The sequence below is a fragment of the Conger conger genome, chromosome 4 (genome assembly GCF_963514075.1).
Source record: "Conger conger chromosome 4, fConCon1.1, whole genome shotgun sequence".
NCBI classification, from domain to species: domain Eukaryota; kingdom Metazoa; phylum Chordata; class Actinopteri; order Anguilliformes; family Congridae; genus Conger; species Conger conger.
The window spans coordinates 52,173,746-52,412,799 of record NC_083763.1 but is presented as its reverse complement, the minus strand read 5'-3'; the positions used below and the strand labels follow the sequence as shown (position 1 = coordinate 52,412,799).

Below are 239,054 nucleotides of genomic sequence, written 5' to 3'. Positions count from 1 at the left end.
ATGTTTGACACAGAGTAAAGCACAATTCCAAAGCAAAGCAAACCATGTTTTACCACATTTATTGATGGTGGATGCATTGCTCCAGGGGAGGATTGTCTCCTGCTTAGTCTGATCAACGGTACGTCGCCCTGGATAAGAGCATTTGCCAAATGCCAATAATGTAATGTAATGTAATGTATTGTAGTTCATAGCGGATCGATTATTGCACATCTTGAACAGTAGATGGTACTGTTTTGCCATAGGTACAGTGTACCACAAAAATATTAAAATAACATTTATTATGAGATATTATATTCAGATTGTTGGCTAAATAAACCAATAGAGATTGAAAACTGCAGTGTTTGCAGGCTTTTGTCACTGTAGTTTTTCTTTTCAGCAGAAACTAAGGTGTGTGTACTCTTTAGTTAAGATAGTTTAGTTTAGTATCTCAGAAATTTGATATTTCTACTGTTGTAAATGTGCCAAAAACAATGTAATCTGAAGGTCTTATAAAGGTTTACATGGTCATTAAAAAGTTGTATTTGCTATGATGGTGAGTAAATCAGCACAGCCTTGGTATAATCTCCATCCATCCATCCATCCATTATCTGAACCCGCTTATCCTGATCAGGGTCGCAGGGGGGCTGGAGCATACATTGGGCGAAAGGCAGGAATACACCCTGGACAGGTCGCCAGTCCATCGCAGGGCACACGCACCATTCACTTACACACTCACACACTCATGCCTACGGGCAATCTCCAATCGGCCTAACCTGCATGTTTTTGGACTGTGGGAGGAAACCGGAGTACCCGGAGGAAACCCACGCAGACACGGGGAGAACATGCAAACTCCGCACAGAGAGGCCCCCGGCCGACTGGGATTCGAACCCAGGACCTCCTTGCTGTGAGGCGGCAGTGCTACCCACTCCACCATCCGTGCCGCCTCTTGGTATAACCTGCATTAGATATTTCGGTATTTGACTGGAAATTGTGTTCTACCATTAATTGCACCCATACTTGTTTCAATAACTGCAAGCTAGCCACGTATAATCAATGATAATAACAGAAATAATTAATGGTTAATACTTCTACATTAGCTCAGGAGGTCGGCACGTTGCCGGTTCGATCCTCGCCCTGGGTGTGTCGAAGTATCCCTCAGCAAGACCCCTAACCCTTAGCTCCCAACAAGGTGGTTGGTACCTTGCATGGTAGCCAGTCGCTGTTGGTGTGTGAGTGTGTGTATGAATGTTTGAATGAGTGGCATCAACTGTAAAGTGCTTTGGATAAAAGCGCTATATAAATGCAGACCATTAGCCATGTATTCACAAATGACTATTAAATGGTTTTCATGGATATCCCCTTCATAAACATTTTCTGTTTTTAAATGGGTTAAGGAGAGGAATGTAGGAAATGGTAGCTGTTGTCATGGAGATGACAAGAGCTACTACATATGTTATGGAGTCCCGCAGAAGAATTAACCTTTTGTCCTTTATAATTAGACAGAATCAGTCACTACTGGTCCAGAAATCCTGACTAAAACAATCCTGTGTATGCTCAAGGAGAACAAAATAAACAGTCCAGAAGGGAGTGTAGCATCTTGCATGGATTTGTAATCCAGGAAAAATGAAATACACTTCGTTCCAGAATGATTCTAATTTACACCAGAAGAGGGCAGTAGAGCTTCAATGCAAAGGTTCTTCAAGAAATGGATGCTGAGAGGACCAGTTTGAAACATGAAAGACAGTACAGCTGGGTTCCAGAAATTAAAACAGAATGGACCTGATAAATAAACCAGTATTAAATAGCAGCCATACCAGAAATTCTTTTCCTCAAGCTGAAGACAGGAAGGACAATCAATCAAGTCTTGGAGAGATGTCCTGGCTGACTTCATTCTTTGAATAACCCACACTTGTAAACAGCAGAATATAACATAAAACAATGAAATAAAATATATACATTCATTATTTCTGGTGTATAAGTACCAGTTCAGTTCAGTTTCATTACAGGGAACAAAAACGTAGCATGATTGTAGCAACTCATGAAACACAAAAGCCTCTAAATCTGCTATTGAATTTAGACCCTATGATCCGAAGAACACACCTTGTGTAGCTCATCCATCTTCATCATAGACTACTTTGTTCTACCCAGCAGTTGTACATTGGCTCTAATTGGTCATCTGTCTCTGACAGCCACTTACTGTCCAATCACATATTTTCTTTTCATTTCTGTTTGATCTTCCCTGCACTATACTCATTCCAACTGCAGCACCACATACCTATAATCACTATCTTTCCAACCTAATCCACCTTTCACTCACCAGCCTGACTGCCTCTGGTAAGGTCAAAAACACCCGTCAACTTTAGAGAAAAGCTACTTTGCTGTAGTCTGGAACTCACACAGACACATTTCTCTCCAATCACCAAATGTCACATCACTCATCTCCACTGTGATCGTATTGAGTTTAGGGTCTAAAAGATATAGTTAATTGCCTGGGGATTTTTACAATTATTTCAGCTTCTGTATACATTTTGTCTGATCCAGTCAGTGGATGGCTTTTTAAATGAGAAATGACACAACAATTTCTATAAATATTGTTATTATATCTACACTCAGTGACAACTGTATTGGAACTTTATTGGAAGTGTACACCAGCTCATCAATGCAATATCTGATCAGCCAAAAATGTGGCAGCAACTCAATGCATAAAAGCATGCAGACATGGTCAAGAGGTTCAGTTACTATTCAGACCAAACATCAGAATGGGAAATAAATGTGATATAAGTGTGGAATGATTGTTGGAGCCAGACGGGATGGTTTGAGTATCTAAGAAACTTCTGATCACCTGGGTTTTTCATGCACAACAGTCAGATGCACAACAGTCAGAGAATGGTGCAAAAAACTAAATAAAAAAACCCAGTGAGCGACAATGCTGTGGAAAGAAATGCCTTGTTAATGAGAGCGGTCAGAGAAGAACGGCCAGATTGGTTCAAACTGACAGGAAGGCAACGGTAGCTCAAATAACAATGCATTACAACAGTGGCATGAAGAAGAGCATCTCTGAATACACGACACATCAAACCTTGAAGTGGATGGTCTGCAGTAGCAGAAGACCAATAAATCTAAAGAATAAGTGTAATACATATCAAATATCAAGTGGTCACTGAGAATATAATTGTTATTAGTAATAACAATAATCATTATCATAATGATAAATAAGTAGGCCCATTTTATTTTTACACACAATTTTAATTGTGCAATTTTACACATTACTAATTATAAAATACGCATACAAATAAGAGAGTTTTATTGGAAACCTTTCAGATCCATTCCAGATTTTAAATGGAAAAACCTCCTTTTCTGGCAACCCTTTGAACGTCTCTTAAAAACCTCCTGACGTCTGAATGGCAACCCTTGTAACCACCCACGCCACACATACAACCGTAGACATAACAATATCCACCGACCAATGGCGTTCGCGTCTGTAAAAAGAATACTCATTGATGATCCAATAGTAACTTACTGGGAAGATATATCCCGCCTCTGTTGTAAACACAACCAACCAACAGTGAATTCTAATGAATAATTAAAACAGGATTGCTGTGGGGAGTGACGCAGAGGTTACTGATGCTCGAGTTCTTTTCTGAGAAATTAGCACATAACGGGTTCAGTCGTAAAATACTTTATTCGTTTTTTAAAAACCTATTTAAGGAAACTCTAAATCTCAATTTCAGTTACATTTCGGTCGGCTAGTGCACCCCACAGGCCTCTGCATGTTGATATTGATGTCGTGTTGTTGGTAGCTAGAAAAAAGATGCCGCAGCCGAAATCCCGTAAGATCGCCGTCCTGGGATACAGATCCGTGGGTAAGTAGCCAACTAACGTTAGCTGCTACAATTTCAGCAGCACTGTAATCTGGGGTGAAAACCATTGCAGGCTAGCTAGCTTTCAATCACTGTTAAATTAGCTAGAACCTTACGTTTCGCTAGGGAATAACGTTAATTCATCTGTCCATGTAGTGACCGTTATGTGAAGTAGGACCCTGGATAGCTCACTAATAGTCCCTGTTAAAACTAACCTTTAACTTTGCTACATATTAGCTAGCGCTAGCTAGTTTGCTAGATAGCATGCGAAATTAACTAGCGATTTTTCAAAAAATCTAGCTAGCCTAGCGATAACAAGCTAACGCTGATTAACGTTAGCTGTCAAGCGATCTGTCAGTTGTAGCGAAGGTGCTTCGTTAACGTTAGCTAGCTACCAAGGTACTTGCTCATACTCGGTGTATTCTAAATGTCATCTTGTGGCCGCAGTTGTTGCTTATGCAGTATATTTGAGCGACTGCAAGTTGCATACAGTACAACTAACGTTAGCAAATACTTACCTAGCATTTACTAAACAGATTCGCGAGCTGCACCTGATGGATTATCACGTGCATGTTACGATAGCTAGAGGTGGGTAGTGGGCAACCAGCGCGAGCTACACTGTTGTTGAATGCCAAATAGCGAGCTAGCTGCTGAATAATGTTAGGCTAGCCAGCAAGCTACCGTCTGTCCGTTAGTTGGGAACTCATCCTAGACATACCCAAGTCATAAAGTGAGCTTAATTGGCCAAAAGCTAACATGTTAGAATAAAATTATACATTCGGTAACTTACACTCCTTTGGATAGATAGACGTTAACAGTATTACAGGCTGCTAACGTTAGCACCATCTTTAGGCAGCGCATGTTGCATTTAACTAGCTTGCGTTTTTTTCTAGCTAAGTTAGCTGTATTGGTTTGGGTCTGACCCTCTTTTAAAAACTGAAACGATGCATGAATTCTGTGTTGGCTAGTTTGTCCACACTCGTGGCCAGTTTGCCTTGGTACAGCAGGTGTCACCGCAGAACTGGATGGGTGTTCACTGTCAGCTACATCTAGCAAACGGTCGCTCAATGTAGTGTATCCTAAAACAAATGGGTGCTGCCATCTTCGTCTAATTGCGAGTAACTAATGCTAACTTTTATATTAATTTTGTAAAAATGCATGTCATATGCGTGCGATACACATAGCAGCCTACAGACTTCAGTGCAAACACTGCTGCTGGACTGGTACAGTAGCCATAAGTTTCATTGATGCTTCTTAAAACACAACCTAGCCGCCTAGTTACTCTCATGCTCTTGCAGAATTCTTTTCTGTCAGTATGCACAGGAAGTGCAGTTTAGATTCTGATTTGGTACGAATGTTTTAACTAGGTTTATTTTCTTCAAAAGAACCCATATCTGTAGTGGCAAGTTGAGGGGAAATGGGAAACATCTCATTGCATCATTTAACTGGAATTAGCTGCAGCCCCCAGGTGATTTGAAGTCGGACTCATTTTAACGTGGTTGCTACGGCCACGCCCGCATTGTGTTCGTCCCTGGATTGTAGTACCCACAATTTGATATCCAGACCGTGTGACGTGTTCTATGAAATGGCGAGGGAGTTTTGACTGTCAATGGTTATGGAGAACAGAAGGACACTGCAATGTTAATTAGCCTTTTGTATTTAATCCTATTACTTAAAATGTTAACATATTATCAGGAGAAATATAATTGTGCTTATTAAAACTATTATTTCTGTGCAGCGTCTTACATTTCCATGTGTATGTTCTGTTTGTGGATCCCTGGATAGTTTCACTCCCACATCTGGGGGTTTATTTTGGGAACACTCGATGTGGACACGTCATTCTTCCTCTCAGGGGAAGTTTATAGCTACTAGAATTCTATGCCATCTGCAATAAAAAAACATCAAGGAATCTGAAATGAGGTTAGCTTGAAATCATTTGTGATGGTGTAGCCTAGAGATAATCAAATCGAACCCTCAAATTCAAATCCTGGTTTCCTTTTCTACTGGTTACAGTAATTAACTGAACAGTTAGTGTTACTTATTGGCCATACTGTCTTTACACCTGACTCCTAGGTAAAGGCAGCAATTCTTGGCCCTCGGGTACCGTAGATGATCCCTGTTGTAGCCAACATGTAGAAAGGGAAATCTAAACGATGGTTTGCCAAATGTAATGTTCTGTCAGTTAGGTATTTTAATTCATAAGCCTGTGGAGGTTCTATGTACATCTGAACCTAAGCTGGAGATCAACTTTCACTTTCAAATTTATGTAATCGGAAAAAAGCTACCCATGTTATTTCTGAAATGTTCAATCCAAAACTGTAGGCAATTTATCAAGTAGGGGAAAGGGTGTATTGGCTACGTCCTAACAACATATTGGACCATTGAAGCTTTTTTAATGAAAGTAGTATTATGGAAAAACAGCTTTGTCTTGACACACTTGATCTTGTGACTGCTTTACTAAATGTGTTCTCTGACTGTTAGCACATATTTGTTTATGTATTCATCTATTGTACCAGTACTTTTTTATTACGTGTGAAGTGTTATGTCAGGTCACTCTGTGGTTATGATAGTACCTCCAAGGTGTTGAAACTTGAGTAGGAGCAGTTATTCACTTATAATATGGGACATATCACAGCTTCAGGGGGGATGAATGGCCTCTAGCTGTTGGCAGAAGCTAACCCCCCTCCCCTTTCAGCAAATCGCGGCAGTCAGCTCAGAACTGTGACAGTGGCAATTGGCACAGCCAGTCTCCTGGAGGCAGTCCTAGACCTCTTAGCTAAAAAACCTGCAAAAGCTGAAAATTGAATTACGGGGATAATCTCCAAATTAATGGCGGCCTGCGCTTCTTAATGCCCCCTCTGTCTGCTTCTGCTGTTCTGCAGATTCACATTAGGCTCATTGACGGACATATGCAATTGTGAGCTGTGCGGATTGCTCATGGTACCGCCACTGGGGTGAGAGCACATACACTCAGTGAGCACTTTATTAGGTATTTATTAGACTTATTTTTCATACTTATTAAGTCTTCTGCTGCTGTAGCCTATCCACTGAAGAGGTTTGACTTGTTATCTGTTCAGAGATGCTCTTCTGCATATCGCTGTTGTAATGCGTGGTTATTTATGTTAGTCACCTTCCTGTCAGCTTCGACCAGTCTGGCCCTTCTCCTCTGACCTCAGAACTGCTGCTCGCTCAATGTTTTTTGTTTTTTGCACCATTCTCTGCAAACTCTAGAGACTGTTGTGTGTGAAAATCCGAGGAGACCAGCAGTTTCTGAGATACTCAAACCACCCTGTCTGGCACCAACAATCATTCCATGGTCAAAGTCTCTTAGATCACATTTCTTCCCCAATCTGACATTTCGTCTGAAAAATAGCTGAACTTCTACATGCTTTTATGCATTTAGTTGCTGCCACATAATTGGCTGATTAAATATTTACATTAACAAGCTGGTGTACAAGTCTACCTAATAAAGTTATCATTGATTGTACGTATAACACACTAGAGCAGATCCGGAAGAAGCCTGACTGGACAGCAAGTGAAAAATAACCAAAATATGACAGTAAAGACTTGGGATGCTTGCATTAGCTTTGCGAAACATAAACTGCTGTTAGCTGTTTCATTATTCAGAACACAGATTCACTGCTTTGCTAAACTGAAATTAATATTCCTGCCGAGTTAAATATGGCAAATGCTGCAGGATTTGGGAGGACAGCAAATTCTATCTTGTATAGCATAGCAATGATATAGCTAATTAATTCAAAATGCATCAGCTCTTTTATAAGGTATTGTGAGTTCTACATTTCTCTATTAGGCACAGACAGTAGTTGGATTCCACTCTCTGTTACCCTTATTTGCACAAAAAACTGATTCAAAGTTTGACTTGGAATACCTCTAACTTTAATATTGCTTCTGCTGTCAAGAGGTGTTTGATTAATGAAATTAGACCAGGTAACATGGCCCAGTCACATGGAATCACGGTCACGAGCATGAAACGAGACGGCTTGAAGAAGGCATGTCGCTCTCCTTCTGGCCGCCGAGGGACGGGGTGTGGGCGATGTTTCTAACACTAACTCTAATTGGATCAGACTGGGTACAATTGGCTACCAAATTGGGAGAAAAAAAACATCTTTAAGTCCTGGCTTTTCACAGTGTCACAGTTTTTCCGTCGAACAATTGTGAATTGCAAAGCAAAAAAAGAAAGAAAAAAAAGTAGTATAGACACTTTTGTGAACTGCCATTGTCTCCCCCTGCATAGAGCCTTGAGTGATACTCATTTAATAGCACATTTTCATGTTGGTTCAGTTCATAGAATAGCTTTAAATCTATTTTTAGTCTGCCACCATCTCTTGCCATAATTATATTCGGGTTGCTTTATTCATTACTTTGATAATCTACAATGCTATGTGAAGCATGCAAGATTTTATTGTTTTATATCAGACATTCATTTTCAGTGTTCCTTCTGCATTATCTTTTTAAGTAGCGTATAACAAGATCAACTAAACATTGAGGACATCGGAATGTATGATGTGATCTGTCCCTTCAGACCTTAGAGGAAAGAAAGATGTGGTTTATAATTGGAGTCTGCTGCTTGGCATTTTCTGCAGGAACAACATTTGCGCTCTGAATATCTAAACAGATTGGGTAGCTGTTTACCCTATTGAATGCAAGCTATATGCCGAAGTTATAAAGAGTTAATTCATTTCAATTCCCTAAACATGAGGTTTCTTATAGGCATGGTAGTTTTCTGACTTGTAAACTATTTTCTGAAAAATGATATCCTTCATGGATAATGGACCATTTGCTTTGTTTCCCATCTAGCATACTGTAAACAAGTTGTAACAGTTTGGTCAGCTCAAGTCAATTCATTGTCTACATATAGCCTACAGGTATGTGAATTGAAATAGGCACATTTTGTGTGAAATGAACCCGAGTTTGTTATACTATTTTGAAAAGCACAGTACTGGGAAACATTGTCAAGGCATACAGTTAAATACAAGTACTGAGACAATTGTGCCATGTTAGTTGTTTTTACTCTGTACTACTCAAATTTGTGTTTTCAAATCAAATTAAATTCACAATTCACAATGTCTGCATTTATTTCTTGTTTAAAAAAATAGTAATACATTGAACTAGTATTGGGACAATACATTTAGCAGGTTTACCATATTACTCCATATAACTATTTATGAATGGAAAGTGTCAGGGAGTGGGTTATATCCTTTGGAAGCAATTGTAGAGTGCTTTACAAGCTAAAAGATACAAGCCGAGATGAGGGCCAGAGAACTGAGAATGACAACAAAGGAAGCTAATGTGAGGATAAAAGAAAAGAAAAAAAATCAAGCTTGGTTGTTCATGAATTAGAATTAGATCACCGTTTGTGCATTCCAAAGTCAGGAGTACGGAATGTCCTAAAGAGGAAACTAACTTCTGGAGGACTGCCAAATTGCCATCAATCAGAACGTTTATGAAAGACATCAGACTTCCAGATGTGGAACTGCTCAGCTGAGAGCGACAGTGCAAAAACCATGTACTTTGGACAGAGGACTCAAAGATAAACCTTGACCAGAGTGGTGGGATGTTGAAAGTGTGGTGAAAGAGAGGGACTGATCTGGTCCCTCCGTGTACTTCATCTGTCAAGCATTCCATCTGTCAAGCATTCTTTGCCCTCATTCCACTGTGTAGTATTCCCCTTGTACTCCCTAGTTCCCTCCATGTGTTTCCTTCCCATCCCTGTCCTCTCTCCTCTCCCCAGGTCCCAGTCAGGTAGGAGGTTCGCCTCCCGCCAACATGGGCAGAATATCTCTAACCTCATCTTCCCTCCCAGATCCCCTGGTATTGATCTCTGTGTGGCTGGTGGCCTCTGGAACTGCCAGTCCGCCGTCCAGAAAGCAGACTTCATATCTGCCTATGCCTCCCACCTCAACCTTGACTTTCTTGCTTTATCTGAAACGTGGCTCTCACCTGAGAACACGGCCACCCCGGCTGCCCTTTCCTCTGCCTTCTCTTTTTCCCACACACCCAGAACCTCTGGCAGAGGAGGTGGCACAGGTCTCCTAATCTCATCCTCATGGAGATCTAGTGTCTTCTCCTCATCCCTCTCCTTCTCCTCTTTTGAATTTCATGCGGTTTCTGTTACTCTGCCGTGCAAACTGTTTGTTATTGTTGTTTATCGCCCCCCGGGTCCTCTGGGAAACTTTTTGGATGAGATGGACATCCTCCTCAGCTCCTCACCTGTCAATGACACCCCCCTGATCCTCCTGGGTGACTTCAACCTCAACTCAGAGTCCACCCAGTCTACCTTTCTCTCCCTCCTCTCTTCTTTTGACCTTACCCTCACTCTTTCCCCTCCCACCCACAAAGCAGGCAACCTTCTTGCCTCATCTTCACAAGGAGCTGCACAACAACCAACCTCTCTGTAACACCACTCCATATATCTGACCACTCCTTCATCTCTTTCTCTCTTCCACTCTCCTCTAACACCCATCCATCTCTCCCACCATCCACTGTCACCTGTCGACGGAACCTACGCCACCTGTCTTCCTCCACCCTCTCATCGACAATCCTCTCCTCCCTACCATCTGCGGAGTCTTTCTCTCGACTGTCTACCGATGATGCGGCTACAACTCTCATGTCCTCCCTCTCATCTTCCTTTGACTCTCTGTGTCCCCTCACCACCAAACTAGCTCGGGCCTCCCCCCCCAGTCCTTGGCTTTCTGATGCTCTACGAGCTGTCCGAACCGAACTGCGGGCGGTGGAGAGAAAATGGAAAAGGTCCTGTCTCCCCAGTGATATAGCCTCCTTCCATGCCCTCTTATCATCTTTCCATTCCTCTGTCTCTCTAGCTAAATCTTCCTTCTTTCACTCGAAAATTAACGCGGCCGCCTCTAATCCCCGCAAACTGTTTTCAACTTTCTCCTCTCTTCTGGCCCCCCCTCCCCCCCCACCCCCCTCATCACTCACACCTGATGACTTTGTCTCCTTCTTTGAAAAGAAGGTCGATGCTATTCGCAATTCCTTCTCCCAACCCTCCACCCCTGCTGACCCTCCTACCCTCCCCAACTCCCTAACCTCCTTTTCTCCCCTCTCTGACGCTGACACACTGAAACTCCTTACTTCCCACCGCCCGACCACCTGTCCTCTTGACCCCATCCCCTCTCCCCTCCTACATTCTATATCTGAGGACATTCTCCCTTTTCTCTCCTCTCTAATCAACACCTCCCTCTCTTCCGGCACCATGCCCTCTTCCCTGAAGAGGGCCAGAGTCACTCCCCTCCTCAAAAAACCTACTCTTGATCCCTCTGCCCTGAACAACTACCGGCCTGTCTCTCTTCTTCCCTTTCTCGCTAAAACCCTGGAACGGGCGGTCTGCTCCCAACTGTCCACTTATCTTCTCCACAACAATCTCCATGACCCCAACCAGTCTGGCTTCAAGAGTGGCCACTCCACTGAAACCGCCCTGCTCGCGGTCACTGAGGCACTCCACTCTGCTAAAGCAAAATCCCTCTCCTCTGTCCTCATCTTCCTCGACCTGTCAGCCGCCTTCGATACAGTCAACCATGAGATTCTGCTCTCATCGCTGTCTGGGATGGGTGTCACAGGTTCTGCACTCGCTTGGTTTTCCTCCTACCTCTCTGGTCGCTCCTACCAGGTGACTTGGAGGGGCGCACTCTCCGACCCTCAACCCCTACGAACTGGAGTCCCGCAGGGCTCGGTTCTTGGGCCTCTCCTCTTCTCGCTATACACCATGTCCCTTGGTTCTGTTATCTCTTCCCACGGCTTCTCTTATCACTCCTACGCTGATGACACCCAACTCTTAATTTCCTTCCCCCCCGACACCCAAATCACCACACAGATCTCTGCCTGCTTGGCTGATATCTCTGCGTGGATGACTTCCCATCACCTGAAGCTCAACCTTGCCAAAACTGAGCTTCTCTACATCCCTGCTAAATCCTCTCCGTCAATTGACCTCTCACTGACTGTGGAGGTCTTTGTAGTTTCCTCCTCCCGTACGGCAAAGAATCTTGGGGTGACTCTTGATAACTGCCTCTCCCTGGCTCCACAAGTATCCTCCACTGCCAGAACCTGCAGGTTCTTTCTGTATAATATACGCCGCATCCGTCATCTCCTGACGGAGAAAGCCACCCAGCTCCTAGTCCAGGCGCTCGTCATTTCCCGCCTGGATTACTGCAACTCCCTCCTAGCCGGTCTCCCAGCGTGCGCCATCAAGCCCCTCCAGCTGGTCCAGAATGCTGCAGCCCGCTTGATCACCAGTCAGCCCAGGTCGGCTCATGTCACCCCGCTTCTCATTGGCCTCCACTGGCTTCCTATTGCCGCACGCATCCGATTCAAGGCCCTAGTGTTGGCATTTCAGGCTGCTAAGGGGACTGCCCCACATTACATACAATCCCTGATCACTCCCTACTCCCCAGCTAGACCACTTCGGTCTGCCAGCTCTGGTCGCCTTACGGTTCCCTCTCTACGGGCACCTGGCGGTCGAGCTGCACGTTCACGCCTGTTTTCCGTTCTGGTTCCTCAGTGGTGGAATGACTTGCCTACCACTGTCAGGACAGCAGAATCCCTCCCCCTATTTCGACGCAGACTCAAAACACACCTCTTCAAACTCTACCTTAGTCCTCCCTCCTGATCTACCCCGCCCCCCCCCTTCTGATACCCCTATCCCTGTCTAACCCCCCCCACAAAAAAAAAAGAAAAAAAAAAAAAGAAATTGCACTTATGATGACGACTATATGTTTAGAACAGCAGTCCAGGTGTATTTTCCTAGTTCTGGATGTGATGCTTTGACTTGTGGTAGAACCTATGCACTTGTAAGTCGCTTTGGATTAAAAGCGTCTGCCAAATGACTAAAATGTAAAATGTAAGCATGGTGGAGGCAGTGTGGCTTGGGCCTGGATGGCTGCATCTGGAAGCGGTTCAGTGATCTTTATTGATGATGAAACCAGTGGTGGCAGTAACAGAATGACAGCTGAAGTGTACACTTAATCTCCACCAATGTTCAGAGAAATGCCACCAAACGCATTGGACGGATGTTTATTATGCAGCAAGACAACAACCCAAAACATATAGCAGACTTAACCAAAGATCTTATAAGAATTGCTTTAACTGGTCCATTCTGTCACCAGATTTGATGTCTGACGCCCCAGCTAACACACAGCAACTGAAAATGGCAGCAGTAAATGTTTGGCAGAGCATCTCTCACATGAACCTGGCGATGTCCATACGTGCAGTCTTCAAATGTACAAAGTATGCAATGGATTATTGACCTTACAAGTCATTACATTTGTCAAATTGAATTAGGGGGACTTGGCTCATTTAATTGTATTGTAGTTCAATGTCTGTTTTAACAAAAAATATCTCATGAAATAAATGCAGACAATTTTTCCTCATAGTTGAAAATACAAATGTCATTACCACTACAGGAAAAACAACCAATTTGACACAACATTCCTAATACTTTTACATTCGCTGTAGGTAAAATGCTGTGGCTGGTTTTTGTATGCAGTAGCCCATCCTGTTTTTATACTGTATGTGATATTCAAGTGGCAGTTTGAAAAAGTCATTGTGGAAGTTCAATGATTTGTAAAATTTTCCTCGGGGTGATTCTTCCCTACAAAGATGTCTCTCAATTTCCCTTCTTTGCTGTTATGGATGTTTTACTGTTTCTAAACTGTCTTCTTTGTGTTTTTTATGGCTGTGCTTCTGGTGACAGTGTTTGAGTGCATTTTCCCTGGTTCATAGAGGAGCTGCCTTGTGTGAGTTTTATGACTGTGCGTATCACCATATACCGATTCCTATCTTTTCAGCTTGTGTTCCTGAAGGATGGGTTGTTTATGACAAAAGTTATGACCGAATATGAAGTAGTAGTTGAGTAGAGGTGGTGAAAGATATTTTCAAAGTAGCTTTCGAAACTTAATCTTAAAGTTATTAATTATCAAATCCATCGGCCAGTTAGCAGGTAAGGTCCATAGTCAGGCCTGGAGTAACTGTCATTTTTGCTGTTAACTGTGAAGTGGATTTGGTAATATACAGCCCATTTATATTAGTGTCACCATGTGAAGAGCATCCAAACAAAGTTGAAGACTGCAAAACCAGTGTGAATTATGAAGCTTACGTAAAGCTTCCCTTCTCGTTTATGATGTGGAGCTATTCTAATAATAATAGGCCAATTCTCGTGTTTATTTTTATATCATGAATATAATCCTGTTCCATTATGGTATGTTATGTAATGTTTATGATTAGGTAAGTGTAAGTGTCCTAAACTCGTTATAAGGATTATAATTCTCGTGAAACGATAAACAGACCTGTGGCTGGTGATATTAACAGAGTACTGTGGTGCATGTGGACTCACCTGTCTCTGCCGTACCTCAGGTTAGCCCAAACAATGCCGCAGTCGTACAGCGACCATCCCTCACTGTCAGCCACTGTTCGTTCACCTTTTTTCCAAGGGGGGAAAACAATTGCTGTGGTTTTACAAACAAAACAACCAAAATAAAAATACGAGATACCAGAAGCCTCGGTTTTGGATTCCCCAGCAACCTCGCAGGGAAAAACCAACGCATGTCCAATTCACACTGATCTCATTCAATATCACCAGCTCACAGTATCCCCCTTAGAGGTGTTATCCTAAGAAACAAAACTAAATAACAAATGAAGAACCTAGGAAGGAAGTTTCCAGTTCCAGCAGATTTCAAAAGATGCTGTTGTAACAATAAAGGTCCATATAGGTACCATATTAATAATAGGTACCTCTCTGCTGTCTCCGTAAGTGTATGGATTTTACTTATACAGCTTTATTGCTGCACTGCACTTTATGGTTCTTTAAGCATTCTGCAGATTATTAAAGAACCCTATTTATAAAATACGCTACCTCCTGTCTTTCCTCTGGGCTTTCACTCGGGAGAAAATGGGTTCACATCGACAAACATTCGATGCCAATGCAGGGGCCTGGTTGTTATAGCAACAGTCTGCAGGGCCGCACAGGGTGGACGGCAAACCTGAGCACAGAACTAAAGCTAGTTTACTACCGATCGGCTATACCATAACTGCAGAACAGAGTGTCTATAACATGCTTGGATTAGGTGTTAGCTGCTGAGCTTTGAGGATTTCACTATGAAACCTCATTTTGGGTCTTGTTCCTGTTTCTGCTTCTTGCAGTATGTTTGACGTGAGCCTTTTGAAATCTGCTGCTTTCATGAACAGACGAGAATCACATCCTGTTGGATTTGTGTTTCCTTTTTGTTTTATAAATGTGTTTCGCGTGTGCTTATTTAGGCATAGTGACCAGTTTGAATAAATTGTATAACATGTTGTGCAGTCACTCTGGTAGAAGTAGAATTTTATTTTGCCTATATTTAAAAAATTCAAATATAAGGGTGTATTTTTTTCTATTCTACAGGTTTGTTTGGTAGGTCTGTTTGGAGAAAATTGGTGTCTCCTGATAATTACAGAAAATGTAACTCAAAGATTCAAGTTTCTATCATCCCTGATTAAAAGCACCTGCAAACTAGGCTTGCTAAATGTTGTGGCTCTATAAAGTGCCACAATTCCACTGAATATGGCTGTGCTTTTATCAATAGTGAAAAAATGTGTAAAAATGCTTTTGTGGAGGAATCAAATTTAATTAAAAACTGGATTATTTATTTTGGCGATTTACCAGTTTATTTTCATTATGGACAGCTGTCTCTGGAAACTTAAATAAGCTCATTAAGGGAAGGAGGGATATTGGACTTAGAACACTAGTAATGATCTTTTTGCCAAGGCTAATGCTTAATTCAAGTAATGCATTAATGGCCCTGATTAGCTTGGAAGGCCAGTCATTAACTTTGTTGTCAGTTTATTGGAATGTTTCCTACTAATTGCAGTTGTGAATATTATATGTGCATGCCAGGAAATTTGTGTATTAGCCTAGATTCATGTATGAAGTATGGTTTTAAGATATCAGTTTCTTCATGATCCAGGTTTTAAAGCCAAAGCCAGAAGAAATATTTATAAAGGCCCATCTTCATTAAAAAGTGACTTTGCTTTATGTTCATTATGCATAGTATAGTTGCATATAAAGCTGGACAATTAATCAAACATCAATTGTTATCGACGATAAATGTCCCCAACCAACCTAATTTAGCTAATGTCGTTATGTTCGGTAAAAGCGTTTTTTAATTATTTTGATGAAACTGTTGCACAATTTGCGGCGTTGTGAACCATCCAAACTACAACACCCAGCAGGCCACTTTGTAATGCCCAGCGACATTTTTCTACCTCGTCCAGCCTTCATTCAAAATTCAGAACTGAAGTTGTGAGTTTGTGTTCTTATAAACTTAACTTACAAGTACACCAACAAGTCTACTTAGAGTGCAAGAACATAAAATCTGTTAATTTGAGACGCACTTGTATTATATTGTCATTACCCTTCTGTCTGTTATAAGACATGCATCCGATTAGCGTGTTCAAAAGTGTTGTTTTTGAACTACAAAATTATGGTTATTTATCGTTATTGAGGTAAATGTATGAAATTAGCATGATATTGATTTGAGGCCATATCACCCAGCTCTAGTTGCACACACATAGTATAGTATAGCTGTAATGTACAAGTGCTTAATCTTTAAAGATGTGGCCTTCCATCTTTAAGAGAGATGTGACAGACAGTTATGCCCTGTGAACCTTTGAAAAGGTCCCTTTGGGGAGGTGAAAGACAGAACAGTTGTAAAGGACTTAAAGGGATGAAGGTGCCTGTGAGTGTTGTCAGGAGCCTCGGGGGATAGGGTCTCGGTTCAAACACCAATGGGACTCATGTCTTAGGGCAGCCCTTGACATTTACCTTATGAGGATTTACTGCGCTGTTCAATCCGGTTGTACTATCGCTCTCTCAACCAGACGTGTTTGAAGGTCCTCAGGGGCGCAGGTTGATTACTTAATTCCTGAATTGCTGAATCAGTTGACAATAATATTCCTGATAATTCACGACTGCAATCCACTGATATCTGTGTCCGTTTCCCCCTCTTTTGCAGGAAAGTCCTCCTTAACAATACAGTTTGTGGAAGGCCAGTTTGTCGACTCATATGATCCAACCATTGAAAACAGTAAGTGCAAATGACTCTCTGCCCCCCCCCCCCCCCCAAAGAAGAAAGAATGAATGTATAAATTATTACAAGTGAAGTTATGCTGTATGGATATTCTTTCTTCATAGTATCACTCAACATCAGTTACTGTTTTTGTGTGCTATTATTATTGCCTGCATTGTCTCGTTTTCATTATTTTCATCATTTTATTTTCAGATGATTGCTGCATCTGCATTTTCCCCTGTAGTCTGCAGGCTTGCACAATGAGTGTTAGGGATACATGTAGCATAGTCTGAAAATCTCAGATTATGCGTTATGCTGCATTATGCTGCAGCTCCTTTCAATCCTATCTGCATTTCAGCAGAGAGGAATGTTTTTTTTTTTGTAGAAATATTTTTGTTAAAGTTTGACAGTCACTGCATGGAGTGGGATGAGTGGTCATACCCGGGAATCTTTCTGTTTGCCTGCGTGCAATAGGGCTGCTCGATATGAGGAAAATATGCGCTATGCGATATCGTTATTGAATATAGTGATGACGATATGACTTGCAATAAATAAACAAATATTGAAGTGTGCACAGTTATAATGTATTTCTGCTTTAGGTGCACTGCTAACATAGTACACAGATAATTAATAGCCTATGCCTACAGAATGAACAGCCGATAAATTTGACAGAACATCAATTTAAATAAATGTTATTCCTTGCAGGTCAAGCTTTCTTTTTATCATGCATGTTCATATCGCAGTGCCGATATATTGTGCAGCCTTAGCTTCACAATTGTAACAAACACATTTTCTCACCCAATAATACAAGTATGGATGAGAAAATGTTAATATATGCAATCTGGTGTCTAGCCTGCAAATTTGAGTTCTGTGCATTCAACTCTGAGCTAGTTATTCCAAAAAAGGTTTTTGTCACCCACTTAAGTAAATTAATGAATCGGTAGCTGTATGTTTGTTTGCTCTTTGATGATCGTGCACATTAAACCAAAATTTTGATAATTTATCCCCTGGCTCCAAGTCTGCATGTTTGGCTTTCATTGCTTACTCTCATGAATAAAAAGCAATGCTAACGTGTTACAATTGTGCCTTATGGGGATATTCACTATAAGTGTTAGCATATGCTGGCTAGTGAAACATATTACTGTGTAATCAGATGTACTAGCTTGCGGTTGGTTTTAAAACAAATGAACAACATGGACATTTCAATCATGATTTTGTTTTGTTTCTATTTATACACAATTCAAATACATTTTAACCATGGCTTTATTTGTAATGGGTGCAGTTTTTGTCTCTTGTTACTTGTATTGATAATCAAGCAAAGTCAGCGTTTCCGCCACTGCATAGTGATAAAACAGTTTTTTTATAAATGTAATGTACTGTTTAATGCTTAATCCTCAGATGAAATTGCGTTGCCTAGCTCTAACAACTAATCTGCCGCTGTTAGTTCTCTAGTTCTAAAAGCCGCTACCTTCCAGGAATAACAGAACTTGGACTATTCAGTGACTGATTTTGGTCAACTAGCGCCATCTACAGAATATGGAGTGAAACTGTCCAACCAGTTACTGCGGAAATCTGCGGAATTCTGCAGTTTAGCACTCATTTTAAATTACTCTGGCTGTGCGAGTCTACTCACAGCTAAGAGAAAATCCTACTCTGAACTACAGTATACTGTTGTCGCTCACCATTTTGAGTTTATGAATGGGAGCTGTTGAAGCAAAATCATCCGGTTAGAGGCCTTGCGGCAGGGGGGCGTTATTTCCCCATAAATAGCTTATTTTGGCTCGAAGTGGAGAGCAAAGACGAACTCGCGAAGCCCGAGTACCTCTGCTGTCTTTATTAAATGCCTGTAATTGGATAATCGCCTGGGAGGCTCGCTCACAAATTTGTAGCTCAGTCACTGCTTTACATTTCATGTGATGTAACTTAGAGCTCTACAGGGTCTGTGTGTTAGGGAGTTACAGTGCATTCTCTGATACAAACAAAGAAATCTTGTGGTTTCAGTTGAAAGGCAATTAAATTAAGATACTATTTTTTCAGCGAAAGGGAATACAATGGAGGCATCTGGAGTATGTGTCTTGTGTGGAATTTAACAAACTGTTTTATTTATTTGCTTTCCAAGCACTGCGCTCAATTTGCATCTTGGCGATAATACAAAAGAGAAAAATGCAGTGCAGAAAAAGGTTTTAGTACGTAACATAAATGATCTGTAAGTGTGCACACACTTTTTTTTTTGTTGCAGAAATGAACTGTGTTTTGTGAACAGCAGGGTAGCGTGTGCCAAAGCTAAAATAATTACAAATGTTTGATCCGCTATGCTGACGTTTCTTGGCTCATATGAATAGGTGTAAACACACCAGAGAAAGTAATTAAAACATGCTTATATTCACAGCGTTGGCTCCTTTGTTAATTAGTCCCTTTTATTATTGTGAAGTCAACAAAGCCATTCATAACCTTCTCATGGCTTCATAATCACATGCATTTTTCACAGTGTGACATCTGTAATAGGATATTTTTAATGGGGAAAAAAACTCACTTAATGACTCACTTATCTGGCCTCAGTAATTTGAGAAAAATGAACCACACCGGGAAACGGAGATAAAACGCCAGAAACCATCAGACCATAGCCGGCCAGATACTACCCTGATATCTCCCTAATAATCTTGCCCGTTCTCGGCTTCATTGGTGAAACACATCTTTGCCATGGATTTTTTCTTGCATCCCTCTATAAATGGAAACCACCATTTCTTAAAGTGTCTCTGCCCCCTTGACAATTTTAAAAGATGTGAGCTGGGGTTGAGGGTGAGAGTGCAGAAGCGAAGGGGGCAGGAGGGCTGGCATATCCTGGGGCGGCCTGTAGCGTAGTGGTTAAGGTACCTGACTGGGACACGCAAGGTCGGTGGTTCTAATCCCGGTGTAGCCACAATAAGAACCGTGCAGCCAGTGGGCCCTTGAGCAAGGCCCTTAACCCTGCATTGCTCCAGGGGAGGATTGTCTCCTGCTTAGTCTAATCAACTGTACGTCGCTCTGGATAAGAGCGTCTGCCAAATGCCGATAATGTAATGTAATGTAATATAGCTGAGGTGGGAGTGATAGATCCCGAGTTTGACATCCTGCCGAATGGCAGAAGCTAAGCAGGTATCTTGTTTTGGGCTTGGTTAGTACTTGGATGGGAGACGTCCTGTGAAAACGAAGTTGCTGCTGGGAGTGGGCCAGTAGGGGGCGATCTTCCCTCTGGTCAAACCCCAATGCCGCAGTGCCATGCACACTGTGCTGTAGAAGACGTCGTCTTTCGGATGAGGAGTTAAAAAATGTATATTTCTCTCCCTCCACCTTAGCTGATGTGTGGCTAGCATTGGTGGGTGCTGCACATTGTAGTGCACATTGCTGGTGGTTGAGACGAGCTATTCCCTCATGACCGTAAAGCACTTATGAATGCAATTGTCTGTTTATCATCTACATTTTATTGAACTGAAGTGGGAAGTTTTTATACTGAAGGCAATGGTGTTTACACTCAAAATCCTGCACAACAGGAGAATTTATTTATTGGTCCTTACTATTCTGTGTATTAATTAAATCTCGCCTGGTGGACTCTAAATGCAAGAAAGAGCAATTGCAGGGGGTCATTGAATTGAGACTCTTTCAGTGCTGTTTAGAGTAGAACCTGATACCCTTCTGCTCATCTGAAACTGAATATGCTTCCTTTTAGAGCTATTTTCACACCAAAGCTGTTGGTTTTTTGTAAGTCACACTTCAGTAACACGACGATTCGAATATATGACTTGGATACATTTGCATATGTCACTTTCTAACCTTGCTCATATGCTGGAAATTTTATATTAAATGCAATTTATCAACATAAACAACATAAAGAACAATTATATGTAGTGCAGTCTATCAATATTTTGACAGTGGCAAAATGTATGCTGTTTTTTAAATGAATGAATATGAGGTGTATGACTTTGTATTAATTTGAGGGTTTTTAGATCAATAGCGGGTGATCTGTTTAGGAATTACAGGCCTTTTTATACATTGTCCCCCCATTGCAGGGTGCTGTAACATTGGGACAAATGGCTTCACAGGTGTTTCTGATTAGTCAGGTGTGTTCAATCGCTTCCTTAGTGCAGGTAGAAGAGAGCTTTCAGTATCTAGTATTGATTCTAGGCTAGACTTGTGCCAGTGAAAGTCAAGGAAGCCATTATGAGGTTGAGAAATATGGAAAAAACAGTCAGACTCATTAATTCATTTAAAATCCAATGTACAGAGAAGACACAACAGAAAGTGTGTTACTGTCAAAATACTTACGGACTGCACTGCTGTACTTGCAATTTACAACTCAGGTCAACTGAGTTCACATGCATGCATTTCCCCTTTGGCAGTTACTCATCAGTTCACACAGTCATACAGTGCTGCAGATTGGAATATAGGGTAGTTGTACCATTTGCTGCCCAAAACGATTTATTCTGGCACCTTTGAAAACTGTTCTCAGCGGGGCGTAGATTTTACGTAATGAAACTGCTCATCGAGGGAGCGCTGAAGAACTCAGCCAGTCGGACGCAGCGGCCCCTTTTCCATTCCTGAGGTGGGGACCCTCAGGAATGTGTGGAGGAGCCACTGGCCAAACCAGCGAATCGAGGCGCTCCAGAACGAAAGGCGTGGTCGGGTGGAGGCCGGAACATTCCTCAAGCGGCGGGCGCCCGAGGCGCCACGAGGGGCATTGGTGGGCAGCGGTGCAGAACGGGCACCGGGCATCGGCAGCCCTGGCAGCCGAACAAAGGCCTGCTGTCACTGGGCGAACATCCATGCCCTGGGGCTAACGCAAGCCAAGGTTTCAACCCCCTCCTACTCTTCCAAAGGGACAAGTAGGCACGGTGGTGTAGGGGTTAGCACTGTGGCCTTGCAAGAAGGAGGTCCTGGGTTCGGTTCCTAGCCAGCCTGATCCTCTCAGCTTGGAGTGCACGCATGGATTTACGCTGGTTTTACTGCGTTTACTCCCACTCTCAAGACATGTCAGGTTAGGCACACTCCTGCCATTGCCTTTGACTGTTCATAGAACTGGAGTTGGTCCCCACTGTGGCTAAGTAACTGGGATGGGTCAAATGTAGAGCATAAATTACTCCATGGGGTTCAATAAAGTATATCTCATCTAAAAGATGGTGGTTGAGTTAGGAGCTATATGACAAGGATATGTCAAACAAACCTACATAAATACGGAGGTCATGACCTCAGTGTCCTCACTGGTAGTTACAGGCCTGCGTACTGCAGGCATCTGTGCCAGGGAAAAGCTCTTTCAGCTGTTCTCAGTGGACTGAAAGTGATATCGGTGAAGCTCGGCAGTATCTGATTCATATCGAGAAACATTAGTAAAGGCCTTTCTGAATCGCCTCACGCCTCACACAGTGAAAAAGTCTCCAATGACAAATGTCAGACTGTTAAGCTCAAACGCACATTTTCTGGACGAAACTCTTCTGCAGCGTTGTGCGAATGTAGTCCTGCTGTGCTCAGGAAGGAATATAGACATCAATGCGGAGGGGGTGTAGCCTGCAGCAGAGTATATGCTATTAGGTGCATCTGTACATGCTGTATACAACTGCACTGCTGAGGGGGAGGTCCCAAGCATAGGCCACTCCACTCTTATATAATTATTAAGGACCTGTTTGTTGTTTATTTACACACAAGGTAAAACTTTAATTGGATAGACATGCATGAAGTGGTACAAGCGAACCTAACTTATAAATTATTTACAGAAGTGTATAATATGCTGTAAACTATACCGTAATGCACGGAATTACCAATTTTACACGAAAGCTGTGAGCATCAGTGAAATCACATGAAAATAGAACGAAAACATAAAAAATCAGTCGACAGCATTTGAAATTGAGGTGAAGAATGTCTGATGCAACCATTGCAGAGCGTTCAAGATGAATAGCTGTGACCAGCTAGGCTCTTAATATTGCCCTATTAAAGGCTTCTGAAATCAGATGAAAGGCACACTTTGAAGCTGAATACATTATTTCGGTGTTTGCAAGAGCTAATCTGATTACTTTAATGTTATGAGAGCTTTACATTAGCTACATATTTTATGTTTGTCTGTATTGATCAGATACCCTCTGTACTACAGAAGCCTCACCACTTAGAGAAGGTTCCTGAGTTCAGGGGAAACCCTGAAGCACAGAATAATTGGCAGTAGATGAAATGAAGCAGCTCAGCATGATGATTGAATCTGACTGGGGTGAGAGCACGGTGTGTGTGTGTGTGTGTATGCGTGTGTGGGTGTGTTTGTGTGCATGTGTATTTGCACAAGTGTGTCTATGTCTGTGTGACTGTGTGTGGGTGTGTTTGTGTGCATGTGCAAGTGTGACTGTGTGTGAATGTGTCTGTGTGCACGCGTGTGTGTGTGTGTCTGTGCATATGCATGTGTGTGGGTGTGTTTGTGTGCATATGCAAGTGTGACTGTGTGTGTGAATGTGTCTGTGTGCACGCGTGTGTGTGTGTCTGTGCATATGCATGTGTGTGGGTGTGTTTGTGTGCATGTGCAAGTGTGACTGTGTGTGAATGTGTCTGTGTGCACACGTGTGTGTGTGTGTGTGTGTGTGTGCATATGCATATGCATACGTGTGTGTATTTGTGTGTGTGTGCGTGCATGCATGTGTGTGAGTGCGAGTATGTATATGTGCGTGCGTATGTGTGTGATTATGTTCGTGTGTATGTGCGTGTGTATGTGCGTCTGTGTGTGTGTGTGTGTGTGTATGTGCGAGTGTGTGCGTGTGTATGTTCGAGTGTGTATGTGCGAGTGTGTGTGTGAATATAAGTGTGTGTATGTGCGAGTGTCTGTGTGATTATATGTGTGTGTGTGTATGTGCGAGTGTGCGTGTGATTCCATGTGTGTGTGTGTGTGCGCGTGTGATTCTATGTGTGTTTGTATGTGCGAGTGTGTGTGATTTTTTGTGTGTGTGTGTATGTGCGAGTGTGTGTGTGTGTGATTATATGTGTGTATGTGCGAGTGTGTGTGATTCTATGTGTGTGTGTGTATGTGCAAGTGTGCGTGTGTGTGTATGTGCGTCTGTGTGTGTGTGTGTGTGTATGTGCGAGTGTGTGCGTGTGTATGTTCGAGTGTGTATGTGCGAGTGTGTGTGTGATTATAAGTGTGTGTATGTGCGAGTGTCTGTGTGATTATATGTGTGTGTGTGTATGTGCGAGTGTGCGTGTGATTCCATGTGTGTGTGTGTGTGCGCGTGTGATTCTATGTGTGTTTGTATGTGCGAGTGTGTGTGATTTTTTGTGTGTGTGTGTATGTGCGAGTGTGTGTGTGTGTGATTATATGTGTGTATGTGCGAGTGTGTGTGATTCTATGTGTGTGTGTGTATGTGCAAGTGTGCGTGTGTGTGTATGTGTGTGAGTGTGTGTGTGTGTGTGTGTGAGTGAGTGTATGTGTGTGTGTATGTGCGAGTGTGCGTGTGATTCTATGTGTGTGTGTATGTGCGAGTGTGTGTGTGATTCTATGTGTGTGTGTGTATGTGCGAGTGTGTGTGTGATCATGTGTGTGTGTGTGTGTATATGTGCGAGTGTGTGTGTGCGTTCGCGCGCGTGTGTGTGCGTGCTCCTGCGTGCCTCGCAGTGAGTCGTGACTGCCCTGCTTCGATCTTCTCTCCGCGCTGTGCTTGCTGCACGACTCTGTTGGCAGGGAAACTCAGCTCAGTGTGTGTGTGTGTGGGCATTCAGCCAGGTGTCTCTCTGAAGCCTCCGCCCCGTCTTCATTCACAGCAGAGTGCTGCTCTGTGTTAGCGGCGGGAGAGGCCCGGACCCTCCCGTGACCTTCGCTGTGTCCGAGAGGAGGAGAAGACCGACACACCCACATCTTCAGAACGGGCCTGTCACACAACCGTGCTCTCTGTAGTGCCGTGCGAATTGAAATAAATAAATAAATAAAAAGATGAAAATGCAGCCTGAAACTGGAGTGCTGCAGGAGTCAGCAATTCTGGTGGGTGAGAGCAAAAATAAACACCATGGAAAGGCAATAGAAAATGGCTGTTCTCACAGTGCCCTTGATTGAACTCTCTACGGATGCGATGCAGGCTCCCTCTTTTGTGAATTACATTGGATACCACATTTAAAGTGGTGTTACTTTTTTTTTGTTACTTACACCCTTTTCGTTTCTTTCACCTAGTTCAGGTGGATGCTTGAGAGGACCAATGCTGTTCACCATACAGCTCACCATAAAAACCCTGGTGTAAAATCCAGCAAATATTAGCTTGAAATTACCAGCTACCAGCTGTTTCAAAACATAGCTTGAGCTGGTCAAACCATGTTGGGTATGGAGCTGGTCTGAAGTTTTCTACCAGCTACCAGCGGTTTCAAAACGTAGTTTGAGCTGCTTTTTTCAGCAGGGGAGCTCTCAGACATGGTGGCTTCAGAGGAGGAAACCAATATCCCAGTGGTATAACCCCCTGGGATTCGGCAGTCGTTCATTTCAGTAACTCTGTGGCAGATTATTGATGTTCTGGGTGGTGGTCGGGCAGACTGGCCCGGGAGCCGTGAAATGATATGTTGAACCAGAAGTTTCCTGTCATTGCCCAGTCACAGCAGCAAGATTTAAGCAAATGATATGGTCTTAATCCCCGTGTCATTTAAGGTAAACCCATCTACAGTTATGGAGCCTGACCAGTTTTTTTGCGTTTGCCTTGGGACTTTTTTTGTGTTTTTTTCCTTTTTTCAGGTTGTTAATTTCAAAGGTGTTGGAAAACTGGCAATTAGAAAAATGTAACTATTAGCAATAGCTTTGAAAAATAAATGTATAGGTTAGCATGTGAGGATGCAGTTTTGCATGGGAGGAATTGGCAGTAATTCAGATAAGGGAAAGTTCTCGCAGTAGCCTATTGGAAAGAAGGTCTAGTCTTTTCAGTTCAGGATGAGGGACTCACCTCCTTCACACAGCGGACCATGTGTGTCTGAAACAGAATAACTTGCATTATGTTAACCTCATCCTCTGCCATCCTTAACAACTCCTATTTACACTATTGTAAGTGAGCACTGGTTGCAGTAGTAGGCAGTATTCAATGATAAGACCAGTTGGAAACTGAACCCCCTACCACCCCAGGTGTGCCACCTCCAGCACCTTTTCCAGCTGCCTGCACACACCAGTATTGCATTGATCTATTCTAGGCTGTTGTGTGTAGTCACTGATCAACCAGAGCCTACACCATGAGCTGGCCAGAGGAGAATGGGCTCAATTTTGGTTCTGGTTCCTCCAAGGGATTCTTCCTTTTTGCCTACAGTAGCAACCTCAGGAGTTTCCTCGCTGTCAGCCTATGCTTGCTTTAGTTGGGATTTTAAGCTGCAAAGCTTATTGTGACAAATGTTTGGTTTAATACGCTGTATAAATACGCTGGAAAAAGAGCAGGCGCTTTGTCACATTTGTGACATTAACTCCCGCCTCAGGAAGTGCCTCGTCATTAAAAATGATTGATGTTGCTAGGAGCTTACAGTCATTTTGCATCGACACTAAACACATTTAAAATGCAAAGCATGAAAGGTTTTTGAAGATATCAGTGGCAAGTAATAAATACCTACATAACAGATCACATTTGACTTCATAATGTGCCCTGTGTGTACTTAAAATTGTGAAGGTTTTGCAAAATGGCTTGTGGCAGTGTGACACGGTAATTACAGAACTATTATTATGTTAACTACACTGTTATTCAAAATGGAGAGGCTGGTTTTTCCTCTCTAGGAATCTGAGGCAAGCCACTGCTCTCGCTGGTACTCGCAAGGTACTTGCTATAACCATTTAAATATCAATGTACCAATGTAGCTGTCAGTGGGTAGGCCTAATGTGCAAATCTGAGCTACGGGCAAGGACAGCTGCCAAGAACAGTAATTCAAATCTGTGTTTACAATGGCTTCTTAAGAGGCTTCAGTTGGAGTACACACAAAGAGAGTCATTTATTTGATTTAATTCTCAAAGGCAGCAGTCTTCAATTGAAATTTGACTGCATGTCAAATGCATAGTGTGAAGCTGGTTTTCAAAGTGCAAAAGTTTTCTCTTCTTTTATTGATGAGAAAGGGAATACCCACTGAGAGGCAAATGTTAATGTAACAATGAATATGAGTCCTGTCACTATTAGCAAAATGAGGAAATGAGGGCAATTATGGATGTTTTTGTCTATCCTGGTTTTCTGTCAAACATTAATGGCTGTCTAACTTGTGGGGGACACATGCTGTATGAGTACCATTTGTGAATTACTGGAATCACTATTTAGGCCTAATGTGTAATCAACTGCTGAATCCAGCTACTGCATGTTCCTCTACAGTATTAATTATTTGCACATTATAGGTTACATAATTACATAGTATGTCATAGTTGTATGAATATAAAAAATCAAGAATGAACTAAATTATTTATTATTATCCAAGATAATAATTTCCCCGCTTCCTACTTACGAGTATCTGAAAGGAAGCCATTACTGAAAATGTAATGTAGCCAAAATGAAAGGTAAATTGGCAATAATCAGACCAACAAATCAGCTTTGGTAAGAGACTACCATACTCCTACCTCCCCCCTTAAAATACAAGTACAAGGACCATTGACAAAGTACTCTTTGCAGTCATTCTCACAGGGTTTGAAGTGCATGCCCAGCTAGTGCACTACGTTGATTTATTGGCACAAATGGGCTTTCCCAAGGTCTGAAATGATAGCTTTTTTGATTAAAAAAATATATTCTAAAGCCGAGCTAAGCAGCATGACATTATTATAGCCCCCATCTTATAAAGCTCTTTCTAGTGAGACCAAGTGATTTTTAAAAATGCTCTGCTTAGTTAGTTACTAACACAGCCCCTTAATAGAAATTACATACTCATTATTTTGACATAGGTCATGACATTGTGTAAATCAATGCCTAATTGTTAAGTTCAGAGAGATATCCTCATTCCCAGGCAAAGCTACCATGTGACCAAGCCAGTTGTGACACTCGGAACTCTGCCATTAGCTGCAAAATGTAACTTCCAAACTTTGAAAATGAAGCCATTTTAGCCAGGAATTAAAAAGTTGAACAGAGGATTTTAATTGAACATGTTGGATTGCTCATCCTGTTAAGTGCACTCCAGGGAGTGAATTTAATCCATTAAGAAAGGAATTTTCATTGAATGGGCAACGCAGTCATTACCCACTAAATGGGGTGATCTAGCCACACAGGAAAGGATTAGCTTCAAGCGCAATGTTCAAACGTATTGTCCTTTTCGCGTTTACCATTAGTTTAAAACATCAAATGAATCCCGCGAGTAACTTTAGCAGGTTTAATTGAACAATGATAATTTATTTTTACTGCACATTCGAAGGCTGGCTGCGCAGAGCTTAAATGTGGAATTCATGACACCTGCATCCATAACTGCAGTAAAATAGTCGACAGGTGCCATCGTGTAGTATTATTACTTTTTAAATAATTTGATACAACAGACATGCTTCCTTGATGTGATGCATTATTTAAAAGCAGAGAAATTCACACCAGCAAAACAGACCGAGATGGTGTGAGAGAAATTATGCCATGTCTTATCTTTTTGTTTTGATTTTGTTCATTTTTATGGTACAGAATTACGGTATCAAAAAATTATCATAAAAATGGTATTTCACATGAGTTGAGAATTAGTACTTTATTAAGGAAACAAAAGTACTTTTAAACCTGCATATATCCAGTCATCTTCTCAACATAATCAACTATAGATACTAAGGATATGCGTTTGTGTGTGTGTGTGTGTGTGTGTGTGTGTGTGCGTGCGTGCGCATGAATATATTCTGTTCTTGCTGTTAACCGTTAAAAACATTTCAAAACACTGTTGGGAATTTTAGTTGAGTCTGCATTACACAGTTGGAAACAATGCCAGGGCTTGAGAGTAAAACAGCAGTGAGGTTGAAATGTGAGACTAGATAACGCCGGGGGAGGGAAGTGTGTGTGTGTGTGTGTGTGTGTACCCTGAACACTGAACCCCATTCTGCACGCTCGAGTGTGCTTGGCTCAGAAGCCACCTCCATCCTGGGTCCATTTTGAGCCGGGTTGGTGTCAAGTGACGCTGGAGTTTGAGCAATTCACCTCGGCCGGTTGCGGAATGGTCCCCTTTGCCCACTCGTCTACGTCCCGATACACTCAGATTCCTCCCATGATTATGACGCTTCTGGCTGAAAAGCGCGGACATGCTATTCAAGTACCTCCACCTCCGCAGCACCCTGTGGTCCCTCCTAGCTATAAATAGAAGCCGCATCTCGCTGGAGTGCGGCGTCGCTAACCGTAGCCGACACTGCTGAGGAAGTTCCCCCTCCCCCTCCGCGTGTCCTTCACAGCTCTCTGAAAAATGGAAGTAAGCCTGTGCCTACACCCACTTAACGGTTGCCATATCGGTTCTTGGTTCATTAATTAAACATTATCTGCTCCTGCACTGTAAAAAAATAAATAAAAAGATGCAGCTTTGAATGCTTAGCTACAAGGTTACCTGAGGTGAAATTTTCTCAAATTGGTACGGGAATCAAGGACTGCACATTGAAACTTGTGAGACTTGGCAACTTGGCAACCTTTGAATGTCAATAGCAAGTCAATTCAAAGGTTGCCAAAATTGAAATGTTATCAAATGTTGTTTGTTGCCGTATTATAATCTGGAAATTGGAAAGCTGTGGTGTATTTCTCTATGTCGTAAATGAAAATTTTAACACTAAAGCAGGCCTCATTATGGATCCAGACCGCAGTGTTTTATAATAATGCTATTATAACTATATACAGTATTTGGTTAGCAGGCAGTCATATATTGCAAGTTGGTGATTAATATCACAGTGCATGCAAATTCATACTACCTATAATCTTCTCATCTTGTGAAGGTGCAAATGCAAATGAGGCAAAGATGCAAATGCAAATGATTGTTGGACATTTGATTTAAAGAAATATGCACTCAGTGACCACTTTATTATTGTATTTATTTTTGCTTCTATAGCCCAGACACTTCAAGGTTTGAGGCATTGTGTGTTCAGAGATGCGCTTCTGCATGCCACTGTTGTAATGTGTGGTTATTTGTGAGGCCGGCAATATGCTTAATAGACTGCATGTCACAGGCACCGACAGTCATTCTTCGATCAAAATCACAGATTCTTCCCTATTCTGATGTTTGGTCTGAATATTAACTGAACCTCTTGACCATGTCTGCATGCTTTTATACATTGGGTAGCTGCCACCTGATTGGCAGATTAGACATGTCCAGGTTATATTCCTGCCTCTTGTCCAATGCATGCTGGGATAGGCTCCAGCACCCTGTGACCCTAATCTGGAAGAAGCAGTTTAGGGCATCTCATAAATTTGAAAGCATCTAGGCCTTTCTACAGTGGACCATTGGGGATGAGTGATGATCTCTGAGTAGCTCATTCTCATACTGCCTTAAGGCCATGCAAGAAGAGGAGGCTGCAGTGACTCCATGCAACGAGCAGCCTTGCTCACCTGGAGGAAACAAAGCAAGTCACAGGATCAACCAACACAAACACAATGCAAGGCCAGAACTAACTGTTGTAGGAGTAGTGACTTGGAGTGACTTACCTTGAGATATTTCTATTAATCAACAGTAAATTTAAACTGACATGGGGGGTATTATCCATTTTCCCATGTTAAATATGAACACAACAATAGGTTTGTTCCTCTGTGGTGTCATCTTCACTCACACACCAATCAGGATAAACACGGCACAGGATCAACTAACTCTATGGGGATGCTGAATCTCACCTCCTCTTTTAGAATGAAACTGTTGGTAACTGTAATTGGGTTGCAGCCAGTTCCTCGGCTGTGGCAGCTGTATGTGCGGGGCCAAACATACAGCAGCTGAACTTCATAGCAGCTCAGCTGGCCTGAGGAAAAGTTAATGAGACACCTTCTGAACCTGGTAAATCCTGTGTGCCCAATTAATCTAACGGGAGATGGAGGCAAACAGGACCTCTGATCTCCCCTGCTCCCCAATTCTTTAGGATGCCTCTTCCCAAATTCTTCCACTTTCCTAATACTTTTTACATTTTCTGTAGAATTCATGTCCTGCATTACACCAAGCGCCGTCCATGCTCACATGATCCGCTGGTACACCAGATCCAGTGAACTGTAGAAATGCCTCAACACCTACTGCTAAGATAGCCAGACATTTGAACAGCAAGTTTTTGCGAAATGCTACAATATGGTGAACCTCTAGCATTGCACAAGAGTCAGCTGTTTTTTCATTTCATGACAGCTGCCTGGTGTTTTAATATGCTGTGTTCAAACAAAGAAATACTCTAAGGCAGGGGTCTGTTTACTTTTTGTGAGTTAGCCAATCAGTGGCTTAAAATAAACACTTATAGTAATTGCAGGAACATGTCAAAAACCAGAAGACCCTGCAGTTTCAGTTCCCTGCTTGTAAAGCACCTGTGGTTATATCAGCAATGCGCCCTACAGCTTCCCAAAGGCACAACACACACTTTGTTGGACTCATAATTGCGTAGGAAGTTTCAGTAACTCACTGTGCAGTACTTCCTCCCCGGGTCGATCGGATGTCTCAACTGTACCTTCATCTAGCACAGCGGCTGCAGAAGACAAGGTTGTGGACTTCAGTGTGGAAATAAACTTCACGCATTGCCTTTCCCTACAAAATGAACTGATGATGACGCAGTGATGCAACAGGCCTGCCATCATGAGCATGGCTTCCAAATTGAAAAAATAAATAAATACCAAAGCAAATGAATGTTCAAATTAGTTGAGTACAAAGAAAATTAAAATAGTCGTTAAAATAGCTCCAAGCGCTGTGCCCCCAATCAACACCCCAGACTCATGGCAATTTTCTTGTGTCTCAATTTACTTTTTATGTCTCAAAATGTGTATGGAGTTTCCAGGGTGTGCTAATGAATGAATTACAAATACTGGCATACAGTGGGCTCCAGAATTATTTGCACCCTTAATAAAAATGAAGAAAAAAGGCTGCATATAATAAACAACACTGACAATAATCTTTATATTATGTTCGAACATATGGGCAAACTATATACTTTTAATTCAGTCCATTTCCTCTCATGTTTCAATATTTTTTATTAAGTAATTCGTTTTTGCTGAAAACCTTTGGTGTCAAAATACGACTTTTATGTAGGTAGATTGTCCTGGCCAATAACTCAAAACACATAAAAATCAACACAGAAAAGGCTAAGTGAAAACCACATCCATGTTCTGCAATGGCCATCTCAGTCCCCAGACTTAAATCTCCTGTGGTCTGGACAGAAGAGGGGGGTCCAGAAGTGAAAACCCAAGGATATTAATGATTCTGAAATGGAGGAATGGTGAAAAATCCATTGATGTGTTCTCTAAATTATTGGAAAAAACTCATGGCTGTCATCTTTGCCAGGTGTGTTTATACAAAATATTAAACCAGGGGTGCCGCTAATTATTAAGCTTGTTTTTGGGGGTAACATATTTCTTATTTGAAAAATGTAAGACTTTGGTTAATTCCATAATTACCCACTAAATAATTCTTATATCAGTAACTGCATTATTTTTTTCCCACTGTAGATGTTGGCCAACTATGGAAAAACTCTCAAAAGTAGTGGTTTATGAAAGCCTTTTCAAGATTTAAGACTGCCTTGTATGCTGATATTGAGGAATAAAATCCATTTGTCATATTGTAATAACAGGTGTCATCGACAAAAAGTAGCCCAGCGGATAATTTGCACCTGTCATGAATACTGCTGGCTAATGAATACTGTCATATGCAGTACTAATTAGGATTCATGATTGAACGCTGAACTAAAGAAAACTGCAGAAATCCTAAGAAAAATTGTGTCGCTCATCTTCACAAATCATAAAAGGCTCGCCATCTCATTGACTTACAATCTCTCTGTGCAGAATCCATTTAAATTTTGCTGGAGCAACATGCACAAGCTACATTTTTACATGTCACTCGTTTATACACCCGGGTATGTATTGAAGCAATTCAAGTTACATACCTTGCTCAAGGTTATAATGGCAGCATCTCAGCTAGAAATCTACTTTTGAGTTGCAAGCCTAGTTTCCTAACTATTATACTGCACTGCTGTCCAGAGTATAGGTAAAGTACTCCTGTGTGCCTTTGGTTTGACCCAAAGCATAAAAAAGCACAATGGATAACTGGAGGAAAGTTTTTTTTCCTCGGTCATTACTAAAGCTGAAGATTTTAGCAGATATCAGATGCAGCAATGACCATGCAATTTCTTGCTTCATTTTAGCTTGAGGGTAGAACCATTTATTTCGTATTGACTTTTGCACAGGTATGCTGTTCCTCTCGATAAGGGTATATCGTTCATTCATGCGGACCAAAGCCTTGATTTTCATACATTGTAACTAATGAAGAAGTGATTCCTTCATTGCCCAGTGATTCTTTGCTTTGCTTTTTCCTGCTCAGAATTTATTATGCCGGGGCTACATTCATCCCCAGAATTAATTTCCAATAATTTATCAAAGGAATTTAAAAACTCTACATTTAATGAAAAGCTACTCCCCTTTTCATTAACCTAACATTCAGCCAGTAGTCTATATTTCAATTCATATTTTTTGTTTGAATTCTCCAATCTTTTCTTTTTATTTTTTGCCAGCCACACATCTCACATAGTCCCGATACTTTGCATGCCAGTTGTCTGTGCTTTCAGCTGTCAGTCTCTTTAAAGCGTGCCCTCGACTGCTCCTACTGTCTTTCTTGTGCCATGTTTTAAGTGACAGAGTGATGCATCGTTCTTCAGCTTCTGACAGCTCCTCTCCCACTGTGATCTTCCAGGATGTTTAGAATGCAGAAATAATGTAGAGAAAGCACTAGGGTAAATTCGGGACAGAGAATTTTCATTATTGTGTATAGTGCAAAAGTGCATTACTCTGTGGTTTGGTGACTGAATTAGAGTGTGATTTCAGTAGGCCTATTTGTTTTGAATTATATTGAGAATGTAGTATATACACAGTGCGCATGAAGTCATGCATCATGCAACAGACTATAGCTAGCTATTTAGAAAACTAGTGTGGTTGCATTGGAAGCTAGCGGTAAAAATAGAGGAACTGCCAAGATACAAGCACAAGCTAATTTATTGAAGTAATTTTCTGTGGTTAACCCTGTTCAGACCAATATGTACAGTATAACCACTTCACATTTTATGTTGTATCTTTTATATCATAAGGAGAATGCTGTTGTGAAAGGTTCTATAATTTGGGCTGCTGCTTATGGCATCAAAATACATGACATTTATTTTATTCCTTTATTATATTATTGTATTCCTATTTCAGTCTTCAACTATTCCTGAGATAATTTGGGATTTTTGACTCAAGTGGCATACATTGACTATGCTACAATAGTCTTCTGTCCATTGAGTTTGTATGAAGTGCTATAAAATAATATAATTGCATTGCCTTGCTAAACTTGGAGATGGCCTGTTTCGGTCATGACCCAGTTAAAATGCTATCATTGTATGCTAACTATTTAAATTAAATGAGTTCCACTGCAGGGAGTCTGATGATGGTTTGAGTCAATACCCTTTTTATGATTGGTTTATGATTTATCACAATATAAAAGGCCATTCTAGAGGTCACAAGAGGTGACCTTGCTGTGAAGGTAACTAAAAGATGAGAGAGGATTAGTCTAGTACAGTGCAACTGAATGGTGTCAGGTAAAGGTGAAAATCGCATATCAGTGCAGTTGTTGTGTGTACTGTATTAAAACTACAATTTGTCTTGCAGGACAACCAAGTCTGGGGTCAGTCATAAGAGAAATGCTTGCCTGTCTAATAAATAGGCCTGCCTAAAATTGCTCACTGAGTGTACTTAATATTGCTTCTCTATATGCACAGCACACTAGCATTTCAAGGTGTCGAATGTCAGCCTTGATAAATTGAATAAATCATGTTCGGCCAATAGCATACTATGAGAAAATCTAGCTGAATAATTTTAATAACCTCTAACCTTTTCCTTGAAAAAATCTTGTATTGAAGTGGGCTGTTGTGCCACATCATGAAAAAGTATTAATTTCTGAATTTGTTTTATTGCAAATCCCTACCTATGAGCATGGAGATCTTCCAAGTTGGTTTCATTGAACTTTTGATTGATCTGATTTAAAGCCGAAAGCTTTTCACATTTATTTTACTTGCAAATATTTGCTTTGTCCCCAGATTTTTGGCTTGAATAATGATTCATTGGTGGCTCTTATTGAGTAATTTATTTTGCCTACTGGTCTGTGTCACTTAATTTATATTCAGTGTAGGTTGTCTATAGAATTCACAAGAATTGAGACCAATTGCTGAACGAATCCTCACCTGATCCCAGTGCCACAACTTGGTTTTAATGCATGATGTAAAAGAAGGCAGTATCGCTTATATGATTCAAACAGAATTAATGGCAGTAATCATTACTCCATTTTCCAGCAAGGGAATCAGCAGTGCTGTATGTTGTGATGGTTTGAAATGCTGACAGGTCAAATGGATGTTGTTTTGTCTGGGATGCATATTTGTTTTGGCTGGTTCCTCACCCTCTTCGCTCTCCTCCACAGCGTTTACAAAAATGATCACAGTAAATGGACAGGAGTACCATCTGCAGTTAGTAGACACAGCCGGGCAGGTAAGTTACCATTGAATTCTATTATATTTCCTCCTACTTCAACATCACCATTCCATTGATATTGCATGTCTGACGCGATATCACATTTCCTCTTTTTAATCCCACACGTCTTTTACAGACAGAAGTAGTCAAAGGATAAAATTCACAGTGCGCTTTCCAAGTCCATTTTATATTGATATTGCATATCGTACAAGATATGACATTTAGTCTTTTTAATCCCACACATCTTTTCCTGACAAGTGAACAGAGAATAAAACATTTTTTACATTATGTGCACACATCTGTCATTCACATGTTATTTTATCCCTTCAAAAGATCTGTTCTCTTTCTCTTTTCCAGGATGAATACTCAATTTTCCCTCAGACATACTCCATAGACATCAATGGATACATTCTGGTGTATTCAGTCACATCAAATAAAAGGTGGGTGGATAACGTTCAATAGCATGGTGAAATAAGAATGAATCAATATTAAATGTATGAGTTGGCTTGTATCATTTGGCTTGTATCATTTAGTTTATGGAACGCGTTGAAACCAATTAATGTAGGTTCGACAGCATGCTGAACAACACTGAATTATTTTGGTTTAGAAGGAGGAATGAACAATTGTTCTTTTATGGATATTTAAACTCAGTGGGCCTCATTCATCAATATTTTTGTAATTCTGTGTGCTAATTGATATGTGATCAGAACCGAACAAGCAAATTCCATCAGCTTTTTTCATATCCACATGTGTATCTAGATAAATACCAATCAATCGTAAACAATTAGCGCATGCACAAAACTATTAGCATAAATTGATACCCCTTATACCACGGAATTCAATTTCAGCCAGTTTAAAGAACTGGCCAAGAAAAGATGCAAAAAACTGTGTAGCCTACACATGATCAGATTTATCATTATATGACTCGTATAGAACAACTTTGTTGTTTATTCTGTTCAAAAATGGACGAGGAAAAGCTGATTGTCCTGGTGGAGAAACATAAAGCGATGTGCCAAACTAACATCTAAAGATAGTTTGTGGCTAATTAGCCTACTTTTGTTTATGTAGGCTACATAAACTAGGTATGTGCCACATAGGACTGGAATAAAGATGAGTCAGTATAAAATGTGCCTTACACAAGACCATCCATAAATGCTTCACAAGCCAGGTTTTTCCAATTTCACTTGGAGTTTTCCTGAAAGTGTACTCTTTTTAGACTGAATTGCAGTGTCCTGAACATTGGAAATGAGACTGGAACAGAGATGCAAAGTATCAGATATTACAAATTGGCAGCTATATTTTGTATTTATTTTCCTAAATAACATTACTGTATGTCTGTCGTCAACAGTCTTTGGTATAAAGTGCTGTCAACCATGAATAATCAATTTCTGCATTTTCATCAACCACCCACATTGTGCCAATCAGCATACTCAGTCTTCAATCCAGCCTGATCTATTATTCAGCTAATACCAGCAACCCAGTCCCACTGCATCATGTTGTTGATTGGCAGACATCATAAGCTGGCAAGGTCTAGACTGGTGTTGCGTCTGAGGGCCATATGTACTTTAAGGCAGCGACTTGTAATTTTTGTAATTTTATATCTCTAATAATCTATTGATATACTGGTGGAAACACATGCGCTATCCATTTCTGACCTCTAGTTATAGGAAGAGTGTCAGAATGTGCTCAAGTTAGAACAACAATTTATTATTATACTGAATATAAATTGGTGTAGTCATTCAGCCGCAACATTCACTCTTGATATGAGACTGCTTCTCATTCTTCTCTTAGCTTTAAATGCCTCAAGGATGTTTCGGGATGTTTTCTGCCAGTGTAGCCAATGGTTAAATTACAGATTTTGCTAAAAGTTTGTTTACGGCAGTGTTTTTGAAGCAGCCTCAATGCGAATGCTAGATACACATGAATGTATTTTAATTTTATTTTAAGGAACAGTTTGTAAATAGATGGGTGGTATTAATTTATTAGCAAAAAGTTAAAAAAAACAGGTTATCTAGGGGGCCTGTCCTTCTTCCTCCAGCAGTTACCATTTCTTTCACCATAAACCCGCTGTAAATGAAAACAACACAGATAGCGGCCATTTGTTGTAGCTGCTGCTTCAAATTACCGTTCTGTTGGTAAGGGAACATGCTGTGCATCTGAGTGTTGCCCAATATCAGCTGGATACAATGTCAAATCTGCACTGTGCGTCTATGTGTGTGTTTATGCACGTGCATGTGTGTGTGTGTGCCCGTGTGTGTATGATGGGGTGTGGGGGTATTTTGACAAGAACACATAAAGGCTCAGAGGAACAGAGGAATAGATTTGATCACACAGTTTAACGTCTTCAACAATATTGTCAGTGTTCTGTTCTTCCGCACACATGTCGCAGTCTTGTCAGGTCATAGCTGCAATGACCTGGACACATGGAACATTGTCCCCTTGAGATTGGGACACTAGAGGCTAGAGCTGACAAAACCTCCCCTGACATCATTATCAGATTTTCTGTCTTCAATCAATATTTCTACATAATAGTATTCAGGCTCTGGCTGAGGAGACAGCGCACTAACTCAAATCCCAAGCTAAGCTGACCTATCAGAAAAGAGCTTAGCAAACAATGTAAAATATAGCTGTAAGCATCAATTCTAGCCAGTAATATGCAGATCTGTAAACATCAATTCTAGCCTGGTATCAGCAGAGGTCTCCCAAGACAGTGAATTTGGCTGATTTAGACATAGCTGCATAGTTGTAACATTTTACATTTACAAATTTAAACTGTTTATTCATTTGTTCCCTCTGGGTATTTTTATTGAGTTTTTTGTCCACTCCATAAAAAAGAATTTGAACAGTTTTGTGGAGATGAGGAATAAATGTAGGTTCCTGTCTGTGACAGCCAGCGAGGACACATTTTGCTGCTTTAGAAAAATAAATTACCGCTCTTTTTTCACAGTTGCGTTTGTGCTCTCTGCTGCATCCTCCCATGTCAGTTCATTTCAGGAGAGAGCTGCCAAGTGCGCGCTCTCCTTCTGAACACGCGAGGCGTGCTGGTGCTTCGTTTCCCTCCACAGTCCCTTCCGGGCTGTTAGCCGCCAGTTGGCATCGGCACGTTCCGTATCTCATATCAGACCATGGGGCCTGTCTACACATGGGAGCAACTTCTTACAGTCACGTAAAAAATGGAAGTTAGAGCAGCAGTAGTTTCTGTGATACGATTTGATATATGTGCGCGAAACCAGTCTTTGGGGGGCGGGGCTGCGTCCGACAGTGTGAAAGGACGTTGATTGGAGGGGAACAAGAAATTGACAGACAGACTCGATGAGATAAAATCACAATTCCAATAGTTGTTCAGGATATTAAAAAGTATTAGAATTGTATTCTTTTTTTGGAATACATCGTTTTAGACATGTTCATGTTGTTTTGACCGTCTTGCATGATGTCTGCACAACAGCATTGGCAACAGCCGTATTTTAGACACATAATTGTATAGAACATATTGTATCTACTTTCGCTAGCTGCCTAATAGGAATCTCACAATTATTCAGAAAATATTCTGCATTCAGATAAATGTTTATGCTTCAAGACAGAAGGTACGTAAACCGTTCAGGATGTCTTTTGAGGTCCATTGTCTTCATCCAATTAACCACACGCTGCATTCATTTGATAGAAAGATGATATAATTTCAAGGCATTGGGTTTACTAGCGGCACTTACAGTAATAGATAGGACAGAAGTATTACGCCTCATTGCATCTTAGTTCTCTGTTTTTATCATTTTATTGTTCTCTTGGAATCTTAAGTGGATGCTGTAGCTTAACAAGCAAGCCTTTAAACATCATTGTTCTTTCCCTCCTATTTCTCCTATAACACTCCATGCATACTCCATTGCCCTTGTAGGGCAATGTTTCCAGCAAGTTAAGTGAACGCAAATGTAATTGTATCAGAGTGAGGAAATTCTGTTGGTCAGCTAGTTGTATGCTGTATGAGCAGCAGTACTGTATGAGATTCTGTCTGAAGTGCATGCAAGGTCATCGAGTTTGCAACATTTCTGTTTTCTACCAATACACGGAAATCACTAGCTTTCAGTAATGGATGTGAAAATGTATAATTCAGTCATTTGGCAGATGCTTTTTAGCCACATACGACAGCAAAATTTGATATGGTAAGCAATCACCACTAGACCTAGAATTAGGAAAAGATGCAGTCATACCCTCTGTTACAATTGGTTGACATCTTTTGATAATAGCTTTTGATAAGTTAATATGGTTGCACATAGTCAGTGTCAGCAAAGATGTTTTGTATCATTTGTGCTTACTGCTTTAAGAAAAAACTGCCTTGCCTTAAGTGTGATTTGTGCCAGACACAAGTTTATTTAAGTATATCTCATGGTAACACATCGCTGCTGGCACTTTGCTTACAGATCCATTACTTTTTTAGACAGTAAACAGCTGTTTGCTGTGGTTTGGAACAGGATGTGATGGCGGTTTGAGAGCATGGAGCCAGGAATAGAGATAGGAGAAAGGGACGAAAGGCATGAATGATGTGGCAGGGAGAGACGCCCACAAAATGCCCTGCAGAGCCATTAATGCAGCGTCCACATTGAAGGTTGATGGTAAAAAAGAAATGTTATACTGTGCGTTAATGCAGAGCAGGTGATGACTGCAACTACAGTCAGGTCCATAAATATTGGGACATCGACACAATTCTCATCTTTTTGGCTCTATACACCACCACAATGGATTTGAAATAAAACGACCAAGATGTGCTTTAACTGCAGACTCTAATGACTGAATTTTCAGTCATTCAGCTTTAATTTGAGGGTATTTACATCCAAATCAGGTGAACGGTGTTAGAATTACAACAGTTTGTATATGTGCCTCCCACTTTTTAAGGGACCAAAAGTAATGGGACAATTGGCTGTCTTCAGCCATCACCATCATGGGATTTTAAACTAAAATAATAAATGCAAAGGAAATGTATTTATTGCCAACTCGCATGCAGCTTTTCAGCTGGCAGGCTTTTCCACTGGTTTGCGTCTGGGCTCTCCCTTCTCCTGCGGTTTTCCAGTCTCAGCTACCTACTGTGGAAAGAAACACACTTTTACCTCCTGGACTGATTCCTAACGCCATCCAGGTGTGTGTCTACTTAACCAGTAGGGGTGGTCCTCGGATTGCCCTGCTTCCTTCCTGCACACCGAGCCCAACCGCCATAGTACTATACAGGATACAGGCATGAATGAGGAACGGCAGGACTGGTTGTCTCAGTAATTAAGGATTACCTGTGCTGACAATGAGACTGGAGAGACAACAAAAGTGCATGTTGATTTCACATTGCTTCTAAAAAAAAAAATCCTGTTTGTCCCTCTGCTTCAAGTTTGGGAAAAGCTGGGAATATTGAGCTATTGCCGGAAGGTTCCATCGGTGTTTTCCGTCACTGCGTCATTGAAATCTATTGCATATCCGATTAGCCGACGACTGCATGCAGCTACTACTGTACGTGAACGCAGCCTAAGAGCTGTCCGTGGTGCTGGTCTGCTTGCTTTCTTATGTGGCAGGAGGAGTACCTGCCAGTTCTAGACTGTAGTGCCTCACCAACTATCCACCCACTTCCCATGGGTCCCTTCACTAAGGTATTGGACTGTGCAGTACCACACCACACTGCACCAGTTCCACTCTTAATTAGCCATCTCTTTCATTTAATAACTGTAAAATCACACCGTTTTTGATGACATAATTTGTCTTTTTAATTTGCCCATTATACTCTGATTTGTACTTAGAATATTGAAAAATCACTTTGAATATTACATATTTGTCGTACTTCATAATACGTTGCCAAAGCTGTGCAGCTGTCAGGGACTATTAGGTGTTGGCTATAATCAGTCATATTTGTTGGATTATAATGTTTGCATAATATGTTCATTTGTTTGCATGTTACTATGCTGAATCCTGCAGTGTATGTGGCAAATATTAAACAACCTCATATTTATGTGAATGTATTTTCATAATATATGTTGTAATGGATACTTAGTATTTTGCTTAGTTTGTTTGATAGCTCATTAATTATTAGTAGCCCTGGATAATGGTGTATGTTCAATCACATTTATGGTGATCATAGTAGTGTGTGGAATTATAATAGCCTTTTAAAACAATCTATCCATAGCACTTCACTTTTTTCATGTATGTTGACTTGTAAGATCTGATATTCAAATCTTATTTCAAAGAAATTAACACACATAATGGACTTTGTTTATTTGTGTTGAAAATCATAAATGTTGCAAATGCTGTACTTAATATCAGTATTTTTAATATTCTGACACGGTTATCATATTTTGTTTTTAAATAGGCCATTATCAGTCTTGTCCAAGTGAAACACATTACATTTAGATGTTCATTAACTACTCCTGTATAAACGTTACAGAGGATTATCCCTCTAAACATGGTTTCCCATAGGACAGGATGATGCCTAAAAAGATTAAGGTTGGAAAGGAGGATATTTTTCCTTTGATGTAATTTAGTCTAATTAGCTGGGTATCAGTATGCTTTAACACGATAATACCCCAATGATCTGATGATATTTTACCCTTGAGCTGAGTGCTTTGCATATATTTAGCATATTTTACTAGAATATTTCAGTTTACCGGAACAGTCTGCTGAACTTAATGGTAGCAATGAATGTTACACATTTGTTAATATTCGTATGGCTTTATTTTCATTTAGTATGCTACCTTCTCGCAGGGTTTATTGTAGTTATATGTGCATCCATGGAGGGTTTATTGTCATTTTGTTTTGTTTTTAAATATGTATATCTTCATTGGTTCTCATTTGTTTATCGTGATGCAGTGAGTGGTGTGACTTCTGACCTTCTCAGACATAGCTATGCATGCAACGAAGAATAAAAACCCAGGTGCTGTATGGCAAACAATTACATAAAAAGAGGTGCAATTTTTTTTATTAAATGTTAGACTGAGGTTAATCAATAATTAGGGCTCCTAATTAGGCTGTTGAACACATTTATCGACACAATGCAGGTTTGGCTCATTATCCTTTGCTTTTTTTTATTTTATTTTTTATCATATTCAGGTCTGTTGTGGTTTGTTTTAGGGGCCAGGTGTCCACACTTTCACCAATTAGGAGCATATCGATTGACCTCAGTCTTTAGTTTGATCAGATAAAAATATGTTTTTCATATAATTGCCTGCAATGTAACACAATAAGTACAATATGAACATGTTTGACATGGTGATGAGAGCCATGGTGGTTTAAGAGGGTAAATAATCCCTGTTTTCCAACTGAACAGCCCTCCCCAGTGTTGCTTTTTCAGATAAAAAAGTCCGAATTTTTGTGGATACTGCATGCTTTTTCGGTTGTCGAATATGGGACACTGACCCCCTTTTTCCGTCAGGTGCAGTCCTGCGGTATTGTTAAGCCTTCTCGTCAGGTGGGCGGGAGCCTGCCAGCGAACAGGGAAAACTCTTTGTGCGTGCTCCACTTTCCGCGATGAAAATTCATTCAGTTCACAAAAGGACATTTCTTTGCGGTCGGACCTTTTGATGAAATGACCCAGGAAATGTGTTTCGCCCACCGGTTCACACTCAAGGGCTGCTACCATGTAGAATGTGAGTTTGAATACTGGTTGGAAGTAATTGCACCACCGGGACCTAGTAAGCCCACCTTCTTCCTGAACGTTCGGTTTGGAATTGTGTGGCGATGCATGTATCAGGCAAGGCTAACAATGCCGTGCGATTGTTTTCTGCTTGTATGCGAGGGAAGACACTTAAAGGAAATGTAAACAAATTGTTATAATGCACCCAACTTTCTTACATGTTCAGTGTTGAAGATCATCATTGTAATGTGTGTTTTTGGAATGCAACCTAATCATTTAAATGCATATCTGCTTGTAAAGCCTGATCTGAAGGCATTCAAGATCTTCTGTTTTTATTGCTGAATTTGAGCTTTCACCCATATAGGAGGCCAGCAGAATGTATGTAGTGAAAGAAGGGTTATCATGTGCTTCATGTTGATTGCCACTAGGGATGACCGCAGAATGGCCAACTTTGACTCACGCTCTAAGCCCAAAAAGTTAACGGAGGATGAGTGCTGGTAACTATCGATCGCTAATTTTCCACACCACTCCACATTCAGTTTCATGCAGAATTGGACAGTGCTGCCCCAGAAAGGCTGGCATGAGGCTATCTAGGCAGCATTCAACTTTTGCTCCCACAAGAGACCTGGGTCAAATACGTAATGGTTGTGGATTAAAATACATTCCTGTGCTCGATTGATATTTCCAGGAGATGTGGTTTGCACTTTTTGAGAGTATTTCATAGGTTCCAGTGCACCAGACAAGCTCAGCAAACTGTAGAATCCAAAATAATTACGTACAGTATTTTACCCAGGTTTGGCCCACAGCATCTTCCCTAAGAGACTGATGTGGATACGATCTGAAATGCAGGCTAAGGGATTCGTTTAGTGCCTTAGCTAGGGCAGAAATATATCCAATGTACCCAACATACCCACAGTACGCTGCAGATCTTTATTGGATTTCCTCTCATTAACTTGAATTGATTGAACTTCAGTCAGTTGTAATTAGCTGTGGACTTTGTGATTGCTGTTACTGTATACTGTTTTCACCTTTGTCGGCTTTCATTCATTCTCTTCACTATGCACTTGTGTGTGTCAATGCTTATTGGAGGATTGTTTCGTAAAATAATTGGTAGGCCTAGTTCTGGAAAAGAACAGCTGCCAAACTACATTGAATTAAAAGCTAAATGGGTCACATTTTGATAAAGGAACTATTAACATAGTTAAAGCTGTGTAAATGTAAATGTTCGCTGAGCCAGTAGAATTGTTTGCATTGACATCAGATTATAGGTTTGTTTCTGTCGACTGATTCCAGTATATGTGTATAAGTGGTGCATGGAGACCATATGCAATAACCAGTAATGTGCAAGCAGCTACATTTTGACTGAAGCTGAACTGATTAAGAGCCTTGGAATTCTTTTTTTCAACAGGGGCCCCACTGTAGTTAGAATTTTTAACCTCAGTTCACATATGTACATCATCAAATACCTATGTGATCACAGCTACCTCATTGACAGAGAGTTCTTCAGTGTTCTTTTGAAATTCTTGAATCAATAACAATCCTTTCTTCTATTTCCTTGTCTTACAGTTTTGAAGTAGTAAAAGTTATCCATGAAAAGTTGTTGGATATGGTGGGAAAAGTTCAGTAAGTGTATCTCCCCCTTACACAAATCTAGGATAGACTCGCACCGTCTGCTCACAAAGTGATTGGCTGTTTTTTTTTTTTTTTCTTTCTTTCTTTCTTCGGCAGAGTGCCCATTATGTTGGTCGGAAACAAGAAAGACCTACACATGGAACGGTGAGTGGCTTCGTCTGTAAACATAGCGGCCGTCTGATGGCAGTGCTGTACGCTCAGGGATGCGCATCACTGTGGCTAATGGAGTCTGACAGGGCCTGCTCTTTCCAACATCAACCCTGGACTGCGGAGGGGCTGAACGCGCCAATTAGAGGGCTGTGGGTTTTGACTGTGTCTTTTGCATGTAAAAGAGTTTGGGGGAAATGTGTTTGTGATGGCAGGTCTCTGTGACAGTAGGGCCGATTTTGCCTGCAAGGGTGAGCACTTTTTTTACTGTGTGGTAATGTGTTCGTGGTGATGAATGTATTTCTTTTAAGTAAAAATAAAAAAGTAAAAGTAAATTATTTTACTTTCTTAAAAGTAAAATAACTTTCTTAAATTCTGACATTTATACATTATCATTTTTTTGTATTTTTTTTTTTTTTGCCTGTTTCTTGGAGTATCTACAGTATTTATACATTGATCACCATTGCATACCTGCTAATTGCATACCTGCAGCTGGCAACATAACTCACCTCGTTTTGAAATAGTGGGCCTTATGTGAGGGCGAACCCCTTATGTTTTGGCAAGATGATATCTCACAGCCTCCGTCATGTAGCCATTCGTAAGCTAATGGGTCCCCTTAAAGTCTATGGAATACCATTAGTTTCCAGGCACTTGCTGTATTTCAGTCTCCTGTACACTGGGGAATGAGCGTCAGTTCCTGTCGTGTGTTCTGACTGGCGTCCCGGGGAACAGCTGTGCGCTGCGGGATGCGTGTGTCTGACGCTGAATATTCATCAGTTCCCTGAGGCCGGCTGGAATCGGAAACTCTGCGTCACACGCTCGGAAATGGGGTCAGCGAGCACCCTCGCTCGCCATTCCATCGGCCCAGAAGCAGGAAATAGGCCATTACTGCCTTATAACAGGAAGCTTATTCTCATTCATGGCAGGAAGTGACATTACCCACCAATGCACAACTGATACCAGTGTTCCGTTGCCCACTCTACAGCTCTTGTGGCAGAAATGCAGATTCCGTGTTTATTAGTATTATTATTAAGGATACAGTTATCGACATTAATGATAAAGATTTTGAAATGCCGCACATTGCTTTATTTCTCAGCATACCACACCTTAAAACAGTAGTATGCAGAAGAGCATCTCTGAACACACAATGCGTCAAACCTCTAAGTGGATAGGCTACAGCAGCAGAAGACCAACAATTCAAATTCCTAATAAAGTGCTAACTGATTGTAAATGCTTGTATAAGTTCACTTTAACCTCACAGTTATTGTTGTGTATATGTGATGGTCTACAGAGCCAAAAGAACCAAAACTGTACTAAATGTCCAAATACATACGGACTGCACTGTATGTCACAGCATTAAATAATTTAGTTCAGTGTGGTATTGATTCCCAGAAGTAATGGGTCTACCTTTGTTTCACAACACAAGTTCCTTATAAGAAAGCCTTTGGCACTGTGTCAGTGAAAATAACATCTTCATCTAAGGAGGGGCAGGTATGGCCAGCTGTGGCCCTGCACCATATTGATTTCTGTGCAGCAGTAATTCACAGTGCTGGATGGCCTATCGGATACTGCCGCAGTCAGCAGTTTCAGCGCAGTGTGTTTAAGCTGCCCATTTGCACTGGCCTTTCACATGCTGTTAACACTGTGCTCTTCTCGTGTTGCATTACCCTCGAGACGACTACTCCAGAGCATTATTCCTCATTTCACGTCATTTTACGAGAACCCAGTCCTCTTGGTTGGCTCAATTGCACCAGTCAAAATCGATCGAGCGCAGAAAAGTATTTGAGTTCAAACAATTACGTATTCGACCCTGGTCTGACACACAGACCAGGGTCTCCTGCGGTCAGTTGGCATGAGACGAGGTCACACCCTTACCCAATGCCTGAAGAGACACATGCACACCAGCAAAATAGCACAAAGTGTAGAGTCAAATGGAGTAGTCTTGAAACTGTGAAACAATGAGACTCACACATGTGTTGTAATGCTCCAAAATCTAAATTCAAATCTGTCAGTAGAGTTTAGGTTTTGGCCATATCAAGCCTTAATCAGCACAAAACAGATGATGGGGAACCAAAATTATACAAAACATTAACTCTACTGAGAGAAAAATGTGATTTTGGAGCATGACAACAGATGTGCAAGTTTTATTGTTTCACACACCCTTACCCAATCCCATAGATGTAAAAAAGTATAACTATATGTACAAATAATTTACCTGCCTGACAAGTCGATATACAAATACGACTTAACTGGCTGTGGAGCATTCAACCAAATTTTCATATTTTCATATTTTACTGCAGCTGAACCAAGGTGTGTCACACAAAAACATCTCCGGCGTGAACTTAAATAGAGTGTGCAAATTGCTTGCTGATGGAACGAGGGCTGAGCTGAGTTAATAGCTAATAGTTAATAGACATTAACATGTGAGGTTTCTCTGCGATGTGTTTTGTAGGGTAATCAGTTGCGAAGAGGGGAAAGCCTTGGCAGATTCCTGGAACGCAGCATTTATGGAGTCCTCCGCTAAAGAGAACCAGGTAACAATTGGCCCGCTGAGACTCCTCCAGGACCTCTCCTCATCACGTCTGTCCTCCATTTCCCACCTCATTTCTTCTCCATTTTCTCATGCCGGGTTCGAGACCTCGTAATCCGTGCTTGTAAACCCCGCCTCGTCTCTTTACTGACCTCCTTTAACGACTCTGCCTCACTTCCCGTGCCTCCTGTTGCTCACATCTCCTCGAACGGTGCCAGTTCACCAGGCTCCTGTGTTTTTCTCATAATCTGTTTGATTGTTCCTCTAATAACCCATCATTTTGCCTTCACACTGAGTGCCGGTGTAGGCCCAAATTACCCTTTACATTGCGACTGGGAAGATAAAAAAGATGAGGGAGCACAGTATTTATCATTCCCGACGGCTCTTTTCCTCTCTTCCTCAAATAAAAGTGGGCTGCTTTCGACTCTGTGCATGGCCGATGCGCTCTCACCCTCCGGGCGGCGGGTTTACATCAGTGAGCCTGACGTTAGCGTTCTCGTGGTTTTGACCTTGAGGGGGTCACATGGGGAGCACAGTCACCCAGGTGTAGCCTGACGCGGTGGCATCCGTGTCCCTGCGTGCTTTGGTCCTCGGAGATTAGACCCCGGCTTCAGAGAGGCATTACAATTTCAGCGGGTTAGATTACAAGCTAAGCCTATCGGCCAGTCCACAGGCTTTAAAGCTAAGCCTCGGCCCCACCAGGGACTCTGGGACAAGCTTGTGAAGCTTCCAGAACCACCCCCTGCTTCAGTTAACGTTTCTCTCCTTTCATTTTTCAAATGGGCCCCAAAACATCGAAAATGCCTGAGGAAAACATTAATAGTTTTTAGGAGTGTGCTTGGAAGTGCAGCCTTTTCCACAAGTGTTGCCATAAGTGGCCATTACTTCATTGCCCTTAAATACCTTGAAGAGGGACCTCAGAGACACTCAGAAACTGCAGCCCCCCATCAGTTAAAGAGTGAACTGTAATTGGGTCCCTGAGGGATAATTATTTCAAAGAGCAACTCCACTTCGCCCATCGGAGAAGAATATTGGTCTTGTCCTCTTTTTGGGAGGAACTAAGAACAAATAGTTCCTTCGAGGTATCACTGAAGGCCTTTCTGTACAAATGTCAACATCTGTGTTCTATCTGTGTCATATCTAAGTTTTCGAGAATGAATTCAGCTCAGAATAATTCAGGCCTGCGCAGATTTCAATCTCGGCCAAGGTCAATTTCATGATCATAGACATCACCTGCCCCACCTACACCTTACAAGCATTTGCAGTTCTCTGAAACTGTTAAGTTGTAACCCTTCTTTATACCTGAACAGACACAGAGAAGTAGAAAAAACACACACAGGACTCCTGCCATATATTATTCTGCTGGGCAAGGTAGCTTAGGTGACACTCTTCCAAACAGAGTATTAGACCATTATTGTTTTGACAATGAGAAAGGAGCCCCCCTGTTCACATCATTTTCCAAATTCGTCTATGTCAGTGGTCACCAACCCTGGTCGTGGAGGTCTTCCATCCTGTAGGTTTTCATTTCAACCCTAATTTGGCACACGTTACTCTATTAATTAGCAGGTCTATGCAGATCTCTACCTCTTGAATGCGGTGTGCTTTGTTAAGGTTGGAGTGAAAACCTACATGATGGCAGATCTCTAGGAACAAGGTTGGTTACCACTGCTCTACACTAAGTACTGAGACCAGTGCTCAAAGTTATACAATAAGCACACTGTACAATAAACAGTGCTCAGAGTTATACAATAAGCACACTGCTGCAATGGGCAAGTTTCTTTGTTTGCATAGTGGGTAGACTTGCTTGATGGAGCAGCTGGCGCCTTGCCCGTGGAAGAGAAAGAAGCACTGTGGGTTATTTGAGGACACAGCAGACTTCTAACAGAAGCGGGAGAATACCTGGCCACTGAAGGTCACAGACTGGCCTTCCGCTTTTATGTAAAAGTGCTGTAACAAAGAGAATTTGTGTTACACCTGATAGCTTTGTCCTTTAGATGTGCTATATTCTTTGTTCCACAAAGTGAAAATCCCACAAGGGACAAACTGGTATGCGGGACAGTGATTTCAACGTCTATGAAGATGAAGATTGATTGCTAAAATGGCGGGAGCTGTCAGAATGCTGACCTGAAGTATTGCGTGGCACTAATTTTGGAGGCAGCACAACAAATTGAACTCGGAAAAAGAGTGACATAAGATGGATGCTTTGAACACCTTGTTTGTGGACGGTAATTGTGGCCATTGGGGTTTAATGAGCTCTGATTGGCTAGGCACCACCCATCAGTCACTGTACTGTGACTCATTAATTCCCTCTTGGAATAATTTACACGTCAACGGTTTTCGAGCACACTGTAACGTTTTGCTTTATAGTCTAAATTAACTTTACTTTAGCAAATTGATAGTGCCAATAGTGGTACCCCTGCTTTTTGATGACTGGGCAAAGCACATTCTCAGTGAGCCCATCCTGGTTAAATTAAGTTTATGTTGGAAAGCAAGCAAACCTGCTGTTTCTTTAAACTTGAGGTCATTGGTTTTTAAATACATTTAGCCAGCTAACAGTGTTCCCCCTCAATATTGAGTATTGCGGCTTTACTGCTGAAAAATGTCTTCTGTTTTTCCATTATAGTGTCTATATGTTATATGCCCGTTGGCCTGCAGGAGGCAGATCTTATCCATTAGATCCATTTAGCGCATGCAAACCTGCATTTTAATTTCTCATTTGACCTCACAGAAATCCAGTATAATTTAAATCAGTAGCTTTTTCATACATTGTCCTGTGATTATCAAACTGTGATAAAGTATGAAAGTAAAGTCATTTGTGATTATTAGAGAATTTTGACTCTCTTAACTTCAAAATGAATATTTATACAGTAACTCAGCGATGATTATCTTGATCATTTTGCTTCGGTAGTATGTCACTGTACAAGTCCTGATTTGCCATGATTACAAGGGAAGCGATGAGCTGAAAAACAACCTTTTTTTGCTGAATAATAGTAAGTATATGTATGTTATGCATTTATGATAATTCATTGATTTATGTGTTTAACACTAGCCTGTCACTGCAACTCTGCTTCATTTCTCGGTGCATCAAGACGGCAGATTTCCGTTCATTAATATTTGAGGTATCACAGTGGGTTCCATGTCTGCTGTGCAGGTAAAAATGTGACATAATGCAGGTGCTTGTGTTCTTCTGCCAGCCACCTTGTGTAACCAGCCACGTTAATATACGCACAGCGATTCATAACGTTGTGTGCTAGCACTCCTTTGCTGTTGAGAAAATCTGCTTCAGCTAGACAGATACTGTGTCTTTTTAGCAGTCCTGTTAGCAGAATGAGGGGGCTCAAATGGAAATTAGCAGAGGATACATTTCCACACAGATATTAGGAAGTGTTTTTTCACACAGATAGTGGTCACTATGGAATAGCTTGCCAGGACATGTACTGGAGGCAGATACTTTGGGGGTTTTCAAGATCAGGCTCGATAGGGTGCTAGATACTATCTAGCTTTTAGGTAAACTAAGCATTAGTTACAGGTTAGTAGTAGGAAAAGGTGAGCATTGCTGGGCTGAATGGCCTGTCCTTATGCTATGTTACAGTATGTTATTTTATCAGGAAATGCACTGACATAATGACAGAGGAAGTGAGGAATGTGACACCTGAAAAGGATGTTGTGCACACTGACGTAGATAATTCACTTATTATCGGAGATGGAGCTGTAGTGTGCCATTTTCAGTGTCATGGGAAAACGTTCTGCGTGGGAACTGAAGAGCTGATACTCGGTTCCCCGCTGAGGTTTACAGAAACATAGCGCTACTCATTAGGCATGTTAATGGATGTCTCACAACCAGACACAGTCACAGTGCTTAAAGGTGCAGCAGCTGACATGTTCTGGAAGCAAATGTGCGCACAACACGTTCATTTGTGATTGAGTGAACTTTATAGAGTTTTCTGTTTGGGAGCTGTGTGGCTGTGCTGTCTGAGGCTGTTGTAGCAGTACTGTCTTCAATGGGTTCTGTTCGTATCAGACCTGGGTCAAATACGTTATTGTTTTGGATTAAAATACTATTCTGTGCTCTATCGATCTTGCCCGGTGAATTTGAGCCTGCAAGGAGGAACAGGTGAGCGGGCTTGACAGTTTTGGTAGAATTGAATTTGTTCCAATGCACCAGGCAAGCTTAGTCAAACGCAGAAAAGTATTTGAATCCAAAACAAATACGAATTTTAACTGGTCTGGTCTGTATTGTGCTGTATCTACTGTGTCGGCGTGACTCCACCCTCTCCTGGTCTGTTTCAGACTGCAGTGGAGGTGTTCAAGAGGATAATCCTGGAGGCAGAGAAGATCGACGGAGGTGCTCCACAGGGGAGGCCGTCCTGCTCCCTGATGTAGACCTCCTCTCCACCCCCCTATTCCACCCCCCCCCCCCCACACCCTCCTCCCCCAATCCACCCCTTCTTCCTCCAACTGATCACAGCACTGGACACTGGGATATCCCTCTACTTGAAGAGGCTAACTGCCTGTTTTCCTCCAGATATACTTGGCTTTTTCTTTTTTTATTTCTTTTGGGCTTCTTTTTTGTTGCTTTTTTCTTTTTAAGTAGGACAGAGATATTTACAGACGGACGAATAGGCTTCCCTCATCTCTGGACGGACCTGCTTCCACTCGCTGACCCACCATTTGCCTAAACCAGATAGAGCTTCACTTTTCCTCTCATTTTCAGCATTTATTTTCCTTTTCTACTGTTTCCCACTCCCTTTATCGATTTGTATATTGTATTTCTTAAAGATAATTATGGCCAATAAACTTGCCAACTTTCTTTTTTTTTGTGTAGTGAATGTTGTTGAAATCATTTTTGATTGTAATCATTAAAGCGGCAAAGTTTCACTATTATTTAAGTCAATAGCTATGGTTGCGTCTCATTTTTCTTGTGAAAATCTAGCATTTGTTATTTTTAATATAAAAATTTTCTGAATAGTGTGGCTGCAGGTTTGTTGATATATTTCTGTTGTTCTTTAACTTTTACACAGACTAACCCAAATCTATATACTGAAATCAAGGTGAAATGGTATGGTTTGATTCATCTGTGGCACTAGGGTTGCCCAGGTGCTTAAAGGTGTACTCCTCTTCATGGTAAGGGAAAGGGAGGGACAGGGAGAGAGAGGGAGGGAAGAAGAAAATGGAGGAGAGGGGGTCAATGTTCTTTGCTTTGTTTTGTCTTAGAGTATTAATTTTACCCAGAACCCTTGAGGGAGGGTTTTGTGTTTTGTGTGTTGTTTCCCTGTCTCTGTTGCCATGTGGCAAATTATGCCGAAAACCAGGAACCACCGCATCTCCCTCCCAGGGGAGTCACCCAGCACATAACAACATTATTTTTAATATGTGAGAGATTCGACTGAGGGCACTATCAGACCTGGGGCAGTGTATTGAAGGTCACATTTTTAACATCTAACTACTTTTCCATCAAGCAAGCTCCCATTAGTAACTTAAAATCACTCATCAATATTGATCTATTCAGAAACTATCCATCCATCCATCCATTATCTTAACCCGCTTATCCTGATCAGGGTCGCAGGGATGCTGGAGCCTATCCCAGCATTCATTGGGCGAAAGGCAGGAATACACCCTGGACAGGTCGCCAATCCATCGCAGGGCACACACACCATTCACTCACACACTCATACCTATGGGCAATTTTAGACTCTCCAATCAGCCTAACCTGCTTGTCTTTGGACTGTGGGAGGAAATCGGAGTACCCGGAGGAAACCCACGCAAACACGGGGAGAACATGCGAACTCCACACAGAGAGGCCCCGGCTGACGGGGATTCGAACCCAGGACCTCCTTGCTGTGAGGCGGCAGTGCTAACCACTGCACCATCCGTGCGGCCTATTCAGAAACTAAATACATTGAAATATTTCCAGTATAAATGTTTATTGATCAGAAAGGAGGACATAGATTAAATGGCAGTACATGTTAGTAATTATATTCAAATATAAAAAAGGTCCAGCGCTGGCGTACTCATTATACGATGGGATAATTGCCAATTTGAGAAAATAGTGGTGGAAACGATGAGTAGATCCGTACCCTTTGCACGGAGGATGACGGCATTGATTTTTAAAAGCTATTTTGAAAGTAAAGTACTTACATCTGACTGCATATTAATGCTAATGCAAATCACCCTGATGGAAAAACTGATGCTAAAACCTCTTCACTGTAGCGGTGTGCAGTCACTGGGCAATGTCACACATTCACTGCTGCAGGCTTTCAAATATAAGGTGATAATTAATGATGAAAGTAAAAAAAGACTGCTAGTGGGAATGAAAAGCTCCTGGAACTGGAGACATTTTGGTCCAACCTTTATCCTTCTGAGAAATGTTTTATATAAGGTGATTATCACTGAATCTATTTTCAGTGCTTTTTTAAATCATCGCTTTGTTGTTCCTTGGCATTTCTTGCATTTAACTTTTATCTGACGAATGTAATCCTTGAAAAACACCTCAAGCAAGGTTTTGAAACAGTTGGTAGTTTGTTGACCAGTTCAGACCAGTTCCCAGCTTGACATGGTTTGACCAACTCAAGCTATGGTTGACCAGCTACCAGCTCAGACATGCTACCAGCACTAGCTGGTTAACCAGCTCATCCTCAACTTCATGACCAACTTACTGTGACCAGTGTTTCTGTTTATGCCTTTGACTTGTTGGTCTCTTTGAATTAAAAGCATCTGCTAAATGACTGAAATTAAATGAATGAATGAACTTGGCCATGCTGGTTGACCAGCTCATACCTAGCTAGACAAGCTTATGTCCAGCTTGACCGGCTTAAAAATTGAGCAAACTGGATTTTGAAGTGGGTGGCTGTCTTTGCCTGATTAGCAGCGGTGAGCTTCAGTGGTGCTGTGGGGTGATTATTGGAGGTGTCCTGTGTGTTAGATTGATGGCTGTAGTCAGCTGGTTCTGTTGGATCAGCAGGGCTGGGAGGTGTTATCAGACTGCTGCATGTGAGGTCTTTTTTTTCCCAGCTGGAACACAAAGGAATGGCCTGGACCTATTTGCCACAGGATACGTACAGTCAAGGATAATGTACATTGCTACAGGAATCAAACCGATCTGGGTCGATCTGGGTTTTACATTCAAATGCTGTACTTTTCTGTGCTAGATAAATCTTGCCTGGTGCAGTTGAGCCAACCAAGAGGACCAGAAGGCTGGGTTTGCATGTTCATAGGTTCCAATGCACCAGACAAGCTCAGTAAAGCATGTAACTTCAACAATTACATATTTGACGCAGGTCTGGAATCAGTAGGCATGGATGGAGTGTGCATTTAACGTTTCTCTGCATAGACATATAAGTGGCTGGGGATAGAACTCAAATGTGGAGAATGATGTGACTAATAAATAATGTATTCCATGAATTTATATGCACTTTATGGACTGTATTGAATGGAATTGTTGCAAAGGAACATTCATTACATGTAGCAAATACTTGATCAAAATATGCATGACAATGAGAAAATCATCCAGGTTTACTGCTTGTTCATAAACCCAAACCCAAAAAAACGTTTTCTTAAATTTTGTAGAATAAAGTGTCATTGAATATGACTAAGTACAGTAGTTGGACATTTTTAGTTACTAGGATTAGTTGCTGCATCGTCCTATTAGAGATGGTGTTTCACAGGTATTTAAAAATGTCCTACTGCTCCTCAGTTCACTGTTGCTGGGCTTGGGGCATTCAGGTTTTCAAGCACGGAAAGCAAAACATAAAAAACAGCATTCGTCATCATCGATTGCCTACTCTCGCTGGCATGAATCTCTCCTCTAATGGTCCTTGCGTCTCTCAGAGTTGCTGACTGGGAAGGTTGCGATTGTAACAGAATTATTTTTTATCGCTCGATACATGGCCCTGCTCTTATCCTAATATCTCCCTATCAGGTCATATCAGCTTTCAGCTGCCAAGCACTCTGATTAGATCCCACAGAGATCACTTTACAGGATCATGTAATGGATCCAGGATAGGAAATCCATATTGAGTGACAATACTTTGGGGGATCCATGAGGAACGCTCAGTAACACCTTCTCCTTCACTTGCAGTGCTTTAGCTTGGAGGATAAGCGGTACAGCTGGACTATCCTGCTATCTACTCAATCCATTTTAATAACATTCTCTGACATACTAGAAACATGCTGAATGGTGGAACTGTGGCTTTATCCTACGTTCCTTCATTTCCAAGCGTCATTTCACAAGCCGGTTGCATGTTCCTCGTAAGTGGTGTATATATCTATTTGTTTTGTTACTGTTTTTTTTTTTGCTGTTGCTGTTTTTGTAGCTGGCAATGGAAGCGACTCTATCCTATGATATGTGCATTGCATTCTTTGGAGAAGATTGTGTTATTCAAGTTCAAGCACAGTAAATCATTGTGATCTGTTGACCAGTAAGGTATGTCTTGTCTGAGAGTATGTTGACAAGGGAACAAAGGAACACATACTGTGAATCACAATTAATTCATTGGCTTTTTTGACACACAGACAGTATGTCTTATGTTTGCACACAGCATGTAGTGCATTTTTACTGATGGAGTCAAAGTAAGGGAACGGTTCCTGTTCCGATTATTCAATGTGGATTTGGCCCAAATGCACCAGCCCTGAATACTTCTTCACACAGTCTCAGAACACCTGAAAATGAGCTCAGATGGACCTGCTACCTTTCAGATGGAATGTTCTGTTAGAAACTTCTGAAAACATAAGCAAGTTGTAGAAATGTCCATATAATATTGATAGAGGTCAAGTGGACAGAAGTGGACCAAAAATAGGTTCCACAATTATTGGCACCCCTGATTTAATACTTTGAGCAGATATACCTTGCAAAATGTTTATTAGAAGCAGCCTTTTTCTCAATTAATTTTTTTATTAAAGGTGACAATAATTCTAGCGCCCACTGTAGGTGGGAAATGTGAAAGCTCTTAGGCAAAGAACCATTTTGCCCATTGAAGAACTCATCTATGGAATCACATGGTTCCATTTGGAATGCACCTACACTGCCACTAGGATACAGGATTGGGTTTTGTTAGTTCTCAGACCTCTCTCTCTCCTGCTTCTTTGCACTGGTTAGTGCAGCAGGACACATGTCCTGGTTGACAGGAGAGCACCGCACAAGAAAAGAAAGGCATGTACAAAATGGACCCGCAAAGCTCCATCCTAGCAAATTCCTTTGTCCCATCCCTCTGGCCTTGAAAGCCAAACTCCAGAATCAGCAGTGCCAAATGTAAGGGAAACTGTCCATGATGCAAAACCTCTAAACCCTCCATTGTTGGGCCTTTGTTGTGTTAGCCTCATGATACTCCTGAACCCTCCCCCAGCCATATATATTGGGCTGTCCAACTTTTTCCACTGTGACACTTTTTCCACTCCTGGCACGGATTGGACGGCATCCAGGGGCAAAATGTCGCAGTACTCGGGAAAGGTAAGTACCCGGGCCACCCCACTGCACTGTCCCTGCTACCGACAAGTGCGTCCAGCCCAAAAGATATGCGTATCGACGCGCGAGAGACTGCAGTATGCTGGGGTCACTGCTGTTGCTATGGATCGTTGACATGGACACAGGGGCCGAACCCTTACAGTAGCTTAGGATGTCCATCCGAGTATCCTTTCAGGGATTCCGGACCATTCTCCATTGAGATACCAGGTTAATGGAAATGACACTTCAATGGAATGGGAAGTTTTGAATGGATTTAAAATCAGATGTTATTTCTGCCCATGTAGGGCTTTTTAAAAATTTTTTTAGATTTTCACCAATCAAGAATCTTGTCGTTTTTAGCTCAAGAATTCGAAGAGGCTAAATCAGAACAGATAAACAGGATGATCAGTTGGATACAAAAGGCTTATTAAATTGATGGATGTGAGGATTTTGAAAACCGTAGTTTGTGCATTATCAAAATTGTTTTGTACTATAATATTTTGTGATAATTACTTGCATTTTGTGGTCTGAAGGATATGCTGTGAGAATTTGATTTGGGGCATGTTTTTTGTGTTTTGTGTTCTAGTCCAAAACCTTATCCACAACAGCCAAAAACATAAATAGTGGTAGCCAAGATTTTTGAAATAATCGAGAACTGCCACTGTTCCTAGCCAAAAATATATGGATGCAGTACAGTGCTAAGAACATCAAAGTGCACTAGATCATACTACATTCATACTACATTTGTGCCCTTGCTAATATATATCCAAACCCCCCGCTGTGTGTGGATCTGGATGTCTCCCCAGATTATGTTTTACGAGGGGAAGTGCTTCACGGGGCGGAAGCTGGAGGTCTTCGGCGACTGCGATAACTTCCAGGACCGAGGCTTCATGAACCGCGTCAACTCCATCCGCGTGGAGAGCGGAGCCTGGATCTGCTACGATCACCCCGACTTCAAGGGCCAGCAGTACATCCTGGAGCGTGGGGAGTATCCCGAGTTTCAGCGCTGGAATGCCCACAATGACCACATGGGCTCCTGCAAACCCGTCAGGATGGTGAGGGAGGCTGGGCACTGCGGGATCCACCACAATATGAATGAACCTCTTTGAGTTGGATAATTGCTGCTTTACTTTGCATATTTTTAGTAGCTTACAAAAAAGTAATATATTGTTTTGTCCTTAAATATACAAAGTTAAGCAAGTTCACCCGCAACTGAAAGTCACAATGATGTGATAACCCATAAATAACAGTCCACACTGTAAGCACACCAGACGTAAGTAGCTGTTCATTGGAATTTAATTTTTTGGCTGTGGTCACTGGATCCTTTAACATGTTTGAAGTTTCATTAAAACATGATAAAGATCTGATGACTTAATAGAGGTTGTGGAGAACAGTGCCATCTGCCAAGGAAGTGCATTGCAGCCAAATTTTGGAATAGCTTTTGAGGAATTAACTAAATGGAGAATCATTGTGCATGCATACACAATCCATAATTACTTAATTATACAGTAGAAGAGAAACGGGACCTGCATTAATTTGACAGGAAAGAGAAAGAGAAGGTCCATATTTATCCTCTAATTGGACGGGCTTAATTACTGTTAGAGGGGTGGTTCATATAGTTCAGCCAAATTGAATGAATATAGGGGGGAGTTTAGTTTTTTTTATTTTGTTGTATTCCTTGGCATGCTCAGATAACAGCAGTTGTATAAGCAATGTTCAAAAGTGGAGAGTATATTACATTTTGAATATAAGCTACACATATTATGCACAGTTTAACTTTGGGAATATGAATCATGTAATTCTTTAGAATTTCATATTATATTCTTATATTAATTCATCCAATAATCATATCAATATAACTGTTCTCAGGGGGTACTCTGATTTACTGAACTGCTTTATCTCTATACTAACATTGGGCATCATTAATGCAGTTTTTAATGCAGGTGTTTTGAGTGGTTAATTAATTAATGCATTAATTAAGTTTTCTGCACAAATGAAACACCTCTGTACAGTTATCAACCTCTGGGAATTATCTGTGAGGTAGGGCCCTGACAGTTGTTTCTTTTGATCAGCATGGGGAGTTCTACAGAATGGAGCTGTTTGAGGGCTGCAACTTCTCCGGACAGTGTGTGGAGCTGTGTGACGACTGTCCCTTCCTGCAAAGCCGCGGCTTCAGCAAGAACTGCATCAATTCCATTAAGGTCTACGGTGACGGAGCGTAAGTACCCAACCTGGCTTCCACTTGTATGTATGGCTGCCCTGCTGTAAAATCCAGCTTGATCAGCTTGAAAATTGAGCTGGTCAAGCTGGTCATAAGCTGGTCTAGCTGGGTACGAGCTGGTCAATCTAGGGCTAGGGCTGGTAGTTTGTCTGTTTCATGGCTGGTCAAACCATCTCAAGCTGGGAGCTTGTCTGAACGGGTTAACCAGATAAACCTTGTTGATCTTCGAGCTGGTCTGACCATCTACCAGCTGATTCATAACCTAGCTTGAGCTGTTTTTTCAGCAGGGTGCATATGAGCATATTCTAGGTCCAGCATATTGAAAAATTCTCATGACTTTGCCAATGTAGAATAAACAGTTTCATGTAGAATGTATTGTATTGTAAAATGTAGAATGGATATGTAAGGGATACCAACATCCCTAAGTCATGACTGATGTAGTACAGTTTGTTAAAAGTTTGAAAGTGCACATTATGTCTGGTGCAGCATGTTCCCTCTGGTCGATTAGGACATTGTGCAAGGCTCCCATTGTTTGTTTGGAATAATTGCTGGGCTTGTGTCAACATAAACCACCTTTGAATTGACTGCAATTTATCAAAATTGACATGCCCTTCAATTTTTTCGGAAAACAGATCCTCACAAATTGAATACCATACAAGTGTCAGTAAATATAAATGTGAAATCAGATGACATTGAGTTTGTAGATGGTAATTTACTTATAGTAGATCAGGGCAATGGATGTTCCAGGGACAGGGTGAGATGAAATCTGAATACCTTTTCCTGGATAGACCTGGATAGATGTTTTTATCTGTGAAAAGCATTAGTATTCAAGTCTGTTTCTATTCTTTTTGGGTTTTTCTTCATGTTTTTATAATTTACTTTTAATATACAGTCAGTTTATGACTGTATATTTATTAGGTAGACCTATGCACCAGCTTGTTAATGGAAGTTTTTATCAGCCAATCACATGAGCAGCCGTATGGGTAAAAATGCATTGTTAATGAGAGAGGTCAGAGAAGTAACACAAATAACCATGGATTACAACAGTGGTATGCAGAAGAGCATCTCTGTACACAATGCGTCAAACCTCTAAGTGGATTGGCTACAACAGCAGAAGATAAAAAATAAAAAATAAGTCTAATAAATACCTAATAAAGTGTATATCATACTCATACAATATGAAATGTGATATAGTATATAGTACTTTTTCAGAAATAAAAATTAGAATGGTTGACAAGCCATCCAGATATCCACTCCTTGAGTTATGTTTCCCACAGTAAATATGATTGACAGCACCAGGCGTAGTGAGATACACTAATCATGCATGAGTCATACTGAATAATAATTCATACCAATTTACAATTTTATTTGTTTGTTTATTTCTTTGGAGACAATGCAATTTAGCAATGTAAAACAATTAAAAACAAGAAACAGATGTATTGTATCTAAGGATAATTTCCAAACCATGTCCCCAGTAAGGCATTTATAGATAACACATACAATACGTACAAGGCATACAAACTATTGCCTCCACATCAGTTACACTAGTCAGCTTTTACACTTTGTATGCATCACAAATCACAGTATTGCAGTCAATCCTCATATTAAAATTATATCGAAATGGAATCACCGAAATCAACCAACTGTGTACAGTTGAAGTGAGAAGGCTGGCTCCAGTACGCAAACATCAGTTACAGGGAACAGGGAATTATTATTATTTAAAAATATATCTTATCTGTCTTATTGACTTTGCAACAGGAAATATAAATGATCTATCAAGAAGCTCAATAGCACATTTAAGCATTGTCCAGTTTTTTTGGTGATTTCCTTTTCTCAAGTAGAAGCTAGTAATTTCCTGGTCAATACATAGTTGTTGTCTGCAATCCCGCTTTGATGCAGAGAATTTGAAAATGTACTGCCTGAATTATGGGCACATATACCTTTTTATGCTGTAAACAATCAGACTGGGGGAAATGTCTGCGAGTTCTATCCAACACGTTTCTCTGTCGACAGCTGGGTAATGTACGAGGAGCCTAATTTCCGGGGACGCATGTACATCGTGGAGAGAGGAAACTACTGCAGTCACACCGAATGGCAGAGCCAGAACGCCAACATTCAGTCCATCCGCCGGGTGGTCAACTACTTCTAAACTCTGCCACGCGGAAATGGACTGTGCCTTTTACTTTTACTCTCAGTGAAAATGTAAAATAAAAAAATGACAAAATAATATTTTATCAAATGCTGGTATGTTTCTTTGTGTTACAAGCTCATTAATAAATTTTATTGATATACTCAATTGCCATGGATACACTCAATTGAAGAAGCCATCTTTAATAAAGTTATTTTTAGGTAGAAAAGAAAGACTGAATAAAAGTTTTTTTTTTAAATGACACATTTGTACACAGATGAATTGTATCTATTAATAATGCAACTTCAGGCATGTCACCCTTATGGAAATATTTTATACTTGTGCTTCACAACCCACTAGTAATATGAATAAAGATCATTGAATACATATCCACTGTGACAGTGTCACATCACAGTCATTATCACATTTATTTGAAAGGTTTATTGGAAGACAATGCAAAACATTTTATCGTGAATTAAAACGCAGAATAGCCAATGAAGAATGAATCGAAAATGTATTTGGTCTAATTATAAATATTTTATATATGTATTACGTATCAGATAATGTAGTTGATATAAATTCATGGTCGTAGATTAGTAACTGTATAGATCAGAATTTTTATAAATGTGAGTGAGCCTTTAGATGTTCCTTTGCCATTCAGTTTTGTTATACTGTATAAGGGCATATAAATGTGCCAATTTTTGTAAAACACGAGTGTGTTATACTGTGTATTTGTATTGCATATCCAGAAAGAGCACTGGATTCTCATAGTGAAAACTGGCTCTTTTCCCCCGTTCCTCATATACTGTAAACCACACAATTTGTCAGATAATGCACAACAAAAGCAGTTTCAAATAAACTGTTTTTGAGAGACCAGAGTCACTACTGTACCAATTCAGTTTCAGTTAGGAAAACTTGGGACAAGAATGTCATTCCTTCACACAGTACAGTATTTCCAGTCTCCAGTCTGGCACTTCATAGCTCCCAGTAACTTGTGACTAAATATAAAACCCAATATATTTCAGCTATTTGTACCAATTAAATCTGTGAAAGGACACTTCTGTATTGGCTTTGTCTACTTAAAAATTATTGGAATGTTGGCACAGAACAATAAAAACTGGGATGCAGCTAATCTCTACATTCTCTACTTATCTGTTAATCCACCTTCAATACATTATAATTTTTCTCCAGACATGATATTATGACCTTGATTTAAGTATTCCAACTAAAACTATTTTCTGTCAGTAGCATATTCACAACATTTTATAGATTACACAAACCGCAACTGCCTCCAAAGTGGATTTTTTGAGGAAAAGAAACTCGGAAAGACATTTGAAATGAGTTGTGTTGAACACCTATATTCGATCCCATGTTGCAATGCCAAGTTGCAGACATGGAAAATGTTTGTTTTAAAGTTATTACCCATAAGTTATTTGTATAGAGCACACAAATCCACACACAACACAACACAAAAATCCATCAAACAAAATGTTATTTATTGCATATCCAGCAAAACACTGCCTTGAAACAACTGAACTTGTCATTTGGCACTACAGATTGTGGCATTTTGATGTTATAGCAAGGATTGTAAATAAAATAAAATATCCTTCAATAAACCAGAAAACAACCCATACATTAAAAAAAATTAAGACAGAAAGAAAAAGGCAACCTTTGTAGGTGATTTTACAGCTGCAGTAACACCTTCATAATTTCAATGAAAAACAGTCTAAATGACTGATGTATGGGTCTCAGGTCCGAGGCAAACATAAATACAAATAGAGTATATAAACATACAGTATCTACTATTGGAGAAATATTGGAGCCATTACACTTCGTATTAATTAGTGCAAGAAAGATTAAAAACTTGAAAATTGACAGTGAAATAAAGCTTGCTGGAGTAAAATGCATTTCCAAACATGTTAAACTCAGCTCCAGAAGACTGGAGATTTTCTTTGTTTGTTTTTGCTAATATGGGTGATTATGTATGCTCTTGGATCCAGAATTATGTATGCCCCAAGATTCAGTTAAATGCGGTCTAGATTGAATTTATGTTTGTAGTTTAAACCGGTATCTGACCAATAATGAAATGTGTCAATTTAGCCAAATCTGCACAATACTGTCCAATAAGAACGCAGATTGACAAGCCTGCGCAAAGGACTGGGCAGTTTCTAGCTGGATGGCGTGTAATTTTCGAGATACGACTTTATCTGGGCTATGACTTCGCTCTCCTCCTCCAGAGTGAGGTCCAGGTAGTCCTCCTCATGTCTGGGGATGTCTTCCAGGACTTCGTTCACCAGGTCTACGTCCATGGGGTCCTCCTCCGTGCCTCCCCCGGAGCCTGGAACAAAAGCACAGGCCGCAGCACGTGGGTCTCCATAGCAACGGACAGGAGAAAGAAAGAGAGGTTTGACGACCGCGCTCGAACGAAAATGCCCTCAAAGTCATTTCACGCTCAAAATACTCAACCTATGAATGGAACCAAGAAGCTACAGCAATATCTCTGAAACCACATTGTTTTCTTGAATTTGAAAAGGTATTGCGTTAAAATGGCTCTGCATCACACATTTTTATGGTTTTCTTTGCTGGCGAGACTTTGGATCTTGTTTTTTTTATTTTTATTATTATTTTTATTTTTATTCTTTATTTTATTATTAGTTTTTTCCTTCTGAATCTGAACAATTGACGTTTCCATGTAGATCATTAGGAGCAAGCCATTTATCCAATGAGACCAGGGGCCTCATTTATAAAACTGTGCTTAGGATTCACGTCAAAAGGTTGCGTAAGCATGAAACCTAGGACGTGCGTACGCAAAAAAATATTCTGATTTATAAAACAGTGCATACGCACGTCCCACGCCAGTTTTCCTTTATAAATCACAATCAACTCTAAGTGTGGCGCAACTTTGCCAGCTTCATGTCCCGCCCACAGTTGCCTATAAATAGGCAGTGAAACACCCCTAATGAATATGCATTTCACAAAGACGACAATGGCAAACGCTGAAAAGAAGGCCAAGAAAAGGGATTTCAGCCATTTGATTGCCTCTGAAAAGCTACAGGTGTGGGAATTATCCTGATTGATTGTAAATGACGAACAGTTCTGCACAACGAATGTGATGACGATGATAATAATAATAATAATAATAATAATACACGTTATTTGTCTAGCACCATTGAAAACACAGTTACAAAATTAAGAGATAAAACGAACAAAAATTTATAACAATAAACACATTATAAAACATAATATATGAATATGATAACAATATATGAAACTATGCTCGTATCTGCCCGACTGACGCATTGTAAACGGCATCAGTGCAGTGCAATTTGTCCGACTGTTCACCATATTATTTATGAGAATACATTTAATAACATGAAGTATTGTTTAACAATTCGTCTACATATTTGAGGGATTATTTTACATCTCCGTTTATATTTATCATCCTAAATCATATTTTTTGGGCACTCCAGGGAGCATCAATCAAACAGCTGTTTGTTTATTCGTTGTAAGAGAGGCTTTTATCCGTTTTTGCAAATTAACTCTTTGTATATGATACGTGAGAGGTAATATTTCATTACATTACATGGCATTTAGCAGACGCTCTTATCCAGAGCGACGTACAACAAAGTGCAAATTAAACACAAGAACAAGTGCAGAGGACCTGAGAGGACAGTATAGTTCCGAGTCCTAGTGTAAACATGCAGAAAATCAGAACCCTTTAAGAGTACAATCAACAACAATCAATTTCGATTTATTTTACACAGTGGTATCTGTTGTGTATCATTTTCGACTTCTCTCGTCGCCAAATGTTGTGTTGCACTTAGGAAGGGAGAGAACGCGTATAGCGAGATTCAACAATATAACACTTGAATAAGTATAACAGGGACGAAGCACGTCCTTACAGCAGCCATACCCAGCCACAACTCCCGGCAAATCTTTATACCTTTTTACATCCTGTTTCACTTCCCGTTTTCCTGGTCTTATGTCACGAGCATTAAAGGCACAGTTTCTCATTTCTCCAGTTAATGTGCGTACGCATGGGTCAGAGTTTCCGTGGAGAACCGCACATTTTCCGGTCAAGTTCGTTTTTTATAAATGCCAAAGTTTGCTTAGAAAGTGGCGTACGCATTCATTTGTGCCTACGCAACGTTTATAAATGAGGCCCCAGGACAGGGAGTGTGGTGGCTTCCACCTTTGTGCTAGCATCTGGATCTATGCAAATATGCAAATATCGCCAGCAGGAGTCCAGTACATGAGCAGGACAGAGGACCCACCTGCAGACTCTGAGGAGGTGCTGGGCTCCTCGGACAGTGAGGAGGGGGGGGAGGGGGAGAGGAGTTCTGGGGGCAGGGTTCCCTGGTGGTCCATTATCATCTGGGAGGCCAGCTGGACATTACCCCGCGTCAGTCTGAGAGCAGTCTCAGCTATGTCCCTCTCAAAGCCAATGTATATCAACTGGAACACAGTAGCGTCAACATTAGCAATGAAGACACACAGCATGGTGTTAATTACAGTAATACCTCAAAGATAAGAACCTCAGAGTTCAATCAATTATACATACTCAATTACATACATCTTCAAGCTGCTTAATATACATTACATAGATTCTCTTTGCTATTATTAATGATGCAAACATTTAAGAATAAGGATTCTGGTCTTAATCCTTTAATTGACTCAATCATATCTTATCTGACACAAGTGTATCTTATCTGACAAACCGTGGTGCAAGTGTACTTTGCTCAAGAACAGGCTTGAACCAAAGTAATATGTAGAGCTGTCAGCAAATTGGTTGGAACAAAAACCAGTAAGCAGACCAGCCCTGTGCACAGTAAAGAAACACACAAGTGTTTTGGAAGACACCAGATAGTTCACAAAGATGCAAAATAAAAAGATTTCCCATTTCACACTACTCTTTCTAAAGACTTCTCATGACTATATGAACACAGCTGCCACCTACCTGCAGGATCTTATTTTCCCTGTCAGGGTCAGAGTCAGCGCTGTCAGGGTTGTTGTTGGTGGCCATTGAGGGCCGGACGTTATCTAGAAGAATCTGTTGAGAAAGGCAATTAAAAATGGTAAATGGTAGATGGTTCGCATTTATATAGCGGCTTTTTCCAAAGCGCTGTACAATTGCTGCTTCTCATTCACCCATTCACACACATAATCACACTCATACAACAATGGTGAATGGCTGCCATGCAACCAACCATCTCACTACAAGCTATTTGGGGTGTCTAGCTCAGGGACACTTTGGGCCGGATTGAACTGGCAACCCTCCGACTGCTCTTCCCTCCTGAACCAATATCACGCCAATTTCCTCCTTACAGTTTCTTATGACTTACGAAAGCCACTCACCACAAAGGCCTTGTCCACATCCCCGCCAGTCTGGCTGAGCGCTTTCCCTGCGTCTTTCTTGGAGTAGCCCAGCTGCACGAGGGTGTCGATGGCCTCGAGGCGCCGTCTTCTCTTTTCGCTCTCGCTCCGTTTCATTGCCTCCTTTTCCTGTAAGACATGGGTGTCTATCACTTATTGCAGACGACGACACCACTAATAATGGAGCTATTCAATCTTTGTGGAAATAAAAAGTGATATAACTGAATAACCACTTAAGAAAGCAAAATGTCTGTGCTTCTCTAGGCTATCAGTAACCCAAATGTTTTCATTTGTACTAATGTTTGGCAAACAAGTGGCTTGACCTAAAGGTCAGGAGTTTGGATAAAGGACATGTTTGCATAACGAGACACTGCAGTTATCCTGGACCGGGTTGGGGACACCACTGAGGCTAGGTAGACACAACAGGAGAACACTAGGTCAGACCTAAGTCAAATACTATACATAGACATTTTGGATTCAAATACTTTTCTGTGCCCATTTTGGATTCAAATACTTTTCGCTTGGTGCAACAGGGCCAGAAGGCGGGGTTTCGAGAGTATTTTATAGGTTCCAATACACCAGACAAGCTCAGCAAAGTATAGAAAGGTATTGGAATCCAAAACAATTACGTATTTGACCCAAGTCTGTACCAGATACACATTCTGTCCTTGTGCTGATCGGTGAGTGTCTCTGGAGCTAGGAGTGAGGCTTTACGTAGTTACAGTACCGTTCTCCTCTGAATGATGAGTATGGCCGCTTCATCCACGTTGCCCTGGCAGGCCCGCAGGCCTAGGCGAGCCTCCTGCTCCGTGAAGCTCAGGCTCATCAGCTGTGTCATCTTATTGGGGTCCAAGCAGAGCCTCTGGTAAAGGTCCTCCACCTGCAGCAGAATGCCCACAGCACTCAGCTAAGTGGCCCCCAGCCATAAGTTCTCACACCTCTTCACACACACTGGAAAAAATTCTTCAGTGGATAATGCTAAAATTTCACTTCAGTTGGCGACACTGATATTTTTAAAGTTTTGTCCATTAAAAAAAATTTTAACAACATTTTTTTGTTTTGTTAAAAACCTAAAACATGTTTTTTAATGCAATATTTTTTTTTTCAGTGTGGTCTCCATCGCTGTTGGGGAAACTTCTGGAAGATGTGTGTCTGACCAATTACCTTTTTTAATATCTCAGCCGCTTGTTTCTCATTGCCGTCCAGGTATGACAGTAAACTCTGTAGCAGATAGAGCCTCAGGAAAAGCACCTCTTCACGTCCTGTGTTCCCCTGCTCAGCAAAGAACATAATTATTCCAAACTAACGGAGTGCAAGGAAATCCTATGACCACTGCACAAATCTGGTTAGAAAGATCCAATGAAACTTTTTTGGTTGTACCCAAACCCCAACAGGAAAACAAAAGATTCATTTAAGATATGGGATGACACCCTGATGAAAATGATGCTCCAAACTGTCCTGTCTCATCCTGTTCTTCCTTGCTGACAGTCTCCATACAACAAAGCAGTTGAAGTTGATGATTATAAATGTCAACCTAGTACCACTTTGTGTGCATGTTTATGGATAAATTGCAAACGTATTCAATGTTTGAGGCAAATTGTTGTGCCGGTTTGCTGAGATAATTTTTTTTGTTTGACATTCCATCAAGGTTTACTTTCAGTTTTACTTTCATTTAAGATACCAAATTTCTAAGAGTCTAAATTAACCACCACAACTGTCTGATTAGCCAGGTGACTGTACCAATCCAGTGCCTCTGGAGACCCCACAAGGATACCGTCTATAATGTAAGTTTAAATACCTGTTAATACCTGTTAAAAAATGCTAACCCTAGACAAGACGTTCACAGCGATTCAAACCAAATTTTAAACGCTCCTGTCGTTCCTCAAAAGCGCCAAACCTTGATCTGCCGGAGTCTCTCGTGCTGCTCTCCGTAGCACTTGAGGAAGCAGTCCTCCGCTTTCTGCAGCCTCTGCTTGCCGTCATCCAAGCAGGAAAGGGCCTCGAGCGCTCGATAGCACCACACGATGTCCAGCTGCAGCACTGCATAGTTATCCACCGTGGTGAGCAGCGTGGAGCCACACTTACTGCACAGGACGTCGAGGACAATGAGCAATGAGACCGTGACAACTTAAGGGCAACAATAACTTCAGTTTACAGCATAAATCCTATTTGCAGCATAATTTAAAGGCCCACATGCATTTTGTTTGTGTTTTTTAACTTGTCATATCACCATGGAGCTTTTGGTTGGTGTTCCATACAAAAACAATTGTAATTATGGTAAAAAATATGCATATTTTATGGGCCAAGTGCTATTTTTCAGAGTGGTTTTTTTAAAACGATTTCCCAAATGACAGAACATATGCTTTTGCATAATTATCAGATGACGTTGCTAAATGTTAACACAGAGAGCTGACCATAGGAGGCAGAGGAGGAGGGGAAATTTGGCTCTGGAAGCAAGGTTTCTGACGTCACTGCTCTTTGCAAACGGTTTGTAGGCGTTTTAGATACTAAAACCAAGAAGAGAACGCTATTGTGTGTGGGCCTTAAACATTTGCCATTTTTTACAAAATTTTGCATTCATAATTCTGCCTTCATTCTAAAATTGTACCCACCTTTCAAACAGTAATTCAACAAGATGTTTCAGGTTGAATGTAACACACTGTTTCTCACCTAAACTGTTCATCGGCTTGCAGGAAATGGCACAGTGCTGCATCGTACTCCTTCCTCTTCATTAATGCTCGGCCTTTCTCGTGAAAGCCCATCGCCAAAATCAGAGCCTGCAGAGAGTAATCCACAAACTTTTATAGCGCACAGCAGCGAGCTCTAATGCCATCAACATCTGCAGGAAGTCTGCCTAATTGGACCATGCGTGTTATCAGGCATACCTTTTTCTCATTGGCTGGGATTTTGAGGGGATTGCCTTTCTGGTCAGCAATTTCCAAAAATGGGGTGGTTTCTGGGTCATCGCTCCCATCTAGAAGAGAATGAAAAGTACTTAAGTTATTAAAGGAACAATTTTGGCATGGCTGGATAAACACAGTTTTCAAGGCTTTTTGGGCTACTATTTGTGGTCTGGATGACCATCTTGACATTGCGAACTACATATCTGCCAAGTGAGTCAAACTTTGACTCTTCACTTCAACAGCCTTGCTAGCATATTTCTGGTAAGGTAACCATCTAAGTAGGTGAGGAGATATAGCCTCATTAATATATTGGTTTGGCACTGCAGGGACACAGCGTTTGGAACACTTGGCATTGCTGAAGTTTACTGTTCCAGAACACTGCAGCATTTTTTACTTTACTTACCTCTTTCTGACAGAATCTGGAATCCTTTCTTAGTCCTCTTCACACTTTCATCCTGAGATCTTTTCTTCTCTTCTTCCTCCTTCATCAATCTTTGTCTCTCTGGTTCACTCACCTTCAAGACCATCATCTTGCCATTGTGCTTCACATTCTGTTCATCAAGTCTCATATCTGTAACCACAAGACTTCAGAAAAGTTTGCCAGAAATTATGAACTGAGACAATCCAGTTAATATGTTTATAAAAAGCACATACCTGGGTTCAGAGTCTTGCCATTCAAAATTAACTTGATGTATTTGAGTCCATATTTTTCAAATATCCTAAAAAATGACAACGATTTTTGTTAAATGGATGCCATTTATTTAGCGCCTTTATCCAAAACGCTGTACACATTGATGCTTCTCATTCACCCATTCATACACTCACTCAAACACCAATGGCGATTGACTGCCATGCAAGGCACCAACCAGCTCGTCAGGAGCATTTAGGGGTTAGGTGTCTTGTTCAGGGATACTTTGACAAACCCGGGGCGGGATTGAACTGACAACCCTCCGACTGCCAGACGACCACTCTTCCTGCCTGAGCCAACGTTGCCCACACTTACATCTTTACTCGAAGCTGTAACTGCCTGACAATTTCATTTTTGGTGAATACCAAAGAATCATGGAGAAAATCCTGCATACCACTAAAGATTCTAGAGAAGTCAATCAGAAAGAGGTTTTAAGGCAGGTTTTAGAGTTAGCAAAATAAGCTTATCTTTAACCCGAGCATTGTGGTGCAAAAAAGTGCACGAGTCTTTCAGTTTCGCTGAAAAGTTTGCTTGCCATCTTTACTTTTTGTGATGCATGATGTGATTCATTCTTCACACTGGTTTTTCTAACTGATACTTAAAAAAAATAAAAAATGCTACCATGTCAACTTTTGATATAATCATTCTATGATATAATGTATAGTACCCAACCACATTTATTCATTTTTGGTGAATATATCAGTAAATTACACAAAATGAATACACACATGCGGGCACACATACGTGCCCGCACACGCACACACAAATATTATAAACCAGTCTTATTTCTTACTTGTTCATGAGTTCTTGCACAGTAATATCCAGTTTGGTTTCAATGTAATTCTTTTTCTTTGCATCCTAAAAAAGTATAGGAGTGTTATTAAAAATCTCCCCACCCCCCATTATTATTTGTCATTTCAACATGCAGATAAGCACAACTATAATATGTATGTATAATAATGGTGAGATGCATGTCTGCTATCGATGGACACATTGGCTCTGAACACCTGTACATTGGTAGTGAGAAATGAAAAAGCCAGGAGTCCAGGCTATCACTGAATGATGAATACACAAAATGCCCCAAAATCCCAGTTGACAGCAGTAAATATACCAATACCTCTCTGAATTCTTTAGGGAGATTGAGCTCCAGAGTAGCCACACATGTCTGCTTGTAGGTGCTATTGCCCTCTCCTCTCTTGACAGCCTGGGATCGAATTATCTCCAAAGCACTTTCCACAACAGAGATCGAAAAACCCAGCAGGGGGGCATATGAGCTGGCAAGTTCCTATAACCAAGCACATGACATAAGTGTGTTCCATCAACATTTCGAAGGGTGAAATTCAAAAGCTCCAAACTTTTACAAAGCTATCTGTATACCCTCAAATTTTGGAGGTTTAGGTTTGAAGCACAAACCTCAGCTGGTGAGTGGTGAGCGTTCTAGCGCAAAATAGCAGCCGTGCATCACTCAGATGGGTACTATTGGTGGTGGTTTGAGGCGAGTTTCCCCCTCGTCACTATAAAGCTCGTTGATTGCCTAGAAAAGCGCTATAAAAATGCAATGGTCTACGCTGGTGTAAAATCCAGCTATGACCATCTTGAAATTACCTGCTGCCAGCTGTTTCTAAATATAACTTGAGCAGTTGTTTTTCATCAGGGAAATGTATCCATCTAAAATGCCTTCCAAAATAGGTACGCAAGCGAACCAGCCACCGTGAACATCCAAGTCACCGTAAATTTACCTTCAAAGACTGTTGTCCTGTCTCATTGTCAGTTGTGTAGGGGGGATTCCAAAGTAGAATTTTCTGTTGTTTTAGAAGTATTTTCAGCTTCGACTCGATGTGTTCCTCTGCCATTTAAATTGCTGAAAGTGAAAAATGAACGAAAGAAAATAATTAGCAATCTAGTTCGCTAAAAGCGAAACTGAAACTGGAGCAAATTCAGCGAGTCAGGGGAACTCCAAAGTGTAATCAATCAAGTAGCTCTGTAGTTCGCTACATTAGATGATCTACCACCGTTAGCTAAAACAAATGCGTCTGACTTGCTATAAATATATAGTTAGCTCACGCAACAGCGTTCGATATTATTTCGCAAAACTCTATGACATTACCTTCAGTTGGTTCGTGGAAGTTCAATAATTCAAAGTACAACCTTATCAACGTCTTTTAGAAACTCGGTTAACGTAGCAATCTATTGGTCTGTGTGCTCGCGATCAGTACGATTGTTAGTTTTTTTCCCCCAGACTTCCTGACTACGGCAAGTGAGTAGGTTCATTTAAACCTGCTTCTTAGCTAGCGATCTGGGATTTGTATTCCTGAAACGAACACTGAAGTTCTCGACTATTTTTAGGATACCTTCAATAATTTGTCGAGAGAACCATTAACCGGAATAATTCCTTAGAGAAGTATTATTGAGACAGGAGAGATTTTTTTTTTTCATAGGGAGCGTTCCACCAAATCTATGTTCAGTTATTGTCATGCAGAGAAACTCACAGTATTGTAGGATTCCATTACATTATGTGCAAAAAATGCTTGACTATGTTTTAATTACTGTAAAATAAATGGTAATAAATAAATTGTTCCATAATATGCTAGTAGATACACACAGACATAGTTGAATTCATATACGATTATACTAAATAAATGTTTATTTCATGCGATTCTGTGCACTAATTTGTCGTGTGCATGAGGGGGTTTTAAGTTAAATACCATAGAAAGCATACCTGGGAACCTGCCAGGTTTAATGATGTCCACGGCTTCAACCTAACAGCCACAAGATGTCACTGCTCTTCTTTAGATCAGCAGTTTTCAAACTTGGTCCTGGGGGGTCCCCAGTGTATGCTGCTTTTTGTTCCAACCACAATTGCAATCCCAGATTATTTTTTTCTAAATTAGGTACTTGGTTTTGATGGATTATCTACCCTCTTAAAACACATTATGTTTGCTATGCATGCAATTTAGAATAAAATGCCCATTTTGATATTGTTCTATATTGCAATTACATGAAATCAATCTATTTGTATTTACAAATTTTGCATTAATTGAAGTCCAAATAACCCACCCAATAAAATGTTTTTCAGCCTAGACACAGTCTTAACCATTTGAGTGTACTCACGGCAAACATTACTTCTATGGTCATAATAAAGGACAATTCACCCAACCGTTCCTGATGAAGAGTAGTTCTGATACTTTTTTGAAGGATTACATTGTGTTTACTCTAACAAGTGACAAGGTGAGTTGCCACAGTGCCTGAAACATTGACTAAATTAAAAGTTAATGTTGTGAACAGCTGTTTATTCTTTTATGTAATGCATTTCAAAATCATGTCATGAAATGTCATGAGTGGATTAAAGACAGTCAAACAGACACCCAATTATAAAATTCAATGACAATGGGGGAATTTTTTTTACTTTGTCTTTGTGAATATATCTGATGAAGTACGGGAGTCCAAGAATAGTTCATTCATTGGTACAGCAAATGCTTCTCATTATTTCATACACAATTAATCCTATACGTGCATATTATGTTCTGACTAAAGAAACCCTTTAGTTTATGGTCCCCAAGCATCACTATTCAAGATTATTCAAAGTTCTTAGGTCTTCATCTGAAATTTAATACATACACATATGCATTTAATTTAATTTTTTAATGTTATTTGAAAAAGCAACATTCCCACAATGCTCATTATTTTATATGAATGGAGAACATAACAGATAGATGCCATAGAAAATACAACACTTGCAATAACTGTGTGTACATAACAAAACAGGACTTATACATAAAAAATAAAAAATTAGTCACCTACTCATTGAGCAATCTGATGACATGGAGTCTGAATTCCGTCTGGCCCAAGAATGTTCATCTTCATTTGAGGAAGAGAATATCATGACTGGTCATAAAGATATGCACCTTCAAATATCATCTTTAAATGAAGCACATTCATTCTCATCTTCATTTAATGAATCTTAACATATTTTCAAATATACACAAAAGAAAACCAAGCCGATATTTTATTCTTAATATTGTATTCCATCATATCAACTTTCATATAAACATCCATTGAACTCCATGATGATCTTGATGGCTCCAGTTCTTGTCTCTCTTTAATCATCACTGTAAACAAAAATGTAATCAAACATTTTAAGGCCCAGGTGAATGTTAGGGGACATGCAGTACTCCACACCCATCTTAGGGTTCACTGCCAGAAGATGAAGATGCTGAATACATTCCAAGCTTCCTAGCAGCCTCTGACTTCTTAGGGCATTTTCGTTGAGGAAAAGGATAGTAGTGGGAGCTGACAGAAGGCAGGGAGCATTCTGACCAGGAAGAGGATAAGTTCCTGGAGGCTGGGGTCACCTGCTCACTCCTTCCTCCACTATCAAGAAATTGGCAACCATTCAAGTTTTCTGAAGCAATGGAATCTACTTCTTTGGATTCTGTACTCTCGAGAGTAAGGTCTTGGTTGCTGGAAGGATTAGAGGTGGTCGTGCTGGCCATTGTATCTGATGTTTTTAACAAGTTGCCTGTTACGCTGGTCATCCGATGAATTCCTAAATGGGTGCGCCAAGGGGTTTTGTCACTGTCAAGGTCATCAACAAAATTGAACTTAATCTCTCTAACTGGAAAATTCTCCTCAAATACTTTGGGATATTTTACTTCCTGGTTAACAGGAATCATGTTAACAAGGGACTTGCCACAAATCTCTTCATTGTTCGGTGCTGGGGAAGGGGGGAATGACAATTAGTACCATGAATAATAATACAAAGTGTATCTATCCATTGTTTTCACTTGCTCAGCATAACAATCATTTTGCTTTTTACAGTACAGTGTGCCTATAACACTACATGAAATATATTTTCAATTATTTATTAAATGAGAACCAGAATAAAGTTGGCTTTACAACTGAATCACTAAAATTACTAACAGCTCCAACAATCAATATTTTGTTCACGATTCTATAAAATTTTAACCATTTGTAATGACCCTTTATACCCATTACCATAATGATAGATAATGATTACATCTGACACACAAACAATAGGGGCCAACTTGTCAAACTCTACATTCATTTTAGTGGTATAGTGCTGGCAATGTTGTAACTCATGCATGAAGCTGAATGCTACATAACATGGGTCAAAGGGTCTCTTTGGTATCAGCTTAGTAGTATCAGGATCCCTAATGATTGGGACAGTGTAATTATTAAGTCTGCCAAAATAAAAAGGTAACATGACCTCAGACAAGCATCTGATATGCTTTAAATGGGCCCAGATCATGTAAATATGTCACACTATAGTTAAATATGTCAAGATGATGTCCTGATTCAATCAAATTAATTAATCTAAAATATAATATAAATATCCACTGATATGACACTGTAAAATCTTTGCAATGGAAACCCATGTAACACTGTTTTCTGAAATATACCCCAATATACTGTACTATAATATATATTTTAGCTGAAAGACCTTCATAGAAATGAGGAGAACACCACAAAAGCATAATAAAATCATATCAGACATATAACATTACTGTATTTTCATCATATGGTTAAGCACTGCTATCAGTAGGACAATTGTTACCAGATATCAATACATGAGGAGTTCTCAAAATGCCATTTCAATGTTCATTTATTAAAAATGTTCATTGCATAAAAGTATTAATATTATTATTATTATTATTGTTAAGAACAACACATGGTTGTATGCAAAAGGGAAAGGCAATAATCAAGTCATTGTCGACATTGCTTTGATATGTAGCCTATTTGATCATTAGAACTATACTAACTGATCATGAAATCCAGATCTGAAATGGTTACGTTTTTTTATTAAGTCCACTGTAGTGGATATGCGTCTAAGGTCTTAATTTCAAGAAACATTCTACTGCTGAAAGCTATACAAAAATAAAATATATTTTTGAAAATATTTTCAGTGCAACAGGTTTAATGTCACATATTAAATACCTAAACTTTGTTACCGTAAGTTTAAGTCTCAGGAGAGACCCTACAAGAGGGTATTAGCCAAAGTTAATTTAACAATCCGCCACCTGATTTCACCACACCTGCATCTAAATTGTAGGCTGACGAGGGGATTAAAAAAAAAAACAGTGGAACGCGGTGCAACGCGAATTATACGTAAAACATTACATCGTTTACATGAAACATACATTTATAAGTAAGAACGGCTATAGCTTACATACAATCAATGAACTGGTAATTTCTGTTTGAATGTGCAAATTAGGATAGCTACACAACAGCTGCATTGGATCATATCCTCCTTTCTACACAATAACTTTTCCAGTGTAAGAACTTGGGTTACTTCTAACTGCAAAAATGGCATACACTTTATGAGCCTAGACAAAAACATATTTCGCCGAATAGACTGTACAGCTCCGAAACATGCTTACCTTTTTTAAATAAAACAACGCGTGTTTGTAGCATTTGCTTCCGTTTATTACAGTTGTACTGTTCTTTCAAAAGTGCAATATCCATTTTGGAGGGCTCCGCAAAAATCTCGGTTCGGTCCTCCTGAGAAAGATGACTCGCGTCTACTACTTCTCTACTATTCATAAACTCTATGTCCTTTTTGCATAAACACGTCAAACAGCAGCGTGACAACATCCTGCTCGTTGATATGCAGCCATCCAAATGAAACGGAGGTTAAATTTCAAAGATCACTTGTTATTGTTATATTAGGACTTCAGAAAATGCCCTTGCAAATGTTTTAGCTTAGTTTGCCACATTGCCTACACAAAGGAAAAGAAAGGAGTTTTGCACACCTGAATTTCGGCAGTTTATCCCGTTCTTCCTGGCAGATCTTCTCAGGCTCCATCAGATTTGATGGGAAGCATCTGTGAATTTCCATCTTCAGGTCTTTCCACAGACATTCAAGGACAGTTAGACACTTGTCCTGAGGCCACTCCAGCGTTATCTTGGCTGTATGCTTTGGGCTAAAAGGTGAACCGTTACACCAGTCTGAGGTATTTTAAATGCCGTTTGACAAACTCCAAGTAGGCTGTCGTATGCCTTTTACTCAAGAGTGACTTCCGTCTAGCCACTCTACCATAAAGTCCTGATTGATGGAGTGCTGCTGAGATGGTCGTCATTCCGGCAGGTTCTCCTATTTCTGCAGTGGACTTCCAAAGCTCCCTGACCAAGGCCCTTCTTGCCCAGTTACTCAGTTTGGCCAGACAGCCAGACTTCTTCCATTTCACAATTATTGTTTTATAGATATCACTGTGCTCCTGGGAACACTCAAAGCTTTAGAAAGGATTTTATACCCTTGCCCCGATCTATGCCTCACCAAAATCTTATTGCGGAGGTCTACAGAGAGTTCATGGACTTCATGTTTTTCAGTCAATTCAGTTTGACACAGGTGGACTCCAATCAAGTTCTAGACATTCCCTATACAAGTGACATCCAGAAAATTGCAAGTATGCAATTAATGTCAGAAAGATGAAAGCTACCCTACAATAACACTTTTGTAAAATATTGGACAATATTTATGATTATCTTGATCACCCACATTAATGCCCAAAGTCTTGGCACACAGGATGCAATTGGTCATAATTTGAGTGCCACAGCAAAGGGTCTGAATACTTATGTGAATAAGAGATTTAAGTTTTCAAAAAAGTTATCCATTTAAAATTAAATCTACAACACAATAAAGTGTGCAAAAGTGAAGGGGTCTGAATACTTTCTGAAGCCACTGTATGTTGTGTTTGCATTATTGTTGGCATATAACTGCCAATGGCTCTCTCTACACCAAGTATACGCTCATGTTGACTCAACTGTGTTGAAGTAATGGGTGAGTCCTATTTGCCAGACATCAGATCACAGGACTAACCGGTTTAACGTCTGGGCTTATCACACTCATACGGAAATCTAATATAAAGTCAGGTCCAGAATTATTGGTGCAATAAATAAATATGTGCAAAAAATGCTGTAAACTAAAATGTAATGCAATCATTGACATACTTTTTTATTTTCCAGCATGTGTAAAGTAGTGTGCTTTATTAAAGATTCAATGGAATCAACCAAAGTCTTGTATTTTTTAAATAAAACATAAATTCCCCCCCAAAATATTGCCACCCCTGGTTTAAACTTTGTGCAAACACCCCTGGCAAAGGTTACAGCCAGGAGGTTTTTCTTATAAGATAAGTTCCAGGAGGAAGTTTTCAGAGTTGTTGTTATACTTTGGTTTGGGCCCTCCTCTTCAGTTCAGACCACAGGTTTCTGATTCTCAAGACTGAGATGGCCATTGCAGAACACGGATGTTGTTTTCACTCAACCATTTCTGTGTGGATTCTGATTAACTATATTTTTGGAGTCATTGTTCTCTTGGCCAATCAGGGGTGGCCTGTAGCGTAGAGGGGGTGACATGGCTCAGGCAGTAAGAGCAGTTGTCTGGCAGGGTTGCCGGTTGAAAAAAATACAACATGTCATGATCATATAACAACATGCAAAAGGAATATTTCAATGCAAAGGCTATGCAAATAAATGTGGATCTGGGCTACTGGGGTATTGAGTAAGCCGATTACTTACTGTGGAGTAGCAGCACAGTTACTTTCAACCATATCGAATGAGCCTTCACAGTAACAGGCCTACTGCCAAAGCAGTCCCCAATAGAGCAGTAAAACAATAACAGGAGGCACTTTTTTTGAGATGCCAAACAGCACTTCCTTGAATTGTTTTAGGAATTACATTCATTTCCTCCTGTTAAATAACTTGTATGAAGAATTTAGATTCAGTATGCTGTATTGGTAAAATACCAAGTTATCTCTAATGTGCAAAGGTATATGGGTCAGATCTGCTAAGGAAGGTAAATATCTACTCAGCAGCATTGCGGAACATTAGACATACGGTCTCTTTAAAAAATATTTCAAGAGTTGGTGAACAAAACAACGCAGGCGCAGTAGCTAGCTACTTGTCTCCGTGCGGTTCATTCAATGGCTGCCTCCTCCGATCCCTGTTATCTGGGATTTGATTTCAGCACTCAGCAGGTAGGGTCAAGTAATTCAACTGACAAGCTAAGGAGATCTACGTGATTCTGTTTACTTTAGCTACGAGGTGCATGTTGCGTGGAAGGGGGTCAGTGCGGAAGGAACGTGAGAATCGCTACCGGACCTATGGTGTAACTATTGAGGAAATTTAGCCTGATGGAGTGAATCTGGAAAACTCTATTGTTATGTTGTGTACGACACTTAGAAAAGTTATCATACAGTTTCTGATGAAGCGATCATCAGCAGGGGTAACATTAAAAGATGTAACAATAATTGTATTCTTCTTTTTGCAGTAGGCTACACAAACACAACTCCAGCATGTAATGTACTTTGATCTTTTAGCAAAACGAACCCTGTGACTTCACTTTAGCTTTTCAATAACTGGTTCAGTTGCTAATAATCTACTACCGAATTGCAGGACAGCCTATTAACAAACGATTATATAATTATCCTGTACTAATAGGTCCTACACACGCGTAATGCAAAATAATATATATTGTTTTACAAATGAATGATATCAATGATGTTTAATTGACATTGCCAATGAAATTCATTGATATCATTAATACATTTTCTTCTGCTTTTGATGTATGAACAGTGTATGCTATTGCTTCTCATGGTAACCACTCTCCTTTGAAAGATTTTGAACAGTTACATTACACATTTTTGTATCTTTGTGCATTAGTTGAAGGTGATTGCTGTTGATGAAAAGCTGAACGTGATTCACCAGAACAATGTTCAATTTGACAGCGAATTCTCAGAATACAGGTAATACAATGAAAGTTTGGTACTGTATTTTAATTATTAAACATCTGAAATACTACACCAAGCTAAGACCTTACTAATTAACATATATAAATGTGTACCTTAAACTATGTTCTTCCAAAGTGAAGTCCTAGCTTTGTGTATAAAAATGAATGGAACAGAATTTTAGACATGGAACTGTTCATAGTTTAACAGATACGGTCTAAAGATGTTCAAAAATGGTTGCCAGTTTGGGGAGTTAACACTTATTATTAGTTAAATTAAAAACTGAGTAAATTAAAGTAACTATATGCAAATTACACAAAATTACTACAATTTTGTCCCAAATATGAATATTGTATGAAAATCAGATCAACAAAAATATTTAAGAATGGAAAGTCATAATATGTGGGCATAATCGTACATTCATTCACAAATATAGTGATATAACGTTGATACTATGCACCTGGTGATCATACTTATGAAATTCCTACATGGTTAAAATATGTGTATTCTTAAATCTGATTATTGACCATATTTTGATGCAATGCACTCTTTGAACACAGGCATGGGGGAGACATTTCACAGCCAAGGAAAATCTAATCTTGCACATCCCCAAAACTGTTATTTTGGTCTTCTCTGAAACATTGAGTGGAAAGGTCAACCTATGGGGAATGACCTGACTTTGACAGACCATAGTGTGTCCAATGGCAGGGCGGTGTTGGTGCATCTCTCCACTCAGGGATCCAGGGTTAGGACATCATCACCTTGTGTTCGAGACCCACCTATGGAAAGATATGGACAAGGGGAGGGTGGTGCCTGGCCCATCCCGTGCAAGGAAGTACTAAACACAGTCCATGCCACAGGCCAAGGTCTGGGAACAATGTGAAGTACTAATCAGGGGAGAATATTGTGCATGAGACAGTGCATGGATGTCACTGACTCGCTTAGCTTAAATTAGCACTTATATAGTGGGTTTCTCCTTGATGGAAACTGTGAGCACTCTTCTAACTTCCTAGTGGACCTTGCGACCGTGATTGGTTTCTACCAATAGGAGCAATTTAGAGGCTAGACACACCAACGGAATGTCATTGAAATTAATTTTGGCCCAGAATGACAATGCTTGCTCTGTTCGTCGTCAGACTAGACAACTTCATTACATTACATTACATTATTGGCATTTGGCAGACGCTCTTATCCAGAGCGACGTACAACAAAGTGCATACCCATAACCAGGGATAAGTTCGCTGAAAGACCCTAGAGGGAAGTACAATTTCAACTGCTACCTGTACAACAAAGGTAAGGACGAGGGCCCTTGCTACTGTCATCCAAAGCCAGACTTGGATGCTTCTGCAGAGGTCATGGCCGGAGGTCATGGGTGGATCGCGACCACAAGATGATGAACGAGAGATGAAAATGATGCCTCAAATAAAAGGCGGTCAATTTGGATGACCATTCATCATTTATTTCTCAATAGCTATTTGGTATCTGAAACTCCAGCTTCACCTTCAATCTTTACAGATACTATAACATGTATATTAAAGATGAAGGGATTCTGAGGAATAGACCTGACAGTCTGGTCCATTTTCCATGAAATGACTCAACAGTGATTGTTTCCCTGTACCAATTTAGAACCCAGGGTGGGGTGCATATACAGAGCGACAGACTCACTGTTACCTCTCCAGTGCTGATGTGGGTGAAGGTAATTAACTCTATACGGCTTTTAATGCTTACCCTCCATCTTTTAAAATAATGTATCACCTAAAGCACTCTACTACCCACAAAGTGGTTTCCTAACAAGTGAAGGGCACAAAATTGGTTTGCTAACAAGTTCTATGAAGTTGCTTCACACTTTTCTGATGAAATTTGGAAGAACACAGATAGTGAATATATGAATATGTTTGTATTAAGTTATTTTACCATGTTTTTAAGTGTATATATCTCTATTTTTCATTTTTAGTGGAGGGAGCAATATCAGTAGTCACTGGTAGATACAAAATTTTGTTTCACACTTAAAATACCCGATTTGCATTCAAAATGTAGCTATTTAATAGGAGCACATCAATTTATTTATTTACCATTGAAGATAATCCTGTAGCAGTTTATTTGAAGAAAGAAGACTGGCTAGAGAGAACCAACAATGTTGCTGACCTAGTAATATTGTGCAACATACAGTATGAAGCCTAATTTTAAAGATGCTTTTAGGATTTTAGATGCTTCCCCTTTCATCATGCAGTGTTCTGTGCTCTGGCAAATCTCTAGCTCTCTTGCTCGTTACATGTCATCAAATTTTAATATGTGGGGGAATGTCACACCCGACATGACTTGTTTAAAAGGGTGTCTAAAGGAGAAATTTTATTAAAGCAAACATATTGAATCGATATTGCACTCGCAGTATTGAAGTTAACTATGCCCTGATTTGTGGACAGTTACGTTAATAGCAAATGTCAAATTTGATGTTTGCCCAACCTTTTTCTAGTGAATACAGTCTTTGGAGGGGGGGGGAAATACCCACAGGTTCTGAACTTACATTTGCGGTATTATTGTTCATAGCTCTATTTATGTGTAAAACAGAAAATCAATAAAGTGTGTATATTAACATTGTTTTCCTAGGCCCTTGACAGCATTCTTGAGAAGATGAAAAAGGATGGCTTTGATTTCTCTAGTGTGAAAGCTCTATCAGGAAGTGGCCAGGTAAAGAATACAGAATTCTGAATGTGCTCACACACAAGTGGATAACTTATCAAAATAAACATTACTTTAATTGGTGCTTTTATTCTGCAGCAACATGGTAGTGTGTACTGGAAGACAGGGGCCAGTGAAGTTCTTAAAAACCTTGATCCAGAAAAGCGTTTACATGACATACTTCAGGTAAGACTATTTCACTGTGGGGCACACTGAAAAGGGAACCATTGTCTGAGCATAATTATACTGTATGAATAGCATTTGCTACTAAAAAACAGTAATGCGATCATTGTATTATATGATGAGACACCTTACCTTGGGTTTCATTGATTGGGTTTCAAGTGTGCGGTGCTGCTTTGCTAAGAAGAAAAAAAAAAAATTATGTTTAAAAAATGTGAAATACATTTTAACCACACTGAATACCTGCAGATATTTATTTTGAAGCCCAGGGTAACAATCCACACAATACTGATTTATTTCACTGACACAATTTCTTTCTATTGTTCGAATGAATGAGTTATTATCGGTTGTGTGGGTTCCTCTTTTATTAAGATAGTCATTTGTTGTCATGGAAACCATTAATCGTGACGTTTTCCACTGAGTGCACCAAAAGTCCTTCTCTTTGCACACGGATGCTGTTACGACAGGATTTAGTGTCCGGTTAAAAGTTAATTCATTACCTTGTGGGAGGAAACCACAGGTGTTAGCGCAGATGTTAGCATGGACCTTGAGCCAGTGCAGGTAAAGTAGTGAAGCCAAATGTTTACACAGTGCACTATGAAATTCCATTGTATTTTATAGGGAAAAGGTTTACTTTCACTATACTTTCACAAACTTCCTAACACATTGTTTAATGAAAATGAAATTGTACTGTCTCTGTAAGGTCAGGGCCCAAAATGCAAAACCCTTATGTACATTGTACATAATTAAACATAATCAATCTAAATATGTTTATAAGCAAATTTGTTATGTAATATACTGTATATCTCAGCGCGTTTAAAATGTCCAATATTCTGTGTACAGATCCATGTATGACTCTATGCAAAACTAATCCGCCCAAAACATCATCATCTTAAGACCAAAGTTTAATGTTACCAATATCGCATTAAATACCCAAGTGTCTAAGCAATTACATGTTATGGCTAACCATTGGGGCTTATTTTAATGTCCAACCAAGGAGTCGTTATTACATTTCACAACAGAGCACTGGGAGGAATATGTTTTATTTGGAAGTGACGTACAGTTTACAATTCCTGGGTATTTGTTTGTAGTTGGGTAGACTGAATGAAGTAATGTGGGTAAGGTGTGTTCTCTTGCTGTGAGTGTCCTGTGCTGACCTGTCCCTGTGGCTCACTCAGGGTTTGTGACTATATTGGGTTTACACTTGTTGTCCAAAATGCATTTGTGTGAATATTTTGTGACAGCTTCTCTTCTTATCTTGTACTTGATTGGAGTCATCTTTTTGTCAGAGCCTCACTGGCATACAGAGGTGGAAAATCCAGGTTCAGAAAGTAAAAGTCCTAAAAGTATTTTTTTCCAATCACCTGGATTTGCTAATTACCGCAATTCTTCAGTCAAGTGGTAGAACTTAATTCTTAAAATTCACTAGACTTAGTAAGTTGAAGAAATGCATGGCGGGACTGATCCCTGGACTTTCACCTCTGCTGGTATTCTGCCTAGTGATGCCGTTTGACATCTGAAAAAGAAAACCAAGGAAAATAAATGTTTGTGTTGTTGGCAGGGGTGTTTTGCGGTGACGGATAGTCCGGTCTGGATGGACTCCAGCACCACAGAGCAGTGTCACAGCCTGGAGACAGCCATCGGTGGAGCACAGAGACTGGCAGACATCACAGGGTCACGTGCTTATGAGGTGGGGGTTGGAATTTACTGGAGCCAGTTCTTTCTAGTTTTGATCGGGTTAGTAAAACACTGTACGTCTGCATCCAGTTATTTGAAACTGGAAAACTTGTACAGTACCAAAACTGGGCTCACTAAAAATATGTACTTTAGGTCTCATGTTGTACACCTTTCCAGTGTTTTATTTTAGTCCTGATTCTGATATCCATAAGAAAGCGTCTGTGTGGTTTTAAGTGCCAAAAACTATTTCTATCCAGTTTTACTTCTTTCCATCTCCAGCGCCTCTAATGAGCTTTACCAAGAACAGGCTGTTTTAGTGACTGTGTCTTTAATGCTCATTGATATCAAAGAATTTCTGTTCTGATTGACTGGCTAGCTCCAATAAACTGCCGAACGCTTGGATTAGTTCCATGGGCCGTGCTGAAGGCCAAATGGCTTGCACGTTTTCTTATTACGGATTGTGTGGATTTTTTTTTTGGGGACTGTATGTTTTTATACTCTGCAGTGTTTTTATAACACCTTCATCTCCTTTATAATCCACATAGCTATGAGGAAATCAGCCGTAATTCATCTCCATATAATGTGTTTCTTCTTTCAGCGATTTACTGGGAATCAGATTGCCAAGATTTGCAAAACAAAACCAGACCAGTACCATCAAACTGAGGTGATCCTTGCTTGAGTTTTGTCAATGCAAAGCTTTAGGTTCCTGTTGAGGTTGTAGCACAGCTCTTGTAAACATTCCAATATAGCAAGAGGTTTCATTGAACCTCATGATTGGTAATTCAAAAACAATGGAAACTGAAAGCATTGAGAATATTGATACTCACTGATGCTGCTTGAGTGATTGAGGTGCAGAGTACAGAACTGTTTCTGTGTCACTTGTACAAAGCTGACTGATTGAAGGATTGTGTGAATTGCTCAGGAGACAGTTATATGAAATGAGATGCTGTGCTCTTGATGCTTAATTGCAGAGGATCTCGCTGGTGAGCAGTTTTGCCTCCTCTCTTTTCCTGGGAAGCTACGCTGATATCGATTATAGCGATGGTAAGCCCGCATGCTTTCTGCTTGAATTTTCCATCATAAAAACTGAAAATGATTAATTCAGAATCATTCTTCACTTTGACTTTCACTTTGAGTCATTGAAGTACTTACACAGGTCGTCTACCCAGCAAGGTTAATGTTTTTTTTACCATGTGTGTTCATACCTTTTCTTTCTTAATTGTGTATATTAAGGAAGAAATTAAACATTGAAAGAAATGTTGACATTAAGCAGTTTTGTAAAAAAATGATTTATTTGAAATGCAGATAAAGTAGGTAATGCTATTGTTTCTTTTTTATTCTCTATCAGCAGATCTGCCAAATAACTTTTTCTCCATTTTACCAGAATTAATTTGCTTGCTGATCAAACATTTTTATGTTTTAGTCTGCCCTACAACAAAAGATAATATAGAAACTGCCCAAGTTGATACTGCTCCTGAAAAAAGAAAAAATATTTACAGTACAATCTACAAAAGGTGCTCTTGGGTGCTTTTGTACCTGTTATACTGTTGCAGGTACCTGAAAAAAGTATTCACAAAGCAACCACAGCGGGGAAAGGTACACGCAATTGCACTCCCAGGGATATAGTAACATATACCATCTGTGTAATACATAGCTAAATTATGGAATCCACATAAATTCCACTGCCAAGATTACACATTTTCACAGAGATGACCTGAATTGCACCTCACAAAAAGTCAGGATTTCTTACAATAACCGGAAATCCGGTCTCTTTAAAACCTATGCAATGTGTAAACTTGTCAACTTACAATGACAACTGTTTTGCAACTGTCAGATGGTCACTAAATTGTTTAGTGTGCAAGAGAGTGGATCATCTGTAGGGTATCCTTCATTTAATTAACAGAGACAGAATTTATTATTCATCACAGGCTGAAATTGCTTGTGGATATTTAAGGCACCCATTTTCTCATCTTCAACTGATCTCATCTACGGCTCAATGGTTCTTTTTTATTTTTTTATTTAGTATTCCTGTACAATAAAAAACAACCCCTTGTTAAATGACAGGCACCTTACTAAGTACTGTATTGAACCAGCAAAAATAGGTATGAGTGAAACACCATTTTACTTTTTGTGCATTCAGAGATAAGCTAGTTTTTGAGTTGCTGTGCTGAGACAACTGAGATGCAACAAAGAAGATAAAACTGCCCTTGTTTCAGAAATGTCTTACAAAAGCTGATCTAATGACCAATACGTCATACTGTACCTCCAAACATCATTACATTTGATCTGTACGTGAACTGTGGTCCCTAATTATTTGGGCGCACTTACATAATTAGTGTTGGACACTTTAGAGTCAAGTACGTTTCACTTTGTTCACGTTTTAATAAATAGCCATAGAGAGTTCACTGAAGCTTCTAGGGATGCCAGAAATAGTGGAACAGAACATTTTAAACCTTTGAGGACCTTCACATTTTCTCAGCCGGGGGTCAGCAGCTGGTGGCTCTAAACTCAATTTGACTAAAATACTCCATGACTATAAAATGTACCTTTCAGCATCAATGAAACAATTAGCTTAACAGAACTGCTGTGAGCTGAGCATTTTCTTGGAGTGGACTGTATGAGTATAATGCCAGCCTGCATTTTAGCCTCATGGTCTCACTGGTCCAGCAAGCTAGCATTTGTGTTTGGCCATGCTAATGAGAATTAATTTACCTTATCGTCAAACTAGCATTTTTTTTGCAAATTAATTGATTAATGATGCAAATATGTGTTTATTTTTATTGCTCAGTTTAGCTGAGCTGTGTCTGGTTCAGCTGATCTTAGTCACCACTCATTAGATCTACATTAAATGATCTGAAAATGTAGATACACATTCAATTTAAATACTATATTAAAGGGACTGTCCAGAAATAGTTAGAAAACACCGCTGTTACTGTTTAAGATCAAGCATATTCAAAGACTTGATAAAAAATAAATTCATTAATTGTTATATTTTAACTTTCAATTGAAATAGCTGTCACATTATAAACCATATGCATTCATTTAGCCCAATCATCCAGTTAAAGAGTTCATACAGAGATCAAAAAAGATGGAAGCTCTTAATTTATGGCCGGTACTGAGAATGCTCGCAACTGTTCTAGAATTGGCGTATAAGCCACCCAATTAATCCATTATGGACTAAGGTGAAAACCTATAGAAAGATCTAGGAATCACAATGCTGTCTTGAAAAGCCTTCACAGAAGGTTCACGTTGTTGCTCTTGTCCAGGTTCAGGGATGAACTTGATGGATATCTTCACGAAACAGTGGGCACAGCTGTGTCTGAATGCCACTGCCCCACAGCTGGCTGAAAAGCTTGGCACCCCAGTACCATCCACAGCAGTTCTGGTACCTACTGTTTTTTTCCTAGTTATATTTCTGTCATTGTTCCTCCCTGTTTCCATTATTAAATTGATTGTTATGTAGGATTTTACTGAGCTGTGGAACAGTGGAAATTAGTATTTTTAACCGTAAAGAAAGAATGTACATGAACATTTACTTGAACATAAATTATGTGAAAGAGCTGAAACTATTAGGTAGTATTAAGCCTCTAAAGTATATACAGTATATTGATGTGAAAAATCTGGCTTTTTTGTTGGGCTGATGGAAATTGGTGAGATTTTTCTGAAAAGGGGTTAAACAATATTTAGGAAATTTTCTTGAAGCAATATAAACTGTAACAACAAATTCCATCTTTGCTTAAGAAAAAATAATTAAAGCTTAATCATTTAACACATAGAAAATCATGCACTGTGTACCGGACAATGCTATGTCAAAAACCCCTGTTAATAAGCCAGTTTTGTGGTTCATATTAGCATTAATAGTGCCAGCCTTGTTCTGGCGAAACACATCTCTATTTGTTTTGTTTTATCTTTGCCTCAGGCAAAATGCCAGGCCTGAAACAGCTGTCTTATTTGTAAGTGGCTCAAATCCATCATCTCTAGTCGAACATCCACACCCATTACCAATAATCTGTACTGCACATTAATTGATTGCAGCTCTATGGTTACTTATTAAAGCGAGATATTTACTGCCGTGAAGACTGGTCTGAGAGATGCAACGCTTGTTCTCTGCTGGTTCATTCACCCACGTCCGATGAATTGTGTTGGCTGTCAGCAAGAGCTGCTCGCTGGGCTTCGGGGTGTCAGTGGAATCTCCAATTAAATATAATTACCATATGAACGTAAACAATCTTGCAGTTATGCCCTGTGCCATTTTAAATGAGAAGCTTCACCTGACTTAAGTACCTTTTCAATTAAAGGAAAACAAATGGATGTCCCTGATTATCCCCCCCCTCCCCTCTCCCTGCAGGGTCCGGTCTCCGCCTACTTCATCAGCCGCTACGGGTTCCCACTGGACTGCAAAGTAGTGGCTTTTACAGGGGACAATCCAGGTAAGGTCCCAGTCAGGCTGGAGATGTCCCCAAATGGCCTCCTCCTTCTGGGTTCTGGAGCATAGCGCCGCTCGGACACTAGGTGGCACTAAGGCAGCATACTGAATTTCTCTTCTCTCGTCCTGCATTTAAAAGCCTTCAACGAGTCAAATATTAACTTTCCTCTACTGTATATGAAACGGACAGCCTGGTGCCAAACCTTTTTTCTCTCTACCCCAGAGACAACAGGCCTCATTGTTGTGAGCTTAAGAGGAGCATTTTTAATTAAAGAAACCCTGATTTTCAGCTGAGCATTAATGGCACTGACCCCACCCTGCAGTGTTGCAACTTAGTAGTATCAGTTACATGACTGTGCCAATATGATTGATTAGAAGGAGATGCCTACATCAGGAGTGTCAGATGCAGTTCCTGTGGTACTGCAGTGTTTGCTGTTTTTCATTTCAGACAGTTCCCTGGGGGACTAATCAGTCTAATTATATAATGATCTTGATTCATTTAATGCCCATCTTGGGTAAAATACAGCATAGGCAGGTAAGAGAAAGTGCCAGTGGCACACATTATATAGTAATAGAACTTTTAAAGGACCACATGCATCAGCGTTCTCTTCCTGGTTTTAGTATCTAAAACGGCCACAAAACATTTGCAGTGACAATGAGCAATGATGAAAGCTCTAGGATGATATGAAAAGCTCAAAGACATGAGAGATATGCATATGGGTCTTAAAATAACTGCTTTTAAATTGTATTTGAATCAAATGCATTGTGACTGTGTGCATGGTTCTGTTGATGATAAATAGCACAGCGGTGGTAGCTGGTGTAGACTCACGATGGGGATCAGTGGTAAGTAGTTGCAATAGGCAGTGGAGATCATTGGAAGGGAGCTAATGTAGATCAGTAGTGCTTAGTAAAAGGTGTGGATTTATTGTAAGTAACTAGTGTACATGAGAAACAGATCACTTATAGGTAACTGACATCTTACTTCTGTAGATGTTCAGTGGAGAGTGGTAGGGACACATAGATTAGCTATAACTGTGAAGCTTGTTACTGCTTCACTGGATTGAAAACTTGTGTACAAAGCAGAGGCATTACCAAGTGGCTGTACACTAATGGAAGACCTGCAATACAAAGCAATGTAAAGGTTGTTTTTTTGAGCACGGGAAACGACCACAAATATACAGTAAAATGCAGTGAATGGGGTGAATGAGGGCACAGACACTACACTCCTGCTTTTGCTGCTTTTGCCTTCTTACAACCTGCTTAATATTGGTGATTTTTACATTTGTTTAATTTTTCTATTTTTGTTTAGTATCTTTTCATTTTCAAATTCCCCTTCAAGAGACTTAGTCAAGAGAAAGTATGTGTGTTTATGTCATCTGATAGCCTGAAAAACCAGACGGCAGTGAGTCATAACTTGTGGTTATTTACGGTTTGTCCTGTAGCTAGGAGGAAACTATATACTAAACTTACCCGAGGACCATCGTCTCACAATGTGAGTCAAATCAATCCTGCATTTGACAGTCAAAAGGATCTTTCCTTTCCATCCAAACTACTGTCTGGGAGTCAGACCACCTGCCCATTCACCTGTGGACTGGTGCTGACTGTCCAGTAAGATTTTATGTATGGTGAAGGGGCCAAATTTGTGCTGCTGTTCTGGAACTCCGAACTCTACGTACCCTCGGAGTTGTGCTGTACCCTATTGGCTAAGGTACATGTCTGGGACCCGAAAGGTTGGTGGCTTAAGCCTCAGTGTAGCTAGATGTAGATAACATCCATGCGGTGGTTGGGCCTTTGCAAGGCCTTTAACCCCAAATTTCTCCAGGGGGGATTGTCGCCTGCTTAGTCTAATCAACTGTAAGTCCCTTTGGATAAAAGTGTCAGATATAGAACTGTAATGTAATGGTGTTGAATTTGAGTTTAATATGTTTCTGCTTTTAAATTGACCAAACTGTGACATAGTCTTGTCTGGCCAACCAGAAGGGGGAAAAGTGTATGCAGCCCAGGAGAACACTGTACCTTACACCAACACAAACCTAGTCTTTTCACATCTGGAGAATATATAGGAAAACAGAGCAGTGCACTTTTACTGTTGTATCCTTCAACCAACAATATCAAAAGCTAAAGCATCATGATTTCTTCCCTTGTCATCAGCTATTTGCTACTGCACAAATGGGGAATATGACCTTGCTTGCTAGGAAGATACAACCAAAGATGATGTTGGCAAATGTGGGTGAGGCAGCCAACCGTTCCTCACCCTGTGGGGCTGCTGGCCACAGTTGGCCCTAGCACTGTCCAGAATTGATATCCGGCTGTGGGGCCCACAGTGTGTTAACAGGATGAGCCTGGTCAGGAGCCCCTGGAGATTACATTTGTTTAAAGAGATTACCATGTTTAAAATGTTCCATTTTCCCCTCCGCGTGCCCTAACTTTTGTTTTGAGCCATGAAAATTGGGTCCCTGGCCTATTCTGCTACAGGAGCAACAAAATATGGAGAAAGTTTTTAACATTTGGAAAAAGTTTAAAATATTTGAATCAAAATGACTTCTGCTGTTCTGCCACTGTTATTAGAAAGCTACTGCTAATGTGTCTTTTTTTTACCAGCGAAATGTGATCTTATGAGAAGTTTTTGAAAAATGCTTTTCTTCTGCTGGACTGTAGGGATTAAGGTTGTCACAGGAGTTTGAATAATTTTTCAATTGTGTGTGTGTGTGTGTGTGTAACTGCCTGAAAAGATGGATTGAAGTTTTCTGCGAAGTCAACAAGAAAACCCATTGACAGGACTCATTAAATCTTTACCTAGCCCCAAATTAAAACCCAAATGGGTATAGCAACTTGAAGATACCTGTTAAGGAAGTGCAGCACGTGAAAGAGTAAAAGGTCTAACATATTCAAAAATCTGTGCCATCAAATTTCCTGTCAGTCATTTGTTTTTTGAAGTTATTTTTCTAGAAGTCATCCAATAAAGGAAATTGGTGGATTCATATGGTATTGCCGAATCAATGGCGTGATAGATTCTTCAGATCTGAGGGTTTTTTGGTTAGACCTACACATTTGCTTGGTTCAACTGCTTGGATAAGCGGCAAGACTATTTTCATTTTTTTCTTCTGTTGGTTTTTCATCTTGAGGATTCAGCAATATAGCTTTTTCTTCACTGTTATATCACAGGATCTCTCGCAGGGATGAGGCTTCAGGAAGGAGACATAGCTGTAAGTAATTTCAGTGGACTTCCTGAAGGCCACACACATACGCATGCACACACGCACGCACACAAGCACACACACACATGCACACACACACACACGCACACTCACACAAACACACAAACACACACACACACACACACACACACACACAATACAATAAAGGGTATGAAAATGCATTCTGTCTCTAAATTGCTTGAACCCTTCACAATCTTCTCCTAATATCTTACCATTACAGATTAACTCATTATGGTAGCTTTAGTTGTTCTGCACCTGTTCATTCAATTTGTTCTCACAGTTGATAGAGCTATTGTAACCATACTTATCATCTTATCCTTGTGCCATGAATGAGGAATTGCCTACATTCTATTAATTCAAAATTCTGTAATTGCGAAAATGTTCACAGTCTTGTACCAGCTGGTTTGGTTTGCAAGACAATGTGGAAATGAATTGATTTAATGAGTCTTCAGCACCTCCTGTCCTCTGTAATGGTAGGTGAGTCTCGGCACCAGTGACACGGTCTTCCTATGGATCAAGGAGCCCAAACCTACTGTGGAAGGACACATCTTCTGCAACCCTGTCGACCACCAGGCCTACATGGCTTTAATATGGTAAGCAGCCCCATGTTCTGAATTTGTTTTCTGACATCATCAAGTGTATCAGTTTAAAATAGAACACTAGCATTCCCAGCTATAAAGAAACTTCTCAGAAACTACTGTTATATTCAGTTTCCATTTTCAGAAATAGATACAATAGGTACAAAAGCTTGTTGCTGGGCCAGCAATATATAATCAATTTGTACCTTTTTTTGCACGGAAAACGTACTCATTTATACCCAAAGAGAACATTGCTGTACTTCCAGGGTACATTTGGGAAATTTGATCCTTGAAGAACAAAAATGTACCTCCACTATTTCTGAGAGTGTCCTGTAATTATACGCTGTAAATCTATCTGGCATGTCACTGGAAGGCAGCGGGAGTGAGACTGCAAAGGAACAGCGTGTAAACATGGCTCATGTGAAAAATGTTTGAAGCGCTGCAGCTGTAAAAGCATCAGGAAGTATCTTGATGGATGTGCATACGCGCACTTACGGCCGGTTCCAGGTTGTAAAGCAACAGTGAGTCAGCCCAATCACAGTCCTTAATATCTGCATTGCTCAGTAGCCTTTGGTTTCATGTCAGGCATAGAAGGACACGTTGCATGCCAACACAATTGGGGGAAAAAGCACACAGTGTCTTTTCTTTAAAGGTCAGCCACAATAATAACCAATTATGGAAATTACGGATGAAGCACAGCCAGGCCTTATGACATCCCAGTCATTGTTTGATCAGCTTCGATGACCTTGCATAAGCTTTAGAGATATGAAAGCAGATGAAGACCTTGAGAGTCAAATGCTATAGACAGATATAGCCCAACTGACTAAAGGAGGAAAGAACTAAAGGAGGAATGAACGATGACTTGTTCATTGTATGTGTAATGATGGAAGAGCAGTTGAACATTGAAAAAAAAATAAAAATAATCCTTTCAAACCCGACTAAATCATTTGAGCCTGGAGTGCAGGTGTTTTGCTTGTTGGAATACGGGATAAAAACCGCCTATAAAAGGCATTTGCCATTGAACAATGTAAGGGGGAAACTGTGAGTTTTTAAATAAAATTTTGATATTCACACTAATGGAGGGGAGCATATTCCACTGTCATACATGTCGTACTTGGATAGATAACACATAGAGGTCTAAAAAAGGTAGACTGTCTGAAATGTGATTAAGGATTATTATCACAAGGATGTGTGTTTTGATGACCCCACAAAATTACAATTAGAAATCAAGTTTGTTTGAGGTATCACCAAACCTACCCTCCTTTGATGCATTAATCAAAATTGCAGCTATTTCTTGGCAATTTTGTCGCCTGAAAATGGGCAGTTTTATCCAGTTCAGCGTATATTTGTCCATTGGACTGATAGTTGTGAGCTAGAAGTCACGAGCAGCAAGTTATATGTGCCTGTGCCCATCCAACTCAGGGGTGGACAAGGAGGGATTTCTGGATTTCATGCTCTTAATCCCAGTCATTTAGTTATTCATATTGTAGCTGCATTTCTTGATAAGTTGACAGCTGAGGACTGTTCTTGTGTCTCAACACAAAACATATTTGTGTGGTCTAATCCACAGCCAAAATATGCATTTGACCAGTGTAATTGGAGACAACGAAAACCTGCATACAAACCGGCCCTGCAGGAATGTAATTGCCCAACCCTGACCCAAGCTCTCCTCGTTGGGTGGGAGTACATTGCTGATGCTTGAGGACATCTTGTTGCACCTTTGACCTGCCTGCCTGTGTTTACCAGGATTCACCAAAGCCATGTTTACAGATGCAGATATTTCCCTCGGCCTTTCTTAGAAATTTCCAGTCTATGCTCTCCAGCTCCATATTACTTTTCTTTTTTTCAATTTTGAGATTTCTCAGTTCCACAATATATGAATTACCTTCTGACACTAAATTCTCATAGATTTTAAAAGCAGTTAAACATTTAAAGTCAGATAACAAAGTTACAAAGACTCCTGGGCACCACTTTAAAACCACCCTCTGTCACATTTAGTCTTCACGCACACAGGAGTGGAAAACAGATTAATGATTTCATTTGGGAAGTAAATCAAATTTGAAAGAAAAACGGTGACATTACTTCAATCAGCCTTGTAAATAAATCGACTGCAGCCCAAGCTGTGATATCAAATATTGTTTTACTGAGACACATCTGAAAATACTGCACTGCATATTGCTTTCCAGCTTCAAGAATGGTTCCCTCACTAGAGAGAGAATCCGGAATGAGTGTGCTGGAGGCTCATGGGAAGTTTTTTCCAAGGCACTGATGTCTGCTCCCATGGGAAACAATGGGAACATAGGTGAGTTGTGCTTATTTTAATAACCATTGTAGGATGGCTGCAGAGTCTCAAGACATCAGAAAAACCCAATTTATCAGTGTAGAACAACATTGTTCGGTACCTCTCTTTTTAAGCAAGGCACATTTCACTGTGCGATTTCTGAGTAAATGATTCGCGGTTCTGTGAAATGGCTCCTGTGCACACGGCTGGTGAGTTTTGTGTAACGATGCTCTAATTATTTTTAAGCAGCCGTTACCTCATGAGATCTTTCTGCTCACAGGCATCTATTTTGATGCGATGGAGATCACACCACCTACTGCTGGGGTTCACAGATTTAATGAAGAGAACACTAAGGTGAGCGCACAGTCCCTGGTGTGTCTATAACATCTGTGAAGAACTGAAGGGTTAGACGGTACTTAAAATGATTTTTAAACATTGATTGTGGTTAAAGAAATCATGTCAGATTTAAAACAAAGACAAAGAGACATACACCCTTTGGCAGGGCAACATGCACAAATTTGAGTTTGATCACATTACAGTTTGTATTATGAAATTAAAAAGTGAAATTGGCTATGCTGCATGAAGAAATGTGTACACATTTACAAATGTTTTTTTTTTAAAGATGGATAATGAATATGTAAATAAATAACTTGTAGGAAGCACCTGTCCTTTGCCTGCCTTGTAGATACTGTACAACCTCAAAAGCTGAAAGATTGAAAGACGTCATGTTAATGCTTGAGTGAAGTGAGGCAATAGAGGGCATGTGAGGCAACAGCATTGCATTCTGGGTGTGCTTTCAAAGTCAAAGAGTTCTCTGTGCAGGATTCACCCCTCTCATGTTACCTCAGTTACCTTTGTGTCTTATGTAGGTAGCAAGATTTTCGGAGGAGGTCGAAATCCGAGCATTAGTCGAAGGACAGTTCCTGGCAAAGAGGGTCCATGCTGAAAAGCTGGGATATAAAATCAGTGAGTGCCCCCCCCCCCACTCTCTCTCTCTCTCTCTCTCCTTTCTCCTCTCTCTCTCCTCTCCCCTCCCCTCTCTCTCCTCTCTCTCTCTCTCCCCTCTTCCCTCTCCCCTCTCTCTCTCTCCCCTCTCCCCTCTCCCCTCTCTCTCTCTCTCCTTGTATAAGCACATGTGCAATATTTGTTGATACGATGTTCAAGTGTTACTGAAATTGAAAATGTCTGGAATGGATTCCATGTAAACGGATCAGCCTTGCAATTGCATAAGTGGCAGTGATGAAAATACAATGTTTTTTAGGGCCTGGAATGCCCAAGGACCTCGAATAACAAAGGCCTTATTCCATTGTCCCCGCTCCTCCTTCTAGCTTTTCCCCCCAAAAACGCAATTTGAACCGTTTTTTAATCGGATAACCCGATTTTTCCTCTTTTTTTATTGTCCCCCTGGCTCCTCACACCATTTTATGACAGTTTCCAGAGCAGCAGGAATATGGTGTTGCTCAAGCAGAGCATGCTACTGGAAGACCACTCATTCTCCTGACCTTAACCGGGCTCGAGTGTCAGAAGTACAGGCTTCCACACCTGATACAGGAGCCGCCTCACTGAGCAGTAGGGGCAGTCGGTGTAGTCTGCTTACTGTGATGACTCTGCTTGGGAATGTTCTGGAAGAGAGGAGTATATAGCAATAATGAGCATTAAATTGCAAAACAGAGGCCCATCCCCCCTGGAGCAATGTTGGGTTAAGGGCCTTGCTCAAGGGCCCAAGAGCTGCCCTGGTCTTATTGTATCCACACTGGGGCTTCAACCACCAACCTTTTCTGGTCCCTGTCAAGCAACTTAGCCACTAGAATATAGACTGCCCACACATTGCTTTTGAGAAGCTATTGTGAAACAGTTGCATTACCAAGAATTAGCTATTTAGGAAAATGTACATGCACACCCGCACAAGCATGTGAACATGCACGCAAACATACATGTATGCGTACATAAACTCCCAGAGTGGCTCATCCAAAATGGTAATTAAGATTGAAATACTAATGATTTGAATAGCATGAAGTGTTGATGAGCCACTAGTCTGCATTGAATTTGATTTCAGAATGTATACCTCAAAAATGTCCAAGCATAATGTGAATTGTTTTTAATTGTTTAATTATGATATACTTTATCTTGGAAACTGTGTATTAAGGCTAAAAAGAAAATAAATTTTTTCATCTGTTCTGCCTTGCAAAGAATTATCTGATTATATACTGCAGCATTGTACTTAAGCTGTGGATTAAATTAATACAGGGCAACATCAACACAGTGTAAGCTGAAACTCATATTCACATCGATGTTATGGGGATGAATGCTAAATCTCTCTAGGCCTATTGCTTAATATGGAAGTCTGGCAGTTTTATCACACTCTGTTCAGAACTGATAGTTACTGTCCTCTGCCCCTAAAGAAACCTTGGCCTGCAGTTAACTTCATTTTCATGATGTGTCAAAGAGAATTATACAGAAAGCCTTCTGCACATCGGCAAAACAACTTCGGACACAGCGATTAAGAAACAAACATATTGAAACAACTTAAAAACATATAAATAAAAAAACATAAAAAGCATTGCAACAGACTTTTTGCCAAATAAATCCAACGTTAAATAGGGGGATATATTTCTCCACTATTTGGTCATCTAGATTTCTTTTGTGGTCATCTCGGTAAATCTGATCTGATACAATTTCCGGGGAAACCTTTGCTTGCTTCTAGTTCTGATGCTCAATACAAATCGGAGTAGACATCCCACATCACAGTACATGAGAATATTGATAACTAAGCACCCTCCTTTTTTCTTTTGATGATTTAAATTGCAATAGAATCAGAAACTGTTAGAATTTTCGTTCAAACCTGTCTCACATAGAGGCAAAAGTGAAAACAGATCCTTTCTTTTTTAGTAAAGTACATTTCAAATTCTGATCATGTTAGTTACTGTTAAATCTTCATGATGTATTCATGAATATCTGTCTTTTAACCCTATCCACTTTGCCCCCATGTGGGTCATGAGTCATCAACATCTCAAATTATTGTTGCATTCATATTTATAGAATACAAAAAACTGTGATGAAATAAAACCTCAAAACGGCGATGCCAGATTGTTAAAAAGACAACAACAGCGAGAACAACAGGCTCTTATTTGCAAAGCAGGGCAATAAAACAGCAGGCTTCCCCACTCCACTATCATGGTTTACAACCCTGAGCTCACCAAAGGCATATTCAAAAATAAAATGAAAGGCATATTCTAACAATACTTTATATGACAACTTTAAGATTATATTCAATTTTTGAATTACTTTTGGTCCCCTAAAATGGGGGACTATGTCTAAAAAGGGCTGTGATCACTGGATATGGATGTAAATGCCCTTACATTAAAGCTGAGAGTCTGCACTTTAACCTCATAGTCATTGTTTCATTTCAAATCCAATGTGTTGCAGTACTGAGACAAAATAACAATGTGTCACTATCCAAATTCTTACTGACCACACTGTACTTTTGAGGTATCTTCTTTTAACCATTCTTCCTTTGAGTGCTAACTGTTGAACTCTAATCTGCCATTGTGTTGAAAAATACACTCCAGAGTGGGCGATGGGGACAGAGGTGAAGTTACAACTGTAAAGCTCCCACACATCTGTCTCAGTTGTTGTTGGTTACTCTGAGCCCAATGAGCTTCTGAATTTGTTGATTTGACAGTCCAAATAAATCTGGGGATGTGACTTTGAATTTGACAACCTTATTAACCCGTGGCTCTGTTTAGGTTTAGTCCAAAAATTTAGTTAAAAATTGGATAAAGATGACCACTGAGATCTCTCATCTTCAATTTTGGGAAGTAAAGAGTATATTACAGTATGCTTTCAAGGCAATTCCATTGTTTTTACATTCAAATTTCCTTGTGTCCCACCACATTCATGTGGATTGTCTGATGCTAACTGACTAGTTGTTTCAATTCATTAAATCTGGAATTCAGAATTAAAATTTTCTAATTTGTTGATAGGAAGGACTGAAGATCCCTCATATCTGTGTGTGTGTTTGTGTCTGTGTGTGAGTGTGTTGCTGTGTGTCTGTGTGCATGTGTCCATGCACGTATGTGTCTCTGGAGATCCAACCTTTTATATCCCTTGCGAGGATCATCTCAGGTTATCTAATATCACATAGTAATTTGCTGCAGTTGGATAGATAGCTTACTTCTGCCTGCCTCATTATCTCATGACTTGTCCTCCTGTAAAATACTGAGGGGGATGGATGCTGTCGTATTGACAGCAAGAGGGCAAGGAAATTGGCGTGAAGAATTACTGCAGTGGTTAAATAAATACACCCGTCAATAAAATGTATTTGAATTTCTTGTTGATTAACATTTGCAAGTAATGCAAGCTGTCTCTCCTTCACGGTTGATTCTGGAACTGAATCATTTAGCAGCAAGTCAAGAGGAGCCACTGAAGTGAACCAGACTTGAAGCTTTGTTAGTATTGCATTTATACTTTATTAAAGGAACAACAGCCGCTTAAACTGCCAGCATAACTGACAACCCTTTAGCAAATAACTCTAATATCAATATACATGTTTTAAAAATGACTTTGTATTAGAACACATCCTCAGCAGGTTGCAATAGTTGCTCTGTGACATTAGATTCACTGCTACTCGGTTTTCAGCAAGGTCACTGATCCATAGTGTATGAGTTTCCATGTCCCTGAAGCCTTGTGCTCTACTCAAAATCCAACAGTCTATGTCCTGTTTCTCAATGGCATTCTTTGGATTAGCATACATTTTTCATCACTTGGATTGGGTTGCTAAAGAGCACAAGGAGCCATTTCTCTTAACCTTGACTTCTTTTGGATGTATTTAAAGAGTTTCTATAGCTAGAAACTGCATTCCCATAGCTTCAGAGTCATTGCATTGTTTGACATTACGAAAGGCACAAATGGATGCACACTCAATTTCATATCTCTAGCCTCTCCCCCTGCAGTCGAAAGATAGAGAGGGGGCATACAGACACTAGCCTCAAACAGAAAACTGAATGACTCAATTCAACTTGTCGGCGATGGTATTACATTTTCAAAAGACATATATGATGGTTCTGTGAGTGGGAGGAAGGGTGAAGAGCAGAGGCCTGTATTTTAGATTCTGTTGAAGTTGTTTTGACATTTGGATTTAAGCTGAAGGGCTGAAATACTGGCCTGTAATGTTTTTGCTTGAGGTTGATACAGGGATTGAGATTTCACAGATGAGACATTAAGTTCACTTCTATAAAAGTGTTTATAGTATAAAGGTGAAAAAATGCCAGAAGATCTTTTTTTTTTTTTTTTACTATTTTTCAAATAGCCAAATTAAAGTTGAAATTATGTGATTATTTCAACTTTCATTTGGCTATTTGAAAAATTGTAAAAATAAAGACATGTCGGCACCTGATTGGGTAGATCAATTCCTATTTGATCTGCAATGCATAGTTTGAAAGTTTGCTCCAAGTTTTGTGTACCAGGTGAGCTGCACAGGATGAATTTCATTTGCATGTAGCCAATGCAAATACAGAACCGTCAGATATACCACAGCACTCGCTGGACCCATCATGCACTGCAAGCCTCTCCATAGAAAATGAATAGAATGCACTGCTTACATGATTCGTAGGACAGGTCAGGACCACTCGTAAATTTTGTAGTAGTTCTCTTAAATCACTTGTACAAAGCACGTGGTTCGTGCATGAGGCCCAATGCTTCTTTCAAATACATTTACATATGTATGGATGCAATATATCTAAGAATACATACTCATATTATAACTGTACTCTCTGTCCTTCGACACATTTGATGCATTGATTAACCATCATTTACATTTCATTTAAATTGGTATGTTAATGAGGAGGTTTTTAATGTGTAATGGGAAAATAAACCCATTGAACCCATTGAACTACTTGGAGAAAAAAAAAAAAGAAAAAAAAAAAAAAGAAAGTCTGTCCTGTAAGTAAGTCCTTAACAAAAAATGTACGGGAATCTAATCAATGTCATGAAGATGGATTCCTTTCCTGCTTTACTGCAATTATTGGCCCACTCTGACAGAGCCCACACTTTAAAAAACAATACCTCTGCAATGCGCTGAAAGGCCTTGAAAAACATTCAGTGTTACTTGGCTTGATATAGGATAAAGATGCCTGTCATTCAGTTCAAAGTTTAGCCTTCACATCAAGGCAAACATGCTCCTTGAAATGTGCTCCATTTCCTGTGTGTCCATTTTATTTGTCAATGCTGGTTTCTAGCATAAAAGTCTTTATTTGCGGCTAAGTGCACACTGAAGGTAAAAGCTCGGATTACTATATAATGTTCAGCAGAATCCAATTGTAACTGTCAATAAGGAGAATTTATTAAAGTGCTTTGAGAATATAATAGGTTTATTTTATGTGGAACACTTTTACAAAAACCTTGTGAAAAGGGGTGTGTACTGGAATGAAATTAAACCGTTAAGCCAATCAATGAACATACTTTACAAGCTTGGTGCCAATAGCAAATAAGATGTACATATGTGCAAAGCCAAACTTTCTCTCTGATACATGTTCCTCCATTGTAAATAGTGGTTGTTCTTTATTTAGCTGTGGTCTCTTGTTGAACATACTGCAGATATCACTTCTGGTAATGATACTGCTACATTTCTGCAGCATACCACTCACCTTCCTGTCAGTTATATTCATTTTGTATTTTTTTTTGGACGGCATTAAAGTAGAAATATCTTTCTTAGTTTTTGTCCTATTGTCTTATAGTATTATTATGTAAATGTAAACAAATTCAACAGAAAATCTTTTATGAGATGCTACAGCACTCCAATAATATAATATTTAAAATTCATGAGAATCTTGTTTTTCTCAACCATCAGCAGTATACATTTGCTTCCATTATTTAATTAAATATTTGGATGTCCATAATGAAAAAACAATGGCCTTTAAAGTTAATCATGAAGGTGATATCCTGTTTTTCAGACACTACTGGAAAGTGCCGTGCAACCAAAAATCAAATATCATTTTATAGCATATCATGCATTCAGAAACAGACGTGATATCAGCTGTTCTTTGAAATTATCTATCTGTGATCCTCAGGTATGCATAGTAATGTGTTTACTCTAGGATAGCATAATATTAAATAAGGGCTGAATACCTCACTTGATGTGTGTCTGGTAAGAAGCTGTTGTATATTTAGCTTGCTTGTGGGAAATTTGTTGGTTAAATATACAGTGCCGTCTGTAAGTATTTGGACAGTGACACATTTTTTGGTGTTTTGGCCCTGTACCCAGCACACTGAATTATAAATAAAACTGCTAACTTTTTTTGCTTTAATTTGGGGGTTTGACATCCATATTGGGTGAACAGTCTAGGAATTGTAACTTTTTATACAAAATCCCCCAATTTTAGGGGACAAACAGTAATTGGACAATTGGCTGCTCAAATGTTTCTTGGATACGCGTGTTAAGTTTCATTGTTGGTTCATGCTTAAAAATAGCTAGCAAAAGCTCCAGTGTTGATTCTAGGAGTGCCATCCGCATTTGGAGTACATCGCAAAAGAAGTGTCAAGCAGGCCATCATGAGGCCGAAAAATCAGAATAAATCAATCAGAGACATAGGCAAAAAATTGGGTGTGTCAAAAAAACTGTTTGGTACATTGTTAAGAAGCAATAACGCACTGATGAGCTCAGCAATGGCAAACGACCTGGAAGACCATGGAAGCCCAGTGTAGTGGATGACAAAATAATCCCTCAAATGGTGCCGAAAATTCCCTTTGTAACTGTTCAACAGTTCAAGAACACTCTCCAGGATGTTTTTATTATTATCACTATTAGTATTACCTCAGAGGGTTCACCTCAAGATGCAAACCCCTGTCAAACCTCAAGGATAGAATGGCACAGTTTGCAAACACATATATTTTTAAAAAATCTGTAGAGTGTTTGGAGAGATGAGATGAAGATGAACCTGGAACAGAGTGATGGAACAAGGAAAGTGTAGAGAAATGGAACTCATGTTCCAAAGCATACCACCTCATCTGTCAAACCTGGCAGAGGTAGTGTTCTGGCCTGGGCATGTATGGCTGCCCCTGGAACTGGCTCACTTGTGCACATTGAGCAGCAGCAAGATCAATGGTGGTGTATACATAAACATCTTGTCTGCTCAGATCCAGGCAATTGCATTAAAACTGATTGGATGTCACTTCATCATGCGGCAATTATACAAAACATACAGCCAAAGCAACCTGTTTTTTCAGTCAAGAACATTCCAAACAGTGGAATGTTCTTGACTGGCCAAGTCAATCACTTGACCTCAATAGAATTGAGCGTGCATTTCACTTGCTGAAGACCAGAGTGAAGGAAAATATCCCTTGATTTCTGTAATTATAGCCCTCGAAGGCTGTCATTCCTACACGTTCACCAAATATGGATGTAAAAATCCTGACATAGAAGCTGAAAGTCTGCACTTTAACAACAGGTTTGTTTGCTAATAAAGAGCACAAACAACCAAAAATGTGTCACTGTCCAAGTACTTACGGACTGCACTGTATATGCTCATATCTTTTCCACCTTATGCCATATTTCAGTGGATCAAATATTATTATCCTAGTTTTAAAAGAAATATTCAAACGCCTAGAGACTCATTACTTTCCCCACAGAAGGAAATAGGGTAAGGAAAGGAAATAAGGCACAATGTCAGAGATATCATCATTTTGTGAAAATTTGTATGGCAAATTATATTTGGACAATTCTTAAGAGTCTTTCTTTCAGAAGAAGGGAGAATGTGGCCTTTTTAGATTGGATTTCACCCCGCAATGAAATGTTCATATTCTTAAATCGAAAAGGTTGAATCTTTTAATGAGTGAAAATTGGTGAGAATGAAGGACAAAAAGTTACATTCCAGACTTAGTGTGTTATCGTGTTCTGAATGCAATTATGCAAATGTCATTATAATTATGATCATTTTGAGCAATATTTCCAAAAAAGGGAAAATGGTATGCATATTCATATCATCGCATTGCATTGCATTCGTGTTACAGCCACTACGATATCTCACAGTTGCACAGTTGAAAATAATTATAATACAGAATTGCCAACTGTTCAGGCCCTCATCATTTCCTGTGAATCCCAGGCTGGTTGCTTGCAGTTGACTATCCTCAGCTCTAACTGTCTATTTACAGGGATAGCTGAACTACAACACTTTAATATAATATTCAAGAACCATTCCAAGAAGGGATTTTTTAAAAATCTTTTGCGCCGTCTCCAACTACAATTCAGATGAATCATTTTGGCCATTAATGCTGTCATGAGGAAACAAGTAATGGTTTTTAAAATTTTTGTTATCAGCAGCTGTGCAATGATCTGGTGCACGGAGCATGTACAATCAGACTATTTTCCACACTACAAGTCACACACTATGGTAGAGGGGAAATTGGGTCAATCTGAGAACTGAGTAGCTAGTGGAAGCTTATTCTGCAGTTACCCATGGCAGCTTCCATACAGCCTCTCTGTTGAAAACTAACAGTCAGTTAATGTGTCCCAGTGTTGCAGAGTCCTGGTCATAGTCAGGTAATGGCTTATTCGAGACTTCGACTTGCTACAATAGGATCTGTGAGTATTTGGACAGTGAGAACAGACAAGGTCTGCAATTTCTACACGGTTTACTTCATATGGAAATAAATACCTTCAAATTATACCCTCAAATTAAATCAAAGGGCAGACTGTTCGGTATTTACATCCGTATGCAGTGAATTTCTTGTAGGAACTACAGCCCTTTATTGTGTCACTGTCCAAATACTTACGGACCTCACTGTACATGTAGACGGCAGAGCTCAATTTGTGCTCAGCAGACATTTATGTGCTAGGCCATTTTAGAGGCCTAAGGTCCCCGACTAAAATAATCGGAAATGTCAGTCTTCCACGAGAAATTATGAGAATCGTGAATAATTCACTGGAGTTTCTTTGCTGAGATGTTTCAATATTTATAACTCAATAAGTTGGTGTACGCACTTCTCTTTTCATAAGATTCATAATTATAGGAATAGCTTTTTTAAAGCAGAGCAGTGGTCATCTCACCTTTTTGCTTACCATGTCTTCAGCAAAATCCTTGTATTTTTTTTTTAATAGTGAATCCATGTTTGAATTTACTGCCAAGAAAAATTCAACCCACATTATTATTATTTGAAATGTCATTCATCCTTATTGTTGTCTGAATATTTCACATATTTGTACTTGCAGTTATCTGCTCTTTTTTTTGCTTCTGTTACTGACTCAACAAACAGAAATAGAGAAAAAAAGAAATAAAAGTCTGTACACTGCAAAATGTTCAATGATAAGTCAACTCTTACAGAGTATGGTCATATTGGACTCTTATATACTCTTATAAGTCTCATGGGTAGATGACCTTGACCTTGAATTTTTCTCAGTTGTTCTCGTAGGATTGAACATTTCTTCAGAAAACCTGGTAGATTGGTACGCCCTTTGCACAATTATTACTTCCTCCCTATTTGCAAAGCCCAGTCCTATTTGTAGGTCTATGTCCTCTGTCAGTTTGGGAGAGGGCAGACAAGTTTGCAACCTCCTTTGAAATGCATACTGCCAGCTGCTGCTTCTTATCACTCTGCAGTTCGGTTGAACTGTGCACTAATTGCCTCTGAGATGAACAGTACACTTCATTCGCAGTTGGCACAGGGAGACCACAGCATTCATTATGCTGGGAACTAGTGCTTTATCTGGGGCACCACTCAGCAGCCTTGGTTTCAGCCAGTGTACTCATCTAGTTTGCAGCAGGTGATGCAATTTTGGTGATTTCCATGAAAGTTTTATGCATTGTCCAGAGACCCCTTTGTTACTATGGCTATGCTTTTCAAGACTAGTATGAGTATGAATACTATTTCCATTTTATTGTTATGGGAATAAGTAGTCTTGGTATGCTGTCCTTGGATGACTTCTGATTCTGTAAACCTCCCACCTCCTTGATTAAGTTATTGTTATTAAATTATCTTGCCTATATTTACAGTGATAAAGTTCCTCTCAGGGTATGTTTGTTATAAGAAATGCTCCTTCTAAATCACAAATTACATTTTTAATTTTCTTTTCCGGTTCTTTTACTGTGTGCATTTTGAAATGTGTGAAAATGTCAGCTTATTGTGTGATCTCAACTTAAGTTGTGAATTATGTCATACTGTGTAAATGTAACGCATTACCTTGAATACCTCCTCGTGGATGCTGTTATATGCTAAGCCTTTTTTTCCCCACTGGGCTTCTACAGGACTGTTTTGCTCTACAGGACTGTTCTTCGCTACCGTCCTTCTTTTATAAGCTTATGCTCTTGTCTTAATTGTCTTTAATTTCAATTTCGTAGTAATGACTCAAACCTTCTAATGAAATTTGCAAGCAAATTATATCTTCTATGGAGGTCACCGACACTGCTAGTAGAACAATGATAGATCTAGAGTTGTAAAGTTCTGGGAAAATGTCCCTTTTTGATTAATTTTGAGGGAATTTTGAGGAAAGTTTGGGAACTTATACAGTCAGCAGTATTTTTTATAAATCGTTTGTATGTCTTTGGTTTTTTGTATTGGACCTATTTGAAGAGTCACTGAAAATACTTTTCACACATTCTTAGGGAGAAAGTGAGTTCTTAGAAATGTCAAATAACAAATATTCATTGTTTTTACCCATATTCACAAGACATTTTGAAAATGTGTTATAACCGACTGCTTTGCATTACAAAACGTGATTGAGTTAATGTAATTTTGCAACCTCACAGTGCAACCTAGCTAGGTGTACTCATGTTTCATCATTTCAGTTGTATTTCTGTCCATTTTCATGCTATGCTTTCTGCGTGTTATATCAAAAATGATCCTGTTAATTGTGCAGGTTGTGTTAACCTCAGACCATGGTATGTTGTGCATGCTGTGGTAACTCGCTGGTAGAGAGAGAGAGAGAGAGAGAGAGAGAGAGAGAGTAGAATTGGTGAAAAAAAAATTCATTTATTATAATAATTTTTTTTTTTTTCAGTGCTCGTGCCTTCAGGGCACTTCTTTAGTGTCCAGAACAAACGAAAAAAATCCCTTCTCAAACACGGGAATCTGGTCATAAAAAGGAAAAATAAGGCAAACTAGAAAATAAGTCTGTGCTCAAAAAAATTAAGGATTTCAAAAAACGGTAAACGGCATACTAAGGCGGACTTCATGCGGCGGGGTTCGCCCGTCTGTGTCCGCTGTGGGGCCGTTAACTCTCCGTGGTGTCCCGGCCTCGGAAGTCCTCTTCCCCCGCCTAGGCGTCTAGGATTTAAATGGACAGGTTAGTTGACTTCTAGCCGGATTGATGGGCTCACGTGAATTTCACTCACCCTGGCTCTGCATGTCTCCTCTCGTTCGCCCCTGAGCCCCCCTCTGCTCCCGAGTTCGCCCTTTTGTAGGATGTTGATCTCCCCTCCAACTCGGTGCCACTGTGCCTGGTTAATCAGAGAGGTTAGTGGCGTGCATTCCGCACGCGTTCCGGTGGTGCTAACCTTGGTGCTGATTCCTTCCTGCGTGGCTCTCTCCAAAGTGCCGGTCCCTTAAATACGTCTGCGGGAAATATTCCCCATGAATCACTTTCCCCAGCTCCTGGCACCGTCGCACAGCCCGCTCCCCTTCAGTGGTGTACTGATCCTCGATCGGGCCACCACATTTCCTCCCCCTCAGCTCCCAGCCCTCGGTGGGAGCGTTACTATAGAGGCCCTCGTTCATCCTGGACAGGGCATCCGCGTTCCCCTGGAGTCTCCCGGCTTGGTGCTCGACCGTGAACTTAAAACCCTGCAACTCCAGGAACCACCGGGTCACCCGGGCGTTAGTGTCTTTGCACCGATACATCCACTTCAGGGGCGCGTGGTCAGTTATTAAGAGGAATTCCCTTCCTAGCAGGTAGTATTTTAGCTTACCCACTGCCCACCTGATGGCCAGGCACTCCTTTTCCACTGTGCTGTAATTCCTCTCGTGCTTCCGGAGCTTCCTGCTAATGTAGGTGACTGGGTGTTCGGTGTCATCGTAGATTTGGGACAGGACTGCTCCCAGGCCTGTCTCCGAAGCATCAGTCTGTAACACGAAAGGCTTGGTAAAGTTAGGAGTGGTTAACACCGGTGCCTGACCCAGGGCCGCTCTCAGGTCTAGGAAGGCGCGCTCGGTGTCTTCCGACCACTTCACAGTGTGGGGTTGGTCTTTCTTGGTGACCTCGTATAGGGGGGCTGCTCGAGTGGCAAAGTCGGGGATAAACTGCCGGTAGTTCCCCACTAACCCCAGGAATGTGCGGACTTGCCTTTTGGTGTTGGGTCGAGGCCAGGGCGTGATCCCGTCTACCTTCTGGCTCTGGGGCCAAACGCACCCCCGTCCGACGGTGTGTCCTAAGTAGTCGGCCTCCTCCAGGCCCAGGCGGCATTTAGCGGGGTTAGCTGTGAGCCCGGCCCCCAGCACAGTGCCCCCAGCACAGCCTCCAGCCTCTTCAGGTGGCTCTCCCAGTCAGCACTGTGAATAACAATTTCATCTAAATAGGCGGCGGCATACTCCCTGTGGGGCCTCAGTATTTTGTCCATGAGGCGTTGGAAGGTGGCGGGGGCTCCATGGACTCCGAAGGGGAGGACCCGATACTGGAAGAGGCCGTCCGGGGTGGAAAAGGCCGTCTTCTCCCTTGCCTGTGGTGTCAGGGGTACCTGCCAGTACCCGCGGGTGAGGTCCAGGGTGCTGATGTAGCGGGCTGGGCCCAGCCGCTCAATCAGCTCATCTATACAGGGCATGGGGTAGGCATCGTACCTGGATATTTCGTTCAGCCGCCGAAAGTCGTTGCAAAAACGCCAACTTCCATCGTGTTTTGGCACGAGCACCACCGGGCTGGACCAGGCGCTTTGCGACTCCTCAATCACCCCCAGCTCCAGCATCCTCGCCACCTCCTCCGGATGGCCTGTCTTCTAGCCTCCGGGATCCGGTATGGTCGCAGCCTCACCTTCTGCCCCGGCTCGGTGATGATGTCGTGCTGGATGAGCGTGGTCCGGCCTGGGAGAGGGGAAAACACGTCCCGATGTCGACTTACCCCCTCCCGGAGATCTTGGCGCTGTCGGTCCGTTAAGTGTTCCCCGGTCGTCACCTCCGGCGTTCCAGTGGCGCCCCCTGCTGTCAGACATAGGGGAGCAGAGTCGTGCACGGGTTCATGCCATTTTTTTAATAGGTTGACATGGTAGGTCTGGAGGGTATGTCTCCGCCCTACCTGCCTTAGGGTGTAATTAACCGGCCCGACTTTGGCGACCACTTTGTATGGGCCATGCCACTTAGCCAGGAACTTACACTCACTCGTGGGGACGAGTACCATTACCTTCTCTCCGGGTCGGAACTTGCGCACCTGGGCATTTCTGTTGTAGAGCCAGATTTTTGCCATTCTTTGGTCCATGTTCAGCACATGTTCCACCAGGGAGCGCTGTCGGGACGGCTGTTGTTCCCAGGCTTCTTTGGCCAGGTCCAGCAGGCCACGGGGCCGCCTCCCGTAGAGTAGCTCGAAGGGAGCGTTTCCTGTAGACGCCTGTGGAACCTCTCGGATGGACAACAGCAAGTACGGCAGTAAATGATCCCAGTCCTTACCATCGGTGGCCACCATCTTCCTCAACATGGACTTCAGTGTCTTATTGAAGCGCTCCACCAGACCGTCAGTCTGGGGGTGGTAGACCGACGTCCGCAGTTGTTTCACTCGCAGCAGCCGACACATTTCTTTTATCACCCCGGACATGAAGCAGGACCCCTGGTCAGTTAGTACCTCCTCGGCAATCCCAACCCTGCTGAACAGTAAAAACAGTTCTTTTGCAACATTTTTCCCTGTTGCGGCCCGCAATGGTACGGCCTCAGGGTAGCGGGTGGCATAATCTAAAATCACCAGAATATAGCGGTGGCCCCTGCTAGACTTGGGTAGGGGCCCCACGATGTCCAGGGCTATCCTGCGGAAAGGTACATCGATGATGGGGAGCGGGATTAGTGGGTTACGGTACGTTACCTTTGGGCTATGCAGTTGACAAACCGAGCAATGCTGGCAATAGTCCTCCGCAGCTTTTTTATGCCCGGCCAGTAAAACCGGGTTAAAATCCGCTCCATCGTCTTCTCGCGCCCCAGGTGCGCCCCCAACAGGTGGGTGTGGGCGAGGTATAGGACTTTGGAAGTATGGGTCTGGGGGACAAGTAGCTGCTCCACTTCGTCCTCCTTAACCCTACCCACACGATACAGTAAGCCATTTTGTACTTTAAAATAGGGTATGGTCAGCCTACTCACCCCGCCTTGGGGAACGCCCTCGATAGAGGCTGCAGTTTTCCAGGCCTGGGCGAGGAGGGGATCTCGCAGCTGGGCAGAGCCGAACTCTGTTGGCGCACCTGGGGTCTCACGTGGGAACCCCGAAAATTCCCCTGTGCTGCTGTGTTCGGCCACCAGGGGTTGCTGTGGCATCGATCCCTCCGGGGCGGTATCAGTGGTCCCGGTAGGGGGTTGTGATGTTGGTCTTCTCCTGGCAGGGGTTGAGGCCTCCTCGCTGTCACTCTCTGCGGACGGGGCTGCCCAGACCGGGGGGGGCCCCCGGGGTCCTCGGCAGCAGGGTCTTGGGGTGGCGGCCGGTCTCCCGGGGGTGGGTCTCTCCTCCCAGTAAGTGAGGAACAGCGGAAAGTCCCGGCCCAACAGCACCAACAGTAAGTTTTCAACTACACCCACCTTCCCAGTGAATTGCCCCCGCGGGGTGGTGATGGTTACCTGGGTGGTGGGGTAGTGTCTCACGTCGCCATGGATGCAGGTGACCGCGATTGTGTCACCTCACCCCTCTCCTGCTAGGCCAGGCCTCACCAGTGTAATTGCACTTCCGGAGTCCAGCAGAGCCTCTGCGTCGTGGCCCCCAATCCGGACGGGCAGCCCAGCACGTGGTGAGGTACTGGCAGGGTCCGCCCATCTCGGGGGCGGTGGCCATGGATTCTTCCCTCCCCGGGCAGTCCCGGCTCAGATGGCCCTCCCGGCCACAGGCGAAGCAGCGTCTCGTCTCCCTCTTTCGGGCCGCCTCAACCCTGTCATGCTCAGTCCACTTAGGTCTGGTCCGGGGCTCTGGTCGGACCACAGCGGGCGGTCTTCGGGGGCTGTCGGGTTGCGTCGTTCGATCATCTCCTGCGCCACCTGGTGGTTCTCCAGGAGATTGACCAGGGCGCGATGGTCCGGGGTCCTTGTTGGGCCACGTACTTTCTTACGTCCAGTGCCAGGCCCCGGACACAGCGGTCCAACACGACCCTGTCAAGGAGGGGCGGTCCGTCGCCCTCCACCAGCCAGCTCCGGGTCTGCCGCCCCAGGTCCATCACTTGGGCTCGCGCAGGGAGGGTGGCGTCATACGTCCACCGGTGGAACCGCTGGGCCCGGGCCGGCAGGCTGTAGCCGTACTGTGCGAGGATGGTGGCCTTCAGGGTTGGGTAGTCATGGGCTTCAGCTGGGGGCAGGCTCCGGTACACTTTCTGGGCCTCCCCGCTGAGGAATGGGGCGAGGATGGAGCCCCAGGCATCGTGGGGCCATTTCTCCAAATGTGCCGTCCACTCGAACATTTCCAGGTACGCCTCGATCTCATCGTCCGGTGTCTGCTTGAGTAACAGATCCTTTGGCGCTCGGGGGGGCGCCGCCGGTCCACTCTTCTGGCAAAGTTCCGCCACTGCCTTCTGCAGGGCGCCTTGGGAGCGCAATAGCGCGTTGATGGCTTCCTCCATGTTAGGGGGCGGGGCTGAATCTTATACTGGGTCTCTCACTCACTGTAGCTGGGTTCACTATGCCTGCGTTCTCCACCGCTGGTAGAGAGAGAGTAGAATTGGATGTAGGATGTTGATCTCCCCTCCAACTCGGTGCAGCTGTGCCTGGTTAATCAGAGAGGTTAGTGGCGTGCATTCCGCACGCATTCCGGTGGTGCTAACCTTGGTGCTGATTCTTTCCTGCGCGGCTCTCTCGAAGGTGCCGGTTCCTTAAATACGTCCGCGGGAAATATTCCCCGTGAATCACTTTCCCCAGCTCCTGGCGCCGTCGCTCCCCTTCAGTGGTGTACTGATCCTCGGTCGGGCCACCACAATGCACACTACTGGACAGTCACGTCTTTTACAGATGACTGATGAAAATAAGTATAACCTGTGTGTTAGTGATTTTAGATTTCCAAATATCGTCTACAAGTAAAGCTAAAACTGAAGATGTGTTCCATAAATTACAGAGATGTCTCTCTGGAGCTTTGGCCAAACTCCCAATTCTTTTTAAACAAGCATGCTTTACTGTATGTGCAATTCTGCAATGATAGATGAATTACATTACATATCAACCTGACTAAGAAAAAGTTTGTATCATATCAATCATCTCTTCTGTGTTGAGGAGAGGGAGCTAGAGGTTTGGCGGTTCCTTTGCGAACTCAGAAACCATTAAATCGCACACCCAGGTATTCTCCTTTGCTGCGTTTTATTGACCAACGTTCCGGCAAAATGTGCCTTCGAACTCGGAAGCCACCATCCCCCCCCCCCCCCCCCCCCGCAGTTTGTGTGAAGTAATTGCGCCCACATCAGTCCTCGAGGCTCCGACGGGGTCATCTCAGGCGATGTACTGCTGATTCTCACACGGAGAAATAAGATGCCTCTGATCATCTTAAGCGAGATTGTATTCACCGAGGTGAAAATCTCTCGCCAGGACATGTGCAGGGGAGATCATTAGCATGCATTAGCATATTATAGCGGAGGCATGCATCAAAAAATCAGCACAGCTTCTTCTGTCGACTCGCATCGCGGCTCTCCCTGTTGCACATTTGGAATTGGCTGCCAGCCCTCAGGGGTGGGGGATTGGGCAGGCGGATGGCAGTTTTATTACGTACTGTGGAAAACGGAGCGAATAATCCCATGCGCGAATGAGAGGAGAAGTAATGCTCTAATAATATTTCCCACGGGCGCCCGAGAGGCACCCGGTTTTTGTGGGGTGTTCGACTGGAGTTGCTCTTGACCGAATCGCAGTTCATCGTTTTTCACGAAGGGCTTATTATCCTAGTCTTCATTTTGTATTTACTTCAAGGGCACTGTATTATATGTTAAATGAGGATTAAGTCAACACAACAAACTGCAGTTTGACTCAATTCAGCGTGAATAGCTGGACACACAAAGAAAATCCATGCCTTGTCCATTTGTTTAGTGCTAAAAAGATTTTTGCTCCCAGGTTTTAAAATCCAATCAAAATATTAACTTTCACTATTAACAATAATGTTTTTGGTATGGTCTCACTACCATATCAGCATTTGTACATATTTAGAACTTGATTTTTGATTCTGAATGAATGAGTAAGTTAGGGAATTTACATTGTTACACATTGTTTAGGAATGGACTGATTACATATGAAATAGTGCCTGGAGACAGTTTGCTGACATGTGTGAATAAAAAATATATAGCCAGTCATGGGAAGTTTGAAGGTCAGCCACTCCACACATATTTTTTACAGTAATTGGTACATTCTTTATGTTTTCTGTGTGAATTCACATGGTTCTTGAGCAATGCAATGAACTAGGCTCGTTGTGAATATCAAAGCAAAACAAATAGACACACTCAATTGTCCTCAGTCTGTACTGTTCAAATTTTGCAGCAACAGACTTGCTGGCAGTAATTGGGGGCTTTTCACATAACTAGTTTTCAGTTTGTTCAGAGGTTCTGTATCTCGCTTATGTCACATTTCTCAATTTTCTCTTCTAGTTCCAGGAACAAGAGTCCTCGCTACAGGTGGAGCCTCCTCAAACAAAGCTATCCTACAGGTAGGAGCCACCATTCACAGCGAGTGGAGCCCTTGGGAGATGACTTATTTCTCTTGGAACTCTAGAAGCATGTGAAACATCCTGCCTGTGTTTTTGACAGGCATTTCCTTTGCTCTGCCTCTCGGTATCACGTCAGGTTGCCTGTATGTTTTCTGCCCACGAGTCGTACATGAGACTGATTTCATCTGACTTTCCTGTCTTCTAGAGGGGTGCAGCTGCGCTTTGGTTTGATTTGCGGTGCGAATAGGCTGACCTCAAAAAACCTCCCTTTCCATACCTTAGTTCCTGATGCCCTGAGGAGAAAGCTCTGTGCGCACTCCATTTTCCCTGGGCTTGCTTGCAATCAAATGTCATGTCCTTTTCTTTCTGCCTTTTCAATGCTTTGTGGATGGTGTGTGGATGTTGCTTCTTACTAAATTTTCCATTAAGTCAGGCAGTCAGATAATGAGGTTCGTTAGTAAGCCCACTACAGCCCACTACAATGCATATAAGTATTTTGATTATTTAAACATTATATATCAGTGATCATCAGTGTACAGTGCCAAATAATGCAATGATAATTGCATTAATTTATGTAAAATATTTCTAAATATTTATGTAAATTATATATGTGCCAAAATGGATGCAGTACACACAATAACATTCAATCAAACATTGCACATTGGTGAATTGTTTTTTTAAATGCTCATCAATCATGTCTTACTGAAAATGAATACACACTTTGGAATGTATAGTACGTTTGTGTATTTTCATAATGACTGGATCATTGCATTCATTCATTGATCATTGTATTTATTTGTGCATATCACATTTGATTTAGGCATGTTTAAGCTTCCATAATCATAGATATGTTTGTATTAATAATAGATTCAGTCCTATAACAGAATCGATAACAGTTGCAGTGTGGTGCTTGAAGGCCATGGTATTTTAAATCAAGGGATCTGGTATCCCAGGTGTACGTTTACTTGTGGTTGATTGAAGGATAGCCGTGCACCCTGTCAAACTATGGCCCTTAGATACTGAAATCCCCCCTCTCTGCTCAGTCTATCTGAATATTATGCTGCTCAAGTGACAGTAAGCAGTACATTTCCAGTTTTGGAGGTCCAACAAGTCAAGTGGTTTGTGATATTATTCAGTGAAAATGGTAGGCTAGTGGAGATTGCCTGTCAAAGGGGATGACTATATATACCCATATTCAGAGGATTGAGTCGTGGCAGCTCTCAGAAAAGATGGATTCTGACTTTTTCTTCCATCTCCATGCAGGTCCTGTCCGATGTGTTCAGCGCTCCTGTGTACACAATCGACACAGCCAACTCTGCCTGTTTAGGCTGTGCCTATAGAGCCAAGCACGGTAAGACGCAGGGGAACCTGTTCAGAGGGCCTGTAAAAATACTCACAATACATACACTCCTGTGCTTTAATCTGTACACATCCATCCAGCCATTATCTAGCCCACTTATTCCTCCTGGGCGGGGTCGTGGAAAGAGGGGGTTGGAGCCATTCCATCATGCATTGGGTGAGATGCAGGAATACACCCTGGACAGGTCACCAATCCATTGCAGTAAAATTTCAGCCCACTGATAACTTTGTTAGGACATCACATTTCAATCTAGTCTCTACCAGAAATACTACTGTACATTCTCATGATATGTGTTATTATCATATTAATTTTGTTTCTCTGTGTCTAAAGAGAAACATTTTTCAACAGCAACATCATTATTTCTCAACCAATATCATATCATAATTAATGAACTAGGAAATATAATTAATAGGAAGCCAGGAACATTGATTGACTGATTGATGAGTGATGAATGCAGTGTCGGAGGACTTGTCCACATTGGTTAAAGCCCAGTTTAATTTTTAGTTTAGCACTTTGTTGGCAGTGGATTAAATGCACATTTTAAAAGAACAGACAGGGCACAAATCAAAGTCGAAGAGCTTGTTCCAAATCTTCAGGCTTAGGGTGTATGAACGTTTGTCTAATTAAAAAATAAAATTCCCAACAGCGGTCTGATGAAAGCTGATTAATGATAATTAAAGCTCTGGGAAATGTAGTTGGTAAAGCCCAAGAGAGGCCTATGCATCTAGGCTGGTAAATAATAATCCCTGTGCTTGATTTGTAGAGTCATGAAATTGGCAGCAGCAAGGTGTAAATACTCCGGAATGGCTCTCACATAGGACAGGTTTTCTGCTAAAATCAGCAAACACATTTCCCTTGTTTTGAAGCCACTAATACATTTTACCACCAGTCACCTTGACGGTAAAGTGGAATTAAACTGATAATTGCTCCATCATTTAAAAATGCATCAACCATGGTATTGGTGCCTGGACTCATTGATTGCCTTCGATATCTTGCATTGTCAAAGTCTTGAATTTGCTCTGTGGAGTTTCTGTCTGTGTGGCTCAAGGTCTCAAAATATTTTTACATTTTGGTGAAATAACAAAATGCATTTTTCCCCCTAAATCATTCTTTAATTCAGGGCCAGCTGTATATAGCGTTTGAACTCAAGGAAATGGTATTATGTCCTGACACTTAATTAGTAAAGTTGAGATCAAGTGCTTTGAGATAAAAAATTAGGGCTTTAGTTAATTTTATATTATTCATAGTTGTTTTTTCTATTTAGAATGTTTGTCCATTAACTCCATTAATGTATAGCCCACCGGGCATGCATTTTCAGGTTGTGAAACTGTTGCTTTTCCATTTTGCGCATTAACCCAAATCCTTGTGAAATAACCATGACATATTCTAATACAGCAATAATACTCTGGCTTCATTTATACGTTAAGACATGCAAGTCATCTGAACTATGACCCTTTAGTCACATTGTTTTCATTAAGTATATTCATATTTTTGCAGTTTCTTTAATACCTATCATTAGCCAGCTGTGAATGGGTCTACAGGACTTGGGTAGCATGGGTTAAGGTGGACCAAGATTACTTATATTTCTGGTGATACAGGTTACTGTGTGTTGCCAGTGAAAGTCTAATCGGAGCTGTCACCCCTAAAACATGCCATAGCACAGCATGTGTGGCTCCAAGGGTCAAACTTAGGCACTGGCTCGTGTGTAAGTGTATCAGAGCATGTTTTTCAGCTGCATTACTCCCTGGGGTATGGATATAATTGTGATATGAGAGCATGGTACAGTTGGAAATTCAAAATGGAAGACAATTTAGAAAAATACTGTTGCAGTAGCATCCAACTATTGCTCCTGAATTCTGCCTTCACTTCTATCCTGAAAGATATGAATAAAGTTGAATTCAAAGTTTCTATTTATTTCCATGTGAAGTAGGTTGGCGTTATATCTGTTGAATCAATGCATTTTGAACACAGGAGGTAGAATCAATGTCCAATTTGACATTGTGTAGCCCCTACTGCCATATGACTCATTTTTCATTGTTCCTCATGTTGAAACAAAATGACATGAGACCATCAATGCTGCCTAATTATACAAGTATAATAGGCATTGGATGAAGTACCATACTGGATTCAAGCAATTATTTTACTGATCATGTAAAAGAAAAATGAAAACAAATGTATAGCATTTTGTACTACATTTCATCATTGACCCTTATACAAATGGTAGTTTTGTTGATAAGTATTGGAATCCCAGGTCCAGTAATTTCAGAACTACTGTTGTCCTGCTTCTGTCATCAAAACTCGGACAGCTTAGACAGATGTTTTCTAAACATGGGCTCAAGTCGTTATTGAATTACCCGAATTACTATGAAACAATGCATTGATTGCAAAGTGACAAAGGGGAGTTAATGAAATCAGATATGTAATTTAAAGCTTGCATGATGGAATGGTAATTGCATTAGCTGGACAATTTGCGGATATTAGGGGTCAGATAATGAGATTTTGCAGATTTCTTTGAATGGATGGACTGGCCTCTTGAAGGACCTTTGCCCTTGCAAAGTCAATGTTCCTCACATTTAAAGAATTAAATGATAAAATGTCCCATCAGCATGTCTGCCAGTGGCTCTGTTTGCAGTGATATCAATGTAAATGTCACTATAAGGTCCTTAGATCTCATTGTAATTCTTTAATTTAGTAATTAAACATAAGCTAATGTCATAATTAAAACGCTGTCTGTGTGACATTTAAGAGTTCTAACATTCGCCTGAGTCATTAGAATGTATATTTGATCCTGCCTTGGGTGTGTCGAAGTGTCCCTGAGCAAGACATCTAACCCCCAATTGCTCCTGATAAGCTGGTTGGTGCCTTGCATGGCAGCCAATCACCGTTGGTGTGTGAATATGTGTGTACAGCGCAATTGTACAGCGATATATAAATGCCCACCATTTACCATTTACTTTATTGTACACCCCATTGATTTAGATGTAACTACAGAGATTTAAAGTTCATGAAAATATTGAAAAGATGATTTTTTTTTCCATAGGTTTTTCAAGCTAAATGAAGTGCATTAAAGAAAATAATGCTTTGTCATTTTAGTGTATTTTAAGAGCGTAACATGATGGATGTTGGATGTTGGATTATACACAATACAACTGGGTTATTTTGATAGAAATGTGGGTTGCAAGGAAGCGTGGAGAAAGACTGTTCTCTTGAGAGGGAAAAGAAAACACTGATAAGGGTGAGGAAACCAGCAGGGGTTGGTGCAAAGGTTGCTTATAGCAGGATATGAAGCTGGGTTTAATAGTGCTCTCACCACTTTCAAATCACAAATCTTATGTATCTCACCGTGTCGTTTTGTATTGTATTGCAAGTGGGAAAATGTAGGTGTTGTGTTTTTCCTGCTCAATAAATACTTACTGCATTCAAAATCGTATAGTTTTATTCATGAGCGGTGGTTCTGTGTTCACCCTCAAGGACCCGTTTCCATAAATTGATTTATTTTATGAAAAAAAGAAATGATATGACCCATAATTTACATCAGCATATTTCCTCAGTTGTAGGCTAAGCCAATCAGCGCTCATAATTGAAGGTCAAACATAAATGTCAGCATTGACTTAAATAATGACTGTGTTGGCCAATAATTACAACTTTCAAATCCAGTTAACACAATTGTGGGTTAAGGGGCCTGCAATCCTCTTGTTTTTCTACCTGTGACTTGACTTCCAAGATCACTGCCAAGGCTGTAATTTTAATATATGCACGTAATTATATGCTTCTAAGAATTATCAGTTGAATATTTCAAGCTTTTTAAGAGGCCTAGTAATATGCCACTTAATAATGTGCTGCTCTCTAGCTATCCATTTGAAAGTTAAGAGGTAAGCAAGGTAAAAATTTGGATCAGTAATTAATGGGCTACAGCGAGGGAGAGAAACTCACAGACTGAATTATTAACGTCAACCCTTAGATGTATGGCATGTGTCACAGGAGTCATTACGTTTCCTTTCCTTCAGACTAATTACAGTGCATTAGATCTTGTCATACAAATCTCCCATTCGATGTAGGGCTGGGCGGAAGTTTGTGGGAGTGCAGTTATTAACCCTCCTATTATGTTTGGGGGGTTGGGGGGGTTTGACCCCATTTAGTGTTTGACATCTCTTAAAATTCTGTTAACCTTGTTTCATATTGATACTGGGACGACATTGGCTCAGAAGTCGTCTGGCAGTTGGAGGGTTGCTGGTTTGATCCTGCCCTGGGTGTGTCGAAGTGTCCCTGAGCAAATGGTGCCTTGAATGGCAGCCAATTGCTGTTAGTGTCTGAGTGTGTGTATGAATGGCTGAATAAGAAGCATCAATTGTACAGCACTTTGGATATAGGTGCTATATAAATGCCAACCATTTACCATTTACTGTATGATTTTTCTGATTTTCTAATTCAGTGGAATTAAATGGTATATAGAACATTCTGCAATAAACATAATGCTATAAACATAATGTAGGTTCTGACCCTCTGTAACTGTATAAAATGTAAGAAACTATACAACCATGCGGATGATTCTGGTGGGACTTTCCCATACAGCTGCCAAACCTTCACTTACTGTACCTCACGCTTAAAATGAGATGTTTCTCACAGATTTTTCATATTTATGGATAAAAGGCTAGTAATTTTAGAAACATTAAGAAGGCAACAACCAAAGTGTCAAAATACTTCTATTACAATAATTGTGTGTTTATTTAACCTGTTGGGCTCAATTAGACACATAAAAGTGGTCATAAAATCTTAATGGGAGGGTTAATGAATTTAAAACATTTTTTTAATTAAGCGCCGCTTTGTCCTCACCTCGTCGGCAAAGGAGCCAGTGTGTCCAGGTCATACACAGTCCATTTTCATTACATCGAGTGCTCAGTCTTAATTGCTTGTCGGTATGTATTATATTCCAGGAATGGCATCAGAAGAAAAGATAAAGGGTAACATCTCTGGGGGGGGGGGGGGGGGGGAGTTCAGACCTGGCTGAGACAAATACACCTTGACTGAAAGGGGTTTTTTAGTGATTTTATTTACGCAGGAATGAGGATATCTGTCCTGTCTCGTTGATGGAAAGAGATGTCATTGCTTGATGCTAGCAAGTGGGTCTCTTCTGTCAGCCTCTATCTGAGGTCCATCTGTGGTAACTTGGGCCTGTCAGCGCCAAGCTAGACGCTAACTTATGAAGACGTCGTCCCGGACTCAGACTTAACCCAATATGGATGCCAAGGCCGATAGGGACTTCGCTTTGATGTGGAAGATTGCTGCTGCTTCAGCTGATCAAACTATGCGATTGGTCCATTTGGAATGGTGTTGCCATTTACTCTCTCAAAGTGTGTTTCACACAGTGTGTTTTACAGTGCCTTCTTGGGAGCTGGAATATTGGCATTTGTTCAAATCAGCTGACATCAACATTGGACAGTGTCAAGTCTGTTGTTCTCAGAATAAGAAACAACTTTTGTTCTACTTTTGTAAAGTGCCCGACAAAGGGAGGGTTTTAATAGAAAGTTAAATATACTATCTATATATATTTAAATAAATTATCTATAACAGTTTAAATAAAACATTACTTATTATATAGAACATTCGGCTTTTTTCTGGCCCAATGCTGGTAGACATTTGTTTACAATTTAGGCCAACCGTAACCAAAAAACAGTAAAGTAACCTGGCTTCAAATGTCAAGACATTCAGGTTGAGTCAACAGTCATTGCAGAGACAACATGCTCTATTCAAATGAAAGGTCAGTGGAGTCATAATATGTTATACAAGCATTGTTGATCTCTCTGCAATATACACAGAATGTGTGTCCTTGTAAAGCCTTTGTTAACACTTGTACATCTATTGCCATGAAGAAACACTAAACCCAAGACTTCTGAGTGTACTTGTATGCAAAGTATATTTTTGTCTGTTCTCGATATCAGTTACACCATCTGCAAATAGTCTGGCAATCACATTCAGATGTTTAAATTAGTCATGAGATGAGAGCTTAAATTTGCACTCTGTTCAGTTATAGCCCTGCTTTTATTTCGCGTTCTATGGAGCCTTTCATCTGTGTATTACTGACCATGAAGTGCGTTCAGTAGTAGTACCACTGGGACAGTATTTTGTATTAGCACACACACACACACACACATGCACAGACATAAATATATATAACTTTTATATTGTCTAAATTTGATGACTTTTTAAATTAAACAGGCTGTCATTCACGTACTTGTAATAAAATGTTTTATATGTAGACCGTAAACTTGCTTTTATGGTATGTAGAGGCATGATGTACCCTGAAACACGGATATTTAATGGTTAAGGTATGAACATAGAGGATGAAGAGAGTTCATGCATGACTGCTTTTCCTATTTCAAGTCCAAGTATGAATCTGTCTGCATGGATGTTCCTTGAGGTCGAAGGCACTAAAATGCAATGGAAATACATATAGATACTGTGCTAGTTACAGCATTGCTTACTGTCCTTGAAAGTGTCGCTATTATCGTCTTTTTAAGTATTTCACAATAGGAAGTGTGTTACCCATCCTGACCATTCACTGGTGTGGGCAGTCAGGGGTGTCTGTTCCTAGTGAGGTGCAGTCGAGCCATGTACAGTAATCTCCAACGTAACCCCCCACCCACACACACACACACACACACACACACACACACACACACACACACACACCCAACAGCAGATCATTTTTCGCAGCACTTTCACACTAATCAGATAAGGTGGAATGAAAATCAACCAATCTGTCAGATGGAGCAAAAGAGATGACTTCGGTTTTTAGATTGATCAAAAGCCCAGATGACCCGAATGCTATCGATCGCCACTGCCTGAGCCTCCATGCTTACCAGCAGCGTATTTATTTGCCCGTACCCAGATTGATCCTGGGTTGTTTGAAAGCCCTCGGCTTCAACAGGAAGCAAAGCAAAATGACAGCTAGTGGCATGTCTAACTGCTGCAGATGTGATGGCTAGATTAGTAGGGCTAAATTATGTTCATGATTTGCAACTAGAAGCTAGCCACCAGCTCACAGACAGGATTCTCCAGGTCCAGAAGTCTTGGTCTGATTAGAATAGCTTCCAATATAAGTTCTTTCAGTTAGGAGTAAAAGCCAAAACCACTCACAGCTATACATTGAAGCATTCTCACTGTGGGCTACATACTTACCCAGCTGATGTATTTGACATGGCACAGGTGTAAGTGGATGGTAGACAGTGAATGAGTATGTGATTGAAGTAATGTCTGAGTAGTATTTAGTATTTTAGCTAATGACATTTTCCAAAGGTTTGTAGTTTGTTAGACTTTCATAAAACAACAGAGCATTTCTTTGCCTGGGTAACGAAACAGTAGCATTTGCAATATGCACACTGAGACTGTTACGCTTTGGCAAAAAGACTGCCTACGTCTGAATATAAGACTTCCTTTAGGAGACTTCCAAGGAATCTCTTGTCTCTCTAGCCTCTCAAGTATTCTCAAGTGAATATTTCTGAGGAAGACAGTGAAAACACATTTGGCTCCACAATAGAGGGCATTTTCATCTTCGTGACCCTATTTTATATCAGTGATCATCTAAATACATTCTCACAAGATTGTATTATTATTCAGTATGCTTATGAATAAGGAGCAAGCCTGCTTTTGAATGATAAATAGCATGTGAAATTGTGGAATTTGTTTGACTTGTTGATGGGGGTTGGGTACTTCAATCAATGGACCTCAATGAATATAGTATATCAGTTGTTATTATTGCGATTATTGTACATATTGTTTGTTACAATCTTCTCAACCTGTTGCTATCTGAGGAGAGCACCCTGAGGGGAGGGTGACAGGCGGGGGCAAGTGCAAACACTTTGTTTTAGTAATATGTGGAGTACTTCTGACTCTTGGAAAACAAGCCCTGAAGGCTTTCTTTTCAGACGGCACCAGGAGTATGCCTATAGTCAAAAGGGTTCAAAAATTTTCTGAAGAAAAGGGGTGATACTTAAGGGGTTAAGCAAATTTACTTAACCTGAGTTTAGTGGCCAGGATCACTATGAGTCCATGTTTTTGTACCTGTTTTCACTTGACTGAATTTCCTTCATGACTCAATGTTTTTATTTATGCACTTTGCATTTGACAGGGATTGTGGCTGAACAAGGAGTGGGTTTTGCTGAAGCAATCAGAAAGGCCCCAGAACCGAAGCTTGCCGTGACACCAACCCCGGGAGCAGAAAAGGTTAAAATGTCTTTTTTTTTTTTTTTACCCTTTTGTTTGATTTGTTCTCTCACAAATTTAATCGTGAATTACACTTCTTAAGTTACCCCTATGCCAATCAGACTCTGGCAGGGACCACAGAAGCGCATGCACTACTTTGATGTACTCACTGGTGAGCCAGTCACTATTGAACACCCTAGAAGCTACATAGTGTTGCTATAAGAGGGTGTTGATGTTGAATGTCAGTAAATATCAGAGCAGAAGTAGATTATCTCTGATGACTGCTAGCCTGTAGGTGCAAATTTTGTGGGACTAATGCAGTAGTAACCTGAGGAACCATGCCAGCTTAAACCCCCACTACCTATGACAGGATCTTTGTCCCACTATTGCACCCTGCTCAAAAAGAAAACTGAAGCTAGGTTTTCACCACTTCAGACCAGCTCCCCGCTCAACGTGGCTTCGCAGGTTGACCAGTTTAGACCAGCTCTGAGCTTGACATGGTTAAGTTGATTGACCAGTTCAGATCAGCTCACAACTGGACATAGCTTGACCAACTCAAGCTTATGTCAAGCTTATGACCAGCTTGACCAGCTCAATTTTCAAGCTGGTCAAGCTGACATTCCTGGATTTTACAGCAGGGTAGTGAATGGCGGATACTTATCATTTGAAATACCCTTATTATCACACATCTGGTAAAAGTGATTCTGAAACATTGTTGAAGGAAACGGTAGTGTGCCCCCTCTGGAAATGGTTGGTATCCCCCCTGTCTCTAGTGTTATACCATCATGACGTGCAATGATAGCTTTTTGCAGTGGGGCAGAACATTACTGTCTCGGGCATTAGTCAATGTCAGCAGAATAGATACATTGGGTGAGAGACTGTCACTCTCCGTGTTTGTATGCTGCTGCAGTAAGACTTGTGTTTTTAGCATGCTGCTACTAATGCTTGTTTGCAATTCTGCCAACTCACGATGGGTCAAACGAACACAAGGGAATGTATTCTGTTTTGATTACCATAAGGCCTCTCCGAAGGGGAGGCTATTTGTGAGTCAGCGAGAGAGGTATTAACACTGAACACATTGGTAATTCTCGACAGGAACGTGTACCCTGACCTTATGAATATGCTTGGTATAGATCACTATGACCTGCACCTTCAAGGTTCCTTTCTTCCCAAAACACAAATTGGAAGGTCTTTCATCTTAACTCAGGCTAGGTGCCGCTAGCATGGTTCTGATCTCTTTGTGGGGTAAGTGGTGGTCCCCACCAGTCCTCCCTTTTCCCGTGGTGGGATATTTTTTCGACTGTGAATTGAGCTCAGCCAGCAGGCCAACGTATAAAAGCTTTTTTAGCACTTGAACTATTGAATCCCCATATCCAGGCTTATCAGCTGCAGAGTGGCCTACTTCATGAGTCACTGCTTCTTCATTAAATGCTTCATTCCCTTTGGTGTAGAATTGTTCAAGTAAAAGATGTGCTAGCCTCTCGAACTGTTAAAAAATATATATAGGGTCAAACAGGGACGGCAAATGCAAGTTAAATTGAAGCAGAATCAGTGCTGGATTTTAGAGGGAAATTAATGTGAGAAGGTTGGATAATTAAAAGAAATGTGGTTGGTTTAATATGCCACGTGTGTGTTTTTAAAATGAAAGTGACATTTCCTCGGATGACGAGCGGGCACAAGCTGTGACGTTCATTTCTATTCACGTGGGGTTTGGGCTGGTTGGTAATCATGAGACAGGTTGTTTGATGAAACATGGTGGGTAATTGGATTTCACTGCGGAGGTCAGTGTTCTAAACAGCTTTTGCCAAGGCAAGAATTTCCTTTCATGTGCTAATCTCTGCTTGAGCAGTGTTGCGTGGTGATGCAAATAGTTTGACCTCTCGTAGCAGAAATGGCTTTAACTAACACAATACAACAAGTGTAGTTCAGAGACTGCATGTGATCTACAATTGTGATAGGACCACTGTCCATTTCCTTCACTGATTATGTTCTCATTAGAATATGTCATAAAGTACAGCTAATTGCAAAAGGGTCGGTGACACAATTTGTGTTGTTTTGGCTCTGTGCTCCAGCACATTGGATTTGAAATAAAACAATTAATATGAGGTTAAGGTACATAATGTTGAGTATGGGACATCCATATTGGGTGATCCATTTAGGAATTACAGCCCTTTTTACACATGGTTCACCTGTGTGCAAAAGTAATTGGAGAATTAGCTACTTAGCTGTTTTAAATATTAGACTTTACATTATTAGTTCATACACGTAAGTTGATACCAAAATAACTTTTTGAAAAACGAATTTGCCGGAAATTGCCGATCCAACCTGCACAATATGCATTGAACTTAATGGTAATGACAATGAAAAATTTGATTGGATAGGAATGAATCAAGGTACACCACACCCAGTGATAATATAGTGAGCATAATCCAGCCCATTTTCCACCTGCATCACGCACTTTGATCTACGCACCCCACACATGACTTTGGCCCTGGTTGCATCATAATCAACTGTGTCAGACATTGGTAGGAAGGAATACACTGGTGTGTTCAGCAATAGCAAACAATCTGGTAGACCATGGAAGACCACTGTAGTGGATGACCGAATAATACATTCACATGTGAAGAAAACCCCTTTTGAACTGTCCAACAGATCAAGAACACTCTAACATGTAGGCATAGATGTGTCAAAGACTAGCAGAAAAAAAAAATCTATACCAGCCTGACCTCAAAGGATTCACTGAAAGATGCAGGATGAATTCTGCTCAGACCTAACCAAATGCCTCAATTCTCATTGGACTGTGCTTCAACTTGCTGCAGGACAATGACCCCAAACTTACTGCTAAACAAGTAACAACCAAGTAAATCACCTGCCCTGAGTGCAAGTGAACAGGTTTTTAACATGCTGAAGACAGTAGACCAAAAGCCCCAGAAGCAAACAGGAACTGAAGATGGGTGCAGTACAGACCTAGTAGAACATCACCTGAGAAGATACCTGGTGTGGTGATATGGGGCAGTCATCAAATCCAAAGTCTTTGCGACCAAGTATTAAATAGATGACTTTATGTTCATTTCTCCAATTACTTTTGCTCCCCTAAAATGGGGGGACAATGTATAAAAAGTTCTGTGATTCCTACATGGATGCACGAATATAAATATCCTCATTTGCAGAACAAATCCTCAAACCTTGTCAAATAACAGTCAGTGCGACATTCACAGTTAGCTAAAGGATCAGTGAAACCGCTAAGGTAAGAAATAATGATAGTAACTGATGTTAATTATTACCTGTTCTATGGGCAATTAAAACAAAAGTGGAAAGATTTACAGATAGAAAGATATCATACTAATACAACTATACTGCTTTTAGAATCTGGTTTGTAACTGGAAGACGACCAAGTCTTTATTTCTTCCAAGGCGTTGCTTGAATGCATTGAAAATCATAGGGAGAAGCCTCTACATGTGCTTTAGTAATTAAGCTAATCAAAATTAATGTGAAGACTGAACACACAGGAAATTGTTTGTGCAGCAAAATAACAGAAATAATTAGGCTTTCACACTGAATAATTTATGTGAGGATAAAATGAGAATGTATGGTTCAATTTGGGACAACAAAAAGCTGTATTTTTGAGTGCCTCTAATTATTTCAGATCTATTAAGCCCATTGATTTCAAGGCATTAATTGTCAGTCTGGAATAAATACATTAGTGAGCCTCATAAGCGTTCACGTAATTGTAATGTATTAGAGACCTCACAAGTGCAAACATTTCCTATTTCCATGCACAGATTAATATGAAATAGCAAGGTTAATTGTTTCAATGCAAGGTTTATACAGCTGATTCGACTGTTCCACTTAAAATAGAATTTCCAGTTATACCATAAAGAGTAAGAACGACCTTACCATTCTTTTCTATTTGGAAATAACTATTGGGTCCTATTTTAAAGAAGCATATATTTTGACAGGTACCAGTGCTGATATAAAAAAATGTCTCCTGAAATTCGGAAGTTACCTGATGATGTACTGTAACATAATGTGGGGCGACATGGCTCAGGCAGTAAGAACAGTCGTCTGGCAGTCGGAGGGTTGCCGGGTCGATCCCCCGCCCGGGCTGTGTCGAAGTGTCCCTGAGCAAGACACCTAACCCCCAAATGCTCCTGACGAGCTGGTCGGCGCCTTGCATGGCAGCCAATCGCCGTCGGTGTGTGAGTGTGTGTATGAATGGGTGAATGAGAAGCATCAATTGTACAGCGCTTTGGATAAAGGCGCTATATAAATGCCAACCATTTATCATTTACCAATGCCTTGCTTAATATCAACAATTAGAATATAAAATATTTCAATTTTTTATTCTTCAAATTTTTCTTCCTTTACTATTCATTAGTATGAACAGTTTCAATATTTCATATGCCAAGAATATGGTTCTGGTGAGAATATTATTCTTTTGAGTCTATAAGTCTAGTCTTTCTGTATAAATCATATCAATCACCGACATAGTCTGAATGTGCCAAAAAAATAAAAATTAATTTTAAACTTTAAAAAAATTCTATAACTGGCCTCCAACTGTCTATCCCCACTCAATCACAGATGCTTTTCCACTGACAATCTGCCAGCATTTCACACTTTGATCAGACATAATATTTGAAAGACTATGTTCTTTTGAGGTGAATTTTTAAAAAGCCGATATTCTTTCAGGGACAAGTTGCATGAAAGAATATTGGAAATTATGTTTTATACACTGTAGCTTCGGAACAGTCCAACTCAATAGCTGTTTGGTGTAATGCAGATTCACTTCACAACTGTAGGAATTGTGTGAATTTACATACAGCTCAGCTTAGTCATTTTCAGATTTTTCTTTTTAGTTCAGTGTATATTTTTGAATTGTTTTATTACTGAACAAAATGTTACTATTCCTAATGTACAGGTACATTGCCTCAGTGCAGTCCATAGGTATTTGGGTTGCATTACAATTTCTGTTCTTTTGGCTCTGTACTCCAGCACATTGGGTATGAAATGACACAATGAACATGACCATCTAGTTCCTCGAAGCGCTAGTTAACCACGGTTATGATGGTTGTCTGTTCCTTAAACATAGACCGGAGCAGAACACTGATATTCTTTTCTCTGGTCAGGGTGAGAAAGCTTGAATCTTTCTTAAACCTCTTATTAAATATGCATGAAGTATGCAGTGACAGCTCAATGGCAGATAAAATCCTGTTTGTTGTAGTTTTTCATTTCATTACCCGACTACTTTGGTCTCATCAGATTCCTCAGATTTGTCTCTGAGGAATATATGAAAGGTAAATAGAGATAAAAGCATATGGTATTTCTTTCTCTTCAGAATGGCAGCAACGGCCTAATCCAGCGATCTGACTGCCATCTCGTTTCACAGATCCTACCGAAAGGGCTTTAGCATTCCTTTGTTCTCATTTGCAGGCATTCCTTCAAAGGCAAATTAAGATTTACTCATGTGACTTTTAGTCATTCTCTCATTGCACCAGTGCACTGCTCTGACATATTCAGCAGGTCTTGTCAACAGCTTGGGAGAAAAAATACATCATAATAATGGCTGAGTCCTAGAAGTCGTGTGATGAAGGCTTTGTGCCTCGTAGTCTTGCTTAAAAAATAAAAGCAGTTACGTGCACAAGCAGAAGTCAGACCAGTGCCTTTGTTCCCCCGGTAGAAGATATGCTGTCAAGTTTTAGTCAGTTGTCAAAGGTTTAAAAATATTTTTTCCAGTTTTAACATTTGTATTCCCAAAACTTTGTAAATAACTTATTTTTCTGATTCTGAAACGAATTCCACATTTCCAAATGCCACTTTGTGATGTGAATATGTTCAGCAGATTTGACTCGTGAATATATAAACAGAATTACAGCACAAGTTAGCAAAAGTGGTAGCTTCAGTGCTGCAGATTGTGTTTCACATTCTAGCTAGATGCATGTTTCATGTAGGAGGCATCTACTCTGTAGTTGCTATAATGGTGAACACAACTAAGTTGTTAATTTTAAATAATACATTGATATGGTATGCTTCTTTAAATGGTTAGATAACACAGGGTGCATTTTATTCAGTGAGGGCTGGAAGTTACTTGAAAAAATCCAATTTCTAAAGGGCTTAGAACTCTCACCATGAACCTGGGCTGAGCCCTTAAGCCTTGACAGCGCTAGCTGAGTTTGACCTCTGTGATTGGCAGACATTACCGGGGAGTCTACCCGGGCAGGACACACACTTTTTCATTCTACAGTCAGGAGAGTTGAGTTTGCCGAGGGTATTGAACTTACCAGCAGCCCTCTACTACAGTACTTGCAAGGAACTCATACAAGTTACCATTAGTGTGACGTGTAGTTCTCCTGTCAGAGGTCTAGTGGCTGTCGGAGAAGTACAGACCTGCTGAGAAAAATAGCTCAAAGTTTTTGAAACAACTGGTTGCTGATTGCCCAGTTTGGACCTGCTCCTAATTCGACATGGTTTAGCTGGTTGACCAGCAGCCAGCTCAGACAAGCTACCAGCACTAGCTGGCTGACCATCTCATACCCAGCTAGACCAGTGTTATAACCAGGTTGACCCGCTTCAGTTTACAGCAGGGTTAAAATGTGGGAAAGGAAAATAGATGTTTAAATCATTAAATAATTTCCCTGTGGACTAATTATATAAATTATATAATTATACTTTGAGCACCTGAGGGGCAGGTGCTCAAAGTGAGACAAGGGCACACCAACCAAGAAAAATTGCTTCAGGACTCCCACTTTTTGCATGGAGTATATTTTACCAAAATGAATGAAAAGTAATGAAAGTAAGAATAGTAATACAAATATACTTTATTAGGTATTTATTGGACTTATTATTTAGACTTATTAAGTCTTCTGCTGCTGTAGCCTATCCTCTTAGAGGTTTGACGCGTTGTGTGTTCAGAGATGCTCTTCTGCATACCACTGTTGTAATGTGTGGTTATTTGCGTTACTGTCACCTTTATGTCAGCTTCGACCAGTCCTCTGATCTCTCTCATTAACAAGGTGTTTAACTGCTGTTCATTGGATGTTATGAGGTGTGCAGTATTTTACACCTCATAAGACCCATAATATAATTTAGTTTCCATGTGTCTTTTTGGAGCTTTTTGGAAAACTGCCTAGATTGGAGAATGCTCATCTTTGGTGATATTATCATCACATTTGAAAGGGAATTTGTCCAGTGTTGTGGCTCCATTGAGTTTCTAATGACATCTGCCACAACCACAATAAGCTGTATCTCTGAGAATCAAAGCTTCCACTTTCACTGTGTTTTTTTCTGTAATTAATTATTTTTATTTGGAGTAATTCTGAGTAATTCAAGAATAGTAACCATTTTATTTTGGGTATATCATTTGGGTTGTGTCAAAGAAAGGGGTGATACTTAAAGGGTTAAGTACTCCGCTCTAGGGTACTACAGGAGTTACCTAGCTGGGAATCAAACCTACACCTTAGGTTACTCAGTTCCTCAACCATTATACCATTCTTGAAAGATTTATTCTTCATTCAGTGGACACAGAAAAACACAGCCCTTTATTCACCATAGGCAACGTGCGCATATTTGGTCTTGCACAGTAAGTTCTGCCATACGTGAACAGTATGTGCACATTGTCTGTGACATTGAATGAAAGTGGTAGACAGTCTCACTAATTTGTATCTGTAAGTCACACCTCATTTCCCCTCACGTTTCTGCTGACAGGCACAGCACTTCAAAAGCACTGAAAGGAAGGGCCGTTTGATGTTTGTTAAAACGGACTGAAAAACAGACTGACTTATTATTCATAAATGAACTGCAAGCTACCTGGAAATATTAATGTGCCCAGTTTATGAACCCGGGGTTCAATGGCTTTGTTAAAAGTGTATGATGCAACGAAAGCTTTAAATAATGCATTGAATTATTTGATGCAGAAATCCAATTGCCATAATAACACTGCCTAGCTTTGAATTCTGGCCTTGTCAATTATTTGTTACATTCAGTATTTAGTAGCTGTCAGTAAAATGTCATTTAGAGCATTCATGACATATTTAGTATGCGCTTAGCAGAAGCTCTCATTTATGGTGACACACATAGGCGATGTTTTAGATATTATAGGCTGCATTTACACTGTGAACTGCTTCTAAGGAAATTCAGGTTAAATACCTTGCTTAAGGGTGCTACAGCTGCTGAGATTTAGACCAAACCTTCTATTCCCTACCTAATATGACACACTCCCACCCATTATGTGTGGCAGTACACTGCTCCATATTAATTTATCTCAGTGGAACTGGGCTGCATATCACGTAGTATGTCACCGTGCAATGGATGAAAATACACTCTGTTGTCAGAGCATCCAATGCAGCCCGTTAAATTGTCTGTTCAGCTACATTTTCATTCTCCCAAAGTTTACATTTGAAAGAATGGTCACTTTTAATTATCAGCCATTTCCATTTGATTTATTTTTAATAGGATTGATTTATTTTTAATGTGTAATTCATATACTGCTGCTCAACATGTGGAAAGTCCCATTATGTAGTTGCTGTCATATGCAGTACTGCATGTGTGATTCTTTTCTATGATGTAGTAGTTGTCTTATTATTTGTCTATTTTTATTTTTATTTTTATTTTATTTTATTTGAATCTCTCAGAAAATATGGTTGCCTCAGCTTGGTCTTGGTTGTAGGTGTGTAGAAGTGTCCCTGAGCAAGACACCTAACCACCAAATGCTCCTGATGAGCTGGTTGGTGCCTTGCATGGCTGCCAATTGCTGTTTGTGTGTTAGTGTGTGTATAGCGCTTTGGATAAACGGGCTATACAAATGCCAACCATTTACCATTTACCAGTAGTACAATGCCTCAATCGTACATCAAAATCCACACAGAAATGGTTAAGAAAAACAAACAAACATGTTTTTCAATGGCCATCTCCAGTCTCCAGACTTGCCATGAAAAACCTGCGGTCTGAACTGAAGAGGCGGGTATCCCAAGTACATCAATGATTCTGAACAGTTCTCCATGGAGAAATGGTCACAAATCCCTCCAATTTAATTTCCTGTCTTTTGAGGCTTTCAGCAAATTCAAATATTTCACTTAAAATGTTGTTTTTTGTGATCTATTTCCTTAGTTATTTTTTTGATGCACATATGGCGGAATATTTTACAAGGAAGATGACAAGATGTCATACTGGCTAAATGTAAAAATAATACATACAGTACAACACCCACAGTCCACATGGGCTGTCCATGTTTATGCAGGAGAAAATATTGTCCCTCCTTCAGTGAGAAGGTCAACCTGAGACCTTTTGGTCTAAGGTCAACTGGCAAAACTGGTCTACGTCATTCTCTGGCCGTTTAATTGGGACTTGTTGTTCCCGTCACTGCCTCTTCGACAGTTGCACTTCTATCACATTTCAGATTTGACTGCATAGTTGACATGTAACATACAACATATTTGTACCCTTGGGATGAGCTGCCTGAGCACGAAACGGATTGGTCATGCCAAGTGGCAGGAGGCAAAAAAACCTCCCCCTAAAAGAACGATCCTTGTTCTTTCATTGATTTCTCATCTTGCCTCCACATAAATTAATTGTACGTATTTCAATTATTGTAATACCTGGATCTTTCTATTTAACAAACAATAATAATACCCCCTCCCCCCTCCAATCTGATTGCAGTACTGGTTATGAGACATTTGATATGCGATGGACATTGTTAATATTTATAATGAAATGCATATACTTGAGAGGGATTTTTGAAATCCTTTATTTAACCCAGGGAGGGCCATTGAGAATATGTTTCTCTTTTTCAAGGGTGCCCTGGGGGAAATACTAGAGGGAACAGTTGTGGGACAGTGAAAGAACCGGATTAAAGCCAGTTTTTGGGTTAAGGGCCTTGCTAAATGGCCAAAAGCCAGAGTTCTTCCTTTGTCATTTAGGGACCCAACTTTATTTCTCCAGATGCAAGTCAGCATCCCCATGTGCCTTTCAGGTGCTCAAACCAGCAACTCTACAGTTACCAGTCAAGTTACCTTGCCGGATCATTGACTGGTCTACCAGGGAAAAACCTTTGTAATGTAGACTGCAGACCCCATTCAGTACCGTTGTGAAAACCCAGGAAAGTAATTTCTTAGAAGCAAAAACATTGGATGGTGTTGACTGCAGACCCCGTACAGTAACTTTGTGAAAACCCAGGAAAGTAATTTCTTAGAAGCAAAAACATTGGATGGTGTTGACTGCAGACGCCATACAGTACCTTTGTGAAAACCCAGGAAAGAATTTCTGACAGCGTAATAATGAGATCAGATGGACCGAAATGTACAGTGCGTAACACACTGTGATTGCTTCCCCACAAACATCAACAGTGCAGCTTCAAATGTACAGAACTGATGTGCCCCCACATACTGTGCTCTCTCAGCCAGATTTTTGACTCATTGTTACTGTGAACCGCGGTAGAGCATGCCAGCTGAAGAAAGTGTGAAGATTAGTATCGCTTACGTCTTGGCATCGAGAGCATTTTGGTCCCTCTTGGATGGTATCCAGGCTGCCCCACATGAACTGACAGAAAGTAGTTGCACGGTGTGTAGGGTTACAGCTTTGTCAGGGAGGAGGAGGAGGCATTTTCTATTCACGGCCTGCCACTTTTCTTGTTTATAGCAAGCATTTTGAAAGCACTCATGCAAATCAAGTGGCAGTGTGCTGCTAAATTATTATTTAAAAGATCTCAATGAAGTACAAGGATATGATTGTTTCAGACTTTGGATGCTATGGATTGTAATAGCTGTCCCCGATGTATCATGGACTACCCTGGGCTGGTCTTTCTTCACTACACCTGCCAGTTCTCCAGTGCAAGTGCATAACTTACTAAGCCTTGTAAAACTCAGATTGCTTGTGCACTCAGTGAGCACTTTTCTATACTTATTTTTTAGACTTATTGGTCTTCTGCTTCTGCATACCACTGTTGTAATGTGTGGTTATTTGCATTACTGTCACCTTCCTTTCAGCTTTGACCAGTCTGGCCCTTCTCCACTGACCTCTCTCATTAACAAGGCGTTTTTGCCCGCAGAACTGCTGTTTTTGTTTTTCACACCATTCTCTGCAAACTCTCGAGACTGTTGTGTGTGAAAATCCCAGGAGATCCGCAGTTCTTAAGATATTCACACCACCCTGTATGGCACCAACAATAATTTTACGGTCAAAGTTACCTCTTGACCATGTCTCCATGCTTTTATGCATTTAGTTGCTGCCACATGATTGGCTGATTAAATATTTGCATCAACAAGCTGGTGTACAGGTCTACCTAATGAAGTGCTCAGTGAGTGTATTTTGACACCTGCAGCTAACTGAGAATGAGCAAAGGGCTGTCTTGCTCCTGCTACCAACAAGCAATCAGTAACAACTCTGAACAAATACTACAGGTAGACAGCAAATCCATAAACTGCAAAATAATGATTACATGTACTCTGATATAAATTTATGTATTCAGTTGAATGCATTCTATTATGGCACAATATGCAATATACATCAACTTGTAGCAACAATCATTCTCATTGCCAATTGATTTGTCTGCGATGTAACTAGTGAGATTTAGAATTAATCCACAGGAAAGTACTTGAATGAATGTGTGAATATTTATTGCTTGGAAATTTGAATAAAATTGCAATGAAACAAATACGTGGTATTTATAGCATATAGTGGTGCTTGGGAGAAAAGTGATGCATCGCTGGCGTATTGAGATTACAGTACTGTATTGCATTTTGAGTTCTGCACAAAGCAGATGAATGATTCATGGATTCCACATGGCTGCTATGCTTTTGTTGTGAATGTTTTTTTGTTGTATTTATACTTTATTTTCTAGAATGTCAGTCTGACTGACATTAAAATTTAAACAGAGACCTGGCACAGATGACAGCAGCAGGATAAGGTTGTCCTTTCACATTATAAATCCCTTTAGTATCTTGGAGACATGACTATAATCTGTTCTTATGAATTTTCGCCTTTGTTTGATATTTGCTAAATAAATATGAGTGTCTGAACTAATTGCACAGTTATCAATTATCACAAAATTTGGTTGGCTGACAAACCTTTTCAAGCAAAACAAAAGTGTCAGTGAACAGAGCCCCATCAGGTTCAAATTAAATTCAGTCTTCAGTATGCCCATGTCAATAGTGCTGTCTAGAATTTCTTCCTTTGGCAATGGACAAAAAATATATCATGTAGACTATGTATGGAGGTAGCAAGGCTACAATTGTTGTCATTTGTTCAATACCAAGGAGGAGATTCAGAGTGTCTTTTGTAAACACTGTAAAAGGTGGTGTGAAAACATGAGATCTGGCTGATCTGTCCCTTTGAGTAGCAAATTCCCTTGAGTCTGTACATGGGTGCCAAGTACATTTATTTGAATTCATTCAAGTGCCATGGACCACTGGCAGCAAAACATCAATGACCCACCTCCATATTTGACTTCTCCTTGTGTGCATTTTTTGTTTGCCATCAAACATGTTGATGGTGTGTATGGCCAAAATGTTCAATTTTCAGCAAAAACAAAAAACATTGAGACATGAGAGTAAATGTATTGAAATAAAAGTATATAGTTTTCCCATGTGTTTGAACGTAACATATTGATTATTATCTGTGTTGTTTATTATGAACATCCATCCATCCATCCATTATCTGAACCCGCTTATCCTGAACAGGGTTGCAGGGGGGCTGGAGCCTATCCCAGCATACATTGGGCGAAAGGCAGGAATACACCCTGGACAGGTTGCCAGTCCATCACAGGGCACACACACCATTCACTCACACACTCATACACTCATACTTATGGGCAATTTAGACTCTCCAATCAGCCTAACCTGCATGTCTTCGGACTGTGGGAGGAAACCGGAGTACCCGGAGGAAACCCACGCAGACACGGGGAGAACATCCAAACTCCGCACAGAGAGGCCCCGGCCGACGGGGATTCGAAGCCAGGACCTCCTTGCTGTGAGGCGGCAGTGCTACCCACTGCACTATCCGTTCCGCCTTTATTATGAACAGGGCACTTTTTTGCCTAATTATTAAGGGTGCCAATAATTCTGGAACTCTGTATATGGCTACTGAATATGGTAACCACCAGAGTGAGCTGGGTTGATATAATTCCAGTTAATCTATTCATCAAAAACCTGAATCAAGGCCTGTGAAAGACAGACCCAGACATACAATGCAATATGTTGCTCATGCTGTAGACCTGTTGAAGAACATATATATATGTGTTACCGGAACCTTCAGAAGTTGTCTTTTGCCTTTTCTGATTCTCATCCATCCAAATGTTATATGTTCCATGACATTCAAATATTTGCTTGGGAACATGAAGTGCCTGTGTATTTAAAAGTGAGCATAACCTTATGAAGAACATTAATGTTTTCTATTTTTATTTTCAGAATATCAAACCACTGTTGAAGAGATACGCTGTACTGGAAGACAGAGTGTTGAAGGAATCGCAACATTAAGGTTTTCGCCCATCTCTTAGGGAACAATAATGAAATTACTTTACTAATGAAAAAATGACCTCATTGCCTTAAAGATGAAGCATGGAGCATTGATACATTCAGTTAATCCCTGGAAGTGTAATACTTAAGTTATGAAAATAACTGTAGTGTGATAATATACTATATTTTGAAATAAATGTATTTCAGCATGTACATAAGGTTGGGCACAGCTTCGGATCCCTAGTGGCCTATTTGCATTAAAATTATGCAATATGATGATGTAATGCCACTTTTTAATTAAAGCTATCGAGCCTCCTCCCCCCAGTGTTTTGTTTGTATCATAATCCATTATGTTATGTTTCCGTTATGTTTCAGCTGACCTTCAATGAGTACAGTGTAATTTTAAAGGTGACTTTCAAAGTGGGCTTCTTTTTTCCAGCTTGTGATTCACTTGTGATGTTATGGCTGTGTGTTGCGAAGTCGGGGGCCTAGTCTATTTATACCAAGCCTCTCTGAAGGCATTTCACAGTCTCACTGCCTTCTGACACTAAAGGCCCAGTGCTGCCACGTTTAATCAATTGTTCATTATTCTCAACCTAAATTTCCTTATAGAAAAATGATATCCTGAAATGAAAAGCTACTGACAAGCACATTTGTCTTTGATGAGGAGCATATTCGAATGACTTTCTATTCCAGTGGCACGAATCTAATTATGATGAGACACTGCTTAATAGTGAATGGTTGGCTGGAGGTGAAAATGGTTGTTGAATGCCTGTGGCTTTCTGAGAGAATTTTGTATTGATTGGAATATGATGAATCCTGAGCAAACTGGTTTTTCAAGCCAAGGGGTGCATTTGTACTGTACTATTTTCACACTCTAAATGATATGATCCTTTGTCAATTAGAGTAAACCTGTGCCTGATTTCCTTCTAGTTTAATTTAGCTTTTAACACCATTAGTACTCGAGGGTTGCGTGATACAGCGGTGTTGTTTGGCCTGTAGTGTTGCCACATTCAATTATGTCAGTGCTTCCTCTGACAATATATAATTATGAGCTGAGACCTTGGGCAGGTGCACAGAAAGAACTAGCATTGGCAAAAAAGAGACAGATATTATTGACTACTCTTACCTTCAGTTAATTCGATCTTTGTCAGCAGTTTGTAAAAGAGGTACGTTGCACTGTATTGTCCATAATCAGATGCCAGGATTCAGTCGTGATATGTAGGAATGGCCCTCAGCAAATAAGTTATTGAAGAGTTGCCGATCCCTCAGAAATGATGAATGACATTGAATAATAATTACGGTAAACAAATCTCATGGACACAATCATGGTGGACACGTACACGATGCTATAGTTGAAAGAACAGCCATGTTACATATTACCTTCCAGACCAATATCATTAAATGGAAGGTAACATAGACATTTTTCAATTTAATCTGACAAAGGTACAATCTGATTTTAATGTGATTAGAAGCAGTATAGTACTGGGTGTCTTGATGGAATTGTCAGGATTTGAACGTGTTTGATTTTCAGACATTTCAGACAGACAGTTTGCTTGAGAAAGAAGAACATTTTTTTCAGATTTAAGAACATTTAATAAATTACCAAATACATCTGTATTTTAGTTATGATTGTGGCAGCACTAGATAGATTAATATATTATATTTCTAGAATGAAGAATTTTGCTTTTTAATTATACTTGGCACATTTTTTATTAACAATACCTAATTGCTAATTACTGTAAAAATCCTGAGATGAGTTTTCATTGTTTCATTGTTCTTTCCTACAGTCAAGTAACTGTGTAGTTGTAGCCATGTAAGGTTGTCCTTAGTTGGTATTTTAATACCAGACTTGTTTTATTCTACTTATAGCACATAATCATGGGTTAACAAGACAATTATATTTTTCCTGGGTAGAGAAGTCTTAATGTCCTCATATCTGTGAGTCGGTGATTACATCCTAATTCCATTGTCTATGGTTGAGGACAATGTGTGTGTCATTTTATACTAAAGGAAAATAATATTTAACAATAAGAGAAGCAATGGCCTGGAATCTTCTGCATGAAAACCTCTACTAATTAGGTCTGACTCAGTGCAGCAAACTGGAAATTCAAGGGGGACACATTTTCTGGTACATTTTCTGGTTGCTCAAAAGGCAAGGAGGGTTGTGAGGCTTAAAAAATACCCATGAGAAACATATTGAACATTGACAATCAATATTTCTGACAAAACACTTTTGCCATTGTTAAATTTTCAAATGCTTGATATGATATAATGTACTACAGTACATTAGTACTGTATTTGGACAGTGACAATGTTTTTTCTGTTTTCAAATCTGATGTGCTGGAGTACAGAGCCAGGAGGCAAAAAATTGTCACTGTCCAAGTACTTGTTTGCTGGCACTTCTGAAAGCGATGTACAGTATTAAATTGTTAGGTGCAATGTGTGAAACTAAGATACACATTTTGGCTTTATCAGGCACTTTCTTAGGTTCAAGCTGCAGCAATCACTGTTCAGTTCAAAGGAGCAGTGAGGCAGTTTGCTTTGAGGGTGACTTACAGTTCAGCCATTGCCATGCTAGTTCACCTGCAAACAAGGACTGTGGGCCTGTTTCTTACAATACATCAAGCAAGAATGTAACCACCGCTTCCTTCTTTTAAAAAAATGTTAAGAAGTGTAATGTAATTAAATGACAATAAATAATTTTGTTGTTTTTTTAGATATTGTACTTACAAATAATAATCAGCTTGTATTTTATGTAGTACAGTACTGTCTGTCACTTGTCGTTTTGCCTGTGTCAGGATAATGGCTAGGAATACATGGACTTTGGCAGATAACTCTCACACTCATTTTGACTGTGGTAATGAGAGATTGTTATTTATTGGTAAAAACAGACAATGTAAAGGCATGTGCAGTATAAGTTGGTTACTCATGCTGTTCCCTCTCTCAATGTCCACAAGTAAACAGTACGAGCTCGCAAATAAAAGGTGCAACTCTGTTCACCCTCTTCATGATGTTGCAAGTGTGGCAAGACACGTTATTGAGAGTGGCCTTGAGGAAGAATTTGGTGGGCTGTTTTGTGGCTTTCATGGCTAAATTGACAAAAATTACTACAATTTGCAATGATGCATGGAGAGCCTCCTGTCCTCTACCGGCAGACCCACGACCTGTCTGCTCTACCATCCACAGGTAGAGTGACTGACGGTTCACCTGCCTGCTCTGCCAGCCACTGAGGCCAAGTTGTAGTGAAGGCAATCACACTGTCATTGCATTACTTTACATTTCATTTGGCCAATGCTTTTATGTAAAGTGGCACACAAAAAAATCCATATCAAGGTCATTAGAACAAACTACAGAATGGGTTGGAAAAGGTACAATTCACAAAGAATCAGTTGTACAGCAATGAACATTAGGTCCCGTACACATGGCAAATTGGTCAGTAACTACAGTAACAAGATGAATACAAATGCAAATACAATATAAATACAAATACAACTGCCATAGTACTAGATTACACCACAAGGTACTAAGGGGCTAAAAAATTCAGACAGGTGAAAAAAGTGCCAATAGATCGAGGTACTCCCACAGATGAGTCAAAGTACAGTATGAAGGGATGAGTTTTGAATTCAAATACTTTTCTGTTCCAAGAGGACCAGAAGGCAAGATCTGCACTTTTTAAGAGTCTTTCATAGGTTCCAATACACCTGACAAGCTCAGAAAAGTGTACAAAAGCATTGAATTCCAAAACAATTACTTATTTGACCAAAGTCTAGCAAGCCACAGCAAAATTGCAGGGGTAAGTATAGGGAAGGGCTGCTGCAAGAAAACAAACCAGTGGTCTCAAAATAACGAACATATAACCAGCTGGCACAGAGGCACAGAGACAAAAGACAAATAGGGGTAAAATGGTAAGGTTAGGTGTGGTCCTGCCATTGTCCTTGACCAAGGCTGTGGCCTGCACACAGAGCTGGCTGCCCACTGCTCCTAAATGACTGGGATGGGTTAAATGCAGACAACAAATAGAGTATAACCTTAAAAACAAATGAAACACGGTGCTCAATGTTTTAGTTCTAGTCTCAGCATCGCAGCATCGTGCTTCAGCACATCAACTACCCTAGATCGTGGTCTAATTCCATTTTGATTTCTTTTTTAAACAGTACATCAATTATACAGCAATTATATAGTGTGTGGGTTAAATAAAGTACATTACACTGTAGAAAGACATTGAATTCAAGTAAATAAATGAAAATGAAGATAGAAAAAGGATTATGATTTGATATTTCCTGTGTAAATAGTTTTTTTGTCTTTTCCATCAAACATTGCAGATGTACTGTAGCAGAGACTAGGCTGGCTGTAGACACATTCAGTCATGCAGAGCACTTGGCTGCTTTTTTAAATAATGAGCTCCATCTTTGAAGGTGGGTACTGAACATACTGTACAGTCATAGAGGGATGGGGCCCAAAGGCTGCACAATGCTGGCACCTGAATTTCCTCAGGACCAATAGGGACTTGTGTGCTGGAACTGTGCTCTTCACTGCAAAATGAGTTTTGCTTAAGCGAAAGTCGCGTGTGGCCACACACACTATGCGGGATTATCAACTGAAGCAAACGTGTTTCCTCTGGGGCTGTGCCTGCTACCCTGCTGAGTAGGACGAATGTGCAAATGAGAAATGTCAGCAAAGCTTGCCTTGTGGGTCATCACTCATTGTCCACTTTCTACACTGTGGTTTAATTTCATTTGGGATTTTTTTAAATTGCACATTAATTATACTACATTAACAGTGTGGGGGTTGGTGGAAATAATTAATAAACTGTAAAAAGAAGAATAAACTGACATTTGCTTTCATTTTCAGACCATAGTCTATAGACCATGGGCAATGTACTTTGCACTTTGGCAGTAACTTGCCTGCTACAAAAACCAAAACAGAATCTACCAATCAGGGAAAAAGTGCCTCGGTATCCAGCAGTGTTCCTGAACAGATTCAGATGCTGATTTCATCCAAACTATGAATGTGTTATTCATCAGTTGTACCTGAGGTAAGTACTGTACTTATCATAAATCATTCTCCAGGTATTGCCAACATCTTAAAATGCTATGAATGTCTCAGCTCTACACCCAGTTAATGCAGCAACAACCCAAAAGCAATCAGGATGCATCCCCATAGCCACACATCCCTTGTCTTGTAAGAGTTACTGTATACCTAAGATGTTCTTGCATGGATTGGGCATTTGGGCCACACGCAAGAACTCTGTTACCACTGTAGGAGATAAGAATATATGGCAATACATTCCTCTGGCTTTTTCCTCATTGTTTTAGTTTATTGGAAGTTTTAGGGCCTACTCTGCAGATACAGATAGTCCTAGACTCATCTTTTATCTTTTATTTTGGAAATTCTCCCTACCAAACTCAATTTAGTCCAGGACCAAGCCTTATATGTGTCTGTCAAACCAGCCCATATGATATGCAAAACATTGCATTATTTTTAAAGAAAATCTATGTAAATCTCTGGAAAATAAATGGTGTGTTTATGTTTCAGTGTTGTGAAATTAAGAATTTTGGATTTAAAGCCAAATATACAGTATGCCACAGTGCACAGACATAATAATAATTGGCTATACTGGCTTTTTGAACAAGATTTTTCCTGTCCTGCATGAATAGTACCTATGTCATAAGATATGTGCAAATGAAGAGAATGCTATGTCCTTCAGCCCAAGAATAACCCCTGTCATGCAATTTCAGCCCATACTGTTGTGCTCACTAGCAATTTGAATGTCATCAGAATTGACAGCGCTAAATTGTAGGATAGCTTTTTTTTAACAATGTGAAGGAAAACCCATGCTTTTCCGAATGCCAGTCAGGCACATATACACTGCCCAGGATAAGAGCCAAGGTTCAATTGGCTAAATTGAAACTAGCAGCATCAAATTGATCTAAATGACTACAATCACAGGAACAGGACTGCAGTGAAACTCTGTCAGTCCACTGGAGCTTCAGCTCTGACGTAGCAAAATATACTTAATCGCAGGTACTAAACATTTTATGAAATGGATGAGCATGTCAAAGATTAAACAGGATAATGATGTTACTGTCATTCCATGGAGTGACACATACTGTAACTCATTTGCAATGTAACTGTGAATCAAGCCCAGCGACAGTCAAAATGTACCAAATATAACTCATTATTTAGATCATGGCTTTCTATGCAGATCTGCTGCATATTTCTGCTGCTTATATCTCAGGGCAGTTGAAAGTGTGAAATACAAATGAGTCCTTTACAATGTGTGAATTAAATGAACATTTCAAGAAAAACAATGCAGACCAAAACACGCAGCCATCCCTGTTTCATCTCCCGTCCTGTGGATGTAAAAAGTGCATGTGGACATTTCTCAAGTCATGCTTCATTCAACAGCATCATCAGGGTGATCTAACGTCACTGGCTGAGGCCAAAGCATTGCAGTATCCTTTCAAGTAGTGAAACATACTGAAAAGGTGTAATTCTTTACCAAAGCAGTTCATTTGGAAAAAATAAATATATTATAAATATACACTCACTGAGCACTTTATTAGGTACACCTACTTATTCATGCAATAATCTAATTAGCCAATCATGTTGCAGCAGTGCAATGTATAAAATCATGCAGATACGGGTCAGGAGCCTCCTCCTTATGTTCCTTAGACTTCCATAGAATCCATAATTCCATAGAATGGGGAAAAATGTAATCAAGGGATGATTGTTGGTGCCAGACAGGGTGGTTTGAATATCTCAGAAACTGCTGATCTTCCGGGATTTTCATGCACAACAGTCTCTATATTTTGCAGAGAATGGTGCGAAAAACAAAAAACATCCAGTGATCCGCCGTTCTGTGGGCAGAAACAGCTTGTTAATTAGAGAGGTTAGAGGTGAATCCACGCATCAAACCTCAAAGTGGATAGGCTAGAGCAGCAGAAGACCTAAAGCATAAGTCTAATAAATACCTAATAAAATGCTCCTGGTGTATAAGCAACATGGAATAATGCAGTGGACTGCATCTCCCACCTGTTCAGATTTTAATCCACCACTATTTCATTTTTGACCAAGTACTGACTCCCCACAATTCTTGTGCTCTCCAGTAAAGGGAGGGTTTACTTGAGTCAGGTCACAAATTGTCTCACTTAAAAAAAACACACAAAAAAACAACCTAAAGGACAGTTGATACTTCCTCAGGGTATGCTTTTCATGAAACAATGAAACTAGTAATAATGTTTTTTTTTGGTCTCATGTTTTCATCAACCATGTCTCAAAGAAATGTATTTGTGTCCTAGAAGTGTCAGCATTTCAGATAGGTGATTGTACACCTTATTGAAACAGGTTTCAAAACTTGGTTACTGGGTTTGTCTGGTGTATTGGAACCTGTGCAATACTCTCAAAAAGTGCAAACCCCACCTTCTTTTGGTTGGCTCAATCGCACCAGGAAAGGTCAACCGAGCATAGGAAGTATTTGGAACCAAAACACTTATATTTTTAACCCAGGTCTGTTTCAAACCACACTGACTCAAGTAGTGTAGGCTTGCTGTACAGCAACAGCTGTGTGCTAAAATAATGGGATTTTAATTTTAGTATGTTATTTCACACTTGATGTTTACTTTAGTTTAGTTAATTTTATCTTATGGACCTATTTCTGGCTCAGTGGATATTCAAGGAACATGGAGGTTGCCTCTTTGCTGGTGCTTGCATTTTGCAGTTTGGAGTGATGCTCACTGTCAAATAAAAACATATTAGAAGCTTGGAAGATTAAGGAATTGTATGCATTTCATTTTTGCTGTTTTCAAATTTTGCTGTTTCCTTCAGCTATCTTGCAGGCTTTAGTCTAGTCTGCCTCTATAATATTTTTGGAAAAGATTTGTTTGGCATAATGCATAAAGCCTCCATAAACCCTAACCTGTGTACAAATAATGGTCTTCTACTGGGCAGGGTTCATCACCGACAATGCAAATAGCTGTCAAAACGCTTACCATGAACATAATGAAATGTTGTATGAATATATTTTTTAAGGTTTGCTTTGAAATGGAAATGAAATGAAAATGAACTTGATAACCAGTAATTAATGTTGACATTTTTTGCTAAAAGCAAACAGCAGACAATGAAGTAGCAGTGGCAAATGAAATGCAGAAATAAAAATGGTCACTTCTTTTTAAAAAAGAATACAGGACAGCTTACTGGTGAATGACTTTGAGGTTTCAGCTACCTTACTTTTGTGGGATTACATGAAAAAACCCAAGGAATATGAAACCAAACAAAATCTAATTCCCAATAGCAAATTGACTCAACCTAATGAGAAAGACGGATTCTGCACTAAAAACACACAACATATTTATTATTCATGATCTCCCTTTCTCCTATTAATTTCTGTGATATTAAAAATAATAATGAATAAAAAATGTATAAGATATTTTATACGAACATTTGTTTCACAAATTTTGTTGAAGTTCAGTAGACAATCACCAGTTTTAGAGCATTACACTAAAACAAATACTGTAACATACTGGTTAAAATACTGAAGAGAATGGGGAAATGGAAACACTACTGTTCCAGCTATGAAGGGCACTGGTGGTGCATTTCCCTTGCTCTGTTTGAATGTACTCACACTATTAGAAGGTACATTTGGACTATTTCAACACATATTAGGGCATTCCCTGCTGAAAAAAAGGTTCAAAACTAGGTTTTGAAACAGCTGGTAGCTAGTTGACCAGTTCAGCCCAGCTCTCAGCTTGACATGGCTTGATCAGTTGCAGACAAGCTACCAGCACTAGCTGTTTAACCAGCTCATAACCAGCTAGACCAGCAATTGTAGTGCCTCCCCTTCAGGGGCCTATTTACCAGCTCTGTTTCTTGAAACACAAAAAACTCGAAGCCACCGGAACAAAGACATGGCAGATCAAGGATAAATAAACAGACAAGTGCGACAAACCCCAAATTCTTGAGGCCTCTGAGATCAAACACATGTAGACAGAGCTTCGCATCTTTGGGGACACTTTCTATTCTGTGGAAGGAACATGTTTACATCAGAGTTAGTTAGTCAGAGTGCACAAAACTGAGCGGAGAGAGACATTCACCCTGATGTGTGACTGCCTGTGGGAATGATGCCTTGCTGTCTTAAGTCATCAACTCTGATGTGAACATAGTCACAGAATGTGTTTCACTCAGTCCTTTCCTCAACAAAACACACATGCCAATTATTTTCCTGTTGGGATAAAATTTACTGTGAATATTATTCTAAAATGTGTACTGAGATCTATGGAAGCATATATCCGCGCCAAAATGAAAATGCTAATCGGCAATTAATTATTATTTTTTTTATTCCATATGTGTTAATGCCTTCTAAAGTATCCAACTGCAGTGGCTGTTCTGTCTGGTATTAACAACCATGGGGTCCCTAAACAGTTTTCAGAATGAAGGTTCATTTCCACCAAGAAGGCTTCAAAATTTCCACTGTCAGAAACATTATTAGAAAATGGAAGATAAATGGAACAGTTGAAATCGAGGCAAGGTCTGGAAGATCAAGAAAGATTTCAGATAGAATGGCCCGAGACCTGGTGAGAAATGCCATACATCACTGCAAAAGAGCTGCAAGTAGTAGAAAGTAGTCACAGGACAACAATACAACATACTTTAAGCAGCAAAGACCTACATGGCAGAGTTGCCAGAAAGAACAAACTAAACACAAGATTTAGCCTTTCGGAACAATGTGCTTTGGGCTGACGAGACTGAAATTGAACTTTTTGGCCACGACCAAAGAAGGTATGTTTGGAGAAAAAAGGTGAAGCCTTTCTCGAGAAAAACACCTTGCCAACTGTGAAGCATGGATGTTGATCCATTATTCTTTGGTGTTGTGTGGCAGCTGGAAATATGCGATTGGAAGGAAGATGATGTGAATTTACTCACAAGTTAATGGTACATAGCTAATCCTACTATAAAAGAAGTTAACAATCATGTATGCTTTGGAAAGACTGAGGTAAGTGTTTTCATTTTCTGGATGGATTCTGACCTATTTTGTTGTTGGCTGTGACATTAGATAATGAATTATAAGTCATTTCATTCATCTTGAATGTGAATGTAGATCATGCTATTTCATCTCAGCTCAACACTGTAAATTATGTTGGGCTCCGTGTCATGCATACAACTATAATTGGTCCTCAAGTACCCTTTAACTCACTCGTAGAATAGGAATTATTTTGAAATCTCCTGCCCACTGTAGAGTTTCACCAGTCGTGAGAGGTTTCAAGCAACCTGACAAAAAAATAACAATGCAACAGCAAAAAACACGGTCTCTATAAACACCAAATGTGCTTTTAAGATCCCTTTGCTGGACAGAAGCAGAAGATAGGAATTTAATGAGCAGTGGCAATATGAGGTTTATTTATAGCTGCAAACAGCTTGATAGAAAAAAGTTGGTGACTTTGTGTGACATGGTGAATCCTTTATAATTAGATTTGGCTTTACTTTTTAAAATTCAGATAGGATTCTTAATGGCACATTCTGCTCATCTCCCGTCTTTAATTGACATGTATTTTATGCTGCTGAGCAACTGCTTTTGATTGACAACGCAGATAAAAATAAAGGCCAAGAAAAGGTGTCAGACAGTGATATGAAATCTCTTGGCATGAAAAAAGAAAGGGGAGGATTAGAAATGGTATACTTTGAAAAAAAAACATAATCTCATATTACCTTCTTCACATCAAATAAAAATATCAGAAAAGTTAAATACAGTGCCATGAAAAAGAATTTGCTCTCTTCCTGACTTCCTCTATTATCCTCTATTTCCTCCATATTTGTCTCACTGAATGGTTTCCGATCTTTAGACAAAATGTAATATTAGACAAAGGTAAACAAAGTATAGAAAACACATTTTTATATCATTATTTAATTAAGGTAATGATAAAACTTATCGAACACCCATATCGCTCACGTGAGAAATTAGTTGACCCCTTTATACTTTTTCATGGGACTGTATATTACATGTCAAAATGTATTCCATTGTAGGAGATTTCTCTAATACCAATTGCAACCGCCATGTGTACACAGGCATTATTTATGTACATTATTGCAATAACAGTTATACTACAGTAAATGCTAATAAATGTGTGAACTGTATATATCAACAAACTGGAAGCAACTATGCAACTTTTGAAGTAAGAAATGGTTGGATCTAGATATCTACAGTGATTCTTTGAAATATCTTTATGTATTTTCAAAGCAGATTACACCACCATGCCAGTACAAACAGTTGAATGAACAATTCTAAAAGAAAATGGTTTGTTTTTACACCATTTGACAACTGAGAAATGGAGCAGGGAGGCCTTCAGAGTTTTTGTTTGCTTCAGTTGACGTTTGCTTATGTATGGTTTATGAAGCCATTATGTCATGTTCATGCTTTACATATGCTTCATGAAGCATTCATAAGCAACACTTTGTTTAAAGTGAGTGTGATGGGCTTTTGAGGAAACAAAATGTACCCATATTTTCCCATGTGGAAAATGCCAGGTGTTAATTCAACATAATTCAATAGGGGCCATATGTACTTTGTAAGAGTTGATTTAACACAGTACAATTTACTGTGCACTTAATGCATTGGCCAGTCTTCAGTAATATTGTCATAAAAATCCTTTTGCTTTTGGTAAGCACCATGCTGGGGTAAGTGAGGGCATTTTTCAGTTATTTTGACTGTATCTTTCCAGAACCTTCTATGACCCATTTGAAGCACAACTGAATGCTCTCTGGACCTTTGGATATTTGTTTGTGTCATGACAATGCAAGAGTGTGAATGAAACTAGTACAAAAAGGAAACAACTAGGGTTACATGCAACCTCTGTTGTGGTATACAGGTCCTCAGCCAGCTGGATAAAAATGTGATCACAATGTGATCATGCTGTCCAATTACACTGGCTAGTGGACAATGACTTTTATTTCCTTTTATATCCATTTTACAATGGTTTCTGGGAGTAGCAGTACACTATAAATTATTTCTGTAGTTTCCACAGCAACATTACTGTAATGAACAAATACTTACTGTAGGACCTGTATATAGTATGTAGATATATCTGCAAAGCATTGTGGTTGAAATTGAATGGTGGGTGAAATATACAGTATATATATAGGCATACTCATCTGCCAAATCGTTCCAACCACAAAAGGCTATGCTAACTTTGCTTTTGCAATGGCATTTCATTTTCATTCAATGTGCACAAAAATCAGGACATAAGTCAAGGTTAAATGCAAAAACCCAGTTTGTGTTTTCATTTTTGAATGCACTTTATCTGACAATTTGACAAAGTCCATTTGACTTTTAATTTTCCATGACACAACCCTATCATAATTAAAATGCAAATGGAAACCTTCAAATCTGTATGATTGAAATAACAATTATGCCTTGTAACTGAATAATTGTTCAGAGTGTATTCCCGTTTCTCACCCAATGCATGCTGAGATAAACTCCAGACCCCCCCTGACCAGAAATAAACAGGTTAGATAATGGATGGATATAATTAGGCCCAAGTAAAAAAGTATCATTTGTAATAATTGTGTAGCTGCCAGCAAATTACTGTAAAAGGATTACTTCAGGCTATGTTCACTTGTATTACTGGAGGTTCCTGATTATGGAAGCATGAATGATCCTGTAATATTTCAAATTAAAAGGCAAATTGCATTTCGTGTTCATTTCATGTGACAAAAATCGAAATTCAAAAGCTGTGCGTTCTCATTTTCAAGTTGCAGACTTATGCACTTAATCTGAAAATGTGAACAATAAAATGGAAAGTCCATGACCTAGCCTAAATGTCACAACCCTGCCATAATTAAAATGCAAGTGAAAACCATCAAATCTGTACTTTGACGGTACAAGGCCAAAATGTAACGCTGAGTTAGTGCTGTAGACACCATGTTGTCTCATGTTGTTCTGCCGTTCATATAGGAGATCCTCGCAACAGGTTTTTAGCTGTGCTTTGTATTCTGCTCTAGAAACTTTGATGGACTCAATCAATGTCAAGATACTGAGCCATCAAAACAAATTTGCTGGTTTCAGCAGTTAACTTTACATATAACTGGCACCACAAACTTCTCCTTGTATATTTCATTTATATAATTTCCAGAATTTACATCGATAATGAGTTCACCATCTGCTTCTCTGCTACCCATTCTCATGGGATATACGTACCTCTGAGCACTATGTATTTGGGCAGTGGTACAATTTCTGTGCTTTTGGCTTTGTAGTCCAGCACATTGATTTGAAATGAAACAATAAATTAAAAGGTTAAAATGCATACTGTCCCTGTATTTAGAGCCATATTGGGTGATGCATGTAGGAATCCCTTTTTATACATAGTAGCCCCCATTTGAGGGGACCAAAAGTAACTGGACGGTTGGCTTTTCATCTGCTTCCATTCAATTGCTTCCTTATAATGCAGATATAATAATCTATCTTGTCTTGATTCTAAGCTTTAAAGCTGCAAATAAATGGTCATAGGTATATACACTCAGTGAGCACTTTTAGGTATTTATTATACTTATTTTTTAGGTTTATTGGTCTGCTGCGGTAGCCTATCCACTTAAAGGTTGGACACGTTGTGTGTCTTTTCGGCATACCACTGTTGTAATGCGTGGTCATTTGCATTACTGGCACCTTCCTGTCAGCTTTGATCAGCCTGGCCCTTCTCTTCTGACCTCTCTCATTAACAAGATGTTTTTCCCCGCAGAACTGTTGCTCACTGGATTTTTTAGTTTTTTTGCACCATTTTCTGCAAACCCCAGAGACTGTTGTTTGTGAAAATTTAAGGAGATTTTGCACCAACAATTCCACGGTCAAAGATCACATTTTTCCCCCATTCTGAAATTTTGTTTGAACATTACATTACATTACATTAACGGCATTTGGCAGACGCTCTTATCAAGAGCGATGTACAACAAAGTGCATACCCATAACCAGGGATAAGTGCGCTGAAAGACCCTAGAGGGAAGTACAATTTCAACTGCTACCTGTACAACAAAGATAGACCAGGGCCTATTTGAATTTATTTATTTATTTATTTATTTATTTATTTATTTATTTATTTATTTATTTATTTATTTATTTATTTATTTTTTAAACAAACAAATAAACAAACAACAAAGCAAAAGTGACCAAACTTAAATAGCCAAACACTGCTTACCTAGCCAACTAATCACAGAAAGACAAAAATTAAGGTTCACAGGGAGGTAGGGAGGGACGGGGAGAGGTACTGCTTGAAGAGGTGCATCTTCAGTTTGCGCTTGAAGGTGGGGAGAGATTCTACAGTTCTGACCTCAATGGGGAGTTCATTCCACCGCCATGGAGCCAGAACAGACAGTAGTCGTGAGCGTGAGGTGGAAGTTCGAAGAGGGGGAGGTGCCAAGCGAGGTGCCAAGCGGCCTGTGGAGGCTGAATGAAGAGGTCTGGCAGGGGTGTAGGGGTGTATGATTTTTTGTAGGTAAGCTGGGGAAGACCCCTTAACTGCTTGGAAGGCTAGCACCAATGTTTTGAATTTGATGCGAGCCATGACAGGCAGCCAGTGGAGGGAAGTAAGCAGGGGGGTGACATGTGAGTATTTGGGAAGGTTGAAGACCAGACGAGCTGCTGCATTCTGGATAAGTTGGAGGGGTCTGATGACGGACGCTGGGAGGCCAGCCAAGAGGGAATTGCAGTAGTCCAGGCGGGACAGAACCATCGCTTGGACCAGGAGCTGGGTCGAGTAGGGGGTGAGAAAGGGGTGGATTCTCCGTATGTTGTATAGGAAGAACCTGCATGACCGGGTCACCGCCGCAATGTTCTCGGAGAGGGACAGTCTGCTGTCCATCACCACGCCAAGGTTCCTTGCACTGGGTGATGGCGTAAGTGTGGTATCCCCGAGGAAAATGGAGAGATCCAGATGGGGAGAGGTATTAGCAGGGATGAATATCATTTCAGCCTTACCTGGGTTGAGCTTTAGATAGTGGTTGTCCATCCAGCTCTGGATGTCACTCAGGCAAGCAGAGATACCGACTGAAACCTGTGTATCAGATGGTGAGAACGAGATGAAGAGTTGGGTATTGTCCGCATAGCAGTGGTAGGATGTGCAGTGATCACCGGGCCAAGGGAACGAGTGTAAAGAGAAAAGAGAAGCGGGCCTAGCACTGAGCCCTGGGGAGCTCCTGTGGCAAGGGGCCGAGGTGTCGATACCGTACCAGCCCAGGCAACCTGGAAGAAGCGACCAGAGAGGTAGGACTCAATCCAGTCCAGGGCTGTGCCACAGATGCCCGTTGCTGACAGGGCGGACAGGAGGATGGAGTGATCCACAGTGTCGAAGGCAGCAGAGAGATCTAGAAGAATGAGGACAGAGGAGAGGAAGGCTGCTCGTGCGGCATGGAGTGATTTACTGATGGAGAGTAGCGCGGCCTCTGTCAGGTGGCCCGATCTGAAGCCAGACTGATGGGGGTCTAGCCAGTGTTGTTGTTAGAAAAGAAAGAAGAAAGTTGAGTAGAAGTGGCTCGTTCTATGGTTTTAGAAAGAAAAGAAAGAAGAGATACCGGGCGGTAGTTCTGGATGATGGAGGGATCCAGAGTAGGCTTTTTTAGCAGTGGAGTGATGTGGGCCCTCTTGGAGGATGCCAGAAGACAGGGAGGAGTTGACAAGGGAGGTGACAAATGGGAGAATGTCAGGTGTGATAGTCTGGAGAAGAGAAGAGGGGATAGGGTCAAGGGCACATGTTGTAGGGCAGTGGGAGAACAGGAGTTGAGAAACATCAGAGTCTATAAGGGGGGAGAAAGTGGAAAAGGAAGGGATGGGCCTAGAGGGGGGGAAGGGCACAGAGAGGGGGGCGGTTGTTGTAAAGGAACTGCGGATGTCTGTGACCTTCTCATCGAAAAAATCAGCAAAGTCATCAGCAGCGAAGGAGGACAGAGGTGGAGGAGGCGGTGCGTTGAGGAGAGAGGAGAAAATAGAGAACAGTTTCCGGGGGTTAGAAGTGGAGTTCTGAATTTGTGTTCGATAGTATTTTGCTTTGGCGGCAGTGACAGCGGAAGAGAATGCCGCCAGGAGAGACTGGTAAGTTGTGAGGTCTGAAGGGTCTCTGGATTTTCCCCACTTCCTCTCCGCTGCGCGGAGGCTGGCCCTGGAGGTACGGAGGGTGTCAGATATCCAAGGACTGGGCGTCTATAATGCGTCTAGTGGACGGCCCACAGCGATACCAGCACACCTGCTTAAAATTATACACTTACTGTATATATGGCACTTACATCAGCTGAACCTCTTGACCACATCTGCATGCTTGTATGCATTTAGTTGCGGCCACATGATTAGCTAATTATATATTTGCATTAACAAGCTGGTGTACTGGTCTACCTAATAAATTGCTCACTGAGTGTATATTCCATGAGACTAGCCTGTGGCACATGCTGTTGTGAGTATTTTACTGAACATACCGTGTGCTGAATATCAGTACTGTAGGTAGGAGCAAGATGCCACACTATAATAATACAAATAAATAAATAATACGAGTGTCTACATTTCAATGTTAGTCAATGATGTCCAAAATATGAAAAATATTATTTAAGAATGATGTGAATTGACATCTATGCAGAAGCATTGTACCTATGGACAGGTGAACTCAGGTCATGGGCTGTCCCACTGATCAAACAGGCTCTGAAAGGAAGTAGCTGTACGTGTTTCAGATGCAAAACACATCCCAGCATCCACTTAGTCATGCAAGGAGATGAAGTGGGTTCCTTACATTTCACGGTGGGTTCCAGTCTGGAAATACCATTAAAAACAGCTGCTGGAAGCATATCTGGAACACCTATTTCAGTCCATAAACCCAGGCAATTTTTACGGTGGATCATGCTTTACCTGAGCCTCTACTCAGAGTCTTAAAGTGGTCTGATGTTTTGATCCCAAGTGTTTGCGCAGATAGGCGGTCTTTTGTGTCTGAGTCAGCCCTGGCTCGGTAGGTGGTCGAACATCTGAAGCACATGTGGAGCAAACTGGAGATCTGAGGCGGCAGTTGCAATTGAGAGACAAGAATTCCTCTGATTTCCCAACAAGAAGCATGGAGCAGCAGCATTCAACATAATTTTTCATACCGAGATCAAAGCAACTTTAATTCTCACCGTGACATTTTTTCTTGCAAACCAAAAATGTTTGCTGTATCACAAAGAATACTCAAATCTCAAATACTAAGCAGGAAACCAAGTCTTTTTCTAAACTAGTTTGTCAGCGATGTTATCAAACTGCTAAAATGGCACATGTTCACAGGAAAGATTCCTACATTAAGAGCTAATTCTTGAATTGCAGGCTTTTCAAATGCTGTTTGGTAACTCATGCCACTGTGCGAGACTTGTGTCATTGTCCCGTGTTGGCTATCGCAAAAGAGGCCAGAGAGCAGCAATAAAGAGTAAAAAGCCCAGAAATGGGTCCAGGGCACTATCCTCTGCCCTGTCCCCAAGGTCCTCCAATATGCTATATTACTAGGAGAGCATGCATCACACCCCAGGGAGCTAGAGAGAAACCAATAGCAGCTTTATGTAGAGCCAGGAGGATAGCATGCCTTTCAGTTTCATGATCCAGGACCAGAAAATATTTATCTTTTTTTCTCTACATTCAGGACGTGCCAGAACATCCAGAATTTCTCAAGTTGCCACAGAATTGCACAAACCAAAACTATAAAAAGTGAATGATATGCAAAACATTAGACACAAACGCAAATACAGACTTTCCCAATATAGTGTTGGTTCCATTGAAAAGCAGTAAATGGGTTTCGAGGAACAGGCTGTAATTGTACCATACTTTTTAAGAATATGGTGTACAGCAACTTGACACATGAAAGCAAGCAGACATGTTCAGATGTTGTTCAGACCAAATATCAGAATGGGGAATAAATCTGATGCAGTGGCATGCAGAAGAGCATCTCTGAACACACAACGAATCAAACCTCAAAGTGGATAGGCCACAGCAGCAGAAGATTCTAAAAAAATAAGTCGAATAAATACTTAATCAAGTGCTCACTGAGTGTATATATGGCATTATTTTATGCATTATATTATACATTGTAGTCTATTCTTATGATTTGTTACTAAGGGTAGACCCACTTTCTTATGTTATAAATCAATCCCTTTGATGTTAATTGGTCCTCATGCTGATTGTCAGTGTCCATTGACCCTGAAGAAGGCTTTTTGACCCAAATATGTTCAGCATGAACTAGCCCTATATTAAAAGATTTTCAGAGATGAAGAGTGCCTTGGATTTTTTGGTCTATATTTATTGCTTCTTCTGGTTTCTCCCAAGAACATCATCATTCACAACTTTCATTCGAAGGCTAATCTCCACTGTTGTTGATTCGTGTTTCTCTAGTCATTTGGCATATCCATGTATTATCTATGTGTCTACAGCCTGCTGCTCCACTTTTAATGTTCATTGATTCAGCGCTCACCTTGTGTATCCTTCTTGCACTTGGTTGAAAGCTTTCTGTTTCTCTGTAATTGAAACATTGGAAACATTATTTATGACATTAAGGTGAGGTAGATTTATTCCGCATCAACTGTTTTCATGCATTTTCCTCCAAGGGTGCATTTAAAGTCAGGCCTGACACAAAGAGTTCCCATCAATGCTCAGGGGCTGGCTTTCAGGGAGCAGTATTGCACCAATTCAGTAAACCAAAAGTGCTAGGATGAAAACAAGACCTTGTGCAAGCAATTTGGTATTCTGCATGAGCATAACCTCGTCCACGCCAGCAAAAGGCACTCCCACCAGCAAAAATTCTCTCCTTGTGAGCAGTGTTAACTCTAAGTTGATATAGATTTTTGGATGCTAGCTTCTGAATTCATATGTATATCATATGGAACAGCTGCTACAACACCAAGGGAGGCTAGATACATTTTAATTTAAATTTAGAATAGTGAGCAAACTGTTTCAATGGAATGATGTAATGTGGCAGCTAGCTTGAAAAAAATCTATATTATCATGTGATGGCAGAAGCTGTTGTTTTATATTGAATAGATTAATTACATCAACACTGAGCTAGCTAAGCAGTTTGCTGTATTGGTAGAATTCAATTTTGCAAGTGTCCATGAGATATGTTTTGTTTTACTGTTATGCTACTGTATACTGTACTGCGAAGTGCCTTTTGCTTGCATGCAAGGAATCATTTTGCCCTCACCCTCGCATTCGCTGCCACTACAAAGCAGCATTCCACTATTATCTTTCATACTGTATATTATTATTAATCCTTTATTTTAATATATTATTTTATATTGAGATAGGAATCTCTTTTTCAAGTGAGACCTATATACATACAGGCATAGAGACAGATACAATTCAGGCACATGTTACAAATAACAGTAAACATCATACAATCAAAGCATTTATTATTTAGCATATTATATTTTGGGCCACCAGTTTCTCTCCACCATGTTGACCTGCAAGGATTTACACTTGTATTTCAATGGTTATCCTCCAAGGATCACAAAGTAAGAAATTGATACCCGTATACTGCTTTAAAGGGTAATTACACTCTAGCTATAAAAATGTGTGACCACAATGAACCCAGTTAGGGCAGACTATTAAAGAGGCTGGGGTGGACGTTCCTCAACAACCCCCCAACCACTGTTCCCCAATCAAAACTGTTCAATCGAATTAACCAGAAAGAGGCAGAAATCTGATAGAAAGTAATACATCTTTAATTTGCGGTTTAAAAATTATCTAGGATAAGGGGAGAGGGGAAAATAAGGGATGTATGGTAGTAGCTAGCTGCTAAGGAAATTCCTATTAGTCCAGACGAGGCAGAGGCATATGCTAGGGCATGCAAAACAAAACCCCAAACTCCAACAATAGTGGGTAAGCAAGGCTATCCGATTATATCTGTATGGTTACACTAGGACTCGGAACTGTACTGTACTTGTAGGCACTTGTACTTGTGTTTGATCTGCACTTCGTTGTACGTCGCTCTGGATAACAGCGTCTGCTAAATGCCATGTAATGTAATGTAAGAAAGCATCCACTACTATTGTTAATGTTAATTAGCAAGTACACACCACAGTATAAACCCAGTAACTAGAGACAACTCAGCATTAGGGCCCCGGGGCAGGAGGGAGCAGGGGGACACACTGAAGTGCACCAAGTTAACTAGGAAAAATAGTACACACTAATGTGAATAGCCACATACAGTGCACACAAGATGTTAGGAAGAATTACTGTACCACTCCACAATAAGGAATAATTTAGTGATAAACAATTGGAGCGACGCGTAAAATAGGCCCGGCAGCTAGGTATAACAATAATAATAGCAGCCTGAAACTGGCATCACTGCAACCCAACAATGGGCAACGCAAAACTACAGCGACACAGTCTCTGCAGCAGTGCCTGGTCCCTCCAACAAATCTCGGGCCTACAGCTTACCTACAGGGACAGACAACACAAAACCAAAGAAAATAATACCAAGAGAGCCACCCTTATATTCACTCTAAGGCCAGCCCAGTCATCTCCTCAACCCGCTAGAGTCAGTACTGAAGGTGACCATAAACCAATATCACACACTTCCAGTCATAATAATGTTGAAAAACAGTGGTTACAAAGAGGGCTAAACATTTTGCGTCCTAAAATACAAAGAAACCAATGTTAGGCCCCTTACTTGTAACCTATACCCTTTACAGGTTCCTATCGTTAAGTACCCCCCTCTTCAGCAAATATATATGTTGAATAAATAGTCAAATTAATAATTATGAAAGAATGACTCACTGTAGTCCAGGAATCAGGCCATAGTGGACACTGAGCAGCCAGTCTTCACAGCAAGCAAACACTGTAGTGGCAACACTTAGTTTTTATTTAGTTTTATTATCTCAGGCTCCAATACCAATCAACATTCTTGCGGTACTTTGTGGTAACACATACCCAATGCGTGAAGCCACACATTCAATTGCACAATTGATCCTAATGGGCTGGTTAGAAGACGTGCTTATTCTATAAATCCAAGAAGCACAATGCAGTCTCGCCAGCGGTATACAAAGAACATTGGATCACATCACATTCGATTTGCAACAGCTGGTACGTACGGCTTCCACAAATGATTGTAGCCGAATACCAGGTTGGCAGCACTACTGTTTTCACAAACTATTCATAAAGAAACAATATATATATATAATGGAATATATATATAGTTTATGCAAGTTTCCCCGCCCAAATTGTGATGTCAGCGTAACCTTTTCAGGGTAGCTCTACTCTGCTAAAAAAAAAAAAACATTGAAACTGCTAGTAACTGGTTGACCAGTTCAGAGCAGCTCCCAGCTATATTTGGAAACAGCTGGTAGCTGCTAGACAAGGTACGAGCACTAGCTGGTTGACCAGCTCATATCCAGCTAGACCAATTCATGACCAGCTTGACAAATTTTCAAGCTGGTCAAGCTGGCATAGCTGGATTTTACAGCAGGGTAAATTATGTATAGATATCAAAATAGTATTTAACAGTTTCATAGTGTTCCCCACCACTCATATCTGCAACCTCTGAGTCATTTTTGACATCTTTTCAAAAACATGTAAATCTCACAGCAAAAACGGTTTTTTTCCACCTCAAAAACAAATTTGTCCATAATTGCATATCACTGCAGTAAAAACAAATCATCCACGCTGTATAAAGCACAGTGAAATGTTATAGGAAAAGGGTTGATGTGGCTACAGGTTTTGTTATAGCCCAGCGCTAACACCTGATTCTACTTAGTCTTGATTGAAGACCATTATCAGTTAACTAGTTGAATCATTCTTTTTTTTATTTAGGTTTTTTGTGCTATCTATTTTTTATGCTTTGTGGGCATTTCTCCCAGCTGCTAACAAAACCAACCAATCATACTGTAATTATAGCATAATACTGAGTACACTTCCGTTAATCTTAGTGTTTTTTGGTTTATTTATATATGTGTGTAATGTTTATATGAAAGATTAGTGGCACATATATGACTTGTGGGGATGGAACATCTGTCATGAACATATTTGCAGAGGTTGTTGCTGTTATCAGGAGACTGATTGCATGTTGATCAAGCTTCATTTAAAAAGGTTTGCATTGCCATGTGCAGAAGGGGGTGCATTCAGCCAGTTCTGCATGTTATAAAGGATGACAGTGACATTGCAATATGTTGTATTTAAAGGACTGCTATTATAGCCCAAAGGATGGACCTTGCACTAGTCAAATGAAAAGCACTGCCATTGTACCTGCATCAATAGGTAATATGTACTGTATCAATGTTAAGCATATGGGCCTGTGATTCAGTACTAATGGCTTTTCCTATTATTACCAGAAAGCAGACTCAGTAATGATCACTAAGGAAGGACAACAGCGTATGATTAATTTGACTTCTAATATTGCGGTCTTTTTTTAAATGATTTTCAAGTGGTATGGTGGGAGTTAGAACTGGTGCTTTTTACTGACATATCTTTTTTATGAAGTCTGTTGATTTATTAATGGAAACTGCCAGTGATGTCTGCAGATCTTTTTTCTTGATGTCACGACAGTCTAGGAAACCTCGCCACAGCCTCACCAAAGCAGAACAATATTTTCTCCTGAAATAGCACTTCAAAACTGCCCATAGATAACTGTCTATATTACACAATACATAACCATGTCTATATGCACAATAGTTACACAGTTTCTACATTTGTAGTTCCAGACTAATTACATAGTAATTACATGGATGCAGTGGGGTGCAAAAATTTGGGCACCCCTGGTTTAAATGTATGTTACAATGAATCTGTTTGCGATAGAAAGCAAACCTGAACTCTAAACATGAGACCTTTCTGCAAAGCAAAATTGCTTTTTATTTTCATTTTTTACTGTTTATAAATTATGATAAAGGAAAAATGTAGAAGTTTGGGAACCCTTTTGGATTATTCTTTGTTACTTTTCAAAAAGATGATTACTAAAGCCCAGACCCAAGTGATTTACTCATTAGGGCTTCGATGAGTCAGGTGAGGCCACTTCAATATTACTGAAAATCTGTGGAGGGATCTCAAACATGCCGTACATACAAGGAGGCCAAAGAATATTTCTGAGCTAAAGATGTTTTGCCAGGAAGAATGGGGAAAAATAGCTAAATTGAGAATTGAAAGAAGCTGGCTACAGGGCCTTTTTCCTCGTTTTAGTATTTTGAAACTGTAAAGAATTTAAATAAAAAGTAATGCTTTAAAATGTAAAGGAATGCATCATGTTTAACGTTGTACCATTTAAGGGTCAGATTCGCTTCTCTTCACTTAGATATTAGTTGTAAAAGGCTTTTTGACCAGGGGTGCCCAAATATTTGCACATTATTTTAGTAATACCATTTAAAGTTAAATGTGATGATTTTCTTTTTTTTTCTTATTTTAATTCAGACTAATCTATAATCATTCCTCAATTGCCAAAGGAATGGTATAATTTGCAAAGAAAATGTAAAAAATGAACAACTATTAGGTATGATTCATCAGTGAACACACACTCAACTCATGGCACAATCTGTTTTTACTGTAGTTCAAGAATATCCTGCGCTCCATATTCTTTGTGCCGTCCTGGGGCAGTTGGTGTCCCTGCTACTTGAAATGATTGATGCCACCATTATGTGACATGTTATTAATCAGGTCCATGATTCTGCTCTGCACAGCTGCTTCCTCATAGACTCTATACTTTTTACTCTGGTCCACATTCTTCTTCCATCCGCTGTTACCGAGCAGGACAAATGTGTTCCATCAAAAATATGGCCAGATATCGTACTGTTCAAGGTTGTGATGGCATGGGAGAAAGCGGATAAATTAAAACTGTGCTTTACAGCAATGCTGTAAATGCAGTAAAAACATGCTGTAAAATTTCAGTCCTTTACTGGTGCCAGTAGGTTACTGTAAAGGTTAATTTTGTTTTTGCATTATAGACAAGCAGGCCTGCTTAGAGGCTTCGGAGATCAGCACCTTATCTGGCCTTAGTGTTGTTGTGGCAACCACTTTAGGGAACTTCAGTAGCCTCACAGGTCAACTTTCAGCTCCCAGTCTTGCGCCATTGCTAGCAGGCCAGAGGAGGTTGTCCTGGCAGCAGATGTTGGCTTCTCACCAACTGTTACGACCCAGGTTCGCGATCCGCTCTGGGTTTTTCTCTCTGCTCGTGTGCTCTGGTTGCAGGAACGGAGAGGTGGGCGGAGCTAAGGAGAACTGAACTGGCGCTGATTATTGGATTTGGCGCACCTGGAAGCTGGGGTTTAAAAGCACAGCTTCTTCACCATTCTGGAGCTAGCTCACGTTAGCTCATTGCTGCACTGCGAATGCTCCTTCCTCTCGCTGGCGTTGTAGCCTGTATTTGGTTGTTTGCCTGGTTTGCTTGTTTGCTTGTTTGCTTGTTTGTTTGAAAGGCTTGCATTTTTGGATTTGCCTTTAAAGTCTTGAGTAAAAGAAGGTATTTAATAAATATTTGTTATTCCTTCACCTGGTTGTTTGTGTCCATTTTATGTTCCGGCCAAATCGAGCCGCAGGTCGTAACATATGGGGGCTCATCCAGTAGTTTAACGTGTTTCAATTCAAGAACTCGTCTAAATTTTGTAGCACTGTGCTGGATTATTTTTCCCCACGGTAGCTTCGTCTTGAAGGGGGGAAAGGCCTGCGAGCCTGTGTGCCCACCCTTGGTAGTAAGGACTTGGTGAGTTCAGTTGTGTTTGGACCGTGGTAGTCTGGTTCTGGCCATGTATTGCTCAGGTACCGTTCCTGTGCTAGTACAACATATCTTATGTGCTCTGTAGGGAGTGTTTATGGTTAAATGTCATAGGGGAAGTAAAAATTGTAGGAATTTCTGAGTTCATAAGAACTAGAAATATTCTGTGTAAAAAAAAAAAAATTGCACCATAAACATTGCGTCAGTTTCGTGTAAATTTATGTTCTGGGCGTTTGGCTGGCAGCGGTAGGAGTCAGGCGATCGAATGTTGTTTGGCTTATATTAGGAAGTAGGATAGGGTGCCCAGAAGAGGCGGCCAGGGGGCGCTACCTACTAGTGAACAAATTACCTTCACATTGGTGTAAGGGCTCACGCTTAATCTACCTACCGCCGGCGCTAGTTTAAATTGATAGATCTGGTTGACTGGCCTTCAATCACTTGCTCCATTCTTTTTCCGTCGTCAGTCCTGTATTCAGAGAAGTATTTTACGTACGGTGAAGCGTTGTAGTGTTTTAGGTCATAACTGGAACTTTGAATGTGTACAACTCGTAAAAAGGGTCTCGTACAATTACATGAGAATCTTTGTTGGGGAATTTTGTTAAAGACAAGTTGCTGCTCTTGGCCTGTTATTGGGGTAAAGTGAGCGAGGTCGCAGATAAAAAAGTTGGCGAACTCAGAGCTTATTTAACTACATTAGCAATAGAACGTGGCCTTTTAAAAACTGATAAAATGTCTCAATTAAGCGAGTTGGAGTTTAAATTGAAGCTTGCTGAATTAGAAAGCAAGGAAAAAATTGAACTCGCTAAAATCAAATGAAATGAGGCTCTCAAAGAAAAAGAGCTAGCGTTAGCCGAAGAGAAATTTAAAAGTGAAGAATCGTACCGGGAACAACGTTTGAGCATGGTTGCGGACAGTAAGCTGGATTCTTCAGTGTTATCAAATGCTGAAGTTTCCATACAGCCTTAAAGGTAACTGTCAATGTGATAATGCTTCAACAGAACAGAAGCTTAACATAAAATTACAAATGCTTCTCAGAATAGATGAAATAAATAAAAAACCTAGGGAGATGACCAAAGCCCTTGCCTACATGTTCAACCCAACAGACGCATACATGTAAACAGAACAGTGTAGGGGAGGCGCTTCTCCTGACGCATTTAGCCCTAACAGTTTTTGTTCAGGAAAAGCAACATATTTATTTTCTCTGGCAGCAGCCGAGATCGCTCTGGACAGAGTGACGTCACGCTATACACTCGGCTAAAATGGCGCTGCGCATGTTTTAAAAAAGGGTAATTTAATTACTTATTATTTTTAATCCAGCTTTACTGGCAGTCTTAAACCATTAAGGATGTATATATTGGGAATCAATCTTGTAACTTATTCACTTAATCTAGTATTTCAATTCCCCTTTAATGATTCATACACTCACCGTGACTTGATGAAGAAGCACTGTCGGAGTCTGCCTGCACGGAGGAGGGCACGGTGTTGTTAGCGTCTGCCGGGTTGCTAACTTTAGATGCGTTGTTTAGGTAGTCAAACATGCCGCACTCCTTCAGCTTTATGCTATGGGTAGACTGCAAGTGTTTCATGATGTTGCTGGTGTTACCCCCCTTTGACGCGACTACTTCCTTGCATATATTGCATTGAGCCGAGGATTCATTGAGTTTGATGAAGTGAGCCCATACCTTGGAGCGCTTAGCTCTTACGGCTGACATAGTGACTACTAGAGAAAACAACGGGGCGCTGCGTCATAACCTGTCGATGGTGGCAGTGTCATAATTATGCAACGGTTAGGTAGACTCTTCAAAAATACCGAAAACAGTATCGTTTGTCCAAAATCTTTAGCGGTACTCTGGTACCGACCAATTAGGAACCGTTACCAAAAAATACCGGCTCTCGGTACACATCCCTAGTCATGAAGCAACTCAAAGTGTGTCACGGTGTTTCTTGTGCCTACCATCCACAGTCAGGGAGTGTTAGAAAGGTTTCATCAAACTCTGAAATCTCTATTACGCTCTTATTGCGTTGAGTTGGGTCGTGACTGGGAGGAGGGTCTCCCGTGGCTATTGTTAGCCATTTGTGAAGTGGCTCAGGAAAGTACTGTTTTTTCACCGTGTTTGGACATGAAATTCGGGGTCCGGTGGCCGTGGTTGCAGAGGAGTGGCGAGGAATGGAACCTCCGGAAAATGTTATTGATTATGTGGATGGTTTCCGGGTCCGATTGTATCAGGCTTGTGCTGCCGCCCAGCGGGCGTTTGAAAAGGCACAATCGAAGATGAAAAAATTGTTTAACCACAAAGCTAGAAACAGAAGCTTTAAACTAGGGGATCAAGTTTTGGCTTTGTCGCCGCTGGACCGTAGCCCGCTGCAAGCAAAATTTATGGGTCCATATGTTATCGACAAACAACTTTCTGAGGTCAATTATCTTGTCCGTACACCGGATCGCCGAAAGAAAGTTCAGTTGTGCCATATCAATCTTTTAAAACCGTACCGAGTCCACAGTTGTTCCTGTGTCTCCAGTCTGCAGTGTGGTGACATCTTCATTTTCACCTGTGATATGAGTGAGCCCGTGGCTGTGGAGGACTTGAGTGAGGCTGAAATCCAAACATATCTGTATTCGGAAATCAAATATATGGTGAAAAACGGTATTACCAAACCTGCGATCTCCGACTGGTCATCACCCTGTATATTGGTTAGCAAGTCTGACGGGCCGTTTCGGTTTTGTACTGATTTTCGAAAGGTAAACACAATAACTAAATCTGACAACTTCCCGTTACCACGCATGGAGGACTGTGTGGACCATGTTGGGTCAGCAGTCTTTGTGACAAAACTAGACCTTTTAAAAGGGTTTTGGCAAGTTCCTCTTACCCCGCGGGCGCAGGAGATCGCTGGTTTTGTGGCACCTGATGGCCTGTATGCATACTCAGTCATGCCGTTTGGTTTGAAAAATGCTCCCTCAACATTCCAAAGGCTTATGAATAGGGTTTTGGCGGGCTTGGAGGGATGTGCAGCATATATGGATGACGTAGTAGTGTATAGTGACTCCTGGGAACAACATATGCAACGACAAGCCCTTTGTGCTGCAGGTGGATGCCAGCGGAATTGGTGCCGGTGCCATCCTACTGCAACAGGATGACCAGAACATTGAACATCCAGTGTTCTTCTTTTCCCGGAAGTTCAATAGTTATCAACAAAAATATTCTGTTATAGAACAGGAAGCCCTGGCTTTGATTTGGGCCTTACAGCACTTTGGGGTGTATGTGGGTTCGGTGTCTGGTCCAGTTGATGTATATACCGACCATAACCCTCTAGTCTTTTTACGGACTATGCAAAACCCAAATCAGCGGCTGATGCGCTGGTCTCTGTTCCTCCAAGCTCATAACTTGGAGATTCAACATATTAAAGGCACTGCGAAAGTCCTAGCGGACGTGCTCAGTCAAGTGCCTGTTTAATGTACATAATTAACATTTTCCCTTCATGTCCATCAAGTGGATTCAGCATGGACTGTTCTCGGTTTGTTCCTTGGCTCGTATCCCTGTTTTCCTTGTCTCTCTCTCTTGTCTGTTTGTCTCCGCCTTGTTGGGTGCGCAACTGCAAGGGTGGAGTTTGAGCTGGCGGTTGGAGAAACTTTGGAACAAAAGAAGCGTGGGTTAAGTAAGCGGGAATAAAAAGGGAAGTATCTTTGTTATTGGTTTTTGTGTGTAAATATTGTATATGTAAATTTGATGTTAAATGGTTTTGACGGACCACGGAGGCTCCGTCTTTGTGGGGGAGGTGTTACGACCCAGGTTCGCAATCCGCTCTGGGTTTTTCTCTCTGCTCGTGTGCTCTGCTTGCAGGAATGGAGAGGTGGGCGGAGCTAAGGAGAACTGAACTGGCGCTGATTATTGGATTTGGCGCACCTGGAAGCTGGGGTTTAAAAGCACAGCTTCTTCACCATTCTGGAGCTAGCTCACGTTAGCTCATTGCTGCACTGCGAATGCTCCTTCCTCTCTCTGGCGTTGTGGCCTGTATTTGGTTGTTTGCCGGTATGCTTGTTTGCTTGTTTGGTTGTTTGTTTGAAAGGCTTGCATTTTTGGATTTGCCTTTAGTCTTGAGTAAAAGAAGGTATTTAATAAATATTTGTTATTCCTTCACCTGGTTGTTTGTGTCCATTTTATGTTACGGCCAAATCGAGCCTCAGGTCGTAACACCAACCTTGATGAAAGCAATGGTCTTCTTCACTGGGTGGAGGCGCTTGCAGTGGCTAATCCCACTGCAGATGGTGTCCGCTTTGACCTTCAGGACTTAGTCATGACGCCAGTGATAGCACCCCTCACCCAGGGCTTTCAAACAGCAGCTGAGGATGTGCTCCAGGGTCCCTCTCTTCAGGCACAGAGGGCAAGCTGGTGACTCCACCTTCCCTCAGCAGAACAAGTTGGATGGGCTTGGTAGAACATCAGTCAGCCTGGATTAAGAATTTTATTTGATGGGGCTTGGCTTTCCTAAGCTCAAGCCATGAGACTTTGTGCTCCACCGCTTGCTCCCATCTCGTCCAGGCTCCCTGGTGCCGGATCCCAATTGTCCTGCTGGCTCGCTCCTCCTCGATTGATGCTCGCACCTCCTCCCGGATCAGCGACCCCCTGTCCTTCCCTTGCGCCTTGTCGTAGTGAGGTGTTGTACTGCTACCCAGTCCAGCCCTTCCCCGAGACACTGTGCCCACCAGCACCCTGGGCCTTAGCCGCGACTCCGCAACCTCCACAGCCTCTGCTGCCCTCCACTTCCATCCTGTCCTGACCTCGATACCAGCCTGAGAGACTTTTGGCTTGTAGGACTCTTGGTATTGCAGCACCTCCCTAGTATGGGTCACCATGAATTCTTCACTCCGGCTGCTGAAGGGGAGTTTCAGCTTGTTGTTCTGCCTATACAGGGCTATACTGCTCAGGCTCCGAGGTAGTCCCAGCCACTTCCGTAGGAACCTGCTGACCCTCCTCTCAAAGCCCTTGACTGTGGAGATTGGGACCTCATAGACCAAGAGGGGCCAGAGAATCCATGGGATGCCATGTTGTTATATGCAGGCCTTAAACTTGCCAGGTAGGCCTGACTTGTCCACTGCAGCTAGCCAGGCTTCCAGCTCTTGGTCTGTGTCTCAGCATCCATCCATCCATTTGGTTCAGCTATAGTAGTAGTCCAGAATGAGGTCCCTGAACTTGCCTTGGATATAGTGCCGGTTCAGTGCCTTTTCGACCAGCTTGCGGGGTATGGACCCATAGGCATATACAAGGTCCAGCCACAGCACAACTAGGTCCCCCTTGTTCTCCTGCGCTTCCCTGATCAGCTGGGTGACCATGCCTGTGTGCTCCAGACACCCTGATACCTTCAGAATCCCTCCTTTCTGGACTGAGGTATCAATGTAGGAGTTCCTCGGGAGGTAGTCTGTCAGGCGCCTGGCAACAATGCTGAAGAATATCTTACCTCCACTGATGAGCTACCTTGCCCCTCCTCCAGATCACCTTCAGAATCCTCCAGAGCCTGTGGTGTAACCAGTTCTTGTATACCTTGTAAGATACCCCACTCGGTCCTTGGCCTGAGCTTGCACTAGCCTTCTTGACCACCTCCTGGACCTCCTTCCAGCCGGGCTCCTTCCTGTTGAGTTGGTGCAGGTTGGTGCAGGTGGATTAATCAAAGACTTACAGTTGCCCAGATCAGACAATTACTGCCAGTCTGTCACTGCCATTTCATCATCTCTGTCATTAGCATAGCCGCAGCTTCTATAACTATTACCATTGTGCTCGCAGTGACACTGTTACAGTCTTACACTTGACCTCCATCATGAATAGGTCGGAGTTTAGAAAAAGAATGGGAGCTACTGTACTGGAAATAGGATAAGCAAGGGACGACAAAAATGCTGAGAATATTTCTGGCTGCAGGGACAGCATTTGAAGTATTGAAATGTAATATATTGAAGTATTCAAATAGCCAGAAAGGTGAAAAGGAGAAAGAAATATGGATTATCATACAGTTCAAGATTGTTGCAGTAGAACATTTTTCACATTTGTGCTGTGACATTATTGACCTCAGCTAGCTAGTCACCAATGATAGATTTGAGAAAAATTTAAAACTCTTTAGATGTTCATGAGAAGCGCTGTTAGTTATTACAACCATTTTCTGCAAGATTAGCTTACTCTTCAGTTTTTTTATTATGTATTGGGCACTATAGTCAGAAGAAAAACCTTTATTAAAGCATTGAGAAATTGAATGCATGGATGAATGTTAAACCATTTCTCCCTCAAGAATGTATATTGCATTCAGGATTCCATTAGTACTGATTAAATTTATATTTACATCTGATGGCATTAAAAAAGATCACTGGTACTGTTAAGTAGGAGATCCTGAACAAGTCTAATACAGGTTGGAATTAAACTTATGTATGTTTTACTGTTTTTGTGACCCAGGAAACAGTTAGTAAGGTCCTAATACTCAAGTCATTACTGTAGGCACTCCAATTGCAGTAATATGTGGTAAGCAGTCAAAGAAATGCAATTAAGGTCTAACTGAAGTGCTTGTTGAATAAGTTCTGCAAGTCTGCATATCTGTAATATCTGTGAACATGGGAAATAAACATGGGAATTTGTAAATCGTGTCCACTGTACTCTTCAATTCTAAACTAAATGGGATGTTGTAGGATGTTGACGGCTGCCAACAGAACACTCACCAAACACCAGCAGGGGTAGAGAGAACAATGTTTTTGGCAATTAAATCAGGGGATGTTAAGGTGGCAGTTTGAAAGAGCCAGGGTTGGGAATTTAGCCAGGACACTGGGGAACCCCCTACTCTTTGAGACCCCATCAGACTGGGGCATTGGGGATAATTTGACCAGAGGGAAGATGCTTGGTTTTGTTTATTGTGCTCAGTAAGGGCTATATTTGTTCCACCCTTCCAAAAAAAATTCTGGTATGGAGGTGGCATTTTATGGGTTGTTTTAAGACTTGGTGACCCTGAGATACAACCAATCTCAGCAATTCTTGAAGTGCGATCCTTGGGTTACTTATGGCCTCCCTCACCATCAGTCTTACCATCCGTGGGGATAATTCATACTTGTATATTCTTCCTGACAAAATTTAAATTTAAAATCCGCTTGAAGTTAACAGTATGTTCTAATTCGCCAACCAAACGCCTGCGTACAAAACGGTTTTGTGTCTCTATGCTCAATTAATATTGTTAATGTTACACTTAACCCGACACCAACCCGAACCATTACCTCTGTCACTACAATTTTTTTGCCTTTTGCCCACAAATTATGTGTAAATACATGCAATTGCAGAATGTCATCGCGGGGTGGCATTTATCCTGGATTTGGTATATGTGAACCAATTTCCAGGGCAAGAAAAAATCGTACGAGATCATGTTGTAATTATGAGGGGTGCCAATAATTTTGGCACATGTCGTTTTGTAATATGAGAGCAAATGTATTGAAATAAAAGTATACTTTTAAAAAATGAAATAATGAAATAAAAATGTAGAAAAATATTTTTTAAGCAATCAGGCCTAATTATAATAATTTGCATGTGGCACATTGCAATTTGTATTGCATTCAAACAACAGTATTCAGTATAGATGTACATTTTTATATCTAAATAGCAAGTATCATTGCTTAGAAAAATCGGAATATTTTGAACACAACTCTGAACGTAACAATATCTTGCTACATTACTTAATGTAGCATTGTCAGAAAATATGTATTCCCTTTTATGAAGGCTATTATGACACCTTCCAACTCTTCCAGTACTTAACAGATTTATTTTAGCAGTTAGTCACATTCAAATAAAAAGGTAAAACAGAATGATCTTCCATGATTAGCATTGCATTTGCGACAGACTACCCGTTAAACAAATGGCCATTCCCAATGCAGTTCTGTCAATTTTATCATTCTGACTCCATTTAGTTGAGCAAAGACATAGGGGCTGCGGATATGTCTCTGTTTGTCATAGGCACTTGTAAATAATTCACTTGGGGTGCGACTGACTCATGCATCTCCATAACAAAGTGCACAGTTCTGCCTGGGATTCCTTCTGAAGGGAAGTACATTCTGTTCTCAGCCGTAATGTGAAACCCATCTAACAGCTTCCAAGTGTGGTTTATGTAGCATGTGTATGCTATGTTGTGGCAATCTAAATTGATTTAGCTAACAATTCTTTTTTTAAATCTATGTATGTATTGAAATTAAATCGGTATGATTTCACACAGTGAGTACGAGAAATGTGTTTCTCCTCTACGAGTACATAAGCTAAGCAACTGGCTCACAGGCTAGGCTTGTCAGCTCATTAGGTAATGAACTGTAAGACAGAACTGGAGTAAATACACAACTGGCACACTATGCAGCTGCTATGTGACACATGTGCAATGTAGATACAGCATAAATTAAATGTTTCTTCAATCAGCCTGGCAAGTGACGATCAGGTCGCACTGCCATAGGTTAAGAGCTTGACAAGTGAGGCTATTTTCTGCATGTCTTGTCCCAGGCGAAGCTGTATAAGCCAAGAGACAATGATAATGACAGGATATTGAATGGGGTGAAATAGAGGGCTGCAATGTACAAGAGATGTTCCTAAATAACACAAGGTATGACCAGGTAAATGACAGTTTATGAAATTCTTCCCAATTCCTGTAGGTAGCAAAGGTAAGACTTTAAGTTTTAGACCCTATATTTGTTCATTTGTCTATATGCAAATACTCGCACAATAGCTGTGTGTATCACACTGGCTCTAGTTTAACTGCCCCAATGTCTTTTTCATTCACTATATAATATCTTGCTAAAACATAGAGTTTACTTTCCAGCAAGCTAGCCACATCACTTGTCAGGCAAGCCGGCTACATGGCTACATATTGTAACAACTCTGTGCAGTCATTACTGCATGTCGAACCCATATCTTGTGTACAGCACATGCACCAATATAGTATGTACAGTAGATGCGCTAATATATGGTGTCAGGGGGGAAGAGTAAAATGTCCAGTGTTAATTGAAATCTAACCAGTACATCAGAGTCCAGTTGAGCCCATACAGTATGTACAGTATGTATGTAGAATTGATTTAACATTTTCTGTTTAGTTGACCTGTGCATGCTTTTGATTTGTGAGAGTGATAGTCCCTTGCTATAAGTTAGTTGACTAGTTTGTTTATTTTTAACCCAGTATCCTAGCCTGTGAGTTGTAGGGAATACAATGCCACGGGAAGTTCAACTCAGTCCATCTTCAGAGACTCCTTGTTTAGCCTGTAGTGGCAGTAAAGTGGACTGCCAAGATATTATTTGTTTCCAGCTTGTGCGAGATAGCCAGCAAACAACATAGCTGGTTGATGATGGTACTTTTATTGCTCACCAACCGGTTAGTCGGGGGAAATGCAGGTATTTCTCATGTCAATGTCATGAATTCAGTTGATGCTGTATTTTATTTTGAGTGTTTCATGACCTGTCAAGGAAATCCATTAGTCTTCCAATCATAATGCAAATGATGTATATTACAGTGACTTACATTCCTTAGAAACAGCCATTTCATTTGCCCTCTTGATCAGTTTTCATTCTGCCTTCAAAAATATTGTAAGTAATAAAAGCAAATTAGTATTTACCAGCAGATCTAACATAGCTGAAGATAGCTTAATCCAGTAGCATCTACTGTGTCTAATTGCTTGCGTGCATAAATAAATGATGGGTTTATTGCAGCTCGTCAGCCTGGCTGTGCTTCAGGACTCCGGCGAGGGATTAGACATGGGTTATTGTGACTGCCAATGTTAGCAAGTTCTGTGGTGTTATTTCCTTTCAGCGTCTTATTTCACTCCTGTTTAGGCCAGGAAAATAACTGAGAACATGAAAATCTCCCTTAGCAAGGAAAAAATAAACAGGAATCATGAACCGTTCAAACTGTAGAATGATCAACATGTAAGACTTACAGTAAAGCGTAGGAGCAGGCCACGGCTGTAAATAACATCATCTGCTTGACAGTTTTATTTCATGCTGAGCACCTTGCTCGACTGCATAATTCAGTGGCGTTTTGTGGTCACGGTCGCCCAAAAGCTGGAATCGAGAGCAGCGAGCACGAGGAGTCATAATTGTCCGCAGTATGACTTGCATACCAGATTCTTTTCAACGGCGGCACAGAGGACCAGCTTTTAATTTAAATTGTGCTCGGTTCGATTAAAGGAATGCAAACATCAGCAGAGAGGGCCAGGAACCTCTTGTTCCAGATATTAGACTCAGAGCCTTGCCGCTCATTGTTCCCGATACAAGGCCTGTTTCATAATCACTTTAGTCCGTGACCAGATCACTCTTTTATACATAATTATAATAAACATTTTCTCTCAATTTGCTTCAGTGCCTCTTCACTAACGTTTCTTCAGTATATCAAAATTAGTGTAATATTGTAATGCATTATGATGTGCCAGCTGCTAAAGATGTTATCAACCAGCACAGCCCTCTCTGCTCTTGTTCAAATATCCTATACAGTATTTATCTGTGGGTACAGATGCAGAAAGCTTAAGTAGGATAAAAGAATGATTCATTTGATTTCCACATTAATTTTATGTTTCAATGCAATGAGCAATTCGAACCTTAATTTTTATTCATTTATTACTAAAAATATGGAAGCCGGCAAAGGTTGATGCCCCTGGAATATGCATCACGCACATTCAATTACCTTTTGAGAGATGACAATAAATGCTATTCCTTTGCATAATTAAATTATAAATGGTCCCTTACGAAGTATTCCATTCAGTGGAAGAGGGCAAGCATCAGCTTCTATTAGAGCAGACAAAGGCATGCCTAATTAATCATTATTGACTTTTACAGGAAGCACTCCTTTTAAAGAGACACGCGCACATTTTCAAAAGCAGGGGGAAATGTGCTTGCAAATAGCCCGAGAAGACACAAATACAGGTCATGCAGTCGAACGCATTCGTCATTACATACTTGGCTCACTTTATGGTCATAAGGACTGCGGTGTAGCAGTTTTTTTTTGACTGCTTAATTGTTCGTTGCATTCATTTCAATCATGGATTAAGGCCGGCAAAGAGCAAACTGCTGTCTGTCAGAAAAACAGGGAAAATACAAATACCATGTCATTAAGATAAGTGTTTGGCCAATGGGCCTGTGTTTGTCATATTTGTTACATCAGTGCACAGAAGAATAAAAAAAGAAAATAGATCTCTTCATTTCAGAGTAGTAATGATTGCTAGTGGAATCATGCAGTAACCAGAAGCAGAAGCTCTCTGGTTCAAATCCTGCATACTGTACTGCTGTTGAGCTCTTTGGCAATGTAATCTAAATGACCTAGGTATATATACAGTCTCTTCTATCACTGTCATCTTGTGTAATTTTATTAAATAGTAAAATCTCAGTGCATAAACTGTCCACGATGATGCCTGCTATTCAAATAATATATGTAATTTGGCCTCAATTATTCTTTTTTGTACTTAAAGTGTCACATATAGTCACGCTATCAATATTATTAACAGTGCAAGCATACTTTTCAGACGTTGGTCCCTTTGTGCAATGGGAGAGAATTGACAGGGGTTACACAGGAGGAACTTATATATGGGTTGAGGGTCACTGCCCCCCATCCATGTTTTAATCTGTACCCATCATTTCTGTCCCATGCTTGGTTATATAACCCTTTTTTTGATATGTTAATCTGATGCCATAGTCAATTTTTCATGACCTCAGATTTTTTCAGTGTCAGTAAATATATTGTGGCTATGAGGCTGCGGGGCTCATCCTGTTAAGAAACTGTTGAAGTGTGTGGATGGGCACCATGCCCAGTCTCAGTGGGACTGTGACTGCTGTCACTGTATCATCATCACCACTATGAATAAAATAAATACATCTTAAACTAAATTCAAATATTGGTCACCTGGTTTGGAAAAGACTCAATTTAACTGAGATACGCCAATGTGGAGTTGGACATAATTTTTTTTTGTTGGCCATTCCAGGTGTCCTGCTCAGAGTGTATAGGCATTATATTACAATTAATCCAGGTGTACCTCACGGGTCCATTTTGAGGACAGAGTGAGTCCCTTTGTAAACTTACCCTCCGTGTCTGCTTCTCTCGAACAATGATAAATGCCTCTCACTTTAGACAGCTTGGAGTCATCGGCTACTCTTCGACTTGCGATGAGCAAATCTGTCAACCCGAACCATTATAGGGTTAAGGATGTTAATCACTGAGCAACACTAAACCGCCAGTGCTGTCTACGTGGAGACTGAGAAAGTGCCGAACTGTCCCTTTGAGTTCATATGGCATTCGGAGAGGCATTTAATCAGTCAATTTCACAAGGCATTAATTAATGAGATTCTGCAATTAGATCATCACTGTAGCTTGAGAGACATTATTCTTCATAAGTGAGATTACATCATCCTAATTAGTCCCTCTCTGACTAATTTGCCCCAATCTGAAGCCCTTGGGAAGTTGCATTTATTTCAGGTAATTAATATGCAGCTTAATTGACTACATCAACTATTGTCGGGTTTATTTATGACAGCTTCTCCCTATATGTCCAAAAATGTACACATAACATTTGTTTAGATTAACTTGTACAACCATCCCCCCAAGCATTGTTGCCAGGCATTTTCTGCCATAATGCATTTTTAACAACAGGTATGCATAACAAGTGTAAAATAACCTAATTAATCTCATTTTAGGACTCCCACAGTAAATACTGAAATGGAAAATTATACATGCATACAGGCAGCCAAGGTTATCTCGGAAATAAAAACAGTCGATAACTGCAATGAACAAGCAAACTCACTCCATTTTTAAATAATCTAGTATTGAATGTGTAAATACTTACAAGACTAAGAGTACAAATAATTCTATGCTTGTTCAAGTGAAATCATGACATAGGAATTCATTTTGTGTCCAGTCACACTGATGTAATGAAAATTGGTAATAAAAATGTTGGAATGATTCCCACAATTAATGTGGCCCAGTTTGTTCAAATCGGATCTTGTAATTCTGAGACAAATCCATCTTATTTATTCAGGATATGAAAGTGAATGCCCCATGCACCAGGGTTCTCCCCAAAGAATGTAATTGTAGCAGTGTGCCACTCACTGTCAGAACCAATAGCAACCACGAAATAAGCAGTTCTGGGGTATTGATTAAGCCAAGTCAGACAGGCAGTGGTCAAATGTTGGTAAACAGGAACAGCAGGGATAATCACAATTGTGGTCAAGGTCACAAGAAAAAGTCCAAGCACAGTGCAACCCGAAACATTAGGGGTAATCCAATACGTAGTCGTGGTCACAAGCAAACGTCCAAACACAGCTAGGCAATCCGAACTGGTGAAGGTACACAACATAATCCAGGAATCGTAAACGAAAAGTCCAATCAGAATCCGGTAACAGATAATCAAACAAATCACAGAAGGGTTATCCAAAAGATGGTCGGGGTACACGAAGCAGGTCACGAAACAGACAGGCAGGAAATTGCTGGTGAGAATGGTGTACACACATTGCAATCTGGCAGGGAACTAAGGCAAACGGACAGCTATAAATACAGAGACAAAGTACTGAAATGGCAAACAGGTGAGAGTGCAGGAAAACAGGTAACGAGACACAGGTGAAATGAAAGAATGAATGAACAGACTACGGAAAGTGAAATGGGACATAAGGCACGAAAGATACAACAGGAAGACAGAAAACACTAGGTCTGGGGAAACAGAATGTTTCTGTAGTTCTTTTCAGAGAAAATGATTATAAATTATAACTAAATGATTTCTGGCTCTTAACTCTTTTTGTGTAAAGCAGGGTGCCCAATCATGTGCCATGGAGGGTAGAGAGTATGCAGGTTTTCATTCTGACCAATCACTACACCAACTGAGTTCACTATTTGGTTCCATCCTCTCTGGTTAAAGGTGTCTTAATTTGTGAAATCAGCTGGTGTAGTAATTGGTTGGACTGAAAGCTTGCATATTCTTGGCCCTCTGTTGCACATGATTGGGCACCCCTGGTCTAAAAGCTTTTTTTGTGGGTGGTTTTAATGCCACAAAATGCAGAACATTTTAAAAACTAAAAATGAGCACCACTCTGTTGAAAACTTCTGGTGAGAACCCCATGTACCATACCTTCCTTTCAATCAGCTCCTTATTCAAGATATTGTTGTTGTTCTGATATTTCCTAGCAGTCTTTCCCATAGCAATAGTGCAAGCCCTTGCTTCACAATTATATGCTTTGAGATAAATAAAATGTTACTTGATTTTGATACCTGGACATTTTGGCAGTAAGTATATAAATCCCTGAAATTCCAGCTGCTGACAACACACATTGTATTTTTACAGTGTCAGTTGGATTTACAGAATGAGAAACGCAAGGATAAAATCAAATGATCAATACTAGCTGTACCTTATATCAGATTATAAACAACCACGATTTGAATCTTTCATAAACAACATAAATATAATATGATGACTCACAATATGCTTCACAGTGTACCCTGAACTAAACCCTCACAAAGAAAGTCAGAGGTGACAATGACAAGGAAAAGAACTCTAGAGGACATATTGTATTGGAAGAAGTCTTGGGAGGACCCAGACTGAGGAGGTGTGAGATCATGGAAACAACACATAATCAGGTTAATTGTCAGTCACCGGGCACTTTTAGGTATTTATTGTACTTAGTTTTTAGTCTATCAACTTAGAGTTATGATGCATTGTCTGTTCAGAGATGCTCTTCTGCATACCACTGTTGTAATGCATGGTTATTTACTGTCTCCTTCCTGTCAGCTTCGAGCAGTCTGGCCCTTCTCCTATGACCAAGTACTTTCCTGCAGAACTGCTGCTCACTAGGTGTTTTTAGTTTTTCATACCATACTCTGCAAACTCTTGAGACTGTTGTACATGAAAATCCCAGGAGATCAGCAGTTTCGAGGTGCCAAGCGATGCTGTAACACCTAGTCCTAGACTAAATTCTATTTTGACATACAAATCCATACAAAACTCAATTTAGTCCAGGACTAAATTTAATCTGTGTCTGTGAAACTGGCCCACAACTATAATAGTACACCAACATGGGAAAAAAACAACAACTATTTCCTCAGAAAGAAGGTATTTTATGATCGTATGGCCCAAGGAGAATGCCTGGAACCCATTTGAGTTCAGTAGTAATTGCTTGGGAAATAGCTGAAATATTTATGACAACACTTCTATTTTCACCATGGTAGAAACGCCTTGTGAAGGAAGAGACTTACCTTTCAGAGCCCAACCAATCCAATGAGACCATACTCGGAGACAGGATGTGTGACAAATCCGGCCAGGTTATTTTTACACTCTTCTCCGCAAAGACCACAGAGCTGAGAATTGCGGAGGAATGCGGCTTTCTGTGAGGATGCTTCGAGCATCTTGCCCTACGACAGTGGCAGGGTGCAGCGCTGAAAAGGAACCTGAGGAGGCTGCTCAGGTGGGGCTACGACCAACTTGTGGACTGGGCCGCGTGTAGCTCTCTGACCCAACAAAGGTTCTTGATCTCATGCCCCGGTAGCTTCCGGGGGGAAAATGTCACAACTCGATTGAACAAGCTGCATGTATTATTCAAGGGAGAGAGAGAGAGGCAGAGAGAGACAGCGATAGAGAGAGCAAGGTAGGGAGGGAAAATCCGTGTTAGGAGCCATTAAATATGTTTAGTCGATGAGAAGGAACATCTGGTCCCCTCTCACTCTCGCAATTAAAAACGATTTGAGATTTGAGCTGACCAGATGCAGTCCTTTGTTTATAGCATTGAACTTTGATATAAACATATATTACAAAACAACTTTGTGTCAACACAAACAACTGGTAACAGCACTATGGTAATGATAGCACATGATATACATTGACATATTTCACTTAACGGCTCAATCAAACTTTCAGTAATTAATTGAGAGCTTAGGCCTAAACTCATATTCACACATATTTACATGGAAAACAACTGAGATAACTGCACTCATTTTTATGACTTTTACAAGCTGTTCTTTACCTGTTTTGGTTGCGGCGGCACAATTTAATGACATTTCTTCCACCAATTTAGAAAACCGCAGTATTCTAGATGACATTTATGTTATGGTGCACTTTAAACTCATTTATGTGATGAAATCCAGCACCCTCAAAGATATTAAAATTTATATTCAAACTATGAATAAATCATAAAAATGTGACCCTGCAATCTTTAGATTTTTAAGATATTCACCTTGATGTACGTCTTTTGAAAAAGATGGCTCAGATATAGTGTAATAAATCCTGGTATAACACTAGAATTATTTGTAATACCATTCACGGATGAATAGCCTGCAACTTTTCTGGCTCCTTTTGAAGATTGAAATGTGGGCAGAGCGCCAGTGGATTCAATGCCTGGGGGAAAATGGAAGGATTACACGGTAAGAAGATCTCTCTATGGTGAAAGCTATGCTTGCGTCTTTCTTCTTTGTGTTCTTTTAAATCGAGTTATCAAGGAGGCCAGTGGTTCTGGGAGTTAATTTATCGTTCTTCATATTTTATGTGGACCCTCATGAGGGATATTATTTTCACTACTTACAAAAGCAGTACGGCTGCTTTAAACATTCAGTAAATAAACATTATACCGGACATACATATATTTCTACAGGGGTACGCAATTAATTTCTTTAAAGGAATCTTTCACACTCATATATATTTCCACTGATCTCTTATCTCCAATATTTATAGATGTTCATGGTCATTAAAGCTTCACAAGTTCAAGAACGGTGCAATAAAATAATTGCAGTTTCATTTGGGCTCCAGAATTATTGGCAGCCCTGACTGGCAATGCATAAAAAATTAATACTTATATAACAATGTGATTATTGAGATAAAAACCAAAATGCCAAATATACCGTAGTTTATTAATGGAAAAATCAAACATTCATTTAATAAAAAATAGATTTCACCAAAATAAATGTTTCCTAATTATTGCCATCCCTGGTTTAGTATTTGGTGTATCCACCTCTGGCAAGGATCACAGCATTTCGTTTTTTCCTGTAATGGTGAAGGTTAAGGAACACACTTGGAGGGATTTTGGACGCAGATGCAGATCCTTGGAAGATCTTTCACACTCATTGGGTTGCACTTTTCCCCTTAAAGATAGGATATATAATCCACAAATACATCTTATGAAACTGGAAAAGGCTTAGAAATGGATTTTGACGAAGTTTATAAGGCAATCCTTAAAATGCACAAAGTAACCAACAGTAGATACTTTTAGCAATGCATCTAAAATATGCCAAAACATTACATGAAGACAAGAACACATTTTATCAAGTTATTGAGTAAAGAACTTGCCACTTGTTTTATTTTGTGGAGTTTTCTTCATTGTTCTTGTGGTATTCTGCCATTTGTCTTTGATTCAAAGACACACTTTCAAACTTTAAGCCAGCGAAGATGACAATATAAAAATAAATATCTGGTGAATAGTGCTGTGTTGCAGAGAGATTTTGAAGAAGATCAGTGCTAGAGGCTAATGAAGCTTCCTTCACCATGTCTCTTGTGGATTGGAACAGCCCAAAAGTCCTCTTCAGGCAGATCTCAAAAGGATGGGTAGAGCTGCGTGAAGCAGGAAAGGTAACATCAAACAGTAACTTGGAAAGCAGCCAAATAGTGAGCTCTAAAATACTCCTCTCACAAGCTGGCAGTCATGGAAAGTATGATCTCCTGTGTTCCGGATTCCCTCAACATCCACCCTGCCTGATCCCCTGTACCCCTGTTTGCTTGGATCTTGACCTGCTGCCTGGACTATACTAAGAACTCTGTTTTTTACCTTCATTGCCCCGTTTGCCGTTCCATGACCCTGCATTAAAGCCTGCCATTTCACTTCATCCCTGAGTCTGCTATTGGTTCTTCTGTCCGCGACCCTGACACCTTCACTGTTTCACTATTTACTAGGACGGTTAAGCTGACTTTTAATTTTCATCACATTAGGAATCATGAAAGAGTCCTGAAAAAAACACACTGCAATGAACATTTGTTGAATATAATTTGAGACACATTGCATGGCCAAGTGGTAACATTTCACCCATGCCACCCATGGCCTAACATCCAGTTGCCATCAAGCAGGGTGAAAGCCACATTATTGAAAGGCCACAGGGGTTATGACATAATTTTACATGGGTTGAGCAGTGCACAGGGGTTTGATGACCCCAGGTGCCTGTTTGGGGTGAAGGCCAATGGTCTAGACCAGGGCTCACCAACCCTGTTCCTGGAGATCTACTGTCCTGTTGGTTTTCACTCGAATCTCAGCGAGGCACACCTCTTTCAACAGCTAAAGATCCTTAATGCTAAAAGATTTAGTAGAATCAGATGTGCCAAATTTGGGTTGCTATGAAAACCTACAGGACGGTAGATCTCCAGGAACAGGGTTGGTGACCGCTGGTCTAGATCAGCGCTACTCAACTCCAGGTCCTGCCAGCCAGTGCAGCTATTTGTTTCAGCCATCTACATCACATGAGTTCACTGAACATTACCTCTTTGGTTCAGGATGTAAGATCATTTTGTGAACTTGGGTGTACTATAATGCCTGGTTGGAGCAAGTACCTGCAGACACTGTGGCCATTCAGTACCCCAGGTCTAATCTCAAGAGGCTCGGACTGCAATTAATGACGGACTCCTTGAGAAATCCAAGGTAATGAGTAATTCACAACTGAGACAGGACCAAACCTTTTTTTATATATCTGCTGTTAACTTCAAAAAGCGTTTGGAATTATGCAAACCCAATGGATACAGCAGAATCATTAGCTAAGGTAAAATGTACCTGGGCACAGCAGGTGTCCAATCACAGGAGGCAATTTCAGCACCTTTCATGTGTGCTGAAAGAACAGGAAATTAGGCATTATCAAAGACAATTTTAACTAACAAACATTGTAGCATATGCTCATGACATGATGTTGGATTCTCTTGTGTACTCTGAGGGAAACCCACAGCCAATCCTGTCCACATCATAGCTTTGAATATGAAATGGATCTCCTGGACTTCCAACAAGGCTGTGAAGGGCAGAAGATTGTAATGCTAATTTCTTAATTGTTTCCTTAACTGGTGGCAGGATAACTCCTTGGCTAATGATAACTCCTTTGAGGTAAATAATGCAGAAGGGTACAATCATATTTTAGATGCCAATAATCTGGCATAAAATAAATAAAGAAAAATATACAGTGCAGTCTGTAAGTATTTTGGCAGTGGCACAATTTCTAGAGGTATTTGTTCCTGTCACCTGAAATGAAACCATGAATATGAGGTTAGCTGTCTTCTACCTGCAACTGCGATTGAATACACCTGACTAATCAGAAACAGCTGAGAAGCCAACTGTCCAATTACTTTTTGTTGCGGCAACCAGTGTCAAAGTGGATAATCTATGTCTTCAGTTAGGAAGATGGGCATTTTGTAAGGTCATCCACAGTGCCCTCCAAAAGTTTGTTATTTGTAAACATGTTATTTTTGCTATATATTTAAGCCATTTGGATTTAAGATCAAAAGATGAATAACCACACTATCATACTTTTGGAGAGCACTTGTTTTTTGGAGCTCATTTGATTGTTCAATCATGTCATACTGAAGACATGGTGGGAGCTGAGATTGAAGTTGGAACACATACTGTATGCAAGTAATTACAGTACCTAAAACATCGTGTATTCTCATTGGTAGATGAGATGATAGAGCAAGTAAGGGAATTTGGACATACTGTTATCACTATTCGATTTCCCATTCTAACCAGCTGTGGATGGAAAATAAATGTTCAGTACCAGTTTTAAATTGGCTTCACAAAAGCTAGCAGAGAAGTTGTTGATAAGTGGAGATATAGGGTTCTATCAGATTTGATATTGCACAGTAAGTCTTTATTATGTCTTCACCATCAATGTGCTTTACAGAAGAGCAGCAGATATTACAGGATAGTTTCATTTTTATTGTGCCGTTGTCCTCAGTTGAACTGCATGTCATTTAGCATTTTTCTTTGATTTGCAGGCAAAACACAACATCCCAAGGATAAATCAATCATTCTGAAGAGTGACTTGTTGAATGAATCACTGAATTGTTGTCATTTTTGTGAGGAATATATGTTAACTAAGGAAAACTACTGCAAAAGTAAGTAAAGTTTCCATGATTACATCTGCAAATGTGTTTTAATCATTCTGTTGCATAAACGTACGATATGCGTTTGTCTACCATAATACCAAAAAAGAACAAGGATGTGGAAATTACAGTATATTTTCAAGGGATAGTGACCTCATTGCAGAACCAAATTGCTGTTTTATGTGTAAAGCTGTCAATTTGTTCAATAAGTGCTTAAGAGCAGAACTCAGCAAGAAGCAAAATGATTAGAAAATGTCAACTTAATTAGAATTAAATTATGTTGTAAGAAACCTATATCTGTACTTAGTATTGTTCTTTGTAGTGTAGAAGACTGTTTTATCATTCTCTGTCTTTTATATAAAAGGAAATGGAGAACCAAGAGACATTGGTTTGATCGCCCTGTTTTCTACATCAGTAAATGTTTGTTAAATGGTAAATGGTTGGAATTTATATAGCGCCTTATCCAAAGCGCTGTACAATTGATGCTTCTCATTCACCCATTCATACACCGATGGTGATTGGCTGCCATGCAAGGCGCTGACCAGCTCGTCAGGAGAATTTGGTGGTTAGGTGTCTTGCTCAGGGACACTTCGACACAGCCCAGGCAGGGGATCGAACCGGCAACCCTCCGACTGCCATACCACTGCTCTTACTGCCTGAGCCATGTCACCCCCAAACTTTGTTCCATCCTTCTAGCCAGTGTCAGAAAACTACAAATACAGCACACAAACAACTATTTGACCATGGCTGAAGAGGTAAAGGAGAAATGCATATTATATTGAAAGTCAAGAAGTAAGGTAATTTGAAACTCAATGACACTGCATTTTGGCCATCTTATGAAAGGTACCATAAAGCAGTTGCAGAGAACACTGTGTAGGAACAGTTTCAACCGTTATTAAATTAATCTTTCCTCAGACATGGCGATGCATGACAGACAGTGCTGCCTGTATTTTTGGATTAGTATAAGAACCTAAAAGCATTTAGTCACAAAGTTTTTAATTGTGTTCTCCAAGCAAGTGTTCTCACTGGCCTGCTCTGCTGTACTGCAGTATGTGCACTTATTGCATTAACTGATAACTGAAATGAAGCAAATCCAGTGCTTTCCCCTTTCTGTCTGGGGGGTTTGAAAAGCAACAGGTTGTCCCCTGCCATCCATTAGACTCTGTTATGAGAGACTCTGTTATGAGCATGGGCTACAGTATGCTCATAACAGAGTGCAAAATTCCCAACACTATCAGGTGTGCCTGAAAGTGTTTTAGAAAGCTGTGGTGGTGGAAGTGGTACGTTTCTGCATGGCGAAAGGTGGATTTATCGCACGCTCCCGCATGGCTTCCCGCCAGTTTGACCAGTAGGAATACGGACTAAAGACTTCCTAAACACTCATATGGGCTGCCAGCTGAAATCAAGTCATCTGCCTGCACACACTTAGCGATGCATTATTTTACTATCAGGTCGGAACATTTTCAGGGCAGACATCCAGTCGGCAAAAGTAAACATGCCCGCCAAAACTCCATAATATCTCCAGGCTCAAGCACCGAGGGGAGAAGTTTGGCAAGAGTTTTCATAGGGAATGAACAAAGTGGTTGGTTACAAGTCTTTAAATGAGCGCAAAATGTAGTCACATATTGAAATCATAGCAATTTTCTAAATACCAGAAAGCTGCTGTGTGGCTTACCCCACAGAAAACAGGTTTAAACCCTGGATTTGCACCTTTTTTTTTCATTGCCAAGAAGGCCATGGCTAAACATAGCTAACACCATTAGCCTATAAAATGATGTTAAAAGCGAATCTGAATTATTCAAATCAACTAAGTAGTCTGGTTAGCTAGTCTAGCCAGTTAGTCTACCTTTTCATGGATCATAAATATAATATGGGTAAAATTTAATAAGATAGAACAGACATCAGGGAGGGATACTCTCAGCTGATTGAGTTGGATCATCTGTTCGCTCTGTAACTGCATAAGGACAGGACTCCTTTTCAGTTTATTTTTGCCAAAATACCTCTGCTGGTCTTAAAATACAACTATTAATTGCAATTTGCTGATATTATTGTTTATTGAAATACTAAAATCGCAATTATTTACGATGGCTTCCTATTCAGAACAATGGAAGGCACAGGTTTGCTTTACTCCTTAGAAGGCTCCTATGACACGTTGCCTACTGATATTGTCCTGCTAAAACTATAAGCAAATACAGATACCAAAAAGTTAGTACAATAGAATATTAACATATCATTAACATACCATTCTGTCACAACATTGTGAGGTTTCCAACGGAACAGCATTTCATCATTCACCAAAATGTAATTTGATTTAGCTGAATATTGCTTATGAAACAATATACTAGCTAATAGCTCATCTCTGAAGACAACTTGTTGTCCCCACATCAGGATTGTCTGCATTTTCAGGAAACCGCATGCACGTAATCAAATCCGCTCCACCCAGAGCTGAGAGTCAATGTGGCTGGGAGTCAAATCAAGCAATGCACAACTGGCCACATCACTGCCCAGAGAGAGGGAGTGGAGAGGTTCACTTCAGGGTATTTTCCCACCTCATCATGGAAGAGTGACTGTTTTAGTCGATCTGGCAGCTGTGGTATGCCTGCACCAGCATTGCAAGATAAGCTGGCACAATACCTGTGCCTGTTAGTGGGAGGATTGCAGTGTGTCCACAGAGAGCAGCTGGCTGTGCTCATTTTAGAGGATGCATATGGTATGCTAGTTCACACCCTGCTGAACTGGTAGAGGATGTTGCATTGGTGAGATTAGTTAATGTGATGGGCCATTGCAAATTGAGGAATACAAAATGATGATTATTCCTAATAATAATAATAATAGTAATACCAATAATAATACTGCTGTATTAATTGTCATTGAGAAAAACATTGAGAATGCTGCTTTCCTTCCCAGACTAAGGAGATTTTTAAAAGAACTTGAAGAGGTAACTTGAAATTGTCATATGCAAGAAGTAGTCCATAAGCGCAAACACTAGGATATCAAGGATTCTGAAATGTTCTGCATGGGGAAATGGTCACAAATCAATCCCTCCAAACGTGTTCACTAACTTTATCAGAAATTATAGGAAAATACCCATGGCTGACATCTTTGCCTGGGGGTGTTTGCAGAAAGTATTAAAAAAAGGGGTGCCAAGAATTGTGAAGCCTGTTCTTTGGGGAAATACATTTTTAATTTGAAAAATGTAAGACCTTTGTTGATTCTATTGAATAATTAATACAGAACGCTATTTTATGAATATTGGAAAATAAAGTTTGTCAATAACTTTGTCAATTATTTTGTAGCTTACAGTATTTTTTTGCGTATTTGTGACCTACTCTAACAAAATCAGCTCTACCAAAACATTTACTCTTGACATTATGTCATAGAGACCATGAAGGTGAATACATTTATGAGTAAAATCTGATGAAAGTGAAAAGCTACATAAACTTGTAGTCACAAACGTAGCTGATGTGATTGTTAGCCAGGTGGCTGGTGAATGGTAACAAGCTGGCTAGCCTCCCAATGACGCAAAACTCCGTTGCTACCTTGTCATCTTACATTTTAAACATTTTAAAGTATATTTTAAAACTGAATTTGACATTGAGACATGCAAATCATAAAACTCATTAAAGTGGTCACTAGTGGTCCTGATTGTATGACTGCATGGTGACTGATGACTGGTGACAAGCCGGCTAACCTCCTTTACATGAATCAATTTACGTGAAATAGACTGTTGCAACTGATAGTCAGAGGTCACATTTATCAAGGGTGAAAATAATTATGGACCTACCTGTATGTAGACATCAAAGTCCTTTTCCTTCCCAAGGGAATATAATGTGTTATTTATGGGAGCAGACAGTGCGGTTTAATGTGTCAATGTTTCCAGTGAGTACCATATGGCAGAGACAGTATGCTACTAAATTACTTTCCATTAATCAAATTCCAAATAAGAATATGACAAAAGAAAAGCCCTGTGCCCATCAGATGTTCTGATGAGTGAACATGCAACCAGTACCAGGAATTAAAGAGAAAGTATGAAGTACTCCTGCTTGCACTTACAATTGTAAGATGAAAACACCTGCAGATGGATGTATATTGCCATGGGCATGTACATGATTAAAATAAGGAAAATATTCAGAAACACTTTCATTTTATTTGGCTGTAACCAAGATGATGGTAGATGTTGGCATTTATAGCAGTGTGTCTTACTGGCCTTGTTAGTTTAACCCCAATCCTTAGGATAACTAAAGAGCCATGCACTTTTGTAGCAATGCCATGTTAAAGTTCACCCTCCAAGCAGCCTAACCTGCATCAGACTGTATCTTAGAATTTTGGAGTATCCAGAGGAAAGCCATGGGGAGAACATGCAAACTCCACACAGAATTCCCAGCCGGGACCTTCAGAGCATGCATTTCACAGCTTTTTGTTTTAATCCAAGTTGCTTCTCAAACTTGTGCTGAACACTGTTGTATGTAAGTGTATAGTATAGTATAGTATAGTATAGTGTTCTTATCTCATTTTAATGAGAAAGCTTTCTCCTTTTGAGAAATACGGATTTTCAGCTGAGTGAACCTAAAGATATAGGTGTATGAAATTGAAGAACAATTTTACATTTATTCAATGATTTTTTTTCAGTACACACAGATGGATGATTGTTGCATAGAAAGGAACCCCAGTAGCAAACTAGCTTATTAGCTACAGATATTTTCCCTAACTTTAAAGCATTCAAAGCATGCTGCATTGGAGAATGAAATCCAAACAAATGGCTTAAACATGCTGCCACCTACACAAATGGTTTTCCAACCCTCCAGGAGTAGACAAGACCACCCACATATGAAATCCTATCTATTTGCCAGCTAGTCTTCGCTTGTACAGCCTGAGAGTCCTTGCCTCCCTGAAAAACACAGGCCATTACCACATCCCACCTCAGATTGGAAAATGACCCCTGTTCTGCCCGCCCATTGCACCAAGCCAATTTCAAATAGACATTTTTATTTTCTGATTTATAGGCCACATGAATTCCACATGGCTAAGCTATGTGGTTGGCCCCTGTATCTGTTCATTAATCTTTGGAGATAGAGTTGTCCATTGGCAGTCCCACCATGTTCCCAAGAGTCTCCACGACCCCCCCCCATCCCCCACTGTGACAGTTTGAAGATGGGCTCACAACACGCAGATCTGTTCACCAGCAATGAGAAAGTGGCTGCATCTGAATATATATTTCAAAAATGGATCCTTTTATTCTTGTCGTCTCCTCTCCTTGTGATAGTGATAAATAGCTTCCATCATGGAATGTTTGATTATAATTTTTATAATTTTTTTATAAACAAAGGCACATGATACATGATGTTTCCTCAGGGGAAGTGATTTAGGCAAGGCACGATTTCAAGACACACTCTTTGCATCAAAGTAATTTAAACAATGTTGCATAAGTTGGTATCTCAAGATGGGAGGGAAGCTTGAAAGATACATTTTCTAAAAGGCATTCTGACTAGAAAGAGAAGGAAAAAGGAAAATGACAGCTGCCTACTAAATGCTTTGCTAGTTTGAATTGATATGACTGGGAGTTACCACATTGTAAATTATTTTTGTAATATTAATGCTCTAAAAATAAAAAAGTAAATATAAAGAAACATACATTTGTAGGATGTTCAGGCCACTCTGTCTGTAGTTAATTTTGGCAGTGATTAACAGTCACTAACAGAATGTCTAAATATATGCTGAGTTTATTTTCTGTATAAATACATTTACAGTTCTGTCCTTAAAAAATATATGCATTACACTTGATTAAATTATGCTTTTGGACAAAGCGAAAGAGAATATGAGATTTTAAATGAATTATTATCATAATATTGCATGCAATTATACCACTTAGAAAAATTCATAATTGTGGATTGTGCATTATAGACCAGAGATGACTTATTCATAGAACAGAAGTACACTCTTGTTTCACTTCAGACCACATATATGCAAAGAGCATTTATCATCACATTAATTTGCCATTTTAATGAAAGCTTGAGGAGAATATTCTGGAGTGCTTATAGGGAACAATCTGTGTGCAAAGTATACAAAAACTGCTGCCAAAATCCACAAGAAATTACATCCCTATGGTTACCAATGTATTTTTGGAACTAATTTATGAATAAGGTATAAGATTGTAAAAAATCTGCATCTGCATGAATGTGAAAAATATGCACAAATTGCAGACAAATTGCATATCAATAAACATCTGCATCTATTTTTATAATACTGCTTGCAGTATTTTAACCCATTCTTCTGCCTTAATAAAGTTGATAAAAACTGCTCTTTTCAGGTTCTGTCACACCATATCTATTTGATTCAAGTCAGGACTTTGACTAGACCACTCCAAAACTTTTGATTATTTTCAGTCAGTTAGATGTGGACTTGCTTTTAAGTTTTGTCTTGCATAACCCAATTACTTTTCAGCTTCAGCTCATGGACAGATGACCAGACATTTTAATTCCGAATCTTTTACTTTTGGTATGATGTTCTTAATGTGGAATGCTGTGTTTGCTTTACGCCAGAGATGATGAAGTCCTGTACCGTTCAAAAACTTCCACTTTTGACTCATCTGTCCATAGAACATTGAAAGATGAGCATTGATGTTTCTCATCTTTAGAAGTGGTTTCCACATTGCTAATCTCTCATGAATCCCTTCTTCATCCAGTCTCTTTCTTTCTTTCCGAGTCATGAACATGATATAGCTAAGGCTAAAGAGGCCTGCAGGGCTTTGAATGTTCTTCTGGGATCATGTGTGACTGGATTAGTTGTCACTGTGCCCTTGTAGCTGAGGGCTAAAATACCTCCACAGTGAAGGACTAATTTGAAATAATAGGAACTGTTCGATTGCAGTTATTGCTGCTAAAGTTGGCGCAACCAGTTTTTAAGATTAAGCGGCAACTATTTTTTCACAGGGGTGATTTTAGTTTTTGATACCTTTTTGAGTTTACTCATGTTCACTCTTTCTAATTACAATGTGTCTGAATATCTGAAACTATACTGTGTGAAAAATACAAAAATTATAAAGGAAATCAGGAAGCAGGCAAATACTTTTCACAGCACTTTAATAAATAATAGATAATAAGTATACAGCAGGCTTTCGATATATTGTGGCAGTTGGAAACATGTAGCTGTCAGTCAGTTGCAATTCCACACCACTACTCCCACAGACCTGGAGGAATTTAAAATAGTGACATTTATTTTTTTATCACTGTCATTCTGTGCATTCCTACATGACACCAATGAGAACAGTTGTTAAAAGACAACTTTTAAACAGTATTAAACTCAGGGAAACTTGCGGCTATGCATGCTTGAGTTTTTCTTACTTATCCTTTAAGTTTAAAATATGAATCTTTGACTGATCTTCTGACTTAATATGAAAAAACAGCTATGGAAACTTGGAAGCAAATTAGTTACTTCCATCTCTGTGCAACATATGAAAATTAATATCTAGTGGTAACTATAAAGTGACTGCATCGTTGGGGTGTCTCGGTGGCGCAGCCTGTAGAGCACTGACCGCATGCTCATTGCAAGCCGCGACGTCGGCGGTTTGAATCCGACTGTCTGGCATTTGTCGCATGTCTTCCCCTCTCTCTTGCTCCCATTCTTCCTGTCTCTCTATACTATACTGTCCAATAAAGCTGAAAAAGGCCTAAAAAATATCTTTCAAAAAAAGTGACTGCATCGCAAAAAGACAGACAGTGTTACAAGTATGGAAGCACTGCAGAGAACCCCAAGGTGAGGAAAGTATTTATAAAACTTTTTTTTGTCCTGACACATAAACACGTAGAAAGATTCCTTGGCATGGGCTGAGAGGTGTGTTTAGAGATGGAACACACTTTACCAATGGCCTTCAAGTCCTTATTCTCTGAAAATAAATAGTCCCAAGCCACCAAGTAAAAGATGGGCTTTGTATTGGTCTGGGACTCGTGCTTAATGAAATCTCGACACTCTATCGGTTGAATAGAACATTACTTTCCAAAGGAAGTATCAGAGGATTTATGATGGGTAAGTACCTCTGCTTTTCTCTCTATTTATTTTGGTGGCAAATCGGATGATTGTGAGAGATAGAAGATTTATGATGCTGTAGGCTCAAGCTTTTCCATTCAGGCAGTAAAATAGTGAAGTGAATAGCCTTCACCCATACAGCCAAGAGAAAGACATGTCCCTTACTTCCTGAAATAGAAATACAAAGTAATATCATAAAATGGCCGACTGAATATATCTCTCGAGAAATATTTTGACTGGTTAAGCACTAAGCCATAGATGGAATGCATTGAAAACATGAATGGGTTGGTCATTAAATGAGCATATGTGTTGTTCAGCATGGCATTGTATGGCAGTTTAATTTTAATTAAGCATGCATATGAATACAAGCATACTTACTGTACATCGATCCATCCATTATCTGAACCCGCTTATCCTGATCAGGGTCGCAGGGGGGCTGGAGCCTATGCCAGCATACATTGGGCGAAAGGCAGGAATACACCCTGGACAGGTCGCCAGTCCATCGCAGGGCACACGCACCATTCACTCACACACTCATGCCTACAGGCAATTTAGACTCTCCAATCGGCCTAACCTGCATGTCTTTGGACTGTGGGAGGAAACCGGAGTGCCCGGAGGAAACCCACGCAGACACGGGGAGAACATGCAAACTCTGCACAGAGAGGCCCTGGCCGACGGGGATTCGAACCCAGGACCTCCTTGCTGTGAGGCAGCAGTGCTACCCACTGCACCATCCGTGCCGCCCCTTACTGTACATATTCTTTATAATTTACAGTATATTACACAGAAGCGGTATGTGCAAATGTGTTAATAAATGTGAGCATGAGTTGTGATTATTAAATATTGTTAGGGACAGTGTGTTCATTTTGCAGGATTACTCATTACGGCTTTACTCATAGTATTCCTCCGTGCTCTTCGACTGTGCTCCCGAGTGCACAGCATTCAATTTTTATATAGCTAACAAACGGCACGGAAATTGGTTCTCTGGTTGAATGACATCAACAGAAGCACTCAATTCAATAAATGGCTTGTCGCTGACTCCCAGGTATCTATTGCATTATACAAAATCAATACATGCTTATTTCTTCTACCAGTATCTATAGATTTTGTCTAATTCTACCCCTTGCAGCAGTGAGGGTCAATTTAGATCGGTGCTCTGCTTCCAGCATAACCCGCATCATGCAGCCTGAGATGGAGCCAGGAATAAGGTTATAGGATAATATCCTGGTAATGAAGTAATAGTTTTTATATATAACTATATAAACATCATTTTGTCATCTCTCAGTCATCCGCGCAATTAAGTTAATTGTAGAAAAAAAACCTAGATTCAAATGCACTTAGTCAATACGGACACATGTAATTCAATCAAAGGCTTTTTGAACCTTATGCTCATAAGAATGGAAAATCCAGGAAACAGAAAAGGTTGTGGCCTGAAATAATGTGGTGCCAGACATGCAAGCTTTTTCAACGGCCCAGGGCTTTTTCCATTCGTTCCTTTTTTCACAGTGCAATTTTCAATCACTGTGGTAGCAGGATATACCGTTTGGAAGCATAAAAACTCATAGCTCTATTTTAAGTATCATTGCTTTTGTGACAGCAGTTCCTTATTTTGTAACATATGGGTGGCAAAACAAGAGTGGGGGGACCTTACCTTCTCAGCTGTTTGGAAATCCACAGACTACACAAATCAAGGTAATGTCAATGTCAATCACGGAAAGGGTCCAGCAAACCAAATGCATTATGATTTTTAATTCTAAAAAGCCACAATAATCTGTATCCACTCAAAAACCTTTCAGAAGAGACCAGGATTATGCCTGTAGTCAAAAGGGTTCAAGTATAGTAACCATTGATTTAGAGTATGTCATTTTCAAGCTTGTGTTAAGAAAAGGCAGTGATACTAAAAGGGTTAAAAGACCAGTGAGCATCTGTGCTGTCTGTCTCTACCTATAAAAACCACTGTACAGGACAATTACAATTAAGAATATATAACATTAAGAATCACATTGAGTAATGTGATTATGCTTGATGGATTCAGCAAATTAGAAAATAAGCAATTAACAAATTGATTGGTGGAAATCAATTTTCTGATGTGTTTAATAATGATTAGGTGCCAACACATTTTTATTTTATTTTATTTGTGTCCTGTAACAGGTCCTGGAGCCTCTGCCTGGGAAAAATGGTAAGCAAATCATCTTTAAGAAGACCATAATGGAACATTATTTTGCTTATTGTAGAGCACTGAGCAATTACTTGGTTCTTGAATGTTTGTTGTAAGAGCCTACTTTGTGCCGATATTCTGTAATGCCTACTGTTGCAGAACAATACTGGCAGCTTCTTTGTTTCACTATGCATGGGTTGCTTGCCTTGTTGCTACCTGTGCAGTATTAACTCAAAACAAGTATTCCACATAATTACCCTGGACTAGCAATTACTGAAATGATAAAATTAATGTTAATTTCTCTTAATACTGCATATTTGCATGCAAGACACACTGACATAATTGCATGCATTCTTTAAAAAGGATAGTACACACACCTTCACCAATTTCTTGGAACAACCCAATTCCAAATCTGTTGTTTGTAGGAGGAGACAGTGGTGCAGAAAACAGTACAGAACTCGCAAATGACTCTCATTTGATTGTCCTTTGTCAATGTCTCATCTCTATGGAGATGCACCAAGACAACGCCTCCTTTGGAAACCTATGTTCCACAATGTGTTCTACTCATAAGTTTGAAAAAAAAGGTTATTCTACTCATAAAAAAAGTTGAATACGCTTGCCCAACATTGAACAGGCCCCCGTTGTGGTGGAATCTACATAATGTACAACTTTTGTGAAGCCGATTTTCCCACCTCTCCAGAGTTCTCTCCGGAATGTTGTCTACCCCACACTGAAGGAAGGCATGTGTTGTTCCATTTATTACAGTAAGTCATTTTCTTTACATATAAGAGTCAATGGCATTTTTCTTCATGTTGGAATGCATTTTTAGTATATCTATAGTATAGTCATCAAATATTTTTTAAATCACATCTTCCGTCAATATAAACAAATAACATAGCAAATAACAAAAGCACTTGTGTGATATTGAAATTGGAAATGAGACGTTCACTGTCTGTGCACATAGAATACTTCCTGCCTATGGGGAACATACATAAATCTAACACTCCAGTGATATCTTCTGCAACCGCCATTGTTACTGTTTTCAGAAACTGAGAGAAAAGCATGATTCAGCAAGGAACCCGGTCACAGCATACACTGTACATTGCCGTACAAGACAATTTACAGCTATGACTGGTGGGGGCAGTTGGCCAAGAAAGGAGCTGGTTGTGTACCATACAGCTGTATTTTAAAGATAAAACATTTATCAGATTTTTCAAAATGGCTGTGGTTGACAAATGAACAAAAAATAAAGCAACATAATTACTATTTTCTTTATCGTACTCTACATGCATGTTCATATCAGCAGATTATATTTTTGTCCATAGCTAAAACTGGCATATACCACATATGTATTTTTTTATTTTTTTATTTTTATTTTTCATTTCTCATAATTCAGACGACTGAAGATCATCACAGGACCTCTTGATCAAAACACTTAGGTTCAATGGGCCTCATGCAAGAACATTTTCATATTCTTATCATACATTTTTAATACTTTTTTCTAACAATGGGCTCATACGAGTGTGCCACATTGGATTCAACAAACTTCAGAGAACTGTCCTAAATGAAGAACTGTCTGTTATTCTACAGACATTTCTTATTTCAAAATTATGAAACATGAACATTTGTTTGTTTGTGTGTGTGTGTGATGTTGTTTATCTAATGCAATTCATCATGAACTGCATTCACTACTCAGTCAGACGTGATGCATTGGGATGAGATATTGAGATATTCAATAAAAATAAGACTAGGTGCAAAACGGTCTAAAGAAAAGTCTAACAGTCTCAACCTCAAGGCACTTCATTGAAAGATATCATAATCAACACTGAACATTGAGTCCACGGGTGAGACAAGATAAATACAGAATTTTCTTAGGAAATTGGTTCTTTCTTTTATTTCTTATCATTTATAAATTGATCTCAATCAAAAAAACACAGAGCATTCGTATTTAGATGCAGTGCAGTCGGTAGAGGCTAGAATTGGTTGCAGTGTCCATGAAACTATTCCATTCTAATGTCTGTCTAACCAATGATGGCTTAACCCTGAACTATGTATACACACTTTTGAAAAGAAGATACAGTAGACTATGCCACAGAATCCAGATTTCAAGCTATTTAGATTAGCGCATTAAGCCATTTCCTCAATTAATGTGTTTATCCACAACACTAACCTATAGGCAGCAAAACAAAAGTGAAATTTAAAGGTGATTTACGGTATATGTACCTTGCCTTTATGTATTTGACATGGTGCTCTTTTCAAAAGATGTGTGGTGAAGTCTGTACTGTACTCTGTATGCAGGAAGCAGGCATGGGCAAGGGAGTATAGAAGTGCATGAAAAAAGAAAATGCAGTAGACATAACATGGAAAGTGTTTTATGGATCAGATAATTGTTAATCCAATGTTTAATCAAGAGAATTGTGAAAATTAGGGATCAACATGTAAATCTGGTTTCCTTGCTTTTTGAACATTATTTGATCTTGAATAATTTGAATCGTGGATACTTATTTGTGTTCACTGTACTAACAATCTGAAAAGGTTTCAGTGCTTTACATTCTGAAAATGTAACATATCCTCCAAGACATCATTCATGATTCATGACTAAATGATAACCCCCAGAGCATAGTACCAGTAAGTTTGAATGCAACATGCAACATGGACTCTGAAAGAACAAATTAAATTAAAAGTAATTATTGGAAAAACGTTAACTTCCTTGTGTTATCTTGCTGGAATCTAACCAGAAATTACTCCAGTGTTATAGAAAGCAAAACATTGTTCCACAGATAAACCAAAGCTTGCTTAGTATTAATGTCAATTCTAGTAATTTTTTAGAAGCAACAATAATGTACTGTGAAAGCATGCACTGCGGCAGGACATTCAGTGCAGATAACATATTCTCCAGATTCTCACTGGATTTGAACAGCAAGGAAGCTTAGCACAACTGAAAAAATACCAAAGTGTAAGCAGGAGAATTCAATAAAATGTATTATATCAGGATATAGCACCCAAACCAAATGTGCATTCATGTATTTTGTTTGGAATTACCTGGTCTGAAATGATGCAAACTAAATTTAAAAAACACTATTCCCAGTGAATGTTGCATGAAAGTGCTCTAAATGAATTATTAAATTAACCCAGGACTGAAATGCATTACTCAATGCATAAATGTAGGAAGGAATATTGTAATTATTCCTACAATATATAATGGGGTTGTGGGGGTGGGGGAAATATGTCAAACAATCAAAATGTCATCGTTTAATAGGCCGGAGAACAGAGATTGATAGATCATAATAAAAATACATCATACTGACATGCGTTCCAAGTGAAATATACTCACCTCATGTGAACCAAAAGATTTGGTGAAGTACTGCTTCATGGTTTTTCAACACAAGATGGCCCACCCCCACAGCAATGACAAATGGTTGGAATATGAATAATGATTAGGACACACTAGGCTGTGCTCATCTCTCATCATTTGCAAGCATTAATAAAATTCTGCTGTCTGTCAAAATGTCCATCTCTGACAGTGATCAATGCATGCGAGAAACCCCTCTTCATTTAACGAGCCCTTAAGATGTAATAACTGTTTATATTTCCACCATTCTTTAGGTTACATTTTCTACATTTCTGGCAGGTGTCTCATATAGTGCCTTTTTTATGAGCTCACTGTGCTGTGTTTCTCATTCTGAAACTGGTGTAAATTATGTTCAGTTTCATAGTATTCATCTGTGAGTCACATATCCATCTATACTTATGAACAACTGACACCCTGAAGGCTACCTTGTGCAAGTTAACCCATATGTTATTGCTATACTAAAATAAATCTTTTTTTAAAGATATTCATATTGAAATACATTTTATTTTCTTGCTGCAGTGTTTCTGCAATTAGGCTATCATAGTCCTTTATTACCAGTACACTGTGGCACAGTAATACCTGTCATACCACCCTTGCAACAAGTTTTGTATGATGACAATTACGCAGTTTCAACTGAAAAAAATGTAGTATGGCACTTTTTCTCAGTGTTGCACACCTGTAGAATTTTGTTATGTTGCAGAACAGTCATACTTTGTCGCACAGTGTTGATTGGACAGCCAGATAGAACACTGAAATTCATTGCCAGGCTCTGCGTGTTTTAAAAAATGTAAACATCAGCTGTTTGGCATCTTGTTACCATAGAGACAACAGAACCATCATCGCAGACCATAGTGCACTGTACCTTTCATGTTGTCATGGAAGGACTGAGTGATGTGTGGGAGTTTAGGAGGGCAGCCTCTCTTTGCCAAGATCTTAAAAGGGCCTTCTCTACTCACTTTTCTTGCAGATGTGTGAGGGAGAATACCATGCCTACAGTGGATGGTTCTGTCTAAAGCCACACTGTGACTCTAAATAGAGTCTGCAAGCCTCTATTGAAACATGTTGTTGCATGTGTAGTATTTTCATGGAGTCCTGCTATCTAAAGCTGTCACCACAAAAATGTTGGTATGTATGTACAAGTGGTATGTATTCCCAGCCTATTTTGTATGTAATAAATGCCCCTGCGTGTACTGAGTATGACATACATAGAATAGAGAATGTCTGTGCTCAAATGTCCTGCAAAAACCTTGCTAGAATGATGAATGATCATAAACTCATGATCCAAAAAAATTGTATAATTTAGAATGCCCTTCAGAATTATCTGTAAGATCTGATTCAAACTTACATACATATAAAAAGGGAATGTATTCCTCATACTTTGCCTTTTTTAAATACTGACATCCTAGCTATTCATTAACACATATAAAAATGCAACACTTATCACTGCTGCCATGAAAGACTGAGACACTGAGACATGAGCAATAATTATGCTAGTGATGCAATTTGCTTAAATATAATATAGTAGCTATCCAGCTTTAGGCCTTAGCTTCACTACAGGGGCCTTGCTCATTACTGGCTTATTGGATGCATGGTGAAGACTGAGCTATGGCACTAGGCCCAACTCATTTTAAAACACAAATAAAAAACCCTGTTGAGGTGCATCCCTACCTCAGCACTGAGCCTAATATAACAAGGTGCTATTTTGCATCACTTGATAACTTAGTGAGATATGGCTGCAATTTCAATAATTATTTCAGAGTAGGTTTGTAATTGGGACCAGGGTAGAAAACTGAGAGTAATATTAGTTGGGAGCTTACTCAGCCAAGTACTGTGGGACATGGTGTCCCCCAAGGATCAATGTTGGGACCTTTTCTTGTCTTCATTTACATACAGTAAGTTGCCGTCATAAGGACATTAGTAGCAAGTAAATTGAAAAACTGACAGGAGCTTTAGAAAAGAGTGATGATGATTTAAACAGAATCCAGTCCAAGTGTCAGCATAAACTTCTGCATGTTGGAAATAAAAAAAGAGTTGGGAAGCATTTTATGGGAGGAACAAAATTAGAATATGTTCATTGTGGAAAACGACTTGGACATAAATCATGACCTTTCAGAGTCTAAACACTGCTGTAGCAGTAAAATAAGAACCATCAGAATGCAGGATACAAAGCAAAAGGTAATGAGTATAAATAAAAGGTTGTTACACTCTATAAGGTAGACCTGTACACCAGCTTGTTATTCAACACAAATATCAGGAAGTATTTCTTTATTTCGAACCAGGTCATATTATAGAGGCAGAAAGCCTCTGCAAGTTCAAAGTTCAGGCCTGGATACTTACTAGTTTGTAGGCAAAAGGTGATTCTACATGGGCTGAATGAATGTACTTTATCCTCTACACATTTCAGTGAAGAAAGGTGCGGAGTGTTTCACCACGACAATCAATTATTATTCTTTCAGCAAATGGGGATACCACAAATCTTATGCAGTTAGCTAAATGCCATTCCAGAAGACAAATGGTACAATTACAGTAAAGTAAACTTTTGAATTAGTATTGTGAAGGTACATAATTTTAAGGTATGCCATTACTGCACTCAGAAGGGGGTGCTAAATAGTTAAAAGTTTTTTTTAAAGGAAATTATGTTCAGTGTTTTATGTGCCTCACAGTGCACTGTGCCACTGAGACTCCCTCACATACTGTGCAGATTATAAATACTATAGCAGTAATTTAATTACATTACATTACATACAGTAATTTTCATGTCTTGGCTCATGATGGTTTTTCCTATAGGTCATACCACTGAGCATTATCAGTTATAAAAAGAAAAAATCACAGAAATTACTTTGAAAGCATTCTACATGCATGCTCATTTATTTGCTTTTATAGCCATTTTTACTGTAATTGTACCCATAGAGCTTGGCCTCTGTTTTACCATTAAATATTCATTTTTACAAGGTTTCTCAAGCTCTCTCTCAACTTAAATTTTCAATTTCAATGTGTTGATAGGACAACGGCAGTCATATTACCAAGCAACACAGACAGTATGACACTATATACCGTGTACATGGTGTACATAAACACACATGCAACATGCAATCAGCATGACACACTATTATGCAAACATATTAGGAAAATAAACATCTCTCTTTGTGTCTCTCTCAGACACATTTTTTCAGTCTGGACTAACAGTCATATCTGTGCTATATTTAATGCTATGTTGTGTTCAGTGAATGTATTCATCCTGCTGAGTGCTAAAGATGCTTTCCCTCCTAGCTGCAAGTAATTAATTGCTTGACCTCAAGGTCTCAGTCATGCAGGTGAGCTCCATTCTACTGTGGCATCTGCCATACTGTACATTTGCACTTTGTTGTACGTCGCTCTGGATAAGAGCGTCTGCCAAATGCCATTAATGTAATGTAATGTAATGTACATGCTTTCAGGCTGATGCAATCTGAAGAAGCACACCCAGAGCCCACCTATTAGGAATTTTAGTCATAGGACATCACCTAGGTGGGATTTTACTCAACCAAGTACTGTGGGAGGTGGTGTCCCCCAAGGATCAGTGTTGGGACTGATTAAGCCTGCAAGTTACCTACAAGTCTGTCCAGATATTCACTATTATAAGGAATTTTTATGTTAAATGTACAATAGGTACAGTGGAGGAATTAGTGGAGGATGATTTATTGATTTAATCATATTTCAACCTATCAATGAAATGTATAACTCCACATACAATGATCACCATCATTTATTGGACAGTGACAGTTTTTGTTATTTTGTACTTTATTTTGTACTCTAGTACTTCGAGTTTGAAAGGACACAGTGAGCAGATAAAATTCTGTAGACTTCATAATTCATTGTTCTACTTCTGTCTGCATTCACATTGTCAATGAAGAGAAGTGAGTCTGTTCCACAGGCAGCCATACAGGCCCATGCCCTAACACCCCCTCCACCATGTTTCACAGATGAGGTGGTATGCTTTGGATCATGGGCATTTCCTTTTTTCCTCCATGGGCAGATTAAGGGATAGAGATTACGGCAGGCAGAATTCCATACAGGCAGAACAAGACAGAAAAACGAAAAGCCTAAAAACCGGGTATTCAGTCCAAAATAGAGCAATGGTACAAAAAACAGAATCAGTCAGGCAGGGGTCGAAATAAAAAAATAAAAAAATAACAGAATACACACAGATAACGGGACATAAAACCAAGGCTAGAGCAGAACAGAATATAAATTTACAAAGGAAACCGATCTGATGGACTAGCAATAAGAACTGAAAAAGACAGGATTAAATACATTACTAATGAACGGACAATGAGCAACGGCTGAGACAAGACAGGAAGGAAATACAAATAAGGAGTGGGAGGTGGAGACACTTAATAGGGAGAGAACAGGTGAAAGGAATTAATGGCTGGCAGACAGAGGACAGAGAACTGGGACAAAAGGCACAAAGATAAGGAAGAATACAGAAACCACATAGCAAAAGGAAAATAAACAACTGGAAAGGGCACAGACGTGACACTGGTGTAGTGTTCTACATATGGTAGACTTTGACACATCTACACCTGCATCCGGGAGTGTTTTTAATCTGTTGTCCTGTTGTTGTTTTTTTTCATCATAGAGAGTATTTTCCTACCAGCCACTACAGTGGTCTTCCTCTGTTTACCGGGTCTTTTGACATAATTGAGTTCAATTGAGTAGTTGTTTTTTTCTTGTTATTAATTAACCAAACTCTTGAGTTTAGGATTCTCAAGGTTTTTGCAATGTTCCAGATTGATTGATCTTCTGAGCCTTATGATGGCCAGTTTAGTTTGCATCGACACTGCTGTCTTCCTCATGTTGTCACACCCCAACAACAACCTCCAAAGCAATTGCAAAAGTCTTGAAGACTAGAGATCAACAGCTCTCTTCTGCATTCATTATGATACAAATTAATATACCTGCCTAACAAAGCACATATGTGAAGCCAATTCAACAAATACTTGTAGTACCTTAAAATGAGGGCACCATGTACAAAAGGTACTGTCATATCCAAGCAGTTCATCCTATATGGAGGAAAATACCCTCAAATTAAAGTACAAAACCAAAATAACAAAAGATGTGTCACTGTTCAGTAAATTATGGTAGTCACTGTAACTGTGACTCTTGATGCTCATTAAAAAAAAAAAATTTAAAAAAAAATTTGATCAGTATACTGTATCTGTATACTGTAAATGCAAAAAATTAACACAAAGGAAATTAATTAAAATAATTACTATATTCAGTGCAATGAAAACATTGCAATATCAATCTGACATTTGCTACAATAGACTCCTCTGCTTTCTATGGTCTACTCATGAGAAATGTGGTTAGAAATAGGAACAGATGTGTGAAATATCTCTTTGAGACACTTGAAACACATTAATATTGATTTCTGCTGTGTTATTGGCTTAAAACTGACTTGTAATGACCCCAATAACAAAATTCTGCAATTCATTGGCCATTTGAAATATGGAATCAATATTGGGAGCACTTTACTTTAGGTGGAGGTTCAGTAGCATATATAAAGCCTTTAAATATTAAAATATGATGTACTTTTTCTCATAGCATGAGCTCAGAACATTTTGAGAGGAAGAATTGCTGCTTCTAATCAATGAAACTGTTTGCCAATTTCTTGGAAAAGGGAATTGTGTTGTGTGAGAATTGAGAAAACTGAATGAGAAAATCTGGCTCAATATTCCTAGGAGAATGCTGCTTTTAAAAGTATATTTAGTTTATATAGTTAATAGATCACTGTGTAGCTGTGTAACAGGTATGAATCCTGAATGCACATACAGCAAAAATTGTCATAACAAATATAATAATGATAACATATTAAATTAATTCAAAAACATTTACTCTATTACTTATAACCTTTTTTTTTAAAACAAACAAAGGCCCTTGTCCTTATCTTTGTTGTACAGGTAGCAGTTGATATTGTACTTACCTCTAGGGTCTTTCAGCGAACTTATCCCTGGTTATGGGTATGCACTTTGTTGTACGTCGCTCTGGATAAGAGCGTCTGCCAAATGCCAATAATGTAATGTAATGTAATTTTAATATCTGGGTTCTTTAAAAAAAAAGTATAAATCCAAGTGTTATATTTTTCAAGCTTCAGGACTTCATATTGGTCTGTATGCCTGCATTTGCAGCTGGCCACATAGCATTTTAAAATGTTCAATTCAACCTGACACATACTGAATCTTGCTAATATTTTTCTTGTTATTAAACAAATACAGCAATACTGAGAAAATAAGAATATTATTCCAGCTGTCATCTTTGCCAACTAATCCTGTAGATTTTTACTGTTAGCACATAGGCTACTGTAGCTAATATTACCTAGCTACTGTATATGTGGGTGTCATGGCATCTTCAGCTGTAGACTGATTACTTCCTATTTTTAGAAATAACTGTCAGTGTACCTGTAGAACATAACTGTGTGGCCATAAAACAATAGCCTTGCATTCACATTTGAAAATCACATTTGCCAGTTTATGTATTGAGTAAATACATATGTAATATACATTTTTTATTAAGTCTAGACTGATCTGGTTGGCGGGGCACTCACAGTTTTTAGGGGGACAACTTTTTATTCAGGACAGTGCATGCTATATTGGCTGTGAGCTTGTGTACAGGTGAGCATCCCCACTACCGTATACTGTACTGGTAAGACGACACTGTTTAAGCCATAATATTAATACATCAAAATGTCATAACTGAGATAGATCTGGGAGTTAACATCAATTTAGGTTCAACTGAAATACATCAAAAGGAACAAGCAACTGGTTGAAAATGTTGAAAATGGTGAGTAAGGGTAGGTAACATTTGACTGTTGTCTAAGTAGTAAATGCCTTGCTCATACTTCCAAGCATTACATGACAATACTTTCACAGTTGCCATTATGATCCTATTGATTTTACATTTTATCCCACAAGTTTTATCCCACATCTTTATTCCCCAGTTCTGGAATGTGCAGTCCAGTGACTATCAGTCCATCCCTTTTCTTCAACACGGAACACACATCACACACATAATTTCACTCTGCAGTCTACCAGCTGAGCAGGATTGGTTTTGGACCAGAAATGAGGAACTGTTGTCAAATGAAGTAGAGATTGCTGCCTTACTTTCTGGATGGTGCTTCAACCAAGGTTCTTCAGTGGCCTTCCCAGTCACCGGCTCTGAATCCAATAGAACACCTTCGGCATATGGTAGAACAGGAGATTTACAGCATGAATGTGATTTCAATGAGTTTCTGGGGCAGTAACTCACTTTGCAGACCCACAGGAAGAAATGAGATGGCATTACTGTAATTTTATTCATTCGTCAATAGCAAATATCTGCTCTCCAGACGTATTCATGTTATTTGTATGGACCTAATTAAATACATAAAATGGGATATATAGCATGATACTCCGGCATCACACCCTCTCTATCTATTCATAATATAGGGCAGTGCATGTCACCTTGTCAATAAAGGTCTGGAGCAAAGTTGATGTTTCTTTTTCTGAGACTGTCATGCCAGATGCTTTTACCATGGTAACTGCTAATTAGTTGACATGGATTTTTCTTTATTTTGCAGGCAAAAAGGAAGGGAAAAGAAGGGAGGTTTAACAAGCTCACATTTCACAGGTTATACATCCTTATCAAAAAGGAAGTATCAGCTCTAAATAAGAAGATTAACCCATATTATCAATCAGGCATTATTTAATGTCAACCAGTATTAATATCATTGTCAATATACGCTTATTTGTTCATGAGTGAACACGAATTGAACTTTCTTATAAGATGTTCCATGCAAGCTTAATAAATCAATATAAGTACTTGAGGATTTGCTCAACAATTCAGAAAATAATGTTCTTACTCCATATTAACTGGAGACTCATTTGCAATTTCAATAATTCGCATACTGTAACTGCAAATTCAGCCATTCGGGATACACCTGCATTAACCAGTTTTACACCATTTGCAGAAAATGTATCCTTTACATCATCAAATAGTTATACAATTACATATCACTGCACATACTACACTATATTTTCCCCTCCTATGAGATTATCTGTAGCTGTTATTTAAATATTATATTCAATTATCAAATCAGTCAAAGGTGGTGCTTACTGAAAACTATATTGCACTGCTTCGTAATATGTTGACAGCTTTTTTAATAGGGATTTTAAACCTTGTAACATCAGTTTTTAACAATTAACTTTGTAACCATGAAGGCAGTTTATATCACTTCATTCATTAAGTTTACTTTCATATGACTGCCTAAGTTTCATAAATTAATTGACATTATGCAAGACTAAAGAAACAAACTGACCCCACAGTGGTACAAAGTGGTTTACACAATCATGAAAGCAAAATGCTTAATAATCTTTCACTTGCAAGTGCACAAATGTCATCCTCAGTAATCAAGGCCCTCAACGGTCAGCTGTCAAGGAGGAATATCAGCACAGATGCAATTCCGCTATTGATTTCAGGCACAAGATTAATGCTGAGCTCCTCAGGGTGTTCCAGTGAATGGATTGGCAACTTGAACAATAAATGAATGGATTATTCTTGTCACATCAGCAATGCCAGACTGCTTTCACCTCTGTCCAAGCTAGAGTGATACATGGTCATACAGTACCCCCAAATCAGTGCATCCCTATGAACTTAATTACGAAAGAAGACCGTAAGTACTGTATCTTACGTACTGTATAATTACAAGTACTGTATCCCAAAATTTCCTTCCATTTCTGTATATAATGTTTGGTCTATATAGCTACAGAATAGCATCACTCAATATGCCTGTAACGATCATAATTCTCCTCAGGTCACCGCTTTTCTTAACACAAGCTTGAAAATTAAATACCACAATGAAATGGCTACTATGCTACTATGGAAACAGACATAATCCTGGTGTCTTCTGAATGGTAACCCTTTGGGGTTTGTTTTCCAAGGGTCCAAATTACTATATGTATTAATAAATCAAAGTTACAGAAGCTGAAACACAATGCAAGTGGAAGATATTTTTCCTCACAGAAAAGATTTTCTGTTTACAGATTACAGATACAGATTATTGTGCCAGTGCCTGGTGCGCTTAGAAACACAGTGGGGCCACAGCCAAAACACAAATCCCCTTTCAAATAGCAGACGTTCAGTGTCAGCAAAAGCTTTGTTAAAGAGAGGAAGAATGGCCAGACAGGTTCAAGAGCAAAAAGAAAAAATGCTAAATCTGACAGCTTCTTTCAGCAGCTGTTACAATCTTGACTTGCAAATGGCATCAATTTCCAGGTCTTTTACTGTCCAGAGTAGATCTTTTTTTCTGATCCAAGGTATGTAGTGTAGCATTTTGGTGGTTTTATTTCCTTTGTTCACCCTGGCCACATTATCCACACTTTTGTTAGCAGTGAGAGAAATCCTAGTTATTTGATGTTTGTGAGATACAATGCTACAAATCACTCGGGAAAAAAAGAAAATGGCTTTTCAGGCTCAGTGTTGAATTTTTTTTTTTGTCTAACAAAGGAGTTTGATGGGTGGCCTGAATCAAATTTTAGACAGTTTTATTATGATATATATATATTTAAAATAAACTCTTTAACTTTAACAAAACATATAACTGTTAAATGTAGGTAAGAGTAAAAGAGAAAACGTAGTCTAGATGTAATTTGACTTGTTTGTTAAAATAGAATAGAAAAAAAAAAAAATAACAAGATATATGGATATCTTTAACCAATAGTGCACATTTTTAAAGCCTGTTAACTGCATGTTATGTTACTATACTACTTGTGTTTTTACAAATTGTGTTTTATTTATTGTGTTTAGTGTGTTCACTTACACTCAGTGAGCACTTTATTAGGTATTTATTAGACTTCTTTTTTTTACTTATTGGTCTGCTGCTGTAGCCTATCCACTTAGGTGTTTGATGCATTGTGTGATGCTCTTCTGCATACCACTGTTGTAATGTATGGTTATTTGCGTTCCTGTCAGCTTTGACCTTTGACCCTTCCCATCTGACCTCTCTCGTTAACAACACATTTTGCCCACAGAACTGTTGCTCACTGGATGTTTTTAGTTTTTTTGCACCATTCTCTGCAATCTCTAGAGACTGTTGTGCATGAAAATCCCGGGAGATCAGCAGTTTCTGAGATACTCAAACCACCCTGTCAGGCACCAAGAATCAGTCAAAGTCATTAAAATCACATTTCTACCCCATTCTTACATTTGGTCTGAAAAACAGCTGAACCTCTTGTCTGCATGCTCATATGCAAGCTGGTGTACAGGTCTAACTAATAAAGTACTCACCGAGTGTATATTTATAAGCGCCTCTATTGTATATTTTATTTCAGATGCTGATGCCAGTTCAGGTAAAATAATATATTCTACTCTGTTTGGCCTCATTTAAAAATTGCTTACTTTTTATTATTCACATTTTAAAACGCAGAGACATTCGATTACATGCACAAATGGAGCAGTGCACTATGGGATTTATTTGGCCTCAAAGTCATAGGCATTGACTGTTTCTGTATCTGAGGATTAGATTTTAATAGTCATTGATTTGCATCAATGTGTTCACCTTTTACTGGTTAGAAAGAAATTAGCTACCATTAAAACAATACACTTGGATACCCGGAAAAATCAATGCCCTTTCAAAAAGGCAGATTTTGAAGGCAGAGTGCCAACAATCCCATAGTACATTTCTCTGTAAAGAAACATTCAGCATTTTATTATGGGATTTTGAAACAAGAATCAAATGATAGATATGCTTAATTTGGAGGGACTGTTGTCATCCTATTTTAGAAAACAATATAGATGAGTAATATCATGCTCACCAAAAGAGGAAAAACATCTTACTGAGACATAAAGGACCAATTACTTCCAGTAAGAGGCCCACCAGAGAAGATTCATCAAGCACAAGCAAGACCTGTTTTTATTAACTATAAAATTATGTGGTCTGCCTTTTGGATTGGATTTTTTTTATAATGCTTCCTGCAATAACATAGTATGTTTACAGTTCCCCCAGGATAGGTGAGACATTAAATCAAAAGGCCAACTGAAAAGTACAAGATCCTTTTCTCATCACAATTTAGGATGAAAAGGGATTTAAAGCCAGTGCGGAGCGGAAAATGTTTAGCTGTTTGACATTTGTAAAAAAATAAAATAAAACAAAATCCATTATATTGATCCTGTGCATCGTCATTTGCGCTGAAAAACATGAGATGGCTGCTGTGGACAGCTTGTGTATACCATAACCACGTATTCCTCATGTTTCATTAGACTGCTTGGGCCTCTGGAGCCTTTGCCTGTCTGCTGCTGGAATGACTTTTTTCATGAAATTCCTTTCTTTTAGCCTCTGACCCATCCTGGCGTGCTCAGTCCTCCCCGTTGGCAGGGAAACAGTATTCGAACATCTGTCCTTGCCCAGTTTTACCACGCTGTATTAGATTAGAGAGGCCCTTCCCTTGGTTATTGCTAAACCAGTTTTGGGGACATTATTGTCAGCACTAGACACGAGGCATTAAAAACACACTCATACATAAAACAACTTTCATATTCAAATTAGTTACAGCATGGGCTGCTAAATGTTAAACATGGTCAAACAAAGAGGCTGCAGCGAAAATAAAAATATTTCAAGTTGTAATAATCACTCAACGTACAATGTGAGGTCCATTGTATTAATTTAAATTCCATTGAAAAGATATTTGCATTTTGTTTGGATTGTTTGGAATCATGTTACCTTTTCTGTATATAACACGAGATATCAAATGTAATTTGGGGTTTGCAGTATTGCTTACATTAAAAAAAGCATGTTTTTATATTCATGGATGAATAATAAAAAAATAAAAAAATAAAAAAATGGATGGCACGTAATGTGTCACTACTGGTTTAAGTTTAATTTAATAATTGAATTTATTATCTTTTGCAATCTTTTGCAAGCATTAAAGGTGTACAAAATGAATTCAGATTATACCAATAAAATCTGTACTCCAGTGAGTACTGGTAAATAATTCACTTCATTATGCCCAGTTTACCAGGATGCAAGCTATTCCATGCCACATTTCCAATGATCAAATGACCACTTCTAATAATGAAAACACACAATTGATTAAAAGGCCACATCATATATTATGAAAACTAACAAACTCAACACATGACTTAACAAAAGGCGGTAAGAGCTAAAACATGGATCTGTATGTATGGCTTTTGACTGGAGTTTTGTATGCCGTTGTGATAAATGATAAATTGAACAATGAATGACAGTGGTGGTGATCAATGATAAAATCCGGCTCAAATGAACACCGCTTTAATCATATCGCATACAGCGTTTCGTTAATGAATGTGTTGAGTTATTGAGATAAGCATCCCATTTAGGAAATCAAGATGAACTATGAATGCTTAGAACTATGAACTATGAACTATCAATGCTTAGTGCCTAAATGCCTTAAACTGAAACATTATGGAATATGTTTATGGAAATGTTTAAAATGACTGCATTATGTCTATTTCATTGGCAAAACATTATAGCTGGAATGCAGTCCGCCCAAGTTTAGCAGTTAATACATGAATCATAGTATATTTTTTAATGAAAGTCATTATGATTTATTTTTGTTAAAATGGATACAATAATGTTTATATAAATTGAACCCTTTGCTGGGTGATCTTTTCATTTTTATCCATAATTTGTTTTTCTATCCAAAATTCTGCTGAAATTGTATTTAGAGGCTCTACTACTGCCGGAGAGTCAGTTTCATTACCTTGCAGTCGGAAGCAATTGCCGACTAGGGTGGGGGTTTGGAACCAATCTTGGACTAGGAGGGAGCATTGGAGCTGTAAACAGTACATTCCAGCCCCAACCTCACAATTAATGTCAAAGCCAGGCGATCAGGCATCGACTAACCATACAGCCAACGCTACACACATTCACAACATGATGAAATAAAACAGGTTTCCTACCTATTTGCAGTTATCTCTTTATCTAGCATCAAATGTATGGCTCTTTAGTAAGTTTTTTTTTTTTGCACTATTCTTTGCAAACTCCAGAGACTAGTGTGCGTCAAAATCCCAGGAGATCAGCAGTTTAATATGCTCAAACCACCCTGTCTGCCACCTGCAATCATTCCATGGTCAAAGTCACTTAGATCACATTTTACCCCATTCTGTTGGTTGAGGTGAACATTAACTGAAGCACCTGACCCATATCTACATGATTGTATGCATTGCACTGCTGCCACATGATTGGCTGATTAGATAATCGCATGAATAAGTAGGTCTCATAAAGTAAACATTTTCTAATAATGTGTTTGTGAGTGTGGATTTGTTTGTGTTTGCTCATTATTAGCTTCATGGTTTCCCCATAATTTCGATGGATTGGATAATTTACGAAGCACCATAAAAAGGTAATATGCTTTATCTATGCTGGGAGGCTCAGAAAGAAAGAATTTAACTCCCAATGTTCACTAAACAAGAGCCAAATACTGATGTTCTTCCCCCTATTTTAGCAGTAAAAAACTGAGGACACATAAGAGTGGCTGTGGATCCTAATGAGGCACACTCTAGAGGTGCTCTCATGGAGTTCATGTCAGGTGAGCAAGGCCCCGGTCCATTGAACATGTACTGAATTTCATGCCAGCACAGTTTGAATGAGCTGGGATCTCAATTCAATTCAATTATATTTGTATAGCACTTTTTACAGAGGACTGTCACAGGAGTAACAGGAGGGCAAACACCACAAAATAGCAAATACATGAGGTAAAAAAAAACTCCCCAGCGGGGAGAAAAACCCTCAAAGAGTGGCACAGAATAACTCCCCAGCTGGGAGAAATCTCAGGAGGAATCCGGCTATAGAGGGGGAGCCCATCCTCCGCTGGCTGGCAAGATGCAATGGTAGGATGGATAAAACATGAACGTTTTAAGAAATCTATGACAGAAATTCAAATGGGTTGAACCAGTTGCAGTTAAAACTGAAAACTCAATAGAAAAGTAGGAAGTCCAGCTTAGGTCTAAGCTGTGTGGAATGTATTTGTATCTGTTATTTTTAAACAAGCATGGTGCAATGTGTGGGGCAGGAGCATTGTCTCTGTGATGTTGTACTGGAATCATAAATAGTTCATATGTGATATACTTCCATACTGTGCTGCAAGCCAAGCCATCACAACTCCACATCAGAGAAGTCCCTTTGTACAGCACTACGTAAATGGTGCTTGCTGTGCAACTACCATAGTTTCAACACTTTGAACTTCTTACTCCTTACTGAAGAAAAAGAACATCAGTTAGCATTTCCCTGTTTATTTATTTTTTGCCTGCACAGTTACTTACAAAGCTTATGTGCATGGAGGGATCTTCAATGTGTCCACTTTACTGTACGAGAGCTGAATACAGTGATGTCCAGCTGCCAGTTTGAAATGTAGGATGAGGTCTATCCCTGTGGTGCCTTTTGCGGGGATGGTGAAGTATGGCTCTCTGGGCTGTAATCCGTCATAAGATGAACCCATCTGGATGTATTGCAAATTCAGACAGGGTTCTGTTGAGAAATGCCAATGGAAGAGTTTCATCTAGCAGCATTTGAAATGTGTTGTCTACTTTAGCATCCCAATGGCCTCTTCCATTCTACCTTGTGGCAGGTGTAGAATTATTGTTCAGCCAACAGTTTTAATTTTACATTCACAAATGCATTTTAATTATTGTTTCAGAGCCACATCATTCGTTCTAATGCCTGACAAGTCAGACTTCTTGTTTTAACACCATAAGTAGGTTTATTTACATTAATTCCTTTTTTCAGTATAAACTGTTTATGATGACTTTGCTTTAGCGACAGCGGTTTTGCATTTTGTAAAAAAAATAAGTGTGGGGGGACCTCGCCTTCTCTGCATTTTGAAAATTCACTGACGACACAATCAGGCTGAATTTGGTTTTCTTTTCACTGTAAATGTGTTAATCAAATATTCAAGCAAATGCAAATATTTTATTAACACACTTAAAATGGTGGCTTACAGATTCAAATAAAGAAAAAAGGTGGATTCATCCAAAACATTATGGAGCTCACTTGTATGGGGGGGGTCAGAAATGCTGACTCGAATGGACCGAACATGTGAATAGGACGGCCTGTAGCATAGTGGTTAAGGTAGATAACTGGGACCCGCAAGGTTGGTGGTTCGATCTGCACAGCCATTGGCCCTTGAGCAAGGCCCTTAACCCTGCATTGCTCCAGGGGAGGATTGTCTCCTGCTTAGTCTAATCAACTGTATGTCGCTCTGGATAAGAGTGTCTGCCAAATGGCAGTAATGTAATATAATATAATGTAATATGATTCCTCCAGATTAATGGTGACTTAGGCACCCACTCTTGTCGCCTGTGCCTCAAACTGCCCCTGCATATACAGATTGGATGAAACTGATATCCAGTTGAACAAAAACCCTGACAATAGTGCAGTTAATATTTAGTGCCACATTAACGTTGGGCAAGCCGCAAGAAAAATAGCTCATTGAAGGGTCCTAAAAATAGCATTGTAACTCATGGAACTGGACATTCATTTAATTGCAGTGCAATAAAGCCAGCTGGTTACCCCTCTGAACCAGTACGCAAAGCCATATTACAAGCTGTGGAAAAGTCATAATATTTAACAAGTGAGACAATCCGCCCCTGACTCTAATTAAACCCTTTATGTGTGCCTTGATAAATGAACCACAATTGAATTACATAAAATGACTTGTGATGGTATCACGCACATATACACACACATGAACACACACACAGAGGATAAATTGTGCCAAATTGATGACTGAGATATGTGCATTCCTCTCCTTATCATCTCCAGCCTCTGCTGCCAATCTCCCTCTGGCTTTTCAGCCAATTCCACGCTCTTTGGCTGGGCTCTTGATTTATTACCTGCTTCACCTGAAGGATACCTTTTCACTGCGTCTCAGACTCTTTGAGTTCCCTCTCATCTCCTGACCCATCTTTGCTACAAGGAAGGTTGAACAGTTTTGTTATGGTGCATTCTCAGCTCTGCAAGGGAAGCCTTATGTGAATTATGTGCATTAACTTGACATCAACTGTACAATTAATGAGCCAGAATACGAACTTGGATTCTAAATACGTTCAGATTGTACAGGCTTATACATTTTCAGCTTACTAGAAATGAACTTTAATTTCTCTTGTCTCAGTGTTTCAGTGTAATCACCATAATTAGCCCCTGGTTGATTAGTCATTCACAAAACACTAAACTTGAATATGTAGATACAGTGCACACATACTGTATATTTTTGGGTGAACAAGCAATGTTTAAGACCTTTAAAAAATGTAAATGTAAAGTAAATTTTCTTTCCATCTGTTCAATAGCCATATTGAATGACTGTTGCCACAATTGTTTACCCTTCTCCAGTTAATTGGTGACAAAAATGTGATAATGGATATTAATTAATATTAACTTACAGATTTATAGATTTGACTCAAATCACAAATCGAGCAATCACTTGTATTGCTATAAATAATAAATTAAAAAATAGACACTTGACATTTGACAACAAATTACACAGGCATATTTCCTAGCTTTGCATATGAAACAATAATAAAATATAGATATATTCTCTACGTAGGTCTGACATGCTCAGAGATTATCATAAAGTTTAAAATCTATCCCTCTTGTCTGACCCAAAAAAAAACAAAAGAAACTTGCACTTATGATGACTGTATGTTTAGAACAGCACTTCATGTGTATTCTACTAGTTATGGATGTGATGCTTTAACTTGTGGAAAAACCTATGCACTTATAAATCGCTTTGGATTAAAAGCGTCTGCCAAATGACAAAAATGTAAATGTAAAATGTAAAAAGTGAGTGACCATGAAGCAGATACACTCAGTGATTACTTTAATAGGTAGACCTGTACACCAGCTTATTTATGCAAATATTTAATCAGCCAATCATGAGGCAGCAACTGCAGGCAGAAACGCGTTGTTAATGAGAGAGGTCAGAGGAGGAGGGCCAGACTGGTCAAAGCTGACAGGAAGGTGGCAGTAGTGCAAATGAGCATGCATTACAACAGTGGCATGCAGAAGAGCATCTTTGAACACACAACGTGTCAAACCTCTAAGGGGATAGGCTCAGCAGCAAAAGGCCAGTAAGTCTAAAAAATATGTTTAATAAATACCTAATAAAGTGCTCACTGAGTGTATATTTGTTGAACTGATTATTATTTATACAGGACATATAGGGTTTATAAATACACATATACAAATTGTGTATTGAGCTATTAGCTTTTCTTGCTAATGCTTTGGTTGTGGAGAATGCACTTTACTTGCTAATGCCTGCTGTTTGTACATCCTCTGATTGGTTTGGGCAAGAGACAGAGGCTTGGGTAGATAACACCCAACCCCGCCCACCCCCGTCACCGCCCCTGAGATTACACAATGCTTCTTGAAGCTTCAAATCACTCATGAATAAACTAGAAGCAGGGATGACAATTCCCAAAGGTAACTCGTGTTCTACTGTGGGTGGCTTCGAAACACCTAAAATGACTTCAAATAATTAGTTTCAGAAGACTGTTTAGTCATATTTGATTTCAGGAATCCTTCCAGCAAGTCAGCATCAAAGAATTGGCTGGCAATGAATGCACATTTTGAGGCAATAGACATAAATGTGTTAAACCTGCCCTAGTTTTATTATTCTCTGCACATACAGTACTGTAGCATTGCCGACCGGCATCTGCTACGAATAACTATATAGACGGACAGAGATCTTATCTAACATTTAAAACCTCCACTTTCAATGGTTACTCTGTCATTTATTTTACTTTTAACAGTATGGCAATACCAAATGTAGACAAATAAATGAACTGATCTTGCTTCTCCTTTGTTTCAGATTTACAGTGTAGCATTGGAAGTGGCTCATTTGCACATCGTGTTCCCACCCTTTCCCTGATCCTGGATATCAGACATTTGTGGCACAAATTAGCCTAGTTACTATCGACCACACTGTTTAAATTGCCTTCTCGGCTGATAAGAAGAACAATCCTTTATGGACGAGGTAACTTTAATTACCTCATCAAAGCATAAGGGAGGCTGAAGACAGTGGCTACCCCAGACAAACTCCTGTATAAAGCTTCAGATTTAAATGTAACCACAATGAAAAACAGAAATGAATCATGAATTGTGTTGTTATCCCTACAGAAGCTTAACATACAATAGTATAAAAGTAATACTATGTCCAGTGGAACAGTGAAAAAGTTGAGATTATGAAAGTGTCTCATTTTTTTCAACAAGGCGACTTTATGGAAGCAGAAATCTGGTATAACTGAATAGAAAATGTTAATTGGTTAATTAAATGCTTTTGTAGAGCATGCTATTGCTTTCCCTTATCATCTATGGATATTGTATGCCAAACCAAAATGAAAAATGCAATTTTCCAAAAAGCTTTTCCTAATTATCCATAGCCTGTGCTATATCACCACAGATGATCACTAGCAAGATAATTAAAAGTATTTGCCTTGTCAACTAGAGACCTAAAGACAATTAATCATGTTAACCAGCAAGTAGAAACTGAATTGCTATAACTAGACATCCATCCATCCATCCATCCATTATCTGAACCCACTTATCCTGAACAGGGTCGCAGGGGGGCTGGAGCCTATCCCAGCATACATTGGGCGAAAGGCAGGAATACACCCTCGACAGGTCGCCAGTCCATCGCAGGGCACACACACCATTCACTCACACACTCATACCTATGGGCAATTTAGACTCTCCAATCAGCCTAACCTGCATGTCTTTGGACTGTGGGAGGAAACCGGAGTACCCAGAGGAAACCCACGCAAACACGGGGAGAACATGCAAACTCCGCACAGAGAGTCCCCGGCCGACGGGGATTCGAACCCAGGACCTCCTTGCTGTGAGGCGGCAGTGCTACCCACTGCACCATCCGTGCCGCCTAATAACTAGACAGATTTAGCCAATTAACAACATGTTATTTTTTAGTTCTGGCAATGTACAGTAGCGCTGAATGGAATATTTCAATTTCAGCACTTTAACAACATTCATGCTCACAATGAGGAAATGCCATGAATTAATTTACGGGACTGGGTGATAATGTTTTCTTCATCTACAATATTAGCATATACAATAAGGAACTGAAAAAGCAAAATCTGCTATTACATTTTCGTTTTCTGTTAGAACAGATTTTATTACAAGTGTGTTATCAGACATTCCCTCAAAGGCCTGATTAGGGTTGAAGGGATCTGTTGCAGACATCAGAAGCAGTGCAGTGCATGGCTCACATTAGAACATGTCATTGAACATGCTTCATCAGATGGCCAAGCTATATGATAAATCTGGGCAGCCGTGGGGGAAGATGGGACAAATTGAGTACATTCAGCATACTTCACAATTAGAATTTATCTTTGGCCTTCTTTTACCAAGAGTCCGATTATCTAAAGAAAGATTCTCCAGCCTGAGGTGTCAAGAGCTGTCAGGAACGGATCCTGGGAAATCAGCAGAATGACTACAAAATGGCAGATCATACTCACAGCCTGCCTGTCTTTTTGAAATTGTGCAAATTACTTAAATTATCAAAATAAACAGAGTAAAGGTAATTTAGCAAAGCATGATTAAGACCAAAATTGTATTTGTAAGAAGACCACAAGAGAAGATATCTGGTGCAAAGTGAGCTTGCTTGAGAGTTCTGTAATCAAACCCCATCAATATTTTGATCATTTTCATTCTCTTTTGTTTTATTCAAGTGCAAAGTCTGAAATCTATGAGTACTTATCTATACTTATCTATTGTGAACTTTCAGCTGAAATGACTGAAATGGCGATCTGGGATGCATGAGCAATCTGTCCTGGGACAGTCACAGATATAGGATTTTTTTTTCCCAGAGCAGTTGGTTTATTGCTAGCTGTTGGAATGTGAAGACAATTTCACCAAATATTACCAAAGAAATCACCTACCCCAGCTCAATCTTCTTTATATAGTATAATCTAGTATAGTCACTTGTATAATCTGATTTGTTCCCCATCTTGTCCCTCTATACGCACCTATCCAAGGTAGGAACTAAAAATGCATGCAACAGCACAACCAAGCCTTTTCTTGAAACACCCTCATTAATGTAATAAGATACCAATCAAAGGTGTCATCTCTTGCACCATAAGAAGACAAATCCTTGGCCACCCATGTCATACATGCTAACCATCTCATGTCTCACATATACTGGGGTGTTTTGGATTCAAATACTTTTCTATGTTCAATTGCACCGGGCAAGATCAATCAGGTCTGACTGGAACTGAAAAGGTGACTTCACCACAATAGTTTTTATAGAATTGGCAAACAGTAAGGCACAAAGACTTAAAAAGGCAGAGGAGATCAAAGTCAACATTTAATCCATCAGGAGTCAATATTTTCAGTTTGAAAATACAGTAAGCTTCCATTTGAAGTATCAAGGTATCTGGCCAAAAGGTCTCATCTGACCACAGCAGCTTTGTTCAGTCATAATTTAAATGATCAAATGAGACAAACATGACTAAAACAATTTGGTCAGATACAGCATCAGCATGTTTGGCATCAAAACAGAAATCCATAAAATGAGAAACACATCACTTCCGCTGTGAAATTTTTGGGCTTTTGGGTTTTTCTAATTTCAGAGGTCAAGATGAATGGTATAGTACTATAGGAGACAAATATGAATTGGATAATACAAGCAAAGTCCTTTAAAACAGTTATTTTAAGTTTTATAGAATAGATCACAATCAAGACGGCTCTCATGCAGCCTGTGTAGCATTAAATTTAAATGAAAAATAGAAAAGTATTTTGTCATTAAAAATTTAAGTAATGTATACTGTGAGGCTGGCAGTTTTACTTTTTACACACAAGGCTGCCTTCCCAGACATGGATTAAGCTTAGTACAGGATTAAAATGAGTTCTCTATGGAGAATCTCCATTCAAAATTGAATTTAGTCTAAGACAAGGCTTACCCCACAGTGTTTGTCTTAGTAGTGTACCAGAGGTTACAAATTGGCAGTGGAGGCAATATGGTACACCAACCATTTTCCACAGGACAAATGTATACAGTATCTCTGAGCTACATAGCGTGTGGTCACACACTCTCATCAATTTGAGTTGGGACCTTGCTTAGCCTTCAGACATCAAATTAGAATTTTGCTTGAGTAGTGCATGAATGAAGGTGGTGAGGCATCTAATAATCTGCAATATTATTTTCACTCAAAAGGAGGGGAATAACAATGCTCAGATCTTTCAATGAAGAAGACATAGAATCTTGTGCCATTATATTGGTAGACATGTGTGTACGCATCAGATCTCAGTGTTAATACAATAAAAATACCTTTCATTTAATGCCTCTTGAACATTTGGCCTGAATTTGGAATTCAGTTTTATGTTAGTGACAAATATTACTTTTTATAACTACTTTATGGTGTGGTTAGAAAAACATGTGCAATACTTGTTATTTTATATCGGCCAGCACTTCGCAGATCTCATAAATTATTCTTACAGCTTTATGGCAATGTGATTCAGAGTAGGGCGCCATCATGATGCCCCGTACAGTTGCTGACAAAAGAACTGCTATCAAGAACTATGTTGGTTTGATAAAATTGTCCTAAATTTGTTTTCATAAACTAGCAGCAATGTCTTTCTGGGAAGAACTTCAGTTAATTTCTCTAAACAATATATTATTGTTGTAAATCTACTCAGAATCATTCAAGGAATTAACAAAACCTGTAATGTACTCTATGCACATACCACAACCAAAGCCTTTCAAAACCATACATTGGGCCCAAAATGACCTGTGGGTTCTGACTCCAAGACTTGTGAGGAAACAGTCTGTTCACCTGTAGAGGTTGGTTACCAGCTGGAGGTTTGCATGCAAGTTTCATGTGGTAAGGGGAGAACAGAGTGGACAAGCACAGCTTAATGAAATGTCATGTGAATTATGGGCTTTTAAAGAAGAGTGTACACTTTCTGTGCCTTGTGAATAATGCATCCAGCTTCTCATAGTCTGTGTTGCATGAAATCTGTTCCTGGCTTTATCAGACAAAACATGCAGCGCACAGTGACTCGAGTAGTTAATCATTTCAGGAACTTTGGTTATAATTGGGGGCCAGCGAGAGTGAATATGTGGTGATTATGTGGTATTATTTATTTGTTTGTGATTTGAAATCCCATCTGCTGTCTTTCACCCAAATAATAGGAGTCATTTCAAAATGATGTTCATAATTTATTGACATGCACATGACAGCCATCTCTGCTGAGCTGAAATACAGTAAATGTTATATGTAGCATAGTAGAATGTTATAGCTGATAAGATCAAAATAATCTCTCATCCTTAAAACTGGGAAAACAAGCAGGAAAAAGGTTAATGCACACGCTTGAGGGACATATCAGTTGTTATGAGCGAATTCTTGATAATTATCTGATTAATTCATTTTGCTGCAAAAAAGAAAGAATGATCTTCACGTGAAAAATAAGATGAAAATAATAAACGGAGCAGACTGACCTTATTTGTCATATTATTTTATTGATATCCCTCATAATTAACAATGATTTTTTAACCATTAGATTTTTTTGTCTTCATTATTTTATTTATTTCAAATTTTTTATTACTTTTTTGGTATTTATCTACCAATTTAAATATTATCTCATGAAATCTACACTACCATTCAAAAGTCTGGGGTCACCTTGACCTTTGTAATCAAACGATTCATATGTGGTCAAAGTGCAGACTCAGAGCTTTTATTAATTTATTTTGGTTCCACCATATTGTAATTACAACACATTTTATATGTAGCCCCCCATTGCAATGTTTAATTCAGATAAATGAACATCATGTCAAATAAATTAGTCTAAAAATGTTTTGTATTTGTTTGCATATCCATTGCTTGCCATGACTTCCTGATGTCTATGACCCATCAACATCTTCAGAGTCTGATTATTTAATTTTCAGGTTGTCCTACAAGTGATACTAAAACATTGAATGGATTTCAATGGGAATTGAGGGATGTGACTAGATTCAGAAGTAAATTATGCTGATACACTATGGAACACATTTGTATGTACAGTATGGATTACTATTAATGAAGTGTCATTACTATTTGCAGTGAAGTATAACATACAGTCTTATGTATTGTTATGTAAATGCTGATCATAGTACAAGGATAATTGTTTCTGTAGCTAGACTTGACCCCAAGAATCATATCACCCCTGAATTGTTTTGTTTTGTTCTTAGACATTAAGAGCTAATTTGATCTCTGACAATAAATTGCAATGTGTTATGCCAGTTTAATATTAGCCTAAAGCATAAATTGTAGTAGGAAGTTAATAAGATTTTTCAAACATGTGGGAAATACAGCATATATATACTGCTCCAACCTAAAGATATTATATTGTTCTCATTAATATATCCCATATATGCAACTTCTCCATGGTGACAAACACCAAATAGCCACCCTGAAATTCAGTACTTGGATGCAGGTGCTACCCAAAAGCAACAGGTGGAGGCATCTATACTCAAGAATCCATGGATATGTACCAAAAAGTGACTATAATATCCCAGTAATAGAACGGACTCAACTCCATACCCCATTGCATATCTAATGGGGCATGTTTAGTGCAATAACACTGCCTCCCCTCCTACTGTTTGTTTGGACATATGCCTCCTGTTGTACATGTGTACACACGGTTTCAGTTTTCAGGATTTACTATTCAAGGGAGAGTTTCAGCATGTCATAGCAATAAGAATGTATTGAAGACATTTGCTCATTCGCTGTTTCCCTGAAGTAGTGTGTGAAACTAGTATGTGAAAGGTATTGCGTGTGCCACGTTAAATCCCTTTCAGGCCTGGTACTGAAAGAGGACAAAACAATTAAACCTATAAAACCTATCCAAACATAGTCTACTTAAAACTTTGTCCCCTACCCTACCACAAATGTGCATTTTTCAGACATGAGCAGTTTTGGGGAAGTAATTTTATGTTCTACTGCTTGCGTTGATTAAAAAGGCAATTCAAACTACTTCAGTAAATTGGATAGCCTATTGTATAATTTAAATTATTGAGTAAAACGCAATTTGTTAGCACACACGTGATGAACTTGATGTCATTTTGATTCATGTTTTGAGAAATGCAAGTTAAATTTCAAAGAGATGCCTTGAAATTGTGTGTGAAGTATGTTGTGCATTTTCAAGACACATTGCTATCTGGAAACTCACTCAGATCAGTAGTTGGTAACCATATTAATTACCTTTCCTTTTCTCTAACAATCCCCTTCTCCACAGAGCTAGCCATTTCCCTACCATAGATAGCTTCTCTAGCTTTCATGTGAGTCATGCTGTGGCTTCAGGCATGCTGAAATCAATGCACGAAAAGAGATCTGACAGGCACCCCACATACCTGCACATATTCCCTCTCTGCTGACTTTCTGTGTATTTTGTGTAACTCAGACAAGACAGTTTTTTTCCCATTCAGGTACTTGTTGCTGCAATTCCTCTCTTGACCATTAGGAGTCTGAAATTACCCATTGTACCTTTAAGTATGCGAAAGAAAACTGATTGAAACGCTGACAAAACCGAAATTGACCTTTTTGGCCACCACCAAAGAAGGTATGTTTGGGGGGAAAAGGGTGAAGCCTTTGTAGAGAAGAGCACCTTGCCAACTGTGAAGCATGAAGGTGGATCCATTATGCTTTGGGGTTGTGTGGCAGCTGGGGGCACAGGAAATATTGTGCAAGTGAAAGGCAGAATGGATTCCAGAAAGAACGGATGAAGTCTTTGGAATGGCCACCACAGTGCCCAGACTTGAATATTATTGAAAATCTGTGGAGAGATCTCAAACATGCCATACATGCAAGGAGGCCTAGGAATATTTCTGAGCTAGAGGTGTTCTACCAGGAAGAATGGGAAAAAATGGCAAGACTCTTAGCTGGCTACAGGAAGCATTTACAAGCTGATATAGTTACAAAGTACAAACTAACAGGGCTCCCTAACTTTGGCACAGGGACTATTTCCTTTTTATTATTATTTTGAAACTGTAAAGAAATCTAATAAAAGTAATCTTGCTTTAAAATTGCATATTTAATGTTGACCAGGGGTGCCAGATTTTTGCACATTACTGTAATACAGCAATCTGAACATATTCTTAGCTTTACAAAAGGGAACGTCATCTTCTTCTCTGTCTGTTGGTTCAACAAGGTCGCTTCTTGTTTACCAATAAAAACAAAGAGATGTGAAGGCTCAATCTCAATCTTAAGTAAATCTTATAGAATCATAACCTTTTTCTTGTTCCCATGGCAACTATTAGGATCTGATACACTGAAAGACATGTACAGGAAGGTTTGGACTGTTCATGGCTTTACTGCATGGGAAGACTTGCATTATGTTTCCATGAAAATGACTTGTTCAGTCGCACAGAAATTCAGACACGAAAGTAATGTATTTCATTACATTTCATTACTTGTTCTGAACAATTCTGATGTACGATTTTGTTGCAGAAAATAGAGCATTTTACCTACAATACATCAGGACTGGCCTTCATAGTATTTATATTGCTATGTCATGATCCAGTGATGTAATGGGTAAGAGAACAAAATAAGATTTAGACATCTTCCAGCGCTCAATTTTGAAATATAATGAAATGAAACACAATTTCCCCCCTTTCCATACTTACCAGAGTATTACATATTCCACTAAACCATTGTATTAACCTAGGATGATTTAGTAATTTATTCCTCACTATTCTCAGTTTTTTTTGGAGATTAAAAAGGTTTATCACAACACTTGTCCCTATCAGGAAATGTCAAGCTTAGGTCTGCATATGATATGGTATGGGCCCATTATATACAAAATAAATCATTTTCAAATTTCAAAAAAATTTGTATATCTCCAAAATCAAAAGTGTTCCGTTCAGGTATAACATCCTACATTACATGAATAGGCTATACAAGAATAGATCATACAGCTATGTCAGTAGGACCATGGAAATGCCATTGCTTTATAATATATAGAAATATCAGCAGAGTACCTGGTGGATATATCCTCAGAGAACTTAAAGGGTCAAATAAAACAAATAGATACAATTTTTTCGATGATACTGCAACCAATAAATGACTATGTACAGCAGTAAAACATTATAACATAAAAATAAATTAACATTATACTTAATTATGGGTTTTGTTTGCTGTTGTATGTACGACAATTGCAGTAACCCCCCTTGCTGAGTCCTCCCCCACCCTTGGAGCGGTGACCCATCGGACCTGTCTTCCTACCAGTCTCTCCTGGCGGAATTCTCCTCCGCTATCACCACTGGCAAAAGAAATTACTTCCAAAAAAAATCCAGAACTCCACTTCTAACCCTCATCAACTGTTCTCCATTTTCTCCTCTCTCCTCAGCACACCTCCCCCACCATCTCAGTCCTCGCTCACTGCTGATAACTTTGCGGTATTTTTTGACGAGAAGGTTGCAGATATCCGCAGCACCATCGCGACCACCACCACTTCTATGCCTGCCTCCATTTCTGTGTCTGCCCCCTGTTTCTCCTCTTTCTGTCCCCTTGCAGATGCTGATGTGTCTCACCTCCTGCTCTCCCACCGCCCTACTACTTGTGCCCTGGACCCCATCCCCTCAAACCTCTTTCAGGCAATCACGCCTGACATCCTCCCATTTGTCACCTCCCTTGTTAACTCCTCTCTGTCCTCTGGCTGCTTTCCCTTATCGTTCAAGAGCGCCTACATCACCTCGCTCCTAAAGAAACCCACTCTAGACCCCTCCTGCATTCAAAACTACCGTCCGGTATCTCTCCTTCCTTTTCTATCCAAATCCATTGAACGAGCCGCCTCCAACCAACTCTCTTTCTTCCTCTCTCAGAATAACCTGCTGGATCCCCACCAGTCCGGCTTCAGACCTGGCCACTCGATGGAGACTGCACTCCTCTCTGTCAACGAGTCCCTTCAGGCTGCACAAGCAACCTCTCTCTCCTCTGTCCTGATCCTTCTTGACCTCTCTGCAACGTTCAACACAATCAACTACTCCATCCTCTTAGCCTCCCTGGCATCTACAGGGATCTGTGGCACAGCCTTAGAGTGGATCCAATCTTATCTCTTTGGCCGGTCCTCCCAGGTGGCCTGGGCTGGAGGAGTGTCAACCCCTCGCCCCCTTGTTACAGGAGTCCCCCAGGGCTCAGTCCTCTGACCCCTCCTCTTCTCCATCTACACGAGATCCCTTGGCCCCGTTATCTCTGCTCATGGCATCTCCTATCATTGCTATTGTAGAACCTGCACAGCTAGACCTATGAGGGAATAGCTGGAGGTGAAGGGACGACGTGTTCTTTCCTGGCTGTTGAATGAAAAGATTTTAATTATCATCCTCCGCACATGAACAGAGCACAATTATGTTTAGGAATATACTGGGTCTGTTGCCACGGGCCGGATATGGATTGACCTGCCCCATATCCCGCTTACAACTGGCCTGAAACAGATCAGTAAAATTCCTAATATTCTCCGTTCGTAAACGGGGCCGTATTTGAAAGCTTAGTGGTTACTCTCGTTCCACTCGTTTATCTGACTCCATTTAAGATATATAATTTAGAAATTTGGGTTTGAAATTTACGCGAACCTCGGGAGTGATTACACTCGACTCGTACCTGCGCCACCATTACTCAATATATGTTCTCGCGATTAACATTATTGCTGAATATCTCAGTTCGGTGTAGAACTCAGAGGCTGAGGGTCCAGTCAACACAATACATGCAACACAGTCATGATAGTTGTGAGCCCAGGTCGGCGTAGCATTAACTGGGCTCCTTAGAGATAATTTGACAGGAACCAGCGCCGTAACGCCCAGGGGTTCCCTTCACGTCAAACCACAAGAGCCATGCATAGCCGACCCTTTACGTTGGCATAAACTTGCTGGCCTCACAGCTTAGAACTATCACCTGTACCAAGGGACTGCCGGTCGGTCCCCATTGTCCACCTCAATATTCAGTTGTAATTTAGGCTGAAAAGGTACAAGATGAATTAGAGTCATGGAGATCACGCAAGTTACAAACAAAATAATTTATTTCCAGACGGGTAGGCAGTTAGCGTAGAATAAAACAGTCAATTACGAAAAGACAAATTGAAGATAAAAAGAATAGAGTGACATAGTCTTACCCAGCCTGCTTTCGCTACACACATATACAAAGTATGCACAGTGCGGGAAGTCGAGTGCGATCTTCCTGATACTTACATACACGTACAATATGCTGTGTGGGAAGTCGAATATGATCTTCCCTGATAGGCTCGTCTCCCTGGCTTTTATGCCAAATCATGTGTTTGATCCAGGCGGCAGTGCCATAAATTAGCCTGGTGGGGTTGTCGAATCTGGAATTTAGACCCCCACCGTTGGGGGTTGTTGCGTAGGGAAAATTAGATGATTACCAAGAGAGGACGTGTAGGTTTTCCGTTGAGTTATTGAAACTATGGTTTATTAAAATCCATTTGGTATGAAATGTATCTCATCTGATTCCTTGATTTTACTGGATCACATCCATACCAAACAGATTATCCTAATGTTTTGTTATGGTGCAGTTATCATGAAACCTCCCTCCTGTGTATCCATTTTACATGTAATTCCTGTTATTACTACAATGGGCATATTGCAATACAACAAGGATCACATGGGCAATGTTTACAATATTGTACCGGGTCTATTGACCACCTCAACCACAGTTCTTTGGTTTTCCTCCAAGAGAGTAGTCCCTGGGGTAATGACAGCAGTGCCCAAAGGAGGGCACTGTGGTACTGCCCGGAGTCTTTCCCCCTGGAAGTGACCAGGTGTGGGGTCATAAGATTTTAGGCACATTCTTTTCCCAGGAGTTTTAATGGCCCACATGGCCTAATTGCCCGGGAACCGCTCATCCACCCACCGTATATCTATCCTTTATCTTCTTGGCGTCACTGGTCTGGAACTCCTCAAAAGGTACTACAAACAGTATTGTCCTTTGTCCCTTTTGACACACACCAGAACCCCCACCTCACAAATGGCAGAGTCAACCCCCAGCTCACAGGCTCCTCACAGATGGCAGTCACACTTCGCCTCCCTCCTACACTATACCGATGGCACCCAACTCTTGCTCTCCTTCCCCCCATCAGACACACAGGTCTCTACCCATATCTCCGCCTGCCTGAGAGACATCCAGAGCTGGATGGGCAACCACCATCTAAAGCTCAACCCAGATAAGACGGAGGTGATCTTCATCCCTGCTCTAACCTCTCCCTTCTCTGATTTCTCCATCTCACTAGGGGATACCACAGTGACCTCATCCCCTAGTGCAAGAAACCTTGGAGTGGTGATGGACAACAGGCTATCCTTCTCCAAGAACATTGCTATGGTGACCCGGGCGTGTAGGTTCTTCCTGTACAACATCCGGAGAATCCGACCCTTTCTCACCACCTACTGCACTCAGCTCCTTGTTCAAGCAATGGTCCTGTCCCGCCTGGACTATTGCAATTCTCTGCTGGCTGGCCTTCCAGCATCTGCCATCAGACCCCTACAACTCATCCAGAATGCTGCAGCCCGTCTGGTATTCAATGTTCCCAGACATTCACATGTCACCCCCCCTGCTCAGCAACCTCCACTGGCTGCCTGTTATGGCTCGCATCAAATTTAAAACTTTGGTGCTCGCATACCAGGCAGTTAAAGGATCAGCCCCTGTATATATTCAATCCCTTATCAAGACCTATACACCAACAAGACCCCTCCGTTCTGCCACTTTGTGCCGCCTGGCGCCTCCCCCTCGCCACGCCTGCACTTCACGCTCACGACTGCTGTCTGTCCTCGTCCCACGGTGGTGGAATGACCTCCCGGTGGATGTCAGAACGACAGAGTCTCTGACCTCCTTCAAGCGCAGACTGAAGACCCATCTCTTCAGGCTACACCTTTCCCTCCCCAACTCACAATCACCGTGATTAGCCTTAGACCGTAATGGCACTTATGTATAGATATCGTTACTTCTGTAGGTATTGTTGTTTTTATTGGCTGTTGTATTGTTGTATTCTAGCTGCCAACTGTGGTATGCTAGTTTGAAAGTTGATTGTACTCTTCAAGTGTTCTGAATTTCTGTATGTTTACACTAGGACTCGGAACTGTACTGTCCTCTCAGGTCCACTTTTGCACTTGTTCTTGTGTTTGATTTGCACTTTGTTGTACGTCACTCTGGATAAGAGCGTCTGATAAATGCCACGTAATGTAATGTAATGTAATGTAATGTAATGTAATGAGCCAAATATGCAGCTCTATGTGAGCCAGCTAAACTCAGCTTTGGCAGAATCGAAGGACCCCGGTCCTCGGTGTGCAACTGCAATGAACTGATGCCTGCATCAAGGTCCGTTTAGCCATGCGACACTGTGGCTCATCACTCCCCATTTTAACCAAATTTAGTTTCCTTGAAAATATTGTTGGGGTGGAACTATAACAGTGTAAACTGGAGTGGAACTCCAACTAATAAAACATTTCACATTCAGCACTATTCAAAGCAATTTTGTCTTTGTCCTAGGGATGGGCATTTTTAGTATTTTCATGTTTCAGTTAACTGGCGACATTAACCGATTAAAAATGTATTTTTAGAACTCCTGTAATAGGCTGCACAAGCATGTTTCATTAACCTGCACCACAGCCAAAACGATAAACGTAAGTATCAGTGCATTAATTACATACCTTACTGCACAACAGGGGCACTATTTCAGAAAAGAACTTAGGCAAAAAATGACTGAATGAATTTATGGTTGCACAAAAGACAACATGTCTATAGCAGTTTATAAACGGTAATATTTCCAAACTCCAAATATTTAAAATGAGCAAATCTAAACATCAATACCAAGCAATAGGCTACTTGCTAAACGACAGGTATTGTGACTATTGGAAACTACCTGAGGAATGGCATGGAAGAAAATGGGCTACCAGCAGACAGAGTTGCCCGCTAATACACAACTTTGCGCTTTTTCCAAAGTGAAAAAAATTGTAGTTTTTGGTTGGTTTTAATAAATCTGGTTGTTTGTTTACATGGATAACAAACAACCAGTTTTTCCACATTTATGGCTAGTCTACTCTTGTTCAAGGACACTAGCTTGCATTTTAATTTCACAATTGATTAGGTAACTATTCAACTCCCAGCCACGGTCCACAATCGCAAAATCCTATCCAGTTGTTTGGGCTTGAAAGCTGTCAATACCACCTGTCAAACTGAACTTGTCAAACACTTGAAGTGTCATTTCGTATTGTCATTTTTCCCATAGAACCCACCTCATGCTGTTTTTAATTTCATTTCATTTTAAATGTAATAAAAATACACCTGACGTTTCTGATTCTAATCAGATCTAAGATGAGCAAGTAATGTGAAAGTAACGATGCAGACAGCAGGAAGGTCAGATTTTATCTTCACTGTCGGCTGTTCCTTCTCAACCTGCACTGTAATGATCTTGCGCAATAGTATATTCTGACAATTCAATGGGGTCAGGAAAGCCTTTATTTAGCTTAACAAAATTAAGAGGCAACATGTGCTTAGCAATGATACAAGTGAGGTGCTGTGCAATATGCTTCTTTCCGTTTGAATCACACTTGCGTTCGCTATCATTTTCCTTCTCCTTGAGATTTGTCATGGTGTTTTTGTTGTGAATTCTATCATACAGTTCTTGAACCTAAGTTTGATGCTGCATATTTACGCAGAAGTTTTCCTCTTCAAAATGTTTAAAGCATTTTCGAATCAGTGGTGCCACAATCATGTTTGGCTACTCTGAAATTTTACGAACTCTGACCCCACTGCTGCAGGCTACCCAACTCTGACCCCACTGCTGAAGGCTACCCAAATTATAGAACTGTCTTAAAAATGTTTAACATTCCCAAAGCTGGTCTGACAGGAGTCATAACTGGATAGCAACCAAGGGTTTCCTTGGAAACATCAGAATTATCCAAATCATCTACTGGTCCCTGGACTGTAACAGAATTGGAACCATAATGTAGAAGCTTGTATGTAACAGGGAAAGTACAGTACTACTGCATTCAATAGTTTAAAATGAGAGTTTCCTTCAGGGGATTCGGAACGTCATATTTGAATAACATCTGGAAGAACTCAATGAGAGATGGATAAGGCTTTCAAGATCTGAAGGCCTTCAAGCACTGACTTGACCCTGTCAATGGATTTGTTGCAGGCTGACAAGATGTTACTACCTTAGTACCTTACTCTGGCAGTTTTGCACTGCCGATAAAAATGATAGAAAATAACATGGAGAGGGGATTCAGTCCAGGCTGCCTGGAACATATGGGCTGTACTATTCAGCATTTCACCTCTGTGCTGGGCTCAGTGTAACTGATGTCCCTGGACACTTTATTCAGGGGTGGCCATGCTACGGTAACACTGGGGATTGCCACAGGGGAATCATGGGCTACACTCAAGCTCAGTGAAGCAAAGAACAGTGCCCTAACTTACTTGAAACAGAAGGTGGAGTGACACTAGCCTGACATTTACAAAGGCAACAAACCACTGGAGTGAAAATTAAGCAACCTGGGATTATTTACCTCACACAATACACAAAAGTCTGACAGACAAGCAAGGTTTTTGCAAACCAAGCGAGAAGTGACACGGGGTTACAACTGAGGAGAATGAATGTGGTCAAACCCCAGCAGGGAAAATAAATTCAACTGCCAGTGAAGCCACACTCCGGAGAATTTTAGAGGGAAATATAGAGGAAGCATGCTGCTGGAGCCTATAAGGCCATAATGATGTTCCACCTCATAGCAGGATTACTTTTATTTTAATGTGAGCATTAGCTCTTCTAATGGCATGGCATTACCAACTTGTTAGACAGGTACAGTTCAACTAGTCCTATATTACATTTCTTCACTATGCTTTTCCGATTTACTGATTAGTAAATGTTTTGCTGAACTTCACTGCCTGATATGCAGATGCTATCCTTTAGTAATTCCTTAGTGTAATGCTTTAGACATTTTTTGAAGTATCTACCTGGTTCACTGGTAAATCAAACAGATGTGAATTATTTTGCAGAACTTTTAATTTAACAAGTAAATAGAACAATAGTACACTGATTGACAAATAAAAACAAACAGACATGAATTTTAGTCTGAGAGCAACACTGATGGGGAATCATCTGTCAGCAGTGAAAAGATTGGGTGTCACTCGAGATTTAATAGATGTATTATTAAGTACAAATATTCCACTGAAAAAAAAGTGGATAATCAGAAATTACATACATTTTTATGACAGGATGTTATAAACGACAGAGCTATGGCATCAGATACACAGCTTTGACAGAAGCATGTACTGCAGACCACTGCTTTGCATAAAATCTTTAAGAAGAAAGGAGAGCAGCCATCCTGCTTATTTTTCCTTTTTTATTCAGATGGTATTTAAACACCGTCCAAGCCAGAAAATCCGCCACATGGACCAGCTCCCAGGGCCGCAGCTGGGCCTTTTCAATGGAGCTGGTGCTGATGCACTGGCCAGCTTTTTCAGCCTGGTCTCCATCAGCTCCACAATGCAGTGTAACTGGCCGAGTTCTTCAATAACACGTTTTCTTTATGTTACTCAAATGGAAAAATGTTTCATGTTCATTGTAGCAAACACTATGCAGATGGGTGGAAAGAAGCATACCTTGGGCTTGGGCTGAGTTGCCAATGCAACCCAGGTGTGTGTGGCCCTCTACTTGTAGACATGGCCCCAGACTGCAGATGTGTTTGTTATCACTGGCTATTTTGAGTAGGAAACCTATTGTGTTACACAAATTTGAAGAAAGCACATATGGCTATATGTTTCATTCTGTATGTAAAGTATATGTTGAAAAGCATTGTCATGAAATTAGTATTACATTATATATTCTGAAGGGCTAATACTAACAAAAATAATGTATTTGTTAAACCTGTATTTGTACTGTCACTATCTGAAGCTCATTGGACCATCATTATTACTGAGCTATGTATATGGATTGTAGAAATGATCTCATTAACATATTATCTGAATGAATTAGCAGTAAAAATAAATTATATTGTAGCTTGAAGGTCACAGGTTTGGTCTCCTAGCCACCCATCATGACCTAGAGGAAAGTATTTTTCTGCAATTGATACTAGAAATATCTTTGCAACAAATCATTGATAGTTTATGAGCAAATCCACAGATTTTACATTGTTTTTCAACTGAGTCTGTCAAAGCTGATTGTCTCATATATTGCACTTTCATCTTTGATGCAAATTTTTTTGTAAGAACTGTACTCGCATGTTTAGCTTGTTCATTAATTAGCCGGGGGGATTTCTTACTTGCAGTGTAAAATATGAGTGGTTTCTGTAAACTCAGAACTATTGTCGCTTGCTAGCCAGTTCTCCATGATCTTTCATTACTTAGCTTTTCTTTGAAAATACAATATAATTTCAGAGATTTGTGCTATCAAAGTAACAACGCTACTACATTCAGTGTTTTAAGCATTAGATCATTAGATTTTTTAAGCAAGTATTTTTTCAGCCATGATAGATTTCTTGGCCTCAATGTTAGGTATCATAATCCACCATACAGGACACTCATGAAAAGCATCCTATGATGAAGCAGGATGCTGATAGTACAAGAATGCCTGTTGGAAACTAGGAATTTACTCATGGATTCTTTCTTTTTATCATCTCTGTGAATATGACCCAAGTTGAGCCTGTGTAAACACGATAATGGGATGCATGATAGTACTTTACTGTGAATCAATCCTTTTAATTAGTGCTTTAATCTTGTTTTTCACATTTAGTTGGAGAGAGGGTTCAAGAAAACAAGATAATTTTGTTCCCTGCAATACAAATTCTGGCAGATGAGAAGGGTGTGGATGAAAAAACGCAGGACCTGCAGATTTCAGACCCTGTGTTCAATCACACTCACTACAACACTTCTTTTAACACTTTACTTACCCCATTTTATTATGAGACAATACATGAAGCTAATCTTCAGAGTTCCTATTGGCACACTCAGTGAGCACTTTATTAGGTATTTATTAGATGTATTTTTTAGACTTATTAAGTCATCTGCTGCTGTAGCCTATCCACTTAGACGTTTGATGCAATGTGTGGTTATTTGCATAACCATCCCTGACATAATGACCAATAAAAGTTTCAGTCTCATTTAGTCTCCTCCCATAGTTTCATGAGATTTGTATATAGAGATTTGTAGTATTAGCTATGTGGCAATATGATGGTGCAATGGATAATACTGTCACCTCACAATGATGACATTCTAGGTTTGAATCATGACTGGGGCGTCTGCATTTTGCTATTTTTCAGCTCTTAATCTCCCTCCCAAGTTTACCACTCTCCCAGTCTCCCTCCTTCTCCAATACAATTTACTGTGTGGTACATTTTGGGATACAGATGTTATGGCTGACTTGAAATATATGTTATTATAGGCTGGTTATTTGCATAGATATTTGGTGGATGTGTAGTGGATACATCTCATGGAAATTGAACCTACATCCTAAGATTTATATTATATTCTATATATTCTATATATATATTTAAGCCCACTTCCTTAATGATTACAGTGTGTTATACTGGCACCCTTAGACCACATAACTAATTCCAGTTAATAAAGAATATTTTTGTTATATGGCAGAAATGTAAGTCTTTCTAAAAAGATTTTTTATGACAAAAATCTCTTTGATGACAAATAATGCAATCATAACAAAAGAAAAAATTACACAGGCCATGGTTCAATTTCTATTTGATATGGTACAGCGAAGATACATTCTGATAAAATACAAATAAGTGGAAACAGGTTGTTTTGATTTCTGACTTATGACATATACTTGGAGAAGTAGCAGGTTGACCTGCTGAAAAATCCCTGCGTCTAGTGAAATAAGAATAATTTGGATAGATTGATGAATCATGCATGAATCATCTATTACCTACACTATCAGAAATAAAGGTAGGGAAAAGGTAGAAATACTTGTTGCTGGAGCAGTACCCTATATGTATATAAAATTATACCCCTCGCCAGAAATACATAATTCATTTGTAGTATGCTTGGAAAAACAAACTCATGTATAGCCAAAGAAAACATGAGTATACTTTCAGGGTACATTTGATTCTTGAAGTGTACCTCCATTGTCACTTTATTTCTGAGAATATAATGTTCCCTGCAAATATATTTTTTTAGGCTCAGTAATCAGGCTTGATTAAGGATTTCTGAGCAAAGAGCTTCTCAAATAAGTAATCGCTTTACTGTATATAAATCATTAAGTGTCATTACCATTTCAGTTACACATCCTACTTTTTAATATATAGATTGACTATTGAATGTAGGCGGCACGGATGGTGCAGTGGTAGCACTGCCGCCTCACAGCAAGGGGGTCCTGGGTTCGAATCCCCGTCGGCCGGGGCCTCTCTGCGCGGAGTTTGCATGTTCTCCCCGTGTCTGCGTGGGTTTCCTCCGGGTACTCCGGTTTCCTCCCACAGTCCAAAGACATGCATGTTAGACTGATTGGAGAGTCTAAATTGCCCGTGTGTGTGAGTGTGTGTGAGTGTGTGAGTGTGTGAGTGAATAGTGCGTGTGCCCTGCGATGGACTGGCGACCCGTCCAGGGTGTATTCCTGCCTTTCGCCCAATGTATGCTGGGATAGGCTCCAGCCCCCCTGTAACCCTGTTCAGGATAAGTGGGTTCAGATAATGGATGGATGGATGGACTATTGAATGTACAGTAAAATAAGAATGGGTAAGAGACTTTAATAATGTGCATGTCAAAAGACATAATTCATTTGCAGTTAATGAGGAAAATAAATTGGAAATTTAAATAATAAATGGGCAGACATATTTATCTATCCGACTCAGGGCCCTAGTGTTGGCATTTCAGGCTGCTAAGGGGACTGCCCCACCTTACATACAATCCTTGATCACTCCCTACTCCCCAGCTAGACCACTCCGGTCTGCCAGCTCTGGTCGCCTTTTGGTTCCCTCACTACGAGCACCTGGCAGTCGAGCTGCACGTTCACGCCTGTTTTCCGTTCTGGTTCCTCAGTGGTGGAATGACTTGCCTACCACTGTCAGGACAGCAGAATCCCTCCCCCTATTTCGACGCAGACTAAAAACACACCTTTTCAAACTCTACCTTAGTCCTCCCTCCTGATTTCCCCCGCCCCCCTTTCTGATATCCCTATCCCTCTTGTCTAACCCCCCCCAAAAAAAGAATGATGCTTTGACTTGTGGAAGAACCTATGCACTTGTAAGTCGCTTTGGATTTAAAGTGTCTGCCAAATGACTAAAATCCATCCATCCATTATCTTAACCCACTTATCCTGAACAGGGTCACAGGGGGGCTGGAGCCTATCCCAGCATACATTGGGCAAAAGGCAGGAATACACCCTGGACAGGTCACCAGTCCATCGCAGGGCACACGCACCATTCACTCACACACTCATACCTATGGGCAATTTAGACTCTCCAATCAGCCTAACCTGCATGTCTTTGGACTGTGGGAGGAAACCCGAGTACCCGGAGGAAACCCACGCAGACACGGGGGAGAACATGCAAACTCCGCACAGAGAGGCCCCGGCCGATGGGGATTCGAACCCAGGACCTCCTTGCTGTGAGGCAGCAGTGCTACCCACTGCACCATCCGTGCCGCCCAAATGACTAAAATGTAAAATGTAAATATAAAATCTATTGCTTTTACGCAATCAATGCTTCAATCCAAATTCACATTGCCTGGCAGTTCTCAACTCTCCTTGACAATTCTTTGCTTAGCCTTAACATAATAACACCATAGAAGGGACAACCATTTTGAAAATCTATTTGAAACACTGGGCCAACTATTTGATACCTAGTTGGTAACCTACAGCTGCCTGAATCTTCCTATTATCTCTTTATTTAAATGTTTACTCTTGAAATGACAGGGTTTAGTAAGTACAATCCATTTGTCCATCACTTTCTTCATTACAGAACTTAATGCCGTTCTTTTTTGTTGTTGTTGTTGATGGGCAGGTGGTAAAGATGCACTCTAATATAAAGAAAGGCCTGAAGGATCTTTTAGAATGCTCTTACAAGAAAATTGTACTTGTTGTAAAAAGGCATGTCAGAAACTTCTTTAAGTATGCAGTATTGCATGTGAAAAACTGGGACTATCGTTATTCAGTAAAAAAAAAGATCTGGAAAACTATGTGTTGCAAACATCTGAGCAATAGCTTGTTTAGACAGCCACATTTTCAATAAACGGCAATTTAAAACCCATTTGTCTGCCTCACAAACTCACCATTGTCTACATTCTGTCTCTAAGGGCCCTAGTACAATTGCTATTTTAGTCCTTTGCAAACGGATTTTTTTTTTCTCCACATGGTTTGGTCATTTTATGGTTGACAATAAATAATTTATTGGTGTTTTAAACCCAATAGGTGTTGTACTATTTTTAAATAGTTTTGTAACTCACATTACTGTTTATTTTTAAATAGTCTACTTTAGCCATGCACGTTAGCTGTAATTAATAAGTAGTTAAACCAGCAATTTAATTAGAATGTTTTTTTTATCAACACCTGCTTTCTGAACATGCATGGTCTTTTTCAGTGGTCTGCTATGGGTTTAATTTCTGAACTGTTTCTGATTTTATTTTGGTCTTTCTTTAAATCAGAAATGATGATGGAGTTTATTAGGAAGTTCCCAGTATTAATGTGCCTACTGTATAAGAGGATTGCAGACTACTGGGAAATGGTAAATGGTAAATGGTTGGCATTTATATAGTGCCTTTTTATCCAAAGCGCAAAGGATTGCAGAGTGATGTGTTCAAATAATTGAGTAGAGGCATGGTACTATGGTACTGCCCATCGCTGTTAATTCCAGTGGCGTAGCGCAATGGCCAAACATGTTCACTCTGTTGTTTGTGGATATTTAACTTCTGTTTCTTCATGTATTTGAGAATGTGTACAGTGAGACTGTACTAGGTATGCACAACTAAAATGCTTATAAAACGACTTATTATTTATTATTTTTAATTTTTTTATTGCAAATAATATGTGATGTGAAACAAGTGTGTTCACTTCGGCTGAATATGTCATCTTGAGCAAAAGTACTCAAGATGTACTTATACAGAACATGTCCTTGTCTAATATTTACATAATTTTGATTTTGTATCATGGAAATTATTAATTTCAGTTCAATGCTCATCTTTTTGCATCAGAGCTTGATATTAATGATGCATAATTGTGTCTGTTACTTTTGGTCTCTTGTTGGTCTGATTGACCGGGATGGGTCTATTGGCTGTGGAACATCATAAGTGCGGAAATGAAGTGCAATTTAAGTGGATAATATGTATTTTTTATCTCCTACTTAAAAATTATAAGATGCTTTCACTTTTATAAACAGTGCATGTGGATTCCCTAGCGAACTTGCTCATTCAAATCGAAACACAATCGTTGATAGCCTACACAGCAGGTCATTCAACATAATGAGATAACGTTATGGCAACGCCCCCTATAACAAATCCGCACATCCCCTTGAAAAACGCTTTTTCTACTCTCTCAAGTCATGGGCATCAGCTCTAAAACGGGTCCGGAATGAAAGCAGTGGAGCAGGGAATAGTACATCTCTGAAGTTACTGACAGCCTGCTGTAGTTAGCGAGTGGTCAAATAGAAGTTTTGCAATAGTTGCGATTGCTTAAATAAAATACCCATCCGGCAACTTAGCTATCTTTTCTACAGGTTCGTTCTCTCTAGAGATCGATCCATATGTTTCTAATGCATTTTCATTTCGCTGTAGCTCACTCGTCGGTGACATATTCCATAACTACCTGACGTTCAAATTTCACCGCCAAAACATTTCACCTGGCTTCACCACAGGAAGGAAAGTAACATGGCCATTTAGGCTTCATCACTATGCCCTATCACACAAAATAGACAGCAACATACACTGGCAAGTGTGAGCAACCATAAAGCCGATATGTTTGTTGCATTGACTGTTGAGACATAGCCCAGCTACGTGGAACGTATATTGAATTCTTAGTTTCCTCCCGCATCGTTCAGATTTTCTTGTGAAAGTGAATATATTTTACCTTTAATATTTCTGTTTTTTGGGGGGAAATATGCATGGCGGCGAGTTCTTGCCCAGTTTCAATGTAATGCCCAACACTAACATTTTGGGGGACAGATAAGGCTTTCTCAGATATTGGGGGGTACACGCATACACCCATATGTAAATGACGCATACGTTTCTAGCTATCTATCTATTGCTATCTATCTCTCCCACACAGACTCAAACATAATACCCCTTGCTATGTCATCACAACTTCTCCCCTTCATAATATTATGCCCACAGCGTCGCAGGATTTTTTCTCACAGACAAGCACATTACAATTATTTAGTTAACACTTTTTATCCAAAGCAACTTACAGTTGATTAGACTAAGCTGAGGCCAATCCTCTCTGGAGCGATGTGGGTGTTATTGTGGCTTGAACCGCCAACCCTCCAGGTCACCTTAGCCACTAGGCTATAACACAGTATCATCTTGGGGGTCATGGCATGAATAACATTACACAGATTTATCGCAAAATTGGTATATTTCAAAAAGGCTTGTTTGAGTTCTTGTCAATTTTATTCTGCAGCAGTATCTGTCTATTCCAAGATGTGCAACAGATTCACTGTATATGAGGTTATTGATCATATCTTCAATCATGAAAAAGATAGGGAGGAGGAAGAGCACACACACATACACACACACACACACAAGGAGAGAGAGACACATCCTCTTCAATGGTAATGATAGATAATCAAAGATAATCCTGTATCTGGTATTGTGTGGTTATATATTTCTCACAGACCTTTTCCCGATCACTGTGCTATGGCAGGAGACCCGAGATGGGGGTTGATAAGGGAGTTTACCGTTTTATTTTGAGCCTTCAATCAAACCTTATGCAGCCTTTGGCGAAGAGATATTGTTGTCAAATATTTGTTTAAGCCTTCAATTGAGCTTTGAGTATGGATTATTATTCAGACAAATAACAGGACATTTTCACATTACAAATGAATACTCATGGTCTTTACTTTGTTTGGGTAAGGTGGACTTTTTTTCAAACATATATATCTACAGGTCAATTTTGACCAATAACACTACAGATGGTCACTATGGTTAATAATGTGAAGTTATTATATATATATGTACATACACAGGAGTTACCCCTGTGTATGCTGGGTGTTGTTTTTGTTCCAACCACAATTGCCATCAAATACGTTTAACAAGCAGTTAATGTTTCTTAAGTAAGTGCTTGTCACCTTTAGATGGATTATATACCTTGAACCACATTATGCCAGAAATATCTTTGCAATGGCATGAAGAATAAAATTAGCATCATATTAGTTCATATTGTGCTTACTGCACCATCTTGCAAACAATTAAATAAGAAGAGGTAACAAATAAAAAACTGATGCTAACTAATAGGTAATTAATTAGGTAGTTTAATATGTGTAATTGAATTAGTTATTTTTCCCCTTAAATGTATCAACACAATGCAGGTTTGCCTTGTTATAATTTGCTTTGCCTTTGAATTCTTCATTATCTTCCAAATGGTTAGTTTTGGTGGCCACGTGTCAACACCAATTAGGAGCCTACTGATTCACTCCAGTATTTAATTTCATCAGTAATTTACCAATTTCTTTTCAATTGTTCTATAAAATGTATGGATTGATTAGTTCAATAAGCACAATATGAACATGGAAATGTTATTCTTTCTAGTATCCATACCTATTTGACAAACTGTGCTCTAAGAGGATAAGTAATGCCTCTAAATGTGAAAAGCGCCCAATTACTTAAAATTAACAGCTTGTTAAAATTCTTGGATTGCAATTGTGGTGGAAAGTTGGAAAGAAAACCAGAATACACAGGGGTACTCCAGGACTGAGCTTGGGAACCACTGGTATATTGTAAGGTAAATGGTTTGGGAACCAAAGTGATTGTATGGTTAAGAATGGATAATAAATTAGTTACACTATGAGGTAAAAAAAACAAACCAAAAAAACAATATTGGATGATAATCTTCTTTTTTTAGTGTTTTGAGTTAAAACACAAAACAAAAGGTGCGTGCAACTTTCTAACACTTTAAATAGCCTGGCAAACTAGTACAGTCTATGAACAAGTTTTAGTTCTACAAATTATAAGCATAATAAAAAGTAAAACTTCAGGCTTATATCCCGCTAAAATTAAAATATATAAACTATACAAATAACACATGCTCTGTGTCCCTCCTCTCGCAACTCTCCTCTAATTCCAGGTGCTATTTGGATGTATTTTTCTCTGGAAAAAATGAACAGCTTTTCTCATGTACTGTATGCCTCTTGCTGTTCAGTGGTTCAGTACATTTAACAAGAATAAAAAGGGAGTGCATGCTAAAGCAGAACTGTGGAGTCCATCGGCCAGCCCTTGCACCAATTGGACCTCTTTCACCTCTCTAGGTGTGGGAGGACTGATTGCCCCCAGGACATCCAGGTTGCCAATAGCTTCAAATGAAGAGTAGTGGGGCACTCAAAATAGTGGTGTATATAGTATAATATGGTTGCGTGACAAGGAGTTTGGCACAGTGTGTTGTCTTCCTGGTGCCCAGGTAGGAGACCTGCTGGAGCGTGAACAAGCTCCTGGCCAGAGCAAGGGTGGAAGCAGTGTTAATGGATGGTTTCATAATGGTGAGGGAAAGTTTGAGGTTCAGCAGGATAAATCTGAGGAATTAGCAGGAACTATTAGGAGCAGAATATCCACTGTTGTGTTCTTGCAGAGGAAAGATATACGTAGAAGTTCTGGTACAAGTGCAAACAACTGAAACTAAAATTATGCTGTAATTAAATGTAAATGCTGCAAGACTTAATCTGAAAATTCATAAAAGGTATTAACACAATGAATACCTGTGGTTCAATAGGTTCAATTCTATCAGTAGAACCAATGGGCATGAGCAGAAATTCCACCATTCATGCACAAAAAGTAAATTCCACAGAAATATCAGGACAAATTCCTTTACACAGTGAGTTTACACAGTCTGGACCACAAATGGGGCAGCTTGTCAGGTCATGTAATAGAGGCAGTGTCCCTTGGGGTGCACAAGTCCAGGCTTGATGTACTGCTTGATGCTCTCTAGTTTTTAGAATGGTGAGCCCTGACAAGCTGAATACATAATCAGTAAGCACTTTATTACGTATTTATTATACTTTTTTTGGACTTACTGGTCTTCTGCTGCTATAGCCCATCCGCTTCAAAGTTCAAAGTGTATGTTTAGAGATGCTCTTCTGCATACCACTGTTATTATTTGAGTTACTGTCACCTTCCTGTCAGGTTGGCCAGTCTGGCCATTCTCCTCTGGCCTCTCTCATTAACAGGGCTTTTTTTGCCCAGAGAACTGCCACTCACTGGATGTTTTTTGTTTTTCACATCATTCTCTGTAAACTCTAGAGTCAGGTGTGTGTGCAAATCCCAGGATATAAGCAGTTTCTGAGATACTCAAACCACCACCTTAAACCTCCATACTTAAGGCACCAACATTCCATTCCAAAGTCACATTCACATACATCATATTCCCCATTCTAATGGTTGGTTTGAACAACTGAACTTCTTAACAAGTCTGCATGCTTATATGCATTGAGTTACTGCCACATGATGGGATTGGCTGATTCGATATTTGCATTAACAATCAGGTGTACAGGTAAACCCACAAAATATGCACACACGAACACTCAGTGACCGCTTTATTAGGTAGGTACACCAGCTTGTTAATGCAAATATTTAATCAGCTAATCATGTGGAATCAACTAAATGTATCACAGCAACAGCAAGGTTCAGCTGATTTGTAGACCAAATGTCAGAATGGGGAAGAAATGTGATCTACGTGACAACAGTGGTATGCAGAAGAGCCACAACATGTGTCAAACCTCTAAATGGATATTCTACAGCAGCAGAAGACTATTATATAATAAGTCTAAAAAATAAGTCTGATAAATACCTAATAAAGTGCACACTGAGTGTATGTAATTGTAATTGTACTGTATTGCCTAGTCTGACCAATTTCTGCTGTGATATACAGCTGTGTATGGTCATAATTTTGTATAAACAACATGGATTGGAT

General features: G+C 40.0%; 5 protein-coding genes, 1 long non-coding RNA gene and 1 pseudogene across 7 annotated transcripts; 3 read left to right on the top strand and 4 right to left on the bottom strand.

The window, feature by feature from the left end:
• Window positions 1-3,581: 3,581 nt before the first annotated feature.
• On the top strand, window positions 3,582-52,293 carry rheb (Ras homolog, mTORC1 binding). The gene is made up of 8 exons (XM_061239425.1): window positions 3,582-3,842; window positions 16,862-16,933; window positions 35,447-35,514; window positions 35,854-35,936; window positions 44,657-44,713; window positions 44,819-44,866; window positions 47,322-47,403; window positions 51,690-52,293. Exons 1-8 carry the CDS (start codon window positions 3,791-3,793, stop codon window positions 51,780-51,782), a joined length of 555 nt encoding a protein of 184 aa, XP_061095409.1. The 5' UTR covers window positions 3,582-3,790; the 3' UTR covers window positions 51,783-52,293.
• Window positions 52,294-56,823: 4,530 nt separating this feature from the next.
• crygn2 (crystallin, gamma N2) lies at window positions 56,824-61,208 on the top strand. The gene is made up of 4 exons (XM_061240723.1): window positions 56,824-56,844; window positions 57,645-57,893; window positions 58,911-59,056; window positions 61,073-61,208. Exons 1-4 carry the CDS (start codon window positions 56,824-56,826, stop codon window positions 61,206-61,208), a joined length of 552 nt encoding a protein of 183 aa, XP_061096707.1.
• Window positions 61,209-62,662: 1,454 nt separating this feature from the next.
• On the bottom strand, window positions 62,663-72,392 carry nub1 (negative regulator of ubiquitin-like proteins 1). Its single transcript, XM_061238719.1, has 15 exons — window positions 72,259-72,392; window positions 71,891-72,012; window positions 71,269-71,436; window positions 70,945-71,009; window positions 70,118-70,182; window positions 69,867-70,034; window positions 69,446-69,534; window positions 69,231-69,337; window positions 68,458-68,644; window positions 67,725-67,832; window positions 67,288-67,440; window positions 66,543-66,689; window positions 66,145-66,237; window positions 65,462-65,642; window positions 62,663-63,525 (listed from the first exon to the last, which is right to left on the bottom strand). Exons 2-15 carry the CDS (start codon window positions 72,002-72,004, stop codon window positions 63,356-63,358), a joined length of 1,815 nt encoding a protein of 604 aa, XP_061094703.1. The 5' UTR covers window positions 72,005-72,012; window positions 72,259-72,392; the 3' UTR covers window positions 62,663-63,355.
• Window positions 72,393-74,089: 1,697 nt separating this feature from the next.
• On the bottom strand, window positions 74,090-76,730 carry LOC133127776 (uncharacterized protein C9orf152-like). Its single transcript, XM_061240936.1, has 2 exons — window positions 76,550-76,730; window positions 74,090-74,865 (listed from the first exon to the last, which is right to left on the bottom strand). The coding sequence occupies exons 1-2, from the start codon at window positions 76,710-76,712 to the stop codon at window positions 74,336-74,338; spliced, it is 693 nt and encodes a 230-aa protein (XP_061096920.1). The 5' UTR covers window positions 76,713-76,730; the 3' UTR covers window positions 74,090-74,335.
• Window positions 76,731-79,053: 2,323 nt separating this feature from the next.
• On the top strand, window positions 79,054-137,027 carry xylb (xylulokinase homolog (H. influenzae)). 2 transcript variants are annotated; one of them, XM_061238864.1, is made up of 19 exons: window positions 79,054-79,144; window positions 79,830-79,912; window positions 81,521-81,590; window positions 82,502-82,582; window positions 82,673-82,759; window positions 84,315-84,443; window positions 85,029-85,094; window positions 85,402-85,474; window positions 87,697-87,815; window positions 88,779-88,860; window positions 92,022-92,062; window positions 92,552-92,667; window positions 94,839-94,954; window positions 95,214-95,287; window positions 95,803-95,899; window positions 113,641-113,699; window positions 114,963-115,050; window positions 123,188-123,282; window positions 136,656-137,027. In XM_061238864.1, exons 1-19 carry the CDS (start codon window positions 79,091-79,093, stop codon window positions 136,722-136,724), a joined length of 1,599 nt encoding a protein of 532 aa, XP_061094848.1. In that variant the 5' UTR covers window positions 79,054-79,090; the 3' UTR covers window positions 136,725-137,027. The 2 variants fall into 2 exon arrangements, with proteins under 2 accessions (XP_061094848.1, XP_061094849.1); XM_061238865.1 differs by lacking the exons at window positions 113,641-113,699; window positions 114,963-115,050; window positions 123,188-123,282; window positions 136,656-137,027 and adding an exon at window positions 96,365-97,110.
• Window positions 137,028-160,584: 23,557 nt separating this feature from the next.
• On the bottom strand, window positions 160,585-167,060 carry LOC133126655 (uncharacterized; annotated as a pseudogene).
• Window positions 167,061-178,791: 11,731 nt separating this feature from the next.
• Window positions 178,792-180,431, bottom strand: LOC133125955 (uncharacterized). Its single transcript, XR_009708490.1, has 3 exons — window positions 180,297-180,431; window positions 180,130-180,184; window positions 178,792-178,925 (listed from the first exon to the last, which is right to left on the bottom strand). It is a non-coding gene; the product is annotated as an uncharacterized LOC133125955 (long non-coding RNA).
• Window positions 180,432-239,054: the final 58,623 nt, after the last annotated feature.

What these genes read in the sequence shown, in the direction of transcription:
- rheb (XM_061239425.1), top strand. Translation starts at nt 3,791, where the DNA reads ATGCCGCAGCCGAAATCCCGTAAGATCGCCGTCCTGGGATACAGATCC. An exon ending in TAGTAGACACAGCCGGGCAG is followed by an intron (nt 35,515 to 35,853) that starts GTAAGTTACCAT and finishes TCTCTTTTCCAG; the next exon opens with GATGAATACTCAATTTTCCC. An exon ending in GATATGGTGGGAAAAGTTCA is followed by an intron (nt 44,714 to 44,818) that starts GTAAGTGTATCT and finishes TTTCTTCGGCAG; the next exon opens with AGTGCCCATTATGTTGGTCG.
- xylb (XM_061238864.1), top strand. Translation starts at nt 79,091, where the DNA reads ATGGCTGCCTCCTCCGATCCCTGTTATCTGGGATTTGATTTCAGCACT. An exon ending in GTTTACATGACATACTTCAG is followed by an intron (nt 82,760 to 84,314) that starts GTAAGACTATTT and finishes TGTTGTTGGCAG; the next exon opens with GGGTGTTTTGCGGTGACGGA. An exon ending in GCCTACATGGCTTTAATATG is followed by an intron (nt 92,668 to 94,838) that starts GTAAGCAGCCCC and finishes ATTGCTTTCCAG; the next exon opens with CTTCAAGAATGGTTCCCTCA.
- LOC133127776 (XM_061240936.1), bottom strand. Translation starts at nt 76,712, where the DNA reads ATGAATAGTAGAGAAGTAGTAGACGCGAGTCATCTTTCTCAGGAGGAC. An exon ending in CGTTGTTTTATTTAAAAAAG is followed by an intron (nt 74,866 to 76,549) that starts GTAAGCATGTTT and finishes CCCCTTCCCCAG; the next exon opens with CACCGAACAATGAAGAGATT.
- nub1 (XM_061238719.1), bottom strand. Translation starts at nt 72,004, where the DNA reads ATGGCAGAGGAACACATCGAGTCGAAGCTGAAAATACTTCTAAAACAA. An exon ending in TCCCAGCCAATGAGAAAAAG is followed by an intron (nt 69,338 to 69,445) that starts GTATGCCTGATA and finishes TACTCTCTGCAG; the next exon opens with GCTCTGATTTTGGCGATGGG. An exon ending in AGAGACTCCGGCAGATCAAG is followed by an intron (nt 67,833 to 68,457) that starts GTTTGGCGCTTT and finishes TTTGCTGAGCAG; the next exon opens with GGGAACACAGGACGTGAAGA.
- crygn2 (XM_061240723.1), top strand. Translation starts at nt 56,824, where the DNA reads ATGTCGCAGTACTCGGGAAAG. An exon ending in TGTCGCAGTACTCGGGAAAG is followed by an intron (nt 56,845 to 57,644) that starts GTAAGTACCCGG and finishes ATGTCTCCCCAG; the next exon opens with ATTATGTTTTACGAGGGGAA. An exon ending in AAGGTCTACGGTGACGGAGC is followed by an intron (nt 59,057 to 61,072) that starts GTAAGTACCCAA and finishes CTCTGTCGACAG; the next exon opens with CTGGGTAATGTACGAGGAGC.